Genomic DNA, 245474 nt, shown 5'->3' on the forward strand with positions numbered 1-245474 from the left:
CAAAATGCATTTCTTTGACAAACAGATTTCTAGTACTTTGTCTCATAATTCTCTGTGTGGCTCCGTGCCTCACTAGCTGCTCATTGAATTCCCACGTTGAATAATGAATTAGCAACTCCTATTTATGGTATTCATCACTGGAATACACAAGTACACACAGATCCAAAACAGTAACAGCTTTTAGTCATGTAACCAATATTTGTCATTTATTATTTTGAAAGTAAAGCTTAATTTCCCAGGCAGGTTGTGTAAAATCCATACCTTCGTGGGTCCAAATTTAAAGATTTCAGAACAAGAATACTCAGAACTCATTTATCTGGATTTCTATTTTTATGAAGTCATCTAAGAAGTCATTAGAAATATGATTCCAGGAAAAATATGATATAAATAAAACCAGGGAGACCCTCATTTGCCTTGGAGAGCAAGACAACAAGACAAGCAAAGCAATATGCAAGGAAAATGAGGCATAAAAATATAAAGCTATTAGTACTAAAAAAGTCTAAAGTTCCTCTCCAGCATTTATCCATTCACTCTCTCCCACACAGCCACAGAGTTTTTCTCTAATAGCTCCCATAGAGCTTTTAATGACTAGGATTACAAAAAAAAATGAGGCTTATGCCCTACATGGGAAATTGTATTATTCCCAGTTTACAAAAGGGGGCAACTGAGGTATGAAGTAACCTCATCTCCCCTCTCACATAAGCAGAGGGCAGGGACTGAAGGTAAAGCTGTTTCTTTGTTTCCTCACAAGAAAAACAATCACCATGCATTTTGCCAGAATAGAATATTGAGATTCTTAAGTAATTTTTGTTCTCAGGTGCTGCATTTCTATGGAAACTTACCTTTTTAAGGTAACAGAAACGGTGACTGATTTTAAAAATTCCATTTTCCTTACCTACCTTTTACTGGCATAACTGTTGCTATGGAAACTGGAGCTGGCCATGAAGCAATTCTACAACATGAATTCTCACTTGTCAGCTTCACATTAAAGTACCACCTTCTAAGTCCTTTAATAAACCAGTAATAATTGTGTTGGCTAACGAGTTTTTAAATTAAACAAAACAAGAAAGCATGCTTTCACTGAATCCTCTGCACAATATTTCATAGGTGTGGTCTAAGAATTTTAACAGTGTGCTTGATATGACTCTGTTGGTTAAGGATATGATCTTTAAACAGAGAGACAGTTTATTTGCAGTAAAAGCCCTAGTGTGTGTAGTTCAAGTTACATAAAGGTGACTTATACCAACATGGGTATGTCTAGACTGCTGTCACAGAAGCACACTGTAGAGATACTGAGTGAATGGGTAAATCAGCCTACAGTGAGCTCTGTGCTCCCACAGCTCCTCGGGGTACTGCTGTGCAGGCATATGCATGTTGTATTCCCTGTAGGTGCAAGAGGGAGTGCTCTCAACCAGAGTAACCTGGGCTGGGTGGCTACTGTGGAAAAAAGAAAGCATGCAAGCTTAAGACACAGCTATTCTGTAGAAATAGACAGAATCTGTGTAGCTTAAATCTAGGCTCCTCCATTAACTTTAGCTTAACCTTTCACTCTTGTAAAAACTATAGGCTCCCTTGTGTTTATTCATCTTACTTGCCTGAGACAACTCATCTGAGAAAAATCCCTTTTTTCCTGTTAGGGAACAAACACCATCAGAACACACCCTCCATCACACGAGTCAAGCACACCAGCAAGGATCAACTTAAAAACTTCCAGGGACAGTTTCTTTCCAGAATAACTTACCCGTGTTTCCTGAGATAAGTTCCTTCCACCTCATCTCCAAGGCTTTGCAGTTGTTCAGTGCTTTGGAACTGCAACAGGGGCAGGACTGATGCAGATAGAAGTGTCTGCCCTTCCTACCTCCAAGCATAGAAAATCAGTGGACAGGGATTTTAGGCAAACTTTACACAGAGAAACACATCTAAAACACAGTAAGTGCAGCCTCAGAGTTGGAGGCAACAGAATTTGCATGTGTAACTATGCAAACTGCAAAGCCCAAAGATGTAATCCTATTTTGGTAAGAATTTATTATAAAGAGATCCTAAAGAGCAACCTGATCTCCAAACTCTCTTTTTCTCCCCAAACTCATCCAGCCCACACACTCAGCTGTCATCTTCAGGAGAACCAGGGTCTTTCTTCTAACTTAAGAGAGGAGATCACCTTTCCCACTGAGCTAGCACTGTTCCTTTAACTCTTTCCCAGCAAAAGAAACTTCTGCTAATACAGAACATTTCAAGAAAATGGCCAAGACAGTCTCTTAAATTAGATGCCATACTCTTCCGAATGGTCTGAAACACCTCATACTTTCCTTTAAAATATCCTCAAATTCAGGCCTAATAAGCAATTTAACCATATGTACTGCTTGGTTATGGGCAATTCCTGAAGTGAATTTGAATTTAGGATTCAATATTCCAAGCTACTTCTTCCATAGATAGCCTTGTTTTTAAGCATCACTTCTAACTGATCAACAATCAGAGCAGGAATTTAAAAAGCAATTCTCCCCAGTGGCCAACCGTATCTTCTCATAGGCATAAATTAAAGTTTCAATTCCCTTTAGTACCACTTGACTCAGAATCTGCCTTCTTTTCCTGATTAGAGCTATTCAGAGCATGGGGAGGGAGTCAGGAACAAATATTCTACAGCTCTTCCTTAATCCTCTTCTATTTCCTTCCGCACAGGTACATCCCTTCAGCACCTGTTCAGGGCCCATATTGTGATCTGACTAGAAGGTACCTGACTCAAAGCAGAGAAACAACATGAGGAGTAGGGAAATCTGTGAGGAAACCAACTACTGAGTCCTGCAGCAAAAAGGGAATACACAGCAAATGAATGATTCATACATACGAACATCTCTTTAAGGCCAGAGTTTTCCACAGGCCTCTGAATGCAAATGCCAAATATTTTGTCATGCTTTTCTCTTAGCCTATATCTGCAGCCAAGGCTTGGAGTGAGGCAGATAATATAACAAACCAGAGAGCTGGCACACATGCGGCTACTCACTGGCTTTCCTCATGCATATGGTTTATTTTTCCCTGCTATGTCAATCCTTATAGGGCTTTACCACTACAGCTGCCTCCTGGGAGTCTGCTATTTCAACTGCTACAGGGTAGGTGCAAAGGAAAGAAGGATAAATTCAATCTTTTGTACTCTTTTCAAGTTAAAGGTCTCACCTCCACACCATAAATTAAACAGGTTAATTAAACAGACAAGCCCCTGTAGCAGCAAGGCCTCTCTAAGGATAAATATTGAACAACTTTGCTTTTTTACTTTTGCACATAACAGAGTTATAATTATTCCAGATCAAACATCTTGCACGGTAACCTTCTTTAGGCCAGTGCTGTTTCTTCTATGCCTTGTGTTCTTCTGCAAGCACAGATATGGGCAGTATTTTACCACAACAGTGACAAAGAATAAAAGACAAAAAGCAACAGGCAGAGGAGATTACAGTGAGTCTCAGTGGCTTCTGTATATTTTTTTCCAAAGCATGTAATTTATATTTTACCATTTGTGATGTAGGAAGCAACTGAAAAACAATAAAAAGTCAAAAACAAAAAAAAGTCAGCAAAACAATAGCTGACTTTGAAAATTCTGGTCTGAAGAGGAACAGCAACAACAGGCATCAGTAGCACAGATGGGAATGCAGAGGAATGCAGACATGCTTGACAACCAGTGGGAAAGGCTGCAGGATGGGGAAGGGATGTAGGACCCCATTCCTGAATATTACCTCACAGAAAATGGTGAGGGTTGCTTTGGTAGTGGGAAAGCTGTCCAGATTGAGGACTACATATTCACAGACAAAGGTGCACCAGCACTGCCAGGAAGAACAGGCAAATCCTTCTGTTTGTGTGTCCTTTCTCTAGGTGGTATGAAATTCACATAAAAAGAAAGATCCACAGCTATTACCACATGAAAGTTTGCAAGATCAGTCTTTAAGCCAGAAAAATATCTCCTGAGATGATCACTGCTGTAAACTGATCTTCAGTAGTGACTTTTCTTTAGGCCCACTGGATGCACATGTGAGGATGGTCAATGTCTCATCCTACTCCAGTAAAAGAGCACAGTTTCTTTTCCAGTTCCCTGCTAGATTAGAATGTCCAGAATCAGTTTGATATCACTAGGAATAGCAAGGAAGTCAGCAAGAATATTAAAAGAAGTATTTGAACAATTTCTCTGAAGCTAGACAAAAATAGCATTTGGAGAATCAAAAGGCTCTTTTTTGTCCACTATCTAGATCATACCAGCTAATGACAGCTTCTCACAGTCTCTCAACCTCTCTTTCTTATCTTTTCTCTTTAAAATACCATAAAATATCCTTCCATTGTGCTGACAACATCACTGTTGTTCTCCAGCAGTTCCAAGACACGCTGCATCACCACTTCAGCCAGAGAGGGGTTGTAGCTCTGTCGAACACAACTCAGGACATGAAGGAAATGGCAGCCTTTTTCAGCATCTGCAGAGAAAAGGAAAATGCAGTCAGGCATGGAAAAAATATTTCACTCTAACTGTATCTTTTGAACTATCATAATACAGATCAATCATGAAAAATCCCAGAGTCCTAGATACTGAAAGAGAAGTGTGTATTCAGAAGAACGAGATCCTGACAGTGCCTACAGTTCTCCAATTATCAACTGTTCCCAGTGACTTTTCTGGGAAGTGTCAGGGTAACAGTAGTAATGAGGGTGAGATAACTCAAGTCTTGCCAACTCTTAACATACAAGGCTCAGTACAACTTGATGAGGAGTTTAATAATGGAAGGGTACCTCCATTGTCTGCTTGTACAGGCCATCCAGTTTTTGCAACTTCAGAAGGAACAAATGAAAGTCATTTTAGTGAGACCAAACTTCACAACCCTCTAACACAGCAGGGAGGTGTCATGGGCCTGTAACCGCTGGCCCAACGCTGGCACCTTGTGGAAAAATGGCTGCACTGCAATTGCATTTACCTCGCAATGCTATCCCATCCCTACCTACCCTGCAGACTACTCAGACAATTATGGGAGTAGGAAGTCACACAACCATCAGTATCAGATTTTATTTCCTTTTAAGTGAAATTAGCCTGCAATGTACAAGAGAATAGAAGTTTAAAATAACCCCCTTTGCTAGGGACAAGCACAGAGGTCCTTCACGGCTGTGTGCATCTGTTCTGTGCCAGGTGGAACATTGTTCAAAGCTGTCCCAGTCATCATTTCCTCCAACACAGCCTGTAACCCACTATTCATCAGTGCTGCAAGTTCCCAGTCCCCCAAGTGCTGAAGTCCACAACATATTTCTCCATAGCAGCTGACAATGGAAAACACACATAAATCAAATATATCAGCACAAATTATTTTCCTGCTCCTTAGCTCACATGATGCAAGGCAAGTTCAATAAGGGCACTGAGAAATTGTCATGGGCCAGGGAGGGCCCTATATTTTGTTGTTTTTTGTTTTTTTAGTTAATTCTCTACTCTAGAATCTGCTGGGCCCCAGAGCTGCCTTAGAACCTGCTGAGAAAAGTCACTGGTAGACAGTGGTAAAAAAAACAGTTCAGCCTAATTCTGATTAGGCTGTGAATCAGGCAGAAATACTTCCTCAGAAGTATCCAGCATGATAAAAAGACCTTTGTGGCCAATAGTCAAAAATGTTTCCACTACCCTGGGAGAGGTAAAGGCAGAGAACAGAACAATGCTTCTACCTGGTCATAATGACTGCTTTTGCAAACAAAATGGGTAGCTGCACTTTGCATTTGTTATAGGTTTGTCATAAGAAGGTCAAATTGCCCATCCCTGATCTAGAGAACTTAAATCTCAGTGAATTACTTTAATGACTCAACAGTACAATGTGTTCTTTTCCCCTTGATACTGGTAGAAAATGGCACTTTGAGGCAGCTGCAGGTATGTACAATGATTATGTAACCCCCAAATATTCCTATCCCTCTTTCACTGACATCCTGGGTTCTTGCTTTTATCCAGCAGCTGAGGGAAGCCAGACTGTCATTAACTGTCCCACCTGACAGCATCAGAGGGGACAGAGTTACAGAACAACAACCATTTACCCACTGAAGATATCTCACACAGGGTCCACTGTGACATTAAATTTAACTTCAAGTGGTTCTGGTTTCTGTCCCCTCTACCATTAGCCTGATCTAAGCCTAAAATTTATAAAACTGAGAAACAGAGCAAATTTATAAAACAAAGAAACAAATAATCCAAAACCCAAATACATTTTGCAGTTCAGTCTGGAGTCACAATGTGCTATCTGGCTATATTAAGTTTCTAGATGGATCCACAGTGGTCTCTCATGAGTGCATTGAAGATCAAGAATTATAAGTGGAGCTTAGGGCAAGGATTGTCATGTAGGCACATTACAGATCAGGGCTTGTGCAGCTCTGAGTAGGCATGCAAGATTTTATTTTTTTTAATTTGTACAATAGTTTCAGAAAGCTGGGTTGGGCCTGGGAATGCGTCACAACTACAGCAATGGCACAAGGCGTTGCCAGGAAAAACTGGCAGAGAAGTAACTCATAGGAGAGAAGAGTTTGATTTGTCATAAATCATCCTTCTTGTCATGGAAGATTACTATTAATCTTGGAGGAAAACGGGTAGGAATTTCTTGCAACAAAGAAGCCGAAGCCCTAGAGGTGAATGGCCATGTGCTGTTCTCTCCCTGGAGCCAGGCGGGCGGCAGGGACCGGCAGAGGGGGCCGGAGCCGCACCGAGCTCCGCGCTCCTGCATCAGCCGCGGACAGCAAGCAGCCGCCGTGCCCTGCTGCTTTCCACTGAAGCTTCTTGGCTTTGCTTCTACTGCCAATGACCAGGACATTAAAATGGTCCTTCTGGAAACCAGCAAGGGGACGCTGACCTGGAATTTGTCCTCTTTGCAGTGGGAAACTAAGTCGGGGGAAAGCTTCAAGGAGAACAAGAGGGTTTGTGAAACAGTTATTAATTTTACACTGCTTATTATGAAAAATACGGTTTTGAGGACTTGGGACTCTTCAAAGTCTTTTCTGTGACTGATCTACAAATTACTCTCTGCTGTTGACTTTCCTGACCGAGAGAACTTTCCAACTTCTCATGGATCACAGAGTACTTTTATCAGTGTGACAATGGACAAGAAAGGAACAAAAAGGAGGCAGTCACTCAGTGCCTCTGTCAAATGAATAGAGGTTCTGGCGTCGATAGTGACACAGTCATATAAAAAAAGTAGGTTACCAGGAGAACCAGCTGATAAAATGAGCAAATGAATTATTTGACTCTTAGAGAAATTATGTTTGTATTTGTTAATTAGATAAAGACAATTAAATAATGTGATACAGTAATTTGTTGCACTGGAACACCCTCAGGCAAACAAGCCCATATTAACCTGCATGCCCAGTAGTAACCTCTTCTCCCAAGTCTACAAGTGTCTACAAATGTACCACTTCTTAAGAGAGAAAGTTAAAACTCAAACTTGATATTGGCTTGCTTAGCCTTTTTTTTTCACTGCAGGATAACCATTATACTCCAGGTCCTACAAGTGCTATTGTAGTTATGATAATATAGGGGTATGACTAATTTAAGATTGCATGCCTTATGTTGCAGTCAGTCATTTATTCTGTACTAAAGCACATTCTATCCCACAAATAGCTGCACTCTGGCATCAAGTGATCCCTGCTGACACATTCTATCCCATGAACTGAAAGACACTCCATGGCAATGTACCTGTGTAATTAGCACACATTCAAGTCAAACATAAGTTAAGACGCTGACAATAAGACACAATAGTTTGGGGGACAGGGATAATTCAGAAGCCACCTGAGGTACATTATCTGAAAAGACTTTGTTCGACTGAAATCCTTAACTAAAAAGAAAAAACACCTGAGCTCTGCCTGAGCTTAAAATCTCCAGAGAATATCCTACTGACTTAAACAAGTTTTATAGTTGACTTGAAGGAGGTGGGTATTTCACCTTTCTGCATGGTCACTTTTGTGTCAACTCCCCTGCAGGAACTGAACCAGCAAGATTTGCTTCTTCTCCAGAGTGCAAAGCAACACCTGCTAGGTGGTGACCTGACTTCATTACATTTGGTTCCTCCCAAAATCCAACTATTCTCAAAAGATATAGATCTAAGATAATGGCTGCTTATTTCACATTGGAGAGGTTTGCTTCCTGCTGGGCACACCTGGTCTTTCTCTCTCCATGCTCACAGGAAGCTGCTCCTGCACTCCTGCTTTTAGCTGTACTGATTAGCTACACCAGCAACAACTCGAGTTCAAGGGTGAGGACAAGCAGCATATCCAATCCAGCAGCAGGAGGAGATATTGTCTTCAGTATATCAGCACCAGCTCATCAGAACTTGATCACTATGCTACTTACGCCTGGGTTTTCGACAGTCTTCTTTAATCACATCAAGCGTCACTTTAAACAGCTCTTTATCATGGTCAGTCACCTGAAGAAAAAAGAAGAAACTAGCCTTGCTGTTGAAAAACAATTCAATGCCATGGTGTATTCTCAGCTAACACTGTCATAATTATATTCTGCATTTTATGCTGCTTCCAAGACTAATAATGAATGTCAAATCTTCAGGCATTATTTTTACTACTATTAGCAGCATCCATGAGTTAGGTGAAGAACATGATACAACTAAGTTTGACCCAAAGGACAGTGCTGACTCAGCAGAACAGCAAGCTTGAACCCACTTTGATAAGGAGAACTGTCCCAGGCTCCAGGTTTCAGTGAGCTCAGCTGGATCAGAGACAGAATTTGGAACAACTCAGTGGGTGATACAGAGGTACAACCAACAGTGAAGTAAGCTGCAGAAAAGACTTTTGAGTAAACTGAGAGCACCTGGATGTCCAGCTTCTCCTTCTGAAACATTTCTACTATTTCTGCAATATTTTTATTGCTTTTACCAATTATGAAAGTCATACCACTGAACTTGTTTGCAACCTCAATTCCATTCCTTACATAGTATAAGTCCTTGGAGCTGCTAGGTTTCTGGAAAACCACTCCTTTTTCTTGTAGCATCTTTATTGCTTCCTTAAAAACACTGTGAATCCTTTTGGAACTGGAGTTACTTTTTGACTTCACCTGGATGGGAAGAAAGGAATGAAACAGATGGTGAGAAATCTCAGCTCAACCCAAGTTACCAGCAAAAGCTCCAGACACTTTCAAGAAGAAGATAACTTCAGGTCCTTTTTAACGTGAATTTTGTTACACATTTTTCTTCATTTAGTAATTCACAAATCACATCTGTTATGTATGAAATAACCAATATCTCTGAGCTTTAAACAAATCCCAAACACCAGAAGCATGTACCATTCTTAAGGAACCACAATCTGTAAACAGCCTTCTTTGTGATTAGCAGCTCTTTGGTGATGTACCAAGAATTCTTTTTTTGGAATATACTTATGATGCTTACAGATCATTTGACTTTTTGATAATCAACCTTTGTTCAGTTTCAGAGTTTTCCTGGTAATAAGGGTAGGAAGGTAGGAAAATCAGTATATTGTAAGGTGGTATTCAGGAGGAATCCAAGTGCTAAAGACTGGATTCCCATCTCCTGATTTCAGGGAAAGGAGAAAACTGACAAAACCAGTATTTGTTTCTTGTCCCTTTTGTTTCCAAGTTTTTACAAACATTCCGGTCACATACCCAGGAGCTTCTCTATAGCCTAATGAAGTGAAAGGATAAAGAGCATGCAAGAAATTAACACAAGTATATGAAATAAGGATTCAGTTTTGAGGGTAGATGGGAAATTAGTTTCTTGTGAAAGGAGAACAATGTGCCTGGAAATCCATAACTGAGGTTACTTAGAACACAGGGTTCTGTGTTTGGAACACACCTAGCATAGTAGAAGGAAGGAAGGGGAGGGGGAAAAAAACCAGGGAAAAGCAGTGTTTGTTTAGAAGCAGAGCAGAGCTAAGAGAGTAGAATGACAGCTAAAGAAGTAGAAGGAAATATTTAGTTGTGGAGAGGGAAAGTATGGGTAGATAAGAGCAAGACTATGATTTACTCTTCTCCATATCCATCTGTCCTGCTATGTCCTTCAACCTCCCATTTATCTATACAGACTGCTTTGGTTCCCCAATTTCTGTTTTCTCATCTGTTGGGAGCACACTGTGCTCCCTGTGGTTTTCTCTGAGAAGGGAGCTAAACTACTTCTCACAAACCACCATGTGATAACTAGAACCACACCAGAGCAACCAAGATTTGCCAAGCCATTCCTTCAACTATCACTATAAATGCTCCCACCCTGCTCTGAACAAAAATATCAGACTTCACAAATCCTACTTCACTCACCAGAAGCAGCTCAGAAGCCTTGGGAGTGAAGCAGGCAATCACCATGAACTAGAAAGAATGTACACAAATATGCAAAATGGACACTTCAAGAGCAAAGGAAGAATATATTTTCACAAAACTTTCATTCAATACATTTGCAGTTCTCAAATGACACTCCAACAGCCTGGAAGCTGATGTACCTAACTGGGAATAGTTTGGGGATCCGAAAGGGATATTGACGTTAGCATGCATCCCCAAGTTTCTCCCTCCCGGATATAATGCTTGAGATAACGCTCAAGATTTCAACAGGCCATAATCACATCTCTCTGTCCCAAAACAGCTAACTCCTTTTCCTCTCAGTAAAAATAATTGCCAAATACTTCAAGATAATGAACAGAGAACAATGGCTCTTATTCTCAGTTCAGTTTTCCCTGTTTCAGATGGAAGGATTCAGTACCTTGTCTGTACTCCTGTCCACCACAGCCATCAATCTGGATAACAACAGACTCTACTTCTAATTACAAACTTGCCCATACATCTGGACACTGTTCCAGTCACAGCATTAACACCACTAATTATGGTATTTCTCTTCATTGTGCCTCTTCTGATGAACTGAAGAAACAAACATAAAATGCAGCAGGAAGGATTAAGTGAAGAGTGAATATTTGGTTACAGAAAAGCACATTCTCATAGCCGTATGTAAAATGAAGAGACTTTGCCTCTCACTCAAATGCCGTAATAAATCCTCAAGAATGTAAGAAATTGCTAGCAAAGCAACCAACTCAAGACTCTGATCAATTTTTAATGTGAAAGCAAACATTTGGGGAGAAAAAGAAAGATAAAAATATTTCCAAAGAAGCACAGTAATTATTCAGTTTGGCTTAGCACTGAAATCCTGACAGAAAAGGGAGATAATTAAAAACAGACTCTGTGTGAACTGACACACAGCTCAGCCTGGATGGATACTGAAACAGAATCACTAAGAATGCAAGTCAAGGCATTGACAGAGTGAAAGCAGTGAGGCCTTATTACAAGTAAGCAGCTGCTACATATCAGCACTCTCTCATATGTGCTGCAGAATCCATGGAAAAGGGCTTCATGGCAGAAGGACTGTTGCTGAAAAACAAATTAGGGCTCCTGTCCACTTTAATACCATATCATATATTAAAATACAAAAATATTATATATCATTGATATTTAATAGTACCATAAAATGACAAGAAAAAATTGGAGTTTTTCCTAGTGTGCCCTAGAACATGCTTCCTCCTCTCCATTCCTCTGGGTAAAGCAGCAATTAAGTTTGTCATCACAGTCTAAAATTGCTTAGTCTGCCCTTTTGGTCCACCCAAAGTATCTCCAGCATCTCATCCTGCAATTTCACAAGCCAGTAGCACCTCTCCCCAATACCTCTCACAACGTTCACACCTCCTTTTGCAAAGTGCCCCCCTTGGGCATGCCTTAGTTTCAGGGTGCACCATTTCAGGTTCTCTGAAGCAGTAACAGCAGGGTCTTCCCCCTCTCTTTAAAATCAGATCGTTTTCAAATAAATTAAGCTGTACATCCAAACATAGGAGTATTCAAGAATCAGTCATCACTTTTGAAAAACATGTAGTGTACATGTGTCTGTATGTAACCTAAGACAGAAGCAGCTATTAAACAAGAATTTTACTTTCATTACCCTCACTCCCAAGACTGGCCAAGGGCTCTGTAGCAAAGCCAACAGAAGAATCTATGTATGCAGAATTAAGTTGGTACTTTAATCAATATATTCCATCTGATAGGCCTCACACAGCTTAGTGGGCTGGTGCTGTGCAACCAGTTATTCTCAGATCTTTAAAACAAGACAAATTCTCTGTACAATCAATAATAGTTCAAAGAAATTAAGTGGTACAGGAATTAGTGAGTCTGTTCAAAACACTGGAACTATGTAACCTTTGATTCATTATGAATCACACCCTGATGGTGTTAAAGTTTCCTGGTATAATCACACAAGTGATTCCACTAATAGAATCACTCTTTGCAGTTTCTCATGTAATGTTTAATCCTGGGCTTAGACAGGTGACAATTTTAGTAAATAGTGGTCCTGGACATGTCAGTCCTGAAGTCCTATAATAAGCTTTGCAATATACATATTTAAAGGAGTGGTGAAGCTTCCTTGAGAGGCAGAAAGACAAAGACACTGCATCAAGAACTTACAATGAACTGTGTTACACCTACAGCACAATGTACAGGGTAGACACAGACAGTGTGAACAACACTGCAAAACTTCCTGCTTCAACTACTTCTCGTTGGTGACCTTGAGATAATATTCAAATCAAGAGAAGTACAAACAGCACACTCTGGAAAGCACAACCCAAGTTACGTGTCCAAGCCAGTGACATTCACGAACTGGAATGGTAGCACTAAAATAGCACACATTATAGCTTATGCATGGCAGAAGGGCAGAAATATTTTTAATCAAGACTGGCTGGTTTAAAGCATTTAATTCAGTTGAGAAATTGAATGGATCCACTTAACACATAGCTTTCTTTAAAAAAGGAGCCAAAGGCTTGTCCATTAACCAAACATAATTGCCTAAGTCCAGAAAGTACACTCTGGAGGCTCTCTAAGCACAAAACTACTTTTTCCTCTTTTACTTGTAGTCTTCCTTCTGGTACCCACCCTTCCAGCCTCAAAAGTCACTTGTTTTAAGGGACAGGGAAAAGGCTTATCTATCCTTAGGGACAGATGGGGCACTGGTAATGCAAATGAAAGCTCCAGTGGCTTTAGAACTCATAGAAGATTTGTTAATTTTTAACTATTTTTAGAAGTAGTTAAATTAACTTCCTCATAATCTGTAGACTATAGAATTAAATTTTCCCTAGTATATGTCTAAGAGGAAGAAATTATTTCAGTCCTGCCAGGTGCACCTGCTATAGGGAAATTTATTCCAGAGAGGCAGAAGACTGCACTGCCAGGGAGGTATCAGAACTGGAATGAGGTATTGTAGGACATATATGGGATGTGGACAGGGCTCAGCTGCACAGTACTGCTGAAAAGGAACACAGAGATGCTGCCTACCTCAAAGCATCCCAGCTAACTCCTTCCATCTTCATCCTCTGCTCCACCCCACTGCAGTGACTCCACAGCAGCTCATCACCTCCCTGGAGAAAATATTCCATGGGGAGACACCCTCCCACTATGATGAACACCATGCAAGTACTTTAAAAGTTGGGAAAGAGATGAAGGGGTGCACCACCTCTTCTAGGATCACAGGAAAGGAAGACAAAGGAAACAAACAGTTTAACATCAAGTTATGCTCTAGAACACTGGAATTAGGATTTAAAAAATTACCTATATATCCAAATAACTCATCCTTTTACAACCAGGAAAATACAAGAAGTGAACAAGAGTGTATATTGTGGCATGGTCTAATTAGCTGAGTCAGTTCTGTAGCTCCTGCCTTGCCAAATAGGCCTGAAGTAACATTGTTCCACATCAGCAGCACCATTTATCCTCTTGGTTTGAGGGCAGTGCAAAACAAAAGACTACCAAAGAGAAAAGAAAGGAAGAGGGACAGAAATCAGATCTATTACATTTACTTTTGTGGATAGAACTGGATACTTGACCCTTTGCCAATTACGAAAAGTGACACCTTCTAGAGACAGAGCAGAGGAACAAGGAACATTTCCAGAGCATTACTAGGCACTCCTCTTAAGGCTTTCATGCCACTTGGCAACTGCAGGTCCTTTCTTATGCAAGAACAGGTAACCTTTGCAAGAAATTAATAGTAAAGGACAACAGGGAGAACTGCAATTTCTAAATAAGCATCTGTGCACCCAAATTCCTGGGACATATACTCACATCCTTGCATCAGGGCCAGGAGAAACTATTAATTATTATGATAGCTCTTCATGACTGCTAACAACAATGATGATACATTCTTTTTCTTGGTTTGGAGTTTTTGAGTTGGTTTTTTTTTTTTGGCTGGTTGGTGTTTTGTTCAGGTTGAGTCTTCTTGGGGTTTTTTTTTGGTCTTTTTGTGTTTGTTCTGCACCAGTTCCTATTTTAAATGACTCTGTAAATTATTTATCTTGGTCTTTCTATAAATGCTGAAATGTTTAAGTTTCCAATATTGGACACAATGGCCACTACTTCCTTTAATGGAAAGTGTTTGGAAACTTTTAATACTGTTCCAGCTAGTTTAGAAAATACCAGGTGCCATGTTGGATAATCTACTAGCAAACTTTCGTGTCTAAAATGAGAATAGCTCCTGTTAGTGGCACTATCCATGCTTGTTTTAAAGCAAACAAAAAAATGCCTTAAATAAAAACAAAACAAAACAAACAACAACAAAAACCCCAAACAAAACCAAAAACAACCAAACCCAGCTATCAAGAACAGCTATCAACAGCAGTTCGACAAGGCCAACAAGAAAAGAGTTACTTTTCATTATTATTTGACCTCATCTGCAAGAGACTGATTTTTGTGTTATTTTGTTTGGGTTTCTTAAGAACTAAACAAACATTAGAAGTCAACATAACATAGCACTAAACATTACTATGCACATCAAAATTGGGGTGAAAATGGCTGCCAGGGATTTATTTCTTTACAGAAAACAAAAAGGTAAACAAATGAATCACAACACTCCAGCTGAAGTTTCAATTGCCATTGCTTTCATGGTGAAAGACGTAAACGTAAGCTTTTCAGAAATTTATCACTTCATACCAGTTGAGAATCTGGTTCATAATTTATCCAACCTATACAGATTAATATAAAGCCATTTTACAAAACAAGTTTTGTTCTGTTTCCCATTCTGCAGCTGATCAAGAGGTTGGAACTCATTGGAAAGTTTAACAGTTTGGTTACATGCAACTGCCTGTAAACTGATTTCAATTTAATCCCACTTTCTCATCCTTTCAAACATGGCCTTTCACAATTAGGGATTTCCAATGTAAGAAACATGTAGCAGGGAGCACTGTTCATCCACCCATCATAACCTCTTCTTGAAAGCTGCATCTCTATTGATCTATTGAGCTTCAAATGAGAAACAAGACAAAGATTTTGTGCTCCCTTCTACTGATCAGAATCAGGATCTCAAAACTATGTCCCAGAGAACTCAAGCACCTTAAAGGGATCTCTTTTTCTGACACTGCTACCAATTACAAATCTAAATAAAGTAGTGACTATGGCAGGCTATAAGATTGTTCAACCCTACCACAAGATTACCCCTAATAACAGAATGTTCTTACATTACTTTTTTCAGCCCAATTTTATATGTCTAAAGTAACAAGATTTCCTCAAGCTCTGTAAATAATTCATGTGTAAAGCTAAAGCACTAGTGGTTTTTGAATCCTCTGAAGACACAGGTCTCTTATCTGTTTATGCTTAAATAAAGCAGTATTATTTCCCCCCACTGAAAGCTTGAAACAGTTGCATTCACTCACCTCCTGACAGCTGGGGCTGGGTAGATGCACACCAGCCAGAGACACCAGAGAATCAACTGTTTCCAACTCCTGCTGGTAAAAGGTCTGAATTTTGTTTTCTAATAGAAAGCTTTGCACTTGCTCATGCAGCAGATGGATTGAGAAATTCTGACCCTCCAGGCCGCTACAAGGATGTCAAAAGAACATGTCAAAAGACAAGAAATGGGTTTTAGAACAATTATATAAAGTCAGTCCACTTGACTGGTTTCAAAAGAGTTTTACTGTCCTTAAAGAATTTGAATTTAAAGCCTTATTTAAAAAAGCACATTTTTATAAACATAAACATTTAACTGTCCTTCAATCATTTCCTGTTACGGTTTTGTGAACTTAAGATCTGCAGTCTCTGAAACAACACTAAATGCACCAGGCCTCCTAATAAGCATCTAGCTACCCTGAAACTGAGTACAGAAGTGGGTGTTTGACTCACTTTTATTATTTATTATTGAGGTTATTGAGGTTATGTATTTGTGATTGGACAATGACAAGGGCAGGAGAGCACTTCAGTGGAATAGCTCCTTAACCTTACACACAAAACAACATCAGGCAAGGATATTTCTCCATCCTCTCTGCTGACCTCAGCCTCAAGTCTTGTTCTAAATCCTATTTTTTTCACTAGATGAAAGAGTATTTTACTTTCTTCCTAATATTCACTTTAGTTTAGCGTTATATGTCTTTCCTCAGATTATGGACAGGTATCTCATCTGTATGGATCACCAATTATTTGGCAGAAAAGCAGACTGCTACTATACATTGATGCAGTCTAAATCATAGTCAGACCCTGTTTGTTTTTTTTCCAGAGTTATTACAACAAGTAAACAATCATAATATCCCATACTTTGCCCCAGGAGCTGTTCTGGATACTGCATTTACCTCAGTGTTTCCTCAGGGCCCTTGAAAGGTTTATCGTAAACTTCTCTATAGAGAGAGGGGAGCTCCAGCATTCTTGAAATCTGGACATCACACACGGGATCATCCACTTTATCTGGAGAGGCAATGAGAACATGTAGACCCAGCCAGGACTACCATACAATTTTTTTAGCAAGAAAACCTGAGGCAGCACAGCAGAGCTTCACAGCCAGTATTAAATTGGCAAAATTTGTTCACTGTGGTTTTCATATAAAAAAATCAAAACAATCACCACAAAGGCCAATCCTTCTTTTACAGTTTACAAGGAGGTAAAATGGCCTGTTGTGGTGCATTACAGATTATGCTTTTGTCTAACAACTTATTTAACCAGAATTTATGATCTCTAATTTACCTTTCAGCAATCTTTATCCATTAAATGAAGTTAGCACATAGTAAGGAGCTTTATTTGGGCCAAAGTGAAAGCAATTTAGAGGCTATTTGAATTGCATGGCTCTCTTTGGTATTATTACCAACCCATGAATGGGTTGTATATACTCATAAATCTTCTGTCTGGGAAGGAGGGCTGAACTCCCTTGCAAATTTAAGCTAGAGCTGAAAAATCTAGACTTTTTATCTGACTTACCCAGGGTTTTCAAAAGACAGGCTTTGCTTCACTAAAGAAATAATTTCATTGTTATCTCTGAAAGATCTCACTGGAGAAAACCAACTCTTACACAACAGCACAGACACGGAACTGAGAAGAAGTTATGCAACTGGAAGTTCCCAGAGCACAAGCCGTGGGCTGCAGAGCCCGGCTGCTCAAAGAGCTGTCAGACACAGAAGCAGCACCTGCATGCAGATCTGTGCCTGAGGAATACTTCTCCCTCATCCTGCAGAGCCAGGGAGCTTAGGAGAGGCCAGGCTTCAGTGGGACACTGCCCATATGCTGCTGCCTGCCCATGGAATGGATTGTACAGGCTGTGCCAAACAGCAGCCACTTCTTTAAAGCCCTCAGTGCCCTTGGTGAAGTGGGACACAGAAGGTCCACCAGCTCCTTTCCCACAGGCTTTGCCTGCTCTACTTCAACACAGAGAAATCTGAAGTGCAAATCATTCTTGCAGACACCCAGCCACAGGATCTGCACAGTATTCTTGTATGCATGCTAATCAGCTTTTACAGTTTTTCCAGGAAAGCCTCGTTTACAGGAGATCTAATCTCACACATTACACAGTGTGTCTTCTAACCTTATGCTGTCACAGTTGAAATAAAGATATACAGATGAAAATGCTTAGAAAAATGAGATGCCAGAAAATAAAGTGGAACTATTAAACTAATTACATACAGCTCAGACATTTTCACAGATTCAGACATCTTAGTTACATATATCACAAATTCATAACACTCACAAAAACATGAAGCCTGAATTTCTCTTTGCTGCCTATAGGTTCGGATGTGACCTCTGACCCTGACGACATCTCCAATTGCCAGCTTGGTTTTCTGGCTTACTGTTTCTTGGAGTTTCTTCATCTGTTCAAACACATTGAGACTGCTCGCTGTGCTTGGCTGACCTGCAAGAAGTGAGGGAAAGGGAATCAGGCACTAAAGTCAGTGCATTAATTGTCCTTTTGCATTCATCCACCTAAGCACCACATGAGTCATATTACTAAAAAAGGGTAAGGCTCCAGGAACCATGTGCTACCTGGGTAGCAAAACTTCTGGGTGATAAAGTTGGTTTACTGTATTATATTTATTTAAATTGTTCACCTGGGGAAAATATAAAAGGGAGAAAATACTGATTAACCACTGAAAACATCATAGATGAGTTGCAAAATTGAAACATAAATTTGAAATTGTTTTTTGTAATTTTTTGGTTTTGTCATGCTAAGATGGATGAGAAGGGAAAAGAAAAGTCAGCTGAACTTTTTATATAAAAGAATGAGTCATCTGAGGTGGGGCCAAAGCATTCATGTGATGCAATTTGATGTCTACACTGAGGTGAATGCAACTTGACAGAACTTCATGTTTACATAACACAACTTTGTAGGACATTAAATCCTTCATAACTTAAAACCTGATTAATGTTCCAAGTATCCCTGATCACAATTACAAAAGGCTGGAAGAAAGTTTCCTGTGCCCCCTAAGAGCTTTCTTTAGCAGGTACAAATGAACGAATTGCCATTCTTAGCATAGTGTCCATCCAAGCACTACTGCTGTATGTGTAAAATCAGAATACAAGTCTGAAAAGCATTCTTGGCCCTTATTCTATTTCAAGCAGTATTTCATGCAATTCCTTTTAATGCATCTAAGTTCCTCATTTAAGTTCCTCAAAACTGACTTGATTGCATGTCTCCTTTTCTGAGAGCTGTGCCAGATCATCACCACTCCAAAGTGAGAGCTGTCATCCACATTCCGGTTAGGACCATTTGTACCACCTGTCATATGATTCTTAAATACAAGGATGAATTATCTGTCTGTATAAATGGGCTTGTTCCACAGACATCAGAGTTTTTAACTTTTACATCAAGCTTTCCTTTCTCCATTCTATTAATATGTATCCCTAACACTGCAGTTGACACCAGTAAGATTTATTTCAGTAGCATTTGATCAGCTCCATATTAGGGTTGTCAATCCACTACATGGGCCAAGAAGATCCAAAGTAGAAAGAATTCTGCACTTTTATCAGCAAGAAACAGTGGGAGAAAAAGCAAAGAGACAGCCAGACACTAGTGAGTTGTTCTCTTAGTGAGTACAATAATACATTCATTTCAAATGCACAATTACTGCACACGTAGGACTTGCCCAAATTGTAAAAGACTGCTGGCATCCTCCCACTGTGTTTGAAGCTACTTTCAAGTTCATTGCTGACAGTGTCTGTATGAGCAGGAGTATATGAATACAAACAAAGCAAGGATAAATCCTGAAACCATAATCACAAGGGTAGGTCAATGGACTAACTTTGGAAACAGAAGCTCTGGCACATTTCCAGCCTAGTTCCTTACTAGATGAAGTCACAGAAATAACCTTAGGCAAATTCTCTGAACAATGTCAGCACAGAACTAAAATATCATATTACTCAAATAAGGAAAAGGCAGGGACAGGACATAATGTAATAGTTTTATTGGCATCACCCTTGAAAACAACACAAAAATGAAAATTCCCAAAATGCCCCAAGGCAGTATGATGTGGTAGTTTAAAATTAAAAATAAAAAATAATAAAAAAATGGAACAGTTGAATTTGCTATTCTGCAAGTTTGATCACTTACTAAATTATTTAAGACAGATGTAAGTAAAAACATACAGTCAAAAGAGGACTTGCTCATTTGATAAATTACCTGATAAAGGTGTTTCTGCTACCATGGGATTTTTCCAGCAGACACAATTTATAACTCCAGTACTATCATCCACTGGAAAAAAAAAAAAAATTGCAAGAATTACTGACTAGGAAAGCAGGCAGTCATGTTCCCAGAAGTGAAGATACATAAATATGTAGGGAGATAACTGAAGAGGATATCTCATTCCAACTGGTTTGGAAGGTAAAGTGGGTGTCCAAACTCTACTAACATATCTGAAATAATTTCCACAGTTGTTTCAGACATGGCAGTAGCTCAGCACCAGATGTGCCTACGTGCATAATCAGCAAAGTAACAGGTATATTATCAAAGAAAGATCATACACTAATTTAAATTATGAGGCTTCAGTACATATATTGGATACTAAGGGGTTTCAATCTCACTGACAAGATCAAGAGAAGAATCAGTGTTGAAGGCTGAAGTCAGACAAATTAAAATAGGAACTAGGCACAAACCACAGAAGCGTTACTATACTATTACAGTGAGAAAACAGCACTCCAACATTTGGGGAATCAACCATGTGAATAAACCAGGAGTGCAGCTACCTGCAGCTGCATTGGTTTCCATGCCAATATCATGCTCAAAGTCTACAGGTCTTTCCAATATTAGGTGATGTCCAGGGAGCAGAAAGGCAGCTCCTCTAGGCAGGAAGGACAGAAGACAGTACATGCTTGTGGTTCTGCTCTAAGCCAGGAATTCCCAACTTAAAGTGTAGGTGCTGGTGGCATGCACGCCACTTCCGCTGCTGAAAAGGCTCAACACCTTCTCCTGAGCACGGAGCTGTTTTTCCTGTTTTGCCAGTGTCCAATGAAAATAAATTTTACAATTTCTGCTCCAGGCACTGCATTGTCAATGAGAGCAGGAAAAGATAAAACTCAAAGGAAACTAAAGTCTGTCAGAAGAATCAATTTTCTATTGATAAGGGACTGTACATAGATGGTCTGTACAACAAACACTCTAAATAGAAGGCACTAAGTGTCTGTCAAGGATCATCCAGCTAACGCACCTTGCTTCTTGAATGTAACATCTCCAAGACTGAGATTCCGCTCCTCACAAAAGGAAACCTGCAATTTTCTTCTGCTCCTTAAACCAGGTCCATGACCAAAAAAGTAACAGCAATGTTTTCCACAAAGGTGCTGACTGGTACCTGCAGTCATTTCCTCTGGGAACCATAGCATCAAAGCAAAATGCCTTTGCATTGTCTCACGTGTTTTAAAACAATCTCCCTGTTTGGGGGGGGTCTAATTTCAAATCATTGTCTTGCCTTCCTGTTTCCAAGCAGTTTAGCTGCACATTCTTATTAGCAAACTTACAGCACTTATAAGATGCAGGCAATTCCAAACTGCATCACAAAAGTATGCTCCTCTCTGCTACCTCTGTTTTGAGCTGCTGTGTCTGCAACTATTTCAGCAGCTTTAATTTTGTACCAGAGCACAGGTAACAATCTGGTGGTAGGATTTCCTCTCCTTGATACAGACAGACAGCAACTATTTTAGTAGGAATCAGAACCCTCATAAGCAATGCCAAGCCATCCATGCAAGCCAGCAATGGCAACAAGAAGCAGGGCAGATAACATTTCACTCTTGCATTCCCACAGTTTCTAGATGTTCCAGCTTGCACCAGCTGAGACAGACAGGCTTCCTAAGAAGGGCTTGGAAACAAACCAAGTAAGACTGAAGGATTAAGAGGCCAGACTCCTCCTCCTCAATGTAACAGCTGAAAACAGAGTCCTGGAGAGACTGACCTGTACTTGATCATGCAAGGAAGCTGGTAGCAGAGCAAGGTTCTGAAACAAAGCTTTGCAATTTCACAGATGAAAGCTTTGAGCAAAAAGACAAGTAACTCCTGAAGCACACATGAATGAGAACTCTTGCAATTGTATTCTAATTAGACAAGAGAATGTTAATCTATTTTAAATGCACTCAAGGGGTCTACAAGCTTTTGAAAACTTCCTGTACTCCCTGTGCCGCCCTTCCTCATCTCTTTGGGTTTTAACTTTTGTTTATTTGGGTTTTTGGTGGGTTTACTTTTTGTTTGTTGGGGTTTATTTTCCTGGTTTTTGTTTGTTTGGCTTTGGTTTCTTTGAGTCTTGCTTAATTATTTGAGGGGTAGTTCAAAGCTACCTGTTAAATGAGATAATTGTATAAATTTTTATTTCTTTATGACAAAAAGGGTATGGTTCTTGTCAGGCTTGCATGAACCTACTGAGATGCTGGTGGTTTTATTTTTCATTTGAGTTGATTTTAAGTCAACTGCCTTTCAGTCTTTCAAGTCAGTTTTGGAGTACAAGGAAAACCACATGTGATGTTTGGTTTTGTTAAGATGGAAAGGGAAAAAAATGTCAGAAAGGTGCATTAGGTAAAATATGAGCTTGATCAAAGCTATGTTTTAATTAGATATCTTTCTCCTAACTTATCATAATAATAGCAAGAAACAATCGAAGTGTCAAAATCAGATTACACAGCATGTATTTTTATTTTTTAAGTCAGGAAAGAGTAAATTATCTCTTTTTTACAATTATAATTTCATCATTAGTTCTGGTTGTAGAGTTTTTAGCAGAGGACCTAAGATTTTTTAAAGTGAGTGATGTGTATTCTGAAGCAGACAGATAGGAAATGAGGCGGGAGGATCATGGTAGGGACAAAAAGACATTTCAGTTCCCTATCAGAGGGAAAGTACATGGAGGGAATTGCTTTGTAAGTCGCTTTCAAGCAGATGGAAAGTGAGCAAGTCCTGAGCAGTGTCGCACTCCAACTGATGCAACCCCTGTGACTCACCAGAGTCTGTTGAACTGAGAGATGCAAGAAGTTACAAGCAGGAAACTGTCTAAGAAGTTACAATTTTGCACTGGTGGAGTCGGCCTGCCTGAAAGGGAGGGCAGGCTGGGGAGAGGCAACCTGGCAGGTAGCCTGAAAACTCAAACCAGGAACTGCTGGAACAAAGGCTGGAGTTGGACGTGAAAGGACAGCAGGAAGCCAGGCTTAATGTGAGCTGCACTTGAAGGTCGGCTGATCTAAAGCCTTAATTCCACTACTCTGCAGTTTCTTTTTATTTATATTCCTCCACTTTCTGTCCCAGTCAAACATTTTCAACAGATTTAGTTGTTAAACTGATGTTGAGAGCAGCATGGAAAACCCTTAACTGTAGAATTGGTTTTGTCTTGGCCATTTTGATTCCATCTTCCTCTGTTCTCATGAAGTGATAAATGCATTTGCAGTCAATGCCATTCTGCAGCAGTTTGATGCTGGGAAATTCATCAGCTGTATCTTCACAGTACTCCTGAGGGTCAGGGAACTGCACTTTTACAAGCAAGGGAATTGGGAAGGAGAGGCACTCTGTGACTCACCTCTACCACGGGAAAATCCATGGCAGAGGAAGACACTGGCCATAAGAGCTTCAATAGGATCTGTGCATTTGGCTCCCCCTTCCTACTGAGTGACCTCCCCCTACCTTTTCAAACTTGCCACATCACCACTGCTCCACTCTGCTTTTTCTCCAGATGTAAAAGACAGCTGAACAAAATGACAATCAGATGTTTCCATGTTAATAAAACTGAATACTGAGAAAAGCAATACAGAGGAGACAACTCCCAGCTGGTGTCGGCAAGGACTGGTACTATGATGCTTGAGTTCTTTTGTTAAGACTCTTGTGCATCTAAACATAAACAAGCTCCTGATTGCTGTTAGAAGTTGGCTCCAAGATATGACAAGACATACAAAAAGTCAGAAGAGATTTCTAAGGTTCCAATATGGAAGAAGTGATTTCCCATTTGTGGCACTGTTAAATTTATTTGCATCGGACCAAAGAGACTGGAAATAGGAGAGGAAGGTGGCAGAGTCCAGTGACAAAGCACCAAAATGAAGATTTGCTATATAACCCCACATGAATCAATTACTCTGTGTTAACTATTTAATTCTCTATTTTTGGAGATAAACAGTAGTTTCCCTACGTTTGCCAAGTAATCTCAGCTGTAGATATACAGATTAGGATAAGAGCACATTTGTTTCAAGAATACACAATGAGCAAATAAGGAAACCTTTCAGTTCCAACAGTAACTAAGATTAAAGTCTGGTGAGTGCAAGAAGGAAGAAAGAAAGACATTTTCCTTACCTCCACAATTATAAAAGGCGTCTCGCTCCTTCGTTTGAACCACTATCCCAACAACATCCACCTGTCTTATCGGATGGCCATTATAAAAGAATATACCTAGACACAAAACATGCTTGATTAGTGTAACAATTCTTTCAACACCCTACCCTACATAGTCACATTTCTCAGTAAAAAAACATACTTTCTTACATCTTTAATATATCTTAAATTATACAGTGCCCACACAGGAAAAATTCCCTGTATCACTGAAGAGTAGGAACACTAAAAGGAAAAAGTATCAGCTTTACTTAGGATAGCAAAAGCTTGCTTTTGTAGAGTGTCAGAATCTTATTAACCTCTTGTTTTCTAGCACATTTGGATCTGAAAAAAAACCCTGTTTGTTGCAAGCATTAAGGTGGTTTTTGTTTGTTTATTTTGTTGTTTCATTTGGCTTTTTGTTTTGCTTTGTTGTTTGGTTTGGTTTTTATATCTTCATAAGCCTTCAGAATAAATAATAGAACACAAAGGAAGCAGTTTGAGCTTCTCACAATGCAGCTGTTCCTGATTAAGGCAGAGCCTCCAAAAGGAAAACTAACATAATTCTGTCTTTCATTTCTAGAAGAACAGGAGCCGTGGGGGCAGGGGGAGATCAACAGCTCTCTCAGACTGCAGAGTACACTACTGCAGTCATTGTGGACTGCATCCTGAACTTCAGTTTCTGAAAACATGCGTTCTAAAAACATCCCTTCAAAGCTATTTTTGTGCATCTATAAAGATAACTTAAATAACACTTAGAAACATGTCCAGTAAACAGTGAGAAATCACAGCCCAGTGGACTCTGACAGCACTGAGGTTGCCTCACTTTGTAATCCCTTTCAAGAGAGTGACAAATGTTGTTAACAAACACTAATGTAAACATCATACACTGAGGCTTCACAGTTCAGCAGCAGGAGGAAAATAGGGCAATAAGCTCCAAATATACCCTGGGCTGGCTAGTTTTCAGTGAATGTGTTGTCTTCAGTTTTCAAATACTGCTGCTTTACTGAAATAAGCCATCTGGGATGTTCAATAACTGTCTTCTGAAAACTAGATAACTCGAGGGACTCAGAAAGGAACATTTGGCTCCATACACCGTGGCAAGTGTTATTCTTACAAAGGGAAACACAGCAGCAAGGGAGTCAGAAAAGTATTCTGTATTAAAAAAACCCTAAATCCAAAATCCAAAAATAACTTGTCCTACATAGCAAGCAGCCTTAAATGAGCCTGGAATTAACTTCATGAAAGACAGAGAGAAAACACAAAAGTTTCAGAAGAGATCAGAGGTGATCAGCCAAGCAGCTCATAAGCAGAAATTTTGCTCATAAAAATCCATGGCAATGTTTTGAGGATGCATCTATGGTTATCATCTCAGATCTGTCTATACTAATTATGCAGTCACTGGTCAGGTCAGGCATAAAGAATGATTAGCAGGTCTGTCCACTTGTCTCACATTTCATTTGCCAGAGCACAAATAAACACTGCTAGAGAAACCCCCAGTGGAGATGCTCCCAGTGTATGTAGCCATTCACCAAATCATACAACATCTCTGTAAATGGTCTGGGCTAGTTTCAGTGTAAGTCTGTGGAGCAGAGACTCCAAGCTCCTGATTATGCAAACAAGCAACATGTTATTATGTTTGTTTCCCAGCTAGTAAGCTGAGTTTTGGCAGATGACAGATACCAAATAAAACTGGTTTTCTCCATACCCATAAATTCATGTAGAACTCCACCCTTACTGTCAGAGAAACTACCCAAATAAATTTGAAGAATGAAATTATATTTAACCTATTAGAAGTTGCTAGACTTGATGACTTCAAGGTGTAACTTACTCCTCCTGCCAGTTTATTTCTTCAAATTAAGTCCATATTGGTAGCAATAAATATATACTAAATATTTGAAGCTGTGGACAAACACATTCAATGAGGTTCCTAATAACCCAGTAATCAACAGACAGAGCAGAATGCCATTACCACAACAGTCACAGCAGTGCTAGAGGGGGCTATAGATACAGGGCTCTCTAGGGCAAGTTCTGATCATGTCTGTACTAGCATAACTGTGCTGTTTGCCATTCCTTTAATGATTATTACCTCCATTTATGCTATTTGTAGTTTCCCTTGCTTGTTGATAAACTGTCACAAAGCAGTGGTGCATGATAACTCTGAGAAAACTCATTTCTATGATGTGATTATGTGTTACAATGGAGTTTGACACCCACTCTCATTGCGAGGCTGCTAAAACACCACAATTACTGTTTTTATCTGGGAGCTTTTCCAGCCTTCTTGTCACCATTTATAGCAGCAGAGTAATTGGCCAGGTTTACTGCTTCCCTCTGTGTCGTTTTAAGGGATTAGTCACTGTGGCACCAAATCTTAATGCTTAAAAGTGGAAAGAAAAAACTCATTAGGTCATTCAGTCCGTGTCCTCAGGGCCAATACAAGACCATTTTGTACAGTAAATTCCTGGCAATAAAATATCTGTACAGTCAGGATATAAACAATCCCAGTGAAGGGCATCCCACCTTTTTCCTGGGAAGGCTGTGCCATGGTCTAACAGATGTCATTCTAGGGATCTTTTTCCTGACATTCAGTCTGTTTTTCTTTCCATTTTTCCTAGTTACAACTTTTTGTTTTGCACTCATTCATTCTTAATTACCATTACTTAATGACTGATTTATAGCCAACCATATACTTAGCTTCAGCTGGTCTTTAAAAGCCCATTAAATGCAGGAAGCATTGACAACAAACACCTACGTTCTTCCTTCCCCAAAAGGTATTAATTTTAGTGTTTTTGTTTTGCTATCATTTGTTGCCAACAATTAAGACACACTGAAAAATGTCTGGTTTGGTATATATACAGCACCAGGAGAATAAACAAAATTCAAGATGTTGGTTCTAGAAAAAATAATTTTATTTGAAGTTGGTTTAGAAAATGATACAGGATTGCAAGCAAGCTTAAACGTGCAGAGTGCCAGATGCACAGGAAGTGGAGAAAGATCAAATGTACCAACTGTAAAGGCTGATATCTTGATATGACAGAACCTCCTTAGGATCATCTTAGAAAAAAAGGGTAATAACAAAACTGAAAAAGTTCCTGAAGCAGAAGTCAACTCAGTTAAGTAAAAGAACAGAAAGAGAAGTAAGAAGGGAAATTCAGGTAATTTGAAGGTAAAAAAGAGAGCAGGACTTTACTTTCTACGACTTTTCCTGCTACCATGAAATGTTTGTTGGTGTTCATAAGGTTAATTATTCTCAATACATTTTCACACGTGTATGTACTGATGTTCAAGTCTAAACTACAATCCAATTCTGCTGGCATTGAATTGTGTTGTATTTTGTTTGAAAACAATTAAAATATCTCTAACTGATGAAGAACAGTTTTTACCAGATGCATTTCCTACAGCAGTACTACTAGAAGACATTTTAAGACAGTTCAAAAAGGCCTCTAAATAAAACTTACTGTAGGACAAATATCAACAAGTCTGCAGCCTAATTACTGTAATGGATTTAAGACAAAACTCGCCTGCCATGTTAAATAACAAAGATAGATAGATAGATAGATAGATAGATAGATAGATAGATAGACAGACAGATAGATAGGTAGATAGATAGATAATTTGTGGTTTGTGAAGTCCTTATGTACGTAAAAATAGTTGCAAGAAGAGAAAAAAAACCTGCCAGTCCTTCATTTCTCCAAAAATAGCACTGCTGTTATCCTTGCTGTTAAAGAAAATTGAAGAAGAATAACAAAACCTACAAGCAAAGCATATCAAGGAGCCAAACAGGGGTACTTAGTCTCCATGGACAGAAAAAAATAAAAACCACAAACAAAACATCAAAACCAAACCAAAGACATAAACTGTACTTAGGGCTTATTGCTTTTCCTCATTAATTCTAAGTTCTTTGGGTTCCTCCCTGATAATCTTGCACTGTGTCAACTTGGGTTCATTAGTTGGGACTAATGAACCCTTCCACAGCAGAAGACACACTGCAGTATATTTAAAGTCTGTGTAGTGAAAACAGAAATCCAAGGTCAGAGCCATGTTGCTTCAGCCAAAGCTCACATGTGGGTGACACTGCAAACCAGCAGGACACAGACTGCAAAGCAGACAAGGAGTAAGGTCCAGCATGGAGGCCAGAATTTACAATAAGGCTGTTCCGATGTATGAAGAATATCATGTATCTATCATAATAAAAAATTAAGGAGACAAAACTTCAAAATTTGTATTTGTTTTCTAATGTACTAATATCCATAGGAAAAAGCAAAATCACATCCAGTGATGTCATCAACAGTCAAAATTTTCCAAAATATGTAGAGACAGTGGGGAGAAAACAACACATATGGCCAGAAAGAACCAGAATTTTTAAGAAATAACTTTATCAGAATATAACAAGCATTACCACAGAGAGGAAACACATTACCTTAATGTAAAAGAAGTTCTGAAGAGAAGGAAAAGCCATTTTAACAAATAAATTTTATTTTTCATATACATTTCACATACAACCTAAAAAGATATTAATGTTACTTAGCTTAAGCACATGGAAAACTACTTTACTGATGTTTGCGAAGTATTCTTCAATCCCTTGATAAAAAGCACAACATAAATCAATTATAACATTGTGTATCATAATCAGCACATATAAATACATACCTGGCACCTGTTTAGATTCTCTCATTTCTATAATATCTTTAATATAGAGTCTTGCAAATGCAGAAAATACAGGATCTATCCCCCAGTGCAGAGAAGGCATCTCTTCTTCATACTTGGACTCAGACTGCATCCAAAACCTGTGAACACAGAAGGACTTGTAATTGATTCCTACACAGGTGAAGAGCTGTTCACATATGCCCCAGCTAAATGAAAAAACAGCCCTTGAGTTTACACACAATAACACAGCAGAGCTGAAGATGAGACACTGGAGTTTATCTAATCTAATGTTATATTTATCGATCAATATTTCATGTGTCAACACATGAAATATTCAAAGTATCAATACTCATGATTTGTTTGAAGTACTGAGAATCCAGCAACAGCATTTCCCCCAGTAACTTCAAATCAAATAGAATTTTAGAGATTTTTCCTCTCCAAATCCATAGAGAACTGAAGTCAACATTTCTTTAAAAGAGCAGGATTTTGGGATCCTGAGTGGATACTTTCTCTACAGATGATTATTATTTCCCTCATCATTCTCCTTCCCACCCTTAACATATTCTTCTCATAGTTCATCCTGCGCTTTATTGTGGATTAAGGGAGGATGACTATTTAAAACAAAAGCAGCCATCCCTTCCTTATTTTGAGCATGTAGTCTCCACTAACTTTGAAATTGTTACTTTCCCCTTTTACCCTTTCAGATTTCAGTTTAATGCCTGCCATCTTCTGCCATTACAGATCCAATTCTCTGCTTATCACAGTGTTGATATCAAAAACCCCAGCACTTGATTCAGGAAGATCCTCATAAAGATTTGGAAGCTGAAAATATTTTCTATCAGCTTCTCCTGTATGGACATTGTTCCTGTAAGGCTTTCCAGGTCACCTTCCAGTGGGTGTCAGCCCCTTGCAGCTCTAAGTCAAAGGTGCTAAGTGGACTGATTTTGAATAGTGTACCACAGGGCTGAGATTTGGCAGCTCCAGTCTCCTGAGAGGAAGCAGCTCCCAGGGATCTCTGCAGTCTGGGAGAAGCACTGGTAGCTACTGATGTAGAGACAACACACCATGAACATCACAACACCACCTTGTCTCACTGAGAAACTGCAAAGCTTGGATTCTGCATGGTTCTAATGTTTAAACTTTAATTTGAGGAAAGGGAAAATAAAAAGGGTGTAGCACAACAAACTAGAGTGTTGCTAACACCTACTCTATACTGTGTACAGAACTGCAGTGATAATTCAATTCCTGTCCAACTTTTTTTTTTTTTAAAAAAAAAAAAAAAAAAGTCAGTGTTATTTACCCTTCCTTGAACTGGTCATTTCTTTGGTGAGACATTGAAAATATCTGATTTAGTCAGTTCCAGCAGTAAATTCACCATTGAGTAACAAACTGAAATAGTTTTGTTTACACCTGGATTCATATCTCATACCCCACTACAGACAGCTCTTCCCAACCTTTCTTTTTGCACCTGCAATTTTGAGATCTACTAAAAAATGTCCCACCATTCCTTTCTTACTCAAGTCTCCCCAAGAAGCACCCTTTTTCTGCTGCTGAATTGAGACATTGCTCAATAGAAATTTAGAAATTAAGCTGTTAAGTGTATGATCTTAACACAAGCTGCTATTCTTCCATATGGCAGTTCTTTGGATACTTGCTACAGTCTATGTCAAATTTAGACCATAAAGTTTCTCAAGGGAACAAATATTTTGAACCTGTATTTTATTTGACGTGCTCATTTTCTTAACAAAATTAGTCTCTTCATCTCTTTTTGATTGCAGTCTCTAGTACAAAGTTATACTCCTTTCAGCTTCATGCCCCCCAATTTACTCTGCATGGTTACATGGTTACAAAGCCTGTCACAGCTCAGCACCTGTTTTTCCTGCTAGACAGACAGCAGACTGAGATAACCAGCCAAAAAGAGACAATCAGGTGACAAGTCTGTCTAACCTTTTGTATTTTGGGTAAACAGACACTCCTTGGGGTAAAAAGCAGAAGTCACCCCTGCATATGTGTGCATCTGAGGGGAAATCAATGAAGCAGTTCCACTGGACATTAAAAATTTCTGTGTTATGGCATTTTATAGCCACTTGTCAGGTCTGAAATGTCCAAATGTTAACAAATCAAATCCAAGCCACACTTTTAGCTTAAATGAAGCATCTCCCTGAATTTTTTTACTGTTTCCCTGTTCTGAAGGGAGATTTCTGCAGCAAAAGCCCTTTCTATGTCAGAAACTATTTGGAATTAAATCTCCAATTCTGGAGCTTCCTTCTCACTCCCAGGCCTTGTTACAGCTCTTCACTGGAGATATTTACACCCATCATAAGTCTTTACGTAGAGACCACTCTGCTTGGTTCAAGCCTGCTACAACACTTTATCTTACAGATCTGGCAAAGATTCCTTGACAAAACCTAAATCATGCCCGCAGTACTACGGGGGCATCACAGGATTCCTTGGAGTCCACAGGACGCATTTGCTGAAGTCCTGAGTTACAGACATTCCATTCACACTAGGGTAGGACAGTGGAACCGTACCCCAGCCACCCACTCATTTTCAGCAATGTCTGACAGGTACACAAGGGCATTCTGCCCAGCAGCCAAAGTCTTTCCTGGCCTCTTTGCGGTCCCAAAAGCCCTCCTAATCCTTGACACCACCCAAAACCAAGTCTATTTTCTTCCTTTCCTCCCAAGTGGCCAGCTTGGTAGCTACATTTCAACAGTGGCCTATTTGAAGCCAAAAACTTGTGGGCAGTTGGAAAAAAAAGATATTTAGTGCCTCCTGCATGTACTGCTTGGCTCCAATACTGCTAGTACCAGACCATTCTTCTCAACAGTTGTCTGTCTGCTCCTAAAGCAAAGCAAGATGTAAACTGTTTCCAAAGGATCTATTCACTGAGTTTCCAAGCTTGTTTCAGGCAGACTGAGAGTATTAAAAAACATAATTCCTATAAGGCTGACAAAACTCTTCCAATCATTTATCTTTTGATATATAATAGTATCTTCCCGTAACTTTTTCTTAAGTTGGCACAGGAAGCCTCTCTATCCTGGTGTTAATAAATGAGTCATCCTGGCAAAAGTAGAACTTTCCATTATGTTACAAGTGTTTTCAGCTCTTAACTGGTACCATTGGTGATATGCTATCAGCAAGGAAGATAAGAGCTGCTCTGTACAATGAAGATCCAAGGGGCAAATAGGGACATTGTGGAGATGCACAATGTTATAATCAATGAGAACCAGACAGCAAACAATAGACAATTCTGAACAGATACTAATATACAGTACAAATGTTTAAGGATCAAACTGGCTTTTGCTGGGAGATGGTGATCAGGCTTAGCAATATAAACAACACAGAGTCCTAGCAAAAGGTCATTCATTTCTGCATTTTAAGTGCAGTGTAATGACTTCACTGCAGCAGGGTTGTTGTAGTGCAAGGAATTCTATCCTGTTACAGGAGAAAAAAGGCAACAGAAGCATCTAGTCTACAAATTCATTAGATAGAAGATATCAGAATTCTATTTTTAACTCCAGAAAAAGGCTATGAAGGCATAATCACAACTAAAAAAACAATTAAGTTCTTCTTGGGAAAATAACTCTGTTTGAAGGGCAAAAATGTAAAGTTTACATAGTAGGTATCTAGATACAAATAAACAAGAAGCCAAAATTTGAGATTATTCTAACATATTAAAATAGGGCTGTCTCTTCCAGCCCCTGCTATCTATGTTAGCTTTCCTGACTCTGCTTGACTACCAAGTCCATATACCCAGAGGGATCTTGTGAGCTCAGTGAGGTATTATCCTAGAAGGGAAAGCAATGAAAATTGGCACCCTTCCCAACCATGACCCCACCCAACCCATTTTCTTTCTGCCCTCCTAAGCAGCCTACCTGGTAGCCTTATCTCAACAGCTTCCTATTTAACACCCTATTGATTTATTCAGTAGAATCAGCCCCAGCCAATAAATTTCTTGGCCCATATTCTTGTGCCCACCACATAGCTTTTCCAAAAAAGGTAAACAGTCTTCTATCAATCCCAGTGCAATTGAAACCTCAAAGAAGAGTATCTGTTTTAATGTTTCTTGTTGTCTTTTCTCCAAATTTGATTAACAACCAGAGCTCTTGGAGAAAATTGCCTTAGCTTGAGATTAATCATTTTGAGCCAAGAAAATGTGTCTTGCCAGCAGCTGTCTGCAATTGTTCTGCAAGTGCTAGCACACTGCTGCAAAAACTCTTTCTCAAGTTAGCTATGAATCACGAACAGAATTTATGCACTCATACTGGCAACTTAAACATCCTACCAGGCTTTCACTCTTCTCCTAAGGCTGCCACTACTATGGTAGCACTGACAATTTACACTGGAAACAGCTCCTAAACAGTTGGAGTTGCCAACTCAGTGCATTAAAACAACTTAAAGCCACCACTGGTTTACTTGAATAAATTAGGCCAGAAACTGCAGCTGTCAAAAACTGCTTCACAGATCAGCCATTCCTGCCACAGACGAAACAACTTGTGGAAAGAGGAGCAGAGTCAACAGCTGGGTTTTGTAATACCCTCTGTCATTTGAACTGAAATCATCTGTGTCTGAGTCAACATACTATGTAACAAATGACTATTATTCAGCTCTTCATGATCAGGAGAGGCAATTCCAGCATGGTACAGTCAAACCCACCATTTTTCAGGAAATGTTTTTAAATTACCTACAGCCGCATATAACATTTTGAATTAAAACCAAATAAACCCATTGTATTATCATACAAATAAATCTTACTAAACTGGGAAGTAAAGCTTTTGGTTACAGTTAACATGGAACAAAGAAACACATGAAACTCACCCATAGGTTTTTAAAAAACACATAATTAAAAGAAAGTTTCCCACCAGTAACAAGATAAACATCATCACTGAGACCAAAACACATTACTGAAAGACCAAAAAAAGGCTCCTGGAAAACAGCTGTTGGAAAACTATCAAATAGTAAGGTAAGGTCTGTTTGGTAAGGTAAGGTCACCTCCTACCTGGTTATTCTATTATAAATCAAGACGGGGCAAGCACTCTCAGGCTTTCATAATAAACCACCTTCTGCTTCTGTCATGTTAAATCCTGTCAGTTTTGATGCTACATGCTGCATGTCCTATAGTTCTTATATGTAACTACAATTACAATTTAAAGACATACTTTGAAAACAAAATTAAGAAATCTAGAACTCCTCTGAACTTTCAGAAGTTTAGCACTTTGTGAAATGTTACCTGTACAAGGGTTTAACATTTGTCTAAGCTGTTCAGATAATTTCCCAAAAGAAAGAATTATAGGTTTTTTTTTTTTAAAGATACTCCTTGAAATTTTAAACATCATATGTCTTTTAATTACATTCATTTCTATTACAATACACTTTGCTGGTGAATGAAGAACAAGACAAGAGGCCCATCGCTGCAACCTTTAGCCAGTGGGAAATCTATCAATAACCAGAAAGGCATTGCCCACAATGCCCATAAGGCAGGATGTAGGTAGAGGCAAAAAAGCCTTGTTTTATCAATAAACTGACATGTCTGTTGTGTAACAGTCTTCCAGTGGAGTTAATGTCTCCATGTCATAAGTTTTAATGTGTTTCACTCCCTCTGATTTCACCTTTGCACAGTACTGTCTGGAAAACCTTCTGGACAGGTGCATGTGGCTGTAGGAGACCAAACAAACTGGCTCCTCCACCATCCAGTCTTGGAAGGGGGACAAAGCCTACAGTCCTAGATTGTCTCCTTTTGGCATTGAAACTTGTTTTATGTAAAAAGGTTTTGGCATTCAATTTTCCAAAAGCATGATTCTGAAAAACTAACAGGGAAGGGTGTAACAAAGTAAACAGTAGAAGTAGCTCTTTCTGATCCTTGTCACATGCAATGGATTCAATTTCCCATGGATCAAGAAATCAGCCAACCACTCAGCAGACCAGAAAACTAGCTTTGTATTTCTCATGGTCACCTGTAAGCTTACCAGAAATAAGGTAGTAGGGACTCACTACTGATATTCAGAAAAGCTTCACTCCCTATGTGTATTTTAAAGCTATTGGATAATCACACTGAAGTGCCTTCTTCAACTAATTCCCTAACCTGTCTCAAGCGAGGGCAGGAGGAAGCCTATGAGGATGATTAACTCTCTCTGAAAACTCTTAATCACTCACAGTGCTGCCAGAATGAGCTGAGCTGAAGAAAAGACATTCTTTCACTGGGAGAGAAGATTCTCAGTTATTACTGCAAATTAAAACCAAACAAACGTAAAAATAAATTACTTCTTATAAATAGTTTCTTGCTTGGAGGAACAGCAGTATAAAAACTGTGATAGCCAGGTGATTCCAACCAGGCTGTTGGAAACTTTTTTGACAGATGCTTTTAAACAGGAGGTGATGCTGCCCCTCTACTCAGCCTGGTGAGGCCACATTTGGAGTGCTGTGTCCAGTTCTGGGCTCCTCAGTATGAGAGAGACATGTTGCTCCTGGAGTGGGTCCAGCAGACAATTAAGGGACTGGAGCATCTCTCCTATGAGGAAAGGCTGAGAGCTGGGCCTGGTCAACCTAGAGAAGAGACACCTAAAAGCGGACCTTGTCAATGCCTAGAAGTGTCTGAAGGAAGGGTGTCAAGATCACAGACCAGGCTCTTCAGTGCTGTTGGGCAATAGGACAGGAGGCAATGGGCAGAGATTGCTGCACAGGAGTTCCACCTGAACATGAAGAAGAATTTCTGTGCTGTGTGGGTGAACACACACTGGAGCAGGTTGCCCAGAGAGGCTGTCCAGTCTCCCTCACCGGACACATTCCAGAACTGTCTGGACAGAATCCGCAGTAAAGTGGCTAAGGGGTCCTGCTTAAGCAGAAGATTGGACCCTTCCAATCTGATCTGTTCTGTGATTCTGTAATTTACTGATACAACACAAAGGAATTAACTAAAAGAGAAAAGAGAATAAAACCTAATTCACCTCAGCTTAAGGCAACACAGCTTTCCTACTCTCTTTTAGCAGTGTAACAGATGTAAAGTCACCTCCTGAATGAAGATTTTCAAATTCCAGAAATTGGCATAGAAATGACAAGTATGGGTTTATAGCTTTCAAGGCTACTGTGCCTGTGAACTCCACAAGTTTGACTCAATTTGTAGAGGAAAATAATCCTGCCCATTCCCCTCCCTCCCCTTTAAACTGGTTTATGCATATGATCTAAATTAGAACAGCCTCTGGAATAAGTCAGAATTCATATGAACATTCATAGCACTACAGAACAGTCCATAACAACCTGAGACTTCAAAATAATTAACCTATTATTTGGTCTAGGCACACAGTTGTGATTTGAAGTTTTTAAAATATTCCTGGCACATACCAAAGCTTTAGACTATGACAGATCCACTTAATGTTCTGAAATCAATTTGCATTTTATTTTGCTGTAGAAGTGAACCTTTTAAGTATATCAGAACACTGTGAGACTGTACATGGAACAAGGTGTCAAATAGCCCTTTTCTTGATACATACAAAGTCAGTCTATTTAGAATAATTTTGAAATTTCAGATCCATCTAGCACTGTCATAAACTTTATGAGAATAACTAAAGGCTGAGATTTCTCATTTGGAGTGCTTTTGGAAGATCATTACCTAATTGCTACTCTTTTTGAAAGATTAATAAAGTTAGCTTGACACTGATATGATTCTACTCCAGCTACATTCATTTGTTTTTTTTTTGTTATTCCAGAATTTTTTTTTCACCTTCAAATAAAGACCCATCCTGTCCGAAGGCCTTTCTTGTAGAGAAATGTTTAAACATCCCAAAACTCAAATCTGTGCAGAATATGAGGTGTGTGGGGGGGAAACATTGAGCCCATATACTATTACAGAATTATCTGTTTTACAGGGAGATGTTTGAAGAACAAAGTAAGAACTTTCAACATAAGAACAAAGCATTTGTTATTGTTTTCTAATGCTCCTCACACATGTCCTCTAAGCCATCATCTAGGAAAAGTATCAAAAGGGTGGAGGTTTTGTATGAAAAATGGTACAATTCCCAGCCTGATACTCTCTGAATTTCTTTTGCAACTGGGCCTTCTTTCTGAGGACCAGGGCTTTTACACCTGAAATCAAGCACAGGGTTTCTTAGCCATACCCAGGCTGCTCTGAACTGGGCTTTAAACAGAAAAGTTTTAGAAATACCAAAGCTGTACTGATATGTCTCAGTTCCTTAAGACAAATTGTACTGCACAGTATTTACACTGTATTCTGTGAATAATCTAAGGGTAGGTTCTCATCTAAGGAAAGCTGGCTCATAATCATTTATCTTCTGCTGCTAAACTATTAGAACCTGCTAAAAATCCAGAAATTGTCCTTCATTAACCTTTGGTTTAAGCAATTTTTGAAATTCTCTGAGGATGTTCTGAAGTAATGAATAATTTACCGATGTTCCATCTGAGGTCTGTCCAAATCTCATCACTGAGAGATGGCATAGGACTGATACAGAACAACCCCAAACTGTTCAAGAATACCTGTCCTGCAACATGAGTGTCTTCAGTAACTCCTTCCCTGTGGAGAAAAGGCAGCTAGGCTTGTTTGTTAGTAATGATTTTTGCCCGTATTTAAAAACTTGTTCCAAATCTCATTGAAAGGCACTAAATGGACATTATTTAGATTCTTGAAAGAAAATACCTCCCTGATGACTATGGCTGTAACTTCTTCCATGAATCACTGTCACAGCTAATATGATAAAGTCATTACTATTTCCGACTTCATGGTATGTAAAGAAACCAACAGCCTTTTATAAACTAATTTAAGTGTCTCCTTAATTGCATTTGAATTTGAATAAATACCATTTCCTACCTCATGCTCTGAAAGGAAGTCACTCCTGTATACTCTATCCAGAAAGACACATTAGTGCTCAGTCAGAAGCCACAGAATTATTTTTCATGTAGGTTATTTTATTTTCTGCTACAATTCAGTCTATGTAATGTAATGGGCTTTTTTGATTTAATCCATAAATATCACACAGTGTACTATAAAATTTAATTTTGAAGATTAGCTATTAAAGATCCCCTCTATCAAAAAAATAAACATTTCAGGCACTTGAGACAAAAACTGCATCACATCACAATACTCTGTTTTGTCATAAGCAAGTGCTAGTGCCCAAAGTTTGCACAGACTATTGTTGGACACACAATAGCTGCTGTTTGCCTTAACAATTGACATATTATTGCAGCTCCACTCATTGCTGCTGTACCAAGATGAGACCCTACAGAAAACCAAATTCTACTTTACAATACAGTCAACTATTTTTTTGCCTCATTTTCTGAAACAAAGAGAACACCGTTGCACACATCAAAATTATTAAAACATGGTTGTAATGCAAAAATAACATTATGCAATGAAAAACTTTGCTGTTTTTCAGTAAAATCATCTAATATTTTAAAGTCTAGCTTTACATTAATAAACAGTTGGTATCTCACATTCTATGTTATTTCCCCCTTTTGCTAGTAGACATATCTGCAATATTATCCCACTGCAATGTCACAGGGATGTTACTAGGAATTCTATAGTCCTTAGTGTTAACTTTTTGTCAAATTTTCCTTTATCGTGCAAGTAGGAAATGTTCCCTATTTGACAGAATGGTATATTTTTAACAGTAATTGTAAAAGGCATAATAAACTTCCTGGTTATACTTAACATGAAACCAGGATTAGGTATGATGGCTGGCCAGCCAGCTTTAAAAATAAACAGATTAAAAAATAAAAATAAAAATAAATTCATATTACAGAACAAGTTATTTGCTCTCAAGATTCCAGAGCTGATCAGGATCACAAGAGAACACAAAGTCCATTCTGGAAAAAAAAGGCTCCTGGGAAACAGTGAAAGAAAATCAGGATTTACAGAAAAAAAAGCAGCAATACATGTGGGCTTTTTGTTCAGACATTTTTTGTACCAGTATTGACTGAGAGCAATACTGAGATGCAAAGCTATCTTTATCCCTTAATAAATTTCTAATCCTAGCTACTATGTGAACTAATGCAAATTTGAAAGGCACAAACAAAAAGAGCAAATCAGCTCATGACTGCTAACCAAGAGGAAAAAGTCTAATTACCATCTGGAAGAAAGGCAACCATGGTGCAGCATTTGCAAGACGTGCTATCATGTGATTTAACTAAAGCTTCTAATATCTATCAGATGGAGGGGACTCCATAAGTTTTAAATAATTTGCTTTGTGTTCATGTACAGTTTTGATTAAATAAATTTATTTCAAATGAAATATAACCTCAAATTATTAAAACAGTTAGAAGGAATACAGCATTATAGCTAAGAGTAGTATTATATTTTACTAAGTAAAAAGTATTCTAGATGGCCTTAGTCCTGTGTGGTTCTGTGAAAGATTGTTAGTCATCACAATATGGAGCGAACTTTTATTAGACTAACTCCTGTACAAAAAAAATGCAACTATCCACCAGTGCAGCTCAGTATTTTAAGATTAACTGAAAATTCCTATAAAAGGAGCTTTTTGAGTTAAATACAAACCAAAAAGCATGCAGCCTTCTTGAAAAGCATTATCATGAGGATCTGAACTTCTTAATTGCATTAGTCAGTTAATCAAAGAGAATCAGCTCTGTAAGTTTCAAGTTGTTGACGTGTTCCTTTAAGTCTGAGGTTTGCTCTCATTCCCCTACAAAGATATGACTATTTCTGAATATCAGTCTTGAAGAGGGTTTTCTTGCAGATCAACTGGAAGCAATAAGAAAAAACATTTCTTTTTTGCTATAGCTTCAATAAAGTCAACATGTTAAAACTTGAATGCTTTTGACATGCCATGTTTCCAAGAAATATTCTTGTACTATTTGTTGAAATACCTGATCCTTATTAAAATTTTGATATTTATATTATTGTTTTTTCTTCTGCTATCTTATTTCAGATAAAGCTTATTCAATAAAACATCACAGGTTTACTTGGGAACATTCTGGTAGTTTGGCAATTATTGTATTTGCGCTGTCATCATTCCCAGAAGCGTTGCTGACAACAAGAGAAACACAGTCCAAGAGTTCTGCTGGCAGTGATGTCTCCATAGGTAGGAAGAACTCCCGTTATATGTAACCAGGAAAATTCACCTCACATGGTTAAATACTGTGATAAATATAAGTATCTAAAGTGGGGAAGGTGAATTGCCCTGTGAAGATACATTTCCCCATTGACTGCTGAAAAAGTATGGCCAACTTGGATTAAACATACAGACTTTTCTGAAGCCAAAATTAGATCAATCCCATTCCTAAACATTTTAACACTCAATGTATTTTTAACTGCAAACATAAAGTAATACCCTTATATGTTGAAACTTCCAAATGCCATGTGTTTCTATGGCAATTCTTAGATTATCTGGTCCTGCCATAAGGCATTAAAAAACCCCAAACCATGTAACAAATAGTAATATAACCAGATTATTGATAGGAGCCTGAGCATTGATTCTGGCTAATGAGATATGGGCAAGCTCAAGTGTCCAACTTCTGATAGTATCATTTTTTTCCTGTTTATATTATATATGACCGAACTATTCCTGTTACTTGTATCATAAAGGCTCATAATATACTGAATACAAAACGAAGTCTCTTTTTTGTTGTGCATAACATAAAGAGGAATCGCCAAGACACAGCTCTGTCAATGGCACATTTATTAGAAAGGCTTTAGGAGTGCTGTATATGTAGTATGGATAGGACAACCAAGGGATCAGGCCCAGCCACCATGGCTTTTGGGAAGGCAGGTCCTGCTTGACTGACCTGATGTCCTTTTATGATTAATCCACCTAGTGAGCTGTGGATGTCATCCACCTGGACTTCAGAAAAGTCTTCAATACTGTCTCCCACAGCATTCCCCTGGAAAGGCTGGCAGCCCATGGTCTGGACAGGGGCTCTCTTTGCTGGCACAGAGCTGGTGGTAACGGTGCCACAAGGGCTGTCCTCAGGGATCAGAGTTGGGCACAGTCCTGTTTAATATCTGTATCTATGATCTGGATAGGGGGATCGAATGCACCCTCAGTAAATTCACAAACACGAAGCTGGGCAGGAGTGCTGATCTGCTGGAGGCCAGGGAGGCTCTGCAGAGGGATCTGGGTAGGTTGGATCAATGAGCTGAGGTCAATGGTGTGAGGCTCAATAAGGGGAAGTGCCAGGTCCTGCACTTGGGTCACAAGAGCCGCAGGCAGGGCTACAGGCTGGGAGACAGTGGCTGGAAAGTGGCCCAGAGGAAAAGAACCCAGGGGCACTGGTCAACAGCAGCTTATCATGACCCAGGAGTTTCCCAGGTGGCCAAGAAGGCCAGTGGCATCCTGGCTTGTATCAGAAGTAGTGTGGACAGCGTGACCAGGACTGTGGTCATTTTCCTGCACTGGATTAACTAGAGTGATCTAGAAGCTTCATTGGTGCTTAGAACTGAAATGAGCCCAATACAGCACAAAACATTAACTTGGGAAATCGCAGATTTCCTATGTAAAAAATGCCACCACATAACTGGAAAATATCAATAGAAACACACAGTACATCGATTAAAGGAAACAGAAAGGACAGTGCTAAGTGCCAAAGATGACAGATAGATTAAGATGGATGAAACAAGAATTACACTTCAGATTTAACCACGAATAAGCCACCTGTGACCTTACAGCAATTCAATGAGCTCAATCACCAGAAAAAATTTTGGAGATAAGTGCAAGTGTGGGTGGACAGAAAGTCAAGACAATATAAAAATATACCATTAAATATTTTGAAAAAACTGAAGACAGAATGTAGGACTGCAGTGAAAAGGCAATATATGCTGTGAAGAACATAATTCAAACTAAATTTCTGAAGTGTTTACTTTCAATTAAGAGAAATTGGAGCAGTTTAAAAGAAACAAAGGGAGAGTTAGGAACAGTGGCAAGTGTAAGTGATTGAGTCACTGAGAAAGGAGGATGATATTGAGCAACAGAAACTATAAAGGGGACTTCTAATTCACAAAGAGATGAAAAAGATTGTAATAAAGAGTTTACAGCTATGTTAAGCCAGTATATTTGATGCACAATCAAGATAGTTCTTTAACATCTTCCTCTGGCATTTAAAGGAAACAATGAATTTTCAAAAAACATTGCTTTAAATTCTTAAAGGAGAAATTTTAATATGATTCACTTTTACCTTTTTATCCTTACCATCTGGAAACATTTACAGTTGCTAAAAACTCCTGCTATCAGGAACAAAAAAAAACCCCCACACAAAATCCAGGCTTCATACAGCCTCCTCCAAACCAGGAAGTCACAGCAAATTGGGAAGGATTTGCTACTAGCACTTAACCTTCACCTTATATTTTCAGGACTGAGTTGCAAGCTGTAACTCCAGAGTAAAAGAATACGGGAATAAGATGGAGTCACAGTTTTCATATATCCTGGTTTCATCTTGAATTACTTGTTCAAGAGTAAAAATGAAAAAGTTAAGAGCAAAACTTTATCACTAGATTAATTATTCCTTTCTTGTGCCAGAGTTTCATCTTATATTTTCAATATTATATGAATTAAAAGCTCCCTGGAACAGGAAGACTTTGTTTATACAAGTCTAAAGCAACACACATGCAGTACCTGCTGACACTCAGTCATTGGTAGGATGGCATGGATGTTTTGTTCCCAGCAAGCCTCTTTTGTCACACACAAATGGACACACGACAGAGATGCTGTGTGTGAACTGTGCACAGCCCAACATCTATCAACAGAGCTGAGGCAGAACCAGGCCCTGCTATCCCAGCCCAGAACTGCCAGCTCAACTTCATTCATCCACATATAACTTATGAAATTTTATTTTAGTTTTGCATTTCTTTCCAGTTATTACAAACTCTAACAACCTCACGTAAATAGCACCACCTCCTCCCCCCCCACTCCATTGCCATTAACGCTGAGGCTAAAGAAAAGATAATCCTGCCTAAATACAAGGAATTCATGCTATGGCTTTGGATTCCTTTTTTCCCCGCATCCTCTATCAAACAGTCAGCTTAAATAAACCTACAGAAATCAGTCACAAAGCACTTTTTATCCAAGAGAAAGCAAGTTATAACCAAAATATTAAATTAAAAATATTAACAAAAATTATTATTTAAGCCATCATTCTATTTTAACATCCAAATCAAAGCTATCATCCCACCTGAAGGGGCAAAAAAAAATAGAGAGGAAAAACAAACTGACCTTTAAAAATTAAAGCATCAGAAGCTAAATTGTTGCTGTTAACACACTATTACTATTGTATTTAATTCAAACTATCTGAATGAAATTTCCATATGAAATTAGTAGGTGGAGACATCCAACCAGATGACAGAAGATAAAACAGTTCCTCTGGATTGCAGTTGTTTCTTGGTTTTCCCCTCGTGGCCAAGCTGTCATTACAAGGAACTCACAAAGCCCAATATCATTTTTGAAAAACAAATGCTGATTATTACAACAAATCAGTTTAGCAAGAGTACTTGAAAGGCTCTCTATTCACAGGGTGGGACTACCCGTGAAACTGATTTTATACAGTTTAAAGAAATTGACTCATGACAGAACACTGTTGTTCGATTCATAAACGCTTTGTGTCAGGGGCATCTCAATGCCTCATTATTATTACTGAATTTATACACGGACTACCCTCCTTATAGAGCAAACCACTGTCAGGCTAATAAAATGGTCAGGGGAATGATGCACACCAGAAGCTTGATCTTTAGAAGCCCATCATGCAGCTTAAGTTAATGGCAATTGCAGGCACTCAGGTTCATACGAGGATAAGGTATTACACGATTTTCTCTGGGTGTTTGTCTCACTGTCAGATGTCTCTGAGGTCTCAGCATCGCCTCAGCTGCTGCTGGATCGACTTCCTGCTCATCAACCCAAACTCTGTCCCCGTGTCTGCTAATTGCCCCTAATCCAGGCAACGGGAACGCCTCTTGCTTTCAAGCGAGGAAACGCCCCACATTTGGTGGCATGTACACAACACAACTATTAAAATACAATTATACTTCAGGGTGAGGAAGGAATCACTTGTGGGAAGACAAGGTTGTGAGATAAGGAAATTCAGGCCTGTCCCAGTGATTAAATAAGATATCGAAGATACCAAACGGACAGCACAAGAACATCACACCCTGCTATGACAGAAGATAAACCAGTCTAGGAACAGCACCGGACCGCAAACAAAAGAAAGTCTTCCAACGTCTTCTTTTACTATCAACACGTTCCTCAGAGTCCCGCGTCCAAACCCAAGTCCCCCAGGTGGCACCACCTGCCCACACAGCGCTCCTGACACACAGAGAGCCCCTCATGGCCCTTCGGCTCCCGCGGCAGGACTGGGGCCTCAGGGCACCCAGCCAGCACTGAGGGGAAGCTGCCCCTCGCCTAGGGAGCCTCACCCTTGGCCACAGGGCTGGGGACACCCCTCCTGTACGGGATAGTGGAGCGGTAGGAAGAGAGGAGTGGGGTGTCCTCCAGGTCAGAGAAAAAAGGGTCCCTCTGCCACACGCCCCTCCCGTGACGGCACACAGCGAACTAAAGGGAAACAGGAGAAAAAGGAGAGACGAGCACTCGAGCACCACGCCAGCGCTGCCATCCTGCTCTGAAGTATGGGGGGGGGGAGGGGGGGGGGGGGGGCGCCCCCTCCATCTTGAGTCCGACACCGACTTACCCGCCCGGAGCCCCCGCGCGCTCCTATTGGCTGGGGCCGCCGCTACCGCGTCACGTGGGAAGGACAAGCCCCGCCTTTTCCCCCCGCCTGTGCCGGGCCCGAGCCGCTGGCGGGGGAGGGCCTCGCGCGTACTGCCGGAGCGGCGCGTGCGCAAGCGCGGGGGGACGGAGGAGCCGTGGGGGGCGCGCGCTGCTGCGCGTGCGCCGTCGGCGGAGCGGCGGGAGGGGCGCGAGGCGGTTCCGGGAGCGCGGGAAGAGGGGCGGGAGCGCGGAGCGCACGCGCCGGCGGCGAGCGGGAGCGAGGGCGGAGGGGGCGGAGGTGCCGCTGGTGCCGCCCCGCAGGAAGCGGAGCCGCCCGGGCCCCGCTCCACCACAGGGCGAGCGAGAGAGCGAGCGGGAGAGAGGCCGGCAGCGAAGCGTCATTTTCCGCCGCTGTGCCACCCCGAGACGCCGCTTCGCGAGGACACCGGCCGGGAGCCTGGAGCGGGGCAGTCTGCCCCTCCCTGCATCCGCCCTGTCCTGCGAGGCGGGACGTGACCGCTCCCCGCTGCCTGGCGCGCGGCAGCTGCCCCCTCCCAGCGGAGCTGTGACCCCTCCTCCGGCTCCGCCGCCACCCGTCCCGAGGAGGGAGCCCGGCACTTGTTGCTGCCGCGATGGTGACCGGCCCGGCCGTGTAGGGACCGCCAAGCCCGTCGGGGAGAGCAGCGCCGAGCCCGGCCCCGTACAGGGCATCGCGGGGTGTTGTCTCCCCGCAGCGCCCGGCGGTGACGGCGCTTCCCGGGCGACGCCAAGACTTTGGTCTCCGCGTGGGAATCGTGCCCGGCATCACCGGCCGCGCCAGGTGGTCCCGGCGGGCTGAGGGGGCACCGCCGCCCGCCCCATCCCTCGGCTGCAGCCAAAATGTCCTTCTTCAACTTTCGTAAGATCTTCAAGCTGGGCGGCGAGAAGAAGAAGAAACAATACGAGCACGTCAAGAGGGATTTGAACCCTGAGGAGTTCTGGGAAATCATAGGAGAGCTGGGCGATGGTGCTTTCGGTAAAGTGTTCAAGGTAAGGGCGGGCAGCGCGGATCGCTTGTGTTGCTCATAGCTGAGAAATGACTCGGAGCGTTGCTTCTGCCTCCGGCGCTGCCTCGGGCTCCCTGTCTGCCGGCTCCCTCACCTCGGGATTCCTGCTGGCAGCGCCGAGTTCGGGAGAACTTGGCTGGGGCGCTGAGCGCTGCAGGGGGACGCGGCCGGAGGCAGAGCGAGGGATCCCGGCGCCTCTTGGCCACGGAGTCTCGTGAAACTAAAGATAGAAAAGACCTATTAGGTCATTGTCCCGCCTTCTGCTCCACCCTGCCCGCTGCTGGATTGCTCACTTCTCTGTTTTGGGGGTTCTTTTGGGACTCGTGTACGGTATGGCTCCTAACCTTACAAAGACAGCGTATTCTTAGATCCGAAGTTCATACTTTTTTTTTTTTTTTTTCCCCTTTACGGAAGGAACCCCATGAACAGTAAAACTGACTTCTGTGCTTCATGTATAGTGAACAGAGCTTTAATGTCGTCGCTTTAATGGGCACTCTACCATCTTGTTCCGTGTGGAGTTGAATTAAGTAGCTGTGTTCTCTGGCTTTCACTGTGTGCTGGAATTCATGTATTGGATCTTATAACTTCTCTCAGTTGTTTGCTCTTTAAATCTTTGAGTGTACTGGTACAAGTAGGGTTTTTAAGGATGCTTATCTAGAGTTTATCAAGCCAAGTAGACTACAGTGATATAGATACAACCCTGCTAGTGTTTAAGACTTTAGCTTTCAGGCAAATCTTCAGCTACATTGCCTCTTTCTAAAAGGGTGTTAATGTTCCATGCTTGGTTTATGGATGGCATGGAAAAAACATCCTGGTGGATAAGCATGAGAGAATTGAGAACTGACATGAACTGAAGTTCTGGAGCAGGTTCTGGAGACAAAAAAATATGAGAGGTTGGCATTTACAGTGTTTCTGAGAGTTAATTCGGTCAAGAAACATTTATATTTAGAATACTGTATTTGAGGGTTTATGAAAACTGGGTTCTCATGAAACTTGTGCTATTTTTAGTAGAAAATATTTTAGGTTCTATTGTACTGTGGTGGTATCACCTGTAAATTTGAGCAGAAGTGCCACAGTAAGTTCAGAATGTTAGGTGGGGTCATTTCACCCAAGGAATTTATATCAATGTTCTATATTAAGAACATCTAGTTTATTTAGATGCTGGTGTGATACACAGTCTGGATGGTGGTTCTTATGTCATTTTTGAAGATAAGAGTTTTGGGTTTTTTTTTTTAATGCCTGGGAATATGTCTGAAGTTGCTTTATCATAAAGCCTCCTCACCACAAAAACATAGCATCTCTAACATCACTTGCAAAGTATTAAAGTTTTAATTTGAGCTTCATAGTGGAGTTTTGGTTACTATTTTCTGAGTATATGCTTCAGATATCATATGAAATGTGTTTTCCTGTTCCCCACATGCACTTCTCTCATCCTTAAACTTCTTCTCACTTCATCTGTAGGTATGTCTGTGTTAGCAGTAGTAGTTTAGGAAGGTGTATGAGCGAGGCAGCTGGTAAAATTTGCATTTCAGTGCACTAGGTACACAAACAAGATAATGTTTTCCATTGGGATGTCATTTTTCACGTCGATTTATTTCTGACTGAAATTACAGAGTTCACTGTTGAAATTGATCATAGGCAGAATTATACATGTGGTTACTCTGGTCAACTTGTTGAAGTTGGCCCTTATGAGAATTAACAGGCAGTATTCCTGGAAAAAAATAAATCCCATGTAAAAAAAAAGTAGGTTACTGCATGTGTTCTTTTTGTTTCCATCTAGTTTGAGAAGGAGGCTTATGCACAGATACAAACTGTACTTGTGTTCCTGCACCTGACTGTGCTTCCCAAGAAACTGTGTGGAAAGCAGGAAAGGTGTGTTAGGTTGTTCTTTCATGGATATACATCTCAAATGAGAAGCTGCAGGAATAGACATACAATTCCTTCTCAAATTTTGAGTTCAAAACTTAAGCCAGAACAAAGCTCTCAAGAATGCTTGAAGACTTTGTCTTTAGGTAATGGAAGTGTGGGGGTTGGGGTTTTCATTTTGTGTAATGGATTTTATTTGCCAACCCCCCATCACCCAGTTACATTTGCCAAAAGTACATTTGCCTTTGTTTAAGACCTTAGGATCTGTGTGTGACAGCGTTTTGGCAGATGTATGTTAAAATGGAATTGCCATATAAATAAGTCTTTATATACTTTGAATTTCTAAAAAGTAGGTTAGATTGGTTACATGCTATGATTTCCCATAGAGGAGTAATTGGTTTAGTTGTGGAACTGATCTTCTGAACAAGTGTCAGATATTTAAATAAAAACTCAAAAACAACTCTAAATAATTCTGACAGTACTGGGAAGCTTCGATGATTAAATTATTTACTTAAAAATGCTGTCCAGTGATAATTTTGTGTACAGAAGTCTTAAGGGCATTGAAAACTTGTGATTCATTCCCCTTTGCAATCAAGTACAAGGCTCATGTTTTTTTAATACCTTAGCCAAATTTCTAGAACTTACTTCCTTTGAAGCTGTTGGTTGCAGCATTCTAAGGCTTTATGAGGATTGACAGTTCATACATTTGTATTCACCGACTTCTAAATAATGTGTAGAAATACTGTTTCAACTGCTGTTGCAAGTCTTGTGATCAGAGGAGCTCTGTAATTGCAGATTACTGATGGCTAAGGTTTATAGCTGTGTAGGACTTTTTATTCTGACCCTTTTCAGGCTCTTCAAAGAGGCCACTTTTAGGCTGTTTTCTTTTTGCTCTTGGTTAATGAATAATGGTGTAGTTTTTGTCCCTTTACAATTTATAGATCCTTGCAGTACTTCAGTGTCAGGTGATGGCCCTTGAGGAGAATTTCGAGTTTCCTGATGATAGAATTTTTTTTCTCCATACTCTTTTATGTGCTTTTCATGGATTACTTGGACTTACTGAGTAGACTGCTAGAGTTGTGACAGACACTGGAGACTTAATATTAGCACTGGAGGCTGATGTCAACTTTGAAATTTGGCAGTCAGACACAAAAAAAACCCTTAAAACAAAAGAGGGACAGTTTGAAACTCTTCTTGATTTGATCAGGTTAAGTGCCCTGAAAAAAAAAAAGTGCTCTTATTGTAATTATAATCAGTTTGCTTTAGAAAGTAGTTATTCTATCATGTTGCTGTATTGTGTGTTCTAGTACTCTTTTGTGTCAAATCGAAATTCTGTGCACATTGTAAACATTGCTTTAATGTAGATCAGTGTGTTAATGACTTTCATCAGCTTCAAACTACTTTCTGAATTCCCAGAAGTAAATGTTCAAATGATGTGAAAACAGACCTTTCAAATGCCTGATGTGATCTGTGGCTCTTTCTTGCTACAGATAAACATCATTAGTGAAAATGCAGATATCTTCCTTGGTTGACCTTTTGAATTAAATAAAGTCCTGGGCCTACATTTCAGCAAAATTTGCCAGCCTCTTTTGGCAGTAAGAACATTGTGCACTCATACAGAAGACTTACATTGCAGGAAGGCATTTTCATCGTTGTCATGTCTAGTTGTCATCTCTGAGCTCTTTACTAGAGGATACTCCTCCAAGAAATTAATGTACATTTGGCCATGATTATGGGTACCATCTGCACAAATGTACTAATTTTAAGTCTTCTGTGGGAACAGATTCTATAGAGGTAAAACATATGTGTCACTATAAAATAAAAGAGTATCTCTATATGGTATGTGTATATAGAGATAGTATATAGTGTATGAATATTTTAATTATTATTAGGCAATCCTTTGAACTTGCCTAGCTTCGAATTTCATTCACACTTCTTTGTGTGACCTGGAGTGTTCTGCCGCTTTATAGTATCTCATTCATTACACTAAATCTAAGATGTTAGAAGCGTTGTGTATACAAATTTCTCATAGGAGTTCAGAAAATGAAATGGAAACTTCATATGAGGTTACTAGCACAAGTTTTCCAGCTCTGAGGAATGAAATGGTGCTTGGCTGAAAAAAAATTTAAAAACTGTTTTTTCTTTAGGTTCAGAGAAGAAATTTTGTGCAAGCTGATAACCGTAATCATGGTGAACCGCATTACTCAATTGCATTATCTTCTGAAGATTATAACTATATTAAATGTTCATATTTACTTCTATTGGCAGTAGTGGCTAGTACCAGCTCACCTCTGGCTGGTCATAGTGGACTTTTGACTGTGTTTCTTCAAGTCTAGTAATCCAGTGGTGTTTCTTCATTTAAGTTAAGCTTTTGTATCTATATTTGAAACCATCTTATCTATAATGTACTTACATGACTTTCAGGACAGCTTGGTTTTGCCTTAATGTCTTCTACAGCAGGTAAAAACAAATAGAATTTTTAAGTAGTGATTTAATAAGACTGAACCAATTACATCATTTAATGATTACATGTTCTTAATTCCTTTTAATGTTTAAATATGAACTGACTGCTGGTAGCTGCTTAGAAGTACTTTTTTTGTGTACCACTAACATAATAACTTTTCTAATCCTAGAAAATGCATTAATTAGTCTGACCTATAAACAAATTAGGGCAGAGCAAGGAGAAGTTATAATTTCTAATTCCTTTGGTCCTACAGCACATTGTTCTATATTCTTGCAGCTGGCTATTTCAACTTGAAGTTATCCAGATGATAATAATGTATCATGCTGCTTCCTAGGGTGGATATCTTTTACATCTGTAACCTAGGAATCCCAGGAACAGATTTTGACCACTTACTTAATATCTAAGCTTGAAGGAAGAATAGGCTTTTTTTTTTTTTTTACTCTTTTATATTTTTACGTATGTGGTGTCATTAGTTCCACTAATTCTTTAGAAGAATTTGCTAGACCTGTTGAAATTTTGCAGATTTTCCTTTTTGAATTATATAGTTGCCTGTGGAAGGATGTTGCTTGAGTTTTTCTGAAGTCTTACATGTTTGGTACTAGTTGGAAGATAAATTAATATTTGAAAGTTTCCAGTCAAACACTGTTTCACAAATAAGTTTCATGTATGACTCTGCCATGAGCCCAGACCTGGAAAGAAATAGCATGTGAAAATCTTCTAAATAGAAGTTCAATACAGAAGATTGAATCAGTGGTGCAGAGATCTTGGCAATTTTGATTAAAATTGTTTGCTGTACCAAATATGTTTTCTTCTAATTTATTTTCATTCATAATTGACTATATAAGTTGACCTCTCATTAAACTGGAGCAGTTAAATGGTGCGGCTGCCCTCAGGAGGTCTGAATTAATAATATTCTCTTAAGTGCTATGTTGCTTTGTTTAGCCATTGAGGCATTAGTAGATAGGGGAGATAGGAGAGTTGATTTACTCTCAAGTGGGTAATGAATAAGGTGCCAATATGACATTTTCAATATTTAGTCTAAGTAAAATAGAACTAAAACCTTACTTAAAGCTTGCTATGAACAGTAATCTCTGTAAAAGTAGCCTGAGTATGGTAGGACTGCTGTGAACAATGAAAAAAGATGCATGACAGTTCATAGAAGACAAACATTGTAATCTTGCTGATCAGCTTGGTGACTTGCTGTACAATGTTATCTTTATTTTCACACTATCGCAGCTTTAGCCTGATTAGAAGATACCAGATAAGGAAAAAGCAGTATCGCTGTTTTAAACTCTGGGAAATCTGTCAAGGGGAAAGCTTTACAGAGTTCTTTACACCTATTGTCACTCCATCTAAGTTTTCTGAGGTAATGGTAGTGCCAGAAAGTTATCTGTAAATTGTAGACTGAGCTCGACCTTTCCTGACTGAAATGGCTACTTGTTACTTACTTTTCCATTTTGTCTGTAGCAAGGAAATACTGGAAAGGAGCATGTGTCTCTCACATTTTGGACATATTTGCATCACTTGGCTTGAAATCAGCATCACAATGCTTAACTTATGAGTAATGTATTGTCTGTCTGTTGCATTTGGAACTAAAACTACAGACAAGTTTGTGGAGGATAATTATAGAATGCTTATGATCAGTTCTTGGTAAGGCAGTCATCTTTTCCAAGGTGTGAGCATAGTTATGTAAACTGTTTAAAACTCTAAGTAAATAGGAAATCATTATTTGATTTTATTAATGTCTCTTAAATTCCCTTTTAGTTTTTTTTCCCCCTGATATATCATATTTCTTTGCTAACTGTTTGTGTAACTACTGTTTGGACTGTGGTTTCTTGTCTGGGAAGTAAACTTCAGTTTTCAGGCATAAGCTAAATGTGACTGTTTCAAATCAGATTGCAGAATGAAGCTTCTTTAAGCTGTTCTGACTTGGTGAAATAATTCTTCTATCTTAAGTCACGTGCAATCCATTTAATTCAATAATTCTGCTATGGGTTGGGGGCGGGGGGCGAAGGTTTTTGGGGTTTGTTAATGGTTTTATAGACAATATGGTTAAACCTTTCATTGTTGGCAGGGTCCTCCATAACTACTATCTTCCAAGTAGTAATACATGCTGGTGTTGCAGAGCAATAGTTGAAAAGTTTCTTTTGGTAACGACTCAAATTCGAGTTTTCACCACCCTGTAAACAATATATTAAAATTAATTTTTTGGCTTGTATTTGCAAATATCCCAATCCCTAGTTTGGGATTTCTTTTTATTCTATTTTGTTGTTTAAATTGAATGCACTCACAAATTCCTTGTTTCATGGAGGGCCATGACCCCACATTTTGAGAATCTCCTAAGATTGTAAACAGCATTTTCCTTCAATGACAGTTGCGTCTGTGTTCAAGAGGAGTCTGTAATTAAACTCTCTGATTTGAGATTTTAAATACATTCCTTGAGACCCTGGTGGCTGATGTGTCGCTTATAAATACTTTTTCATTCTTTGCTTCTTTGTGCTTCCCCAATAGCCTTTAATTATATTCATATTATACACGGAGTTGACAAATTCATAGTGTCTCACCTCTTTTGCCTATTGTCTTATTTTACAGTAGCTGCCAAATTACTCAGCTACAATGCTTGTGCTATCTTTTCTTTTGATACTGTTTGGATTGTTCCAGTTTCCTATGTTTAGTGATGGAAAAGCCATGAAATTTGCAGTTAGAAAACAAAGCAGACAGAATTAATAGCACAGAAAGCAGATTGATTTAATAGCACAGAGTCAAAAAAAAAAAAGTCAAGTTTTATAATTTTTCTCCAAAGCTATGTAAAATGCCCTGTCTAGTTCATAAGCTTAGTGGCTTTAGAACATGATTACAGTATGGAATGCTTGAAAGAAATTTTAAATCTCAGATATATCTCAACTATGTAATGTGGAAACACAGTTTCTCCACTCACAAATGGGAGGGAATTTTTTTATTTTTAGAGAGAAAGAAGACCCAATACTTGTGGAATATGTTTGAAGGTTATCAGGCAATAAAAATTGTGTAAGTAATGTTCAGTAAAAGCTAGTAGGCTACCTCAAACCATTTTGTAATGGTATTCATACTTTAACAGAAAATGAAGGCTTTACTGGAAATGTTACTTTTCCACTGCCATTTCAGATTTTCTGTTGAATATGCTCTATATTTGTGACACAAAGCCAACTGAAGTATATGCAGCAGATGATTTACCTTAAGCAAAAAAAAAAAAAAAAATTGCAATAAAATGGTAATGTAAGATTCTTTTAATATTTAATTCACCTGCTTAAACTACCATGCTTGGTTTTAGGAGTATATGGTGTTTCTTGAAGGAGTTCTCAGTGTTCGTAAAAGCAAGTTACAATATTGAAGTTCTAGTTTTGTCCTTTTTGTTGGTTGTTTGGTGGTTTTTTTTGTTTGTTTGTTTGTTTTGTTTTTTTAACTATTTTTGATTAAGACTGGATTTTTCAGTATTTTGTGGGATTACATGTGTGAATATAGAGAGGTTAATGTAAAGCAGCTAAGCATGAATGGTGATTTGGAAGCTAAGACCAAGCTACAAAGTATTTCCCCTCTACATTTCATGTTATATTTTTTAGCCATATTCTAATTAGATGATTGCCTACAGCCTAGAGCAAGAAATTGCTCAAACCTAGACTCATGCTTGAATCAAGTTCCTCACAAATTGTAGCTTTAAGAATATTCTGACTACCTAAGGCATGCTATTCTATGATACAATTTTCATATTTTACTTAATTTTCTGTGAAGAACACAAAGTGAACAAGTAAGACCATACTGCAATAGTCAAATCAATTTATTGATTAGTGTTTAAAATGTGCTAAATCTCGTTACCACAGATGACTGACTGTTACCTTCATGTATCCATCCTGAAAATGTGTCTATTGTTTCAGAAAATTTGAATATGAAGGATGCTGTTGTGAATAATTAAACTTTATTATTTTCAGGAAGAATTTTTCTGAAGTTGCAGTAATGCAGTTACCTAAAATGAGTGGTTGAACAGAAAGTGAAGTTTTTCATTGGGGAGCCATTACCCCAGAACCGAAATTGTGCCTAGATCACAATTGATTTACTTGGTATGGAAGCAATGGTGAATCCCCATTACAAGGCAGAACTGGGTTTTAATCCATCTAATTTAGTAATGAGTTGGGAGAAGACTGTCCCTTTGCTTTCTTCATATCTCTTTGAATGGCATTTTAGATCTGAGACTTTCTTGAAGGAGCTGGGTTTTGTCTCTAGAAATGTTTAGTCAGAGCTGTGATTCAGTGTGTTCTGAGAAAAGTTACTGTAACTTTGTCAATGATAGTGTAATAACTTGGCAAGCCTTTTTGCATAGGATTTTATTCTTTCTTTATCTCCTGGATAATGGTTCTCCAGGAACAGATTTATGCTGTAAAAACAAAGGTTTTCTCTAACATATCTAGATTTCGGATTATAGAAGAAAACTTTTCACTTGTGTTTCTATATAGTATTTTACCAGGAAAAGAGTTAATACCTTTGTAATCAAAAGGCAGTAAAACCTAATGGAGAAATGTTAATTGAGTGCCTCACCAAAAGTTAGAATGTTACAGTTAACCCTCATCTCCTTCACAACCATTGTCTCAATCAGGATTTATTCAATTCATATGCTACCTTTTTTTATTTTGTAAAGTTCAGTCATGTTCCTGCCCCACCTTCAGCTTTTCCTGTTTGAATTGAAGAGGCCCAACCTTTTTAGTCTGCTTATTATAAGACAACAGCATGTCCCTTTAATAATTTTGATTGTCCTTCTCATTCTCTTACTTGATTAACTTCCGTGGATACCACAAGTCTTTCAGTTCACCATTCAGGCAAGCAGTTTGGGGTTTTTTTCTGGATAGTGAAGAATCAGAAGCTCAGGTATGTGCAGCTACAGCACACTGTGAGCTGTCGTCATTATGGGAAAACATAATCAGTATAGTTTGAAAAGGAATTATCCCCAAAACAAACTCAAATTATCCCAGTTATGTGGAGAAATGGATACTCCCAGAGTTAAGCCAAGCTTTTTTACTCTTTACAACTAGTTTCTGCTATTAGTGGAGATGTACTAACTGAGTTTAAAAGTAACCTGCTATTTTCATCTCTCTGGGAAAGAAAGTGTGAAAGTTTAAAAATCACCATTTAAACAATACTGACAAGTGTTTCCTATTGACAGGGATAGCTGGGGTACCTGACAATGTCTCCTTTGCTCTTGGCAAAGGTTCTTAGCATGAATTTCCAACTGTCTCAATAGCAAATACAGGTGTCTGGCCAGCTTAAGAACCCAGTAAGCTGGTTGTTGATTTTGCTTGTTGCATTTGAATAAAAACAAACAAAAAACCCACACACTGGCCATAGCACTTAGAAGTGAAATATAAAAAGGAGTGCGGGTACAGACTTGTTTGTTCTATTTGTGGTGTCTGTTTCAGTGTTTATTGATGCTGTTGTAAATTTGTGGCCTTCAATGGCCTGATGTAGGACCTCAGTTTTAGCCAGTGCAATATCAAGATGATTATTCTGAATCCCTGAAAAGCACTAAAACAGTGTGGAACTGTGATATTTACTAAGTGAAACAGTCAAGAACATACTAATGTCCAAAGTCTTGCATTTTGTAAGTACAGGAGTGACGTGGAAATGATGAGTGTCAGGGTCTTACCATGACTCTTTTCCACAACAGTTTCTGATGATGCAGGTCAATGCAGGCGGGGTTTTGGCAAGGTAGTGTCCTTGCCACATCCTTCCTTGTGACAGGCCTGGTTCTTGCCAACCCCTTGTTGATCTGGTTCAAGGAATTAAGCCATGCAAAAGCTGATTGTCCATGTAATCTTCTTGGCTGCCCAGACCCGCTCACGAGAGGGCCAGACGAGTGATGCTGCTAATGTAAGGGAGAATTGGCAGGACAGTGTCAGCGTTGGCTTCAATAGCTGTAAAAGGGTGGCTATTAATATTCTGGAGTTGTTAAGGTATATCAGATGAATGCTTTTTGTCAGGACAACAGAAAAAATAGACTTGTTATGGTTGTGAGAGCCATTTGCTGTTAGTGACTACTAATAAAAAATCACCTGTGGGAAATGCTGGTGGTGTTTTTATCAGCTAGTGGTTCTGCCCCTTAGCACCACTGATATCCATGCTAGGTACATTTTGTTATGTAGGCATGTCTTTAACTGCAAATTAACTATAAGTCTGTGATCCCAGTTTTAGTTTGGGCCGTGATTCTCTTTTCTACGTTAGGGGTGTTCCATGACTGGTAGAGAAGATTGAAAATTTTATAAGACTTCTTATGTGGCACTAAATCTACCTTGTATGAGGAAAGTGCAGAAGCTGAATTGAATTTCAGAGTTAGTAGGGTGTTTTGAGACAAGAAGTGGCTTTGATAATTTTCCAAAGGGAATGTAATTCTTCATTCCCTCTCACTGTACAAATATACAACAAAAGATAGTCCTCTGCTTCAGAAAGCTTTCAGCCTAACAATAAATTAAAAAAATAAACATGAGAGAGGGAGAAGAAGAATAAAGAAATGAAGTAATTTTCCCTAAACAAGACCTCCTCCTAAGAGCCATGCAATATCACTTCTTGGGGACACGAACAAAATAAAGCTTCCATGAAAAGTAACATTGCCACACTGTTAGGGGGCAAGAACAGTGCTTCCTCCTGAACATCTTGTGTGCTTAACTGTTTAATGTTCCCACAATTATTCCCATGGCCATTTGTGTTTATCAGTAGCATTCTAGGTAAATTTTGAACAAATTACACTAATCAGTAAAATGTCAAACAGCAAGTGTGTAAAAGATGAGAATTTGAAAAATATTATCAGCAGCATGCTTCTAAATTAAAATTTCCTTTGAAATCTGCTGATAAGTAATAGGATTTGCATTCATATAGTTTCTCAGAGCAGTCAATTTTCATAACTGGTAAGTTGTTTAAATTCAACAATTAAAAAAACCCCAACAAACCAAACAGTTAATCTGAAAGGCAGCATCAGAAAGCAGAATATTCCACTACTGTGTTGAATATGAATGAAGCTCATTTACAGGACCCAGGATGCTATTTTTGTGGTACTTGAATAGCCAGTTGTCAAGGAATACCAAATGTTTATTGAGAAGGCTCTTTCTCATCTCTTGAGATACTGTACTTGCAGCACAAAGGAAACCAGCTCATCTAAACTGTGAGGGACCTTTTGAAATTTAATTCTGTGCTTGTGAGGCACTGTGTAACTTTGGGGTCAGGATTCACAACAGAAAAGAAACTACTGGCAAGTCATAGACTGTACTAGCATGAAATAGCATATACCAGTGGAGTGAATTTTATAATTAATAAAGTTTATTATGGTAGCACTGAGTTGAACATACCTTGTTTACATTACAGAGTGCTGAATGACACCAGCTTAACTGTTGATTTCTTTGTTGTTGCTGTCTTTGCAGTTGGCTTCTTTTAGATTGCCTTAGAGATGTGTATGTAAGGAACCAATGACTCCCTTGTCGAGTTGTAAATTCTGTTTTAGAAAATACATTAATACCATAGAATATTAATTAGTTTCTGTAATGATTTTACTTAAAAGTGAGGGACAATGATGTACAGCTTTTTCAGTTAAAACTTTCTAAAGTTACTCTACTTCTTTTATTCCTTCAGAAATAGAGGAAGTTTCATTTGAACAGACTAGAGTATGCATGAAGCAACAGAATATATGCTTTGATTGTTTTGCAAGAGCTGTTGCCAGTTTCACTGTGGTATTCATGTATTGTCTCATTTCCTTTCCCTCTGCTACAACTGTATCTCTTTGTAAAACATTGAATCTTAAACTGCCTATATAGTTTATATTTTTCCCTTAAACCATGTGAAGTAGTCTGCATTTGTTGTTAATTTTAGGAGGGCAAAGAATGAAAAAGGGTGATAGTGCTTTATTCATCTTGTTTAATTTAATCTTTCCCCTCTGGCTATTTAGCTGTGCTTGTTGTGAAATTTGAATATGGCTCATATTGCAGTATCAAATTATACAGAACCTTTTCTCAAATTTGCCATATATTTGAGCTAGTAAGATGTTTACATGACAGATGTTTAAATGACAGTTAACTTATATCTGTTATAGGTCATCATCTTCAACAATAAATACATAAAATGAATTGTCTTAGTGCAGGTCTTTTAATGCCTTCCTTCTGCTATATGAAAAGTAGAGTTTTTAATAATATTCTTTACTTTTTTGACAGCAAGTTTTTTTAACTTAATGACTATGCCACATTGCATTTCTATGACTATGTAGTTTCCCTAGTAACATGTCAGAAGGCCTTTGTTGAAGGGTTCTTAAAGCCCAAAGAAATCGTAATTTTTCTTTCTTTATTATTTTGTTGACTTGTTGATATCCAGTTAGGAAGGACAGAATTTTCCGTGCTTGTGTCAGATGCACTGTTTTTTTCTTGTTTTGTCATAATGAATGGCTGTGCTGGGTCAGCAAACAGCTGTAGCCATCTTGTATCTGATCTGGCTAAAAAACTCTGGGCAAAGCAGATCCCAATTTTGTTTTGTAACTTAATTCCGAGGAGCTGTGGGTTAACTGAGCCAATCTGTTTTAAAAAAAGAAAAAAGGAGTGTACTAGATCTATACTTGTACATCTGTGGATGTACACTAATCTGCAGAGTGTGAGTAAACAAAATGACTTGGTGCTACATGAAGCCAAAAGACTCAGTGGTGTCTGTCTGTAGATGGCTCCAGATGAGCTTTTACAGCTCCAAATGTCTCCTTGGGAAAAGGGGTTAGCAGGAGTAACGCTGGCTCTGAGCTCCAGTGAACTAAAACTTGTTACAGATGTGAAATGATTAAAAGCAAGGTTATAACAAAAACTTCCCAGCTGAAGGACTTGGAGATTTTTTAAGTCCTGTGTTCAGACAAATCATAAAATTATCAAAAGCAAATCATAAAATTCTCAGCCTGGCAGTGGGATAATTTTCTGATAAAACAGTGTACACAGGTTCAACTCTGACTTGCTGTTTGTCTTAATTCTAGTAAACAGCTAAAATTAGTAATTATGGTTTGATTAAACATTATTTCTTGATAACATTGTTTCTTGGAAGCACTCCTAATTACATAATTTGGAATAAAGGTATGTTTATTATTGGAAGAGGCTGAATTTTAAGCTGTAGTCACTAAAATAAATTGGTAAGCATTAAGCATTATGTTGTTTTTTTTCCTAGTGACACAAAACCAAATAACTGTAGGATGTTTGTTATCCAAGATGAAGATCCACTGTGTTACTGTCTTCCTGGGAGGTTTTAAGTTTGGTGCTGACATTGCTGCTGGATAAAACTCAGAACCTCTGCCAGCAACTGTTAGTGTCCTCTGCAGGGGAAAGATACTGGCAAAGCAGCTTAGCACTGTGGGGATAAATCTCAATTTGGCACACCTCCCCCCTTCTCAAGTTTAGGAGTTGATTGTAATGCAGTATTTTGTGTTTTAATGCTGCTTTAGTAAGTAGGATGTACAGTTATTATAACTAAACTTAGAAAAAAAATACCACTCCTCTGCATGTCCACCTCTGATACCACCTAATGCTTTAGTTACAAATGTTTTCCCACTATTGTCAGCTGGTTTTCCCTGTTGCTTTTATGAAAGTCATCGTGCAGTAAGAGAAGGGAAAATAAGATATGTTATTATAGAAAAGCATAGCTGTTTTCTTCTTGCCAGAATTTAGCAATTTTTTTCTTATTTTTTACTCTGTGTTTTAAATATATTTGCTATAATAAGAATTATGCTAAAATCTGCTGTCTTCTCCTCTGTTAAGTTTACCCCCAAGGATTGTTTCATTTATTTTGCACAGATTTGCCAGTTCAGCTCATGTACCTTTCAAAGATGAATATAAGTATTCCTTCTAATTTCAGTGGCACAAAGCATGCACAATCAGGATGGGAGCTCTGCTTAGCTAGTACACAAAATACCACAGAATTATTGAGAATACTTGGTGGGAAACATGAGGTTAAACATGAAAATTATATTTCATATCACTCCCAAAAATAACATGTGGAATCCTCAGAAACCAACTGTGGAGGAAGCAGAAGAACCACAGTAAGTATGAAGTACAAGGATAATGTTAAAAGAGTGAAGTTGTCATGGAAACAGCTCCCAAACGAGTATAGCCACAAAGGCAGCACCAGACCACAGGATCATAAAGATGCTTCAGCAGTCAGGGTTGAACCCTGGCCTCCACTTTCATAGGAAAAGCATTTGCTTATAGGAAATAGAGGCACTTTTATCTGTATTTCTATTTCAGTTTTGTTTTGTTGGTTGTTTTTTTTTTTCCCCTGGCATTAAACAGGGAAACTGAATTTAATTAATTTCTTGTTAAGTGGAAGAAACTGTACAGTAGGGTAGCTGTGATACATTGTGCAGTCTGGGAAAATGTTTGGCTGATCAGCTGTAGTTCAAGGGTGTATCATTTTCTTTGGGAGATACTGTCCTTTCATTATCTTTTGAATAGAACTTCTCTGTCATTTCAACAAGTTTCAGCAGGTATAACTGAAGTAAGGTGTTTATTAATTCCTTGGGCCAACCATATCTATAATTAAACAAAACATTGAAATTACCTTTTTAAAAAATTATTACTACTGTGTATTTAAACAGCGGGCAGTGAAGGTTCTTGCAAAAAAAGACTTTGAAATTTTTCAAAATGTTTTCAAAGCATTTGACTCATTTTGAAATGAATTGAGTAAAATACTTGACTCGTTTTAATTTCCAGAAATCTCTGGAGGTTGCTGTCTTCTGCATTGGCTGAACTTGTTATTTATTGTTAAAATTGTGGTTTAATATTGCAAGAGTAGCTATTTGCTCTTAAATTCAAACTGATACTTTTAATTACATTTTTTTTAAACATTTAGTGTTAGAATTAATGCTTCCTTTTATCTGACTCAGGTAGACTTCTTTTCTAAAATTCACTGATAAAGAACACCTTTACATGTTTTTGAAAAGAAGTTTGAGCACTTGATACCTGTCAATCATGCAGGATTTTTTTAATTTCAAAATGTAACAGGCCAGTGTTAAATACAGTATAGGAAACTTAGACAAAAGTCCACTGTAGTTATTTCAGTAGGCCCCACTGCTTCTTATATTTTTATTTGATAGAGCTGCTAAAGTTTAAAATGAGAGCATTTTTTTTTCCTTAATTCATATGTTCTAAAAAAGACTGAAATCTCCGCTTTGCAGTAGCTCAAAGAAACAACTCCTGCCTTTGTGTTGTACAAGGCCAGCTTTTCAGTACTGATTACCCAGGCACTGTCAGAAAATTTATATGGAGCTAGATCTGACAATCCCAATTTTACACAAAAGTGGGGCTTTTTATGTAGGAAAAACATCTTTTGCTGAATAGGGATGTGTGTATTTTTCCCCTTTTGACAACTTTGATGATCCATGATTATGACTATATGGTTTTGCTGAGAAGAATGAGTCAGAAAGGAAAAGCTGCTTAATTGATTTGTTTTGCTGCCTGCAAAACATGCAGTGAGGTTATGTAACATATCACAAGAGATCAGGCATCAGGAGGAAAGGTGATGAACAATTTTCTATCTCATATCTCAGCTTTGTTCCAAAAGAGGTGAAGGATGTAGTTAACTTTTTTCAGTTGTAAATATTGTTTAATTTTTAAAGCTGCACTGTAGAGGAGATGCACAGTTGGGAAGGAAGTGTTTGCTGGTGATAGGAAACTGAAACAGCTCCTCACAAGCAAGGCTGAAACTTCATATTGGTCATCAGAAGATGAAAGGCTATGTGTTATCTCTGAGCTGTAATCCTATTACTCTGGAGTGGGAGCTCTGCTCTCCCTGCTGTCCTGGGCTGGGAATATGCAACTTCTTGGCCTAGTGCCCAGATAGTAAACTACCTTTTAATACTCTGCTGTCAGTCTCTTCACAAAGCTTCTGCCTCTAGAACTTGCATTTAGTTACATGATATCCTGCAAAAATCCAGCATTGTTAGGGAGGAGTCACTAATTTTGCATACTTGTAGGCCCTGGTTTTATGTGGAATGGTTATTCTTATTTGCGACATTTTCAGATTTCTGCAATGCTTTTGTGCATTAGAGGTACATTGCGTTTCCAGTGTAAGGAATATAGGTTCAGACAAATTGATTTGCAAGTTGTAATTTTTAAAATTATTTATTCAATACAAGCCTGCAATCCATCTTTATCAAAGTATTTAACTTAGAATTAAGTGTGTTTTTCTGTACACTGATAGCTGATGAGACTGTACTGTTCATTGCAGGAACCATGCTGTAACGTACAGATGGTTATTTCCTTGTGCATTCTCTCTCCTTAAGTTAAAATGTTTGCTGTAGTAACCTTCAATACATAATCCAAATAGGAGTTGTACTTAAAGGATTGCAATATTTGTGTGTTGTTGCATGTAACAGTTAATAATATCCATGTCATCTTGCATTAGCCAGATCTTGAGGGAATGAGTTATTCCAATTTGGTTTTCATCTATTACGTATGTATGTATTTGATCTTTTGGAAAGATCAAATTTTGTTAATGAATCCTTCTACGCCTTTCTTCCTTGTCTGCACATAACCATTGAAAATGCCAGTTTGGATTTCTTAGCATAGGACTGAGGTTTAAGTCACTTAATCACAGATGCAGAATCAAATGTATTTAAGCAGAGCATTTGGAATAAATTGAATTAGTAGTTGAGAGCTAAAACACAGGAAGAGACTGATGGGCTACAGCTACTCAGAAGTTCTGCCTTTTCAAAATAGGTCCTGTAACATAAATGGCAGGTTGACTTGAAGTGTTGGTGTACCCAAATACAAAATTTCCATGTGCAAATCAAGACTGCCTCTACACAATCATTTTTGCTCTGGCTCTGACCTGTGGAGAACGTTTTGTGGAAGAAGAAAGACTTCAGCCAAAACTGAGAAAAAACAAACATGCCCACACAAAGTTGCAAGTGCTTTTTTGTTCCTCCTAATCCGAAGAGGTTTTTTTTCAGTGTACAGTACAGTGATTCATAAATCTTGTGCATGAACAGTAAAATCCTTTCCTACACCGTTCAAAAGAGCACGTTACTTACAGTAAGTCAAATGCATGGGTATTTTTAATAGAGTGCATTGTGGGGTGGAGATGACTCATGCCTTATTCAAAAGGAACTTTAAAAGATACAATTTTTTTTCAGGTGTAACTTGATGTACACTTAAAATGTTTCATCATTCCTCAGAAATACCCAGTGGAAATAAGCTAATTCTAAAGCTTTTTTCTTTTAAGAGCTGGAAAAACATCTGGATCTAGACCTACAAAATATTACTATTTTGAGTCAAAACAAAGGCAAATATTTGCTTTTTTTTATAATTGTTAAGAAGCTCATAAAGATAATCACAATGTCTCTATAATAATTCATAGCTTCTAATGAGGTGTTTCAATAGAGCTGCCACAAGGAGGAAATCATAGAAGCTTACTCAAAGCAGATTTCTAGTTACTTTAAGCAAAAGGATCTGGGAAAAATCAAAATGCAAAGTGTTCTGTCAGTAGAATAAAACAGTATATGCTGTAAATGCAGCAAACTCCCAAGCATGTAATCATTCACACTAACTTTGCAATGCCTGTCTTGCTCAAAGGTGAAACTGAACCTGGAAGCAATAACATCTGTTACCTGATGTAGACAGTTTTATTTAAACAAAATATTATTGCCAATATATATTTTGTAAGCAAATTTGTATAAAAATTAATTTCAGCTTTATTTTTTTAAGTATCTGTTAGGGTGCAGTGAAGAGTGTGTGGCTATGCATGCTTCAAAAAAGTACATTTACAGTTAAAATTTGAGTTCTTTAGAAAGGTGCTTTAGGAGCCGTTTTTCTGCACATGTAAAGCTACCAAGTCTAATTCTGTTGTGGTCAGACATCTGTTTCACTTTTTGTGTTTAATTTACAGTGCAGCTCTAGAATGGGAAGGTTGGTATTTCATTCTTGCTACAAAGCATGAAACCAAAACAAATGTTGTTTGTGTTACTAAGCAGATATTTTCCTTTTTATTATTAGAATGTGTGTTGGAAAACTTCTCAGTAGTTGGTTTTCAAATGATGTTATAGAGATTCCTTATCTTTGTTGTTAAACATGGGAGGGCAAATATTGAGGTTGGGAAGATTTGGTTGTTTTTTGTTTTGGAAAGAATGAGATAAAAAGAAATGTAATGGAAAACCTTTACCCTCAACATGAGATGAATCAGCTGGGACTATGCTTTGTGTTTTGCTGTTACTGCTGTTTTACTGAATGTTAATATAAATGTTTATCTTTAAATATTTTATTATCTTTTGCCACACTGAGAGAATTATTTATAGCCGAGCAAGTAATAATATTTAGACTTCCAAAATTATTCTTAAGAATTCTTACTTGCTGTCTGATAATGGTGTAAAGTCATTAGGTGACTAAGTTCAGGTTTTGGAATTTTTGCTGTGTCCTGTCCTGGGATCATCCCACGTAGGGCCATGGACAATCCACACCAGCAGAGACAGGATGAACCACCTTGTGATGCTTCACATCAGAAGTTGGAATTCCCCTTGTAGGTCCTTGTCTTTTGCTGCTTTGGAGAGAGCCTGTGTCCCTCCTTGCCATTTTATTTCATTTGAATGTCAAAAACTCAGTGGAATAAATGCAGGACTTTGTTTTATGGTCTTCACATACAGTGGGTGAAGTAGACATCAACAAATGCACTTCATTTGTTTGGAGGTAACCACTGGAAATGTCCTACTTGAAAAAATAGTGTTTTTATGATGGCTTGGGAAAAATACACTTTCTTGTTTAAAGCTTGCTGCAGCTTGGAATTGAGCATTTCTTCAAACATAACTTACCAAGAGAATTATTAGAGTATATATATTTTTTTGTGATTAGGTTTCAGCCGTGTTCTGTTTGTAAGTAGTATTTCCTGGTTTCTGTTTTGCTATGGAAATAAGTTACCTGACTTGTCTGTAATTTCTTGTGTTTGAAAAACGCCAAAAAAATATTTCAATGCACAGCAGAAATGCCTTTTCCTTGGGTACCCTAAGTCTCGTTTTCCCTTTGCTCGTGGGTGCTCTGTAGCTGTCCGTAGGTCCCTGGTGTCCAGGTGAGAAGTGCGTAAGTGGAGGCTGGCAGCTTTCGCAGTGCCCCACCTTACACGAGTCCCGTCTGTGGGAGTGAGTCCTCGGGCTGCTGAAGCAAAGGGAGCAAAATGCCCAAACTAGCGATGGCTTGGCAGCTCTTCAAGCTGGGAGCTTTTGTACAGCCTCTGGCTGAAGAGGAGCAACCTGCTGCTTCCTGGGGGAGGATCTGGTTCCCTGCGTGGCTTTGGGAACAGCGGTGCTGCCACAACGTGGGGAGAGTCAGAAGGGCAGAAACAGAGGGTAGAGGCTCCTTCCTCCTTCTTGCCTTGCCACGTGTTAATAGATGGTGTTTGAGGAGCAGCACAAAACTTCATCTTAGTGAGGCAGCAGTTATCCTGAGTTATTGATGATGGCTTAAAAAATGTGATGAGAATGAAGTATTTTTAGGTTCTTGTCTTTCATTCTTTCTTGGCCTTGAGAAAAGTTATTAAACCCTTGTTCTACTACATTTTATTTCCTCTTTAATATGCACGTGTTCTCTTTTTGTAGCGGAGGAAACTAGAGGCAGGAATATTGTACAAAATTTCAAGAGAGAGTTGCTTTATATGTGGGGTTTTTTTGCTGGTGCCAGTTTTCTGATGACATTCATATATATGTTTGTTGTGACTTTTCTTTTACAGGCTCAGAACAAAGAAACGAAAGTTCTGGCTGCTGCAAAGGTGATAGATACTAAATCGGAAGAAGAACTTGAAGATTACATGGTGGAGATTGATATTTTAGCATCCTGTGATCATCCTAATATTGTCAAGCTCCTTGATGCTTTCTACTATGAAAACAATCTATGGGTAGGTATTTTTCCTTTTCTAAATGTTTTTTCTTATTTCAAAAGGTTATTGAAATTACAATTTTTTCTTTATGGAAATATTATTTGTCGGATTTCATCTTAGTTGTCACTGTTGGGATAACTACTCAGTTTCAAAACTAATTTGTAAATTGTGAGTATGATTTAGGAATTTGTCACTGTAGAATTGTGCAAGCCTGAGTCATTTGGTCAGGGGTTTGAATCTAAAATGTGGAAATTAGCAGTTCATTTTGTGCATTGCTAGAGTTCTCAGCTGGTGCTTATTTGTAACAGGAGGACTCAGATTTCAATTGCATTAGCACGATTTAAAGTGAGATTCAGAATCCACACCTGAAAAATAAATAATGTGCTGGAAAGGTCAGCCTGTGAAGTACATACTTTAGATGTCAGTGACTTTATTGGCACTCCCAGGAAGGACAGTTTACCAGGACTTGAACCATAATTAATTTACTTAAACCCTGGGTATTTGTACCTTGACGTGCAAAGAGCGTATGTTGGACTGCATGTCCCTGCTGTGCTACATCCTGGGTATTTCCTTGGATTGCTTTAGGTGTGACAAAATAGTTTGTACTTTTAGGTAACCCAGTGCAATATTTATAGGTGTTTTTGGAATGGTACAAAGAATACATGGGTTGGAAGGTTTTTTAAGAGTTTATACTTGAAAAAGATACCTAAAACAAGTAAAAGATGATTTCCTGGTAGTCTTACAAATAAGCTTTATCCTTTGAGCAAATGGTGGAAGTGTAATACCATGTTTCCTGATTCACATTTGTTTTGCTAAGCTCAAAACTTGGTGATCTCAGTGCAGAGTAAAATGTTCTATAAAACAGTAGAATAGTGAAAAAAAATTCTGTGCATAAAGGTCAGTATGAAAGCAAGCAGGCGTAGAGGCACAATATGAAACTGAGTGGGTAGGCTTCACTGGCAGAATAAAGATAGAAGTAAACATTTTGAAAATAAAATTGGAGCTACATAGTTACAGTGAAATGCAGGGGCTTGAAAGCCACAAGGATAATTATGTGGTAAATAAACAGAATTTAGTGGGGGCAAAAGAAAGAATGATAGTTGGACATTAAATACACTTTTGCTTTCCAAGATTAGAAACATGATTTCTCTAGCAAAGAGACCTTTGTCAAATCAATCTACAAATTTTAGAGATACTAATTCTTTATGTACAATTTCCCACACTTACCTACTTGGCACACAGAAGCACGTAAATGGAATGTTTACAGGTTTTACAAAGAATTGCATTATGTAATATATTTGTTGGTACCATTGTTGTGGGGATTAATTGCAATAATAATTTGAAGTATATGTGACGTAAGTGGTGTATATTTAAGTGTTGTGGTACAAGGTATACTTTGAGTTTTCCTCTTTTATGGGCAATTATGCGCTGATTTTAAAATTACTCTACAGAAAAAAAAAAAATAAGATAGCGTGTCCAAGCATATTGACTGTTGAGATTCTGACAAGGAATTCTGACTTCTTAGCTCTCAGACAGATGATAATTTATAATATTTAAAGTTCAAATTAAAGGAAAAAAAACACATAAGGAAGAGTGGGGTATCAGTCTTGGATGAGATTTCGTCTTTCTTGCTCTCCTCATTCTCTTTGTCTCCCCCTCTTTCTCCTTTGTATATATTCTTTCTGTCTTTCATAGCAGCATAGTTTGTGCTCAAAAATAATTGCAATATATTTCTGTTTCAAAGGGAAACTCGGAACTGGGGACAGACATTTTCTGGTATTATTACATTCTGGGATAAAGGCCTTGAAGTATTGTAGGCATGAAGGAAAATTAATGTAAACATCTGAATTTAGTAATTTTCTATATCTTTTAAAGAGTATTTTTCTGTATTTTCATCTCATCTGCAGCAATATAGAAGATAGCATCAGCTACTGGAAAATCATTTGGCTCTTGGACTTTTCAGTCAGAGAGATTATAGTATAGAAGTAGAGCTTAATAACCGAGAAATGAGTTTGCAGGGATTATGTAAATCACATTACAAGGAGTAGGTTTAAGCTGACTGTGTCATTATGTTTTATAAGTTTTATTATGCTATTTTATAGTTGGATTAAAACTTTTGTCTGAGGGTCTCAAGGCATTTTTCAAATAATTTGCTTGAGCAGCACAGCCCTACTTTTAGCTGGGTAACAGTACCAGTATTTTCCAGGTCAGTAAAATAATTTATTGAGGCCAAATAGTTTGAAACTCTGATCTCCCAATAATACTCCCTTATACAATGGTTCAGTTCAGTGGAACTATTTAATTTCTAATTTCTGTAATTTTTTATTTGTTTATATGCAGATCCTGATTGAATTTTGTGCAGGAGGAGCAGTAGATGCAGTGATGTTGGGTAAATATTTTCAACTAATAATTCTAATACCTTAAAATGATAATATATACTGTAGTATTTGTTTCATATGTGGAATTGTTTTGATTTGCAAGTGTTTATGTAATTGGTGTGCTATATGTTTTGAATGTTGGGGTTTAAAAATTAGTATTTACACCTGTATCTTTCATTTTTCAAGTGTTTATTTACTTTTCTAGGCACATTTTTGTCTTTAACCTTTAAGTGAAAGTGTTGTTCTCTGCTTATGGAGCTCTGTGTTCTCATTACATAATCAGTATGAGCCCTTTTCAGGATCTCATTCTTCCCCTTCTACTGCCACCTTCCAACTTACACTGTGATAATTCTTTATATTGCATCTACATTAAAGTTAGGGCTGTTTTCTATGCTTATTCCTCAAATTAAGTAAATGCTAATACCAGTAAGTAAAAGATCTGGTCTTCAGCATCTCTATGTTCCACACAAAAGAACCAGTCTCTAAACTATGTAGCTTTTTCACAGTTCAGATAGGTAGGTGTACATAATTCATAATGAGAAGGGGGTTGGGTTCAAGGAATAAAATCTTTACTGGAAGGAGCAAATATTCTAAGGTAGAATTTTTTTCTGACATCTGATGGTTAGATTACTTCAGATTAATTAGTTTTCCCATGTATTACTATAGTGTTTGCTATGAACGTGTAACGTAAAATGCAAAAATATTGTGATTATTTCTGTCTCTCTCTCGTAGAGCTTGAAAGGCCGTTAACAGAGCCACAGATCAAAGTGGTGTGCAGGCAGACACTGGAAGCACTGAACTACTTGCATGAGAATAAGATCATCCACAGAGATCTAAAAGCTGGCAATATTCTTTTCACATTAGATGGAGACATTAAACTAGGTAAGCATGTTGCAAATAAAACCCTTTCCTGGAGCTTGGCATGGTCTTTTAATTGTCTTTTGCTTAAACTGTAGTTTGACAGAGTTCAATATTTACGTACTGAAATACCAATCTAACAATGAGAGGTTTTTCAGAAACAAGTGGTTTGGTACTATCAAGGAAATAAAAAACAAACAAAAAAACTTGAGCAAATATCCTGACCATACTTGTCACATCTTTCATATATGAAAATCAGCACAAGAAGTCGTCATAGGTCTTACTGTTTCTTAGTATAAAGTTCCTGATTATACTTGCCTTTACTGTGATAACATCTGAACTTCCCTTTGAAGTTCTTAGCTTGGAAAGGGAACATTCTTCACAATCATGAAAAAACTGTACCTTGTACTGTTGTCTCTTCCTTTGAGAGAGATCTCTTAATTACCCAGCTTAGTTTTTTCCATGCCTTTTTCAATTGTTTTTTGCACTCAAGTTAAGACAGACCACTCTGGAACAAAATTAATGCAGTTTACTGGTGTTGATTTCTGGGTTTTTTTTAATCTCAGTTTAAACAATCATCCACATTTTTAGTCTGATGAGGATTCCTCCATGTAGAACTGACGAATGGCTGCTGGTGGTGAATAGCATCCCTTCATTCAGCCAGGAAAGGGCAGGAATTATCTGGATCCACTTTGTTTCAGGGTAAAATGTGTATAAGCTGTCAGCTTTTACAGTGGCTCTACCCATAGCATAGTTCTATGACATCCCTGCCCATGCTCAGGTTTCAAAGCCTTCCCCCTGCATGGTGTATGAGCAGTTGTATTTCTTTGGATACACAGAGGGCAAAGGTAAGGAGAATCAGAATGTTGCCATGGGGAACTGGGGCTCTAAATCTGCAGCCTTGATACAGACTTTCCTTTTAAATGTAAGCAAGATATGTCCAAATTCAGAAATATATCTCCTGCTTAACTCGTACTGATGAGTCTCAGCTGGGTACTGTGCACCTTCTCTATTAGGAAACTGAGAATACTTAAGAATCTGCTTTGCTATATTGATCAGTTCAGTGTGATTGTGCTTCTCCGTGGATCCCTTTTGTACAAGATTATTGCTTGTACACACAGTCCTTGCATCTGGCTTTCTTCTGCTCTGCAGAGTACATGGTGATTTACTGGTGTAGCTTTTCTTTGAAGCCTGAACATTTAGTGTTGCACTGGGGGTCACATGCCCGATGTTTAAATGTAATAGAACCACTGTCTTAGCTTCTTGGCACTGCTGTAAAAGAAACCACAGATCATAGCAGGAGCCTCATGGTCAGAGAGTCATTTGTTTCAGTTCATTTCACATGACCTGGCTTCTCCTCATATAGACTTGGAACTATTTTAAGATTTTGTCAAGCTAAGCTGGTACACAGCACCTTGCAGGCTGTCAGGATGCTACTTAACAGTTCAGACCACAGGGAGATTTCTTCCACACGTGCATTTGGTGATACATTCAGGTTTACTAATTAAAAATTCTAAAAAAAGACCTGATTTAGTTATGAAAAATGTACAGCATCCTTTGAAGGAGCACTTTACTCCTTAGAAACTACTTGTATTTGAATTCTGTTATACAAAGAAATGGGTAATTCCTTGTTTTACAGATGTGTGAATGGCAAGTAAATTTCTTTTATTGCATTTTATTTTTATATGGATCTGAGTTTTACTATTTCATCACCTGTAGTCCCTCAAAATTTCTGTTTTTTGCCTTTGAACCAATAGATTTTGTCCTGATTTTTTTTCCACAGAACAAAATTAGACTTCTCAAGTATTGAGACCATCAAGTAATTTTGTACAGATTAAAGATGGCAACATATGGCTCTTTGTCCCTTTGCTCTAATCTCTAGATCTTCATTAACAAAATTACATCTATTACAAGCATATAATACTTATTTAAATGTATTCTTTTTTTAAGTAAGAGATGTAATGCCTTATAGACAACTAATTGCAAAGGGGTAAAGTTGTTTTTTGGGTAGATATTACATGAAAAGTACATATGCAAGCTTTCAGATACTTATTATAAAATGAAAAATCACGTGGAAAGAAACCTGTAAGATGAAGGGGAAATGTAACTTCATGAAGATTTGAGTCTTGAAATTAAAAATTGGATGAGTTGTTGAATTAATGATATAGTTGATACCATGTTTGATGAATACAGACTTTATAGGCTAAACAAATTAATTTTTAATTGAAATAATTTAATGCACTTTTCCCTGCAGTCAATACATATTTTGCTTTTATCCCATACAGCTCAAGAGTAGCATTATGGTGGTTTGGGCTTTTTTTAAGAAATGTAGAATAAATTTTATTCAAGATCTTTTATTATAAATGATATGACATCTTGGCACTTGGCTATTAGAACACAAATATTTTTATTTATCTTTGAAGTTTTAATACTGAAGAATGTTTGTTCTGGAACGTATACCATTTTAAAAGACAATTGTAAAGTTAAAAAAAAAATAGTATGTTTTCCATCACCCCATTAATAGTATTTTTCTATTTGCTTTAAGCGGATTTTGGAGTATCAGCTAAAAACACCAGAACAATACAAAGAAGAGACTCCTTTATTGGTACGCCATATTGGTAAGTGCATTCTTTTGCTGACTTTTTAGTATGAGCTAGTATCTTAATGTTCCTTTTAATTTGATATTAGAGTCTTGATAAATACTTGTAAATATACTGACGGTATAATGTGCTTCTAGCAATGCTTCAGTGAATGTCTGTGTTTAGAACTGTTCTAAGAACAGATCAAAAAGCATTTTCTCATCTGAAACTTTGTTGCTCTGTTTGCAGGATGGCTCCAGAGGTAGTAATGTGTGAGACCTCTAAAGACAGGCCATACGATTACAAGGCTGATATCTGGTCTCTTGGCATTACTTTAATAGAAATGGCTCAGATAGAGCCACCTCATCATGAACTAAATCCCATGCGAGTGCTGCTGAAAATCGCAAAATCTGATCCACCGACATTGGCACAGCCTTCAAAATGGTTTGTATTTTATTGGCAGCTTTCCCACCCCAGTGTAAGGCATTCCCAGTCATTTGTTTGCTAAATTTGATGAGCACAGCCCTGTGGAACTATGTGGCGTATCTTTATGCATTAAGGCAATATATATGTGTAAGTATACAAATATATGTCTTCTCACACAATTGGAACTTTTTTGGTCATAGTTCTGTATAGAAGCTTTTATACAGAAGTATTTTACAGGTTTTGCCTAAAAATGTATGGAAGTAGCTTTTTTACAAATGTAGTACCAGATCTGAAGGCCATCTAAAAGATTGGGTGAAAGGAAACTGAAGAATTTTTATATTAAGAAAATATTTTTAAAAGCCATTATCTATTTGGTCGATTTAATATCTTCACATGATTCAGTTAGTGATATAGCAGATGAGGTGTATTAATAGTCCTGAGCAAAAAGTAAATTCTTCTGATTATGGACAAACCTTTTTGAGATTGTATTTGTGCTGTATTGTATTGGTCTTTGCATTTCTATATTCCCTTTGTGTTTTCCTGCATCAATAGCAGGACTTGGAGTTGCAGTGAGGAGATTCATGTGAACCTAAAGAATATTTCAGTTTATATGCTAGTCTGTTAAGACAGAAGAACAACCACTGCCTGTTTGCTTGTTGTGTAGGTCATCAGATTTCAAAGATTTTCTGAAGAAATGTTTGGAAAAGAATGTAGATGCAAGGTGGAGTGCAACTCAACTTCTACAGGTAGGAAGAGTTAATTGTTCAGAACTCTTGTTTAAAGGCAAAGCATATTTTGTACTTTCTTAAAAGCAGAGCAGTATTATAGTAACTATTCAAGTATTTTCAAATTAGGTGTTTGCCTACAATCTGTTTTTAACATTGATCCTTATTTGGTAAAATTTGATTAAATGATACCAAGCACAGATCAGGTTATTAGTTTAATATATTTTGCTGTAATAAAACGAATTACTTCATGTAAGAAATTATAGTTTGATACTTAGAGTGAATGAAGGAGTTGTTTACGTCTGTGGCCAGTTGCTGACAGGTGTTTTAAGAGCTTTAGGGCTCAGCCCTCCTCTGTAATGCTGTCACTGCAGAACAGCTGAACAGGAATAGATGTGACCAGGTACATTTGATTGTGTTTAACGTCAGCACCTATTTGCTTTATCCACAATCTGCCTGGCATATGCTGAATAGATTTAAGCAGCAGGGCCACGCAGAGAAAGAAGATTCAGGCAGTAGGAGAGGAACAGGTACCTGCTTGCTCTTAAAGAAAAAGGTAGAATTCTAGTTCATGTTAGGAAAAGTTGCTGTAAAGACAAAGACTTTTCTAGAAAGTATATTTTCTAGGTAAAGCTTGTCAACAAATAATTTAACTGTGGAGCTGAAATGAAACCTAATTCCAAGAAAAATAACTTTTTTAAAAATCTTTCTACTTCTGTTCTTTGGATTGTGAAAAAGGTCAGTATAAATGAATCATTTGTATTTTTAGCAGGTGTGTTAGACTATTTCAATAAAAATGTTTTCATTTAAAGACTTCTGCAGAAGAAACACAGTGGAACAGTTATGTTAATTGTGAATCTTCAAATGTGAAGCAACCAAAGTAACACTTCGCTAAAGTTATGTTTCTTTCAGATTATGATTTTCCTACTGTATATTATGAAGCCACCATTTAATATTGTGCTAATTTTTTTTTGTTTTCACAAGCATCCATTTGTTACTGTTACTTCAAATAAACCAATAAGAGAATTGATTGCAGAAGCGAAGGCTGAAGTTACAGAAGAGGTTGAAGATGGTAAAGATGAGGATGAAGAAGAAGAAACAGAAAATTCTCTGGTCAGTTCAAAATTTACTTTTTTTAATATGCGTCGCAAATTTCCCATGGAGAATTCAGTTTCAGTTCTCTTAGCCCAACTTTGACATCAAATCTTCTAGGAATAACATCATAAAGATACTCTAAACATATTACAAAATAGGTAGCCAGCAATTTCAAAATTAGCATGTTTGAACTACTTAAAAACTACCAATAAATAATAGCTAATGAAAATGAATATCTTAATTTTTTACATGTATATGTGATATTTTAAAAAGGGGATATTGATTTTTATGTAAGTGGTTTTAAGTCATAATGACTGGGTGAATGAGGAAACGTGTTTGTATATCATAAAGTGTAAAAGATTAAGAAAGGTCTTTGACTGTTATGCTGTAAACTAAGTTTGTGATTTTATAGTGTGGCTATCAAAGGAAAGGAAAAAACCACGTATTTTGTAATGAATGTAGTTCTAAAGATGCTTTAAGACTCTTAAGAGCGTGAGTGTGGTTGCTGAGAGGGAAGACTCTGATGTCCAGGAGTGAAAGTTGCAGTGCACCCAGGCCGTGCTCCTGGAGCTGCTGTTCCTGCACTACTGGAGAAGTCAAGTGCTCAAGCAGATGCCTCCATTCCCCCCTCACCCATCAGCACGTTCCTCACATCCCCTGACCTTACTGTGTTCCCAGCCCACCCTGCGGGCTCCAAACTTCCTCCCCAGCAGCAGCTCCCCTCCTGTGGATCATCCACCACCTCCTTCCGCTGATGAGCTGCTAAGCCATCCATCCAGGAGGGCTGGAGTCCACCCTGGGACTCAGTCAAGTATCTCACAAGGAGAGTTGTAGGAAAGTGTGAGGCAGAGCCCCTCATGTTATTTAATTGAGGTAGTTTTAAACACTCCCAGGAGATCAATACTAAAACAATTACATGAAGAAATATTTTAAATGCAATATTGCTAATTGTTTCCTGTATGCTTGGGAAATCCTTAAGGTAGGAAATGCACAATCAAACCTGTTGCTTGCTGCAACAGCTAACTTAGGATCAGAAGCCTGATCTGCAAATTACAGGATTCTAGCACTAAATACAGACACATATCATGGCCACTTTGAAGAGTGAAAGGGCAATTGTGGTTAAAATGATGCTTTATTACTATGTTCTTTTGGATGTCTCTGTGGAATCTGATAACATTTATTCATATTATGACAGTGGCAATTTCTGGTAACTGTTTCTGTTCTAGTCCTGTATTGCTGCTTAATCAGATCTGCTGGAGGTTTTCACCATTTTAATGGCGTTTCAACATGATTAAAACCAGATGAAAAATTTTCCAGCATTTTTAGCAAAGAGCACGAAGTGAAGCAGAAGAAGGTCTTAATATTGCATTTTATCAGTGCTGCACTAACTAAAGCTACAGTTTCTTCCTTGCCCAGCGGGCACAATGTTAAATCTTTTAAATTCAACTGTTGCTGAGACCGCTGAGGAGCTGAACTGATTAAAAAAAAAGGAATGTGAAAAGAAAAAGACCCTTGAAAAGTAGCTGATGACCATGATCCCTTTCCCTTGATCACCATGAAACTTTCTGTTCAGCCTGTCTGCAGTTCATGCATTTGTTCTGTGATAGTCCAAGGAAGGACTCTGAGGTTATTAAATGCATATAACTGCTTGTGAATACAATATTGATCTCTGTTCACATATTCTTCCCTAAAACTGTGCTTTGATTAAGTTACGAAACGATTAAAATTTTTCTTGCTTTAATTTTTTAGCAGTTACCTGCAGAGAAACGTGCATCCTCTGACCTTAGTATTGCCAGCTCTGAAGAGGATAAACTTTCACAGAATGCTTCTGTCCTGGAATCTCTCTCTGAGAAAACAGAAAGTAATGCCATTGAGGACAAAACAACTGGACATGAATCTGAGGACATTAAATTTAGGAAAACAGTTGATAACATACATGATACTCCCATTAGTGATGTGAAAGTGCAGAATGGTTCTTTGCCAACTGGTGAAGATGAGCAAGGCAAAATGGTGCCAGCAGAAAAGAATACAGAAAGCCTGGAAAAAATGCATGAGGATACAGAACCTCAGAAAGGAGGTAAAGAACTTGATGTGGGAATAAAGAATGAACCAAACTTAACAATAGAGAAAGAAAATTCCATGGCAGTTGAACAGACAGAAGATGACAAACTGAAAGTAGTACCTGTAACTGAAGGTAGGGTAGAGACTGAAGAAGGCATTCATAAGGAAACTGGTGAAAAAGAAGAGGAGAGGAGAACGGATCTTTTGGATGGTGAGGAAGAAAAGGTCCCTGCAGAAAACAGAGATACAGAGCAACAGGAAGATAAAAGTGGAGCTCAGAAAGAGGCAGTAATAGATACCAGTACAGAAACTCTGCCTAATGCTACAGTTAAAGTGTCTGATGAAGAAAAGGAACTAATAAAGCATGGAATTGACAGCATTAAGGAGATAGGTGCTGTTGCTGAAACACCCATCAGTGATGGGGATAAAATACCTGAGCTGGAGGATAAGCCAGTGGAAAGTCAGGCTAAGCAGGTCCATGAGATAATCAGCTCTGAAGAAACTCTATCAGAAAGCCAAGATAAAGTGATTGAAGTAGACAAGAAACTGGCAGAAAGTGAAAATGAGGGTATCAGTAATATAAACAGCACAGAGGAAACAAGGATCAAAGACTCTGGAAAAGACATCATAGATCAGAAGGCATTACAGAACAAACCTGAGGATATTCCTGATAAGCTGGTGGATAAACTGACTGGAATAGACCAAAATTCAGGAGAGCACGGACCTGAGAATATGCAGGAAAACAACATCCATATAGACAAAGAACATCCAGCAGTTACCTCTGATGAAATAATGAAGAATAAGCTTCAAGATACTGTCAGTGAACAAACTGATGACTCTGAAGTCACTCCAGTTCCCAGTATTAGCATTAGCACTGAAGAAAATGAGAAGGTCAAGACAGATAATCAAGGCAATACTGAGACTTTACAGCAACTGGAATCTGAGAATTTGAAGGAAAATGATGTGGATTCAGGCACTGGTTCTACAGCTGATAACAGCAGCATTGATTTGAACTTGTCCATTTCTAGTTTCCTTAGTAAAAACAAAGAGACAGGATCAATATCTTTACAGGTAAGTGTAAACATATATTTTTTAATATAAAATCTCATGCGAGTGTAACCCTGAAATTATCTTCAAGGATTACCTTTGCTACGAAGTATTGAGGGAGAAACCAGTGTGGCACATATATACAAAGCTTTGTAGAAAGCAAAGCATTCTAAATTGCACCATACAACAGTGTCTGGATTATTTGAAGTCGTGCTAATTAGTTTCTTTCTGTAATGCATAATTGTATAACTTAAAACAGCAAGTGTCACAATATTAAGCATGAAGATTTGTGAACAGTTGTAGGTCAGAGCTGATACTCAATACCAGCTAAATGCACAGAATTCTTGTTCAATGGGAAAAATCTCTTGGAACATCTAATCTTACACTGAATTCCTGTCACTTCCATCTTCCATCTCTCTGTTTGGATTTGGGAGACCCAAGGCAGACATTCTGCTGGATTTGTTTATTTCAATCAGTGTTCTCCTGTGGTTGTACTGTGTCCATGCCATTATGTCACTACCAGTGAGCTTACTTGGAGGAAGCAAATTCCAGACTATGAATTTTATTTGTAGTCTTTGTATTAATATGAATATAGCCATGTTAGGGTAGTAACTGTGTAACATGGGCTTGAAGGGAGGAAGGAAAAACAAACCTAGAAAGACAACCAAACAGAAAAATCATTGATTGGCATAGCTGTGCTAAACACGAGGGTTTTTATAGTTGCCCTGACACAATGGATATGGTGCAGTTTCAGCTGGAGTCCCTCTTCTTTCAATGAAACAACAGCAGCTCTAACAACTGAGACTTCTCCAGTTGTCAGCAAGATTATTATTATGTGATTTTTGGCTAATATATATATAAAAAAAATAAATTCACTTGTTTATGTCCAAAGCAGGAGGAAGTAGGTGAGTAAATTTTTATCCTGTTTCAGAACTGATTTTCAGAATTAAATACCTATTGGTGACTGGGGAAATCATGGTCAAAAACAAACAGTAAATGCAGCTGTCTTCAATAAAACTGCATCACTTCTCTTCAGAGTTTCTGGCTTAATTTTTTTTTTCTTGTTCTTTGGATAATCAATAATTGCAGTTTTCCTTTCCTTACGAGAAAGTTTCAGTTTATTGGAATTTTTCAAATTCTCACTTGATTAGTAAGATTAGTAAGCCACCTGGTAAGTGAGAAGGACTCTTGATGACTGTATAGAAGACATTCCCAGAAATATTTGATATAATTCAATATTAACAAAAAGAGGAAGAAAGAATATAACCTAAATAAATACATAATAATTTACCAATGCTTAATTTAGGAAACAAGAAGGCAGAAGAAAACATTAAAGAAAACTCGGAAGTTTGTCGTTGATGGAGTAGAAGTGAGTGTCACCACATCAAAAATAGTTACTGAAAATGATTCAAAAAGTGAAGAAATGAGATTTCTACGGTAAGTGTTTTTAAAAGTAAAATTTTCAAGAGGTTAATAGCTGATTTTTTTTTTCTTTGAATAAAACAAAGGGGCTAATGATCTTAGTTATATTTGGGGTTAATTTACTTTTTTTTTTTTGCAGAAGTGAATGTAAAGTGTTTCTTATTAAGACAATCAGTTCAAAATTAGTTTTACTGGGCCAAATTTGCCAATGGTCCTTTTTGTTTTTTGTCATTTTCTACTTCTTATGTTTTCCCATCAGTATAAAATGTTTTTTGTCCTTATTAGACGTCAAGAGCTCAGAGAGCTGAGACTTCTTCAGAAAGAGGAGCAGAGAGCCCAACAGCAGCTCAGCAATAAGCTTCTGCAGCAGCGAGAGCAGATGTACAGACGTTTTGAACAGGAGATGACAGTGAGTTTCTGAATTTTGATGCTCTTCAAGTATGAAATCTTGGTGGAGTAGGCAGAATAGTGCTGACAGCAATCAGGTGTTTCCTGCCATGATGGCTCTAGCTTAGCCTTCATTCTTAAATAAAAGGCAATACTTTCCATTGTGGGGTGCCCAGCCTGTGCTGGAGCTTGTCCATCATGGACATTCCTTGCTGTGGTACAGCACTTCACTTAACAGGACTCGGCTTTCTAAAAACAGGTGCCAAATTATTTTTACAGAATAAAAAGCGACAGTACGATCAAGAGATAGAGAACCTGGAAAAGCAGCAGAAGCAGACGATCGAGCGCCTGGAGCAGGAGCACACAAATCGCTTACGGGATGAAGCGAAGCGCATCAAGGCTGAGCAGGAGAAGGAGTTGTCCAAATTCCAGAATGTGCTGAAAAACAAAAAAAAAGAGGTAAGAGATGATGCTAGTATAGAAAATAAGAGTATGGACATAGCAAACAGTTGAGATTAGGTCTCCCAGAAGCTTTGTCAATTCCATGCTGTACTGGGGTTTGGAAGTGTCACTACCAGTCAGAATTGTTTCTTTTGTTTAACTAAAGTGAAATACAAACAGCTGACAGGAAGCTTGAGGTATTGACTTAATCTAGAAAACATCATCAAGTTATAAGATTTTATTTTTCATAGAATATTTAATAAAATAATTTCTCTATATAATACTAAGTCAAGAAAAAATATTTTAATAAAGATTAGGAAAAATATTTGAGGTTTCTACTTCAAAAACACCCAGCTATAGTTACTTATTAAATGCTTACCAAATTAGAATTTTGAAGACAGTAATTTCAGATATGTTTCATTTTTGTTAATATGTTAGGTTTTTTTATTGCATGTGTGCTGTAATTGTTTAGAATTTTTTTACAGGAAGTGATAGCAGCAATATGGATTTGGTTTCTTAGCTCAAAAAGTACTGCTGGGAAAGAGAAGTCTGGATAACCTAAAATCTCTTACAGTTAATTTCATAAATGTCATATAATTAAGGCAAAAAGACTGACACTGACATTTGGTTCAATTAATTTACTTGCATTGGATTAAGAAAAGGTGATACGTTTCCATGTGGATTTTCAATCTTAAAAGCTGTTTTATTTCATTTTTGGTTCAATTGCGTAGTGCCCATTTGTATATAAATGTCTCTAGTGTTTGGTCTAATAGTTACTAGACTCAGAGATTTCTTTAGAAAGCAAAACTGTCAATGCTTTTGCATAGAATGATCCTGTAGCACAAAAGTGCATTGAAAAATAACTTGTATTCAGTTTGAACCGTATGCTCATATGTAAATAACAATTTTTCTTCTTTTGCGGTACCTCTTGCATTTTGAGTCTCTCTCTGTTCACTGGTGATTGGGTCCTATGTGGGAAACTGGGAGAATTTTATATATTGCTCTGAGCTAAAAGCAGTTCTTTCATGGACACAGGAATAGCATGTGGTGATTTGGACTCTGTTTTCTGATGATGCTTCCACTATTAAACAAACAGGCATTTGTCTCTGGGTGCATAGTTTCGTGTTTAAAGCTTAGAAAGGCGATGTACAGTTTAAAGGAAAATGCAGCTGCTGCTCTAAAACTATCAGTGTTATATTGGAGTGTACAGTGGTACATTTTTGTAATTCTGAAAAACAAAACTCATCAGCAAATTAACAGATTAATTTAGCCAGGTTATATTTAGAATCTTTCTGGTAATCTTGTCTAAATCACCGTGTACTGAAGCACGTTCCATCCCAGCATACGTGTCACGGAAAGTTTCTTGAAAGCACACTTATTTATTGGTGGGTTTTGCTTTAAATTCTTCAGAACCAAACACAACCAAATAATGTTTTGTTTGCTTGTATGATTATTTTGAAGACATAAGAAGTGTAGATGTCATCTGTGGTCAGAGAAACTAATAATGACATCTTGTAAATTTAGGTTAGAGACAGTGTCAGAAATAGCTGGTTTTCAGTGGAAGTTATTTTAAGCTTCCAACCATTTTTCACAGCTTTGTGTGAGGTAACATACTCTGTAGTCCTTTTGCCATAGTGATTCAAGAAAACACCACTTCTGCAGGTGGGGTTTTTCTTATCTATTGACTCTCCTGGCAGCTGCATGGAAGCACAATCGAGGCACTGCCATTTCTGAGGGCACTGGGCAGCATTTGCATGCAAAAAGCACTGGCACATCCCTCCTCTCTGCACTGCTGGCATGCATAAATCACCTATTGTTCTTTCTCTTTTCATTAAGCTCTTTCACTAAACTAACATCCCTGCCACTGAAGTAATGCATGCTTCCCACTACCTCTAGTGCTTGACCTGTATGTCCCTATGTTCACAGTAGTGCTTGCTGTGGAGACAAAGTGTTCTTTTTGCCACCTTCTGCATGCTTATATATACTGTAGGTTTTATGTGAAGTGGAGAAAGCACCAAAAGAGCTGAGAAAAGAGCTCATGAAACGCAAGAAAGAGGAGCTTGCACAAAGCCAGCATGCTCAGGTAACAATGGCAGCTTCAAGCTACTAAAATACAAAAGGCAGCAGTATTCACACAGCTTGATGATTTCACTTCTGGTTGTTGTTGAGTGAATATGGAACTTAACTCAAACTAACCCTATGAACTGCTCTCTTTCTTCAAGTACTCCCATGTCACAGACTTAACTGGATAGAAATGTAGGAGCAGTGGTTGCCGGGTTTGTACTGTCAAGTGTAGGATTTTGTGTGCTCTACTGATAAAGAATGGTATTTTTCTGCAGCAAGTTTGTTTACAGTGCTTTTATGAGTGGTAAGTACTCCATGGGTCCTTCAGATTTTAGAGGTTATAGTCAGGAGGAAATTTTGAACTACACAAGCGCAGAGGAGGAAAATGTATCTAATATGTAAGCATGAGACATCTTGTTTATAGGAACAGAACAGATTAGGTAAAATGTTATTTAAATGTCAAAGTGTAGGTGTATGGAAACTTTACAAAACATCATATGTGATTTTATGCCTTCAGACTTGCTGCTTTTTTATGACCCAGCTAGAAAGAGGGCTAGTATTTTAGAAAAATATTGGCTTTGTGATGCCCACAGCTTGTACAGAGTGAGTTTGAACCACAGCAGAGCAGGTTTGGATTGAGTAACTTAAAGATTAAACGTTTATGTGAGTGACCTAGTAGAAAATAATAGCAACTTTATTCGATTATGTGTTTAATTTAAGAGGGGATTTCCCAGGATAGAAGGTGATTGAGTTGCAACACTTTCCCCACACCAAAGGTATCTGTCTCTAAACTTTTTAAGGAAACAAAAATCTAATTTTTCATAGTGTTTGTAATCACATGGTTAATTTTCCTTGCTGGTTTCAATTTGTTGAAGAAAAGTGAAAGAAGATTTTAAATGTGAAATATCCTTACTTGGAATAAGTACTGAGCAAGGTGCAGCTGTTTAGTTTTAGAGTGTCTAGAACTTCCATCAGCATCTACTTGTGTGATTAGCCCTGATGTTTCAAATGTTTATTACTAATGTACAGCAGATCTCATTTCTTCCTTTCTTTTTTTAAGAATAGAAATAAATTTTACTATATTATGACACAGAATTACATTGTGTCCCACAGGGTGTTGCTCAGGTTATGATTCAGTCTTTTCAGTTGTCTTCATGTACACTTTTCAACGCACAAATGCAGGATGTAAGTCTTAAAATACAACACAGTGCAAGTTTATCTTCCTAATTTTCCAGATGTGTGTTTTCTCTTTCTGCTCATATGTGCTGATCAATGTCACTACTGTCTCCAAACTGGCTAGCACCAATTTAGGTAACTGTGCACTATCCATAGTCAAAAGATCCAAAAGATAGTAGTTACTCAATCTGAGCAAGACACTGGGGGTTCACACATGCAACATGATGTTTGTTCAGCACATGTGAGAAACGTTGTGTGACTTGTATGCTGTGTGTGCAGTGAAACCATGTATTTTAAAGATGTTTGAGTTTATTTTAAGATACTTACTGGTCCTAACAAATGGTACTTCAGAAAAGGTTGACTGCCTTGCACTGTCTGCCTTTGAACCACCCAACACATTCTTTAGTAAAGTCGATGACATTTTTTTTTATGTGATACTTGAGTAGATCTGAGAAGTGGAAAGGCCAGTGTGTTGCCTAGTTTATCTTACAGCACTAGCAGGTATAAAACTTCATAAGAGTTACTCTGTAGAGAGAGCAGCAATGATACTTACGATTAAATGTGTAAAGCTCAAGCATAATCACTTTTTCACCATGGCTACACTAGAACAACTTTCCCCTGCTTCCTACAAATCAAAAATTTCCCAGCAAATTAAACACCGTGTTAATTATGTGTCTGCACCCTCAGAGTATTACACCGGTAACACAGCTTTTTATCCTTTTCAGGTATAAAGGAAAAAACAGTATTTTTTGTCACTACACAAATTTAGTTAGGTGTGTCTGACTTAATTTATGGACATCACCTTCCAGTTCTTTTTGTACCTCAGGTCTGTCTCTGTCAGCTTAATTCACTTCTGGTTTTATGTTACCTGTCTCAGTGTAGCTCTGCTGTCCACTAAGAGACATGAAAGTCTCATCTATTAATAACTTTTTGTGAAGATGAAAACCACGATTATTTTGGTCATAATAAAAAGTACTTTTAAAGAACATTTAATTCCATTTGTCCTGGACTTCAGCAGCCCACCTTGGCTCTGACAAGACCCTGCTATTGTCCTTTCTTTTGACCTTGATATCGTGCTAGAAGCATCTGATTCAATTTCCTGTTCTTAAAGCAGGTGTGAATGTGTGTGTGTGTGCATGCTTGCATGCTCATAGCTGTGGTCTTTAATAGTTGCAAAGAAGAAAGGCAGCAGTAGGTCTTGGGGCATGGGAGGGGGACTCAATGCTGTCTGCTTTTCATGATGGGATGTAACAGTGATACACCTGGATAATGGGACGATGCAGGTGATAAATCCCTTTGTGAGGAGCCTGCTCAGCTGGGGTGTGAGCAAGTTAGGGCCCTGCAGAACATGGGGTGTCTGCACAGTGGTCCTGCAGAACTCCCAGACTCAACAGCCCTAAGGACAAGATAAACCACACAGATCTGAAACCCAACTGTGTAAATAAATAGGCTTTAACTAATCACCCAAAGCAGAATAGCCATACATACTTTTATTTCCTTACATACATGAATAATTAACCATTTTAGAATGGGTTCAACTTTAGATTCAGTATTGTCTTTGCTAGCTCTGAACCTGCATCTTATTCAGAGGAGAAACAAGAGATGGAATGAGTTGCAGATGGCTGGCTAGATTGTTACCTTTGGCCTTAATTCTGAAGGTATTATTGAAACATGAATATGCTCTTATCTACTCTGTACTTAAAAAAAAAAAAGATGGATAATTTGGTAGCCAAGGCTCACTAGCTCAAACTTTCATAGATGTATTTGTTTTCATATATAGCTAATGCTGAGAGAACTGGGAGTTTCATGAACATGTAATGTGGTTAGAAGAACCCAATTTAATTTACTTCTATTGGTTTTTACCAGGAGCAGGAGTTTGTGCAGAAACAGCAACAAGAACTGGATGCATCTCTGAAGAAAATAATTCAGCAGCAGAAGACAGAACTGGCCACTATTGAACGAGACTGCCTCAACAACAAACAGCAGCTCATGAGAGGTATCCAGTACCAGGCCCTGTCTTCAAAAAAGGCACTGGTGTTTTAATAAAACAGTGGTCTTCCTTCACTTTATGAGATAAAAAATATTTATGACTAATATAGAACTGTAATAAAAATGTTTGCTATGAAAGAGCATTGTTTTTAAAACGTACTTGTAGGCCACTTCTGAACGTGCACCACAAGTGGGAAGTATGGGATGGGATTGCAATTCGTGAACCAATCTTTCTCTTTTTTCCAGCTCGTGAAGCTGCATTCTGGGAGCTGGAGGAGCGGCACCTACAGGAGAAACACCAGCTTCTCAAGCAGCAGCTCAAGGATCAGTACTTCATGCAGAGGCACCAGCTGCTTAAGAGGCATGAAAAAGTTAGTGTTGACTTTGACACTTTCTGATGTGTATTATAATACCCATTTTTTAATCAAGTAGTCTTAGGATCTCTCTTGGTGCTGTTTGTTTGCATAGGCAAGACCCAGACAAGTATTTTGAAGCTGTTATGTGTTCTGTTGAAATTAAAAAAATCTTACTCATCTTACTTGAATATCTTAGTAGTATATAGAAGTATAAATAATGATGTTTTCCCTTTCGATTCTTTTTAAAAAAAAAACCCAACCAACCACAACATCAGTCTTTTACTATAAAAAAATGTCAAATTCTGGTTATCCACCAAAACCCATTTTGATTTGTGTTTAAACAAATCTGTTCAGAAGTAAATAATCCTGGAATTAAATGAGCAGAATGAAGTGGGTTAGCTTCTTGGCGAGTAGCTGACAACTGTTTCTTTATAGTTAAATCCTTATTTTCCGCAAGGCACTTTGCTTTTTATAGCATACACAAAAGCAAATAATTTGATTTCTGAAAACGTAAACCAGTAGGGAGGTGTTTGGTGATCAGAGCATGATCAGCCTCCACTGAAGGCTTGTTCTGTCCACTCTGGTTTATCCCATGCAGGCTGTTGCTTTCCCCAGCTTTTGCAGCAAACTGCTCCTCCACAGCCATAGCCCAGAAGTTCAGTTGCACAAAAAGGAGTTTCTCCTTTTGAATAACAGGCTTTGTAAAAGGAAGTGCAGGAGTTGAGTAAGTGCTGGTAAAATATATGTGTATTTACATTTATTAAGGAATTTTCTTCAGGTTGGGCAAGATCCAGAGCTCTCTGGAAGAAGCCCCTCCTCCCCACTGTTACTCCTGGGGCTGGGAATGGTTTCTGCTCAGGGGCACTGACTCACTCACACAGGGAACTTATTGATGAGAAGAGATGCACACTGTATAACATCACAGTTACTGTGTATCATTTCCACATGGTTAACTTTTCAGGAAACAGAACAAATGCAGAGGTATAATCAACGCCTTATAGAGGAGTTAAAGAACAAGCAAACTCAGGAAAGAGCCAGACTGCCTAAAATCCAGCGAAGTGAAGCAAAGACTCGGATGGCCATGTTTAAGAAAAGTTTAAGAATCAATTCATTTGCGTCTCCAGACCAAGATCGTGAAAAAATTAAGCAGGTAATTAATAAATTAGTATTTAGTAGTTTTAATAGTGTGAATGCTGAATGTGATGTAGTTGTGAGGATGAAATAGACGACATGGTCATGAGTTCTCAGATGGTTCCAAACTGGGTTGATGCACTGGAGGGGGTCAGAGGAAATCATCCTTCCCTGCTGCTTTGGTGAGACTCTTCTGAAACACTGGGTCCAGTCCTGGGTTTCCCAGTACAAGTCAGACACAGATTTATTGGAACGAGTTGTGCAAAGGGCCTTGAAGATGGCTGAGAGACTCAAGTGTCTTGTTACACAAGGAGCCACCTGGGGTACCTGGGATGCTTCAGCCTGGAGGACAGTATGCTCAGGAGGGTCTTATCCATGTGTGTAAGTACCCAATAGAGGGAGCAAAGAAGGTGGAGCTAGACTCTTCCCAGTGGTGCTCAGTGATAGGGTCAGAGGCAGCAGCCACAATTGAAATACAGAAAATCTAACTTCAACGTGAGAAAACATTTTTTAGTGTGAAGATGATCAAACACTGGACCAGGTTGTCCAGAGAACTTGTAGAGATGCTCAGAACCAAACAGGGCACAGTCCTACACAGCCTTGTCCTGGTGACCCTGCTTTGAGTGGGGAGGTTGATTCTTTGCAGGTCCCTTCTAACCTCAACTGTTCTGTGGTTCTTTGAAACGTTTTTAAGGATGCTTGATTTTTGTGAGCTTTTGAGCTAAAGCTGTAGGTATTCATTGTTTAAAAGGCAATGCTGTGCAGAGGTTGAGAGGTTTGCTTTCTAATGATGCATGACAGTCACAAATCATGGTTTCATATGGTGAGCACTGGAAGGATGAAAAATGTGGAAAATAGGGCCTCCTGTAGCTGTTTAACACCAGCCTTAACCAATGCTTGCAGCTGCACTGCTGTGTCACAGCTTCAGAGGTAATCTCAGAAGTCTGGAAGTGAAATGTGCTGTGTTTTAAGGAAAAATCAGACAGAGAAATTGGATTAAAACTGCAGGGCACTTCCTTTGTAAGAATTTAAAAAAGGAAAAATAGAGAAAATTACTGCTTAAATGTTCTAGAACCGTTTTCTCAGTATGTGTTCATTTTATTAGGTGCAGTTCTTTGACTCATGCAAACTGTTTTACTCAGAGGTGCAATATAAATAATCTCTTACTTTTAATTTTAGTTTGCTGTTCAAGAAGAAAAGAGGCAGAAGAATGAGAGACTGGCGCAGCATCAGAAACATGAAAACCAAATGCGGGACCTTCAGTTGCAGTGCGAAGCAAACATCAGGGAACTGCATCAGTTACAGGTTAAAAATAGATGATATCAAATGACCATTCAGTGAGAAGACTTCGGTTAATACCAGATGCAGGCAAAGCAGAAATACCTTTTCCTTAATTTTTACTGTGTAGAGTTTTTTCAACTTTATTTTCAAAGGCCTGCAGTGCACTGCTTTACCAGATTCATATGTTCCCATCAATTAATGAGGAATAATTTTCAATGCAAGAAGAGCAGGAGACAGAAGCAGATGATCACTTCTGGATTATCTGTCAAGTTCCCAGAGCTATTTTCTATAGGCAACATTTCCTTTTAACCTGATTTTGCTGAAATGTCATTAATCAGAACAGAGGTAGGCAGCACCAGGCATTACCCACGATAAGTTTACAGCAATACAGGAATGAGGAGGTTTTTACCAAGTGCTGCCACTTGCTTGTGAGCTTCTGGACGGCACTTAGAAGGAATTCTCTTCTTGTAATAAGGAGCTCTGATTTGTCTCTTTTGGTATGCATTCCGTAAAAGTTTCTGCTGGATACCAGAGGCCAGATCTCCTTTTCTGTTAAATCAGCTTTTCCTAGTTTCAGGGACACAAGGCAGTTTTAGAGCATTAAATGATCACCTGCTGATAACCTTTGCTTAGAGAAATGGTGCAATGACCAATGAAGCTCATTCTACTCTATTCACTTTCTTACATCCTGCAAAAACAGTCCCTGGCTGTGCCGCTAATATGCCCCAATAAATCCCCAAGTACCGTGGGAGCCTTGTGAGAGTTTCAGCTCCAGTAAAATTGAGCAGATTAAGGCTGCTCTGAGCTTCACAAGGAAAACTGGCCCCTTGCTGCACTCAGGTCTAGCCAAGTGCTTGTTGTTTGTGTTGCTGTGGTTCTATACTCTGCATCAGACCCATTTGGGACTGGAACCCTAGAAACACTACCATTGCCAACTGCTCTTAAAGTGCAGAGACTTGAAGCCAAATAACTAATTTTTTTTCTTGCCATGCTTCAAAAGTCCTCTGAAAGTGAGGCAGATGCCTGAGTGCCTTACTGAGAGAAATGTGAAGCTGAGGTGTTGTTTGAGACTTTTCATAGGGCAATTCTGAGGCTGCTTCTGCAACCATGTTTGTCTCTTCTCTAAGCTCCATTTGTTTGTCTCGGCTCTTGGCACCAAGAGTTGAAATATTTCCAAAAAAACAGCTTCCTTTTCATGTAATTGGTTTTAATAAATTATACAGACTGTCTTTAAAAAGCAAAGCAGAAATGCTGCATGACCTTGAAAAGCATCATTAGGCAGTGAAACAGTTTTGAATAACACCCTCAGCAGCTGCCTTAATGATGCTCAGCAGTGTATTTGGATTTACGAGTGTTTCTTATCTCAATTGGCTCCGATGGAAAGATCAGCTTTTGAAAACACAGCCTTGTAACATACTTTCATCTTGTAATTATTCACGTCACTATTTACACGGAATAAGCTAATTAGAAAGAATTAGGACAACATATGTCACTGTACAAATGTTGAGTTGCCTAATCTGAATTAGTTTTACATAAGGATTATCTTGTTTTAAGAATGAAAAATGCCATCTACTGGTTGAGCATGAGACTCAGAAGCTAAAAGAACTGGATGAAGAGCACAGCCAAGAACTGAAGGAATGGAGAGAAAAGTTAAGACCGAGGAAAAAGGTAAATGGAAGCAGTTCATGAATCAGGAAATTATTAATGGTTTGATCTAGAAAATACAGACCATACAGAAGTATTGCAGAGAAGGAGAGTCAAGCTGCTGTACAAAGCTGTTGCAGTTCATTATATAATAAAAGATGTTAAAAAATTGCATAAGCTGAGCAAACAGCAGGTGTACCAAAACAGGCTGTGTGTTACCAGCCTCTTTGCAGGGCTTCCATCTGCAGCACATGTGCAGGTTTGCATGGAACACTTAGCTAGAGGTAAATCTGGGGTTAGGAATTTATTTCAAAAGCCAGTAAATTACTACAAAAATTGACTGATATATAGCAGGCATAGCTGGTGGTGGAGGTTGGTTTGGGTGTTTATTTTATTTTAAAAGGGAATGTACTAGAGTTTCACACAATTCAGAGATACATCAGACAAAACATATCCACAATAATGGGTTTCTTGTACTTTGCCTTGTTAATCCTGTGACAATCTGATTTTGGTTTTAGATGCTGGAAGAAGAATTTGCCAGAAAACTGCAGGAACAGGAAGTTTTCTTTAAAATGACTGGAGAATCCGAATGCCTTAATCCTTCCACACAAAGCCGGATTTCCAAATTCTACCCAATCCCCAGCCTTCACTCCACTGGGTCATAACTCTGGGAACTTCTGTAGGTTTTTTTGTGTTTGGAATTCTCCCTCCTTATGGTCTAACCTGACTTATCCGCAGCATATGAACATCGGGGACCTCACTTGTCTTGTTTTCAGTGGAGACAATCAGTGTCAGGAGTGGTTTCTTCACTCCCCTGAACAGAAGAAACAAACCGAGTGTTGGTGTACAATGGTATTGTTACATCCTTCAGATGTTTCAAGACTAAGTGGGCTTTTTCTCCCAGTCTCTAAAAGTACGTTACCTACAGTTTTGACTTTAAGCCTGAAATATTAATTATGCTCTTTCTCATCACAAAAGAAATGGTTTCTCATCTGAACATTTAAACAGTGTAATATTAGTTCTGCTACTGTGTTTTTAAGCATCAGATTTCTCCACGAGAGAATTCCACAATTAAAACTGTCATGAGAGGTTTAAAATTTCATAATGTGAGTAGTGTCTTCATGGCAAGGACTGAAACTAATTACTGAGAACATGCCAGTAATCAGAAAAACAAACCCTTATGTTTAAACACCATTGGCAAAAGCCTTTGCAACTTCTTTCAAAAGAAACCTCTGGCATAAATTAAACTTAGCTTATCTCCATGACATGTTTTGTCCATTAGTTCCATAATGAAATGGGGTGCTAGTTTAATTAATACAGTGCCTGAAACACTTAGATATGCTGATCCTGGCAACAGGATACTGTTCTGTCATTTAAAAACACAAAACTCCTTAGCATTGTTGTTACTGTACAAAACAAGATTTCTTGCTGCTACTGCCATTTTTGTTGTAAATCCTCACCCTAAAATATTTTGCACTAAAATATGTAAAGGTGAAAGAAATGCTAACTTTAAAATGCACAGTTTATTATTTTCTTTAGCTATTACATACAGGTGGTTAGTTCTACAAATTGAAAAACTGTAGAATGTATTTTTTAGAAAGCGGTGTGCAAAATGCACGTGGTTTCTCTTAACTGTACCTGGAATGGGTAGAGCCATTGTTCTGTTCTTACCAAAGCCCATTTGAACTCCATCACAGAAGTGGAGGTGGATGGTCATATTTATAAATAACCATGGTTAAAGTCTGATTTCACTAGAAATGTTAGATTCCTTTCTTTTTTTTTTTTTTTAATTTTAGTAGTTTTATTTTAAGGAAAGATTTAAGTTAAATATATAGACCAACTCCTTTATGAAGCTGGGTGTTTTGCTTTTGTGTTGCCACCTACTAACCTAGGCAGGTTTTATTTTTCGATGTACCATAAGTTATTTACCTGACTGATCGGTAGTGGGAAATCTGAACTGTCTCCTATAGCAGGGTAGGGAAATACAGCTGTATTAGGTCACTGCACTCCTTTTGGTGGATAGAGGTTGAGTCATATCAAGACGGTGTTATAAGCTGTACTTGGGTATGTGGGAGCTCCATTTGTAAAATAGTATTTGCTTTCTGTCTTTTGAGGCCTGACTTCCTCTGATCTCTTTGGGCATCAACTGCACCTGTTTTGTTTTGCTTGCTTGCTTTGACCCTGCAACTGGTGCCCATTCCATGGCGTTCATTTTATGGGAACAGTGTTGCTGCATGGCAGTGAACTCAAAAATTAACGTAGGACTTAAATCAGCTGTGGTTGAAACCTCAGATGCTGAAATCCTTGGACATTGAACTGATACCTTCTCAATGAAGACACTTAATTTACAGCACAGTAAAAAGAAAATTGGAAAATGCATGTTTTAATTTAAATTTTGTAACTTTTTGATAGCATAATTACTTCAATAGATAGCCTTAATTTCTGGCATCTTATTATTTTAAATGTGTATTGTGTACTGTTGTAAATTCACACACCATATCTCTAAAATGTTCTGTTGCTAAATGCAATGTTTTTTAAATTGTTTGTTTAGTAGGGAGAAAAAAGACTTTGAAGACCACTGGCTTTTTAAGCTCCACCTTCATAAATTGTCTGTTACTAAGATAACATTAAACAATCTTCATCTCTATTTAACAGGATTTGTTTGCAATTTCATATGAAATAGGCTCAGTGCTTTGCCCGGGGAGTAGTCAGGGCAGGCAGATTTCCTCTTCTGGAATATGTCTACATTCATCCCAATCATCTACATTAAATCCTCACAGGGAAATGTTAATAATCTTATCTTTACATTTTTGGTAGTTCCAATGATACATTGCTAATATGTATTGGCATTCTGTTTACCTCCATCTGTATCTCTTACATCTTTTATTTGAAGATCCTTTTCACACAGGCCCTGCAATCTGATCTCATTGTAAATTGCACAAATAACTGTAACTGAGCTCTTAGATGAAGGGAGGGATCAGATGTGGTGATGGAAGCCTTGCTTAGGTCTCCAGGTGGGGAGCCCTGTGAAGCACTTGTAGCCTTGTGAATTGGGCTGAGAATTGATAGCAAGCATGAAAATATATTTTCTGAGTGATAACAAGAACTAGTGTGGGTACTTACACATCTATACTGATAAAATTTGGTTTAAGTGTTACAGAATGTCAGAGAGCTGTTACAATATTGTATCAGTGTCAGAAAATTCAGTTCAAATTAATTTAGTCTCACATAGGCTTAAAAGATGTCTCCTGAGATGTGAAATGCAATCTCGCTACTATCTTATGTCACCTCCCTAATGAATGGTAGCAGCTCCATCTCCAGGGTGGTGAGGTGTCTTCTGCAGCCAAAACAATGTACTTACAAATTCTTACTGTTTGGCAGATCTTATTGTCTCCACATGCTCTTCCAAAGCTGACCACAAATCAGTATTTGCTCACCACTGTGTTTTACTACACTGTAAATTCTGTCCACAGGAAAATGAGCAAAGGCAATAAATCCCTGAATTGCAGTGCTGTGTGTGGGTTGTCCTCCTGTGTTTACAGCTGATCCTCACAGAAAACCTGTCTGCAGGGCCTCAGCCTCACACCATGTGCTTTCTGAGCTCTGAAAGTGCATTTTGGCACTGCTTATGGCATCCAGGGAGATCTGGGGCTAAAAGTCTTTGGGTGCACCTGCTGCCCCTGTTTATAGGAGATGCTGGCTGAAGAGGGGCTACCAACTCAAGGGAAAATGGGCTGTGGCAGCTCTCGATCTTCTGAAGTTCCAGGGGAACTTTGCTGTTTATTTTATGAAGAAGAAATACTCCAGCATTTGATTCCCTCTGATTCCCATAAAACTAATTTTCCTTCTTCAAGTACTTTGCTGTCTTTGGTGTATACACAAGAACCATATACAGCATGTAAAGATATGCTACTGAATGATTGATTATGTAGATCCTGATTTCTAAAGACTTGAAGGAAAACCTTTATTTGAATTGGCACCTGAATTCAAATTCCCTCGTGTCAGGGTGGCACTGTCCAGACCGTCAGCATTCACTCGGAGGGATTTTTCACATCACATTAAAAACTGATGTTCAGTCTGAGTTGCATCCTTTTTTCCAGGTACTCTTTTAAGCTAATAATCTTAAAATTGCATTTATGTGTATTCAATATCTAATGAATCACACAGTTAAAGAAATTATTCTTCTGTCCCAGAGGACTTCATGATAATTCCATTCTACTGAATTATTTTCCTTAAAAATTGGAAATACAGCACCTTAACTAAGACCTAAGCAAAGCAGCAATGAAATTGCTTTTGCCACACCATGTCTTTTGTGACAGCAGTATCACACAGGAAGTTGATTCTCCAGCTGAAAGAGTTTATCTGCCTTGCAAGTACTTCAGTCTTGCTTTGGTATAGGAAAGATTCAAGTAAGGTCTTTAACTCCAGGCACTTAAGTCCACTTTTGGGCAGCCTGATTTTCAGAGTGGTTGTGCAGCTGCAGCTCCCAGGACCTTAGAAATACGTTTTTGCTGAAAACTGAAATGTACAAATGAGCTCAGTGCTAGTTGCTTCCACTGATCTACTGCTTCTTGGATTATCTGCTGCAGTGAAGAGGGGCAAGTTTAAGGACAGTGACTTGTTGTTGGAGAAAAGGGTGGGGGGAGCGTTTAGGACCATCATTGTGTCAGTAAGTTATGTTAGCATTTACACTCTGGTCATTTTACATCAAAATCTGTACTTCTGGATTTCTGAAACTTCCTTGCATTGATGTGTCCATGCAAATTTCCCATTCCCAGACTACTTCTGCCATCTTCACAGCGGTTGAAGTAGGATTAGAGAGAATTAACCTTCCTTGTTCACAGGCAAGCCAAGGTTAGGATGCCCCATCATTTCTCAGTCTTGAGAAAGATGAGAACAGGTAAAGGGAAGGTGAAGACAAAGGACATTACCGTGTTTCTCTACAGAACTTTTACTGGTTCTGCATCCCCTTTTTCCAGCTCAGTCCCTGTGCTTTTTTTCTGTAGCTCATTTGCACATCTGGTGTTTGGGCAATCGGTGGTGCCAGAGGAAAGCCCTTTAAGCACAAACATGCTCAAGCCCAACCCACAAGAAAGGGCTCATGTGCTTTCCCTGTACTGAAAGCAGAAGGGAGTGGGTGAGTCCAGGATGTGATTTAACAGTCTTCCACATTTGCATTTAGGTGGTAAAGCCTCTTTGGTAATGAGAATCAGTCCTAAAATGGTGGAAAGAACAGAAACTAGGAAGGGACATTTAGTGGCTTCTAATATTGAACTGTCACCCCATTTTCTGTCAGGAAGCCAAGCAGGCTTCACAAGAGCAGGAGCATCCTGTGACAAAACACGCGCCTGAGGCACTGCCGGCCTTGTGTTTTCCCAGCAGTTTGTTGAATGTTTTGTGTTAACTGCAAACCAAGTTATTTTTGCCTTACAGAAAGCAACCAAAAATCATGAGATGGATGAATAATTGGCTAAGGGTCTCTGTACAGCTCATGGAAGTGAACTTGCAGTAGCAGTCATACAACAGTTTTGGGGTTTTTTTTGTCTTGTTTTTCAAAGTAATTTGATTTCATGGCTTTCTGTAGAATATTGTAATAATTCTGCTGTAAATACAATAAAATCACAGTTTGCTGAGATCGCCTCAGTTTTGTTGATAGAAAATTTGCATGAAATACAAGGGGATCTGTACAAGCATTTGAGTAAAGGGGATTATTTACAATGTTTAAAATAACGGAATATAAAAGTATTTAATGTTGTGCCACTGTGTTTACCATTGTACCTCAGACCCATTTCAGGTGCCTCACCCTGCCCCACAACAACCTGCAAGCACAGAATGGCCACGTTGAATAGTTCAGGGATGGGGTTAAAAATACACTGTAATTGGGATGTTTACTTAAAGATTATTTTTCACCAGTGTTTAAAAAACGGAAAACAATACAAAAATATTTTTAAAAGATAAACAAATTACATTTAAAAGTGCTTTGGTTCAGCCCCTGTGTGTGTCCTGTCTTGCTGAGCTGCTATAAATGGGCTCCACTTAGGGTTAGCAGAGCTTGTGGAGAGGGAATCCCAGGGCAGTGCAAGCCCAGGGTGTCTCACACAGGGATGCATCTGATCCCTGACAAACCATGCATTTGGTGGGAATGGGATTGTTTGTTTTCCTTTTTCTGCAGAGTTGGCTAGTTAAAAAAACCCAGTTTTTTACATATGTGGTAGTAGTACAAGAAGCCCTGGACTATGTGAGACAGGCACCCATTGTCAGCCCAAGGACATCAGCCTGGGAGCTCAGGGGCACAAAGCCAAACATCAGTAACAGAAGCAAACACCCACACTTGGGCCATGCTGGACACACACAAGAGACATTCAGATCTGAACTATCAACTCTAAGGGGTCAGCTGAGCAGTGAGGATGTTTCAGCATTAAGGCAGTGAAGACTCAGGCTAATTCTCTACAGGCTCCTGGGAATGTTGCCCTGTGCAGAACTGAGCTACCTCTTTCTCTTAAACACCAACACTTCTTTTTCTTCTGCCAACATACAGTTGTTCACCTGGGGACCAGAAAAATCAAAAGGAGGGTTAATTGAAAAGACCAGGTAAAAAGAAAAATATCCAAACCAAAAAACACGCTGTGCTTTCCAGCTATTCCCAGCGATGGGCTGGTGCCTCTCCCTGACAGTCAAACCCTGCTCTCCTAGGGATGGTATGTGTTCCTACCTTTCTCTCCCTTCTCTCCTTTTGGTCCCCTGTGCCCTTGTCGTCCTGGTGGGCCCATCGGCCCAGGGTCACCTGAAGGAATGAGAAGACCAAGTTTGTCCTTGAGCACAAGTGACCCACAGACAGAGATGGGCCAGGGGAAGGGACACCAAATCAGGACAATGTTTTGGCTGAGATCCTGAAGGTACCACCTTCATTGTGAGAGGATGTGACCTTGAGCAGTGCTGTGACCTCTGTGGTCTCAGTGCTGCTGCCTGGGCATCACAAGGCTGAAGAGGGAAAGGATGGCAAGCCTTACCTTTGGGTCCCCGATAACCCCTCTCCCCCTTTTCACCGGGTGGCCCCTGGATGGCACCATGTGCTGGAGAGGGAAATAAAGGAGAGAGTGAATGAGTGGGAGAAACCACTGCCCACTCAGAGAAGCTGAGTCAAAGTGGAAGGACATTGCTCTTGGTTAGATGGGATTAGACTGACAGCAAGGTTTCTAAACAGGATTTTGGTCCCAACAAAATCCCAAAGACAAGCTGTGATGTCATTTCACCAGCACTGCTCTGTCACTCTCTGGGTGTCCTGGCTGTCACTAGGGCTGGAGCTGGCCCATGCTCAGGGTGGGGAATCTGAGAGCAGTTGGCTTGGGTTTCTGCACAAGTGCCAGCCCAGTCATGTTAAAATGGGCCAGCGAGCTTGTAAGCACAGAGGCCTTTCAGTGTTTGGGATGAGTTTCCTACAAATAGTGGGAAAAACTGATGTCCTTCCTAATGATAAGACTGCACCTCCCCAGCAAGGAAGGAAGGAGATGGAAAGACCATCCACCTTCAACTCCACACCTTGACTTTTGCAGTGTGCAAAGGTTAGAGGATCTAATATGTATGAGCCAGAAATGCCAAGACAAAACGTAACTCACTTCTAAAGAAGTCCATGAGGTCTGCGGTGACATTGCCATAGGCTGCAAAGACCTTGCTGATGCCAGGGGGACCAGGAGGGCCTGGGGGACCTGCAGGGCCCTGTGCAGTGTAAGACATCAGGTCCTGGAGAATACCTTGGCCTGCAGAATTAAAGACGTCATTTGAAAGGAGCTCTGGGAGAACTGTAGCTGCATGCTGAGGGAGAAGGTGTAAGGGAGACATGTAGGCAGCAGGAAGGAGAGGGAGGTGGACAGCATGACCAGGCACAGGGGGTTTGGAGTTGTAGGCTGAGATAGGGAGAGTCAGGCTGAGCATTGAGTGAGGCATTGCACTCACTCTGCAGGCTCTCTGACACACGGAGTGCCAGCTCGTTGTAATCCAGGGAACCGGTAAAGGAGTTGCTGTAGGATCTGCTTGACCCTGCTGATCTGCTGTGTGATTCTTCCTCTGTCAGCAGCCCATCAATGCCCATGGAGGCATCATAAGCACCATTGCTGCCCACTAAGGCATGGTAAGAGGACATGCTGCTTCTGGAGCTGCCTGTGCCCAGTGAGCCCCCATGGGAGTCCTCAGCACCAAGGGATCCTCCATGCAAGTGCTCAGAAGCTCGTAACCCTTGGTACGATGAAGACACAGACTCAGACACAAAGCCACTGTCTCCTTTGGGTCCTGGTGGTCCCCGTGGCCCAGGGGGGCCAGGGGGTCCTGAGATGTAGCTTCGAACTTCATCACCTGCAAAATACAAGAGGGGAAACTTCAGGGACACTGGGCTTGACAGAGGTCCTGTGCTACCACCTGAATGAAGACTGGAGTGTGAAGTTCTGTCCCACCAACCATCACAGTGACCCTCATCCCATGCCATTTCTCAGGCAGCAGGCACATATCAACCTGGAACTCTACAGATGGCAAGACATCCTTCTCCTTCCCATCTCTCCCACAATTTTGAGTGCCCGATCTTGGGATTATGCCCAATGATTTTGCAGAAGGGTGCACTCCTCAGGCAAATTTCAGCACCTCAGGCAAAAAAGCCATTCTGTGACCAGTTTGCCAAAACTGAGGTGTTTTTGAAAGCCTGCCCTGAATGACTTGCCAAGATGAGCTCAGACCACTGGTGCCTCACATTAAGCTCAGTGCTGCCTTCCAATCCCTCCATTAGCCATAGCTCTGTGGGCAGGTGTTTGCCAAACAAAATGCTTTCCCCATTGTAAAACTCTGCTGGTGACCTTACTTGGACCCATGTTCAGCACAGGCCTATTTTAACTATCCAGTGCTTGTCCCTGGGGTCTCACAACACAGACTTTGGCTGGCAGCTGGGTTGAGAAGAGAAAAAAGGGTGCAGCACACTCCTGTAGACCTGGCTGTAGAGGGAAGGTGTTGCTGTAGCCCCAGTTCAGGGAAGGCTCCTACAGGAATCTCAGCTCAGCTCCTACAGGAATCTCTCAGCTGTGGCAGAGCCAGTCACCTACACAAGGTAAAGCATGTCTTGGGATGTGTGCAGGAAGGATGGATGGTGTTCCCTTACTCTTCAGGTACTGGATCAGCTCACTCCTGAACTCGTCGCTGTTGGTGATATCAGCATAGGACAGGAGGCCGGTTCCAGAGAAACCTGGTGGTCCTGGAGGGCCAGGAGGGCCAGGTGGGCCCCGGACTCCAGAAAGGGAAGAGTATCCAGCATCTTGAGAGAGAGAAAGAATTATTTACTATCAGTGAGAGGATAAGGAAATTTCACAGGTTCAGAGATCTTGAAAGTTTAAAGGCTCCAACCCCAACTTCCATCCCTTTACAGACAACATTGACAAAATTGTTTTCTTTATAGTGACTTTGTTCCTATTGCCAGTCACATCCCTGCTAAGCTAAATCCCAGCCTCAGTCCCCCCAGCATTACAAACCGAATCACCCTGCCAGCTGTGAGAAACCCAAGTGCTTTACTTTGAAGGTAGGCAGAAATGTCCTCCAGAGAGGTGCCTGGTGATCCAGGGATCCCTGGTGGTCCTGGGGGACCTGCAGGACCAGGGGGCCCAACAACACCACTGAATTCAGAGTCTGTAAGACAGAAGGGAAGAAAATGAAGTCACCCACCCAAACAACCACATCCCTAATGAATGTTCCTTGACAACACAACTTATGACAATACAGAATACAGCCAAGTTGATGAATTTTTTTCCCTCCAGTACTTTCTGGTGCAGCCTTCTTGGTGTATATCACTTCCTGCATGTAGATGTCACATTGGGCAGTCAGGTGATTCCAAAGAGAGTAAAGTCCCTATTTTAAAAATATACTTTTAAAGAGGTGTAAGAAACGATGCCTTTATGCTGCCAAGTTTGGATATGACAAAGGGCTCCTTCATGCCCATATTCAAGACAGTCTCACTGCTGTTGCTCCTCACAGGAGCATGGTGATCCAGCTGCAGCCCCTGTGGGGTATGCAAGTGCCAGCAGAGGCCTGCAGTGCTGCTGAGGACAAAGGACCATCAGAGGGTTATTTTGTGATGATAGGCAAAAAGGGAAATTATGTGACTAAGGCTGTAAAAAATATCCTGGGGGGATGTAGAGCCCCATGGCAGGGGAGTGAAGAAGTTGGCTTACTTCGCAGGTACGCTGTCAGGTCATTGTAAGATATACCAGGTGACCCTGGAGGCCCAGGTGGTCCAGGCAGTCCAATGCTCATCCCAGAATCTGCAAAATCAAACAGATCCACATTATCAGCACAGGCTGTTATAGTGTGGGCAGACAGGCAGCAGGTCTTGTTACAGGCAGTGTAGGAGGGGCTCCTGCAGAGTGGAGTGTTCCCACCAGCAGACTGTGTCAGGAGCCAGAGCTCAAACCTTGTTCTGGACTTGTGACTTTGCCTTGACAATGCCAAGGATACCCACAGACAGGTAGGCAGCAGGCTTCTATTCCTGGCCAAAGCTCTGGACCTGATAAATCCATGACGTGGTGGGGGCACCCCTGGACTTGCAGCTCAGTTGCAACCCACACTTGATACGTGTGCTGCTCTCCCTGTGTCTGCAGCTCTGGGGCAACACTCTGCACTTTGTGATTTGTGTTAATGAAACGTCCCTGCTGCCAAAATGCAGCTGTCCTGTCTGAGCCATTGGAGTGCTGCCATTACACTGCAGTTCTGCTGGAAATTCCCTCCATCTTAAGAGCAGTCCACTAGTGAGATCTGGTCTCAAAGAGCAGTTCAGAGAAACTGAGCTTAAACCAAGCTGTGTTTTTAAGCAGACAGTTGCAGCTACCAGGATTAGGCATTTTAGCAGTGCTGCTGGGGATGCTCAAAGGGTCCTCTCTGTCAAACAGTATATATATGCCATATCACCCCTTTACAGATGGGAAAATGAAGCAGAGACAGAATTTGTTTGACCTAACTTCTAAGAGTTTGTTGCCTGAGCTGCCTTGACACAAAGTGGAAACAGACCAACTCTTTCACAGGGAACTATATCCTGACCACAGAGATAAACGTTAGAAAGGCACTTACAGATGTTGATGGGACTTCTAAGATGGCTAGGATGAAATTTTGTTCCTAAGCTCAATTTTTAACAAAGAAAGGATTCATTACTAGTCTGGGGATAGTATCTTAGCTACAGGGTATTTTTGCTCTCATACAAGTCTCCCACAGTGCCTGCAAGGAGGTCTCTGTACATAGGGATTCACACAATTAGCACTAGAATAGTTTCAACTGTCTGACAGCATGAGCTTTGTGCTGGGCTCCCAAAGGAACAGAGGGAAACACACACTAATAAAACAATTACTTGACAAGTAGTTGATAAACCTCCTGGTCAGCTCATCATAATCCAGTGACAGAGACATTCCATCTCCCCCTGGCCCAGGAGGTCCTGGTGGGCCTTGGGGTCCAATGAGGTACTGACGAATTTCTTCTCCTAGAAATGAAAAAAAGCATCTTTTAAGGCTGTCCAGCTGCTGCACAGACACCAAGTGGGAGAAGTTCCCAGCCTGTGAGTAGAGCTCCCAACACCAAGGAAACCATCAAAACCTATGGATGCAAAGTTCCTTCCCTCCCTCTTTTCTGAGTGAATTGTCTTGTATACAGTGCCAGACATCTGCACCAAGGCTGGGAACTTCCTATAATAAGGGTGTGAGGAGGATGAGAAGTTGGATTGCTTAAGGGACCTCCCTGTGTTTTTTTTTTTTTTTCAGGACATACTGGACAACTTCTTGGGTAAAGGGAATGAAAAGCAGTTCAGCTGGCAAAGACCATGCTGAGCTGTGTGGCACTTTGGAGCCACTTGCAGCACAGTGCTGGCCAGCATCATCAATACATTCAGGGAGAGCCAAATGACATCCTGGAGATTCACCTGTCAGTACAGTGACATTTACCCACAGTAACAGTGTGTACAGAAAAGAATAAAGAGTTGGGGATCCCACTCAACTTGAGAACAACAACACAGCAAGGCTATGGGGGGAACACTGAGAGTGGGGGAGCTGGAAAGTAGAACACTCTGAAGCAGCTGCAGGTAACTCCAGTTGCAGACTGGAGACTGGAAGGGAAAGGTAGATTTCCAGGATGATGGGATGCTTTAACCTCAATCCTATGTTTCCCTTGAGGGTCACTTACTTTGCAGCAGGCCCAGAAGTTCTTGGTACAAAGTGGATGTACTGGATACTGAGCTAGAAAATGACTCATAGCGACCTGAAGAGCCTGTGGGAATGAAAAGGTTTTACATGAGCCAGTATGAGACAGAAGGTGAGGAGGGGTCAGGAAGGAACAAAAGAAAGATGAAGTAATTAACTGGTAGAATGGGCTTCTCATGCCCCCAACTATGAAACAGTTGTGATCTCACACATTCTGGTCATCACACTTCGTGCTCTGTGCATTTTTGGTTGAGATTCCAGGCTTCTTCCAAAAGCTCTGGGAATTTCATCTACTTTAGGAGAGCCCCAAGCAAACAAGGCAACCCCCAAATACTTGAGACCACATATACTTAATAAAATCACCTCTGTTTGGGTCTTTGGGGTGTCAAAGAGTCTAACAGCAAATGTTTAATATGAGACTTTTTAAACCTCACAACTGCTAGTTAATCTAACCATTAAAAAGTACAAGTCTCAGAGGACACCTCAGCTATGTGGAGTCCTGGGCCTAGACTGCTGAAGATGAATAACCTGGTTGGGATGCTGCTATTTAAAGACTCGTTTCTCCTCTGGTTCTTACCTCCTAGGTGCTGCACAAGCTCAGCTGAGGGCATGACTCAGTACAGAGTTTACCAACATAGTGCTTACTTGTCATATAGCTCATGACACGGGTAGCCAGCTCTGCATAATCCAAGGTCACCCCATCCGCAGTGGTGATAAGTCCGGGTGGGCCTGGAGGGCCTGGCGGGCCTTGGGCACCAGTCAAATAATGTCTGACATTGTCACCTACGTAGAAAGCACAAGATATGCCCAAATCACTAAGACAGAAGACTGACCATAAGCACAATTACCAGACTCTCTTCCTCTGACAAAGAATAAGACAACAGAAGGACAGTTCTACAGAGGCCACAGCGGACAACAGCACTCCACAGTATTCAGGAGAAATAAGCCCAGAGTAGCAGGGCTGTTGTTTCTAAAAGAAGAGGGATAAGGCCCTTGGGAGCAAAAGAGAGATAGGTATGAAATTGCTGCCCCAATTTTTTGCCCAATTGCAAAAAATCTCATTATACTCACTCTTCAGGTAGTCAGTGACATACTGCTGAATCTCTTGAGATGAACCTCCACTTGGGCCGGGAGGACCAGGTGGCCCAGGAGGTCCTGGGGGTCCCTGAATTTGTCTGGATCCACCTACAGAAAGCATTTTAAGGAGAAGGAGTGTTTTTGGCACAGTTGCATTTGACCAAGTGTTAATAAAGTGTACTTGCATTAAGCCCTTCCCACAGGCCTGGAAAGATCTTTGTAAATTGAATATGGAGGGACTCCCCCTGCATCTTAAGATGCAGTCTGAGCATGGGCTATTTGGCAGTACAATGTCTTCAATTAATTCAGCGTCTCATAATTCAGCCTGTGCAGGGCTGAGTCCAGAGACATTCCTGGCTTTGTACAGGCAGACCTGGTGGGTTTGTGCACTAGAGTGCAGTGTTGTGCAGAATATAGATGGAGATTGTAACCACAAGCTCATTAGTCTAACATCACTGCCCTGCTGCTCCCCATCCCAGTGAGCCTGGGCAGCACCAGTTCAAGGACCTGTTCATACAGAGGCAAAACTCCAGCTTAAAGGATTCCAAATAAGCTGGAAAAAGAAAGCTGTCAATTTTTAAATTTTCTAATTTAAGGCAAATCATAAAAAGAGGTTTTGAACACAAATCCCATCAGCACTAGGTTGGTGCCCACACTGGTAAAATTCAAAGGCATTTTTTCAAAGCCTCAACCAGGATATCAGCATTCCTTCTTAATATGAGAACAATGATGGTCTGGCCTCTTACCTCGAGATGCTCCCGGGATGCCAGGTGCACCTGGGACACCTGCATCACCTGGAAAAGAGTGAGGGAAACAGATGCTTGTAATGGATATGACTGCATGTTGCATACTTGGTCATGTGAAAGAGTTGAGCTACATGCTGTCAGAGAAGCAACTACCCAGCCCTTGAAATGACTGCCTTGAAATGCCAGCTTGTTGGGAAAGAGCATAAAGAAGAGGCCATGGCAGCCTTCCTGAGCCTTCTGTGACCTCATCAAGTGCCTTGTGTTCACAACCATTCTATTGCTGTGGTCCTGCTTTGCCTGAAAATGTAGGCGTGAGCACACCTCTAGTCCCCAAAGGACCAGGTTGTTCCATCCTTTAGTCTCAACCGTGCTTGGTTGTGTGAGGCCACCCCCAAAAAAAGAAAAGATTTTTTTGCTTCACCTTTTGGTCCAGGTGGGCCAGGCGGGCCTGGGGGTCCCTGTATGGTGACTCTTTCACCTGCCAGTTGGAGAAAGAGAGTCAGAGATTCAGAGGAATAAAGTATGTGGACAAAATCCTGGCTCCACTAAAATTAAGTTAGAATGAATAGAGCAGGATTTTGGCCCAATTTCAGCCCAGGGACAATGAATTCAAAGGAGGAAAGGGGGCACAAACTAACCATGGGAGGAGAATGTTGAAAGACCAGGATCACCCGGTTCTCCTGCAAGAGACACAGAAATGAAGGAGCAGTCATACACCCAGGCAAGCTACCCTGAAACTCACTAATATATCCTTACCTGTGAATCCCCGCGGACCTCGTTCGCCTGTGAAGATGGGAGCAAAGGAACAAAGTCAGGATTTCCTTTATGCTCATCATCAACATCCCAGCCCACACTGCAGCATATCATCTTGGCCTTCAATTTGTAGGGATGAAATGGGAAAAGGGATCAGGTCCACCTTTTCTTGACAGCTGAGAGCTGAGCTACACTTCACAGGGCCACCTCCTTGCACTGACTTAGTCCACAGTGCATTTTGCAAAAAGGCTGTCCCCTTCAACAGCAAATCTGAAGTTCTGAATGCTCTTGAGTATAATGAGCTTGCAAAGTTGGGATCTGAGTACAGTGATTGCCTTGACACTAGTACTGGAGGCTAATAAATTTCTTTGACAAAGACTGACTTGTTTTACAGCAGACAGGAGTCCTACTCAGTGACAACTGTGCTAGCTTTCTTACAGACAAAGGCAGGAATTTCTGCTCCTAAGCCCCTCCTTCTTTTCACACTAAGGTGCTGAGATCCCTCTAGCACCTTGGTGAGACCACACAATATACCCACCTTGGTCTCCCTTCGGGCCTGGTGGTCCTGGTGGACCTGGTGGGCCTGTGAAGAATGCTTCTGCAATTCAAACAAAGAGATTTCTTCATGACATCCAACAGAACATGAAACAAGGTTTCTCTGGCTCCACTTGGTCCTAGCCATATATATGCTCTCTGGAACCCCAACAGGACATCTCCAGGACCAGATGACGGAATGACTGGCAAGAACCTACCTGAGGTGGACATGGATGATCCTGGTCTCCCTGGTGGGCCTGGAGGTCCTGGCAATCCTTCTCCTAGGCAAAAGGGACACAGAAAGGCTTCAGGAAGGATCAGCTTCAGCAATATAAGTAAATGCTAGAGCTGCTACATCTCCAGCCACGGCTTTAGCTTGAGTCTTTCCCAATGTAGGTTCTTATAACTGTTTTCTTCACACATCTATCCCTAATAGTTACTCTTTACTATCATTTTCCACCACAGCAGAAAAGGACAGAGAAACTCCTTTCTTTGTGGTACTGGGTACCTATCCCATCACACACCAAACCTGTTCTCTTTTCCTACAAAGAGCAAGGAATGGGTTTCTGCTCCTGTCACATGTCCCCCCACATCTTCCCTGTTCTGGCCGAGAAAGGGAAATCTGTGTTACAGGATGGGGCATGGGGATATGTTCCTCATGATAAGAGCCTCCCCATTTGTCTGCAGTTGAAAGTTAAGGCTGGACAAGCCTTAACTTCTTTACAAGAAATAAATATGGAACTGATTGCAGTTATTTCCTTTGGCAAATTGAAAACTTTTTGTGTCTTCCCTAGAAGTATGGCTTTTACCAAATAATACTTATGGCTAGAACTCTCTGCCAAAGCAAGTGTTCTTTGTTGGGCAGCATCTTGCTGCAGTGAAATTTTGTTGATAGGAACCCACTATGTGACATTCTGCTTCCAGCCCTAGGCCTTGGAAAAAGCCTCACACTTTCCATTTTGGTTTCAGAGGAACAAGCTCTTACCTGGGGGACCACGAGGTCCAGGGGGTCCTTGTACAGATTCACCTGATGAGAAAAGAAACAGGGATATTAGGGAACATTTACTCAGCAAACTGCATGGCCCAAAAATGTGCCATGCTGTGTGAGCATTCCTTGCTCAGGTACTGAGCTCTGTATGTTACATACCTGGTGGTCCAGGGGGACCTGGTGGTCCTGCTCGCCCTTGTAAATCTCCTAGCACTGTGCAAAAGAGAAACACAAACAAGGGAAAATTGTTGCTATGGAGCTATTGCTGCTGTGGAAACTGTCAATATATTGCTGCTAGAAGCTCTTACAATCAAAGGTGGACTAATGTGGGGCCTGGATGACCTAAGCCCAAGATGAAGCAGATGAGGGAGAGGAGAGATGTGTTTGGCTAGGACAGGAAGAACAATACAGCACTGAGCAGGATATTGGAAACAGGGAGGAGAGTAATGGTTGTTGAGAGAAAGAAAATGACACAAATGGCAAAAGAAGGAGGCAAAGAACTTAAAGAAGAGGAAGTATTTTTTAAAAGAGGCAAGTTTTGGGAGGAGAACATAACACAGAAGTTATTTAACAAGTAGCTGCAATGTGTTTTCTTGATTGTACTGTATGATATACCTCCACCTCCAAGCTGAGGCATGAACTCATAAATTCATTGATGCTGTGATCCAAGACTCCTGAATGGGGAATTGGACAGTACTGAAGCATGGTGTGAACCTACATGACCCCATTTGGATGGTGATCAGACAAGGATCATTTATCATTTTATGCCTTCTTCTACCTTGCTGCAAACTTGCAGAGGTCCCAGATCCTAGGAATACCAACTCTCAACAACATCTAGTGTTGCAAATGCTTTTCCTGGGATCTTGCTAAATCATTCTGTTCTTCTCCACTTATTTTCATCTTAAAATTTAAAAATTTTTACAAAATGTATTTTTTTTTATCTTAAAATTTATTTGCTCCTCTGTGGATTCATCCTTTAATTTGAAGAGAGATTATTTCTGTTGCTTAGAAATGCTTTTTCAAACTGGTTCTGTTCTTACAGATGGTTCCATGTTCATATTGCACAGGTAACTGCCCTGTATGAATTCAGTGGCTGAAAGCTCTCAGCTCTGTATCTCCCCGGTTAGTGGCTGCTCACCAGCCACCATTCCTCAGCTTCCCTCTCTGTGATGTGGGCCTGATGGCATCTGCCTCTTTTTGAAGGGACTTTGGGATGCACACATGAGGAGGGCAGAAGAGGTAGCTGGCACTGCAGATACACCATCAAACACACACACACACACACACACACACACACACACACACACGCACTTGTCTCATGCCACATTGAGAATCTCCTGGTAGCTGTGAGCAGGCCTTGAGGCTCTGATACATCTCCAAGCAAAGGAGTGGAAAGGCCACTTACTTTGAGATGCTAATGATGAGACTTCTGTTCTGATGGTTTCTACCACAGCTTCACCTGGAGATCCTTTCTCACCCCGTGGACCTTTTCCAGGAAAAATAAAAGCAACAGAGAGAGGGAGATATTTTGTACTTACTCCAACAAGAGGTTAAGACTTTTCTTGTGAGAACAAGGAGCATGAACTCAGACCCCAGATCTGAGGGACACTGCATTCAAGTGTGGAAATTACTGCCCAGTCTGCTCTAACAGGATCATAGAAAACCAGCTAAGAAAAGTTCTTAGAGCTCAGCTATGTTCAGGCCCCAGGAGATGTCTGCCCAACTGGCAGTGCTTTTACAGCGACATTAATCCAAATTTGGCTCTAGTTTGGTCTTCTGCCTTTCAAAATGGCAGGAGGTATCCAGCTGGGCTATATCCCTCTATCACAGAAAGGCAACTGCACTTGTGAAGTGTCTTAGAAATACCAGCCTTTAGGAAAAATAGTATATGAAAAAATAGACATTTGCAGCATCCACATTACACTGTCTCATATCGCCCTCTTACCACCCTCCTTCTTCCCCTGGGAAAACAAAAAATTATAAAAATTCTTTACAAGATTAATTAAGCCAAATAATGCAACAAAATGAACTGAAAGGAAGAAATTTGCAAACAAAAGGGAGAGGGAATGTGCCAAGGGCTTAGAGAATTAGAAACAAAGTAAAACTAATGAAGTCCGTTCTCTTATGAAGCATAATCAAAGCTGAAGGAAAATGGTACCTTGCTGTCCAGGAAGACCAGCTGGTCCAACAGGACCTAGTTTCAAAGGGAAAAAACCACAGATTTCATTAGATTTTACTGGTTGTGTTTTACAATAGCAGAAAAGAATTAATGGGACTTTTGTAAGAACTGAGACTATCAAAAAATTTCTACACAACTAAATGGAATTGCTATGGGGTACGAATTCACCAATGCCCCATGTATTACTTGAATTTCCATCCCCTGGCAATTAAAATGCTTGATGCCTCTTGCACTGGGGAAATAACCAGAATGCCACTGACCACAACAGAAGAGGAATGCAAAAGGCCTAACCCTCCTCTCACATTCTACACAGAAGTGCCTGAAGAAGAATCAGGGCTCAGGAACTCTGCTGCCTGACACCAGCATGCTGGAGGGCAGTGTCTGACAGGAACAGAGGAGTCTGAGGCCTGAGCTCATGCACAGCCAGTGTATGTGTGTGTGAGAAAGATTTACAGAAGCTTGAGTAGGAGTTCTGCTGCCTTGAAGCTCAAAGCTGAGACTAGAAAACAAGCACTTCCTAATTTCAGCAACAGTGGTGGGAAATGGATTAGACACAAGTCTGCCTTCCTGAGCAGTGAAAGAGCTTGATTCTAGTCCCTGGATTTGACCTATCACTACTTTGTAGTCACCAGTACTCACCTGGAACACCTGGGGGACCAGTGGGGCCAGGTGGGCCTGGGGGACCTGGTGGGCCTGGCAGACTAATAGTTGATGAACCCTCTGAAAAACAAACACACAGATTTACATGCAGACACTTATAGTCACACATCCAGTGAATGTGTACAAATCTATGCTTAAGGAATCCCACATCTAAGGCATATATATGGCATATATAGTCTCCCAACACAGGGAGCCCCAGTACAGGTCTGAATTGAAGAGGCACAAAAAAACCGAGTGAAAATCCTCCTGAATCAGAAGTGTGACTCCTCACAGCATTACATACCTGCACTTATGACTCTTCCTGGAGCTCCAGGTTCTCCTAGGAAAACAAAGGTACAGAAGTTGAGCTTCTTTTTAGGGGGGCAGGTAAGAGCTATAATAAGCTCAATAACATTGTATTATTAAGCATGTAGTTTCTGTTCTTTCTTCCCGTGATCTCTTGTCTGAGAAGTCACAGCACTAGAAGGTCAGGGGAGAAACAAGAGAGCTGTGCTAATCCAGAGATGCCCTCTGATCAGTTTTCTAAGCACTACATCTGCCAGCATAGGCAACAGCCTGGATTTATCCGAGGCAGGCACACAGCTTCCACTGCACTCACAGGCATCTTACTCTTGCTGAGGGCAGAACTGGGCTTCAAAGGTTTGCTCAGAGGAGAGCTGTCATGCCAAGCTCCTCAGCAGATGCCCTCATTGCCCTCTGTGTACACTCAGGGAAGCTTTGGCTACCGTGCTTCTCAAAACTTCCCTTCCCAAAGCCACTAGATGCCACTGTTGGTCCAGGGACTGGTCAATGGAGCAGCTTAATCCTTGCTAAAATGGTATCTTTAGAGAGAAAATTAGCATCAGGGAAGAAGCAAAACTCACCTTTAGCTCCTGGTCGGCCGGGGTTGCCTGGAAGCCCTGATGTGACGTAGACAAACAATTTAAAATGGTTAGTGCAAATATTGTTGGCTGTATGTTTTTCAGGTACCCCAGATGTTTCACTTGTGGGTTTGCAGAAGGTGCTCCCTACTCAAGACCCCAGCTTTCAGCCTCTATAAGCAGGTCCCTGAGGACTTTATTAAGCAAGTGGAGGAACAGACTGAGCTAGTAGTGCCCCTGAGCTTCACTGGTCCCACTGCTCCCTGGATGATGACACTGCTTCATAGACTTACCTGTAGCTTCTGCTAGATATGGGTACCTGTCCTGAGGCTCCTGAATGAATTCCCTGATGAACTGATGGGCTGTCCCCCCCAACCACCTCTGCTTACAGATGTCACATCCTCTGTTCCATCTCTATTCCTACATCCTCTCTTCTGTTTCTGCTGCTGATTAGAAGGACTTTCAGTGATGAACAGGGAACTGAAATGTTACGTTTTGTAAATGTTATGTTATGTTATGATATGTTATGTTAGGCCAAAATTTAAACACTCAAAAGCCCTTCATTGCTCAAAAACTACATATCTTGCACAAAACCTGTCTCAAAAGCCAAGGAGATGCAGAAATCTTGGGATATCCCTTTGGAAGTCCTGGCCACCACAGAGTGAAAATTAAAAGGGTTTTTTGAGCCCATATCAGAGTGTGTCATTGATAAATTGGAGTATGGTAGAAAAGCCTACCTGGTGGTCCTTGGAGTCCTGTAAGACCTGTTAGAAAAAGGTGAAAACTCTTAAGATGTCTAAAAAATTTCATGGAGGAAAAGGACAGACAAGGAGAAAAAGATTACATTTATGTGAAATTACAGCACACAATTCACAAGTGGTGGAAACCAGCACAGCAACTGGTATGTAAATCAGCTCATAGCAGCTGATGTGTACACAGTGGGCAGTTTTGGGATCATAAAGGGTCTAGATTCACTTTGCATTTTTCTTTCATCACCACCTTAAGAATATAGAGATCCTCTGCAGACCTAAATTCAAATTAAGACTGGAAATTGACAAATATATCTGTGTTCCTGACTGAGCAAAAGTATTTTTGTTCTCTCTATGCTTTTACCTGGCTCTCCAGCATCTCCAGTGGGTCCTGGAGGGCCTCTGGCACCTGGCATTCCCATAAGGCCTGGTTCACCTAGGGATATAATCACCATTAACAAGACAGAAGTCACTGACATAAAATCTACCAATCCATTCAAGCTTGGCTGTCCTGCAGCACTTTCTACCTATTGTATTCTCACAGCCAAGTGGCCACCTCCAGCATCAGTGTCTAGGAGGAGAATATCAATGACAAAAGAGTTCTGTAGAGAGGTAACTCTGTCACAAGTTTATAGCCTGTTCCAATTTATGTCTCAGTTCCATGTTTACAGGTTGACTCTACAGTTCTGAGACAGAACTGCTGCCAGTCTTTCTCCCACCCCTTTTACAAATCAACCTCCTGCCAAATCAGAAAGTACCTGCACTTCTGCCTCAAAGGAAGCCCTTACCTTTTTCACCTGGCTGTCCATCACGACCCGCTTGTCCTGTCCAAAGAAAGAGATTGTCAGGGATATCTGAATACTGATTTGTCAGTACCACAGTTATCCTGCCTTCCTCCAAAGTGGAGCACAGCCCTAAACGTAAGAGTGGTTTTTCATCACATTGCATCTGAAAGAAACCTTGGATGCAGTTACTGAAGATCCAGGAAGCATTCATTCAAAACTTAACTGTAGGGCATTTAGTCTGAGTGTACAGACTAATCACAGCTGTCTAAAGGAAAGACCGAGGATAACAACAAACATGATTCCACTCCCATATTGTTTCCTTGTCTGTGCTCACAGAAACACAATCTGGGACACAGTGACATTGTCTCACATAGAAATACAGCTGCTTTCTGGTACCCACCCACAGGTCCTTTAGCCCCTGGCTCTCCTGGAGGTCCAGGTATTCCTCTTGAGCCTTGTTCACCTGTAGCAAAATAGTATGAAAATGAATCAAACAACTCTTGGACAATTCTGTCAGCAATATTTGCTGCTTTGCAACTGAAAAACAGCATTGACAGGATGTTCAGGCCTCATGATTCACAGCTGTCTCCAGGTATTAGAAATGCTCAAGTGACATGAATACAGGGCATGTGAGAGAGGATTTTCCTAAAGCTAAACACAAAGATTATTACCAAGATTACTGGAATCAAGAATGGGATCTATTTGTTTATAATTTTGATTCAAAAATAAAACTCCTATAAGCAGTAACATCATTATAAGGCTTCAGAAAGCTAACTGGGATTGGCTGGGCTATACTTTTATTAGGTTGGCTGTTACTCCAGTACTTCAATCCACTGACCTGTCATTCCACGAGAACCCTTCTCACCCTGATCACCTGTGGTACAAAAAAGGGAAGCATTCTGTGATATTGCTTCATTGTAAAATGTTTCCATCAGAGAAAATAAAGTCTGCTTTCTGACAAGAGCACTGAAGAAAAAGCCAAAGATGGATAAGTGTAAACCCTTTAGACAGTATCCATATCTAAAGAAAACAACCAGAAAAGATACCTAAGTGGACAACATACCTTTGGGTCCAGGGGGTCCACTGGCTCCTTTTTCACCTGAAACAAATATAGATGATTGAACGTAAGGAATAAGGATAAGGGAATAATAAGGAATATGGGTAGGGAAAGGCATTTTAATGCATCAAGAAAAATCATAAGGGAAATATGGATTTTGTGTTACCAGACAAACTCATACTGGAAATTCTTCTCCTTTAACACAGCTCCATGCACCCCACCATTTTTCCTCTCCTAGACTTACCTCTATGTCTCCTGCATTTCTCAATGTTTTCTAGCAATCACTGACTAAGTTTGGTTTGCCTTCCTTTTCTTCAGCCTTATGCTTTTCTTTGCCCATAGAATCGAAATGTGACATGGTCAGACCAAGCCTGCTGCTCAGAGCAGTGCTAGAAAAGCACCTCAGCTAGTGCTGCTTTAATTGCCAGGGGGAAGAGGAAGTTACCTTTAGCACCTGGGAGTCCTGCTTCACCTCTAAATCCTTGTAGGCCAGGAGGACCTGCAGAAAAATGAGATGGGGGGTTTTCATTCATCCCAATCATCACACATCACATCCCAATCATCATCACAATGCATCACTGAAGTAGAAAAACTATGAGAAGCTGTCACTCTCTTTGTTCTCCTCAGTCTCTAGATGCCACAGCAAAGGAATGCAGCACTCACCTGGAGGGCCTTGTGGGCCTGGAGAACCCATGAGACCTGTAAGGAACATGGATTTTCTTTTAGTAACACCACAATTAGAAAATTAAAAAATTGCTTTCATTTTGCCCAACAGCATCCACAACCCAGCAGGTGTTCAGTGGATTGGAATTTCCCCAGTCACTAGAAGAATTTGCATTACTGGCATCCTCAAAACCAGGACAACAAATTTAGAGAACTTAGTTCTTGTGACATTGAGAAAATGTTTTCCACTTAAATAAAGAGACCCAAGCCGTCCATCTCAGCTGAGATGCTGGGATCTGTGCTTCAGACCATTAGTTCACTTTTCTGGTTACTGCAGAGCAACACAAGTGAAGCAGGACAGCTGGGGTACTCATTTACTCCTAACCTCTCTGCCAGGTACTCTCTCTCCATCTTCACATTTACCTTTTAGGCCAGCAGAACCTGGGGGTCCAGGTGGCCCTGGCGGACCTGGCTCACCAAGAGCACCTGCAAAATAAGAGCATGAATAGACAGGGTAGAATACAGCCGTGATCCCATTTTTGCATTATCCCATCTACAGTTATTCCTTCTCTGGCAAGTGTCATAATAATCTGCTCATCAGTTCAAGACACCCAAATAGATATGCATTGTCCAAGAAAAGAATATGAGCTCACTGAGCTTTAGCAAGATGAATACCCCAGCTTTGATGATCGGGATAACAGGGAAGAAGATAACCTTGACAGTAAAGTGGTATTGGTTCTATCAGACTCAAACTTGACTGTAAGATCTGGGAAACCAAAGCAATCCTTATTTACTCATTGTAAGTCTGGCAAAAAAAAATAAATCCTTTAGGCCATACTAATCTGTGCTGAGAAATCTGGATTTGAATAGTGAAATCAAACTTTATCATGAAGGTGTTTTATTAATCAGGACCAAACTCTTGCTTTTTTCCATCTCTGTTTTATCTGACAACAAGAGACTTGACTCTTACCTCTGTCTCCTTTTGCTCCAAATCCAGGTGGTCCTGGCTCCCCTCGAGGCCCTGGTATCCCTTCTCTACCTCTTTGTCCCATGGGACCTTCCATGCCAGGCTCACCTACAGGAAACAAATGCCCTGTACAACCAGGTGTCTGTGGGAGGTAGGCCTTGGGCAAAAGGATCCATGCCTGGCTCCACTGCAGAAGGCAATGATCACACCAGCCAGGTGTCTGTATTCCCATGCCACATGTCAGCCAGTTGTGAAAGACTCACAGCACTGACAGATGCTCACCCATGCTTCCCTTCTGTCCTTTTGGTCCTTCTGGTCCTGCATGCCCAATTGGACCAGGAATGCCTGGAAAGAAAACACAGTAAGCATTTAGAGCTCTTGACTATGTACCATATAAAAGAATAACAAGCAACTTAGGGGAACCTCAAACCTGAAGAGATTAATTCTATGGGATAAAGAATTAATATATTACTCATAAGGTGCGTACTTCTCCTTAGGAGAACACAATACATATAAAAGCACAAGAAAGCTGAAACAAGTATTTATGCAGCTGTAGGACTCTTTCAGTGGTAGAATGGAATCTTCACAATGCCAAATTCAACATATTCAACTAAGAGGAAGTCTGGCCAAGGCTTTGCTTGTGACCAAGTCTGAGCTGTGTCTGTAGCTCAGCACCAAGGTATTAATCAAGCGACTTAGTCTATGCTAAATATTGACTCTTTAGAGAACCACCTTGAGCTAAGTTCAAGGAATTTTGCAAGGAAGTGCAAAATTTGTTCTTGCCCACAGTAATGTAAGCAAATGTCCTTCGTCAAAGAGTAATTGAACTATAGCCCACCTGGGACACCAGGCAGTCCTCGGTCACCTGTAGACAGAAACAAAGAGAGTCAGTGGGGAATAAGTCTTCTCTTTTTGTCACTTTGGATAACCCTAGCCCTCATAAAAATAAGTTTATGTTCCTGGAATATTTACAAGTTCTAGTGTCTCCAGCAATTGTCTCCCTTGTATTTATGCAAATAATTGAATCATTTACACCATGCAAAACCCTCTGAGAACTGAAGCACCCTGTGATTAAACCAGGTAGAGCCTGGCTTCAAGAGTGACTTTCATCCAGGAGAAAGGAGCTTCTAGATTCAAAGTGAGATCTATCACCTCCTATACTACCACCTCTAAAATTTTCTTTGACCAGAAAATGAGAGAAAAACCCCAACCTTCACAATATCTGTACTAACCGATAACTAGCATCAGCTTCTCCAAATTCTGGAGTAACAAAAAACCTTGCTGCCCAGGCCCTACAACAGGCTGCCAATCTACCTGAGAAAGCAGGTAACTCCAGACTCACCTTTGGGACCTTGTATTCCCATGTCACCTGAGAAAAGTGGAAAAAAAAGTTGAAACAAGAGACATCCTATGATTACTCATTCATTTTGTCTTCTAGTTGCTTTGCCACCTTTAATGAAATACAAAGGAGTTGTGGCCAAATAGGACACTTCACACTTGAACAGTACAGGATCAGATCAAATTTGGCCTTTCACATTGGCAGAATGAAGGATTGGGCCTGCTGTATTGTTCTGTGTGGGATCAGGGTCTCTACAGTTAACATGGCAAACTGGCAGAAGCAGGACAGTGATTGTCCCCCTGCACTCAGCACTGGTGAGGCTGCACCTTGAGCACTGTGTCCAGCTCTGGCCCCTCATTACAAGAAGGTCTTGAGGTACTGGAGTGAGTTCAGAGAAGGGCAACAGAGCTGGTGATGGGTCTGGAACACAAGTCCTGTGAGGAGTGACTGAGGGAGCTGGGGGTGTTTAGCCTGGAACAGAGAAGACTAAGGGGGGACCTTATTGCTCTCTACAGCTGCCCGAAAGGAGGGTAGTGAGCTGGGGGTGAGCCACTTCTCCCAAGTAACAGGTAATAGGACAAGAAGAAACGGCCTCAAGCTGCACCAGGAAGGTTTAGATTGGATATTAGGAAAAATTTCTGCACCAAAAGAGTTACAAGGAATTGGAACAGGCTGCCCAGAGAAAGAGGTTAAGTCACTGTCCCTGGAAGTATTGAAAAGACACATAGATGTGGCCCTTAGGGAGGTGGTTTAGTGATGGACATGGCAGTATTACATTTATGGTTGGACTCCATGATCTTCAAGGTCTTTTCCAACCTAAACAATTCTGATTATTTTTGTTCAAGTACAAACCCTATTCATCTTTCTCACTGCAAATTTCCCCTTGAAGCAACAACTACCCCAAAATTATGCATTGCCAGAGCCAAGGAACTGGACAGGGGAAGAGAAGGACTATATGGCTGTACCTTTCTCACCACGTTCTCCTCTCTCCCCTCGGAAGTAGCCTGTAACAGGAAGTGAAGGGGCTGTTAGAGTGTACTATACAATAGAGTAGCTACATTTCAAGAACAAGGACTCATCTATTTGGATTTGAGGCTACAAGCAGTACAGTATGGTTTTGTGAGTTTCCTCAGTATATTTGTTTTTGCAAATACATGAAATTTCTAAAGAGGGGAGAATGTTGGCTCCTCTGTTGTTAATCTCTTTTCATCATGTGCTAAACAGAAGTAAATAACCTTTCCCTTGCTAACAAAAGTAGCATGAGAAATAAGGTATGGGTCTGTTTTATGACTCTGCTCACCTCGTTCTATTTCCTTATTCAGTCTGCTCTTCACCATCAACCAGACTGACTCTTCATTTTCATATGGGAAGGTGGAGGAGAGTGAGTTACCGTGAAGAAAGTCTACTCTTGAAACGTCCTTTTCTATTTTTGAATTCCCTTGGTTAAATGCCAGGAGGCCACCATTAATTTTTTCCAGGTCTTCCACACGAGATTTCAGCTTTCTCACTTCTTCAGCTGGAAGGTTAAAGGAAAATGCTAGGAAACATGCTGCCAGATATGCATGCCTGAAATATCTCCTGCTGTCACAGGAACATGGCAACACTGTGTCACAGAGCTAGGGCCACTGAGTTTTGCAGAATTCTTTGTATCTTTTTTTTTTCCCGCCCTAGCAGGGATACCTGGAATTTAAATGACAACTTTGGAATCTGTCAGTCTCAGAGCAGTAGACCTCAGATCTCAAGAGCTTTCCTATCCGACTCACCCCAAGACTATATAACTTCTCAACAAAGACTGTATTCATTATCCATTCTTTCTGTCCATTTGTAATATCTCAGTGGCAAGTCACCATCAAGCTGAATGCTTTCCTCAGTTCTCTGGCTTGGTATCTCTGGTGCTTGTTCCCAGCTTAAACTCTCTGTCCTTCTCTACCATTCAACATTTTTTTCCTCATTTATTTCTTACCCAGAGCAATGAGTCCAAAAAGCAATCCAAGGAGAAACAACCAGGCTAGAAGCAAACCCAGGAGCCATTTCCACCAGCTACAGCAGGAACCACAGGGACACCAGGATGGTGTTGATCCAACTGCACCTCCTGCATCACCACTTCGTATTTCTGGAGGACAGAAGGAGCAATCTCCTGGTTAATGAAGAGTTCCTTGACTTCAGAGTTACGAATCTCTTACAATAAGGACATCAAGGTCTGATCCTTTATACAAAGGGCTATGAAAAAAATCTTCATGCCACTCTGTGCACATGGTGAGTGTAATTCTAGTCCCTGTGGAAGCTGGAAGCAGTATATTCAAAGGGAATTCAAACAGGGGACAAAAACGCTAAGTGCATTTTAAAATAACAGCTGGAAAACACGATCACTTAGAGGTAAATTTTTTGTACAGACCTGAGCCATAAATGACAGCAATAGCCAGCATAGTCTGTCTGAGCCATCTCTTCCCCATAAATCTGTCCCAGTAGCAGGATACAGCTGGACTGCCATCTATCTGATTTTCTCTAGTCATAAAAAAATACCCCAACTGTCCATTCATCTACAATCAAATCACCAGTACCAATTTCTCTGGTAACCTCCTGAACATTCTTTCCCTCTGATTCACTGCTCAGAGACCACTCATGTCCCTCAAGAACAATTGCTTTTTTGTATACTGTGCTTTGGTGCTTCTTCCAATGAAAGTTTGAGTTGCATCACTTACCTGCATAAGTTTCCTTGTCCCTTTTTGGCATGGATTTCAGCCCTCCTGTTTTAACAACAGTAAAAGAGGTTTTACCATTCTTTCTGTTCATGACAAAATTCAGAGTGTGGGTTTGAAAGGGAAAGGTAGTAATGGAGGCAGAAGGAGAAAGTTCTGTTGCATTTCTGCAGGAACAAATTCCTACCATTTGCATCTGATTTTAGGCCAGTATCTGTAGCATAAGAGGAGGAAAATCCCTGCTTCTCTTTCTTCAAGGTGTCTTCTACAAAAGATCCTGAACAGGAACCAAATATAATTGGAAACATTACACCAGAAGTTAATCCAGGGCTATCTTCTTTCATTGGTAAAAGGTGTATTTTTCTTGGGAAGACACAATAGCTCTGCCTGTCTCAACCAGATCTAGTTTTGTTTTTCTCAAAGCTCCTGAGCTTTGTGAAATATCCCAAGGCATACTCTGGAGCTTCAAATGCAAAAGCCAGACTCAGGTTTTAGCTGGCATGGTTAAAAGCTGTCTGCCTGTCAGAGGTTCTCTCTCATATGATGTACAAGCCAGGTATAGTGGCCTAAATGCTGAACTTCCCTTATGATTAGTCTTCATTTCTCTGCCCTCAGAATAACCACACGTCCTGAAAAAGGGACATTACCTCCATTAAGCCCAGTGTTAGAAGCATTAAAGACTTTGCCAGTGTCCTTTGTCATGACCAAGAGCTCCATCTCCTTTGCTGGTGCCTTCTCCTTCTCCAGCAGCAGGAACTTGCAGTCTTTGCGCAGAACATCATCTCCCTGGGAGCTCAAAACAGTTCCTCCTGGAATATTTGTAAAAGATGGTAAAGAGGATATAAGTGTGGGCCATTGAGTCCATAACTACAAGCCACATCAGTTTTGTTTATAAAAACAGTTGGTCACATTGTGATTGGGGTTGCCACTACAGTAAGAGCCCTCTAAGAGACATACTGGTTGCTAAAGGTAACAGGAGAGCTGTGCATGTCATTAGGTCTCTTTGGAGATGTGCATTTCACTAGCAGGGGAGCCCCTGCTGCCAGAAATGGAGAACATCTGGAATTCAATCATATGTAGAACTGATTTGCTCAATGAGCTCTTTGATCCTCAAACACATTTCCTGTGGAGTCAGAGAAACTCAGCATGAGAGAGATATTCAGGGGCCAGCAGAGCCAGCACAGCTCAAGCTGAGGAGCCCATCAAGCACTGCCAAGTTACTCTGTCAAGCACAAAGCACTCCCTATCCCGGGAACCAGGCAGGGTTAGGAGACACTGAACTTCAGATTACTGAGGTTTGGCACAGGCCAAACAAGGTTCAAAACCATCACTGTGGTCACTCTTATCCCACTAGGCATTATGAAGTATGTCTGGAATGGAGTACAAACATGAATTTGCACACTGACACAATACTGAAAAACAAAATAAACAGAATGGTATTATTCCATTACTCTAGCAGAACCTGGAGTAAACCTTTATTAGAAATGTTATCGTAACTTCTGTGGTTTTTATTTTTAAGCCTCATCTTTGGGAGTCCTTGGATTACAAGGTAAACTGGGAAACTTAAAAAAAAACCTCTGTTATTTATAACTGTTAGAGTTGCAGAAAAGAGCTGGAAAAGATGAATCCTAACTGTTCAAGGACAAAGGGCTTCTCTCATTAAAAATACATAATCTGATCACGTATAAGTCAATTCCTTCAATTTTGAATGGTTGAAGCTGGTACAACTGAAAAATTATTTTTAAGAGCAACCTTGCAAATGTTTTGGCTTCAGATGAAGTACAGTTTCACACGTGTGCTCTTCTATCCAGCCTTCTGACTGCTGAGCAGAAATAGCTCAGAATTAAACAATCCAAACTACTACAAAGATCTGAATCAGACCAGTTCATTTGCTCATTCTTAGATTCTGACTCTCTTTCTTTCAAGGAAGGTACTGGTAGGAGACTTGGCTAGTGACAAGTTATGCACCTGAGTGTCACTCAGCTATGCTGAATCTCAAACTAATTTTTATGATATACCTGTACAAAGCCATGCCTAAACACCTATGAATGACACACTCACCTGCTGAGGCAGACACACCAGTACTTGCCATGGTGTTGCTCTGAGAAGTGTTCTTTATCCCATACGCTGCAAAGAAGAAATTCAACAATGACAGAGATGAAGGATAACAAGGGATCTACACACACCAAAGCATTTCAAAAATCTTTTCTCATTCAGTGTTCCTAGGACAACTCAAACAACCAAGGGTTTCCCCATCAAGCAAATCTCTAGTGCATCAGCACTGGGAGCTGATCCTGCACATGCAAAGCAGAGGAAATGTTCCTCAATATCCCTTCATACCACACTGTGCCACAGAAGAAGATGGTGGTGAGGGGGCCTCTGTCAAGATGAACTTTCTAGTCACTACAGAAAAGATGGGAGAAGGAAGCACACATTGGTGATGCTCACACTTTCTCTAGGCTTACTTTGTTGCTGACCTGCAGAGGCTGCTGTAGCATTCTGGGCTGTAGAAGAAGAGCTTGGAGACAGGTTGTTTTGGACTCCAAATACTGCAAAGAAAAGCATTGCAAAGAGGGTTATAGGAGTCCTACAGTGCAGGTGGCATTCTGGCTAAAACCCAAGCAAAACCAGTGATGTAAAAATAATGACCTCTCCCAACAAATTTCACCAGCTTTCTGGAGGCACCACAGGCCTCACAAAATATTTTGTAACTTAGTTCACTTTGCTGTGTTGTCATTGCTGGTCCAGAACAATAAAGGTGACCATTTTAAAACATTAAGTTACATTGCGAGGCCACTCTCACTGCATGGACATTTCTGCAGGTGGGGAAAAGAGCTGCTGGCACTCAGATGAGGAATAGGAGAGAAACTAGTATATAGGTATTATTTCACTGTACTTGTCTGCCAGAAACGTGGTGCTGTCAAAGTGTGAAGGGAAGAAAAATCTGACCTGTAGAGGAAGAGCTCAGGCCTGCATTCAGAGTATGATTGCTGGGGGCCAGGTTATTTGGAACACCAAAAACTGCAAAAAAGAGGAAGTTAAATGTTATTACTTCTCTCAAATCATAAATCCAACACCCAAAGGTCAGTGGCACAGTCACAGAAATTTAGAGTCAGCTTGGAAAGCAACTAATGATAATGCACAATAATTGCACAGAGGAAAAATCTTGAAAATTGTGACAACAAAACATCCTACCTCAGACAAGATGAGATCATGTGACAGTGAGAGAAAGTAAAGCTTTTAGTATGCCATCATAAAGCTTCTTGTGTTTTTTCTCTGTAACTGGGGAATGCAGAATCCCTGGCATTTAGAAATCGGCCTCACCAGGTGTAAGAACACAAAATCCTTACTTATAACATTTTTAGTATATGAGCCATTCAATTCTTTAGTATATTGAGCATTCTTATCTTATTGTAAGATAATAAAATATTAATTCGAGTCTAAATTATTTTTTATAGGGAATGTGAGCTTGACCTCATTGATAAAGATGTCATCAAAATTTAGTGACAGTCAGAGAGTCAGGGCAATAAATCCTCACAAAGAAGGATTTTCAGATACAGTCAGTGTAGAAGCAGAAGGCACCAAATTACAGAAAACCAGATAAAATTCAAGTATATCCCTTGTCATTTTGTTTCTTCCACCATTTTAGCTTGTGCTGTGCAAAAAAAACCCAGCTTTTGACCCAATTTCAGGACAGGTCCATCCTTTCAAACCTGGGCAATCCAGGGAGCATACCTGATCCTGTAGAGTGAGACATGGCATTGATCAAGGAAGAGCTGTTATGGTATCCACCAAGGGAAGACCCAGCAGGCAGAGTGGAAGACCACATGTATGAAGGGAGGGCAGTATTCAGTATGGTTGTGTCATATGTCCCCGACACTGTAAAAAACCAAGCAGACAGAAGTGGTTTTCAATGAGGCCAGGTTTGTGGCTTAGCATGCACTGCAGGTTTATAGGGCAAACAACTTACATTTCAACTACCCTTGTAGAGTTGATGCAATGACTCCAGGTTAGCATGGCATAACTGGCCTCAAATGTCAGCTGATTACAGCCCACACAAATTTTAACCAATGGAATAAAAATGGACCTGATAGCATATCATTTCACAAAACACCTTGAAGAGATTTCATTGCTTATAGATGTTATGGTACCAGAATAAACCACCCCAGTCTGCCATTCCATTAATACATCACCCTGGGCCATGGGATATATGGCTTTTGCTTCCATATATGTCTCTGATTGGTTCTCTAGTGTATTGGACTAAAATTCTGTTTTAGACAGGATCAGAGCTCTGAGTAAGACAGAAGATATTGTTCTTAGATACTGGTGGAAGACAACGGAGTCAATGTCAATGCCACTTCCTCAAGCCCTGTTGTGAAGTGTATAAATAACTAAAAAAGGTTGTAGTATTTTAAGTACCACTTCAGTTAAAAATCACAGAATGGTTTGGGATAAAAGGGACCTCAAAGATCATCTAGCTCTAACCTCCTGCCATAAGCAGGGACACCTTCCAATAGACCAAGCTGCTGAAAGTCTCATCCATCCTGGCCTGGAACACTTCCAGGGATGGGGCATCCACAACTTCCCTGGGCAACCTGTGCCAGTGTCTCACCATTCTCAAAGTAAAGAATTCCTTCCTAACACCTGATCTCAGCTTGTCCTCTTACAGTTTGAAGTCATTCCTCCTTGTCATGTCATATAGTTCCTGAAGAGTCATTATCAAATGGTATGGCAAATAAATCACTCACTGAAATGTTGTCTTCAGTCCTATCTCTATCTCACTTGGAGATAAGACATCAAATTGGTCTCAGACACATTTGCTTAGAGCTCTTATCTCTGCTAGAAATACCTCTGAATAAAAGCTGGTGGCAAAGACTAGTTTTGTTTTTTTTAAATTAGACTAGTCTCTAGAAAGATACCCAAGATGGCTCTTGTTACGACAACACCTGGATATCCTTTCAGCATTCTGACCCTTTTTCTGTATAGGGAAACCATGTATTCTTATCTGGATGTTCTTAGCAACTGAGTACTTTTTATGGCAAATGCTGTTTGGAGTGACTGTAACATTGCTAAAGGCCAAGTACCTGACTGAGAGCTCTCAGTGACCATCTTCGTCTCCACCACAGCCTTTTTCGGTATTGGGAGTGTACTGGATGGCGACCGAGTAGGGCTGCAGCTGGTAGATCGACTTCCTTTCAGCAAACGTTTCACATCATCCAACTCTGTCCCTAGCAGGAAAAGCAAGCATCTAGAGTCACCCAAAAGACAATGTTTCATTGATCTGTAATCTTACTCTGGATCTAAATCATTCAGTGGAATTTATCTGCATGTCTATGAAGTTGTTACTTTCTGGGGGTGCCACTTAATGACGAAGTTCCAGAGGATGTTTCTGGGACTAAGTACATTTTACATCTTTGCAAGAGCACCACCTAACCCACAGCATGCTTCCCTGCCCAGAAAAGGGACTCAAATTAATGTTCTTAACAGGAAAAGACATAACCCTAGCAGCAACACCCTTTATCTTATCCCTGATACCCCTGGAATAACTTACATCTGCCAGAGGGAGATGCGCTCTGCAGTCGGACTCGTATTTCACTCTCTGGGAAGATAAAAAGCAGATCATGAATATGGAGAGAGATGAATTTGTGCCCTTGGCTGGGAATGACTCTTTAGGCTGAAGTGAATTCCTTCCCCCTTGCTGTCTATGTTCCACCTTGCTGTCTTGCTTCTTAATCTGAGCAGTACTCATGGCCCATGTGAATTGATTGCAAATGGGCTTGGATGACTTTTTGTTTTGGGGTCACATTTTGTTACTTTAAATTCCAGGGAATTATATTTCACTCATTGATGTTGTCTGCTGAAGTTAATAATGCTGCTACTGTCAGATATACACAAGGTCAAATTCAGCAGTCCTCAATCACACTGGTATTTCCGCTCATCACAAATATTATTTTTATTGTCCTTCTGATCAAAAAAATTAGAGAGCCAAAATAAGTTTACTAAATACACAAATTCCCTACTACTTCTTGGGTAAAACTGACATATCTTCAATGGGCTGTATGACTCAGTCTTCATGATTCAGAAGTTACTATGTGCTGACTTCTGTTTTGGCTCACTGAATGTAACCAGTCCAGTTTTCAGCCAACATTCTCACCAGGTACTCAATGCTATTACCTTAGTTTTACTGGACCTTTACTGTCCAGCACAAGAAACTACAAAATTAATGTGATTTGGCTGGGGTAGGCCCTTAAACTTGCTTCCCACAAGCAAAGTGGCCAGCCAGAATATGTGATGCATGCTCCTCATGATGAAATCTGACAGTGCATGCACTAGAAAAGAAATACTATCTTGGCTTTCATGTGGAGAAGATGATGGATTGGAATTATTTTCTGAAGTAAAATGAGAAGCTGGACCTGATTCTCTGGTGTCTACTTTATTATGCATGGCCTAGCTCTGCTGGGAGCTCAGGTATGTAGTGTGCTAGAGGAGACTGTGATGATCTGAAGCAGAATAATTGGGAATGTGACACTCTCCAGAAGGACTGTGCAAGACCATGGTGTGATTTATACCCACTTCTAAAATTAACTTGAATAAAGTGACATTATAGTTTCCTCTTCAAGCAACTCAAAACGGATACTACATTATTTGAGACCAAGATAATCCTTCTTTCCCCAACACTGTTAATAAATTATTAGAAGAGCTGAATGATTTAAACAATGCAGAACTTTACAGTGAGCTGGCTATACAGACCACAGTAAGTCTGCAATTTCCACACCATCTCTTTACTACCAGCATGAGATTATTTCAGGGTATGGCTTCATAGTTTGCAAGACAGATCACCGTAGGAGAAGCATGAATGCAATTACTGTAAATGTGTCAGAGGCTGGTCCCAGAGCATGGATAGACTAAGGTTATGATAGTGAACAGACAAGATGGAAGACTATGTCCTGTGCCCCCAGACAGCCAGGTTTCCAAGTAGATCTTCCTTCCCAACAAAGTCCGAACTACCATGACCTTCCCTAAGGTCAATTTTTACACCAAGCTTGTTTAAACAACTGCTTACAGATTCATGGTTCACATCTGAAGTGGTGCAGATCCACGTACCTCATCTGACTGCTCTACACATAAACTGGTGGATTCCAGCTAAACAGGCCTATTTAACACACCTGAATTATGCTGAACTGAAAAAAAAGAGGCTTTTCAAAGAATAGCATCACTCACCTCGACTTTGGCTTCTCCCTCTCGTAGAGGCAGATGCTGCGAAAAGCAATGAAAGAAAAGCCATATTAGTCTTTACTGCCTGTGATACCTCTGAAAATCAGCACACTGATCTCGCTCAGGTTGCTTATATTCAGACAGTAACTTTTCTTGGAGCACTGCTGGAAGAATTGAACAATTAAGAGTTTTTACAAGGCCTCTTTTAGACCACAAGGTATCTAAAAGAATCAGCAGCACCTTTACCCTTTCTGGACCAGATATTGTTTCTTTTTATACAGAGAAATGCTGTTTGTAGATGGTGATTCCCATTTCAAATGGCCACAAGGAAGTTAGGAGGCCTATTGACCCCACTGACCAATGCTGGATCTTGCGAAACCCTGCCTCCTCTATGAGCCAAAAGGTGACCTGATCATAATGTTTCACTATCTTCACTGAGTAAAATCAACAGCTCAGAGTTTGGATGGGGCAAGCTAGTATCTGCTGACAATGTTCAGTGTAAATATATCACTTGATAGCCACTTCATTTTTCCATATATATTTGATGAAGTCTAAAAATGAGCTACTGGAAAAGGATATTCAGCAATGACTGAAAATCCTAAGAGTCTGGACTTTCTTGTTTGCAGCTGTTCTCCCAGCTATTCTGGAAGGGTGAAGGGAATGCTATGAAGTATCCCATGTCTGTCTTCTCCTGTCCATGTCCTGTGTCATACAGGAAGCATCACAAAAGCAGCTGAGAGTAGCAGATATACAGCATGCACTCTCTGTTTAAATATGATCAGCTAGAGACCTGACTTTCAGCTGTTAATGTAAGTCCCAAATAACTACATGATGGCCCAATACAGAGGTAGCATAGGTAGAGCAGGACACAGCAATGTGCAAAAAGCCATTATGGTCATCAACTCACATGACCTTGCCATAATGTTCAGAGGAAGAGCTCTAAAAAGGACATACCAAAATCTTTTCTGGGAACCTCAGGAGAAGAGTTGGCACTGGAGCTCCCTGCAAAGAATAGTAAGGTGTTCATTAATACTTTGCAGAAGATCATTAAAAGCTTTCAAACATGTCTCCCTGGCAACTGTTTAATCTCAGTGGGTAGCAACCATTTCCATTTAAAAAAAAGAGCTATTCAAGTTTCACATGAAAGAGCTGCCAATGTCTTTCAACAAATATATGCTACAATTCCTTTTAGGAATGAGCATTACTCTTAGGATAAATAAGACTTAATGATTAAATTGTGTCCCTGATGGCTTAATTCCTAGGGAAACCACAATGGGACTGGGGACAATTCTGCACTAATGTGACCTCAGAGAGCACTGCATATTGCCTCCCTTCCATGGCATGTTCTGTGATACCTTCATATGTTGCATGGCGGTTGACATAGGTTTTTCTTTCAAATGTTGAGCCAGGTGATTTGGTGAGAGTAGAACTGGGAGACTGGGCTTGTCTGTAGCTGGAGGATGATGATGTTGAATTCAATCTACCACTTCCACCTAAAGATAAAACAAAATGCCCTCAGCAAATGGAAGAGAAACCCTGGCAGTACGCTCTGGATGCCCTAAGTGCTTTACGTTACCATCCTCTCAGCTGGACAAATTTGCATTGGTGTTTCACAACTAGAGATGGACAAGAACAATATCAGGGTCTAACTCTGGGGGTCCTCAGCATTCATGGCAGAGAGAAGCATGGGTTATCGTTGTTGTTTCAAAACAAATCTTGTCAATAATATGTATGAAACCAAGTTCTGGCCTAGGGTAATAGTGAACCATCTCCCTTGAGCAGGAACAAATCTAGCTCTGGATGATGCTAAGTTTTGGTTAGGCTATAGATTCACTTGTAAACTCAAGTGTTATGTGACATAGGCTACAAAAACTGGGAGACTGTTAAACCAAACTCAAAGTGCTAAAGGATGTAATTTATGAGATAATGGAAAGCAGAGATGAGTCCACTCCCATAAAGCAGCCATCCACACTCCCACTTAGTCCATTTTCTGGAGAAGTGACTGAGGTGCGCATGAGGCCCAAGACAGCCTGGAGGTTATTAGTAGCTGTTACATGTAGACAGAAGAAACAATTTGCCTCCTAATTCACATCAGTGCTGTGGAGGAGGAACACATAATGAATGTGTTCATACTCTTGCACAAAATCTAATGCTGGAGAGTATGATCAGGGTGCAGCAAAAAGGGAGCTCTGTGATAAACTACAACCTAGCTATGCTGACCAGCAGGATCAAACTGGATATTGTTTACCCATCCCTACAAAAAGTGTGTCCTTTTGGACTCAACAGTGTTTTTCTGCCAACTTCCCCTCTAAAAGGACCTGTTTTGTTCTGCTCTTATTTTGTAACTTTTCCATTAAATTCAGCAGAAAGAACTACTGTGACAAGTAGGCCTCTGTTAGAGGCATTCTGTAAGAAAGTGGGAAAGACTACAGAATGCTCTGTGAAAATGCAAGAATACAGTATCTCTGAAGTTCAAGTTCTTTCTCTTCTTCCTCATACTGAAAAGAAATCAAAGGAAGATGGTAATTCTGCATGGTCCTCTGAGTCTGGGTTCAGTTCTCACACTGGTGCCAGTCCAGACAGTAAGACCAACATCAGCACTGGAGTTACTTCACATGTGCCCTGAGGCAAAGTGATTCCACACTGGCCTTTAACTGGCATGCAGGTGCCTGTCAGATCTCTTTGGTATAGCTAACTCTCCCCTTGAGCTTCCAAAGTGCACTTCACTTCCTTTGGTTTGTCAGCTCCCTTGCAGCACAGAGAACATTTTCCAGAAGGAGTTATACAGTCAGTCCCCCTGGGGACAGAGAAGTGTGCCAGGTACCTGGCTAGGAAGCTTAGTCTTTAGAAGCCTTTGCTATGACAATCTAACAGCTGGGCAAAGAATGCTGTTAGAGAAGAATCCTGGTTTTATGGAGTAGGCAGCACACACTGATTTTAGCACGTCCAGAAAATCTGTCAAAATGTTGAAAGTGCTAAAGCCATGGACACACAAACATAAGAAAACATTTTCTAGGAATTTCTTTAATAATATTCTACCCTCAGCAAGATCAACAAAAAGATTAATCAAAACTGTCTTTAGAACAAAAATGGTCAGAAATACTGTGATTTGGAAAAACTGAAATTCAGTTTCTGAATGACTTCTTAAAAACAGTAGGAATGACATTTTTTGTTGTTGTTCTCCTGAAATTAAATTTTCCCTGTGGAAAATGGGACTTTTGCCATTTACTCATCCATTTTCAAACCCAGCTTTAAGGAAGGAATATCTTTGCTCTGTATATGTATTTGCCACTTCTACTTTCATAATAAATCCTGTTTTCCTTGCCCCTGGCTCACCCTACCTCCCTGCCTTGAATCTCTCCTCAGCCCATTTCTTCTCCCTTTGCTCTCTGTTTCCCATGGGGCAATGCTTTAATTCCTTACTTGAGGTCACATAGCTTCCATGGCTGTACGACCGCTTTTCCACTCCACTCCCTCCAGTGTGGGATGATGTTTTGAGCCCACTGCTGCTTCCTCCTTCTGAAAGAGATAAGCACAAAATGAGACATTGTCTCCAGGCAGGAGATAGGAAGAGCAAGGACACTGCAAGAGAAGGCAGGAGGGACCCAAAGTTGTCCACACACTCAATTACAAGTACAGCTTCATATCTGGTGAGAGATCAGAGGTGCAGAGAAGTGTCTTGGCAGAGCCAACAAGCATTCACACTCCACAGCCAGCAGGTTTGTAGTAAAGTTTTGCTTCATACACAGACTGAAGGATACTCCTGTTAGCCCTCATCATAAATGAGATGATAATGCAATTCCTTGCCAACTCAGCTGCAGAAAACTAATCAAGGATATGGTGAGATAAAGAGTGCGGAGGATTATTTCCTATTTGGAGCTTGTACTTCTCTGCAGAGGTAGAAAAGACCTGTGACCTCTGATATTACTGAAAAGATTCACTCACTGTTGCCAACTGGGTAAGATGACAGGGAAATAATACGCTGCAGTATTATTATTCCACAGCCCAAGCACTGGAACCTGCAGACCCATCACTTTTGATCCTTGTTCCCAACAGACAATCACCACTGGAGATCCTATATCTGGACTTAAATCTTTGTAGAGTCTGGTCTTCTAGTCTTAGTAGAGTATGTGGCTTTGTTTCTGACAATATCCACACATCCCCAGATACTACTCCTCTCCAATAACAAGTATTTTGGGAGAAAGAAAGGCATTTCTGAAAATTGCTTTCTTTTGGGTACAGATCTTCATGCACTGAGACTTGCTGCACCCAGGGATTTATGGACATAATGGAAATCATGTAGCCAAATAAATAGCATAGAGAGGCACAGAACACCAAGCAGAAGCAATGCAATGACTGAGAATTACTTACTGGGTGGCAAGGATGTCAGTCTTGTGGTTACAGTCTCTGTAATAACTGAGGGAAGAAAAGGGTGCAGAATTAATGGCATGTTAATACAGTCAGACTGGATCACTGTTTTACCTATTCTCCATGCAAAAGCATGACTAGTTCAAAGAAGATTTACTCATTTAAATAGAAGTCCCTTAAGACCACACTGCCTGAGGCTGTAATTACAGGTTCATTATCACACAATGCTGTGTTTCTTTGCAGGTTTTTCTAGCTCTGAATAAGAACATTACTGCCATGATTTTTTTTTTTTTCTCTGTACAAGATCCCTGTAAAATTTCTGGGCACTTCTGAACTACAGCCATTGCTGTAACAATAAAGCCCATGGTTAAATCCCTTAGCAGCTTCCTACTAGTTAATTCTCATAAGGTCAGTAGAAAATTAACCTGTTTTACACAAAGCCACTAGACAATTTCTAGGCTACCCAGGGCATTGGTACCAGAGGTAGGAGCAGCATCCCAATGTCTGCACTACTGGTTAGAAATGCTACCACAGGGTAATAATCTGGTTAAACAATCAGGTCATGATATCCACCTCTAAATGTCTGATCATGGCCCATTCTATTCCTTATTCTGACTTCAACACAGAGACCAGGGCCAGGAGCAGAATTTAGTTCTGGGCCTCTGGTCAGCATTTATTCCCTTACAGAAATGGCCATTCACTTCTGGGATTTTTGGAGTGTGCAATAAAAATTAAAAATCTCTGCCTTACGTCTTTCAGTAACTTCTGATCCATCTTGCCTCGTTTTCTTTGTTATAGAATCCATATCATTGCCACCTGCAAGGAGAACAGAGGGACTGCACTCAGAGCTCTGTGAAGAGTAAGAAATGACAAGAGCTCCCCACACACCCACCACTTTGCTTTGGATGAGGACTAGACTGCCTGGAAGATGTCAGTGCCAGGGAGTTTACAGAGCCCACCCAGAGCCATATGAATACTACTGATGGACTGCCACCTACAACACTGGATGCTGCACAAGGCAGCAGAGCTGAAACACCAGGAGGGGCTGAAAAGCCAGCTGGTGAGATAGACACAGTTGAAGCAAATCCACTCAGTGGTGGAGTTTAGACCTGAATTTATATCCAGACTACACTACATTATGGTCTCCAGCTGTGCCCCTATAAAGGTTTGATGAAAACCAGTGGATCCAAACACCACTCCCACACATCTGTTCTGTGCAGGACTCAACAGCACAGGATTAACTGCGCAGGCAAAGCTGCAGGAGTAAGCTACGTGCACCCCGCCAGCACTGCCAGAAAAACCTCAGCAAATATACTACTGCTCTGCTAACAGTAATAGTACATTCTCAGGGCTCACTCATGCTAAAGCCACTGGAGGTACCTTTGAACTAGCTATTTTTGGCAGCATGGAACTTAAGGTAGGAAGTGCTTTATCTTGCTTTACAAGCAGAGCAGCAACAGTTTGGAGACCCTGTCTGTGGCTTTGGAATCTGATCTACTTTAATGCCAGCTCAGGTCAGTCTACACATGTTGCTGTGAATGCTGTGTACACTCTTTTTCATTACTTGGATCCCTCTCTGGTCAAAATCATAATCTCTGCCAGAAGTATGACTCTCTGCCAAGGCAGGAGTGCCACAAAAATACCATGATTATGGTAAAGAGACATCAGCTAGAAGAGAAAACACTTCTGTCAGAAGGAACCACACAATTGCTCACTCCTAGTCTTGCTAAGATAACATTTCATCTTGTGCAGCTACAGACAATGAGAAGGAAGAGATTTTAATTTACACACAAGCTCACCATAGGCCAAAATTCTTCACTGGATTTGAAGTCTCCTCTTCAAAACTGAAGGCCCAGCTGTACCAAACATTAAAATGCTGAGGCTAAGAAAAGCTTTGCAGAAAATTCATTCCAAGTTTTAAAGCCCAGCTTGATGCAGAACCCAAGACCATGTCCCCCAGTTGTGTTAAATTTGAGTTTGACCTCCATGATTCCTCTTACTCTTCTGTAAACTGCAGCCCCCTTGATGTCACACTTGTACTGCCCAGATGTAAATACTGACACAAGGCAAGATGCAGCAGAGAATCTACAGGAATATCCAACATTCAGATTCAATTCTGTCTTTAACGCCATTCCCAGATCTGAACAGGAACAATTTGAGTGGAGAAGGCACAGTGCCAGCCAAGCCACTTGAGCCCCCCATGATAGACTCATATGCACTTTGCAGAGAACACCACAGTGCCCACAGCCCTCACTCTGCACTGCTGCCCCTGAGCTTGTCTAAACAGCCCTGTAAACGGAGCTCCTGAGGTCACATCCAAGTCTTTACACAACCTGGTGGCAGCAGGATGCTGCTCAACCCTTACAACGCTTGCTAACATTAGGGATTTCCAAGGGATTTTCCAGGGTGTTGATTCCAACACATATGCAAGACTCGAGCTACATGCATTAGGAGAGCTTCTCCTCCAGCAGGGTAACAGTCCTCTGCAATAGAAGGGTTTCTGGTCATTCACTCCAAGGAAAGGCATTATCTCAGCAACTCTTTCTTACTGCATCAACAGTGGAAGCGTCTTTCAAGCTCTCTCCCTAAAAATATGCTGGAAGCTGTTATCTAGATGTCAGCACTGTTGGCTTTATCAGTGTTTTTGGCAAGAAGCACAGTTTTATATTTGGAAATTGCTTTCCTACTGCTTTGTAGGGTAGGCTACTGCTTTGTAGCCCCAGAACTCCACTTTCTCTCTGCTATTGGGAGGCAGTGCTGGTTATGGATGCTGGAAGAGGCCAGCACCATCATGGAGTGAATGCATCTTCTGCATCTTTGCCTTCCCTTGAGAAAGGGAAGTATTTTGATGTGATATCAATTAGGAAAAAAAATAAAATAGGTTAAAGTCCATCTTTGGAGCCATGCATGCCACAGTCCAGCCCCAGCACACAGTGCCTTTGCATGTGTGCTTGGCACATGGATGCCAGCAGACTGACTGTGCTGCACTTCCATTACCTGCCAGGCCTGACTCATCTCCCCAGCTCCTATCTGGAGTCACAAAGGCATAGCTGTGGGCTATGTCTGTGGCACAGCAACAACACTGTTGAATCAGAGAAGTCTTCTGCAGTCATCTCAGAGCAACAAGCAGCAACTTGTGAAGTAGGGTCACTCAGTGCAGGAAGGTAAGTCAGCAACACTATGGTTCCTTTTACATAAGCTCAAGGGATGTAGTGTGCTTGTGGCACCCCCAGAAACAGAGAATTTGCAGCCATTACTGGCACTGGGAACCAAGAAAAGTGTGGCACTGCCACACTTGTGTAGGCTGCTTCTTCTTTGTACAGCATTGAAAGCAGGATAGTAATAACTCCCCTGCACTGCAAGACATGCTCAGACCTGTGCTTTCCACAAAAGCCTGAAAATGCAGGGTATCTCTTGCACCCCCTGTTCCACTTCACTGCGGTGCAGCACACTGGCAAGGACACTAAGCCATTCTGAGACAGGACATTCAATTCCCTCTAATAATTTTAGAATCTAGGTATTGTATGCAATGGTAATACAGTTTATTACTGACATTTTTCAAAGGGGAGTGGAATAGCCACAAAGGTGGTTATTTGGTGGAAAAATAAAAGCAAGTACATTTCAGATACTTTTATCCCTCCATAATGTTTTCCCAGTTTTCATCTCAAATGCTGCTGTAGTCACAGCACATCCTTTCAGCTCTCTCCTCTCTCCAGAGGTTCCTGCTGTTAGACAATTCATTAGGAGAAAGAAGCACCTGTAGGTGCTGAGATTAATAATATTTAATGTCAGCAGAACCTTTTGATCATGAATACTCTGAAACTCAGCAGATGCATTCAAATGATACCACTGACTATGCCTCCCATCATATCACATGTCTTTTAGGGTGTCCCTTCCTCTTAACCAAGCCTTTCAGCTGCCATTGGCCTGGAACTAAAAGAACTGGGAAAAAAATGGTCCCTTATCTCTTTTGATCCTACACACTTGGAATTTGATCTACTCATTCTGCTCTAAAAGCTGTTCCTTTCAAGTCAGTTTATCAAAGCCACAGTGAGAACTGAATAAACCAAATCATACTTCCAAATCTGCTCATTTTGTAGGATGAAATGATGCAAATGCCAGGGAAGCAGGTTAGATGCCCAGCCAAAGCTGTAGAAAACCAAATTCTGCCCTGCCCATAGCCTATCCTGGCTTCTTTGACAGCAACATGTGCTCACATCTCAGAGCACAATCAACAGCACTGCCCAGATTTCACTCTGTTCTGACAGACATCTTCCTCTCAAAATTATGTCCTTGCTTTCTCTACTTAACTGTGACACTCAAAAAGAAATAGGCCATTCTGACCTGCACAAACTTCTTGGCTCTGGCACAGAAAAAGAGACAAAGAATCTAGTATTAATAAAAAAAGTGTTTGCAGAATGGGAAAGATCTGCTGTCACCATTTCACAAATGAAGCAACTAGTCACAGAAAAGTAACTTCCCTAAAGTCACTCAAGTCAGTCTAAAGAGAGGAAAAGGCAAATCTTTTACTTTATGCCACTATGGTCAAATTGCTGGATTTGCCGTAGAAAGGATTCAAACTGATTCTCAAATCACAGTCTTCTGACTTACTATGACCAAAACACCTCATAATCTTCTATGACAAAAATACAGCACAAAATACATATCAATGAGTCACTGCTGATAACAAACTTATTTCCTTGAGACAAAGCCAGGTTTGTCCTTGGCAACACAAACTTTCACTCAGAAGCAGTTCTAGGCATTCTCAGGACTAGAGATTTATTCCTTAATATTATACCCTGCCCCACCATCTGAAGCTCCAATTTACAATCACTACTCTTCCAACACATTCCAGATCTGCTCAGTTTTAAAAACAGCTAATAGATGATCTGCATTTCACCATGCCATACCTTTATGCAACTGAGAAATTCAGCTAAACTTTATCTGTTTTGTGACAGTTTCACAAAACGCATTAAAAAATGTACCCATTGGTTTTACACTTAGTTTCTCACAGCAAGTAAACTCCTTTCACTAGATAGTCAATCCAAAAGAGTAGTATTCACTGACAAATAGAAACCCAAAATGACCCAGCCCTTAAGCAAACTTGTTTTTATACTGTATTTCACACAGAAAAATGTAACACGTCCTTTATCCTGACAGAAAAGTCAGCCTTGCTCTTCAAGGAATCTGGAAGACAGAAAATAAAGGATACCTTTTTCTGCCTTTTTTTCAGTAATGTAACTTACCTGGATTGCTTTGGTTACAGAAATGAAAATCTTTTTTTTCTCCTTAACTGCTTCTCTTCTACCAAAAATTTGCCACCTACACTTTATATCATGTCCTTCCAAAGGTGTGTGGAACCTGAGTGATCATCCAAAAATGTTCACCTCTTCTTTATTTATCCTGTTTTATTCTCGCCCTTCTTTTGCTTTTCTATTCCCGTGCTCTTATACAAGTCCCAACAAAGGCGTGTCGTGGTTTCCTGCCTCACCCTACCCTTCATATTATCTGACACTTGCTGAAAAATAAGATCTGCCTCCAGGAATCAAACTTTATTGAAAGTCAAAATGCTCTTTCCTATTCGCTCAAGTTGATTAACTATTAAGATCCCAGACGAAGGTATAAAGGCTTATATCAGGGAATGTGAACATGCATAGCAGTACTTTCTGATACATGATCTGATCTGTTGGGGAATTTTTTTTGCAGGAAATTACTTAGCACTTGCTGATGCCTCTACAAAGCTGCCTGCAAGTTAAGCATATTCTGCTGCTTGCAAATACAATGGGCTGAGTTACCAGCTACTATAAACCAGCTGAAAACAACTCAAGACTGATCTGAAGTGTTTTGCCAACCCCACAGATATCTATCTCTATTCAGAAGACAGCAATATTACTATATAAAAATCCACCAAGTTAAGTAAGAAACAAAATTTCTTCCATACTTCCTGCCAACTTCTCCCCGCACAGGAACTGAAGCAGAAGGGCAGCCATGGTGGGTGAAAGCAAAGCTCCATCCAGCTCAAGACCTGCTTTCTTACCACAGCTGACAGTAACAGCACTGAGAACACCAGCTGAACAGGACAAGCACATGGAGATTATTTTCCTGGTGTACAGAGTCAAAACAGCACTGCAGTCATTCTTTGACAGATGGTTTCCCATTAGTTTGTCCAATTAGTTTTTGAATCTTCACATTTTACAGAGTCCTACAGCAAAGATTTTTATAGCTTAACTGTACCTCATGAAAAGGTATTTCCTCCTACTGAACATAACAGTGTCATTCAGTGCCCTTTGCTTTGTAAGAATCAGGATTCACCTTGGCTTTTCTTACCCTACACATATTTTGACAGATTTGTTCTGTTGAATAGGAAAGAATTTAACACTTCATGTGGATTTTTTGCCCAGAGCTTTTGAGGGGGTGTAGCCTTGTACTGCCAAGATGGTGCCCTATTCTTTTAAGTTCCATATTGGAAATTTCCAAAGGTGTGTAGGCACATGGCTGCTCTACAGCACTACATTCCACTACAAAGGCTATGCCCCTCTCATTGTGGATCAGCACCTCTTCAAAACTGATCAATTCATCTCCTAAATCCCAGATCTTGTATTTATATTCACCTTTAGCCAGACAGATATTTACGCAGCACAATTTCTTCCCTGTATGCAGGAAGCATCAATTACTGTGTTTTTGGAACACTAATCAAAGTACACTTATTTGTCTGAACAAGCTGCATGTGGTAATTAAGTCATTAAGAGGTACAGAATTCAGCCTGAGACCTGGTCAAACTGCACTTGGCTTTAACCCTTGAACAAAATTATAAAAGTGGCTTTAGCTTTCTGAACTTCATGCTCTTTGAACATGACACAAAACTGTCCCTCTTGTCATCAACTGCACCTAAAACCTGCTCTTCATTCATCTTATTTTACATTCACTTTCAGCACAATCCAGTGTGTACTTCAGACACAAGTTATTCAAGGAAAGACAGCACTGAATGCACTGGGCTATTCTAGTTCTGGAAAATCTATCAGTATGATAGATGAGAGACTTACTGGAATGGCACAGATTTCACTGGAGCAAGACACAAAACCTCACATCTTCAGAAGAAGTTCTCAGGATTGGAGAAATTTTGATCCTCCTTTACCTCTGTAATAATTTTGATGAAATAAGAAAATTACAGTATTCTAATCCCTGCAATGTTGTGACAAAGATCCTGGTTTAACTTTTATTAAGAAGAAAGTGCTCAAGGAGCATCTCTTCATGGGACATTTTGCCAGTTTCTCACTGGAAAGTTAAAGAAGGTGGACATAGGGTATAACATGAAGGTGATTTAAAAGAAAACTGAAAATAAATCACATCTTGAGAGCCTCTTGAGAATTGACTTCACATTTAACAGGGACAATATAAGACAAGATGGAGTTGAGAGTGCTGCGGGCTGAAACACATTGATTAGTTCACCCAGGTCCCTGCAGGACAAGTGTCAACATCAAGGACATAATTTAGAGAGGTCCTGAGCTGCTTCACCTTTTACTGAAGTCAGTGATTGTCTCAGATACTCAGAGTCATCTGATGTAAATCAGGTGTCTAGTGGCAGAGTGCAAAGAATTGCAGCAGACCCAGCTTCAGGTCATCAGCTGCCACTCCTGCACTAACGGTGGTGTGTGGACTGGTGGTTAGAGCAGGGGTGGAATTGTGAGCTCCTCTCAGAGTAACAATCACCATCATCCCATCCCCCAGCTGTCCTGCTCAATTTTGCTTGTAGAAGCTCTAGAAGCCACTGAGGTAGAGACACTCCTGTTGAGTGTAACTGGGAATGGTCTACCAGATGCAGAGTTTGCTGCTTTTCCTGCTCCCAGCACAAGAAGAAGCAGCAGAGACACTGAGCTTTCCATTGATGTCTCAGTCTGGCAGTTAGAGACATCAAATAACAGTTGAAGACAGCACCATTTTCCTGGTGAAAGATGCTCCAAGAGTTTACGGCACTTGATGCTGGCACTGAAAAACTTGAGAAGATGAGGCAGAACTCTACTATGCACATTCACTGCTCCTGGAGGTGGGCTGTGCTACAGCACATCTGAATCGCTTGTTACTCGGCAAGGGGAGTCCAAATACAAAGGTTTGAACCAGCTAGTATTGTCGTGGTCATTCTCTAAAAGCTTAAGGTATGTTTATGGTTTAGAAGCAGACAAGTTATGATAACTTGTCACCTTCAACTTCAAAGGAAGCTGTGGATAAATGAATAAGGTGCACATCGGTCTGATAATTCTGTCTTGATTGGCACATAAATTACACAACTCGTGAATCAGCCAAGAAGCTGATTGGAATAGTGCAGGCCCACACAAGGATGATTTGCACAAGAAAGAAGAAGCCACACCTATTTCTGTATAGCAACTGTAGCTCCCTCCATGCCTTGGTTTTACACAAGGCAGCCAGGCAGCCACTGAACCAACCAGAGCTTCTTGAGTCACACCTTGACTCAATGCCCTGAGTCCATGGTTTGCACATCACTTGGGAAACTCACCATGAGTAACCTTGGGCATGAATAAAAGCCTTGTTGGGAAGTGATCATCTTTTCTGGGGTGCAGGGAGGTGAGTAATGTCAGGATGCAAAAAAACTTTGCTATCTCTCAGGTTCCAGGATACTTCAGTGATCAAGAGCCTTGGCTGTTTGTACTCATTAATACAAAGATTGTACAGCTAAGGACTGCCTTTCCTCTCTCCTGGCTTTATATAGCATTCCACATAGCTTCGCAGTGCAAACAATAAATAACAATATTTATAATAAAGTTATACCTTCAAAAAACACAGTTCCTCAACAGCACAGGACAAACCAAATTGTACTGGCCCAGATAGGTGGGGCTGGACTGTTCTGCTGGGGCACAGCAACTGGGAGGAAGCTGCTAAAGACTTGGGCTTGCTATTCATATCTCCATGTAGACAGGAGGAGTGGGTCTTGTCAGCAGCTGTAGACAACTGTGTACCTGTGCTCAGAGACAGGTCTGGACAGACACCAGGGCCCTGCTGCTGCCATGGTGCTCTGCAATACAACTGTCTAATACAACTAGCAAGCAGTCCAAGGACTGGGGATGGACACACGCCTTGTGTCGTGTGTCTGGGACCACTCCTGATAATGTAAGTTTTGGTGACAGATCAAAAAAAAAACACACCTGTGACCTCTTAAAGGCCCCCTTGTCCCCCCTGCTGCTTTTATGCACGTCAATGCTTGGGCACATTTTACATCTCAGTACAGGTCAGGCTGTACAGCAGGAGTTGGCTGGCAGATCCAGGAGTTATCACCCATGTCAGACCCACCTCTAATGGCATCAAGGCTGCAGTGTAAACAGATATGTGTGCAAAGGTGACCTACTGTCATCTCTCCCTCCCCCTCTCTCCACACCCCATCCCACTGTCCCCATGGAAATTAGGGAGCTACCCCAGCTGTCCAGCAGACCACAGCATCTGTCACGGAACAGGGCTGTGAAGCAGATGAGCCTGATCACTGCCACTCTGAGGGGTTTCACTTCGACTTTAAGTGAAGTAATTTGCATCCATAAGATTCTTCTCCTTTGAAGTGCTGGCATGATGAATAATCCCTTTCACTTTGTCCTCCAGGTAAGTTGCCTGCAACACAGACTGCATACAGCAGCACAGCTATGAGCTGGACCGAGGCTCTTGTTTGATGCTGGTAGTTATTCCCAATGAGCCTGCTGCCCAATCTGCTTGGTCAAAGGGAACCAGTCCTTGACTATTTTATTTATCACACAAGGCAAGCTGCATTCACAGAACCAAATAATTTCCTGTCCCCTGGATTTTAGAGGGCTCTGCCTGTTTGAAAGTCCACCTGTGAACCCTTAAAACAGTTTTACCATCAGTGCCTTTTAGACAAAAACTATTTGTGCTAACCTCACATATCAAATTTTTCAAGTAGACAGCAAAGGGACACAACCGGTGCCAGGTGACCTGGCCTGTGGTGCTGCCAATACACATAGTGGAGAAAAGTCAAGCAAGCTGTTTACAAAATACTGGCACCATGGGGAAAAAACCAAATAAAATACTTAAAAAAACATCTTTCTGGCAGCTTGGAAGAAAATAAGGTATGATTTGTGAATACTCACCAGCATATCCATGGTTCAAATTTCAAGCAGTTAGTATTTCAAACAAACAATTCTACCAGTTCTACCTATGCCAGTCCAAAGCCTTCAAGTTTAAGCACCCTTACAAAAAACAATACAGGGAGAATTGCAGTGCAAACCGCATACAAGACAAAAGCTGGGGACAAAAGCTGGACAAAAGCTCTGCTTATCTTGGAGATCTGCCTCAGAAAATTATGGGTGTTGGCAAATAAGCATGATTTCTGTCTGTGATCTTGACAGAAAATTCAAAGCACATATTGGCAAAAAAAACCTGATGAAAAATCTCTGGCAGGCTCAGCTATAGTTTGTAGCAACTCACCTCCTATACAGAGAGACAGATTCTCATTAGCAGGAAGGCAAATGCAGGGGATGGTGCCTGAAGGGTCCCTGAGAGCAGTTTTCTTTTGTTTTCCCCTTTTCCAGCCCTACACAGTCCTGCCCTATGAGTCTTTTTCCCTGCTAAGTTTCAAAGTGTCATTTTTGGATCAATGATTATTTCACAATCTAAAAATCTTATTAATAAATTATTAACAGAAGTGCCACTGATGCTGCATCACTCAGGTGAGTTTGTGCATAGAACAAGAATATCTCCTGGAAGTACCTGGGCACTGAGAATTAAATTAAACATGAAACTGTGCTCATACCCAGTCTAAGAAACCTGGCCAAGCACTTGGGATCACTGCTGGGGAATAAGTGAAGAATAGGCACCAGGCCTATTGCTGCAGGGACAATTGAACTGCAACCTTAGTCTGAAACCTAAAACAAAATGAAATCAAAACACTGATTTTTTGTGGAGAAGCAAGATAAGGTCATCCCAATGATGAATATAGGCAGTTGGAACATGCAACATGTACTGTACAGTGATTTAAACCTGTGATTTTCACATTTTTCTCTCCAACCCTGTTGGACTGTTATTAGACAGTCTGTCTTGGGCTGAAGGGGCTTTGAGAAAATGCTTCCTTTAAAATAATATTTTTGAGGGAATTGTCAAACTTAGGTGCATAGCTTCTGAGGGTGAAAAAAAGGGGGTTTGTACAAACATGTTGGAACAGATGGATGCTCTCTGTATATTCTGGGAAGTTCTGACTATCCCCCATGAAAAATAAAGACTGAGGCCATTGAGCAAATTTCCTGAGTCAGACTTTGAATGGAAGGCTGCAGAGTTCTACAAGATTTCTGTCTAGAGATGGTACCTGTCAACATCACCCTTCTTCTTTGCTAGGAAGGTACTTCCTGTGATTAGGCTCTCAAGCATTTCAGGGTGGTGCTCACTTTTCACTGCCAATGTAAACAACAGAATGAAAAGTTGCTGCTGGGCTACTACAGTGTTCCCTCTAAGGGAACATGCTCTGCTGTAAGCCCTGTTTATTGCCACTGATCATTACGGATTCATCATGGATTGGAATTTATCACAGTACAGACTGGTAATTGGGGATGGGCATTTCAGCTCACACCAGCTTTTTGTTCTCCTGGACTCTTCAAAACCATAAATCAATTTCCAAACATATGCTTATCTGAGTATTGCAAAACAGTTTTAAATCAAAAGACTGGTTACCATTAGCATAAAGCTGGATTGGGCTTTGTCCTGGGGTGACAGGCTTGTTCCTGTTGCATTTGTTCAAATCTGGATTAATAACACACAATAAAAGAGCAATCTGGATCTTATTTTGGTTCCAAAGGTGGCATAGCACTTGTTAAAACTGCTTGTGGCAAGAAGGTGTGTGAAACTGCTTTCATTCCTGTTTCTATTGCTATTTATTTGCTGGACTGGTCCTCAGAAAGTTCTGAATCCTTCTTGGCTGCTATCATGCTGCACCTGCTTTTCCTGGGGCACACAGGCTCAACCTGCCATGTGCAGACTTGCAAAGCCCCAATTTAAATGCCACTCCTTTATTAGAGGATACATTCCAGAGGCATAAAATATTATTATCCGATACACATGACTAGAAGACTGCTGATCTCCTGCAGGACTGCAAGCACAAGATGAGACATGAGACTCTTGGTAAAATCGCTCTCCAGAAAACACCTCACGTGGCAGCTGGAAGCTTCAGACATGTTGTCAGTACTGAGGTTGGAGACCCTTCTCTCTCACACTGCAAAAATTACTGAAGTAAAGAATGAGTCAATCTCATTGAGACAGTAGGTCTCACTTCTTCAGTTGTCTCTTCTGTGGAAACATTCTCCTACATTATTGAAATAATGTTTCAAATACATTTTTACCTCTTCCATTCTTCAAGAATTCTTCAGTATCCTCCTCAAGACAGAGATATTAACAATCCTCCTTCTACTTCTTTCACAAATTCTCCTCATCTTCTCTTTTAAGCAAGTAGTTATGGGAATTTATTAATTCCTAGGTTTTGTGGTCATAGGAGGGAAGCTGTTATTTCAATTCACATTGAAACAAAGTTGTGTGAGTTTTTCAAATTTAGTACTTAAACTGTGCCTGTATTCCCATAGGGAAGTTATAGGTGTCTACACCAGAACATACTTCTGTCTTGACTTTTAGGGTCAATTGGTTGTTTACAAAAAGACTCCTTTATATGATGTTTACAGAAAACATAGTGGTCTTTTTTCAACTGGTCACTGAAAAAGTTTGGAGAGAGTAAAGCGTCTACAGTGTGCTGCCTGCTCCCTGATGATTATTCTGGAGATAACACAGATCTTTGCTCTGTTCATGAGGAAGTTGGCACAGACTGTAATTGGAATCCTTTTTTTTCTACACTGGGATTTATTTTTATGATCTTGGCCAAAAGATGCAAGGTCTATCTTTCTCAAATTCTGCTGTTAAATATGGATTTTTATAAATAGTAACTATTTATCTCTTTCACAGTGTCTTTCACCTGTATCTTGTTGTAGCATTTGTGGACTTCCTTCTATTTTGACATGCAGCACTTCAACAATGTCAATCAAGTTTCTCATCTACATCCATCAGCAGGCACAGAATTCCTGACCATACAAATGTTCCCACAGAAACAGAACAGACCAGATCCACAGAGAACAGTCACAACACAGACTCAGTACTTCTCTTCAGAAACCATTTGGAAAAAAAAAACAGATACAAGGGTTAAAATAAGCCAGACCTCACACTTTCTTTTCTGCCTTAACTCTGAGTCAGTTAAGAACAGACATTTGTAAAAGCTGGAAACTAGCTGGAGTCACAATGCAGTTAGAGACACACCATTTATCAATAGTTAGAATAAGAATAAATATTTGAGCAATATTATAGAAGCAAAAAGTCATGGATTACAGCGCATTAGCAAGTGTTTTTCAATCTTTTTTTTTTTTATGATCTCTCACTGTTCTTCAATCTAGGACATCTTTTAGTTTGCAGCTTTCTTCTCATGTGGGTTTAAAGAAGTTTTTAGCACCATTCACGGTTATTTTATTTATGCTCCCATTCCCTCAGAATGGGAAACTCTCCAAGTTTCTCACTTTTAATTAGCGATCATGCTACTGCAAGCAAACCTCCAGCCAGACACACCTTTGCCATACAAACCACAAGTGATATGCTAATTCCAACCCAAAACTGTGTGCTGAAGAATAAACAAAGAGAAGATTTGTGACCTAGAAGAGAACAGATGAGTGTGAGCCCTTTCATATTATTTATTTCTGCCTTGTAAGAACAGAGATAGAATCCTAGAATCCCAGAATGGTTTGGGTTGGAAGAGACCTTAAAAACCACCTAGTTCCAGCCCCCTGTCATAAGCAGGGACCCTTCCCACTATACCAGGTTGCTCAGAATCCCATCCAACCTGGCCTTAAACACTTCCAGGGATGGGGCATCCACAACTTCTCTGGGCAATCTGTGCCAGTGCTTCACCACCCCCACAGTGAAGAATTTCTTCCTAACATCTGATCTAAGCCTGCCCTCTTTCAGTTTGAAGCCATTCAGCTCTTGTCCTGTCACTACCTGCACTTGTCCAAAGTCTCTCTCCAGCTCTCTTATGGGCTCCCTTCTAGGTACTGGAATGCATAATTAAGTCACCTCAAAGCCTTATATTCTCGACCATGCGTTCTCTGGCATATATACCCATGACTGCTGGTAGTATTGTAGTAATAACAACATAACAATAATAAGAGCTAATACTATTTTTATAGAAATCATGCAGCTCTTTCATGCATGGCAGTCTTACAGTTAGCTCAGGTATCGTTGGAACTCAGACAATCCTAAGTTGCTGCACAATTCATTTAATACATTTAATTAGTTGCTATCACAATTCATTTAATTGAGTTGTCACTCGTTGCTATGATTAAAATGACAATGTTAAGGTGACAACTGTATGACCAACTCTCCAATATTCCAGAGCCGACGGAGATGGTTTTTTCTTTTCAACAAGACAAATTTCTGTGGAGTTAGGCAGGAACACTTCTTCATTTTCCCTGCTGACTTATTTCACTCATTTCTCTTGATCATCCCAAGCTGGCTGAGAGTCACACTGCCTTGTACAAGGGTTTTTTTCCTGGAATAGCTCACTATTTTTGTTAAACACAAGTATTGCAATTTCAGTTGTAATGAGCAAAACAACAAAGATATAAACAAGGAATATTCAGAGAAACATAATGAGCAGCAGCTGGCTTTACTGGGAAAGCCTCTACATAAACAGGTTCCCAAGCTCCAAGTGACTGTTTTACTCCCCTAGTCAGGGACAGCAGTGATTTTATCACTCCGTCACACAATGTCACCTATAAGAGGATCCCATTTTACAAACCAGATTTTCTCCAGTACCAAGAAGGTATTTAAAATCAAAAGTAAAAGGACAAAAGATGGCATGATGGCAAGTACACTGTGTTCCAGCTGCTCAGCTGGAAGGGCAGAACCCTGGTGAAAAAGGAAGCTTTCCTTTTCAGGACTTGATCACTGACTTCAGACTAGCAGATTATTTTTTCTAAATAGTTCTGAGGAAAACATTTGCAAGTGAACACTCAAAACTTGGATCCAAGCTATTTAAGTTGTCTCTGCTTCCAGTTTCTGGCGGGTTTTCTGACTTGGCTCCGAACCTTTTCACTGTGCCCATCTCTGTTTTCATGTCTCTGCTTGAAAAATCCTGTTTCTTATCCAAAGCACAAACGTATTGCCTTTTCCAAAAGCCAGGTCTATTTGTCACTTCTTCTCAGCAAGATGACTGGCTGGAAACTTAGTTGTTACTCAAACTTCTAATTTCACAGCCATTCAGGTTCTCATTAATTTGCTTCCATCAGAAGTTTGTCTTGTGAGACCTGTGATAACATGCAGCTTTCTCTTATTAAAATCAAGGCATTCTGGGCTCATCCTCACTCCATATGTTGTGTATTTCAAATGTTCCTGCTGGCATGGAGCTTTTTGGGTATTTTTATTGTTATCACAGGGTTGCCAGATGCATGGTATGGTGGCTGCCTTCCTTATCCAGTGCCTGCAAACGTGCTTTTTGGATTCTATTTTAATAATATCCATGATTAAAGTTGTCAGCTGAAGGCTTTGCAACTAGAACACCTAAAGATGTTTTTAGTTTTCAGCATAAATTAAAGAGTTCAGAGCCAGATATTTACACCTCCCCCTCAAATATCAAAATTTGTACTAAGAAATCATTCTGTTAGGCACAATGGCAATATAAAACTAATGGATAGAACACAGTATGGGTGGTGATCTGAAGTACCCTCACTAACAAGGGTTTGTATTTTTGGGGGCTCAGTACACTGAGTTCGCTGAATCCATTTAGTTTTGAAAGACGAGGCCAAATAAGAGCACTGATCCACCACTCCCACTTCTGTCAGAACAACATTTGTCTAAGCCTATAAAGAACACTCTGAGAGTCTTATACATTAACTTTGATGAACATGTGTAATTTTAAGCACATAAAATTACACAGCTGTGGAAAATGAGGCTGAAAAGGCCTTCAATTAAGTTTCTTGTCCATCTCTCTGCCCAAAGCCTACCTCCACATTAATTATTCTTCACAAATTTTTCTTTATAACACTTTTAAAACTTCCCATAAGGTTTCAGAGCCTCCTGATGTGATCTACTCCTTAACTCCCATACTTGCTGTTAGAAAATGTCTTGAAGTTCCAAACAAGTATCGTGAGCTGACAATCACATTCTTTCTTCCCTTTTCAGTGTAACTCATCTCCTTTCTTGCTGTCACCTTTTATGTACTTGAACACTGTTGTCACATATGCCATGAGGGTTTTCCACACCAAAATAAGTTTTTCCTGTTCCTGCAGCTTTCCTCAGACATTGAGTTTCCTAGACCTCCAACCAGTGGGAACTACCTCCAGTCCTCACAGGGAGTACCCACATGCTTAAAGCTACAAGCATATTTAAGTACTGTGCTGAGCTGGGGACTTCATTTCTAGTGTTGCCCAAGGCTGTCAAACACATGCTGGTCTGGTTTAATTGTATGACATTTCAGTTAATTACTGTTTTGATGGTAAATCTGGCAGTTTTTCAAATGTCTTTAAAATTGTAACTGCAGGTAAAAACTAACCTATTTTGCTAATGAAGGACAACCAGTGCCAAACTGTTGTGAACCTTATCTACCTGACCAGCAGGCAGTGTTTAACTTAGTTTCATAAGGTATTTCCTTCAGAGTCCAAGCATGAACAGTGTGTATTGGAAACTGGTGTTCTTAATATGTTTGGAAGCAAATTCATTTGCCAATAAACAGCCATGCCAAATACCTAATGCACAGTGAGACACTGATATACATGTATATCCCCATCCTCATCTATGAAGAGGTTCAATCCCCTCCATCTGAGTACCCAAAATGTAGCAGACAGAACAGCATCTGTGGCAGCTGACACATGCCAAGTGTATGCAATCAAGCAAAACATAAAGAAATCAACAAGCCAATACATGTGCATAAAATATTATAATGAAAACTTACGCAGACAGAGACCAAGTGGGAATAAGATTGAATGGAAACAGAGACTAAGCAACTGACAGAGTTAAGAGCAATCAGCTCACAGGTGGGAGGGCAGTGAACCATGGCTGGGATGGTGTTAAAGGGGCTGTTAGAATTACATGCTCCAACTTCTGTTCTCTTTACTTTACTGTAGCAATTTGCAGTGTTTGTGGAATCCTTCAGCTTTTTCTAAAACTAATGTGTAGTGTTTGCACAATGAAACAGTAACAAACTAGTAAAAAAAAGACCAGCATCTAGAACAAGTCAAGTGGTGTACAATAAAAAATGTACAGTTCCCAACACAAATAACTTAGCAAGTGTATGATCCAACACAATACAACAGTTTGCTGTGCATTGTGTAAATGTGCAATATTCATAGAATATGTCTGTGTCAAGTATTCAGGAACTGTCAGGGACAAATGCAAATAGTATTTTAAAGAATTAGGAAGAAAGTACCTAGAGTGTTCCTCTGGAATGCATTTTTTTAATACTGCTACATTTTTTAAAATCAGTGGGAAAACTCAACATTCCTTTGTGAAATATATTCTATAGATGCCCTGAACACACACCCATCTTTTCATGAAAACCTTCTAGATCTGGTAATCACCCCTTGGGATTCCTCCACCTGAGCTGATGAAGTCACAGTTTAGTTACCTACAGCATCAGTTTGAACGTGGCTGTGGGACGTACATGTAAAGGGAATCTTGGAGTACAGCTGCATTAATTCTAGTGATGGTTTTAACAGACCAAAACACTGAAGAAGGCTGCATCTCCTACATAGCTGCTTCTCACAAAAAAAGCACTTGAGCATTCAATCTTATCTCACTTTTCTTACCTTTTTTCTACCCAAATTATGCAAATGAACAAAATTCTTACAAATTAATTAATTTAAATTAGTTGTTGACATAAAATTATCAATTCCCATGAAATCAGCTAAGCTAAAGATGAAATTGGCTCATGTGGTTTTGCCATTTAAAAAATAAATGCAGCAATAATTAACAGATGCAATAGAGTTTGGCATGGTAATCTCAGGGTGTGAGGTTTGATCCTCCGCATTTGAAAGGTAAATCATTGCAACTTCTCTATCATATCTGTGGGGATGCTTCTCACACATAGGTTTACTTAGAAAAGTAAATTCTTCTTTGTAAGGAATATATATATGAGCCACACCTTTCCTATTTTGTTTCTCCTCAGTGGAATGCTCCTCGTAACACACCCAAGTCTTAAAAGTGCATCACGGAATGACTTCACTTCTCTGGCCTGCTCCTGAGGCTTGGGAATATGCAAGGCTATCATTCTTTGGTTGACCAGAATTTATAATAAAAGGAAAAATTATTGATTATTTAGCTTCTTCAGGTTTTCCACTGTCTGGTGGACTCTTCAGAGCACTGAACCTCAGGTTGGCTGTCTGGTGTCAAAATCAGACAGCAGGTTTGACAGCGAAAAATCTGAAATAATGAGACTGGCAGAAGTGATGAAGATCTGGCTGCAGCACTGATTAGAAAGGGTAATTTCTTCATTTGCAGTTTTCCTGGCAGTGCTATGCAGGGGCTCTGCCAGCATAAACTTGCAGCTTCTCTCTCAGTGTTGGCTTTTGGGATGTATTTGTACTTCGTGCCTGAAAGATGTACCCATGTTTACCTGAGAAGCTGGAGATAGGTAAGGAGAACTATTTATTTGTATTTAATGGAACCTGAAACTCCTTGAGAAGGCAAAACACCAAGACCTTTCAGCAACAGATACTGGCACAAACATTCTCCCTGGAGAAGAAATCCTCCTGTCATTGTCATTTATCACCTCTGCCTATTGCCCTTTGTTTGTTTGGTTTTGCTTTGTTTTTCCTATTGTGTTGTTAAACAGATCTCTTGGAAATCAGCAGTTACAGCTAGGCACATAAACTGGTAAGACAAAGGGGAAATAGCTCTTGCATTATAGTGGTATTTGTGAACACAACATATATAGAGACTAGATCTCTATGTTTTAGAGAAAACCTTAGGACTAGGAAGTGTTAAACCAGAGAGAGTTTCACAGCTCCTAGGCTTGATTTTACATAGTTAGAATCATGCTTTAAGGAAAAAACTGTCTGACCCAGAATTCCTCAGAGATGGAAGAGAAACATATCACCAAACAGAGTAAACTGTAAGGCGTAGATGACAACATCCGTGATTAATCTTTGCACCCTCATGTCACACATGATTAGTAGTCTGCAGCCTGTTGGTCCTAGAAAAATGAATCCCACGTAAGACTTCCTATCCAGACATCATGTGGACAATTTTAAGACTGTCCATGGCCAGTTTCATAGTCTCAATAACAGGCAGGGTATATACCATGTAAAAGTTAAGAGTGATCTATCTGCTGATCTAAATCTGAGGAGCCTTTCAAGAGAAAACTTGTCAGTGCATACCCATGTGTTGAGTTATCACCATGCATTTAACACTGATGAAATAGCTTATTTTGGCATATGTTACCCATGAAATGCTTGTAATTAACTCAAGGAAAAAATGCACTAAACTTTAAAGTATCAAAACCAGAATAACTCCTTCAGCTGTGAACGAACTGCAAGATTTCTCTTTTAAGGAGTGTCATGCAATATGGTATGGCATGGCTGTCATCAGAGGCTGATGGCAACGAGAGCTTGTTCAGTGTCTGGTGGAGGTCACAGCAGCCAGGACACAGACTCGAAGTTACCTGAGTTACTGAAGGGAAAATGTCCCATCAGTTAAAGCAGGTGACATTCGCTATCTTGTTTCACTTAGCATCAGTTCAGTGTTCCTGCACTCCACTTAAGACAAGTGTTCTTCACCCAAATTACAGTTGCCTTAATGTGTTAAGAGGGAGACTGGTGGCTTTTCCACACAGTGCAAAACACATTGATGCAAGCAGCTGCAATTCCAGTATCCTCAGCACCACATGAATAATACCTTTAGCAGACTCCATATGCCACACTTCCACTGAAGTTGCATCAGGACAGCAGAGTTCTGCTTCCTTTCAGTTTAGCAGGAACTTTCTCAATGACTTCAAATGTCACAAGGGCTAAGCTGCCCTTCTGCAGGAAAACAACAAAACAAAAGTAAAAATAATGTAACAGTAATCACTTGAACCCACAGAGATTGTAAGAAAATTTTATACACTCATCAGTAAAGCTTTCTGTATGTCTGTGTAGAGAAAGACAGTCAAAATGCAGTTACTTCAGATAGGAATATGAGTAGAAAATTTGCACTGAATTTGCTTTGGAAATAATTGGAAAAAATGCAATACAGGTCCTAAACAACAAAAAATTTACTTTTTAATGAGCAATAACTAGTGTAAACAGTACATTTCACTGAAGAAAAAGGGAGAAGTCAAGGAAGTTTCACTGCCCATTTTACTTGCTAAAGGAAATGGCACTGATGACAATTTTGTTGTCTTTCCTTTAGTTGAGTACTTTGAGAGATGGGGTGATAAAAGGTTCCCATAGTTTTTGGGTATCTTAAATCTTTTGAATCTTAAGATTCTTTACATTAAGAAGTGTCAGTTTCATATCTGTACACAAATTTTGGGAAATTGCCATCCTCACAATTCTGAGGCAGCTGTCCTTAGACATGTGATGTGGTTTGCACAAATATTTCACAGATATATCCCCCATCTCACAACAACCACACACACTTGAAACATTACATTGGTTATTAACTGTATGGAAACCAGGAGAGAGCTTTAAGCCAGCTCTCACTCACTTGTGAGCCTGATTTCCAACATAAGGTGGTGGTAGTGCCTGACAACACTGCCACATTGAAATCTCACCCCTCTAGATATGACTTTACTCTCAGCAGTGTAAGTGATGGAAAACTGCCATGAACACCCTAATATTTCATCCTTAGGAAAAGACTTTGAAAATTTTACTTTATAAGGCTTTCTCTAGCCTCAGGTAAATGACCTAATTCATTTCCAAGGAGGAAGTGTATTTTTAAACCTTGTCTGCTGATGCTGCAACTTGGTAGGGTGTGCTCAGTAGAATGGTTATTTGTTCTAAAACAAAAAAATGACCAGTGGTGCTGCTGAGGTGGTGATGGACACTACTCACTCATGTCTGCACTCAGAGCAACAGGGAAACCCCCAGAAGTTCAGGAAGAAGAAGTCTCCATCTCTGCCTACATGCTCACTGATTGACTTGTTTGGCATACCAGTTTAAATCACTGGGTCCTTCTAAGGCCTCCAAACTGTAGGTAACTGTTCAAAACAGTTCATATAAACCACATATATATATAACATACACATATAACAGTTCATATAAACAGTTGCAAATAAACCACGTTCACGTTTTCAGCTTCAGCAACTCCAGCAGTAGAGATAAGTGCAAGCAACCGAAGAGTTATGTGCACACAGCACAGAGCAAACCCATATCAGGTATGTGAGAAAATGAAACGACTCTTCAAGCTCTGCTACAATTCAAATATTTTTAACACAAAAATATGCTCAGGCCATCAGAGACGGCAAAAGCTGTGCCAGGGACTAGTTTCGGCAAGGGCTTAGATTTAAAAGGCTTGAATTTTCTTAAAATAATAATCAATCAGTTCTCCAGCAAAGACAAGAACACTGAAGGTCTGTTTATTGTTTCCTTTGTCTGCTACAGTCTCATAAAGACTTTATATGGTAATCTTTGACTTGTTATGTCAGAGAAAATACCACAGACACAGAAATAAGAGACAATTGTATCCTGACCCCTTTTATTAGCACTGTGCCTCACCCACTTGGTTATTCACACCGCAGCAGTGACAACTATGCATCTTGCCTGGCTCTTACATTATCTTTTGAAACGGCAAATTGCAGTGCCCCTCAGCTGCAATAAATCCAAGCAGTTTTCCTTTTCAAGACAGGTACCTTGAAAATTGCAAGCCACAGATGTAAAGCAGACAAGTAAAAAAAAAAAAAACAACAAAAAAAAAAAACTTTTGGTTTAGCTTAAGCTGATGTCGTTTTAGAGACTTCACTTTTTGTTACTGGGCATTTGCACCATTATGAGAGCAGAATCCATCTCCCAAGGACAGGTTTTGTTGTAGTAAACTGGTTTTACTCCAGGAATCAGGTCTGTAAAGTCCTTCCCTTGGTATATTTGCATGGCTATAGGCAAGTCAGAACGTCTTTCAGAAAAGTGAATTGCAGCCAGCAAAAACACAGCCCTAGGCTGATGCACAAGTGGGTAGGATTTTAAAACCTTCTGCAGCAGTTAGTGGTTGGGCACATAAAAGCACCCCACCCTCCTGCCCCAGGCAAGAGAGAATACACAGACAGTGCAGAGTGTACTTCATGCATCAGGATACATCAGTCGGCTTTAAACAAGGAAAAATGAGATGAGGGGGTAATACATATTTGCCTTAAGGCACAGTATGTTGACTAATATCTCAGATACTCAGTGGCAATGTTTAGGGGGAAAAGGCCTGGTTGTTGTGCCCAGCAAACTGTTAAATAGAAGTTCTGTGATGCTCCTCACAGTCTGGAAGAGAAGAACTCATAAAGCTCAAACTGGAGTTTATAAACTCAAAGCCAGTATCCTTTGCTGTTACTTTCCATTCTGGTTTTGCTACTACTGATGATGCCCACAGGGGAATGAAAACATGTCCTTGTCCTGAGACTGTTAATGTGTCAGCCCCAGTGCTCTTCTGGTGCCACAAGATTATTGAGAGGGTATGGGGATAATAGCTCTCAACTGTGCAACCAAACTGGTGTACACTTGGAAGAAAAAATAATCCAATCACTAAAATGTCTACATAGAAATACCAAAGAAAATAAAACCAAGGAGCACATTTTCCTTTTGGTTCATGGGGGAATCTCATTTCTCTGAAGGGAAGTGGTATGTTCAGCAAACAGAGATCAATAATTTTACTACCCAGTGCACAATTTCCTACACCTTTTTTTCATTTATTTTGCTTACCCCAAACTATTCTGATCACAAGAGAAATCAAAGAAATCAAATATAGCATTATAATGCTCAATAAACACTGTATTGCAATGAACGTGCTACTGTGTGCACATACTGGTGATCTTAACTGAACAGCATGAGAAACACTCTTCAGTGTGCCATAAACATGCCAACATCAATGACACATGGATAATCTGTTTTCCTCAAGGGAAACAGATGTACAGTTTTTGAGAGGAAGGTTTCAGTCTGATTCTGGTTTGCCATCATTAAATTGAAAATAACATACTATCCATCACTATTGTGTTTCTGCAACAAAAATGCTGGATAGTCACTGGATAGTACCTGATGAAACTCTAGTTCCCAGCTCTGTCAGGAGCTTCCAGCCAAGAGTTGGGTGGGTCATGTTTTTGCAGTACTGTGTAAACACCAGGTAAAATTCATAGGTAAATGGAGTAAACACAGCTAAACACTTTATACCAACCTGAACAGGATCTTTTCCTAGAGTCATTACCCATCAGTGAATACTGATGACAGTATTTCCTCTACTCTAGATGTAGCACACTAAACTCATGCACCCAACATGTGGCACCATTGTTCTGTATTCCCAATCCCAAACAATCTGTAATCTCATATGGGTGGGGCATATGGGCGTTGCTCTAATTAAGCACAATGATAATGCACAGGATGACTTTTTCATGTGTTATGTTCCTGTTAAATCTTACTGGAATCTCACCTGGCAAATTATCTAAAATCTCAAACTTTCTGTTGTTCTTGTGCAACTCATCTGTTAACATGTCTGTACAACAGAGCATGAGTAATTTAAAGAAGGGACCATCCTTGAGATTGAAGGAAATACCCTGTGAATTTGGAGACATGCCATTGCAAAGCTCCAGAGTATGTGAGATCAAACCCTCTAGATAAATTTGCAGCAGAAATTCTATTCGCAATTTTGCTGTTGCACTCATTTTTAACATATTTAAAAATTAAAATATTTGTGATATTGAATTACCTGAAGATTTAAAAAAACAAACTCAAAACCCAAAAAAGGGGCAGTTTAAAAAAATGCATTCAAACTGCCTCAATACGTGGGATATTGTTCAATGGGGGTTTTTTTGGTAGATGGTTACAAAAGATAGTACACCACCACATAATGTAAATTCCCACATTTGCTAATGAAAATATTATTTCTAAATAAATTTCACCCACAGATAAAATCTTACACAACGTGTAACCTGAAGGCCCCAAGTTTTCAGATTTCCCAACACAACTTGTAGATGGGCTTTGAATGTTTTGGTACATATTACTGTAGGAGAGTAAAAGGTTGCTATATCCCTGTCAAATTCTCTTTGAAGTGTGTGACTATGAAAACTCATGGTCAAAATGGCAGCAACTGCTAACATGTTATCACACCTACAACACTCAGTCCTTACTCACCTCTCAGCTCAAGACTGTCTCTGGTCTCAATAGAGATGGGAGTTACAGAAGGGGAAGAGAAAATAGAGCATCCTCATCTGTAGCTGAGAGGAGGAACCAAGCAGGAAATTAATGCAGTTCTGACACTCGAGCTAAGGGCATGATCCAGCGAGAGCATGTGGGTGCCTGTACCCCACGTGCAGCTCTCAGCACAGCTGCGTGAGGCATCGATGCACAGCTCGGGGCCATTCGGCTGTGGGACTGACAGAGGAACCACTGGGACATCATCCCTAAGGGCTGGGAGCTGTCATTTTGGCTTCCACAGCTCATTTTGTCCTGACAGTTATAGTTGAAAAACATTTTGTACAAATCAGTTTTGAGAAAAGTAAATCCACATGGGGAAGCCAGGTGTGCAGCTGATAGAGACAGGAAGATCACTCTTGATTCAGCAGCACCTTTGAGCATCAGGGAACTCTCTAATCCTGGACTGCACAGTGCATCTACAGCTGGGATTGCTCCTTTTCACAGTCACAAATTTCTTCATTTTCTCTTCCTTCCCACAACCATGACAGTACTGCTTGGGTCACACATCTCCCACTGCGTCCCTTAGTTACACTTTTTCCACTCATGTTAGAAGACAGATCCTGGGATAAAAGTTTTTGCAGCTTGAGGTGGAGAGCTGGGGTTCCCTTGGCTGTGACTAAAGGGCCTACTTTCCTACCCATGGTGGGGAATGCTCCATGCTGAAGCAGAGCCCTCTCCCCTGGCACAGGGACACTTGCAGGGACACTGTCTCAGGGTCTTCAGCTAGGCCAGGGAAGGTTTAGGCTGGTCACTAGGAAAAAAATCTTCATGGAAATGCTGATTTGAATTGGAACAGACTGGCCAGGGAGGTCCTGGAACCACCAGACCTGGAAGTGCTTAAGACTGAACATGGCACTTGGTGCCTTGGTCATAGGTTGAATTCGATGATCTTAGGTCTTTTCCAGCCTAACTGATTCTATGATTCTGTGAGTGGCCCAGACCCCAGCCACGGGGTGGCGGGGCCCAAACTTGCCTAAGGGACACAGCACCGCTTGGCATGCCAGACGCAACAGGAAAGTATACGAGGTCCCCGGGGATGCCCCGCGTTTCCCGCTCGCACGATCGGGATAGGGATCGGGAATGAGGAGCAGGAGCTCCCTCAGACTCCCCGCCCGCCCCTCAGCCCGACAGCGCTTCCCAGAGCGCGCAGGCGCGAACAGCTCGCACCGCCCGGGCTGGAGCGGCGCGCAGGCGCGGGGCCGCCCGGCCTGCCCCTGCCCCGGCAGCGGGAGCTTGAAGCGCCTGAGGAGAGCGAGCAGGGAAGGAAGGCTCTGCAGGGTTTTTTCCTCGTTCACCCTGGCCTGGGGGTTTGTGCTCCCCGAGGGGCCTCCCTTCGCCCCTCAGCCCTGCGGGTTGGTGCTGTTGCTGCGGTTTTGGGGTGCAGCACCTCAGAAAGAACTCCACGGGGTTGTGGCCTTCCTTATGGGCTGCCCAGCCTTCGTCCTGCTTCTCTGCGGGTGGAAAACTAGCAAGGCAAAAGCTGTATTGAGTGTTAATAGAGCCTTCTGTTGTTGAGACAGTAAAAGGAGTGCGTACCATTATATAACGTAGTTATAAGCAGGAAAACTGAGGACATAGTTACAGACGTACCCAGAGTGCAAAAGTCAAGTAAGTACTGAAAGGCAAAACTGTCTTTTCCCCTTCTAACTCAGATTTTCTTTACTTGCTGGACAGAATTTTTTTTTGTGGTGAACAGTATTACTGCTTGAGAATGCCAAGGATTCTTAGCCTAAGATACAGGAAAAGGATTTCAAAAGTGTAGATCTGTGTGAATATGCTGCCAAGTAACAGCATTAGCAAACCAGTGAAAAAAGTATTTGCTGTGGTCATTTGAAAACGAATTTGCATTAGAAAGTAAAGCCAGAGAATCCTAGGATTGGGTTTTTTAAAGGTATCTTAGACTTGAAATGATGTTGCTCCTTGGAAAGACTTATTGCGTATTTGTGACATAGAGTATACATAAAAATGATGTAGCTTTTTCTAGGCTCTTGCTTACAACAAGAAATAATAGTATTAAGCTTCCATTATACTTAATCGATGCTATGAGCTTCCAGTTTAATTGATAGATTGCTAAAATACCCGATTAACTAGACTCTACTAAGGCTTGGGGTTTTTTAATAGAGTACCGTATGTTCAGTTTTGAACAGCTGGGAGGGAATGTTGACTTCTAAGATAAATGAGGAACTCCATCCTTTGGTATCAAGCCAGGAAGACCAGGGTTGCTCGGCTGTTGAGGCTTTGGCATACTGAAGCTTTGACAGTTTTCATCTGTGAAGAGGAAGCCCCTTGTGCCAGCCCTCTGTTGCTTAGTTTTGGTTTGCAGGATTTTATTCTTGAGAGGCTTCTGTTTCAAAACTCCGAATTGCAATTTGCAGGTGAGTGGAGGTGTAGCTGTCGATTTTCCAGCTGCATTCTGGTCATTAGTAGATGGTTCACAATCGCTAAATGAAGTTAAACATTGCCAAATCGATTTGAAGTTGGTTCGTGCTGGGAGGTGTGACTTAACCATTTTAATTAAGGTGCCTGAGTGAGCTTGGGATGCTTCCTGTTAATCAAAACTTCCACCTGTGTGAGTAATTACTTTCTTAAGCGGCATCCCCAGAAGGATCAAATGAGACTGGATAATTTTCAGAGACCTGGGTACCCAATTATATTGTTCTACAGAAAATATAAACTTTTTATACTTGTGGACAACAAAAATCTTCCTGGCTCCACAGAGCTTTTGGAGTGAGGGAAAAATATATAAAATGGGTAGTAAAAGACTTTATGGCAGTTAGTAATGTCATGCATCCTCTTAAAGAAAAACTGTTCACAAAGCAAGATGCTACGTAGCACATAAAACAGTTGTGTAACTTATGCAGTTGTTGTTTTTGAACATGCCAATTAGAAAATAAGCTTTAGAATTTCATATTAGAGCATTTTACTAATTTCTGCAGCCACATGGCTCATTCTAATCAGGTGACAATGGCACCATAATTCATTCTGTTATTTAACAGAGACTGCTATTCATCTCAAGATGGAAGAGTCAGTGCTGGATAAATTGCCATCTTTGTGCAATACTCCAAAGGATTCTGGAGCGGCACCTGCACAGGGGACTAGTTCAGCAAAGCAGGTATGAAAAAGTACTACTTTTCCGATAATGTGAGTTTTCATAGTAACAAAAATGTTTGTGAAATCATCAAGGAGTCAGAAGCCACTGAGATACTGCCAGATGGAAGGCTAGAGACAGGTCCTTATAGCTCTAGCTATGAGGCTGTGCAGGTAAGGAACTGGTATACTTTGCTCTGAAGATGCAGATGTTTGCTGTGAATAAAAGGTGATGGAGCAACATAATCCAAATGCTATATTAATAAATTTAAATATTAAATAGGGTGTGTGGTGGATTTTTTGCTTGTTTGTTTTAACCTGTCATCTTCAGTTTTCTCAAATCCCGGTTTTCTGGGTTGCTGTGCATGCAGGATGACTTTCTGTGATTTCTGCCTCCACTGGAACAAAGTACAATGCTTTCAGTTTCTATATTCTCCATAGTGCTGAGCTCTGCTTTTGTCTTATCCCAGCATGTGAAATGGTGATACTGTCGCACTCAGCATCCAGATCTATGCAGGGCAGGCCTGGTTTGAAAGTATTCTGTAACTAATCCATCACTCTCGTATTTTAGTGCATTTCTAGGAATAAAAATGTTAGACACAGATTATAAAACATAGTTATTTTGATGAAAAAATCCTTTTAGATGCTTGTGAAGTATCTTGAAGCATGAACAGGTCAACATTATACAGGTATTTCTAATATGCTCTAGAATACAGATGTTTTGTGTTCTAAAACAGATGTATAGGATGGCACAGCAGGAAAAATAACTCTTACCTCCATTAAGCTAGAGAGGAAATTGATAAAATAAAATTAGCCAAGTTGAAATATGCTATATTTCTTTTATACAAAGACTAGATGAATAAGCTTACCTCAATAGAATACAGGATTTTGTCCAAGAAAATGTGGAGCTACATTTTTCCATGTCTTGCAGCTGTGTGTGCAAATACATGTGAAAGGAAGAAGTTAACTTTGTTCAAGTTTTTGAAGGCTATACAGAGAATTAAGAAGTCTTGCTTTAGAATGATAGTTAAATATATTACATATTCTATATAAATAATAATGATGGCTAAACAGTTGTTTGAGATTTGATAAAAATTTAAGATTATCCTGACCCACCTGGGATTTTGGGGTTTATTTATTTTATTTTTTAGAAAATGAGTGCAGCTCTGAGGGAACGATTACGGAAAACAAGACGTTCATTTAATGCCAATTTTACAGTGGCAAAGCGCCTCAAAATAGACACAGAAGAAAAAGATTCTGCTGGTGCTGACACAGGGTGCTTGCCAGAGACAAGTGCAGACTGTTCCAGATTACAAGATGGTTCTGAAAACCTGGAAGGAAATGGCACTGGACACACATGTTTCAAAAGTTCCTCACAGGAGAGTGATCCCTGTGGGTCAGCAGAGAATTCAGATGTGCCACAGGTTGATCTTGGTCAGCAGCAGTCCCTGGAAGAAAAAGTAAAGCTGGTGAAACAAGTGCAAGAGAAGGAAGAGCTACTGCGTAGGCTCAAACTGGTGAAGATGTATCGGTCCAAGGTGAGGCAATACTTACTGTAAGTACTTACTCAATGTAAGTATTTTTAGTGTGCTGTTTGTGTATTGTCTCAGTTTAAGCCATTTTATAAGAATATCTGCAGGGTATGAAAACCCCCTTATGTCAGCAGACTCTTTCTTTGATGACTCTTTGTTTGTTCCAATTTCAGAACAACCTGTCTGAGCTGCAGGCTTTGATAGTGAAGTGGAGAAGTAGCACCCAGCTGATGCTGTATGAGCTGCAGTCAGCCTTTTCTGCAGATGGCAAGAAAGTGAGTCTCACTGAGCTCATCGATACTTTTGGGCTAGAAGACCAATTACTGCACTACAGCAGAACAGAAGAAGATTTTGTAGATATGTAATCTACAGCTGTAGAGCTTCCTTTGCACAGACACAAAAGCAGAAAAGACTGAATAAATTCTGATTGTGTCAGAAGTGTTGGTCAGAAAGTGGACTTCATGTTTTGGGGTTAGGAGGCTTTCTCCAGAGATACTTGTAAAGCTGTGAACATACATACAGTAGGCACTGTAAAAGAAATTACTTATGGAAAAAAAATCAAACTTGGTGATGCTTTGGAGAATCTGGCTTAATGACTTGGTCAGTGATTTTTTATTTAATAAAAACAAAATTAAGTCATAGTTTAACAGGTAGAAAGCAGTTCATTTTTGATTTGTTTCTGCATGGTCAGATGGGGAAGAGTTCAGTTTGTTTGTAGATACACCCATTTTACAAACCTCTTCCTGGTGCCAGTCAGCCAATGAAGGCTAATGACAGCATTTTGTGAGTTAAGTGAAGATAGCTAATTCTCATGATGTTAATATTCCAGAGCTGAGATAAGATGTTCTCACTGGCTTTAACTCCTACTGAGGGAAATGTGCCATAATGCAGTACTTTCAGGTGCTGGTCCAGACAATCTCTTCAGGGCTGCTGTCTCACAAGCTTTCTGCCACATCCTGAGGTAATAGAAAGGAAGGCAAGAAAATTGAAACCAACTTTCTACTCTTCTACTACATGTGAGCGCCAAGGTGTTTTCTCTCTTCAAATAAATAAGAAAAAAAGGCCTTGTTTAATGGAATTGCTTCAAACACAGCATCATAAAGCTGAATAAATCTTTACAATTTCATTTATTCTCCAATGCCTTTATTCTCAAATGTCTTTCTTTAAAAAAAATTATTTAACTTGAAATTGCTTCTTTTCTCATCATGGTGACTTCTGTTTTTTCTTTTCCCTAAAATCACTGCTGCTCAAGTGTAACAATACATAAATTTGACTACAACTTGCCCTGCTAGGAATCTTGTTTTCTTACTGGTTATATCCTACCTCTTTTGTGTCCAGCTGCTCTATCCTGTTTCAGTAATAAGGGGATAATTTCTTAGATAACTCAAGAGAAAGAAAATCAAAGATGATACAGAACCTTTTAACCATTGGTAAGGTACATTAGGCTTCAGCCTGTACCTATAACTTACTCTTAAGAATACTGACTGTTGCTGTCCAGGGAGAATTAATGCAGAACAACCTTTATTGCAAATCACATTTTGAATATTAAAGCACCATTTCTTTTCCTTTTTAGGCTTGTGCAAAAAGATGATGGTGCCTGTTGAAGGGACCAGTTATCTTCACTGAGGTCCTTGGTACATTTGGAATGGTGCTGCTTCTAGGGTAGTTGCAGCAGAAAGGCACAAAGACTTGTAATAAGTGAGATGTAATTAGAATCCTTACAAATCCCAGTTACAGATGGCAAAGCAAAAAAAAATACCTAGAGGATCACAACTGAAATAGTTTTTTCTTACAAAGGTAGAGTTTTAAGCTATTAAAGCTATTGTTGCTCTCACAATGAAATGGGTTTAGATGCCATGTGAATTTATGAAGGAAGAATTGACACACACCATGGAGCAGGGAAATAAAAAGCAGGGAGAATGCCCAAGTAGGTAGACTGGGCTCTAGCAGTAGTTAACTTTATCACAGGTTCTTTATTTTTCTTAGCTGTTGTGGAGGGAGCTAGTAGGAGAATACACTGCATCTCAGTGTAAAGGGGTGAGAGATGCCACCAACTATTTCAGGAGGCCAGATGCTTCCAAACCTGGTTTTTGTGTGATTCTGCCTGTGGCAGCTGCCACAGCTCCTGCTGGCTGTGGGTGATTATACCATGAAAAGGCACAGCTGCCTTTGGGACGGGGCCAGGTCCCATGTCAAGACAAAGCGTCCTTACATCTGCTCCTAAACCTACACCTGTGCCACCTCAAGGATAAATTATTATGTCAAATCCACAGACGTGAATTGTAGCAGATGCCCATCCATAGATTTCTTTACCTTTAAAAGGTTCTACAATTGCATATTACAAACAATGGACATACAAATATACCTGTTCTTCTATCAGTCTACAAGAAATTGTATCCTTTGTTTTCTGTAATGAGCTATATTGTTTATATAATAAAACAAGTAGAAATAGATCTCATGAACTGAAATATAATGGGATTAAGACCAGGTGTAAAAAATACAAACCAGACAACCATGCATCTTTCAAATGAAAGTTTTTTTTTAAAGGAATCACAGAAGAAACAATTTGTGGAAAGAAAAGTTCAGGGAGAAGAATCAGCTGTTAAAGCTTTTTTCCTTAGATAAGACCATGGTATTCATCTACCTAGACTCTGATTTGTAAGTAATATGGGGTGTTATTGGTTCCCAGCTTTCAACTTCTGACTGAAGAATTTCAAGCTGTTTTTCCTGTTCCCTTATAAGGTTCCGTAGATATTTCTGCTTCAAAATCTCTTGGTAACGCTGCCTTGTCTTCTTTTCAGAAATATCACGTGTGTCTGGAGAAAACAAAGTATTAGTGTTAGCCTGTGCTCATAGGGGATGCATAGCCTTTATTTATATAGGACCTGTCTTGGGGTTATTCCAACTCCTGCATAAAATAGGCAAGCATTTTAAAAATTACTCACAGTTGGGCTTCAGAGCCTTTATAGTACTGAATAAAGCAAAATATTTCAAAAAGGCACTGGGCATGCTTTCTTTAGCTTCTAGCAAGTACCCACTGTTTTGAAAATCTGTAACTGTTTTCCACCAGTGGAAATATCTCTATAAGTTTTCCAACAAGTGAATACTATTCTTAGCTCCACATTACTTCCTTTGTTCTCTTGGAAGGGTGGAAAGAAGCCCATTGAACAGCTCTCAGAAAAAATGAAAGTATGTTGCCTAATGAAGTTATTAATGACTGTGATATTTTAACTTGAACAGTTTCAGGAATTTGGTCAATTAACTCTGGTTAAGAGCCACAAGAGTCTCCAGGTAACTCTTCAGTAACCATGTTAAGTTTTCACAGGAAGGACTGTGCTCACTGTGCACATACTGTAAAAGGCATTCCTTGCCCCTCGGCTGATAGTGGGGAACAGCACTGTCCAGCCTTGGAAAGGGAATTTTCTGAACATTCAGTATCAAAATCAGAAGAATTTTCTGAACATTCTTTGATTGTGCCTTAAAGTGCATCACTGGACTCACCAGCTGCCTTGAAGATGTGCATCCTTTCTGACACAGAGACAAGCATTTCCTTCAGCTGGAGGCTGAGCTCGTAGTTGGCTTGCTCTTTTAGACGGATGTACTTCTTCAGCTCTCTGACTTTTTTCTGATGGCTTTTCACATTCTTCTTGTGCAACTGTCCATTTTGAGATGATTAAAGCAAATATATAGGGTCATCCAAAAACTGTACAGACAAACTAATGACAAAAAGCTATAATTTTAAGCACTGTGCTGTAGCTTGATAAACTTTCATGTATGTTGATTTGACTCGTAGCACCTTTTAAGCTTAACTTTGTAGCATATTGGAAGTTTTACTTTGTAAAGTGTCTTTCACACATGGGTATCTCAGTTTATGGAGCTCTAAGGAGCAGTCAAGGAATAAAGAGGTTTAGGTCAGGAAGAGAGATATAGTAAAGATAAAACATGAAAGGCAAAGGGACAAAAGGAAGTAAATGGAAATTAGTGAGTTAAGGACATGCTCTTGGCTGCTGGGAGCTGCTGAAGCTGATGGATGGGCTGTAAAGGCACAAGATAAATACTAAAGCTTGAAGAGGAAGAGAAAGCTGATGCCAACTAGCACAACTTGGAGAAAATCCAGTGAAATCACTTAAAAACAAGGACAGTCATAATTTGAACGAGGTAGCCAGCAAACTAGATTGTTGTGTCTCTTATTTTGAATAACGGGGACAAGGATACTTTGAACAGGCTGGTGCTCTTGGAGAGAAACATTAAACAGTGAAGACTGAAAGAATGCTTCATTAGAAATGGAAGAGTGACTTTTATAGGCAGTGCTGTGTAAGAAATGATTAGCAGATTTGCATTCAGATGTTCAGGATAGGAAAGTATTTAATTACAGTAACAGAGCAAGTGGATAGGCTTCATCTCTGCAGCAATCCATGTGTGATGACTGCTTCCAAGCACTAGAGAACTGCTGCTGTAGACAGCACAGCTCAAGTTGAGGGAATTATTGAAAGCCAGATGGTCAAATACATGATATATCTATATCTACATCTATATCTGTATCTATCTGTGTGTGCTATTATGGGTGTACTCCAACAGTCCTTGAGTTAGCATGCCTATATCAATTGCACTTATTCTTTCAAACACCTCTTGCTAATGAAGGCAAGGAGCTGCATTTAAACTAAGGATGTGTCTCTCAGATATGGTGGTTCCCTTGGATTTACCTTATCCATGACACCAAGGCTCTCCTCCATCCCTGCTAAGTGCTGAGTGATGTGGGTGTCGTAGTTATGCGCTGTTAAGAACTGAAATAAAAGGAAATTATCTTAGGCCTGTTGATTCTCAACAATTCCACCCTTCTATAAAGAAAATCATACTATGTGAAACTCAAAAACATAGAATTCTGCAGTGGTAAAGCTTACCAGTAATCATAAATGGACCAAGGATATCCTTGGATGCTGTGTGAATACTAGACTGTTAAAAAGGATGTTATCTATTATATATTTATAATGGAAACAAGGGCCAAACAAGTATGCTGAGGCTGTCAAAAAACCCAAGCTAAGCTTTTGCTTATAACATAATCTAAGCTAACATAGTTGGAGGCCTAAGACATTCTGTCTTTAGGCTAGAGAGGAAAATTATTATTTTCTGTCTAGTAGCTTCTGAATCATTCTTACTTCTTTTATTGTTCTGTCTGCATAGTAACTGACATATCAGAGAATTTATTAATTTTTTTTCCTTGAGCTACTGACACTGCTACTAAAATACCTCTTTATCAAATGACAAATGGTAAACTCCACAATGTTTTATGGAACTGTAACAGGCAGTAGGCAGTTTTCTGTAGATGCAGATTCATCCTTCCAGAGTTCTGTCCCACCAAAGTGACAGGCAGAATTCTGTGGACTGTTCTAGTTAGAGGAGGAGAAACAGGAAAGACCCAGAAGGGGTTCCTTGCCTACAGGATTAAACTTCTTTCATTCACTCACTGCTTCATTAACAGCCCTTATTACAAATGGTCTCTGTCCTTGCCCACACACATTTATCTAAGCCATCTTTCTTTCCATTCCTGTTGCTAGGGTATTTGTTACCTTGTCTTTGCCCCTAACCCCATACTTCTAATCAAAAAGTGACGTAAGTCAATTTCCTCAGGGCATTCAAATTCTGATTAAACTGGTAAATGCCTTTACTATGTGCAGTTTAACTCTCTCTGAAGGGCGAGAATTCTGCTCATCAGTTTAATGAACTGAGCTAATGGCAACACTGGTGATAAATTTGCCACAGTAATTTTTCAGTGTGTTGTCACATCACCTCTTTGGAAAGCTGTTCTGGTGATTGGTGTTAGTTATCAAAGTCCTGTGGCTCTGATTCAGAACAAGCATTTTGTGGAACAGCAATACAAATGAAGATTAAGCAAAACATATGTTATGAATTTTCTTCTAATATTTTGATTGAATTGCAATATCCTTACCTGCTGTCCAAAGCTTTCCCTTTTCTCTGTGCTTTATAGCTGTCCCCACTGCTGTATCTCCAGCTTACTCATCCTTCAACATCCCTTACTCCAAACCTTTATGCCACCTACATCATCACCATAAGACTACAAGATTTCCCGACAGTCTTCAACATCCCATACTGCAATACCCTCGGGCTTTCCCTACAACCTTTCCTCTTCCTCCTTCCTTCTTCCAGTGGTATCCTTGGCTGTGTCCCACAACCATTACCTCTTTTTCCTGGCCGGCTGCCCCCTCCTGCCTGCCGAGCATGGCAAACAATTCCCTGTTCTGCTGCTGTGCCAGCAAATGGCAGTGAGAGGGTGGGACTCGCTGAGGCTCCCGTAGGAACGCTCGGTCTCCCTGTAGTGAGCAAAGTTACAGTATTTCTGTGCAATACCAGATGAGGGCACCTCAGATCTTCCACTTAAAAAGGACTCTGCTCGAGTTAAGAGATCTGTTTCTTGTGGCTGCAAAATCCTGATTCCTTATTCAACGCAAATTTTGAAACACTAAGAGTTACGGCTAATTTTGCCTTAATTTAGACTGTAACATCCCAAAGAATTTCATCACTGCTCAATCTCATGAGTAAGACTTCCCTTTGAAAGCTGAATTGTTGACCTATTAGGAATCACTTTTCTCTGGTAATAAGAGATTTATGAGGTATAAATATAAACAATCTTTCTTACAGGTATAGGCAGCATAACTTTCTGTAGTTAAAATATAAATCAGAAAATGCAACTCACTAGCTGGCAATCTTTTGAAATAGGTAGTATTACAATATCCCGAGCCTTCTCTTTCAGATCTTGTATCTGCATTTTCATTTTCTTGTGTTCCCATTCAAGCTGTATTATCCCTTTAGAGAAGTCTTTAAATTCTACCATGGCAGTAATTTTTTTTTCTCCTTGAGCCTAAAAAAAATAGATCAATCTTAATTAACACACTTTACAGATTATGGAATAATTGTTTGCAACAAGATGGGCAAGTTTCCAAACTCATAATTTTAGTCAGTTACACATGCTATACTGCAGTCTTGTTCCAGACTTTGCTCCAGACGGTTATCTTTTAAGGAAGTTCATTCTCTTTCATGCTCTTTGTCACAGCCTTAGATCATAGAAATAGATGAAGAAAGTGACAACTAACCTCTCCCTCCATCTTATATAAGAATGGAATGGCATTTTAGGTTTACAAGATAAAGCTTGCTCTGTTTAAGGTATTTTGCAGATGTTACTGAAGGCTTTGTGCAGTAGCAGTAAAAGATAATTTTTTGTACAGCTAGAATGCCTAAAAAAAGAACATTTCACAAGGCTATGAAAAACTGTTTTAAGTATCATCACCAATTTCACCTTACATAACAAACTGTATTAATTTTTACATTTAATGGGAGCCGCTATTCAAATGCTTCTTAACATGACTGTAAGCTTGCCTCGAGGGAATTTTTGGACTGGTGCCCATGATATTAGCATTTTCTAGTTACAACGTATGTGTAAGTGATGGTGTGTCTAAAGACTGTCACCATTTCATTGATCTGAATTGTATTGATCGAATATCAAGGAAGCAGTTTGCACTGCAATCTTTACATCATGAGAAGAGACATCAGAGAATTCTTAATAGCTTCTAGATTACAACTGAGCCTGCTGGTGTGTTGTAATGAACTGAAACTAGATGTCAAACCAGAGAAAAAAGCTGAGCCCCTGAAGAACAATACATTTGTTTAGAAAGCTTAAATTTCTTCCAGATAATGTAAATTACCGCAATAGAGCAATTCAGTTCTTCAACAACACTCCTATCAATGAGAACAGCATCACTGTAATCTGGAATCCGATTACTTTCCAATTCCACCTGTCCTTGTTTTAGCAAAAACTGGACAGTCAAATTCTGCTGAAGCTTCATCTTCTCCTCCTTCAGCCTAAGGTGGCAGAAAACAAAAAGCATTTAATGATTTTAACAGGATTATATAAATTCTCCCATGATTCTCAGTGTTTATATTTATTACTGGTAGGTGGTGTGTTCATGTAGGGCTTACTCTTTGACTGACTCTGTCTTCTGTTTGCTGCTAAAGTGACTACAAAATCTGAAACTTATGGTATATGTATACATAAGTTTTCAAGCACTGGATTCAGTTTAACATACTCTAGCAGATGTTCTGAGGGAAAATGTTATTACTGAAAAGAAATCTTAATATCAATTGAAAAGAAGACAGAAGAGACTTCCAGCCAGGACCCATTTTCCTGTATATTTTATTTTGGAATTTATTCTTGAATGATAATGAATGTGAAAATTATGTTATGTAGATGAAAAAAATGAAATATTGCAGGTCCAAGCAGCAATGAAATCTAGATATGAGTGCTGGAGAACAGAGGTGTATAATTTTGTTTGTAACTTTTGGTTCTGTGTTGGTGGAGTCTTAAAGGTCAGTTGAACATAGGAAAAGACACAAAATTACCAAGTGAGCTCTTGGAAAGTGTTCTCTAATTCTGACTTCATCTTCTCATTTTCATCCACTCTTCTCTGGAGACAGGCCTGCATTTCTGACAGTGCTAGGGACTTCCATTTCACCTAGGCAAACAACATTGTGACATTCCCAACTTCTTCAACTTTGTCAGTATATCAGAGCAAGCCTCTCCAGGACAGAGAAGACAAGTTCTTAAGAAGACATCTGTCTATATAAATATGCAGCCCAGTATTTTGAGAATCTCAGTACAGCTTATGAGACACAAAAGTTACAATCCTTATACTCTGCTCAGGATATTATTTGTTCATATATGCATAGTTTATTCATGTGAAGGGAAATCATATATGCTTCTCGTTTGGTCAAATTTCATGTACATCTGTCTCTGGATAATTCAGATTTATTAATTCATGCTTTTATATTGAACAAATACATCTCCAGAAACACCTTTTGTTAAGAATTGCTCTTTATATTCTAGAAAAATACTGGAATGCATCGGTGCAAGTGTAGAATGCTTATGGGAGAGGATGACTTCAACAGATAATGGGAATCAAATACCTTATAGGTTTTTTTCATATGGATAGAGAAAAGGAAAATTATATTCTTTTCTTTTTAATGAAACCATGTCAAGGCCACATTCTGATCAAATCCATCCATATTAATATGCTAAGTTTTCCTCTGAAGAACTACAGCTAGAACTAGAGAACAGGTTTCCCTGTCATTCTGGATTGAATGTAGCCAGAACAAACTTTCAAAAGCCAATGGAGTTTATGTATCCTGCATTGTTATTTCACCACTAGCTTGACCCTATGTGACAACTCCATTAAAGTTTAAGATTCAAAAATATCAAGAAATATATGGGCAAAATAAAGAATTTTACATACCAGCTCCTCACTCTTCCTTTTATTTCGTCTAGCTAGACAAAAACGTTCCCACACAGACTGGTCTAAGCCACTAGGCCTGTGCTCAGGACTATCCAGTTCATCCATGGCTTTCATTAAAAGGGAAAGTGCACCTTGGTAATCCTCAGGTGATCCCGTCACATAGGGGTTAGCTGTGTTAAGGAGAGTTTCTGTCCTTGGGGTCCTAGTGCACACAAACAGCACAGACAGGATGTACTTTGTATTTTCTTTTGCATAGAAGAAGGTCACAAAAACCTAAGAATGTTTCATACTCTCAATCTCTTGCAAAAAGCAAATGGGTAAGACTATACAAAATAAGAATATTGTCTTGGAACCTGATGATTGTTTAGATTGCATTTAAAATAGATTTTGTGAATAAGGAAATGTATATTCAAAATAGGAATTGTTTGTGTGATGGGAAATTAGCTATTGTTAACTATCCAATAAAAAGCAGGCAATATAATTTAGACTATTAGAATAAATAGTATTCTCATTCTTGACTCACAAGAAATATTAGTATTTAAACACCGGAATTGGAGGGGATCTTACTCTGGTCGATGTTCATAAAGTTGAAAAAGTTCCTCAAGGAGATTGGAAGGTACATCAGGAAACTGCTTCATAAAACCATGTTCCAGTATCTGGGGTTGGGGAAGAAAGCCTTCTTGTTACCACAATATTACTTTTAAAAAAAGCATCAACCTGTCCATATCTTAGAAATATAGGATACAGTGCTTTTCCAAGTGCTCCCAAACATCACAGGAATCTGCACTGTTTCATTGGCTCTTCTTTGCACACACTGTCCTTTAGTGCCTCATTTCATTGATCAGTGAGTTGGCCAGAACTCTTGCTTACAGAGAATTACATTCTTCTCATTATGAAGATACAACATTAACTTTTAACTTCTGAAACTCCTTGTGTTTCCCAGAGTCTCACCTTCTCTTCATGTAATGCATCTTTATAGGGCCCTTTGTAAGCCTCAACACCATATTTTGTAGTCAGGACTTTCCTTGCACCCTTGACCTATAGCAAAACCAAAAGATTTTGGGAATGAAACAGCCAGCAGGAGCAGAGAATGTTTATTCACATACAGTGATGAACCTGACACCTTATTTCTAGAGATAACCTTGTGAGCTATTTTAAGTAACCATATAGTGCCTTTTTCAGGGGTCACTTGTAGGTACTAGAAGATGAAGAGCTGTGAAATTAAACTAACCCTCTGCTTAAGAATGTAAAAGATTTGTGAAAGAAATGCTTACAAGCCTTTTGAAACATTGAATGTAACACACATGTTGATACCTTTTTTCTATAGAGATTTCTTTTTACTTTCATGTCATGTCAAGTTAGACCAGTCAAAAAATCTCAAATGTTGTTCAGTGGAGAGTTCTTAACTTTAGAATGCCATTTCCCCATTGTCATGGCAGAGTTCTGTTATGTGTCAGGATACTAAAATCATGTTTTATAGAGGCCGTTAAATGTTAATATTCTGCTGGGGAGACAGTTTTGTTGTATTTGATGGTTTCCAGGGACCAAAAGTTGTCCCAATGGGATCATTTAGAAAATGAAGAAAAAAAAATAAATTGAAAATCGTAAGCTGGTATACACTTAGCCTCAGATGGCTTTAAAACTAGTCCAGCCAATTCAGTGGTGGGGTTTAGATGCCTGATTGGAATCCCTCCCTACAGCTCCCAACACACAGTGGTCTGCACAGGCTGAGGAGGAGATCTGACATGTGGAGGCAGCAGTACATTATCTGTGGAGTCATGAACAGCTCCATGAAGAAAAAGTAGCCAAATGGGATAATATTGTCCCAAAAGCCAGAACCAACCTGCAGACTATCACAGTAAGAGACTTGCATTAAAACCTAAACCTACTACTGTACTTTCAGCTTGATACCAGGTACTAAAGAATATTATATGTAGCAAACAAATAGCAGCATGTCCTTCTGAATGGATGAAGTTTTACCAAAGAACTCCAGGTGAACTTAGCTGAGTACCTATTAAGATAACCAGAGGTATTTGTAATGTTTGTCACCTGTACAAAAAAAACAACAATGACCCTGTAAATTGTCAGAAAGTCATTTACGGCAAGAATTTGGTTTGAAAAGAGCAAACTTCACATGAAACTGTACTGTAAACATTGCATTACTCCTAACAACAGTTTTCCAAATGATAACCGACTTTTTCTTTCTTCTTTTTCATAAGGAATTTATGAAGTCCAGCTTCTCTGGTGTCCAACTCTTCATCCAACAGTAAAGTGTAAATGAGATTGGCTATCTTGAGTTCTTCCTGTGAAATGATTGTAATAAAAAAAAAAGTTACTATTTCTTCTGCACAGAGGCAGAGATGAAAAATTAATGCTTTTTGCAATACCTGGTAGACAACCATCTCTGATTTCACTTTCTTTTCAAAGAGTTTGCGGACAATCTCATCAAAATTTTGTGTTGTTTCCTTGATGGAAGCTTCAAGTTTGTTCCATTCATTTCTCAGAAACTGGGGAAGGGAAGGACAAGAGCAGCAATATTACATCTGGAGGAACAAATAATGTCTGGTGTCTCTCTCAATATATAGATATATATATATATATATACATATCCATATATATGAGATGGTGGAGAATGCACAATATGGAACTGTATAATTCAGCCAAAAGGCCACAGAAATTACTTGTTTGGAAAGAGAGTTCTGACAGTCTACAAATGTAAGTTGTTCCAATACCACTTTGAAGAATAAATGTAATTGTATTATTTGTGTATGGCATCAGCAACTCTGAGATTGAATCTGAAAAACACATTTTAGAAATACTGGTACATTTGTGAAGGAAAGTTACTTACTTAGGATATCACAGCTTTTAATAGTTTTTGCCCATAGTAATTATTATGAGAGAAGATTGCCTAATTCTGTCTAAGATAGTATTTATTTAATATGCCACATGATCTTTGATGATAATTTATTCTTATTTTATCCTATTTATTAGTATTCATTTTTAGAAGTTGCTTCAGAGAAAGATTGGAAGCTTTGGTTATGAGCACTGTGAACAAACCCGTCTTTTCCTCATTTTAATTTACCTGTCTATAGTCTTCTTTTTCTTCATTCAGTTCCTTGACATTTTTCTCATATTCTTCAAATACTTTCTTTTCTTCTTCAGTCCAAAGATCCTCAGGTCTGGATATAAAAGAAGGTGGAGGAATATCCTGGAAGTATTGAAAAAAATATGCTTAAAAAGCAATATTAAGTCTATATCAGCACACTAACAAACTACAGTATGCACTAAATTTAACAAAAGGTATTTCTTAGTAAGGTACAAGCCTTAAGTCAAAGTAACATATATATTCTGTTGCTCTGTTGCTTGCACCAGTAATTTTAGTGTATATATATTGTGCTAGACTCACTAGCTTACAGAAGTTCACTAGAATTTGATATTCAAATACTACTATCAGTACAAGATACACCACATTTCCTGTTTGTACACAGGCAGTAAGGATATTGTGGTCTTTTTTTGTGTACGCTCTCTTGTGGACTCTATCTGGTCATAATGCAATTCTACAGTTCTCCAGCCTTCTTCTGTCACTAAGATTGGAGATATTTGCTGGTTGCATTTCACATTGCCAGAAGGGCCCACAGGTTTCCTAAAGGACATGGCAGAAACACATCTCACCATTTTCAAAATGTCTTCCCTCCTGATTTCCAGCACTCCACCCATCATGTCATCAAGAGCACGCAGTCTTTCATCGTCCTGGGAAGAACCACAAAAAATACTTGAAGGTACAAAAGGAAGTGTATCAATTGCAAGTTTTGGGGATGGTAACAGTGTTCACCTCTGGATTATTGAGCATGTCACCAGCAGGTTGATGCATTTTGGGGATATGTGTGAAACAAGCCAAAAGTTTCAGTTTTTTCTGGTAAATAGATACTCATATGCCAGATAATTTACTAAAACTGCCATTTTGGCAGTTTTGTAAAGAACACAGGCATAGGTTACTTCTGGCCAACTGACAAGCTATGATGATGGAAGCAGTAATTGTGCATCTATTTTGGGGCCAGAACCATCTTAGTTTTTTTTTACAGATGCATTTTAAAGCCAGAGGAAAGCATTACAGTCTTCTAGTCTGAACAATGGACAACAGAGGCTGCTGAATCAACAAACACAACCAATCAAGCCCAAAGTTCTTGATTGAGTAGCATGAATTTGGACATGTATCTAGTTCCCAGCCACCTGATATGATATCTTAAATTGCCCCTAAGCACATGTTTAAAAACTGCAAGTCTAAGACTCTCTTTTCTCCCTCCAGCTGACCTATGTTGTTCTGATTGTAAACAATAATAAGAAGGAAAAGACACATATCATCATTACCTACCAGTTTAAATTTTTTCTCCCATACTGCATTACTGGAATGTTTCAGTGCTGCATTAATTAAGTAAGCCTAAACAGAGACAATGGCCTGTAAAAGGGATACATCTTTAATTACCGTAGCAGCAAGGCGTCTTTCCATTTCAAGCCTAGCCAACAATTCTGCTTGCTCCTTCTCCTCTTGAGTCATGTATTTCTCAGCTTTAATCTGAAGGCAGAAAATGAAGTTCGTATCTCCAAATGTGATCACAGGGACTAAACCCCTTTGGAAAAATGGTGGTCCTGGTTTTGGCTGGGATGGAGTTAATTTTCTTCCAATTAGCTGGTGTACAGTGCATCCCACAGCCTGGGGATTGGTGTGTTGGTGGTGAGCAGTTGTTTTTCTTGGATTTTATTTACTTATATTTTTATTATTTTTCTGTTAATTATATTTATGATTATGTTTTAATTGCATTAATTACATTATGACTATCATTGTTGTCATTATTATTATATTTTATTCCAGTTATGAAACTGTTCTAATCTCAACCCACGAGTTTTCTTACTTATACCCTTCCAGTTGTTTCCCTCACTCTGGTGAGATGAGGCAGTGAGTGAGCAGCTGTGTGGTGCATAGTTGCTGTCTGGGTTAAACCATGACAACGGTGTAACACAAATTCTCAATGCTTGCTGTATCTGTGCTCTATGACAATATTCCTCAAGATGAAAATTCTCCTTTTGAACAGCTACGGAAACTACATTTAAATAACCTAAAATATAAACCACCATCACTTTTGTTGATATTAGTTGTGTTTTGTATATGCCTTTTCTTACATTGGGATAACTTGGACTGGTGAGAGAGCAAAGGTAAATGGGAAAAGATTGATCACATGAGCAGATAAGATCAGTGGAATATATTGCATAAGAACTATGGTGTTTCTTTGTATATAAGTAATTGAATTTATAAGTACATTACTAAGTATGCTTTAATACTTAGAGTTTTAGTTTAAAACTACTTTGTTTCAAAATGGCACTCAGAGAAAACAGAAACCCTTAACTATGGAAGCAATTCCTGAAAGCCTGATTTGAATGTCAGGAACAAAGAATTTCTATCTAATTTATGGGCCTTTTGGAAACTTTTAACAGCAATAAATTGAGTTGGTATACATTTTTTCACTTCAGATTGACTTATTAAGGCTTTTCTCCTTAAAAAGGAAAGGGAAGAAAATTAACCAAAAAGATGATTTTAAGTATACAGACACATCTGCTTGAACACAATGTTTGGAAATGAGAAGAATTAGAGAGCTGGGTTTGAATGGGTGAAATACAAAGATGCACTTTTCAGACACCTCTGAATCCTGAACAGTGAGCGCTCGCTCTGGCATCTCATCATCTGTAAGGACTGGCTCCCACACTTCCTCTTGAAGTTCAAGCTGTTCCAAGATTTCTTGGATCTTCAGGTTTCTTTCTTTCACTCGTGCTATCTCCTGCTCCTTTTTTTGTACAACTACGTCAAATTCCTCATTAAAAGCAGTTTTCACTTTGTAAATGATGTCCTGGAATACCGAAAAAGGAAACAGCAGTACTGTTCAGGTCACATCCACCTATGTTTATACACTACTCCTCAAGCCATCAGCATCATAAATGTGTGTATTTGTGTGTCTGACAAGGAGATAAACTGGTAAACCCTTTTTGTGAAAATCCTAAGCATAGAGTTCAAGCTTTGTTAAATGGACTTAGGCAGATGACCTCTTTTTTCCTTTTTTTTCCCTAGAAATTTTTATTAATTTTCTTCTACACATTTGGTATTTAAGAAAGGGTCTGAAAGAAACATGCTGCTGCCAAAGCTAGAAAAAAATTTAGGCTGTCCTTTATTTGCTTTTTTTTGTCCCTCTTCAGCTGAAAGAAGGAGCTTCAAAATAAAAATATGTAAGCTGTAAATCTAGAGACTGTAAATCACAGGTGCAGGGAGGCAGAGCAAATTATATACTTTCCTGATGCAACCTGTAGTTTCAATAAGCTTCCATGTGATTCTCTGTCATATGTAAGTAAAATGTGCCTATTGAACAAATAAACATTGGAAACTGACTTTTTAAGAACATCAGACCTTATAATCCTCTTAAAAAGCATGTATTCTTAGAGGATAAAATCTTTTAGCATAAAGAATTGATCTCAACAAAGAAAAGTAGAACTTTAGAGAGGCCAAAGCATACATCTCTCTTACTATGTCAATTTACTAAAATGCACCATGAAAAGGATACAGATACCCTGAAATTGGATAACCAACTTCATGAAATCTTGTTCTTCCAAACCCAAGCTGGCAAATCCACAGCACTATGTGTATTTATCAGTTTTTGTCTCAGTTACTCAGAGACTGGTGCAACTCTCCATTGTTTAGTGTCAGTATGTCCAAAATCTAGTCACAGTGGCTGTGACTACTGTAAAAACCAACAGATTCAAGAGTGTCACTGCAGTAAGAGAGATTTCAGAAGATATCACCTTCAATAATATTATCTGATTGAGTTTCTGCTCCTTGGTATGTAAGTCACATTGATGGTATAGGACAGATGTGTCCCCACCATACTGAGAGCTCAGGCTTCCACTTAGGCAGTGAGGTGCACCATCATCATCCACTTCTGCTGCCTTCTCTCCTTCTTCCTCAGATAGAGCAGTCTCAGAGTCAACCTCAAGATTTGTCTCCTGAGCCTGCATATCAGAAACATAGCAACTGTGTTAAGTTTGTACACGATCCAGTGGCACACAAAGAAAAAATTTCTAGAGTTTATATTCTTCAATTAAGCTCAGTGATCAAAATAATATCAGTTGAAATGATTATATGTGGAATATTGGGTCCATTTGTAGGTTCCCCAGTACAACACTGGGAATACTGAATTAAATTCAGTGATAGGCCACTAATACCAGGAAAGATTTTAAACATTTTATATGTGAGGACAGACTGAAAGAACTGGAATTGTTTACCCTGGGGAAGGAGAAGGCTTGGGGGGTCCTTTTTCCTGTGAAGGTTATCAAAAATGAGAAAAGGTAGCCCAGAGAGTTTATGGATTCATTCACCATGGAGATATTCAAAGCTCACTGGACATAGCCCTGAGTAAATGCTCCAGGAATGCAGGATTAGGTAACTTCCAAAGGGCTCGTCTAACCTCAGTTATTCTGTGATTATCTAAGATTAGTACTTTTTTTAACAACGTTTTACTTTTATTTATGTTTTTAAATTTTTTTTGGCCAACTTCTACAGCAAGAAAATAGGCCTTAGGAATGTAACTAGATAAAGAAGTGATAAGATGCCAGCACAGAAGATCATGATCTGTACCTTAAGATCAGCTGTCCCAGTCTTCTTTAACTGGAGAACTTTCTTCAAAGTTTCCAGCTCTTCTTTACTACGTTCCTTCAGCGGATAATTACTCACTTGACAATCCACATGGAAGCACTGCTCAAATTAATAAAAAAAACCAAAGTAAGAAGTTTTTCAGAATGCTTCTATCAGTTCATTTGTTCAATACCTGAATGCTAAACAGTTACAGACTGCTTAAAATCAGGAATAAAATGGAGGATCAATTAGTACAGACAATGTATTTAATACAGTTTTAAAAAATAATCTACAGGTGTGGTCTCTTTATCCATCCTTGTCCACAGAATTAAACCAGAACAAGTTTGTTCTGGGTTTTTTTTGTAAAATGACTTGGTCTTTCACTACCCTTGGGATAATCCAGTATCATCAATTTGACTCATCTACCTCCATTTAAAGTAGGCAAAATCAGGGTTAAATTTTGCCTTTATGTTCTCTGTAGCAGAAGTCATATGTATTGACAAAGAAAAATAGTATTTACTTCTCCTTTTAGCAACAGTGTGTAAATACATTGTCTGAGATCAAGGAATTAAAGAGTTGCCTATCTGCTTATCAGCACTATTTTCCACCTTAGAAAGTAAAATTCACCAGGCTCAGACAAAATTAACAGAATAAAAGATTTCCCTGAACCTTGGGAAGCAGTTTTTCCCACACCATAAGCAAATCAGAAATGTGTTATTTTGTCTCTGTACCTTAAGGAATAAATAAACTACTGCAGAAAATGTCTTAGAAAGCAGAGGTTACCTTAACTGCACGTGCTTTTACACACATGACATCCCAGCACTCATATTTGATTAAATCCTGCAAATAGCAGTGGAATAAATTCTCCATCTCAATCTCCCTTCTTGCCTTTCAAGACACAGAAAAGAACAGGATGTGGTGCAAAGTAACAATATATGGACAATTTCCATTGAGTTACTGAAAAAAGACTAACAAATGAAATGAATTATCCAGTATTTCCTCATCTTAGACTACCACTGCTATCTTCTTCAAAAACTATCTGCATAGTACTGAAGGCATCATTTTCCATGTGAAGAAAAGCATCCTAGGACTTAAGCAACATGCCCAAGGCCACAGTGTGAGATTTATAGTGTCTGGCATAAATCATACTCCAATTTGCCTTGTCTGCATCAGCAGTTTCACCTGCTTCAAAAAGTGACTTTAAATACTTTTCTGTTTTTCTGCTTCTCAGAATTGGACAGCAAATTTGAGATAATCCTTGGTTATTTACTTATTTTTCTCCTTTCCACTGATAGTTTTAAAATGTTCCCCCATTCTGCCATACCCTGGCCACGTCTTCTTCAGCCTCTGCTTGCACTCGTTCCTGTTCTTCTAAATCCAGGTTGAATTCCCAGTACTCAAGTTTCTCAATGTCTGGTACCTGCTCATTTTCATGCATCATTTTCTGAATCTGTTTTTTTTTTTTAAATATAAGGAATAAAAAGTAATTTGAATGTGAATAGAGGAAATGCTATTTTTAAAACCATAGAACTTGGTATCAAAGAAAATAATTTTAATTACCTGCACTTTTAACTGCCTTATAGGAAGAAGCAGAAGAAAAAGGAGAGGACAGTCTTTTCTATAATGGAAGGTTGTTACACAGGCAGAAATTAGCCTGCTGAGGGAACATATAGTTCAGGTATGAAGGTGGTACAAAATATCCATCTGGAGCAAAGGAAACTGAGAAGCAGACAGTAGCTCCTGGCAGTTTCAGCACTGGTCCCTGAAGAAACACATCTCTTTAATACCTGTCTGCTCAGAGTTTATGACAAAAATGTAACTGAGCACTAGAGCTCACAGCCATAAAATAAGTGTTCTTGTAAACAAAATGGGGAAGCTGAGCCATTACCCTTGCAAGAAACTCACAGTTTCACGCAGCTTTTTCATTCCCATTTGCAGCTCTTCCTTCTGGTTAGCAAACCTCCGAGTGTCTTCTCTCATAACCTGACACACAATAAATGCATTGTTGAAAGGCAAAAAAAAAAAAAGGCATGAGAAAAAAAAATACTGAAGCAATCAAAAGGACTATTATCTGTACAGAAAATAAAATGCCAGAGGGGTTAATAACTGAAACTGACACAGCCCTAATTCAATAGAATGATCCTCAGAATTGCACAACAGAAAACAGATTTTATAGCCAGGTCACACTGTAAACTGGTTGTACAGCAATAGCGCTGGAAAAAAAGAAAATACTAAAGAAAGACATAATTGCAAGTGCATTGCTTATAGACACATTGAACTGCATACAGCCTACTCCCAGATTTTTTCAATCCTTAGATTTTTCATTGTTGAAAATTTTCATTATTTTCATTTTTCATTGAGTAACCTGCTTGGTTTCTGGTAATAATCTTTTGTGCAACTTTTTGACATTTAGTATAAAAAAATCTTTTAAGTTTCTAAAATAAGAGAATTTGAAAGGCATTTTTTTTCCTTTGTTTTCTTTTGCTTACTCCTTGTGTAGAAGTGGTGTTTTGGTTTTCAGAGCTCCTATTGTGCTAGGCACCTTCTCTGATGTACTTATAACCTTGGTCTAGAATTCCTAAAAGTCTAGATTGCAATCAATAGAGAGGTCCAAATGTGAGAAAAGCTTTCAAAACTAGATCCCTTTACAGCAAATACTTTGGTACCCCAAGTAATGACCCCTGACAACTCTAGCTTTGATTAAGACTTGTTCTGTGAAAGTACCTTCTGTATTTTCTGGCCTATCCATGTCGTGTCATCAGTATTTGTGATGTTTCCATCTTCTTCTGTCACCTGTGCATAAAAAGATTTCAGTGGTGCCTTCTGATGTTTATATTAAGGCTATAAACATCTAGCTCAGGTACTTAGAGAGCTGTCGCCCTGAAAACTCAGTTTTTCAGTCTTGTTGACATAGTTTCTAAAGACTTTCCCAGGACAGTAACTGCAAATATAGATATGTATACATTCTTTCTGATACATGTCTTTTGATGGACATCTCTCATGGCCAGTGTGGTCGGGAAGGTGTTATCCTGACCATCCAATCCCTGGCCGTGATCAGAAACCTATAAATTCTGAGAGAAAAAATAAAGTTCTCTCCTTCCTTCACCACACCTCGAGCTGTGTCCGTGTGACTCGTTTCGTATCCAACAGCAACAGAGAGCGAGTGAAAGAAAGATGGAAATGAAAGAAAAAGTGGACTCCCATTAGAAACACCACCACCACCAAATTAGAGTGTTATATTTTTGTTGCCTAACCAGTCCCCAGCTCTAATCCTGCAAACCCTTGCTATTATGCAAAGCCTTCTGACTCAAATGATTGACTAGACTAATCTATGTAATCTCTATTTTGATTGATTTCAATAGAAAAACATACAATTAGTAACACACAATGTATAGCAGTAGCATCACACTGGGAAGGACATGTAACTTCACATGAGGAGAAACTGACTTTCACAGAGTTTTCTGTGGCTGAGGAAACCAAGTGAAACTGAAGATGTGAATGTCATCTTCTTATAAATATCCTATTTCTTTGATCATACTCTTCTACAAAATACTATTTAAGCATATTCAGCCTATCCTCAGGGGTATTCTTTCACTTTAACAAAAGGATCAGTGTATTAAGGGCAATTTTTATCATGTACAATTTTAGGATAATAATCAAACTTTTTTCTCCCCCATAAAAATAAAGAAAGCACCATAAAATTTATTTACTGGAAGCAATTTTGATGTGGATTCTGGGTCAAACTTCCATTCTGCCATAGATTTTAAAACAGAATTTTCATTTGAAGTAGACTTCTTCAGTATATTAAGCAGAGATTGCCAGTAAAGAGCAGCTTCCTCAACTTCAGTTTCCTTTATCTCCCTGGTAAACAGAAAGCAAATTGATGTATTTTTTGTGCATTATAAAGACAAAGTATTAAATATTCTTTATAACACAATTATTAAGTTGTTTAAAAATGCATAGTCAGTATTTTTTGAATTGTTTGAGCTCTAGAACTGCATAATTAAGTGAACTCTCCACAGAAGTAAAAATTCTGAAAGGTGCATTACCCTTTAAGAAATATTGCTCTGACAGAGTCATCTTTAATCTATGCATCTAACTGAACATCTATTTTCCCACAGAAAAGCTGTACTTTCACGTGTCTCCTACTCCTAATGTCTGCTAAGAGCTCTCTATAGCCACAGTAGAATTCCCATTAAAGCTGGGATGTCTCCTGACTGCTGAATTAAAATAGTATTGCAGGAGATTACATCCCTTACATCCCCAGAAAGCCCTTTCCAGAGCTGATTTGAAAATGATAAGAAGTATCAGGTGATACTTCTCCAAAGATATTCCTATATCTTGTGCTGCAATCAGACCCAAAGCGTAAGACTTTTCCTGAGCTAGAGAGGCCATACTGCCTCTAAAGATGAGAGGAATTATTTTATTTCTATCCAATTCTTCTTCTTACTTTAAGACTGAAAAAGGAAGTCTGGAATCACAAGTAGATGCAAAAATGAATCTATCAGGATACAAGAAATGACACAATCAGTATTAGTCTGCCACTTTATACATACTTCCACTTCAGACACACCAGGGCACAATCATTTTCACCGTTAACTAGGATGAACTTGCCATCCAGGGAGAATACCATGGATCTGATTCCCCCTCCTTGATATGACTGACAATGCTTTTGAGCAAGTATATCCTAGAGAAGTCATAGAAGCAGTATCAGCAAATACATTTTTATAATGGAATATGTCTTTAAATTATTTTTATTATTTAAATTGTAAAAACATTTTAATGTGGTTTTCTTTATTATTTTTAGATAAAAGTCAATCCAAAATGGCAACACAAAGTACATAAAATACTAGGGGTTTTAAATTTAAAAGTTTTGACTACACATGAGACAAGTTTGTAGCATATTGATTTTGCAGGAGGTAAGAACACTAGCAAAATGTAGTACACTAAGATTTACTGAAGAAGGAAGGAAGTGGTTTGTATTATTGTATACACACTCATGATAAAAACAATTGTCTTGTATAATTGTATGCCAGTTTTCAACATATTTTTTTCTCGAACACCTTATATACAAGAGAGGAATTTACAGTTAAAGAAAGTAATTTTCACACTTTCTTCTCATGTAAATCAAACAAAGCCTTTGCCCAGATGCCCACCTACCAGAGTAGAAGTATTGTAGATAAACAAAACACCATCCTTGGCTGCTGCTGCCAGCCACTGGCTGCTGGGTGATAAACAGAGCAAACCTGATCCAAACTGTTTGCTAGGAATTTTTTTTTCTGATGAAAATACTGATGGATCTTCCAACTTATTCTGCCAAACAAGCAAAAGGTTAGGAGCAGTTCAGATGATATCTATGCCATTTTGAGAAAATTAATGAGGGGTTTGTGGGTTACCACATGCATTGCAGTTTAAACTGTTGTTGGATTACTGAGCTGAGGAAGTAGTGCCATTGCTGTGCTGCTGATTTGCTTCTCATCTCTGCAAAAAGGTCTGGGTTCAGTTTGAGCCTGCAATTTCTTGGAACCTCAGAAAGGATGAGACATGTTACAGAGGAATCGTGACCTTTAGAATTCACCTTTTTACCTGCCTTGACTCTTAAACTGTGGGAGACCTATGAGCTGCAGAGAGCTGCAGTTCCTCAGCAGGCAGTGACAGTGGCTTCCTGAAGCCCCCACTGCTTCATTGTGAGGCTGGGCTAGGTTTGCATCTGAGAGTCCTGGGCTGACGTTGGCTCAGTCCCTTCAGGAGCTGCATGTCCAAGTTACTCAGCAGACTGCACAAACCCACAGCTCCAGCACAGAATCCACTTGTAAAGTGCCTGCAAGCTGTGTGGATTTTAAGAACCAACATAATAGAACACGGACATTATTTTTGCCAGGTTTCTGAGCAAGTGCTAGGATACTGAAAGTTGATGAGTATGTATGGAGTAGGTATTTTTAGTGGAGAGAGGATTTCTTTAAGATAATACTCCTCTATATTAATTTCATCTGCAGCTTTTTTTTGCTGGTATTTAACCACAACCCAAAATAATGCAACTTCAGAGAATTACCTCTTCAGAGAGGTGGTATTTATAGATGAAAGGTGCAGAGGTGCAGTAGCCATATACAATGTTATCCTTCAGTCTGACTGCTGAGCTCAAAGGGCAATCCAGATCATATTGCTCTTTTTTCAGGTCACTAGCATTAAACATTCCTTGTTCATTCACATACTTATCATTATCTAAAAGATTGACAAAAAAAAGGGAGGAAGAGGCATGACTACCACTAATACAGGTGCTTTGTCTATCATGTAATTATGAAAATGATCCTCAGCAAGGAGTGAGCACAATGTCAGTTTTCAGGGAAATTAAGACAGATTTAACACCAACTCAGTGAGTTGTGCTGATGCAGCACATTGCCGTGAAACAGAGCTTTAGCTCTACTGGCTCTAAAGAAGTACTAGAAACAGCTTAACCACATTGATGTGACCATTTGCACATACTAATTTACTCTGCTTCTTGAGTATTATGTCAGCAGTGCCAATTAGTTTGCAGGTTCATGTCACCATTGCCTCCATCTAGAACTTGTTTTAGGAATCTCTGTCATGAGGAACACACAGGCTGGGTGGTATTGGTTAAAACACTGCAGTTCACATCTTCAAAAGGGCATGTTATTCTTTTTAGTTCCCTAATTCGAGCTTTAAAGGGACACCTGAAATTAAGACTGGCAAGGCACCTGATATAAAATTGAAATGAAGACAATAACTGTAGCTCTTCATCAGCTTTGAAAATAAAGCTCCATTTTATGTACCTAAAAATAGGCACAAAAATAAGTCCAACATTAATGAATATTTAAAGAAAATATTCACTTTGTTGAAAACTATAAAACTGGTTTTAGAAAAGTTTGTAAAATGCAAGGCCTCCTAAAAATTAAATGTAAATAACTTGCAAATCCAACATTAGGCTTATTGCCTTAGAAAATATTAGTATATATTTCAATTTTTACCTGTTATGATTGCTGAAGACAGATGAAAAATTTCCAGTCTTGCTTGTTGGACCTCTGCTACATTAAGAAGTACCACCACTTCAACTAAGTCATTCTTTAAGTCAGAAAGCACAGAAAGATGGAGCACTTCATCTGCCACTACTGAAGCAGGTAAGGAACATCAATGGAAACCGTTACTGCAGCATGGTAACTTTGTTTTTACTAAGATATCCTGTGGCACAAAACAAGATCCCTGTTCTGAGCACAGCTCAGGAGTCCTGCATGCACTCAACTCCACTTGAGGCACTGGGTGCTAGGAATCCCTAAGCACCAGCACATTATTATTATATTAAATAATCAAATCTGAATTTCCATCCAGCTTGAATTGTAGCAACTTTGAGCCTATTTGCTGATAACTGCCACATAAAGCACAAACCCCCCAGACAATGAGAATATGATCAGGCAAATTACAGAAGTTATTTAAGGAGATATAATGCTGTTTGTGAAAACAATTAGAATGATAAAATATCATCCTTTATACTTATAATTATGGTGAATATTGATACACACAGATATTATCTGTAAGAATATGATCTTTGGAAAGATAAATTCACAATTCATTATCATATTAAAATCATATTTTATTCCTTACTATCAACCAGCAAAGCTGACAATTTCAGCAGTCCCCATTTTAAAGATGTCTGTGGCAGAAATTTGTAACAGGATATTTCACAATGATCATAACCTACAGTTTTTAGTCCAAATTCTCACAAAGTTACTTAGTTCTTTGTCATCACTATTACTTTAGTGCTAGAGCTGTGATCAGTTTGTCATCTAATAAATTTTTTCCCTGTGACCTATACATACTCTGAAAGAAAGGTAATATTGGTACATTTGCTAACTAAAATTACAAAGGGAAAAAAAAAAGCAAAAAAACAAAACCAATCCACCAGACCCTCCAAAACAAAAAACCCCAAGAGGGACTCTGGCCCTTACAAAACAGGTGGGAAGAATATGTTTAGTCCTCAAAAAAAATCAGTAGAATGAAGATGAATGGCTTAGCCTCACTGACTTTAAGTATACTTAAAATACAGAAAATAGAGAAAAGAAAATGTAATTAATATTGTTACATGTATTACCTATATATCCCAGAACTTGGAATAATTTTGATGGATGAGCATCTAGAATAAAGATATGTCCTTCTGTAGCTCTTGCAATGAGGAACTGGCCACTCTGATCATAACTAGGTAAAATGCAAATCCAAGTAGAAATCAATTCAATACAGTCCATAAAAAGAGTCAAATAATTTCAGTCTTATAACTGGCTGACTTGACTGAGTGCATAAACATAAATTTCAGCTTCTGGGTTTACAGATTTAGGGCCAGACATAAAGCCCAGAGCTATGAGTGTAGTTTCTAATTGAGTGGGTGATCAATCTCAAGCTGATCATAGTCCACAGCAGTCTGCATTAACAACTTTGTTAAGTCAGAATTTCTTCTACATCCACGTTTTTAGAAATAAAACTATTACACAGATCCTGATATTATTTTGAAAAAACACACCTTTGCATTGATTTAATTTGGAACAAGTTGCTTTCTGTATCTATTTTTAAAGTTCTGTCTTAGGCAGCAGTGAAAAGGGATACATCTGAGTCTCAAATAACAGGCAGATTTAGATTAAAGTTTAACAGTTCAAAGTCCATTCTATCTTTTGCAAAGTAGAGTAAAACACTCAGATTTTTCAATAAATGGGGGTGGGAGAAAACCCAACCAACAAAAAAATCCAACCAAACAAAAAAAGCCTTTGAGATCACTAGAGTTACTTAAAAGAGGACTGGTAATCTCCAGGACTTCAAGTAAATGAATAATTAGCAACACTAACAAAAATCCACCATATAGAAAGAGATTACCAAAAAGCTTAAACTTAACTTCACAAAACCTTAAATATATATTCAGTGAGAAATAAACCTCTAAAGTCAGATGCATGGAATTGTTCATAATTACTGCATATGGTGATTTTTCAGAAACTACCTTATATATCAGTATCTTTTGTGTTCAGTTAAGCCTTCTTAAAATACAGATTTACTACATTTCTCTCATATGAATCCTGCTACTACCTCTTGCAAGCAATCCAGAATATACTGAAAAATGTAGACGCTGTTAAAATATTTAATTTTTTTATTTGTAGAATAAAAATGTCAATTTTTTTTTGTTCAATTAATATAATTGCTCAAACAATAAATTGACAATATCTCTACTCTACTACATACTTACTGCAAAGACAGCACTGGAAGTTTGGAAAGAAAAGTTCTGTGAACAACCCGTGGAGCTTCAGCTTTGGTAACATCAAGGAAACAGATGTGACCTATTTGGGTCCCTACAGCAACACTGTTGGAGGAGGGACAGCAAGCCATAGAAGTTGCCTAGTTGAGAAGCAGGAGATACTTAATAGTTCAACATATTTTTATATATTATGGTATTTGTTAGTATGCAATTTCCTTTGCTATTTAAAAGTCCCTAAAATTTGAAGAGAAAAACCCAAGTGGTTTACTTAAAAAAACATGTTTTTAACAAAGGAAGTATTTAGAGACATAATTGAAATTTTATCTATCAAAAGTTAATTCTGTTCTTTCCAGAGAAAAAACAACCATTATACCCACTCTCCAGATTTTAAGTGAAAGAAGTTTCACCTAAATAAAACAGTGAGTGCACTGTTGTGTTTACAGCTGTTACAGAAGGGGATTTTTTTCTTTATTGTGTCAGATTTCAGGGTTTGAAAGCATCTTAAATCAGGACAAAGCATTAACAGTTTGAAATACTTTTATCAACTCAATTCTTAAAACCTGTTTTTCATTATCAGTCAAGGCATTTAGCTTTTATACTTTTGAAGCTTTTCTGTTACTCATTAAGAAGAATAAAAAAGGAATACCATAAAAATTTAAATATTTTTTACAAAGATGTGCTTAAAGATGCATCATGAGGACATTTGGCTGAAATGTTTCCTCTGCTTAGTAGTCAAGATAAACACATGACAGGATTAGCTCAAGGAAACATTCTGAAAGATAATATTTAAATTTCATCTATGGGGTGCTCAAAGACATTACTGAGCTTTCCTCAACACTGATCAATCAAAGTCTGTGGAATATTACACTATCAATAGAAAAATATAGAAAATTTTAACTATCAGGATATAATCTCCTGGTTATATGTACCTCAATACCAAGGTTTAGCTTGCTGAGGAAAGTTCCATCTTCCAAGGACCAAACTTGTACTTCACCTGTAATTGTTACAGACTGTTGAACAGAGAAAAACAGAGTTAAAAGAGGATGAAATAACCAAATAGTCTGGAAGTGATTAGTGATCTATAGCATATAGATTCAACTAATCACTGAGCATAGCAGATGAAGGGGTACTAGTTTCAACTGGGATTATGCAGTTTTTCCTTAAATCCAGGTGCTGCAAGGTACATCTTCTTAAGGAATACTTTCAATAATTTTTGTTCATTCCTGCAGCTTTAAGCAGAATGAGACAATTCAGGGCAAACTTTGTTAGCGTGATCAATATTAGTATTCCCCCCATTCTGCCAGCAATAGAAAAACCTGCTTATAATTTCATTTGCATAGGAAAGGCCTTGAAGAGAGGTCTTGTTTTCTCACATGAAAAATGATGGAGATCAAAATAATACTTGAGTTCTTCCTTTATCCAGGTAATTTTGTAATTGCACAATTACAAGTAGTAAGGTTTACAAGAGGTAAGGCTAGAGATCACTTAACATTCACACTACTCATACACAGGTAAAATTTAGCATTCCCATGCTAATGGAGTACAAAGAGATTCAACCAAATTAATAGATTATGACCCCAGGTTTTTTAGGTTGGCTACCTGGAGAATTCATGGCCCATAAATGAACTAGTGGCCAAAATACAAGTCCTCCATGTATTTATATGTATACATATACTCCATGCAGGAGTAAAAGACAATGGAAAGCAAGGAATTTCTAAGAATGGATGGGTGCATGAGTAAGGCCTTTGTCCCTGGACCCAGCACAGAGGTATCTCTCAGGATATTCCAATCTGTGCAGAAGGCTGAAAAGATCAGTAGCAATTGTTGGACAACATCAGTTCTCTGAACTGAATCCATCTTTTGCTCAGCTATCTTCCTGAACTATCTAAGTCACACAAATCAGCAGCAGAACCAATACAACATAAATTATCCAGCCTGCATTCCAAGGCAAGTTCTGACCTTTTCATAGACTATAGCTGAATGAATGCCATTTACTTCCTTAATGAGATGTTACATAACTGTAACAAATATCACAACAATCCTGACTTCTGCAAGGCTTTTCGTTTTGTGCCTTAGCAACACACCAGTTACCTGAAAAGAGCCACTATTCTATATTACAAATAATACAATTTCTTACCACACAGTAGTTGTTCCCTGGAGTAAGAAAATCAGCTGCCAGAAAACAACTGCTGGATGTGTCCAAGAGTTTGACAGCTTCTCCACTATGGGCAGGTCTGTAACTATAGACTGTCCCCTGACAAATAAAGAGAAATAATCCATCACTGGACTATGAAATTTTTCATTAGAAGCTTCTGAAGACTTCAAAAACAAACCCCCATCTCTCTGAGCTTCACTCTGAACTTTTGTATTTGACTCTGATCTGAGGTAAAAAGCGCCCAGTAGGGTTCATCTGAGTTTAGTGGATTATATTAATTTAACCTGGCTGAAGATGATATTAGTTCCTTTTAGAGTGCTCCAACTAATCATATTTTCAAGAAGTTTTGTTTCTCAAAATTGTTTTAATGAAAGAATTTAAAGACACCCAATTTCATGTTACTGCACAAATGAGTAAATATTCTACACCAACACAAAACTTCATGTCTGTATAGAGAGCAATTCTACTGCAGAGTCACAGTAGATCTGATCCACCCAAGCTATACTTTTCTCCCTGTGCAGGCACACATCAAGCCTGGAATTCATTCACAGTAGATCCATGACTTGGACACATGAGAGACCCTAAACATGTACTCAACTGTACACACACAAGGATTTCTGATGGGAAATATCAACATTAGGTACTTTATATTCCACCATCTGTAGTAGATTATTGTTCTGTGCATCATTAAATGTCTTTCCAATTTTCAGTAAAAACACAGAATGGATTATGTTCAGCTCTGATATAATTTGTTGCATGATTACATTAAACATTTTGTACTAATAGTATCAGCATAATCATATAGAATCCCAGAAATATCCCATTATGTAGTGCTGTTATCTCAAATGTTGTACCTGGTCAGTGACAAGCAGCAGACTGGTGTAATCAGGAGAAAATATGAGGCTGGATATGGGCTGTGAGATATCAGCACAGATTTTTATCTCATACTGCAGATCTTTGATGTGATAAAAGATTAAAATGCCTTCCTGTGCAGAAAAGTACAAACACACATGAGGTCTATGTCACTTATACTATCTGGCAAACTGAACTGCATGATTTTCTGAAAATCACTAGAGCAGTAGTTTAACTGCATCCCATCATCAATGGTGTCATTTGTCTTTAGTATGTTTAAATCAAAAGGACCCTAAACTGAGATAATAAATCTGTTGAACATTAAAGTGTTCTTTAATACAATTCTTACAGACAGTCCATGTTTGATAACAACAGACTTTCTCATTAGATAATGCTTTAGATTTCATATTTTTGTTTTTGAGACTGTGTAAGAATCTGTCCCCCACTTAAGCAGGAATGTACAATGGCATTGTCAGATTGGATTTTGCACAAAATAATTTGGCAATTCTATTGTCCATTTCCTCTCCTTTCTTATTTTTCATCCATCCTTCTTTTCTGTTGTCAGATAAAACTAGGATTGTCCTCTTTTATTGCTTCTTTGAGTACAAAAATGGAATATTTTCACACTCTGCTCCCCTGTGTCAAGCCTTAACAAAGTAATATAGTCAACACCAGAGAAGAACTTTCTAGTCCTTCAGCCCTTCACTTTTTCCTAACTCCTGTCTTTGCAGTGAACTCTGCAAATATATTCCATTTGAATGGAGATTTTCACACACTAAGAGTAAGTTAAAAGCATAAAGGATGCCTTACATGTCCAGCTGCATACAGTCCCTCATTACAAAATGCCATGGCAAGTAAAGCTGTTTGTTGCAGATTGCCTGGTTTGCCACCTGAAAGCACAATGCCAACATAAAATATCAAATTTAATTTATTTCAAAAATATGTTGCAATTCTAAATCTGGGATAATTTACTATTTATTTGTGACTAAAAGGATCATAGAGTCATTTAGATTGGAAGGGATTCTAGAAGTCCTCTAATCCAACCTCCTGCTCAGCATAGAGCCGAGTTCACGGTGAACCAACTTCAAAGTTGGATTATATTGTCTAGAGTCGTATCAGCTAAGGTTTGAATATTCCCCAAAATGGAAATTCCATATCTTCTCTGGGCAACTTGTCCCAATATCTGACTACCTTAACTGTGAAAGTATTTATTTCCTAATATATACACAGAATTGCTGTCAATGCAAACTGTGTCCTTTGTATCTTCTCTGTAACCTTTCACTGGATAGCTAAAGCAATAGTAAAATCTCTCATTTCCTTTTCCTCAGGCTGAACAAACAGCATTTTCTCACACCAACTTTTTATGTCATGTACTAAGACTGTAACAACTTTTGTGGAAATGTGCTGAACTTCATCCAGTCTTTTTTGTACTGTGCTGCCCAGACCAAAGTGTTTGAGACAAACCCCTAAATCCTAACTCAGATAAATTATGAGTGATTGCAGTTCTAAAGAAATGCTAAACCTAAGCAGCAGGGAACATCTTCTAGCACCACTCATTCCAATCTAAATTAGAATGAACAGAATTTTTTTTCACTGCCACTGTTTCTCCCGAGGCTTTTAATTTGGCTGTCACTTAGCACAAAAGCTATTAATCTTTTGTCATGTAAACACACATAAGATTGCCAACAATGTGTCTTACAGAGGCCTGTGTGAGATGAGTTTTCCTAACCAGTGGCTTCCAGCTGTACTCACATATTATTACTCCCAGACATCAGCAGTGCTGCCTAAAAATCTATTAGCTTCATTTGAACATGGAAATACCTTTCTTTTTCTGCACTTCTCTGCGAATATAGGACACCACATCTGCTATTTTCTGCATGAACTCTGCACAAAAGAAAACAATTTATAATGTCAACTTTGTAGGTCAATATTGCAATACAAGTCAGTTGTATTTCACACAAAAAGGCCAGGTTCAGTATGCTAAATGAAAATGCTAAATGAAAAATGTGCATTCTTCCTCAGTATCTACCATTTCTGCCATCTATGCAAATGAGCAGGCACAGTTCTGTTATTCAGTTTACAGCTGTGAAAAGGAGATAACATGGACTTGGCATGGAGAGTGGTTCAGATACAGATTTATTTTCCTTCTAGTACCAAGTTATGGTGTCCTTATTTCTAACAATGATTTTTTTAATATTTTTTTTTATACACTTACAAGGAAAATTCAGCCACTCTGAAAGCAATGCCTAAGTGAAATGTTGTGGCTGCTTATGATTCTGTTTGTAACACCTTATCAGGAATTCAGCAAGTGCTTAAAGCTGGCCATGAAATGAAGCATTCTGCTTAAATAGATACAGATTGCAGGCTGTTTTAAATTAAGCAAAAGCTTCAGCATACAAGTGTAAATAGAGAGCATTTTGTTATACAGTTTTAGGACAGGACTCAAAGATGAACACACAGGCCAAGAAAAAGCCCAAATGGCCAATATTCTTGTTGCTTCTACTCAACTGACAAAAACAGTTCTGGTCACACCTCAGGTTTTTATTTCTTGATGATTTCCAATTCTTGATTTGCTAAATTTAACAGTCTGATAGTTTCAAATAATGCTGGTTTGTTAGGTTGTTTTAAAAGCAGCCTTTAATTTTGGTGTTATCCATCAAAAATGAAGTTGGGGTACTTGCTGTAGCTTAAAAAAATCATGTAATATACGTAAACAGAAGAAAATAAAATGACCAGATTATCTATTACCACTAATTCAGTGTTTGTTAGGGAAACAGCTCTATGCTAGGGAGAAGTATATTCCAGTACTCCTTCTAGGCCTGACCAAAGTATGAACTTCATGTACACCATAGGTCTGACACCTTCCATCCCATCAAAGGATAATGGGGTGCAGATTGCCTAAGGAACAATTTTTGCTGGCTGTGTCTCAGCATCCTCCATTTAGAAGCCCTCTGAATGGGCAGAAGAGGGTAGTGGCATTTAGCAGAGGAGACATGTCAAGATTCTCAGAAAAAGAAGGTCCGAAATGGGCTTCCCTTGACATGAAACTTTAGTCAGTCATAGCCTGCTAAAGGTCCTCATGAAGAAAAGACAGGTGGAAATACATATAGGGCACACAAACCACGCTGGTGAATTGCAATCAGAGGTCCTCCTATCCCAGAATAAATTAAAACCAGATTTTTTTGTTTGAAACCAAAGATATTTTCTGTTCACTCTATGCTTCATACATTCTGCAGTAAAGCCTGGCAGTGTTTGCAGCCTTGTTTTCATTATGAAATCTTCTATGTGAGAGCTGGCACTAAGGAATGCTATGAAGCCACATTGTTTCAGTTTTGTTTTTTGAAGATTCATGAACCCTCAAAGATCACTTCTAATTTTATCTAACACAGCAAATGAAGACCATCCAACATTCCATGCAAAATAAAATACATTATTGGTACTTAATTAATAGTAAAAATAGTACTGCTATTAGTACTACTATTAATAGCTGATATATTAATAGTTTAATGTTAATCTAGTAGGGTTTGTTAAAAAGATCTGGACTCATGGAAATATAGTTAATTTTATAAGTTTTGATGTATTTACAGTTTTTTGGGTTTTTTTCTTTTCCATGAAGAAAAATGAAAGTCAGTTATTGGGTGTTAAAAACACCCCCACAGAATATCAAAATACATTCTCATATGTTTACTGTACTAATTAAAAAAATAGGGTTCTACAAAACAGCTTTATAATTTCTGTAAGATACCCAATAGAAGAACAGAAGAAAGCACAAAAAGCTTTCACCTATCTACTTTCTTCTCTGCTTGAATGAAACACACTCAGCTATTTCTTACCAGGTGGAGCTTTTTGTTGAAGAACAGAAACACTGTATTGTTCAGCATCAATTACCAAAACATATCCTTCTTTACAGCCCATGTATATTTCTGAGGTTGCAGTCCAGCAGTGGGCAGTGGGATGCACTGAATTCTTAACACAATTTCTAGGCTAAAACATGAAAATAAACAACTTTAGTCAACAATTGACAAATACCTATACAAGCTGTTATATACATTTCAATAGAAGAAAAAAAAAATCATTACTTCATAGAGTCTGACATCATGTTTAACATCAGCATTAATTTGTTCAGTCATTTCTTCACTGAAGCCAGTAATTTGACAAAGAACACTCTCCAAAAAAGTATTTCTGAAGACAGTGGTGGAGAACTCACTTCTTCTCTAGAAGCTTGTTTATATGATAAATTATATTTTCAATTAAAACCTATATTTTTTAAAATTTGCATTTATATGTATTTATTCTTCAGCACTTGCATCTGTTACAATTTTATCTCTAGCTTAGAAATCCCTCCAGTATCTTCCCTATCCTCACAAAGATATTGAACCACCATAACAAGGGCATTTCCCAAACTTTTAATGATAGAATTATGATGAAATTTAACACAGTGAGTCCCTAGAGGGTTCTTTAAATGTCATAAGGGCCCCAATTTAAATGGTTGCTTATTATGACCTCACCACAACAAATGTCTTTCAAACTGCTTTTTAGAATATTCTTCCACTTTATAGCCAAAACGTGAACATGTGATTCTTGCATATCAGGCAGTACTAAAACACATTTTGTTTGAATAGCTTATTTTATTGTATAATCCAAATTGCTCTGTAAAACAGCTCTGTCAATCTTTGTGTCTTCTGCAAATAACTGCTAGAAATATCCCTGACATGGACTTCCCATGTGCCTTGGATTTCATTTCACTAAAATAACTCTCATAAATCTGTCCTCCATAAAATACAAAGAACAGAACTTCTCCAGCAAATATTATTAAAGACAGAGAGTGGCCTGCTCAGATACAGCAGTAACAGAGGTCATAAAAATACCATGTCAGAAAGAACCAGATTAAAGAGAATTCAGGGAGGGGAAGAAGTGGACAAAACACAAGAAAACTTTGGGAGAACATTTAAAAGAGAGGATTCAAATCACTGTGCATGTGTGCAGAAGTGGTGAGGATCACTAAACAATATGATGGTTGAAAAAAAAAGAAGGTTCTATAATTCTGTAAAACACCTGCTGTCTCACTAAAGGTTCTATAAAAAGAGGAATATGGATGGACTTGTGATGAAAACACAGGACAGAGATTCGTAAGTACCTACGTTTCGTTAGCAAAATATACCAAGCCCTTGTTATATGGTTCTGGGCAAGTAACTTACATTCTATTTATGCTTACAAAGCATTTTTAGTTTCTCAGGGGAAAAATGTTACAGAAATAAAGTATATTAATATTTACTTTATAAATCAAATATGGCTGACAGTAAAAAATTTATAGCAAATAGGACTTTACATCACCCAGAGAAACATCTAATATAGGCATTTTCACTGATTTTATAAAGCTTGAACATCACAAATCTCTGGGAAGCTTGTACCTGAACTTCTGCAAAACGGAAGCTTTCTGGGTAAATACAATTTCTGCAGTGTTCCTTGATGCAGCTGCTGCCATGACTGTCTTTATACATAAAAATATACCAATCGTAGGATGAGATTATGTAAATCCCAAACCAGGTTGCTTCTTGGACTGTGCATTGGTATGGTGGTGCATAATAATAATAACAACAACAACGATAATAATAATAATAATAATAATAATAATAATAATAATAATAATAATAATGCTGTCTGGTTTTTAACTTCTCTCCCTTTTGAGCAGCACCTCATCAGGGAAAAAAAAAAATCCATGATGGATCCTTGCCACAAAATGTTTTATAAAAAGACAATGGAATAAAATTGGTGCTAGAGATGAAATCGATTCAAGTGGGCTTGATTGTCCCACTCTGCTCTGCACTGGTGCTGCCTCACCTTGAATATTGTGAGCAGTTTTGGTCACTGCAATATAAGGAAGATAATAAACTGATAGAGAGTATCCAAAGGAGGGCTAGGAAGATAGTTATGGGTCTAGATGGGGAGCTGTATAAAGAGCAGCTGAAGTCACTCGGTCTTTTCAGTCTGGAGAAGAAGAGACTGAGAGAAGACCTCACTGTAGTTACAGTTTCCTTGTGAGGAGGAGGGACAGACACTGATCTCTGTTGTGCGGTGACAGTGACAGGACCCAAGGGAATGGCCTGTATCAGGGGAGGTTCAGGTTGGGCACTAGAAAGAGATTCTTCACCAGAGGCTGGTTGGGCATTGGAAAAGGCTCCCCAGGAAGTGGTCACAGCACCAAGGCTGACAGAGTTTGGACAACACTCTCAGGGACAGGGTGTGACTCCTGGGGATGGCTCTGTGCAAAGCCAGGAGTTGGACTCGATGATCCTTGTGGGGCCCTTCCAACCCAGCGCATTCTGTGTTTCTGTGGTAAAGCACATTTAAAAGACTGTCATCTAGAAAAATCTCATGCAAGAAAGAGAAGGATGGCAAGCTGTAGGATATTTCAATTCCTTTCCCTCTGCTGCCCCGCTGTGGTTACACTCGGGTACATAGCCAGTCTGCTGGAGTATGGAACACTGACACACTTCCAAGAAGCAAACAAGTGGACTGGCAGTGGGCTTGCTTTTCAGGGCTGGGGTGTTGGAAAGAAGTGGTTAACTTGACAGGACATAAGTATGTGATTTCCCTCCAGTGTCAGGACTTAGAAGATTTAAGAGTGCTCAGTTTTTCTGCTCAGTTAGAGATGGAGTTTATGTGCACAGGCATGCCTGGAGAGAATTAGTGCTGTAAGGCACAATAAATCCAAGTCCTAAAAAAAAAGTACTCAGCTACCACATCCTGGAGCAAGGTGAAAACATGCCAGAAACAGATGCATTGCCTCCCAGTGCTAAACTATGAGTAGAACCTCACAGTTTAGTGCACAGGAAACAACATACCACCACCACAACAAAAGGAACAAGAGCCTGTATTTCTGAAAAAAACATTTCATTTCTAAATAACTTGTTGTTCATTACCTACCAATATTGACAACCAAAATATACTCATCTAAGAAAACTGGACAGTAAATAACTATCAAAATATTTACCATATAGTTTGAAAGAAAAGGAAATCTTCAGTGAAGACTATCTGAACAGGTTACTCTTACTCCAGAAATATTTCTATGGATAAGGAGAACATAATCACATTGAAGATGCTAAAAAGAAATGTAGGTTTTTCTGAAGGCAGCTGGAAATGCTAAGACCCTATAGAGATCTCAAGTAGATATATCTAATATGGTTGCAAGCACAACTTTTCCATGTGGAAAAGTTCACAATATGGTTCTACAAGTTCAGGCATAAGAACCTACTATTATTGAAAAGAATGACATCCATTCAAGGGCAAATTGTATTAAGCCTCCCAGACCTAATACAGGAACTGCTTTTTCTCCAATACTTCTTGTATTTCCTTTACAGAATAAAGAACAAAGTGGTTTTGCAGACTTCATCATCTGCATATAACCTAAGAGACAGTAAGGCAGAATGGCAAGGCCCTAGATGAGCATATATTATCTTCACTTTCGAAGTGATTTCAAATATGAGCAGTTCACATGTATTTAGAATCAATAAAGGATATTTTTTATAGTTCTTAATTGTCCTGAAAACCATAGGAAACTAGTTACACAGTTAAAAACCTCTACCATTGTGAAAGCAGGAGGCAACGAAAAGAAGATTATATTAGGAAAATGTAATTTCCTGGTTTTGTTTTTTGATTCTACTTCGTACACTAATACAGAACTCCCATTTGTCCATTGTGAAGATGTAGTATATAATGCCAGTGTCATCTTATGCATTCTAGTTTTGGTGTCTCATATATATCACAAGCCAGCAAATAGAAACTGATGGTCCAAATCTTAGAAGAGAATCCCAGATTTGCAAATTAAATGTTTTCACACTTCTAGTTGGTAGTCACATGAAAGTAAATTTCAAACAAAATGAGAACACTTTTGAAGCCTCTAAAAAGAGGCATCTCAAGGGAGGATAAGAAGTAAATAATGGCTGGAAAAAAGCCTTCAATGTTTCCATAGCTTGAGACATTTTCAATGTCAAAAAGAAAACAAACCCAAAGGGAAGGAAGTGATGGTTCCTATCAGTTTAGCATGGGAATAAGTTTTCAAGTTTTCAGCAGGTCATTTTAGCTTGGGCACAGTTAGATGCTGACACACTTCATATTGCTTCTGGGACACAGATCCAAACCTCCACTGCACAGATATATGACTGTGCTAGGACCTATGTCAGACATCCCACCACTGTACTGCACCGTGCAGCAGCACTGTGCCTTCTCAGTCTCCTGGCAAAATGGACTTCAAAAATATTGTTGAGGTAACAGATCCACTTACTGGGTTGTACCTATTTAATAAGCATTAGAATTATGAAGTTATTAACACCTATTTGTATAGAAAGTATGACTTGGAATGGTAAAAAGGAAAAAAATTCAGTAACTACCACAAATGTTTCTGCTTCATCTCCTTCCAGTCCAGCAACGGCTGAAACTGGCAAATCAGGGCCATAGTATGGATCATCATTACGAGAAGGTGGGAAAAACAATTCCTCACGAGGACTCACGGCCCCACAATCATCAGGGAGTTCCACGGGGCTGTGAAAAGGCAAAAGATACAGTCTGAAGATAAGAAATATGAATAGTAAATGCTGATACAAAATGTAGAAGCTGTTTTCAAAATAGGTTTTATTTCTGCAAAAGTAATGGAGGAAAAGTGAGTATGCCTATGTATTTACATATGCATTCTGTAATGCCAAAAGGCACAAAACCCTTCAGTATTTTTTTCAGATCACAAATTAAGGCCTTGTTTATACTTTCATTAATGTAACTGTGTAAGTGGCAACATGTTGATTACATTAATAGTTAAACACAGGTGGGAATGGTAGAGCAGCTGCCATCTAGAAGCATAGGTTTTATATGTCAACGACTCCAACTTGAGTGATATAAGCTACTTTTATACCAACCTCAAAAAACATTTTGGCATAAATAAATTCTAGTATTACTGTGCTCAGTGAATTGCATTGATTGAGGCATCCTCTCTGGACTGTAAATTAGCCACAGAAGTTGGAAATCACATTGAAAACTGATACTGCTTTTGGTACAATTTGTGATAACAACAAGATACTGTTTAACTATGCTTACTAGGAAAAATTTGATCCAAATTTGATGGTTTCATAGCTACAAAAGCAATGCTCAATATAGCAAATTTACAGAAAAGGAGTCCAGGCACTATCTTTATTCAGTCACACAGCTTTTGATCAAGGCTGCCAAAGCAGCTGATTAGTATTAGCTTCATAGTGTGTATAATCTGGTCATGTGAGTACTAAGACATGAAATCATAAATTTAATTCACTTGATTGACTAGACAGATTTATAATGGTTGTAATTTAGCAATTACTGACTGCAATTGCTAGGTGAACTAAGTGGGACTAAATCCTTTGCAAATAGAAGTGTGTTGATAGTCTTTGTTATTAAAATGTGCTTGTAGACGTTGCTCTTAGCCTGAGGGGTGTTCCACTCACTGTCCTGTAAGGTGATGCTCGTCCTTGCTCCTTTCAACACGCCAGATGGTAACAGAGCTCTCAGCAACAAAACACAGCTGCTGCCAATTCATGGGGTTAAAACTCAGAGAGGTTCCTGTTATCCCTGGCTGAGACTTACTGCACAGGAGGATATTTTCTTTCCAGTTCCTTCATTACAGAGAATAAAAGAAAATAAAATCTGTTAAACAGGTAAAAAAACATTGAAGCCAAAGGTCTGGATGTGGTTAGGACTGGTGTTCAAGATCCAGTTTAGAAAACAAATACTTTGTCACTGACAAAAAATTTCTGCTGTCAAACAAGTAAGGTCCTCTTGAGAATGCAAAGGATGTGGTTAATTAGCCACACGTAAAATTATTACTGCTAGAAAATGATTGAATAACTGACATTTTAGAAGCATTTTCAGGCACTCCCTTTTGTGAAAAGAGCAATGGTCACGAGAAATGGATTTTTTTTTCATTAGCTCCATCAGTGACTACTAAAATGGGCCCAAACAATTAACTCTTCAGCACCCCAGCCTTGCTTTTCCAATCTGTAACATAATGACTGTAATGCTTGCAGCTGGAAGGTGTGATAATGAGGAAATAAACCACATTCAGTCTATGACTATCTAAGGATTAATTACCTAGGTAATACAGTAATTGTGTTGTGAGTGCAGACCTACAAGCTATGGCTGTATTAACAAACCTGGGCACAAACCAGAGCAAAGTTTGGGGGAGGGCTGTTATGTATAGCTAAGAGAAGCCTGGGAATCTGCTTTCTGCTGACTTTTCTTTTGTCCAGTACAACCTATTTTATGTTCTCCTCATCTAATTTGCATATTTTTCAATATACAGAATAATATTTGATGGCATTTGCATTTTTAGGTGCTATCCAAGAACTGATTAACATCATTTGAAGAAAATGGTTAAAACTGTTTCTTAATTTATTGGACAATCTAACTGACTATTAATCTAAATAACATTTATAGCTCTAGTATTTGTCAGTGTTGCTGAGAAATCTAAAATGCATACACTGCTGTAAATGGATTCAGTTTAACCCCTTAGCCTGGCTGTAATAAATTCACTCACGGAAATGATCACGAAGCAAACCATGGTTAACACTTATAGCATATGCAGCAAAAGGGAATTATTCACACATATGCAGTAGCCCTCATTAAAATTACAGGAAGCTATAAATTAAAATTCTGACTTTTAAAGATTGGAGCACATCTTGCTTTCTAAAGATCTGTCAGCATGTTCTTGTCTCATACCTACCAGATAACACCAACAGGGTTTTATAGTAGATAATTCACTAAGATCTGAAACTATGGTGAAACATATCTGAAAAGGAATCTGACATTATGTTTCTCCTTTGAACAGAAAAGAATAAATATTAGGGATAAAATATCTCAGATGAAAGGCAGCTTTTAGTTATCCACAAGCTCTTTATATTTTGAGACAAACATCTTTAAAAACATCTCTTATACCTCTGATTCCAAACTAGCTGCTTAAAATACTGAGGCTGTGCAACTGTCATATAGACATGACATCTAATGCTCAACACTGTGATTTCTGACATCTGTACATACAAATATCTTCAATAAATGCACACTATAATCCAATCACCAAAATGAAGGTCCTGATTTCACAGTAAATTCAAACACCTCTGTTCAAATTATTACACATTCTAAGCTTAATATTCTAATGTAATTGTATTTTGTTACTAAATTCTTTGTGGCTTAGGATGGTTTTTATGACAACTACCTGCTGATAGTTGTAACATCCTGATTCAAACTGGTTAAAATTGTTTGGCCTTGGAAATCACTACTACTTTAAAGCATTTAAACATTTCTAGGTATTTCTTGTTTTAAGAATAATCTAGACAAGTCTTTCAGGATAGTGCTTTTTTGTTTAAGAGCACACAATGAACACACTGAACCATGTGTGTTACAAGTGTGTCAGCTGTCAGAGCCTGTGTTGGTTTCCAGTGTGATATACACAGACATCCTTCTTGAACTACTGTGTATGATCAGAGTTCACAGCAAACATTATTATTCTTCATAAGGGATAAAGAAGAGGCATCCATAATAGTATCTACTCTCATTACCAAAGTTCTGAAATTCCAGGAGTTTCTGCATCTTCACTTATAATTGTACAAGAAAAGATCTTCAGTAACCTGAGACTATACCGACTATTCCTTACATGTCCTCCCTTGCCTTTCTCCTACTCCACTCTCCCCATTTCTTTTGAAGTGCACAGACTCCACAGTCAATGGGAGCTTGCTGGCTGGCAATGGAGGCAAGAGCAGAATTGTATTTTACAGTACAATTAGAATATTAAATACTCTACCTTTCTGTACCTGTGCTGCATTATATTTCACATCAATAAGCAGAAAATTATGATCCAACCCAGTGATCCAAGTTAGTGTAATCACTGAGCAAAATTATAAGCCTGACCTAAGATCAAGCAAAAGTAATTAAGAGGACCACTGAACAGTCCATGGGGACAAACCAGTGCAAATCAGCTTTAGAACCCTTTTCCTCTTTTCAACAGGCAACTGTCTTCCACAAACAGCATGGTGCTCAACTTCCAACAGTGAACAGATAATTAACTGATGCTGGAAGATCTGGAAGCACTCCAAATATCAAAATTTGGAAGAAGGTAAAAGATAATTTTGCTACTGCTAACAGCCATTTTGACTAGTGTCTACTAATACTAGAAAAGAAACAGCAATTTTGGTACAGAAAGTTTGCAGACAATGATCAGTCAGGAAAAAAAAACAAAAGAGATTAAGGAAACCAGTATGTGTTCCACATTCGTTAGCTTAATCTATGTTATAAGAGTAGTCACACAAAAATATGAATTAAATACAAATGGTATAAGAGAATTTTTTTTACTCTTACCATACTGAAAGAACAAACTCTGGGATTGAAGAGTAACTGGCCAGATATGGGCCTCTAAAACTAAATGCAAGCAAGGTATAGTCCAGCTTAACATCACCTGAAATAGAAAAATGAAGAACATGGTCTTTGATTGTCCCAGACTTTATTTGATAGTACCACAGATACTCTTCTCACTTCATTTATATCCATTTTAACTCTAAATATTCTTCAAGCCCTTGATTTCTTTGTTTCACTGCAGATTATTCTTTTGATTTGATCATAAAAATGTTCCTTATATATCATTGCTTGGAATTTTTTCAATTTTCTTTCCAATAATATCTTGAAATTGTACAGTATTTTTCTCCAAATCCATGAAATTTTTTGCAGTCATAATTTTATTCATATACATGAAAAGGCAAGTATCATGATCCTCATTTAAATGGCAAGGGAACTGAAACATGAATAGGGTAAGCAACTAAACCAAGGAGAGAAATTACATGAAGGAGGCAAAAACATACATTAGATTCTGGACTCCAAAGTTTAACTGCAAGAACCCTCATCCCTCACATCCCAGATTTCTCCTCTGGCTGTCAGCAGTCTGCCTGGGAGTCTACTGCAGTATGACTTATTCTGACTACATTTTCCTAAAACTAATTCCATTTAACTCCTTTTCTTTTCCTTTTAAATTAGCTTCATTATGCATGGTCATATTCCTCCCTAGCTTAAAAGTAAGTAAAAGTAGTGCAGTGGAAAATTCCTTCCACTGCTTTCTATGAATTTCTTCATGAGGCAGTTCCTTGTCACATGTCCTGTGACAGGGACAAACAGTCTCTGTTTTTCAAGTCTTATAAAAAAAGCCCCACAACTTCAGAAACTGACGATTAAAGTATTGTTTTAATGAAATTATGATGATGAGGGTTACCACATCACTACCTTTTAATTCTGTCAGTTTACTCAGTTCTGGAAAAGTGTAGATGTGTATGAGGGGATTCAGCTTCCGGTCGGAAAAGGCCACCACTTGACTGCTGGCATTTGCTGCAAAGGCTCCCACCTGGCCACTCTGGCACTGCACTGCTCTTGTCTTCTTTGTTTTGATGTCCAGGAAGAGAATGTAACTACCACAAGGGTAGCAGACAGTTTGATTGTTGACAAAGGCCAAGTTCTTGTTTGAGAATCCCTGAACCCAACTGAAAATAGAGCAACTGGATGTTAAAACATTAATCAGACAAGCATTTCTCAAAATACTGTGCAAAAGGGAATGTTGTAGCCTAAGTTACCTGAACTGATGATTGGGATTTGTTAGGCTCATCCTCATATCAGTGTTGCAAAACCACAACAACTAAGATCTGGTATTATGAGTTACTAGTTCAGTGTTTCCAAAAACATACAGTCAATCTTACCCTGATGGAGCACAAAGGACTGCCATAAAGACATGGAGAGATGCTTTTATTTCTTTTAGTTTTCACTAAAAATAAAGTCAGCCAAGTTCACAGGTTCTGGTTTCGTACTCACATATCCCAGCAAAGGGCATAGCTTCATTTGTTTGAATTGCAAGGGTACAATCTATACTTGGGACCCAGCTGTGTTTGCTTAACCTTTTTGCACTTTCACTGTTCATCTCATACACTTAAAATAAAAAATATAAAGGTACAACTTCTGTTTAAATGAAGCAAACCAGGAGGACTGTTCTGCTTTAAAGACTCCAGTACTTTAAGATGGTAAACCTTTGGAATGTAAACAGGATGTGTTACACAAGGACTGAAATAAATTACCGAGGATTAGTCTGTTCATGAACTTACATGTCAACAAATTCATAACTGCTTGCAGATGTTTTTACTTTTCAAAAAGTGTGTGGAGAAACATCAGAGTTGTCTTACTAAAGGGATTTGCATTTACCACCAAGTGAGGATGTCAGTTTAGGCTGCTGGTACCATGGCAGGAAAGTTCCAGCAGTGTAAGAGATACCCTCTGTACATGCTGTTAGGATCCTCTCTTTGAATCATCATTCAGAAACATACCATCTGTGATCTTTTTCCAAATCGGAGAATTTGACTGGGAGAGACCTTTGTTCTCTGCAATGACCAGAAGCATTTTTACACTCTTTTCACAAACATAAGTCAATCATAAAATCAGCTCAGTTGCTGATCCTTTGTACTCTTCAGAGAACATGGTACTAAAGCCTCAGTACTCTCATACTTAGGAATGTTTTAAAATTACTGGTCTTGAGATAAATTTATGTCCTGCAATAACTTCCCATTATCTTTTCTGAAGAGTTTCTGCTCCTGGCTTCTTTTGCTACAGAGGAGTCAAGTGGAGCCAGAGAGGAGTGGGAGCACTGACAATGTGCCATGAAAGCCATGGCAACAGAGGAGATATTTCAGCTGATAATGTTTTTCTGGGCCTTCCTTCATACAAGAGCAGGTTGTATGGGGTACCATGGCACATGAGACCTCTCTGAACAGGCTTACAGAACTAGTTCTTTGCTTTTCTGCAGCATTAGGTCTGAATCCGTGGAAATTAAGTATTTCTAACTTCTGTTTGTGGAAGTAAAATGGAATCTAGAAAACTTGTACACCGGGATAAGTTAATGGGGTGACAGTGCAATTTATCATTCCTATACATCCAGTAAAGGCCTAAGGGGACAAGGGCTCAGGCTGTTATATATAAAAGAGATAGACAGACAGACAGACAGACAGATAGATAGATAGATAGATAGATAGATAGATAGATAGATAGATAGATAGATAGATAGATAACTTCTTTACTGTGCAAGCGACCATGAACTGGAACAGGTTTTTTTCAGACACGCTGTGGAGTCTCCCTCACTGGAGCTTTCCAGAACCGTGTGGATGTAATCCCATGCACCATGCTCTGGGATGACCCTGCCTGAGCAGGGAGGTTGGACCCCATGACCCACTGTGCCCCTTGAACCCGCCCGACTCCGTAATGCTGTCATCTGTGCCCGCGCTTCTTTCTCTCTCCTCCTGCGCAGTCCTGACAGCCCCCAACAGCGCAGCCTCCCTTCCTCTCCCTGTCTGACCGTCCTATCCAAGGAGCCGCCGCGGGGTGAGCACAGCGCAGGACACGGCGCACCCCACCCGGGCTCGGGAGTGTGTGAGGGGAGTGAGGGGAGTGCCGGCCGCCCCCACCTCACTTCCAGCGCGGCCTCCGCAGCTGGGGCAGGCCCCGGCGCCATCGCCGCCGCGAGACCCCCGTGCCCTGGCAACAGCAACGGCGGCCGCCATTGGCGGGGCTCGGAGAAAGCAGCTGATTGGCCCTCCCTCCTGCGCCAGCCAATCAATGAGCACGGGTGGGTATTTAAGAGCCCAGTAGGTTATGCCTTCTCTTACCTGGGTAGCGGGAGGCGTGAGGCTTTTGTAGGAGATCTTATTGTTGGTAAGGTGGGGTAGTTCTGCCCCCTGAGCCACTGCAATCTGGGACCTTTTAACATGGGCAATCATTGCTGCTGAGTCTAAGCAGGTGCTGAATCAAGTGCAGGAGTGCATCAGCCTCGGGGGAGAGAACGTGGGTTCTGTCTCTTGGTTGCCCTGTGTGTCCCTGCACCTGGTCCAGTGCCATCTGCCTGTCTCATTGCAGGACAGCTGTACCTATTTCCTCATTACCTCTTCTGTCTTTCTGGGGTCACCATCCCTGAAGGTGTTCAGGAGGAGTCTGTATCTGGTGGTGGGTGATGTGGTTTAGGGGTAACAGCTGGACTTGATGAGCTTGAATGCCTCTTTCAACCTTGATGATTCTGTAATTCTGTAAGGTACAAAAGTTCTTGGACTGTGTACAATAAAACTCCTCCAGCTTCAGAGTGAGCTGAGGTGTTTTCCCCAGGGAAGGAGAAAGTACAGCTGCAGCCTTTCCCTCTGTACTTGAAGCTTTTAGCCTGGTAACACAGTAAGAACCTCCAAGTATTTAAAAAACAGATTTCCTTTTCTAAGGGAGGATTGTTATTTATAGTGTCTTGGTTGTGTTAGCTTGCTGTTACTTCCCTGTACAGTGGCAGTATGCACTCGCAGTGCTAAACAGCAATGAAGGGAAAGTGGCATTTCTGTCCAGAGGCAGCAGGACAAACCTGTTCTTTACCTCTTGTCTCCACAGACACCTGCATGCCAGGCAACACCAGGAGAGAATGAGGAAGTGGGTTTATTTTCTTTGGTGCTTCTGAGAGCCTACTGTACCATGTAGGTCTTGTGATGCTGGTTTGAGTTCCTACATGCCTGTCTCCAGGCTGTGAGTTAGCAGGCTGCCTGTGTGTTTTGTAATTGCTATGAGAAATTTCAATTTAATTTCCTCTATTTTCATAACCCAAAATTTTTCTGAGCCTTTCCTAAGGATAGGTACTTAGAGGAATAAGGACTGTGTCCTCTAACACAGCTGGGTTTTGTTTTTTTTTATGGAGGGAGAAATTGTGTTGTTGGCAAAGAACACCTTATGTGTAGGTTGTATTTGCTGAGGGCATGGTAGACTTGTGCAACAAATTACCACTCCCTTTCTGTGCTGAGCTGCTTAATATATGTAATCAAGCAGCAGTGACTCAACAAAAATCATGTTCCTCCATTGTAATGGATAATGGTGTCAAGGTCATGGTTATGTTACTAGTGACTATGTTGGTGTTTATCTGCAGGTGAGATCACCACAGAAAATATTGGTCGTTGTGATCAGTTGTCTGAGGCCCAACTCAAGTGACAAAACCAAACCAGGTAGGACTCGCTGCCTGTGCAAGCATGGATCCACTGATGAGGCTGGAGAATGCTCTATTAGCCTTGGGAGATTGGGATGCTTTATTATCCTCTTGGGAGCCAGAGGAGATTGTATTACTGGGAAGGGCCGGGGTTTTCCCTCCCTTTGGCAAGAGTTGTGCCAGCCCACTGGTCCCTACAAATGTGCTGTTTCCTATTACTGTACAACACCAACCAGAAGATTTGTGTGTGGAGCCACAGGAAGGGAATCACTTTACCTCTGTGGTCAGAGATCAGCTTGGACACTGTGTGAATATCATTAAGAGGAAAGCACCTCCATTTCTGTTATTATACTACAAGGAAAGCTGGTACAAGGAAGGCCCTGGTGCCCTAATCTCAAGTGAACAGGGCGCAAAGGGACAAAGACTTCAGTCTGTGCTTTGGTTCTTTCTTTTGCTCTATGCACACAGTGATGCGCCCACAAAGCTCCTGTTTGCAGAAGCAAGCATGAATCCATCTATAAATGCACTGTAGTAATTAAGTTAAATCTACCTTTTTAACTTGTCTGTTGGGTTATTGTCTCCTCTTGGGGTTTTTATTGTGGTGCAGAACAGCTGCAGGAGAGATAAACCCTTCTTGTTACCCTCAAGGTGAGGTTGGATGGGATTTTGGAGGGTGGTAGGTGATGCAGGGGGAGGCACTGAGGGGAACCTGGTACTGCTTATAAATACCACTGGCCCGGGAGGTGGAGTTCGGCCGTGGGTGTCCCGTTCCCACGGGAATGCCAGAGGTGATTGTGCAGCTCTTTGTAAACAGAGAGACAGGGAGAGCATTGAGAGCATCTAAACAGGGCGGCAAGCTCTTGGGGTCAGCGGCGCTCCCGGGCCGAGGGGGCGGTGGGAGGGAGGGAAGGGAGGAGAGGCGGGGCCGGACACCCGTCCCCCGGCGGGCGGTGCCGCGGCCCGGGGGCAGGGCGCTGCGGAGGGGCAGCCACAGCTCGGAGCCCATCGCGTCGGAATGTCGGGCGATCACTCCCGCAGCCTGGGCAAGGGTAAGCGCCGCGGGGCCGGCACAGCTCCCCGGCCGGGTGAGTGCCGGCTCAGCAGACAGGCCGGACAGTGACAGCCGCTCTCCTCTCCCCTCAGGCAGCGCGGCGCCGGGCCCTGTGCCCGCGGGGCTGCTCCGGCTCTACAGCATGCGCTTCTGCCCCTTCGCGCAGCGGACGCGCCTGGTTCTCCGCGCCAAGGACATCAGGTGAGCTCCTGCCCGCACCCCAGAGCCCGCAGCCAGCAAGAGGCGGGCCTAGCTGCCTTGATTTCCTGAATTAAACATCCCTGAGCGGAAATGATGGAGTGGCTTTCTGTGCGTGATTTTGCTCTAAAGCTTGAATAAGTAGGCTGTGTGTGAAATCGGCTGCATGAAGGCCCAAAGTAAAAACAGCAAGCTGATTTTCTTTTATAATTATGGCTTGTGATAGCTTGCCCTGAGTAAATGTGAGTAGAGACATAACATATGCTGGTTTTTTTTGATGTGAGTGGCCGTGAAAATTCTGGAAGCTACGAATATTCGGTGTTTCTGTTGTCACTGCCCATCAAAACGCACTAGTGAGTGACTGACCTTTTTAAACGAGGAAATGTGTGGTGTTCCTTATTGTCTTATTCTGGTGCTGTAGTAAGTTAACGAAGTTCAGTGCTTGTGGTTTTTCTTTTTCGAATGAGTCATGTCATTTCAGCATTCTTGAGTAGGGTCTAATGTCTCCGTCAGGTACAGAATAAAATTACCTATTTTTTCCATCTTTTTCTGGTTCTTCCAAGGCCTGCCAGTGGTTTGTTAACCAACATAGGGCTGGGAGTTCATGTTAGAATAGGGACTGCTAACAGGTCTCTTGATAGTAAGATGAGAGTTAGCTGTTTTGGGTTTTTTTTATGTGGATTTTTTTTTTTTTTTAAGAGCAGATGCAATCAAATTCTGGGTCAGTTTAATTCTGTTTTTATTTAATGTCTTTGGACTGATTTTGGAGCTGGGAGGTTTATTGTTGCGTAGTGATTTTGGAGGGGTTTTATGGCTACCTGGATGTGATAGTTGCCTTCTGGTAACTTCACAGTTGTTTTGAAGGTTAGCTGTGTTTAGCAGACCTTTGGGCTTACTAAGAATTTTCTGGGATCACACATATAACTCGGCATCTAACTTCTATTTTCTAAATATAGACATATTTCCCATATATATATTTATCAATAGCTATTTGCCTTTACCCCAAGCACTTGTTCCGTATGAGGCCATAAGTTGGGAAGAAGGAAGGATGCTCTCCTGATTTGCTCTGTGGTGTAAGGGCAGCTTAAGGTTCAGGTGCATTTTTTAATTGGGGTGTAGCTCATTTGTAATCAACTGCTTCTTTCTTAGACTGCCCCTGAACTCAAATGTGATAAGTGTGCTGAGTTCTAATCTTTGTTTTTAGTCTGGTAGTTGGGTGCTTGTTAAATTAATAAAAGACACGTATACTGTCTGCAAACAACTCATAGCAAGTCAGTGCATGCTGTCTCCAGTAAAGTGTGGCAGTATTTCTGTGTCAAAGGATTAATCCTGCAAACAACTTCAAAGAAAACAGGAAAGTACAGAGGTTTGACGGCTGAGCCTCTCAAGTACTGAACTATTGAGGTGACTGCATTTTACCATGGTATGAGGTAGACTGGATCAGAACTGAGCCTGTCTGGGTGTTGTTTCTTTTGCTCTTTTAGCCATGAAATAATCAACATCAATCTGAAGAACAAACCTGACTGGTACTTTGAGAAGAACCCCTCTGGGCTGGTTCCTGTTCTGGAGACCAGCAAGGGCCAGCTGATCTGGGAGTCCCCAATCACCTGTGAGTACTTGGATGAAGCATTTCCAGGGAAGAAGCTGATGCCTTCAGACCCGTATGAGCGAGCCTGTCAGAGGATGCTCTTGGAAGACTTCTCAAAGGTACTGTGTGGAACAGAGTGGAACTGTGTTTCTGACTTCACCATTGCACCAAAAACTGCAGCTCTGTTGCTGATGTTGCTTTCATCCTTTAAGGCAGGTTTTGTGTCTGGGATGAGCATTTAAATAAGCAAGGGGATATTTGGGGCCTTTTGCTGTGAGCACATATAATCCACTGTGTCTCCGAATTGCTCTGAATGTGCAAGGATGGATGCGGGAAGGCATCCAAGCAAGTGCAAGTTTGTATGACTGAGGTAGGGTTTTGAGCATCCTACAATAGAGCAAAAGTTAGCAGACCAAACCAGCTGAATATGTGAGATCTGTGAAGTGACAATAGCTGTATTTTTTTCTGATCCTTTCTTTAGGAAGTACTGTGTGAATGCAGGATGTGGGAAGTGCCTGAGGAAGCCTAAAACCATTGACAAGAGATGGCATGTGGCTGTAAACATGGGACTTTGCAGGAAGGCTGGTTTTGGCTCTCATTTGGGGTTGTAGCTGGTTGACTGGAATTAAACTCTGTACTAGCATGTGATTTGAGGAGTCTAGGAAGTGAAAGAAGTCACTTAGATATGAGACAGGAGAGAAAGAAGCAGAAGATGCAAAGGAATGTGGACAAAGTAGGGAAATAAGAGGGAGAATATATTTGCAATAGGTCTTTGTAAATAGACCAAATGGAAAGAGGGAAGTGTGTTGCAAGAAATAAAAATGTGCAGATGGGAAACACTCTTCACTATTCTCTTCTTATTACAAGATTAAAATTCCTTACTGTTTGTATTCATTCTTCCTCTGGACTTTTGCTTGCCTATTATGAAGTATAGAAGATTTTTATCAATGGACTTTATGTAACTCTTTAACGTCAAATCTCTTAAGATTTAACTTGCATTTAATATCTTAACATCTAAGTTATTTTAAGCTTTGAGTGACTAACTTGTATTCTTGTAATAGGTGCATTAAAAACGCTGTATTTTCCTTTATATAGATAACACCCTTGCTTTTCAAGCATGTTTTGGCAGTCAAAGATGGACAGGACACCACTGCACTGAAAGCAGAGATTGCTGAAAAGTTTGGCAAGCTTGAAGAGGTGAGAGTATTTCATGATAATGAGCAGATTACCAGCCTTTATATGTTCCTTTTTTTCCTTTCATGCTGTGGCCTTTGGACCTAGATGTATCATTCAGTTGGTAGTTACAAGAAGAAACAATCTTTCAATTTATTACCCTCAGCCCAGGTTGCACAAGAGCACCATTAGAATAAATTTCAAGTAGCAAAACTGAACTTTATCTAGTTAAACTAAACTTTAATGATAAAGACTGTGTAGACTTGTAGAGATTTTTGAATTATAGTGGACTGCTGTTGTGTTGGATATCTTTGTTCTACTTTAAGTGAAGGAGACCTTGCAGCATGTACTAAGAGCAAGGGCTGAAGAGTCTGACTTGCTGAAGAGCATGTGTGCTGAAAGCAGTGCAGATACCTTGGTGATGACATGAAACCTTTTGCATTCTGGAGCTTATCTTTAGGGGTGGGTGGAAGCAGAATGTAATGTGTGCTTTGTAGAAATCCAGCCCTGGACCATGTTCTGCTACTGGTGGTGTAATGCAACTTCAGTGGAGCTCCATTAAGTGTCAGGTGGCTTTAATTCTGTATTAGCCACTTGACAGTCCATGTTAGTAATGGTTCTTGGCTAGTCTGAACAGCTGTTGGACTTGTCTTTGTCATAAACCTGTTCCTTCTTCCTTTAGCAGCCATAGCCAGTGCTTGGGTGGATCAGTGAAGAAGCATTCCTCTGGAATAGTTCTGTTTTGGTGCAAAGCTGCCAATAATATTTTAGTACTTTCCTAGTTCTCCTAACAGTCTGGTGCATTCTGCTTTCCCATCCCCTTGGGCTGCCAAAACACAACTGTTTCCAGAGTAGTCTGGTCCATCTGATCAGACTGAGGCAAGATTACTGTAGATGATGAGTTCCTGGGGAAAGTGGTGTGTTTCACTTCCCTGAAATACAGATGTATTAAACATTAAAGAGGGATTTGTTATATTACTACTACTTGTTTCTGTGGGATTTTGGTTTCTTCTCAGGGCCGTGTTTTCTCTGGGATACTCCCTCATGGGGAGTCTCCTTTATCTCAGTTCTGTTTCAGGAAAGATTCTCCAAAGGCTTGTTTGGTTCTTGTTCCTTGTGTTTATTCATATATAATTAAAAGACTTGGCAGTCCCCCCTGGACTTTTTGCACAAGTTCAACCCCCATAGCCTGGCTCAAGTAGGCTTTAATAGCACAAAATGCAGTTCTTTTATCTTTAGACTTAGTTTTACACAATTAACAATAGACACATAAATTATTTTTCTTAGTGACCCAATGACCTATCATCACCTGTATGCTGCACTGTGACATTTTCTATCCAATCACCTGTTACTACCTAAAAACCTCTAGAAGAAGAAAGAAGGAAAAGAGACAACACCCTAAATCCTCCATCTTGTCTTCTGCTCTCTAAACTAGCTTAAACTCTAAACTAACTTTTTCACCCAGTGACTGAAGAAAACTCTCTAATCTACACATTTACACTTTTAGTTTTTCTATTTAACTTTAACAATTGTTTTCATGGTGTTATATGAAATTCAGTGTTTTCTTGGATGTCAGAGCGTGGCATCAGAGACAAGGGCACACACTGTGTCTGATTCCAAAAGGATTAACCTTCTTCCTGCTTGATTAATACTGCGAAATAACTTGATGTTCCTTCAGTGTCTCTATTTTACTATACCCTGAATGATTTTGCAACAGTAGCTGATGGTCAGCTGTGCATGGGAGGCCAGAGCAGAGCCGTAAGAACTTCCCTCAGTGTATTGCAAGAGATTCCCAGAGGGGAAGTACTTTGGAACACTTCTGTTTTTCGATTTCTGCTGCCCAACAGAGGGGGCTGTGTTCCTATCTCTGCCCCTGTGCAGCTGCTGGTTCTGCCAGACACCTGGGAGCTCAAACAGCTCCGTGATTCCTGAAGGGCTGTTTTAAAATTTTTACTAGATCAGGGGGACAGGGAATAAATGCCATGAGTGTATAGGGTGGTGTGTGTCCAAACAGAACAAGATTTGTAAGGTCTTTTGAGTTCCACCTTTAAAACTCCAAAATGCCTGAAAATAGAGACACTAATCTAATGAAAGAAAAGAACAAGCTCTGGAGGGTCATTAAAGCATATTAAACTTGGATGACCATGGCACGTAAAAATGCACTGGAGTCATAAATATAACAGGAGAACTTGCTGCATGCTTTGTGGCCCTGCTTTCTGTGCTGACCTGTGAGGAGGATCTCTTTCTGGTGTAAGTTACACTTGCTTCCTGTTGCCTTTGCACCTAGAATCAAATGCAGTTTGAGATCTAATGATAGAAATGCTTCCCTGACACCACTTGGGTCTCAACTGCCATGGGAAGAGTCCCTGCTAAAATGGTGCTCTAATTTAGCAGGATGATAAATTTAGCTGGATTTATTGCTCAAGAAATGCATGTGTGCTGCTGTGTTCAATTAGTCTATGCCATTTATGCTTTATGACAAGCAAGAAGTCACAAACATTCTGTGCTGAACTCCTCTGTTTGTGCACATGCTGCAGCTTGCTAGTGATTCATATTTTGTGACAGTTTTTGAACCTCTGGAGAAGAGCTGAGCTGTAGTATTAAGCTTAACTGTACTGACTAGCTTTGACTGCTAATACTGGGTGCACAAGAGAAAGACTATCTCCTTCATTTGTTCACTGATCCCTGTAGTGTGCCTGCCTTCCTCTGTGCAGTGGGGTTTTTGTGTAGTGTTCTGCTGCACTTTTCCTTTGGGGGGCAGCTGACATCTCTCACCCTCCACAGGTTCTGTCCAAACGCAACACGGTGTTTTATGGTGGGGACTCAATCTCAATGGTTGACTACATGATCTGGCCGTGGTTTGAACGTCTGGAAGCATTCCAGCTGAAAGAGTGAGTACTTTGCCTGGCTTCTGGTGTGTTCTGAAGTGCCTCAGCATCAATATTCTTGGTGTGCACTGTAGCAGTGGGCCACTCTTGAGGGCTGCTGAGGAAAGCTTGTATTGTGTTGCAGTTTGGGGTAAGCATCCTGCTCTAAACTGGACATTGTGCTGGGACAGAGAAAGTAGAAAAATGGAAGTGTTCAAGCTGTTTTGTTTCCTTGATGCCCTCCAAATTTTCCATTTGCGTTACTCAGTCTCTTCCTTTTTCCTGTAGCTGTTTGAATCATACCCCAAAGCTCCAGCGCTGGATGGAGGCCATGAAGGAGGACCCAGCTATCAAGGCTACAATAACTGACCCACAGACATACAAAAACTACCTCCAGCTGTATCTGCAGAACAGCCCTGAGGCATGTGATTATGGGCTCTGAGGTGCCAGTAGGAACATACTGGTTGAAGTGTTAGTGCTGTTTCTCAGTGTGGGATGTCAGTTTAATTTGGTTGGGGCTCTTCTGTGGTTGCATTTCATAACAGGGAATAAATCTGTGCTGAAAAAGTTGAGAAACCTTCTGTGAACTCCACTCCTTCCTGTTGGGGGAAGGATGTGCTGGCTTCAAGCAGGAGATGGAAAGTCATTGTTGGCCATGAATACTGCATAAAGGAAAATGTCTCTACTGAAGAGGTGATGGTCTGTGATCTCTGGCCTCATTGTAGGCATTGTAGTGGGCAGTCCCTGAACTGATGATGTTACCTGATTTAAAAATTGTTGTACCGGTGTCTTGAAAATGAATAAAAAGCAAGCAATGTTGTCTTTAAACAATTTTTCTTTCCTGTTTCTGGGCAGCTATTAGTCACTGGACTGGTTATACAGAGAGAGAGAGAAGCAGTGAATTGTAAAGGCTAAAACATAGTGTGGCATGTGAAGTTAAGATATGATTCCTATTGCAGACTGGTTATCTCTTCAGACAGCTCTACTGCCAAAACATTCACTTTGCAGCCCTGCCCACCTACCCCTGCTGAAGTCATGTTTGCAGGAACCATCTAGTAAGAGCTTGCAGAGAGTGTATGGTTATAATCCTTCTCTGCCCTTCTGCAGTACTGGTGTGTTTATTCCAGGTTCTAACCTAAAGGCTGGAGTAAGGAGTAAAGCCAACAGAAACAATATCCTGAGCAGAAGGACATTTATTTTCTCTTCTCAGAATTTAAAGCATTGCTCTGCTTGTTGAGGTGTAGGTAAAATGAGAGAACAGAAGTAAAAGGAGTTTAGTCAGAATGTTATGCTGGTGATGTCTGGCTGCTAGTGAAGGAAAGTGTGTTCTGTTTCATCAGGTAAGTGGCAGGATCAGAGCTTTTTAGTTGAACATCTTTGGAGCTATCCTGTATGTTAATACAGCAGTGTGGGGACAAGATTATTTGAATCACAAGCAGTCACAGGAAAAACTTCCTCTCCTGTTTTTTTTCCCTTTTCTTTTTTCCTGCCCACATCCATGACTCATTCTGATGTTGCTCAATTCTGTATGTCTGTCAGACCACTAGCAACCCAAACTAACCATAATTCCAGGGAGTTAGCACACAGAAAGAAATAAGGCAAAGCAGCGTGTCCAAGGGCAGGGCTGTGGTTCCTGTGGGGCTGAGGTGGTTGTCATGAGAGAGCCAAGACTGCTCCCATCTGCTTCCCATTGCAGTGAGGTGAGGTAGCATAGCAGGATGTGGTGGCTCATGAATTTCATGGTAATTGTGATACCGGGAGTCTTGGAGCTTTTCTGGAGGAAAAGACTGATCTTTTTCCTGTAACATCTTCTGCCCTGGCACAGTAGCTCTGAGGTGGTGCATGCTTGTGTAACGTCATGTAGGACAGAGAATTTGATGAGGAAAAAAGAATGAGCAGGAACAAGTCAGCCTATGGCTATTGGAGGCGCTTGTTTATGCTCTTGCTAACTTTAATTCAAACTATGCAGCTTTTCTCCTCCTGTTTATCTTTGTGGCTTTTAAACACATCTGGCACTACTTCGAGAAATAATAATTGTACTGCTGTTGCTTCCATAATACTGCAGTTTTTTAAAAGGTTTCCAGTTGAGATGCGATGCTACACATGTTTCATAGGTTGTCAGAGGACCCAGAGGAAGCTGAGAGCTGTGAAGTGTTGTCAGGATGTGGATCTAGGCCCTTTCATTAGATGAAAGCAGGGTTTGAGCTTTATAAATCCAATGTCTCTGAAGTAGTGTTGGTGGGATTTCAGTGGCAAACTTCCAAAAATTAACTGCAGAGCATTTTGGTTTTATTAGCAGCTCTGCTCTCTGTAGGGCTTGTTAAAAGTTGTTAGGATAGTGCTAGAAATATGTTACAGTTTTCTCCAATGTGTTATTTGTCTGTGTGTGACAATTAGGGAGCTCCAGTAATAGGTTAAGAGCAGAGATCAGCATCCAAAACCTGAACTGGCTCTAGCCAGACCGTGGTAACCCAGATACTGTGTTATTTGAACAGAAAGAAATTCTCTCCCTATCTTTATTTAGTGGCTGTAGTGTACCATTATAAATGTGCTACTTCAGCAAAAAACCAAAAGTAAAATGAAATACTCTGCCTTATAATTTACTATTAAATATCTATGTTCTAAATCCCCAAGCAGACAGCTGGGGTCTTGAACTCATTACAGCACAGCAAGAAATGCAGGCCTCAGGCAAAGTGTTTCTAATGTGGTAATGAATATGCAATACTGGCCCAGTCTTGAAAGGAAAAGACAAGTTATGTGGAATGGACTGGCTCTCTCCTTTCAGAGTGGATGGGTGTGAAAGAGCCATTTTCATTTTCAGTTTTGGTCAGCAGAAGAGAAAGATGGAAGTCAGTAAGGAAAGGATCAAGCAGATGAGCAGCTCTCCCCTTTGGTCAGAGTTCTCCTTAAAGCCTTCTGTGGATCAGATTGTACAGTAAGTACAGTCTTTAGTCACCTTCTGCTCCATGTTTTGCCCTTGAAAATTGTTAGTGCTCTTGCTTTCAAAAAAAAGAGGGTGCTTTTTTGGTTTTTTTTGTTATTGTGCCACTAAATTATAACTGCTACTAGCACAGGTTAAAAAAGATAAATTCGGTGTCAAGCAAACAAGGACAGTCTGTCTTATAAAAATAGTGAGCATAGTAGCATGATGGATAATAGATACTTCAGGTTTACAGGGCACTGGGCCCTGTTCTGTCCTGCATTTGTAGCATGTCCCTATATCTTTACTGACATCCTTGAGGTGTTTGGTACCCCCAAACAAGACGTGGTCCAGCGTTTGTTCATGATAATTTTAGGATCCCTTACATTGAAGCTAAGAGAAAGGCTGAAGGGAGACAAAACAGAACAAAGGAATGGGAATCCCAGGTTCTCAGATCTGGGAAGTTTTGATGAGTTTTGGGTAAGTTGAGTGGGAACCTGGGTGAATGGGACTGCAGCTATAACAAAAGGCCCTTGCTTGGGGAAGTTGTTGAGAAGTTTCTGTCTAGGGAGGTATTAAAAGGGCCAGTGGTTCTTGCATTGAAAGTGGTAGCAACTGGAGATACTGGTTTGAAAAGGTTAAAAAATTGTGTACAGCAGGCACCTGGAACACCTCTGTCAACTCCACACAGATGCCTGTGGATTTGTTGCTTTTTCTAATCAAGAGAAAAGGACATCTCAACTTCTTGCTGTGTTTCACTTCATCTCTGTTTCTTGTCATGCTTCATTTAGCAGCTGTCTCTCCTGCTCACCAGACAGGCCTGGTTGTGAGTGCATGCACTGGGGATGTGATGTTGGCACAGTGTTACATGTCCTGGGACTGCTCTCCCCAGTTTTCCACTGTTGTGGTATCTGTAATGTTCCCCTGCATTAGCAGGGTTTGAGAACTGGCTGTTTCTTTTCCTCTCTCCTGTCTTTACTAGTAGCCTGATTATTTTACAGTCATTCCTCAGACACAGATTTCACTTCAGAATGGCTCATGAAAATACAGTCTCTAAAGTCATGAGGTCAGGTGCAATTTTACTAAATCACGCCCATTTTCTGTAAGATGGAAACAGTCTTTTCTACTGCTGGTCCAAAGCCAACAGGGATGGCTGTTGCTGATTTATCTGAGTAAAGTAATAATGCTATGTGATGTCATTAGTATTTTTTCCCCTTCTACAACACTTTGATTTACTAAAACAGGAGTTTCAAAAGTTGTCAGTGAGATGCAACTGTGACTGGGGTAGCATGTGACAGCTGTTTAGCAGTCTGCAATAACGCTGTATCTGAGTCCAGGAGGGAGTGAGAATGCAGCTGGGATGAAGGGGCTGGTGTATGGAGCCTGCACTGTGCCTCTCACAGCATCTTCTGGTGAGCAGGAAGCAGCTTGTGAGAACTGCAGCATGTGCTGCAGGTTTGTGTCTTAGAACCACCACCCTTGGCAAAGCTGATGGAAAAAGCCATTTCTCCAGGGGAAAGGGAGCCAGGAATAGGGGCACTGAACCACCACAAGCTGGGTAGGGAACAGACAGTGTTTCCTGTAAGCTGCAAGCCGTTTGCATGAGTCACCTATGTGACTGTACAGCAAAAGCATAGGAGGGCTGAAAAAAAAGGAGGAAAAAAGCTGTCAACTTCAGACTGCCTGAAGAGTCAATGAGAACAAATTGAGACATTATGAATTAACACTGTTGTTCCTGCAGCTCTCTGCAGCATTCCTGCTACCCCAAAGGATGCTTTTGTGCCTTTCATCCTGTCACTCAAACCATCCTCAGATGGGAGATCTCAACAAGAATGTGCTTTGGGCCAATCCACAGGTTGGGGTGTGGATGTTTTTTTCCCCCTATACATTCATCACAGAGCTCATTTCTGTGCCTGTTTAGGCTTGGAAACAGAGTTTGTCTCCTTTTACTTGTAGTAATTAAGGCATGGTGATTAATCAGCTGTGTGTCCTTGTGGGAAGACGGCTCTGATATAACCTGTGTATTCAAGCCCACAAATTAGGTGCCTCAAATCCTCTCCATATGCTTTATGTGTCTTGACTGTTCTGTGCTGGTCTATCTCTGCCCTGGATCAAATCTTTCACTTCCAAAGCTTTGCCAGGTGTGGCTCTGGCAGGGGAGTCAGTGTGGGACTATGGTAGACAGCTGCATGTGGACAAGCCTTGCTTTTCTCTAGTTCTACAAGCAGGAGGTTTGTAAAACTGACGTGATGTGATAGCCCTGGAGGTGAACTGAACTGGCAGGAATATCCTGCCGAGAGTGCATAACACCTCTGTTCTGTGGGAATGCCTGTGTGATGGAGGCCAGGAAGGGCTGCTCTGGATCATCTGTCCTTACTGGGACAAAAACCATCCAGGGCTGCCCTGCCCGGTGTCAGCAGGCAGGGATGAGATCTGGAACATGTTCTCAAGCTAAGCACCATCTCCCTGACGATTTGGGCAATCCCTCTGTGCTGTCCCAGCAGAGGGCTAGAGAGCAAGACTGAAGGTTGGGAGCCAGGGAATGGATTTCTTGATGCACCTGGGGAGGTGAAGTGACTGATGAGTCAGGCTGTGTGCTGTGGTTACTGATCCCAAACCTGCCCAGGTCTGCCCCCTGGGCCTGTATTGCACTGTGTGGGATGCTGAATGTCACACTGCCTGCAGAAATGTTACTTGGACTTCCAGTGGTGTTGTGTCATGGCTCTTCTGCAAAGTAGGACAGTACAGACAGAAACTTAATCTTGTCTCCTTACACGACTAAATCTTTGAGTTGAAACTGTTAATGGCTGTAGGCCCACCAGTAGATGCAAAGATAGCTTCACATCTAAAATAGTCTCCTTTTGCTGCCGAGTGCCTAAGACACCTTTAAGAACTTAAATGGTTTTATTTTTATTTTTGGGCACAATTTTTAAGGTAGTGCCACAGTCAGACATTTTACAGGCACTCAAATATCTGAACAGGCCATATTTAAATGTTTCACCTCAGCACTTTCTGTGTTTCCCCCTGAGAGCAGATCAATAAAACTAATACCTTTTATTTTCTCCCTCCTCTCACATTCTGTGTGAGCTCTGGTTTTAGCGAGACAGACTTATAATTACTTGTAAACTCAGAGCCTTTATTTGCAGAGGTGCTGACTTTGAATAATGACTGAGAAGCTTTGTTCTGTGCCTCTGTAGCCAGAGATTTTACTTCCAGCAGTTGAGGAGTCTCAGATGACACTCTTAAATGTAACAAACCTGGAAAATAAAGTCTCTTTGGAAACACACTGTAACATTAATTGATCCAGAGCAGGGGCTTGCTTAGATTTCCTTTTCGAGACCAGACTAGTCCAATAGATATGATGGAAATAACTGTTTGCATCTATCTTCCCTTAAGGCTCTGCTGGAAAGTTGGGTGGATCATTTTGAGAGTAGCAGAAGCAGTAACACAACTCTGCATTTTCTCACAGCTTATTTCTTCAGGTTAAATAAGACATGAGTACCTACTACCTTTTACTGCACTGGGAACATTTAAATTACCTCTTTTGTACTTTTGAAGCATTATGAGAGTCTTTGTCTCCAATCCATTTGCCTGCTTGCTTAAAGATAATCAGAGGTTTTCCTGAGCTCTATCAAATTGAGTGACAGTTGTTTGATGGATTCAGAAGCTACTTGGAAGAAGATGAAAGCATAGGCCCTCTTTCCCCCCTGGCCCATATCTGTAAATACACCGACTGCATAGGCGACTGGCTAAAAATAACCTAGTTTATGTTGCCATAGGGAATTTATTATTTCAGAAAAAGACAGGACTGCCTGGAATTTCACTTGGAAGGGATGCGACAGCTCATATGTTTGGTTGAACCCTATGACCCAACACCTTGAGACATCCTTTTCCCAAACAAATAGAATCCAATTAAATATAAGTTAAAATCCAATCCTGTGCCAATGGCACTTGGGGACAGACCTGTGTTAGCTTTTAGTCCTGCAAACAACAAACCATAATGCAGAGTTGAGCAGAGTGGATGGAACATGCTCGATATGTGGGCAAATCCTGAGCAGTATCCCATTCTGAAACTAGTGTTACCAGTTTGATCCCTACTGGTACCTTACCAAATTAATGTAAGCATGCTTGTGAGTTACCATATCCTCTGAGGCTGCTTTTGCTACTTTTATTTCTTTTTTTATAGCACAGGTATTTCTGCCCACTTGAAATAAAGGAGATTGTATCTTTGCTTACAGCTACCTCATGAATGGTAAAAAGTCGTTAGATAAATTTTTAAGCTAAAAAGCAATCTCTAGTGGGTGGCTTTCTCTTTCTTCTCTGCTTACCCTATGACAGATAATACTGCAATAGTGGCCATAGCATCGTCCAAAAATCTGCCAATTGCCCTTCTGAAAAAGGATTTTCTAGGGATGCTACCCCTTCTGTTCCACAGCAACACTGAAGCAGTAAATTGAGGCAAAGAAATAAAAGTGTTCCAGAAAATCAAGAGCTCAGTGGAGAAAATGTTGCTGAGCTTGTCGGATAGCTTTGAAGCAGGATGGGGTTTTTTTTGGTATGGTTGGGTTTTTTTGTTTGTTTTTTTGGTTTTTTTTTTGTTAAAACAAAGTTGCACCAAACCAATACTGATGATGATACTGGGCTACAGAATTCCCTTTCCAGCAGTGTGTGGTTGACCCTGGGAAATTGTAACTTCTGGGTTAGTAGATTTGGGCTGCAGCTCTTAACCCAGCTACTTCTCAGACCTGCACAGTGCTGATTCAGCCCCAATGAGCACTGGAAGGCAGAGTTATTAAAGGTGTGTAGGGCATTCTGTGGGGCTGGAAGGCATTTTGCCAAGTGGTGCTTTTATTATATGAATTAGTAACTAGCTCTGGGTGTGCTGCCAGAGCATATTGTAATATTAACAAGGAGATGCCATTCCATTAAACCAGGCGAAGGAGTTCAGCAGGGGGCTAAGTGGTGGTGGGTGGTTGCTGAACTTGTCTGTGGATACACATAAAATAAGTAGGTAAAGAGGATTCCTCTGGCTGAAATGTAAATTCAGGAGATTTCTTGTTCAGCCTATAAGGGCAAAATCTCTCAGCATTACTTAGGGCTTGCCATGAAAGGGTGTTTTTGAGCAGGTATGTTCAGAATAATTACCTTCATTTCCTGTGGATTCATATTCTCAAGAAGAATGACATGCCTGGCATTATTCTGGAATAGCGATCCCAGTTTATGTTCATGCTGTAGTTTATTCTGGAACAATTTCTATAGGGATTCAGGAATCCCAGGGGTTTGTGCTGCTGGGCTCACTGTACTGGAATCACACTGGAAACATCCCCACTTCTTCCTCCTGTTCTCTTAGAAACATTTTGCAGGGAACAAGAAAAAAAGAGACTCATTGATCATTTAGATTTTGTACAAGACTCCCTTTATTATAAATAAAGCTGCATGAGAAAATCTATACAAATTCAACAGTGTCCTGCTATAGAAGCAGCGGTTTAAGTACAGCATTGTCAATCAAAGAAGACCTTAGTCTGGAGAGTTCTGGTGTTATTGCCCATCTTGGCTGCACTGCCAAGATTCATCTCTGTACAGTGTTGCTCCTGAGCTAACATGTTACACACAGACCCTCCCCCCCCAGTTCTAAAAAGAGACAAGTAATAAATAAAGCTGTTTTACCGGGTAAGGTCCTATGAGAGCCAACCCCTCACTGAGCAGCAGCAAAGCTGTTACAGGTGTCTAATGCCTCATTTCTTCACCACACAGAAAGCACTGCAAAGACTTTGCATTAAAAATGGCTGGTGAACAAACACCGAATCCTGCTGCTTGAATACTGGATAAATTTTTGGATCATTTTGCTAAACTACATCTTTATACCCCTGTATATACGTGTATACAGAGCAACTTGGAGAGAAACTCTTTTCTGGGGCTGCTTAACACTGAACACCTAACATCTCCCCTTAGAAGACATTCAGCTCCTGTACAGCAATAATAACCTTAGACCAAGACATTTTGTAAAGGCAAATGGCTCCTGAGGCTATGCTGTAGATCAGTGGTTGCTATCAACCCACCATTAATTCCATTGCTTTGACAGAGTTTGTAATAAAACATTAAAACCACAAGTTGAGGGCACAGGGAGTGGTTGGAAACCAGTGGAAGGCACTTGGAGTTCATCTGCTGAATTCACTTGGTTAGCAAAGGGCAAGGATGGTATTGAGGGTCCAGGACAGGCTGTTTACCTTTCCTTAGGATGTCCCACACAGACACAGGCATTGTCAAAGAGGTATTTGTTACTCAGGTGCCATATGCATTATGGTTTTAAAAGAACGTTTTCCACTTTAAACCACAAAAATTCTACTCACTTCTACTCCCATCCTTTAAAGCTGCTTCCTATGATTACCCACCCAGATTTCAGTCAAGGCAGAACTGCCCATGGGCAACACTAAAATGTCTTAGGACATTTTTACTGGCTGGCAGCTGATGGAACTGAATTGTCTAATAAACCTTATTTTGTGAAACGTGAGCATGGGCTTTTACTAGCAGGCTAGTATTTGGTGGGCAAAGATTTGATCCAGGAGAGACAAGGAAGTCCAAGGAATGATGTGCTTCACGTCATGGCCTCCTTGTACCATGGCAGAGGTGTGGTCTAAAGAAACACTGTGTACCAACCTCTCCTCTGATGGGACACGTCTGTACCTTCAGTTTGCAAGGAAGATCTCCACTCTGAGGTTGACTGGAGCACAGTTATAATCACAGATAACATTTCCCCCCAACAGGTATGAGTGGGTCCCCTCACAGCCTAAATGCACAGACCAGACCACTTTAAAGGTGCTCAGGTCAAAATGAGCATATTGCATGTAGGAAAAATAAGCCAAGTAATTTGCTTTCAGTGGAATTAAATCCATAAATTACTTGATTCAGCTCCAGCTCCTGTGGCCCTCTGAAAACTCAGCTTCTGAGCTTGCTGACATGGTTTTCTAAAGACTTTCCCAGGACAGTAACTGTAAACAAAGATATGTGTACATTCTTTCTGTTACACGTCTTGTGATGGGCATCTCTCATGGCCAGTGCAGTGAGAAAGTGTTATCCTGACCATCCAATCCCTGGCCCTGGTCAGAAGCCTACAAATCCCGGGAGGAAAAATAAACTCTTCTTTTTACCACACCTCGACCTGTGTCAGTGTGATCTATTCATCTTCAGCGGCAACACTCCTGTTCAACTAAATCCCATGGGAATACTTCAGGGTCAGTTTGGGTGTAAGAGAGAACAGGCAAACAAGTACAGAAAATAAAGAACAAAAGATTCAATCCACTTATCAGTTCAGGTTCCCTTTGAGTCTGAGCAGCAGTGCTTGGGGCTGTGTAAGGACGAGTTTGGGCACGTTTACAACCCCATTGCAACTGGTATTGCAAAGCTTTGTTCTGACATTTTAATAGGGGAGTTACCTTATTCTGTTTAACAGTCTTTTCTTCTCATGCTCCCCCTGCTCAACCTTATATAAAAGTTATTTTTCAACTCTGAATGTCATTTCCTGAGAGACCCAGGTCACAAATTTGTTTCTGTTCTTTGCAGACTAAATTTAGACTACTGACAGGAAACGGCAGAGAAATTCTAATTCTCTCTGGCTGGGCTGGGAGCACATTTAGAAGCAACTTCAACCACAACTGCTCCAGTGTGACCTGCCTGCCAGCAATCCACGTAAAGCTGGATTTGCTACAGGCACTTTGCAGTAAACCTGGGCAGGTAAAAATGGCAAATCACCTAGGTTTGCAAACGACTTACACAGCTTCTGATGTAGCCTCTGGCTCCAGTACTGACCCACCCTCCCTGTACCTCTGCTTGTCACTACCTGCTTGCCATGGCCCCTGAGATTGCTCCTGCTCTCTTTCCTACTGGGGAAAGCCTTCTTGGCTGTACTAAGGAAAGTCAGGGATTTACAGCACTCGTTAGCGTCAGCAATTAGTCCCGCCCTGTTGCTCTCCTGGCAGTCTCCCAGGCACTCATCACCAAGGATGCTGAAGCAAGCAATGATGATCCAAGACTTTTTCCTACTGGCATTACCCACCAGCCTCTTCTCCTCCATTCCTACCTACCCCTTACTTTCTGTTCAGAGATCCTACTTAACTACCTGTGGTAATTAAAGCCAAGGGAAGCAGCACTCTGAGCATAGCTCCATCACCATCTGTGCTTTCTTATAAACCTGCTGTGGAGACAGGAGTCACAGCTTTCTCTGCCTTTGGGTGTGAAGTGTCCCACACCAGTGGCAGGACAGAGAAGAGCAGACACCAATGAGGTGGTAAAACAGTTTTTTCCCAGGAAAAGGGAAGAGAGGACATGTCTATGGAGAGTTTGCTTATCAACTGGATAAGGCTGGGTAACAAGCTTCATGTTATATGCTCTCCCCAGCAGTGATACAGGATTGGATCTTCTCTCTGACGTGATAGAGAGGATTGATAAAAAAGGACCTATGGAGTGACAGTAAAAGCATCCCTGATGGGTTTTACCTCACAGAACAATCACCCTCTTGTAAACAGGATTAAGGGAACCCTAGTGTAAAACTTTGCAGGAAATCCTAGTGTGAAAAAATGGTAGGAAAGGCCCCTTAGCACTGGAGGCCAGGCTTCTGGGACCAGCATAAAGCAATTACACAGTGTCCCTGTCTTGGACCCCTCAGGAGGGTGAGGATCTCCTGAGTCCTCTCCTTCAGCAAAGCCACCTTGCTGGGGTTGGGCAGCCTGCTGGCACAGCACTAATATGCTTCCTGTGGGATTTCAGGCATTTCCATTTCTGCAGTTGTTTTTTTTTTAGCACATACCTCAAGATTTTCCCCTGGTCTGAAAGCCTGCAGCAGCTCTCCTCCTTTGCACTCCCAGCTCAGCAAATTACAGTCTACTAGTGCAGCAGTCTTTAAAAAGATTGAGGAGAATGTATAAAGTAGCTTTTGCCTGCTTATGTGGAACACAGATCATAAGGCAGCTGCAAACAGCACTGCCCAGGTCTACTACATGTGCATCTTTTTCATCCCTTCCTTCTCCTGCCTGCTGGTCTTGGCCTAATTAAAACCACGTGCAGAGAGTCACACTCATTTGGAGGGTGATTGTTCACTCCTGCTACCAGGCTTCTGAGATTGGCTTCATTATAGGATAATTTTGGAGAATTGTTTGTTTTATGAAAGCAAAACTTAGAGCAGTTATAGAATCAGAATTGTTTGGGCTGGAAGGGACCTCCAAAGATCATATAGTTCAAGCCTTGCTTTGCTTTTTGAGAATTTTTTTGCTTTTTGCTTGCTTTGCCTTGAGAACTAGGCTGTTCTCATGCCTTAGTGCCCCAAGGTAAGGATAACAAACAGCTCAAAAGGCCAGAACCCAATAGTGGTGTTTCTTTTATCTAAGGTAAAAAAGGTTCCTGTTCATTGATCCATACAAAATGGGCAGGAATATAAACCACTAGCCATGTTTCCATGGAAGACTTGAATGAAATGGTCTGAAGACACAGACTCTGCTCTGCTACATCCTCCCACAGGAGAAAAAATGTGCAGGGGTGTTTCTGAAAGACAGGACAAGCCATTTAAGTTACTGCTGCAAGTCCAATCAAGAAGACTTTTTCTTCTTCTTCTTCTTTAACTACAGTTCCCTTTTGAAGCTGTGCTTTATTTAAGACTCCATACTGTCCAGATCTTGTGCATGACCCTCCTCCTCTCCCCACCAGCATGTAGACTTGTTGCACTTCCCACTGGTGAAAGAACTCCCATTGTCTGGAAGCAGACAGGCTCCTTTGATCCCAAGATCCTGTCCCTTATTCCCCCACCCTGTTCTTATCTCCCCCTTCTGAAGGAAATTAAGTATTTGGCCACCATCACACCCCCATCCCCATTTGCATTGCAGGCATCTGAATAAATTACTTATATTTGCTGCTGTAGCATGACTGAGGCACAATAGAAAAAATATATTCTTAGCTGCATAAAACCAAGCACAGCATTGGAACAGAAACCTACTTCAACACCACATCTTCCAGTTTCCCCTTATTCTCCCCCCATAGCCTCTTCCTTTCAGCAGGAACCATGGCCCAGGACTGGTTCAGCTCCAGACAAGAAGCTCTTATTGGCAAAGTCAGATGCCCCCAGGAGGCTTCAGAAGTTGCCTCTGGACTTGTGCTTAGAGTTTGGCTTTGGTTAAAGGGGTTCCTTACGGATCCCATTGGTGTGTGCAAGGGGAATGTGCACTGTGTACTCATTTATCAGTGCAGACATGTTCCTCAGCATCTCATGGAACGTGTCCACCATCTTCCTGTAAATGTCCCTGCGTAGTACAAAGGGACGGAAAAGGTTGAGAGGCTCAGCCCTCTGAAATATGATGGGGAAACCCAGCTCTGCTGGTATCTTCCCATTGCCAATAAAGAAGTGATAAAGCTTCTTTTCATGCAAACATTTCTCTAGGAATTTCAGCATGTCCTGAAGGCGGACCTCCAGCTTTTCTGGGGCCCAGTCCTGACTGGGACGTGCCTGCAGGAGATGCAGCAGCACTGTCTTCAGGTGGTAGTTGGTGAGCCCGCTGGGACCTGTGAGGCTGCATTGCTTCCCATGGAGGAAGGAGAGGATCTGAAGGCAGCTGACGTGGCAGGCATTGGCAGGCAGTGTTTTGGAGACCAGCTGGATGAACCTCCTTTCATACACTGCAAAGGTGAGAAACCAGTGGGTGCTGGAGGGGGTGTCTGCTGCCAGGCTGCTCCGGGGAAAGTGGGAGATGAAGTAAACATCAGAGTTCTCATACTGCACCACAGGGGTGAGGTTGAAGGCAATCGATTTCCCCGATTTAAATTTTATCTTCAGGGCTCCTGGTGAGTCCAGGAGGCTGAAGGAAAGGTCAAATTCGTATTTGTGGGAGATTCTGTTCCAGGCCTTGGTGACGGCAATCTGGAACCACTTCATGACTTGGTTGGCATCCAGATATTGAGTATTTTTGAAACACAGGAGGTCTTCCATCTCACTGCTGGGCCTGGTACTACTGACCTGGCTATGGAGGAGGCACAGCATATCTTCCCCTAATTTAGTCTTGTCACAGATACAACCCGTCGCATCCTCATCTGCCCTGCACACCTTGATAGTGCCATAACCTTGTTCATCTGGGGGAAAAGAGTCACCAGAGCACCAGGTCTGGCAGCAAAAGCAGTAAGGCTCTGGGGGGGCAAAAGGCACTATCAGATCACAGACGAAGGGTTTACGCACTCTCCAATTCTCATACATGCTCCCCACACCCATGCAATCTTCCACTTCCATGTCAGCATCCCGGTTACAAACACTCCTCAAGGCCTCCAGCAGGTCATCTGCAAAGCCTTCCACCATCTCCCGCATCCTGGCCATGTCTCCGGTGGTACCCAGGATACGCTTCTCATAGAAGCTGGCCAGGACAGCCTTGTCAGGGAAGGCCACTCCTTTAAATGCCTTCCCTAGGACTGCCATGTCATCCTCTTCTCCTCCTATGTCCTGCCAATTCCCTTCCTGGAAATCCTGCCTCCAGAGCTCGATCAGCAGGAAGACGACCATGGAGAGGGCAGTCCACATATCCCATCGGACCTTTTCTTCTTTGCTTTCCTCCACTACCACTGCAGCCTTTTCCAGAGCCTTCTGTGTGGCTTCCTGGTCTGCGATTTCCTGCTCCAAGCGCAACTGCTCCAGCCGCAGGCTCTCCTCCCGCTCCTTCATCTTCTGGATGATTTCTTCTGTGTTCTCGGGGACGGTGCCATTCTCCTTAGGGAAGAAGAGCGGGTGGTTGACAATAGCTGTAATCACCAGTAGGCACACCCGGAAGAGTCCCACGGGCATCCCTGGAAGAGAAAGAAAGGTGAAATGACCCATGATTTGGAATATATTCCCTCAAGTGCAAAATTGAAAGAAACTCCCCACTGCAATAAGAATTTTGACATCCTTTCCAGTCCTGAAAAATATGCTTGAATCTAGAAACTACTAAGTGCACACCCATTTCTCCAAGTTATCAACCAACTTCCCAAAGAGGCTTTATCAGATAATGGTGAGGATGAAAGTGGCTCTTATCAACTTGAACTCCAAAAAACAGAGCTCTGAAGGAACTTCCTCTGCTGTCAACCCAGTGTGATGCTGTTGGGCAGCATGGGAGGGCATGTCCTTACTTTGCCTCTCCTTTAAAATTCCATGGACAGAAAAGGAAAGAAAGAAGCAGGCAAAACCTCCCCAGATGTATATAAGCAGGACTGGAGATGGGCACTGCTTTCCCTCAACATAAAGCTATTATTTCAGATGTGGCAGTGGCATAGGCAGGTCTGTCCTGGCTACCTTCCATATTACACATGTCTGGGAACTCACACAGCCTGCCTGGATCAGGGCAACCTTCACTGCCCCGCTGGTGAGGTGCATCTGGATGGGAACAAGCCTGCACAGTTTTGTGCTTCTGAGCAGGCAAAGTTCTTCCCGCCCTTCAGCACCATCAGGATCAGGCAGTGGCAAACCCTTCTGGCCCCCAGGATGCCTCATGATCACAGTTCCCAGAAAAAGAGCAGAGACTGCTAAAATGGAAAGGGTTTCCTTTAGCCCATTGGTTCTAAAAGCATCAGGCTGCTTATTTTTGGTGCTTACTACACTACTGACCTGTGGAGGACATTAGTGAACACCGTGGCTTAGACCTAAGCCATCTCCCCCAAGCACCCCCTTAACAGCTGTGCTTGCAGCCAGCTTACTCCTATTTGCAGTGACCTCAACACGGCTGTGAGCCACATCCTAGCCACTTGCCAGCAGCAGTCCCCTGTGTCACCCCTTGCACAGGCCCTTGGCATGACTGAGGCCACTACAGTGTTTTGGGGTGGCTTTGTGAGGTTCCTGGCTCTGCTGCTCCAGTCCCACATTTAATAAAGCTTTCTGTGCCATGGGGCTCACAGTGAAAGGATTTAATTCTCAACTTCCTGGGACATGGTCCCATTGCCAGGGTCTCTGCCTGATAGGGACCTCCCAGGGGGCTGGGCCAGGTGGAGCTCAGCCTAAAGCCTGGGCTGTTTCCTCCCAGCTGGCATTTCTGTTTCTGGAGGGCTGGCATCACTATCAAGAGCCCAAGTGCCTGCTCAGAGCAGTACAATCTGAAGTTGTCACCCACTGCTGTGATGCTGGAAGCTCACCAGTCCCTCTTTCTAGCAAAATCACCTCTCAGACCTAGCACAGGGAGATCAGAAGGACAAGATGAACAAGCAGGGATATTTCTTCTTCCAGCTGGGAAATTTTAGCACAGCTGCTTTAATGCCTCAAAAGTGCTTGAGAGAGAAGAGTTTCTGTTACAGAAGTAAAGTCTACCAGTAACATACTTCATCAATCAGACCAGAAACTGCAATCTCATTCCTAAGTAATTCTGCTATGGGAATGAAGCTTTTTCACAGAGAGCCAAGGCACTCTGTGTGCTCCAGGGGCTCAGGGCTGTAATTCCAACCTCCTGGAATAGCTCCTTCCTGGCTTGAACCCAGCATGTTTTGGTGCCACAGCAATCCTGCTGCCCCAGCATCTGGGCAAGAAGGAAAACATCTCTGGCAATCTCATTTATGCCTCCACAGGGCACACAATAAAGATAGATCCACCCCAGTGGACCTTGTTATCGTAACTGCACAACAAACTGCTGGTTTTGATTGCAGGAACCTGGATTTCCTCAATGTGAGCATTTACTGTACATGGGAATTGTATCCTTCAGCACACAATTATCTTTGCTTATGAGAGGGCTGGGACTGGAATAACAAGGGAAGGGAACAGGATTGAGATGCATTGTCCAAGCAGCAAGAAAATTCACACGGTGCTCAGGATAATGCTCCATGCCCCTCCCTGTGTAACATTTGCAAACTACCCTTTTGTTAGATCCCATGCACATGCATAGATGAATGTTCTTATGCAGACATTACCCTGGAAATAGTTTGTGGCCCTACCTTGTCCTTTTTTACATTTACATTAACTCTTTAATTCATCAGGCAATGAATTAAAGCTGAATTAATGCCCAAATCTGGGTGTTCCAGTTATTCTGTGAACTCCATGCCTGGGCACATTTAAAAAATAATCTGGGGTCGCCCAGGACTGCAAAGGGCTTTATCAGTTAGCTGGGGCAGGGCAGGAAGTGCTGGCAAGTTCCATTCCTTAGTGTTACGCTCTTGCAGACCACGTGTGCCTTCCAAGCTTAAAAATAACATTGCCAGGGGCCAGGTGCCTCCTTCTTGCAGTCTTGACCAGGATGACATCACTGCCCTGCTCTGCTAGACCACTGTCCCTGCAGATGAGATATTTTACTGTTACCACATTCCTTCTAAGGCTGAAAGAAGTCATCTTGCTTAGGATCTTCTTCCTCATGCCCAGCTGCCCATGGGCACACTGCTACCACAGGTTACCTGTCCCAGAGCTCTGCTAGCAGGAGGGACTGGGCCAGACATCCCCAAGTCCACCACTGGCTGGCTCAGCTGAATTCACCCTGGGTCTTACTGACATTCTAGGATACCCCAGCTCATTCTGCAGCAAGCTTTTCCCTCAGCGAGTGCTACAGGCATCAGCCTCTGGAAACTGGATGTAACAAGATCTTCAGATTACTCTTATTTGCAAGCGGGATGTCTGTTTTCAGCCCAGAGCAAGTTCTGCTGGTCAAAACTGCCCTTTTGCTACTGCAGCTACATTCCAGATAATGAAGCCAAACATTAACCTCAGTTAAGGCTTAAGGTTAATGCTGCTCAGTGACCAAAGTCAGTGGGGCCTGCCCTTGGCAGCAGCAAGGGTGGTACAGGCAGAGCGTTCCCACATCTCTCAGACACAGCTTTCCTGGCTAATAGGAGAGATTCAATAATACAGGTGAAACCAGTAGCACTGCCTGCTACGGTGCTCCAGCATTCCCCATAACAAAGGCTGCTCTTTTCCCTTGCTTTTAACTTCAGCCCAAGCTATTTAAGCCTGATAAAAATATTTATGCCTGCTCAGGCTGAGACAGCTTTTGTGTGGGGAAGAGGGAGAGAGTCCAAACCTTTCCAGGCTTGAGACTGGGAAAGAGAAATGGTAAATTTTCAATCTATGCATCAAATTTAGCAACATTTCAAATATGGGAGAAAAAAATAAAAGGAATTCATAAGTTTTTAAATAGCAAGTTCTCAAAGCAATCTGCAACCTTTTCCAAATTTCTCACCCTGGCAATTTTTTCCCATTTAAAATATAAACAAATTTGGACTCAGTAACAGGCTCACATCCTACCTACCTTCTGCAGACCCTCTTGTGGCAGTCCTGGAGCTCCAAAGACCCCCCAGAGGGTCCTGTGGTCACAGGTAGGCCACTCCTGCCAGCAGCCAAAGCAGCCCTTGCTCTGCTTCCTGGGCCAGGTGAGAATACAGAGACCCCTTTTCTCCCATGGGCACAAAGCAGGGAAAGGAGACCAAAGAAAGTTGCTTGGGAAATGAACAAGGGCCAGGGTATGGGAAATCTCACTGTCTTGATGTGAAGCTGTCTCTGCTCACTGCCCAGCATGTGATGCTACTTGTTCAAACCTGCCTCTGACACTAGAATTTAGTTTCCTTCTGGACTTTTCTGTGGCACTCAGAGCTGTAGTGACTAGGGGCTTCACCAAGTTTAAGGTTAATGACCACTCTGCACAACCCTGGGAAGTGAGGGGGCAGACACCATCCCACCCTCCAGCTGGGAGTGAGGGCTCAGCAAGATCAAAAGAGCTGATCACTCTGTTGCCTGATTACAAACAATCAGCTGCATCCTGCTGCACTTGGTATGTTCAAAGGGTCCACCAAGAGCACCTGCAGCCCTCCACCCTCAGCTCCCAGGCAGGTTAGGTCTCATCCTTTCAAACCTGAAGCTGTCTCCCTAGCTGGAGGATCCTGACCAGGTCCAGAGCAGGTCCTGGATGATGCAGGAAGCCCCAAGAGAGGAAGGGGACAGACAATGCTGCTGTCATGCAGTTCAGGTTGGTGCCATGTAGCCACAAGCAGAAGGAGGCCAGCTCTCACCCCAGCAGCACGATTGCTGCACAATTTACTCATGTTTGGCTTGCCAGGAGTGCAGTTCCAGGGAGCACAGAATAAGGAAAGAGAAGCAGTACAGGAAGAAACCTTCACAGAGCCAGGCAGCAGCAGCAGCTCTACCTTCAGCTTCTTCTCCTCTTCACCTGGGAGCATCACAGAGCTCATACAGGGTTTGTGTGGACCAGCCTGAAGCAGGTTCTGCCCCGTAGCAATGTGTGCTCTCCCCCTTCCCAAGCCACCCTGTCACAGGGGATTTCCCTGAGGGGCAGCAAAGTCCTCCATGGACATGATGGCTCAAAGTCATAACCATGTCCTGTCCCTTCCAGCTAAATGTGCTTAATTTCTGATGTCCCTAAGCCTTCCTCACACCCTTTTCCATAGCAGCTTCAGAACCTTTTGCCTCCTGCTCAGCCTGACAAAGGAAAGAAAGGGATGGCAGCTTGCACTTTGCCTCTGCAGGCTGCTCATGTGCCCTGAGCCCAGACAACCCTGCACCTTCTCTGAAGACCAGAATGTTAATGAAGACTTCCCTTTCATTAACAATGTCTTTCTTTACTCAGGAGTTTCTCATACAGCTTTATTTTTTCAGCCATTTAATTCCTCCAAATTTTGAATCACCGTAAGCAAAACATGCTCTGGCTGGTGTTCAGCAATAAACCAGGCGCAGTAGTGAGCTGAAGCTTTGATTCTTAAATTGGAAAAACCCAAGTCAAGCCACTGAGTGCAGTTCAGTATTACACTGGAACACGCCAAGACATCACTTACAACATACTCGATTGCTTCCTGCAATCTGGCTGACACAAAAGGCAATGAATAGGTGGCTGCTACATTGTGTTTTGCTTTGGTAGGCTGCAAGAGAAGAGGCATTTCAAGTAGTTGATAGAAAATACAGCTGGTTGGGAGGCTTTTTTCATTGAAAGCTGCCAAATTTTTGAAACCAGAACTTTCATGGGAACAAGTATGATTTCTGACTCTCTTATTGGTAAGGTCCTTGAGGTTTGGAAAGGACTCTGCTACTTGTTTTGACTGCAGTGATTAACAGGTCAAACCACGCACTAACCTGCAACTGGGGCTTTCTTACTGGGAAGCTGTGAACCTCAGTCTGAGGGGTTTCAGGCCCAGCCCAGCCGTACTTCCTCATGGCTGAGCTTCTGGGAGCTCTGTGATTCCTTCTCTTGCCATACAACAGTGAACAAATTACCTTTTGGCCCTTGAGTGTTTAGTCTGAAAAAAGATTCTGCTGCATTTATGAAGATCTAGTAAAGAATAAAAGCTTCCTGAAAGTCCTAAGCAATGCACCATATCCTTCACCAATTTGCAAGTATCACTGCCACCTCTGCAGATATTCACAGACATGATCCAGCTGCCACTGAAAGAAATCATGGTTTCTCTTAGTGGGGACTACAAGCTCTGATTTGTAAGAAACTTGCACAATGACAGAGAAATGGGAATTACAGAGATGCATGTCAGTATTATTGTTACTGACTAAACCTGGACAGATACAGCTTCTAAGACAACCCCACACCCACATAGCACAGCACGTGCAGGACAGGCTCTTGCTCTCCCATCTCCTGAGCACACAGTCAGCTGAAGCACACACAGCCCAGACAGGAAAATTAAGGGATAAAATCCAATACAGAGCCTGAGCAGCACCAACTTGTGCTGTTCTTTCAGCCCCTATGAATTAAGCTGTGTGCAGGATATCAGTGAGATGAGATGTCAACTGGGACAGAACAGTGCCAGCCACAGCAGCTCTAGCTCGTGTTCTGACTTGTTTTTCAGCATTAAATTAATGCTACAGACAAAATACCGAACCCCAGCTGCCAGCACAATCACAGTTGGTTCAGCACAGACAGGTGGGATTGGGTTCTGTCTTTGGATCTCTACCAAAACCTCAAGTGGGCAAGGACCAAATTCACCAATACATGAGGTGCAGGGGCCTGGATGTTGAGACTGGTAACACAGCCACGTTTAAAAACAGGACAAGCCAACTGGCCTTCCTAGGACTACAGCAGTCAGGTATGGCAGAGCAACTGCCTTCCAAACCATGCCTGGAAGCCACACCCCAGATTAGCCGCTTGGCCACAGCACAGCAGTTGGACAAGGCCACTTGCCTGATAGCTATTGTTCTGCTGTTTGACTGAGAACATTAGCCTTTCGTAATATCCGTGAACATCCTGTCCCAGGCCTGCTGCAGTGCCAACAGGGTCAGTTGTGCAGCCCGAGTCGGACATCCTGCCCAACAAGTCTGCCGTGGACTTTCGGAAACAATATTTTCCTCTCGGGGGTCACCAGATCAGGTATTTCCAAGGAAATGCTGATGCTCATCCTGTGTACAGGACTAGATAGCCCTGCCTTCCCACAGGCAGATGGGTTTGGGAGGCATAAGCATGTGAAGGGCACTGACAGGGCTCTGGAAGCAGATACTGCTGTGCAGCCCCAGGTCCAAACAAGGGATTTTGTCAGCTTCTCTCCAAGCAGAGGAGTGCTTGACTGGCTCTAGAAAAGACAGGCAGTCTCTCTCCTGTCTTCCAGCCATGTACTGCCTTTGCCATCAGGAAGCTTTTTCTCAGGCCTTGTTAATTCTCCCTTGCTGAATTTGAACCCCCTAACATTCCACTGCCCACTGTGGGTACAAGTAGGATGGATTTTTAGTTTTCTTCTTGCAGCAGCAGTCAGGATGCTCAGAGTACTCCTGTCCTGCCTCAGCTTTCACTGTACACAAGTGCATTTACAAGCTGTTGCCATAAAATCCCATGGTCCCCCTTAACCCAAAGCCTAGAATAATTCTCCCCTTTCTGGCTCAGAGGGAGCTATTTGTCTTCTAGGGGTTCTTTTCCAAAACCCAAAGAGATGTGGCACGTGTTAGATTTTCAGCTTCATCAGCAAGTGGGGATTTATTGCACCCATTTCTAAGTCCCATTGTTTCTCTGTGCACATAGGTATGCCACTAATCAAAACACAATCCTCTTCCTGCCCCAGAAGCCAGCAGCCACCATTAAAGGCAGCTTTAACAACTAATGAATAACAGAGACACGTCATGTCCCCGAAACACTCACTGTTTACTTCATGCAAGGCTGGACCCAAGAGAGGGTGCCCATGGAGACCAGGAGACACCAACAGCACGAGGAGTGTGTTACTCAGCATCCTGCTCATTGCCTGAATGTGTTTTTATTGCTTTTTGACTATGCAAGCCAGATCAGCTCTTGTCAGCAACTGGAACATGTCTGTGTAGTGCCTTGGGTTCCCTCTGCTATGGCCAAGAAGGAGTTTTACAAATTGGAATGTGGTGTTGGCTGCAGGAGAGGCAGGAGGGCAAAGGTAGGAAGTGCGTCTGTGACTCCCACCCATGTATTGAGCTGTTGTAGTAGGACCACAGCCAGGGACCAGCTTGCCTTTCTAAGCCAAATACATTATACACTTTATTTGGTTTTGTCTGTTAATCATGAGGAAAACAGCTGGGGTAGACCAAAATTTTTGTGGGTCTTTTTTGGTTTTTTAAGAGGAGAAAAGACACAGGCAAAGGGAAAAATCCTTTGCTTACCACCCTTACCAGCACCCTCCTCCTCCAACCCAACATGATGGGAGCCTGGGCAACAGCTGGTGATTCCCTTGCACAATCTTTCATCAGCACAGATCAGCAATATTCTCTGCTGCTCCCCCAAAAACCTGATAGTGTCAACCACAATGGATGGAGCACTGTCACTGCACAGATCCTCTCTGGCCTCCACCTGGTGCTCATGCTGGGCCCTGCCCTGGCTGTCACCCCCTCAGCCACACAACAGCCCTTTGCACATGAGGCAGCCATGGCTCATGGATCTGGCCTGGCAGTCACCTCAGGGAGAGGTGGTGAGTACAGAAAGAGAGAAATTGCCAAGATGTTTGTTTAAATCTGCTCTGCTTTTCCCCACTTAACTCTCAGCAAGGTAGAAAAACCCCACACCAGTGTTGTTAAATCAGGTAGTGGTTACTCTGGCTCTCCTCATCCTGTGGTAAGCATATGCATCCTTGTTCATTCAACTTAATTGTACACCCATTGCAACAAATGCTTTGGTATTAAAATAATTGGTGGAAACATTATTAGAAAGTTGATTTTCCAGCAGGAATACAGCACTCCAGCACATGTAAGAAGAGCACATGCAGGGCTCAGACATGACTTGCAGAGTGATTAGGTTTTACTTGTGAAACTATGAAGACCCATCTTAGTCATGAACAATGAGCACTTACGTATTACAGACAGTAGAAAGCACAGTAGTTGCCAGACACTTCCACACTGAGATGCTGAACAAAAACACAGCAAAAAGAAATAATCATTGCAGGTTGGGAATTTGGCTGATCTGAGATGTTCTATTCCATCACAGTCTTGACTCAGTGACAAAGCCACACTCATAGGTCAGGAAACCTGCAGGCCCAAGTATCTGCAAGTACTTATCCAAGTAAACAGGACCCAAAACCACTGGATGGGATTGAAGGTTTCTGTGATATTGGACCATTGTTTTGCTAACTAGTCACTGCTGTTTGTATTCAAACAATAGGGAAATAACTGTATTTAAAAGCTGGCTATTGTTACCAAAATGCTCACCACAGAAATCAAAAGCAATGTTTTATTCCATTGCCTGAAATCCCAGCTTTTTTAGTTCTTTAAATGAAGTAAAAAACAAAACACAACCCAGCTGACTGTGAAGTCTCCTGCAGGGATGGGTAGAGGGTGTGGAAGGAAGAGAGAGTAAGAGCACTTTTACTGCATTGCCCCATTTCCTTGCCCCTCACCAGGATGACTCCCTGATCTAAGCAGAGACACTGTACATTGCACACAGCCTCTGAGGAAGAATCAAACCCTCTTACTTCATTACCTAGTGAGTCTAGAAAAGATCAGAAGAAACGACACAAATGCTTTGGGAAGCAGGAATCCCAGTCTTGGCTCACTTGCCATAAACCTAACAACTGCCAAGGCGGACGCATGCACACAAATATGTTGGCTGCAGAGTACTTCTGGCTAATCCTGCTCTTCAAAATGAGTTTGAATAAATAAAAAACAGCAGAAAAAAGCAAAGTCATACAAGAAAACAAACTGCCCCACTTCTGTACAATATTTCCATGAAGCTCATCCTTTCAGCACCCATGGCCACCAACCCAGAGCCCAAGGGAATGACTCAGAAACAGCCTATGGCCACACACAACCACATTTAATAATTTTCATGTGCTCCCTGTTCAGCCCCCTCTTCTAATCAAGAAAAGGAAACATCTCTAAGCTCTCTGTTTTGCTGAAGAATTTGTAAAATGAATGCTGGGAAGAAACACTCTAAAAATACTCAAGGGGAAAGGAGCGATGTCACTTGCAGTGCTGCAGCAGAAGTATCAAACACACATACATTAAGGTTGTGAAGCCACGTGGTTTTCATTTGGGATGTGTGGGGTGAACACATACGGTTGCTTTCTTTATACCATAAGCACAACAAAGGCAGGCTTTGTTTGAGAGCCAAGGAACAGCCTCTTGGCTCACTTAAAGGCTAAATTACAACGTCATGGGAACTGTGAGTCATAGCTGTGGGGCCCCTGCTGACAGACACAAAACCCCTCTCCTGCAGCAGACAAGGAGCTCAGCAAGGAGCAAAGCCTCCAGCTTCACATGGGAGACCCAAGGCGTCCAGGACAAGCAGCAAATACAAGCTGAGAGCTGAGAACATGTGTTGTGGATGACTTAGCACACAAACACATCCCTTTCAGCTGACATTTCTTCCTGTAATTCTGTCAGAGTGAGACCATAACCCTACACCTATTCCAAGAGCACGATGCAGCTATGAGTCAACAGGAAGGTGGGATAAACATCATCCAAGCACCTCCAGACCACCTTTTGATTTTGGCTGCAGAAGAGCATGGCCATGATTCTTAGACTGAACATAGCCAGCTCACTAGCTGGGACCACACTAGAGCTCTGTCCTTAAGTCACCAACTGTGACAGATAATTTGTGTCATTGTGTGTTACAGGAAGGGAGGGTCAACTGGTGGATTACAGCTACCAAAACAGACATCCCTTCCATTCTTGCCCCTACAAGACTGGAAGATAAGGGTAATTTTTAATTACCATGAATAAGTGGCAATCTGCAGTGCTGAAGTGTCTGTGCTGCTGAACTTCAAGTATTTTTCCTCACATTTCCCATAGTCCTAAGGTATTTGGCTGCTAAATCCCCAGAGGCCTTTAGAAATCAAATTCTCCTCTGAAACCAGTAGCAGTAAGGCACCTGAACATCCAGGAGGAAACAGATTAGCATCGAAGCATTATGGGTGCAGATGCAGAAGAACAAGCCGCTCTGAGAAGCATTATAATGTGAATATCAAGTGTGACATTTTAAGCTGGAGAACATCTCCTTAGGTCTGCCTCTGGTATGTGTTAACACTCTACAAGAGCTTAAAAAATAGGAGGAAAAAGAGGTCTGAAAAAGCAATAGAGTTTCTTCCCTCTGCCTACATGCGTGACTTACACTGTACCTGGATGACTTCTGGCAAGTCTGTTTACTTTAATCTGAAAAACTTTCACCAAACCTCTGCCTCCCAAGGTAGTCTAAGCTACTGCTTAGTTGCCCCTACCTGCAGGAAAGTCTCCTTATCACTGGATGTGCTTTCTCCAAAACAAGCTGTTTGGATCCCTGCTGGGATCCTGGCACAGAGACGTGGTATCTTGTCTTAGGGAGCTACTTCTCCTCCTTGCAGACAGCGTGGGAACCATTTGCTCCCACTCCTCAGCTCACCACTCATCACCAAACCCTCTGCAGTTTGGAAGAGCTGAAAGCCAGGCACTCTCAAGCCCATTTACATTGTTTTTTCTGTGTTTTATCACAAACTCTACCTTTTCAACCGAAGGCACCCACCATCCCCAGAGGCAACCCAGGGAAAGATGAATTGCTTACACAGGTGGGTCAGCTGACACCTTATAACTCATGTCCCTTTTCCTGCTCAGGCACAAGAACCTTCTCTACGTGCTCTTCCCCTGGTTTCAAAAGTGAAGGAACAGTAACAGTTTTCCTTTGCCAGGCAACCAGAATAATCCTATGAGTTGGAGACTGTGCCTAACTGGGCTTAAATTCTGCAACAGCTGGCTGTAATGGTCCTCATCCTTGCCAACACCATGCTTGGTTTTTCTGAGCCACATACATGGCAGTGGGATGCATCAGATGTTTTCAGTATAACTGCTGAAAAAGCATCTCTGCCTTGAGGCAAATAATGTGCTAGATCAGCCAGAAAAACCTGCCTCTGGAGGAGGGATAATAATGAAAGAAGGTGAATGGAAAGGAAAAAGAGAAAGAGCTTCATTTACACACAGGAGAATGGCAGTGGGCCAACTCTCACAGCTTTGATCAAGGCTGGCTGGAGGAGCATGCCAGGGAACTCTCTGAGCTGAGCTTGGCTAGAGCAGAGCAGATGTTTGAACTCTGTGATGGGAAAAAGGGGAGAGACACCACCCAACACAGATCCAGAATAAATAACTAAAAAAAAAAATAAAAAAATCACGTGGTGTTCATGAGCTAACAGGTACTCAGAGCTGTAGCAGGACATTGTGGCAGCCAGGACTGCTGCTCTGGCTGCTCCCTCTGTCATCAGCTCCAATTCTTGCCCTCCCACCACTGCTACCCATAGAGCCTCTTGTCACACACTCACAGAGCAGCACTGCCAGACATCTTGGTTTCACCCAGTTCTCCTTCCAGTGTGTTTTTAGGGGTTTTCATACAAGGATGAAAACTCTACACATCGCTGGCTTGTGAAAGCACTATTTCCCTTTATCTGCCTCTGCTGTCACCCTTGATCATCTCAAAGTTGTCCAGGCACTTCCAGGCATCTGCTCTCCCTCTAACACACAGAAAGAAGGGAATTCCAGTACTTCCCCAGTCTGGGTAAGGTACTTCTGACAAGTTCTCCGTGGCAGCAGAAAATGCATCAGTAGCTGATGTCAGCAAAGCTTTGGACCCTTTGGTTCCCTCCTGCCATCACTCTCTGACTGCATCCCAACTTTACCAAGCAGTCAGATAAGAACAACTTTATACTGAAAGTCCAAAAGAGAGGCTTTTAACACTGATCTTCCATACTAAAGCCATTTCCGAATTAAACCTTCACAACATTGGTACTTTTGCTTTGCAAGAAGCTGTCTGAATCTCACTGCTGGGAACATTTCTAAAATATGAGCCACACCAATTTCCTTTCAGCATTTCTGCTGCAAGGCTCAAGATCTCCTAGTGAGAGCCCATCAAGAAGCTTTTTTAAATCACATCAAATCTGGAAGGAAGAATGACCCCTGGAGCACTTACCTGCTACACAGCTTTGCAGGTGCTCATTAAACTTTGCATTACTGCTATCACCCTGATGCAGAGAAGACTAAATTCAGTCACCTGCCACTGAAGCACAGCCAGGAAGTCTGCAAAACACAAAGAGAATGAATGAGGAAGTGCAGGCAGAAGATGGGTACATAATGAAGTTATCTAAATTACAGATTGATTAAAAGAGAGATTAACTCACCCCCTTACCTAATAAAATGATCATAAAAGCTCTAAAGACCAGAAATAATCAGTTTGAGCTGATCAGGGAAGAGTTGAAATGCTGCTTCTCCCATGGGAAAGAGTGTAGATCACACCGTGGGTCTCTCAGCCTTGTAGATGTGTCAGCAAGCAAGGACCTCCCTCCTCTGACTCCATCCTCACCCACCAGTGCTCTTCTTTTAAAATGGATTAGGGTCAAATGAGCAGCTGCATAAGTGCAAGGGCTGGGACAGTTTTGTCTGGGATTGGTTTGTCTAGAAAAGGCATCTAGCTGCTGTAAGCAGCTTGTAAGGTAGAAATACTTGCTTGGGGAGTTGGGTTTACAGAGCTAATGGGAGAAACAGAAAACAGAAGAGGCAGGAAGCAAGTGTAAGCACACAGGAAGATGTGAAACACAGAACCGCAAAAGATAAACTACAATATTTTAGGATGGAGAAGTGAAGAAATTTTATATGCAACAGGAAACAAAGGCCCCCAACCAGAAAGAGAAGACTCAACAAGCTGGTTGCAGGCAGACAACAGACATATTACCCAGCTGTGCATAAATGGGCTGGGGAGGAGGAATGCACCACCCTCATTTCCAGCTACCACCACTTCAAACCTTCCCACTGTCTTCATCCAAAGCCTGATGAGTGGGCTGAGTGTGGGCTGAGCTGAGCTTTAAGCCCACTTTAAGGGCTCAGCATTAGGTTGATGCACCCTTGCTCTCTTGAACTCCTTCAATTCACCTCCCTCCTCCTACATACCTGCTTTGGCCAGACTGTGTGCACAGTTTCACTTCTCTATTTCCATCTTCCACTGTGAGACCAGATTGAGCAAATGGGCTCTACCCAGCCCTCCCATCTTGCAGGGCTGCTGATGCCTCTGCTCAACCAGTGCCACAACAGCAGCAGCAGCAGCAGCAGCAGTGACTGCTGAACACAGGAGAAAGACACCCCAAGCCCCAAAGGTCTGGATCTGCACTGTAATATCCCAGTGGATATTTGTAAACCCTCAGGGCCCGCAATGTCTGGTTTCATGGTGGCTCAGGGCCAGTGAGGTAGAGCAGGTGTGTCTGCTTAGAGGAAAGGAGCTATTAAATGCTGGGCAAGAATTGCTGCTATGGGACATACAATTCACTTGTTAAGATAATTTTAAATCTCAAAAGTTAGGATCTCCCTCAACTATGTTTATAGATGTTGGAGAGACCTTGACAGAACCTTATCAGTACTGGAAGACCGCAATGATGTCTCTTCAGAACCTCCAAGCTGAACAACTCTTTCAGCCAGTTTTCATTGGAGAGATGCTGCAACCCTCTGATCATATTTGTGGCCTCTTTTGTACCTGCTCCAAGAGTTCCATGTCCTTCCTGTGCTGAGAACCCCAGAGATGGATGCAGCACTGTGGGTAGAGTCTCAGCAGAGTGGAGTTGAGGGGCAGAATCCCCTCCCTTGACCTGCTACCCATGCTGCTTTGGATGCAGGCCAGAACATGTTTGGCTTTCTGGGCTATGGGCACACATTGCTGCATTGGTCCAGTTTTTCATTTGGAGAGACCCCAAGACATTCTCCACAGGGCTGCTCTCAATGAGTTCTCCCAGGCTGTTCTCATATCTGGGGCTGCCCCAAACCAGGTGCAGCATCTTGCACTTGGCCTTGCTGAACTTTGCAGAATTCTTGTAGGCCCACCTCTCAAGCTTGTCCAGGTCTCCCTGGATGCCACCCCTTCCCTCTGTTGTGCCAACAGCACCACTCAGCTGTGTGCCACTTGATCTTACTATGCCACTGACACAGGTATTAAAGAGCACCAGTCCCACAGAGACACCACTGACTCACTCACACAGCCCATGACCACAACTCTCTGGATGTGTCCATCCATCCAGATCCTTATCCACTGAACCCTTCCAATTAATTTCTCTCCAATTTGGAGATGAGGATATCATATGAAATCATGTCAAAGGTCTTACAGAAGTCTAGGTAAATTACATCAATGTCTTCCCTTGCCAAACATTACAGTCACTCCATCATAGAAGGCCAGCAGATTGGTCAGGCATGATTTGCCCTCAGTGAAGCCATGCTGGCTACCTCAAATCACCTTTGTCTTGCATAAACCTTCTTAACCCTGCTTCCATAAGGAAGACTGAGCAACCCAACAAAAAAGCACAATGTTTGTTTTGAGTCAGCCCTACATGAGCGCCTCCTCTTCTTGACAGAAATGAAAGCTGTCCCTGCTCCAGTGAAGCTCAGTGGCTGATCTGGCCTTCAGGTCATGGCAGTAAAACCTGTTTGTTTTGCTGCTGGTCAAGGTTGGCTCAGCCAACTTTGCATGGCCCACGTGTATGTGTAAGTATAACCAAGCTAAATAAAGAGCCCTGCTGCAGCTACACCCCAGGCCAGTTCTCCATCCCTCAAGCTGTTTGAAGGTTGGCCACCTGCCTCCCTGCCCGCTCCAAGGAGTGAGCAGGCAGAAGGTTTTGCTTACACAGCTGAGCCCACATCCCTGCAAAACCTGGAATTCATTGCTGGGCATATGACAGTGCTGCCCAGTGCACACCCTGGCCACGCTCTCTCCCTCCAGCCTGGAAACCAGAGTCTCTACCTCTCTCCGCCACCCAACAATTACAAGTGTCAGTGGAAAATATGCAGCCTGGCAGTAAACCTGCTTCTTCCCCAGTATAAATGGATTGTAATAACACTTGGGAGAGAAAAAGCTGGCCCACCCAACAGTCCATTTTAAAGGGGATCTAAAGGAACAAGCCAAAAACTTTTTTCAGCTTCCTTTTCCATTGTACCATTGCTATGGATTGCAATTGCAGTTGCACAGAGCAGAGTGAGCAGGACAGGACAGCAGGGAGACTCATGCAGGCTCTTCATGGAGCTCATATACTGTTTTAATTCATTTGCAGGCAAGCCCCAAGATACTGAAACCACAGTCAACAGGTAGCTGCAAAAGCCAGACTAAAGTTGTCCTTTGGAAAACCATACAGTTTCACTTAAAAAACAAACTCAGAAATTAGTGAGGTCAGCTTGTGAAATACCAGTGTTAGGTTTCTGTGGATCGGATTCCTTTCCCATGTTAGTCATTGCCATGCAATAAGAATTACAAGCACTGGCATCCCTCTGAGGCATCATGCAGACACACAAGAGCCCTTATTGCCATGGATAGCACCAATAAAAATAACAAAAGGGGAGCAAGACATGCAGCTTTTGGCTGCCATAGTCAAGAGATGGCTCAAAACAACTACTCAGAAAAATCAAATTCCTCAGTCCCTGACTAGGGCTATTTGACTTGAGGGTGGAAAGTAGTGTTATTTAAAAAAAAAAGAAAAAAAAAAAAAAGAAGTAATGCTCCAAGCAACAAGAAGAGGAAGATAGGTAGGTGAGGGGCCACCACCTGAGCTCTTGATAAACATGTTCAGTCCCTTCGGTGTGCACAGGTCACTTCTTCCTTGCAGATGCCACTGGTGTGAACACAGATAAATTACTGAGTCCTGTACACACAAGTCATGCAAGCAAAAAATAGTGTAATCTACAGCTGGGAGCCAAGAAACCCTCAGGGTTGGTCCCAGTACTTACACTGGTTCTCTGAATTTGGGAAATCAATTCACCTCTCTCCACATCTGTGGCTATCACACTTAATATGTGCAGCTCCCATGTGAGAGCAGCATGAAGCAGCTACTGTGCTGAAAACAAAGTTGAAGAGAAGGCTTGAAGTTTTTATTCCTAATTTCTATACTCTAATTTTGTTTGAGGACTGAGAGAACCCCTTTCACTTATACTAAGGAGAATCTGATTTTAAAAGCAGATGCCTATGAAAGTAGCCAGAATCACTTTAGTTAGAACTGCAGAAGAGCATTATCATCATCACCAAACCACTCACAAACCACCAAATCACTCACACAACACAATATGCTGCACTACAGCAGCCCTCTGTCCAAGTGCTGCTTTCATGGCAGCTCAAGTCCTTGCCTGGCAGCTCATGGCAAACACGTGTGCCTGAAGGAGATGCACTGGGTATGGGCAAGGCCTACAGCACTCATTAAAGCACATATTAATAGTAATGTTCGCTTAGAGACACTGCTCATCTTGCCTGACCATGTAAAAGATGCCTCCTATTTTCCTGAAGGATTTTAGCACAGCAGTTCCCAAGAGAACTGCTTCAGTGGGAGACTGCCAAGCTGAAGATGCAAAGGCCAGTAAGGCTTGTGTTCTGCACATCAGTTTTAGAGTCCATTGTCTTCCAGTGTCACAGTCCTGGCTCACTCTGGTTTGAGCTACAAATACCTGCTGGCCACCTTCAGAAATATGCCTACACACATGAAGAGCAGCTCTACTGGAAGTATCCCTCCAACTCTGCTGAAAGCTTCATTCCTTCTCTCTGTGCTCTTTAGAGAGATGTTGTGTATCTCAGAAGAAAGAAAGAAATTTTAAACCCACGCCGCGTTAACACTGAACAGGCAGCGAGGCTCAATGATGCATTTCGCATGGACTGTACATGTCCGAGGTTAGCGCTGGCCCCAGGACACCACGGGCTGTGTCAGCAGCAAAGGGCGATGGCCGAGAGGTCTCTGTTCACTCACTGTCCCGCCGAGTCCCCGAGGGGCTGCGGCCGCTCTCCCGCCGCCTTCGGCTCCCGCCCGGGCTGCAGGGAGAGGGATGCCCAAAGCCCTGCAGGAACTTTGGCGGGCGCAATTCCCCGTCCCAGGGGCCCGACCCCGCCTGTGCCCCGGTACCCACCTAGACGGAGAACGCGCACAACACAAAAGTTACCCCGTCAAGAGAACCCGGGGACAGCCACCCCAACGCGACCCGCCGCGGGCAGCCCGCGCCGCCGCTCCGTCCCGACCCGCGTCCCCCTGAGCGCCGGGCGCGCTCCGGCTCCCCGCGGCCCCGGACAGACTCACCGGGCAGGGCCGGGCCGGGTCGGCGGCCCCGCTCCCGGGGCTCGGCGCTCACCGGCGCTGTCGGCGCGGCGGCGGCTCCGCGCTGCGAGGGGCAGGAGCCCGCCCCGCCCGGCCTGCTGTGCCGCTCCTTGGTTTGTTGTTTCTCTCCTCCTTCAAACCACCCCCGGCAGCCCTAGGAGCCGAGCCGTGCCCCGGCGGGCGGCAGCGAGCTGTCTGATCTCCTGCTCGGCTCCCCCATTAGCTTCCGAGATGGTGTTGGGCCGAGGGCACGGCGGACGGAGAGGAAATGCGCTCATCTTGCTTCTCGGATGTATTCTGACCTCCTGGTGGTCGTGCCTGAAAGTCAGGAAAGCAGCTGAAACACGGAACCTCGTGTACTGTTCTTATCAAAGCAAAGGAGTAGATCTCGGAAGTGCTGACCTATTTTCGTGCTCCAAGCTGGCACAAGTAGGAGCCTGTGGAGCTGCTAACATCCTCCCCCAGAAGTTGCCCAGAAGTGGTACTAGTTCCTCTGGAGTCATCGTGTATCCTGAGTTGGAAGGGACCCACAGGGTCGGCTCCTGGCCCTGCACAGGACAGCCACACCATGTGCCTGACAGTTTGTCCAAACGCTTTTTGAATTCTGATAGGCTTGGTCCTTGTAGGGGTAAGGGAACTGAGGCACAGCAAGTGTTAGCTAGTGATCGAGGCCACAGTAGAGGATTTTTTGAGTGTTTTCGAACACTATCCTCATTCTAGCGTTCAAGGCCATCTTCTTGTATTTCTCACAGAAATAAGATTTCTCAACAGCTCTCAGTTTCACAGGAAACTTAAGTGCATGAGCACAGTAACATCTATGTGATTTGGGGAGCAATGTTGTACCCCTCCTCTTTCCACAGCATTGGAACAACTGGTTTATATTACTACTGCTCTGGCATGTTGCATGTTCTCCACCACCACTGCTTTGATTATTTTTTTTAAGCTCAGATGGCGGACATGTGCAGCAGTGGGTAACAGTCTGTGTTTTATGTTGCACTAAGACTTTGTGCTATCATGAAGGCACCAGGCAAATGTGGTTGACAGATTTATTCTGAAGTTGGCTAACTCCTGAGTGATAACTAGGACTGTTAAGTCATCCTGTTCTTCGTATTTCCTGAAGCGCTTATCGAATTAAGTAACGGTTTTAGTGTTGTTCCAAGGGTTTGTGTTTGTAATTGTGTATACAGGCATAATTTCCTCAGTGTCCAAATCAAGTTTATTCAGTTTTTTTAGCAACCTGGGTGTTATTACTACATTCCTTCCTCATATGCCCTAATCTATGGAAATATCTCTAGCAAGAGCAGTACTGGAATCTCCCTGCTCCTCTGCTGCAGGACCCAGCCTGTCTGGTGCATTGTTTATTTCCCCTGGGAACTTTGCAGCAGCAGGAGGAGAGAAGGCAGCTCCTTTGCCTGGATCATAGCTATTCATCACCTAAGCCAGAAGAAAACATCTATTAAATATCACCCACATAAATCCCAATAAGGTAGTAATTACTGATTCTGAACATCTATCTGTATGGATATACACACTGGACAGTACAAATCACTATAGGTTACAGTGGCTATAATTTATATGTATCTGCAAAATTTCTCTGGGATACAGGGAAAAGACCTGAACATTTTTCACAGGAAAGCTCACATCTCAACAGATTATATTACATATCCACCATCCTAGATTCAGTACCTACTTTCTGTGCCACCTAAGATGGTATAAAATTATTATAACAATATAATACACATAAATGGAAAACTCAAACCAAGACACATTCATTTGATTTGTGTTAGGGGGCTTTTGATGCAGTTCAGCAGTTTGAAAGAGGGAAAGCTAGAAGCAACTGACAACTCTAGGATATGATTCATTGTTTGAGTATTGCTGCACTGCAGAAGGCTTGAGATCATTATCTTGCTAAAGGTAGTAATTTATTTGATAATGAGCCAAGCTCCGCTAACTTACTCACATGCTGGGCAGGACCTGAAGCTGCAAGCAGTGGAGTAACAGTACCATAGTTCTTCACACACTGGGACTTAACTTGTGGCTCTGTGACATGGCTACTACTGCAGCAGAAATTAGATATAATAATATTATTTCTAAAATGGACTCTAAGATCCCATCAGCAGGTGCAGGACAAGAGCAGGATTTGGGCTGAGAGTCAAACTTTAGGTACCTTTCTCAGCTGCTTTCAGATATGTTAGATGATTGAGATCTTATTCTTTCCACTAGTATTTCTAATTCATTACGAAACCATCAATAGTTCCTTAAACTATTAGAAATGGTAAATAAAAAAAATGAAAGAATACCGGAGACAATTTCCAGCTTGGAGTACACAGAGGGATTTTGTTAACACTTTATACAGAGAAAGCAGGAGTGATAATCTTGCACTTGTCAGGCCTTGCTGGGGCGCACCCTTGTGTAAGCCTGAAGAAGACTGCAGCAGGACAGTGCTTTAGTAGGCGCAGCAGGAGCAGATCAAGGGGAGAAGGG

General features: G+C 40.5%; 7 protein-coding genes across 23 annotated transcripts; 3 read left to right on the plus strand and 4 right to left on the minus strand.

Annotated features, from left to right (window-relative positions):
- Window positions 1–240: 240 nt before the first annotated feature.
- Window positions 241–44160, minus strand: STN1 (STN1 subunit of CST complex). 3 transcript variants are annotated; one of them, XM_088060021.1, is made up of 11 exons: window positions 44032–44160; window positions 28671–28807; window positions 24006–24101; window positions 19878–19949; window positions 17952–18113; window positions 16570–16681; window positions 15661–15823; window positions 8921–9043; window positions 8330–8402; window positions 4300–4448; window positions 241–4078 (listed from the first exon to the last, which is right to left on the minus strand). In XM_088060021.1, exons 2-11 carry the CDS (start codon window positions 28798–28800, stop codon window positions 4025–4027), a joined length of 1134 nt encoding a protein of 377 aa, XP_087916147.1. In that variant the 5' UTR covers window positions 28801–28807; window positions 44032–44160; the 3' UTR covers window positions 241–4024. The 3 variants fall into 3 exon arrangements, with proteins under 3 accessions (XP_087916147.1, XP_087916146.1, XP_087916148.1); XM_088060020.1 differs by lacking the exon at window positions 44032–44160 and adding an exon at window positions 43336–43522; XM_088060022.1 differs by lacking the exon at window positions 44032–44160 and adding an exon at window positions 43336–43522 and having other exon boundaries at window positions 241–4448.
- A 437-nt stretch (window positions 44161–44597) lies between these two features.
- SLK (STE20 like kinase) lies at window positions 44598–91294 on the plus strand. Of its 4 annotated transcripts, none has more exons than XM_088059886.1 (19): window positions 44598–45352; window positions 65441–65605; window positions 67928–67976; window positions 68698–68847; window positions 71369–71441; window positions 71652–71846; window positions 72493–72574; window positions 73538–73666; window positions 75398–76780; window positions 78063–78193; window positions 78464–78587; window positions 78845–79024; window positions 80997–81089; window positions 84113–84242; window positions 84482–84606; window positions 85553–85741; window positions 86902–87027; window positions 88558–88671; window positions 89166–91294. In XM_088059886.1, exons 1-19 carry the CDS (start codon window positions 45203–45205, stop codon window positions 89310–89312), a joined length of 3735 nt encoding a protein of 1244 aa, XP_087916012.1. In that variant the 5' UTR covers window positions 44598–45202; the 3' UTR covers window positions 89313–91294. The 4 variants fall into 4 exon arrangements, with proteins under 4 accessions (XP_087916012.1, XP_014105787.2, XP_087916013.1 ...); XM_014250312.2 differs by lacking the exon at window positions 80997–81089 and adding an exon at window positions 82184–82255; XM_088059887.1 differs by having other exon boundaries at window positions 75401–76780.
- Window positions 91295–94526: 3232 nt separating this feature from the next.
- On the minus strand, window positions 94527–133944 carry COL17A1 (collagen type XVII alpha 1 chain). 2 transcript variants are annotated; one of them, XM_088059885.1, is made up of 57 exons: window positions 133742–133944; window positions 129246–129311; window positions 128499–128543; window positions 127551–127646; window positions 125483–125620; window positions 125082–125129; window positions 124134–124169; window positions 122464–122511; window positions 121997–122140; window positions 120648–120791; window positions 119862–119933; window positions 119390–119461; window positions 118974–119039; window positions 117560–117721; window positions 117100–117189; window positions 116916–116960; window positions 116177–116326; window positions 115514–115729; window positions 115179–115217; window positions 114217–114243; window positions 113713–113739; window positions 113157–113219; window positions 112878–112982; window positions 112331–112393; window positions 111908–111943; window positions 111690–111743; window positions 111251–111286; window positions 111026–111061; window positions 110588–110650; window positions 110191–110226; window positions 109767–109838; window positions 109391–109417; window positions 108657–108692; window positions 108077–108112; window positions 107773–107853; window positions 107113–107148; window positions 106360–106440; window positions 105114–105167; window positions 104952–104993; window positions 104185–104247; window positions 103971–104030; window positions 103436–103462; window positions 103318–103359; window positions 103101–103157; window positions 102680–102727; window positions 101928–102041; window positions 101502–101639; window positions 100840–100923; window positions 100016–100144; window positions 98850–98939; window positions 98194–98307; window positions 97787–97939; window positions 96601–96996; window positions 96264–96404; window positions 95658–95720; window positions 95360–95431; window positions 94527–95193 (listed from the first exon to the last, which is right to left on the minus strand). In XM_088059885.1, the coding sequence occupies exons 2-57, from the start codon at window positions 129298–129300 to the stop codon at window positions 95147–95149; spliced, it is 4515 nt and encodes a 1504-aa protein (XP_087916011.1). In that variant the 5' UTR covers window positions 129301–129311; window positions 133742–133944; the 3' UTR covers window positions 94527–95146. The 2 variants fall into 2 exon arrangements, with proteins under 2 accessions (XP_087916011.1, XP_087916010.1); XM_088059884.1 differs by having other exon boundaries at window positions 119378–119461.
- Window positions 133945–154096: 20152 nt separating this feature from the next.
- On the plus strand, window positions 154097–158635 carry SFR1 (SWI5 dependent homologous recombination repair protein 1). Of its 5 annotated transcripts, none has more exons than XM_088059757.1 (6): window positions 154097–154498; window positions 155028–155265; window positions 155887–156002; window positions 157129–157515; window positions 157683–157784; window positions 158401–158635. In XM_088059757.1, the coding sequence occupies exons 2-6, from the start codon at window positions 155067–155069 to the stop codon at window positions 158467–158469; spliced, it is 873 nt and encodes a 290-aa protein (XP_087915883.1). In that variant the 5' UTR covers window positions 154097–154498; window positions 155028–155066; the 3' UTR covers window positions 158470–158635. The 5 variants fall into 5 exon arrangements, with proteins under 5 accessions (XP_087915883.1, XP_087915884.1, XP_014105633.1 ...); XM_088059758.1 differs by having other exon boundaries at window positions 158410–158635; XM_014250158.2 differs by having other exon boundaries at window positions 157683–158635.
- Window positions 158636–160026: 1391 nt separating this feature from the next.
- Window positions 160027–202329, minus strand: CFAP43 (cilia and flagella associated protein 43). Of its 3 annotated transcripts, XM_088059637.1 has the most exons (39): window positions 202235–202329; window positions 200019–200272; window positions 199107–199203; window positions 196205–196372; window positions 195128–195278; window positions 190571–190721; window positions 188559–188621; window positions 187548–187627; window positions 186740–186871; window positions 185868–185984; window positions 184660–184740; window positions 183722–183870; window positions 182588–182691; window positions 181470–181610; window positions 180536–180705; window positions 179644–179796; window positions 179040–179170; window positions 178194–178344; window positions 177208–177276; window positions 176389–176466; window positions 175808–175933; window positions 175267–175371; window positions 174487–174603; window positions 173655–173861; window positions 172505–172711; window positions 171295–171384; window positions 170484–170561; window positions 169894–170019; window positions 169199–169318; window positions 169007–169114; window positions 167763–167849; window positions 167379–167467; window positions 166812–167013; window positions 165922–166034; window positions 165228–165384; window positions 164222–164386; window positions 162213–162293; window positions 161011–161164; window positions 160027–160325 (listed from the first exon to the last, which is right to left on the minus strand). In XM_088059637.1, the coding sequence occupies exons 1-39, from the start codon at window positions 202279–202281 to the stop codon at window positions 160150–160152; spliced, it is 4995 nt and encodes a 1664-aa protein (XP_087915763.1). In that variant the 5' UTR covers window positions 202282–202329; the 3' UTR covers window positions 160027–160149. The 3 variants fall into 3 exon arrangements, with proteins under 3 accessions (XP_087915763.1, XP_087915764.1, XP_087915765.1); XM_088059638.1 differs by lacking the exon at window positions 175267–175371; XM_088059639.1 differs by lacking the exons at window positions 175267–175371; window positions 175808–175933.
- A 112-nt stretch (window positions 202330–202441) lies between these two features.
- LOC102106672 (glutathione S-transferase omega-1) lies at window positions 202442–211483 on the plus strand. 4 transcript variants are annotated; one of them, XM_088059641.1, is made up of 8 exons: window positions 202442–202481; window positions 203193–203275; window positions 203719–203794; window positions 204919–205027; window positions 206509–206731; window positions 207708–207809; window positions 210570–210676; window positions 210941–211483. In XM_088059641.1, the coding sequence occupies exons 4-8, from the start codon at window positions 204969–204971 to the stop codon at window positions 211092–211094; spliced, it is 645 nt and encodes a 214-aa protein (XP_087915767.1). In that variant the 5' UTR covers window positions 202442–202481; window positions 203193–203275; window positions 203719–203794; window positions 204919–204968; the 3' UTR covers window positions 211095–211483. The 4 variants fall into 4 exon arrangements, with proteins under 4 accessions (XP_087915767.1, XP_087915766.1, XP_087915768.1 ...); XM_088059640.1 differs by lacking the exon at window positions 203193–203275; XM_088059642.1 differs by lacking the exon at window positions 202442–202481 and having other exon boundaries at window positions 203194–203231.
- A 7482-nt stretch (window positions 211484–218965) lies between these two features.
- On the minus strand, window positions 218966–243064 carry ITPRIP (inositol 1,4,5-trisphosphate receptor interacting protein). Of its 2 annotated transcripts, none has more exons than XM_014250453.2 (3): window positions 242973–243064; window positions 237863–237969; window positions 218966–225383 (listed from the first exon to the last, which is right to left on the minus strand). In XM_014250453.2, the coding sequence occupies exon 3, from the start codon at window positions 225379–225381 to the stop codon at window positions 223732–223734; it is 1650 nt and encodes a 549-aa protein (XP_014105928.2). In that variant the 5' UTR covers window positions 225382–225383; window positions 237863–237969; window positions 242973–243064; the 3' UTR covers window positions 218966–223731. The 2 variants fall into 2 exon arrangements, with proteins under 2 accessions (XP_014105928.2, XP_014105927.2); XM_014250452.2 differs by lacking the exon at window positions 242973–243064 and adding an exon at window positions 238079–240826.
- Window positions 243065–245474: the final 2410 nt, after the last annotated feature.

Source organism: Pseudopodoces humilis, chromosome 9, assembly GCF_049639895.1.
Source record: "Pseudopodoces humilis isolate 2021_Gansu_Grassland_sample_001 chromosome 9, ASM4963989v1, whole genome shotgun sequence".
NCBI lineage: Eukaryota > Metazoa > Chordata > Aves > Passeriformes > Paridae > Pseudopodoces > Pseudopodoces humilis.

Excerpts from the sequence above, each read along its gene's own strand:
- LOC102106672 (XM_005520717.3), top strand. The coding sequence starts at position 204,791 with ATGTCGGGCGATCACTCCCGCAGCCTGGGCAAGG. Across the intron at positions 204,825-204,918 it reads CTCCCGCAGCCTGGGCAAGG|GCAGCGCGGCGCCGGGCCCT; the intron begins GTAAGCGCCGCG and ends CTCTCCCCTCAG. Across the intron at positions 210,677-210,940 it reads GAAGCATTCCAGCTGAAAGA|CTGTTTGAATCATACCCCAA; the intron begins GTGAGTACTTTG and ends TTTTTCCTGTAG.
- COL17A1 (XM_088059884.1), bottom strand. The coding sequence starts at position 129,300 with ATGGATTCTATAACAAAGAAAACGAGGCAAGATGGATCAGAAGTTACT. Across the intron at positions 119,934-120,647 it reads GTCTCACTCTACAGGATCAG|TTTTTGGTGTTCCAAATAAC; the intron begins GTATGCTCCCTG and ends TCTTTTTTGCAG. Across the intron at positions 115,218-115,513 it reads GAATAAGGAAATAGAACGAG|GCTACTTCCGAGGGGAGAGA; the intron begins GTGAGCAGAGTC and ends TTCCTGTTACAG.
- ITPRIP (XM_014250453.2), bottom strand. The coding sequence starts at position 225,381 with ATGCCCGTGGGACTCTTCCGGGTGTGCCTACTGGTGATTACAGCTATT.
- CFAP43 (XM_088059637.1), bottom strand. The coding sequence starts at position 202,281 with ATGGCGCCGGGGCCTGCCCCAGCTGCGGAGGCCGCGCTGGAAGTGAG. Across the intron at positions 174,604-175,266 it reads TAAAAGCACGTGCAGTTAAG|TGCTTCCATGTGGATTGTCA; the intron begins GTAACCTCTGCT and ends TAATTTGAGCAG. Across the intron at positions 171,385-172,504 it reads TCACTGTTCAGGATTCAGAG|ATTAAAGCTGAGAAATACAT; the intron begins GTGTCTGAAAAG and ends TTCTGCCTTCAG.
- STN1 (XM_088060021.1), bottom strand. The coding sequence starts at position 28,800 with ATGCAGTCTGAGTCCAAGTATGAAGAAGAGATGCCTTCTCTGCACTGG. Across the intron at positions 19,950-24,005 it reads CGCCTTTTATAATTGTGGAG|TGGATGATAGTACTGGAGTT; the intron begins GTAAGGAAAATG and ends TTTTTTTTCCAG. Across the intron at positions 8,403-8,920 it reads GCTCCAAGGACTTATACTAT|GTGACTGACCATGATAAAGA; the intron begins GTAAGGAATGGA and ends TTTTTTCTTCAG.
- SFR1 (XM_014250158.2), top strand. The coding sequence starts at position 155,067 with ATGAGGAACTCCATCCTTTGGTATCAAGCCAGGAAGACCAGGGTTGCT. Across the intron at positions 156,003-157,128 it reads GGACTAGTTCAGCAAAGCAG|AAAATGAGTGCAGCTCTGAG; the intron begins GTATGAAAAAGT and ends TTTATTTTTTAG. Across the intron at positions 157,516-157,682 it reads TGAAGATGTATCGGTCCAAG|AACAACCTGTCTGAGCTGCA; the intron begins GTGAGGCAATAC and ends TTCCAATTTCAG.
- SLK (XM_088059886.1), top strand. The coding sequence starts at position 45,203 with ATGTCCTTCTTCAACTTTCGTAAGATCTTCAAGCTGGGCGGCGAGAAG. Across the intron at positions 67,977-68,697 it reads AGTAGATGCAGTGATGTTGG|AGCTTGAAAGGCCGTTAACA; the intron begins GTAAATATTTTC and ends TCTCTCTCGTAG. Across the intron at positions 88,672-89,165 it reads AGTTAAGACCGAGGAAAAAG|ATGCTGGAAGAAGAATTTGC; the intron begins GTAAATGGAAGC and ends TTTTGGTTTTAG.